Raw genomic sequence first — 221,367 nt, forward strand, 5'->3', positions numbered from 1 at the left:
TCAGCTCTGTCTCTCATCAACTGCTGGTAGTAGACCTGCTGTCATGGCAAACTGACAGGCAGACAAGCATACAGGACGGGATCACTTGGAGGGTTCCTCATGCGTGTGTGTGTGTGTGTTTGGGTGTGTGTGTTGCCTATAGGAAAAGAGGGTGTCAAATCTGAAGAAGTGTGAGTCACGATGTGTTACCAGCCAAAGGCAACAGAAGTTGGACAAAGAAAGTTTTCACTGTAAAAGCCCAATCACAGCACAGAGGAAGCATGCTGGGCCACATGGAAGCTGATAATACAAACGTGTTGTACCCTTATAAAGAAACAAATGCCAGCTGATGGTGCTATAGGCTGGAGTTTGTCTCATGTAGAGAAAGTTGTTTCCAGCCCTGAGGCTCACTGTTAAATGGAACCAATTCAACTCTTAAGTGAGGTCCATTATTACACTCTTTATGTTGTACCTTATAAAAGCTTCAGGTTATAGATGGTTAAACTAAGTTATTTAGTGTCCTGCTTGTTAGAGAGAGACCTGGAGCCGCTCAGGGGACAACGTTAGCATATGGTGTTTCTTGTTCAGTGGCGATCAACCAATCCATGACCTTTATTGACCTCTGTTGGCATGAAGTACGAACTGCAACAAGTTGTGTGAAACCTTTAACAAACATTTAAAAGAATGTAGTGCAGATCAGGTTTTTACAGTGGTCTCCCTCACTCATAAACCACAAAGTCACATTTGTATCATGTAAAGCTGTAAGTCAACTAACTACAGCCACTACAGAAAAAATCGGGAATCTTCTGCGACTTGTAAATCTTGCTCAGATGAAAAATTGCTGGCTGAGGGGGTTGTATATTATATAGTTCCTTTAAAGCAAGATGGGATTTAAATATATTTTTTTTTTTATCATACTTTGCACCAGAAGCCACATTTGTGTTCATACAGAAAATGCACCTTCACAGACATTCATAATTGTTTGAAATACTGAATTGTTTTTTTTAATAGCTGTTTATTTGCTACGTGGTGAAACATGAAAAATTGCCTTTTCTATCTTGTTCAAATGCTTGTGCAAAATCTGTGAATTGGTTCCTGAACAGTGGTTTGCAAATTGAACTTGCTACTAAAAAGCTAAATAGTCTGCATGGAAGATAAAGAAGCTGTGGTAACAATTAGTCAAAAACTTGATTTAAGACAGATGCAGTTTAAAGCTGCAATAATCAATAATTTTAAATGAACAGTGGTTTGAGTGGCAAACTCTCATGGTGCATCTCATGGTAACAAACCCACAGAGAATTATCACCTGACTTTGCAGAGTTTTTCAGCATTTGTTCATTGTTTTATTTTTATGGCCCATAACTGTTTTCGATTTGCTCTCACCGCTCTATCCAACCCTGTTTCTAGCAGCAGCAGCAGCAGGGAGAGACTTTCAGTAAAGCATTGGTAAACCCACTGTATGTTAACTGAGCACCGAAGGGCAGAAATAAATGTCCAGCTAACTTGAGGAGCATTAAGCAGACACTAGGGTACTTTCTCTTTGGAGCTGGAGGAGACCTAAACAGAGCTAAGCGGAGGGTTAATATTAGAATTATACTCATCATGTAGCCAGTAACAACCCCACAGGATTGCTAATATTTCTCTTTGTCTCGCACTTGTGTAAATATGCAAATGCTTGCTAATGTGTATCTTGGTCCAAATCAAGCATCAGATTTTTTATTTGGGGTTTAAAATTGAAAACGGATCTTCACCTCAGAAGAAGTTTCATTGTATAATCTTAGGAATGGCACCTGTAACTTCACAGAGGGTCAAACAGTGGAGGGGTCGTGTGTTGGTTTTCAAACTCTACCTCAGTGTGAACATTGGCCCAAAAACCAAAAGTTGTTATCACATTAGACTTGAAACGTTGCAGAAAGTCAGTGATAAACGGTTTCATACTGTGGGGACTCTTAACCTTACTATGAAAAAGAAGAAAAAGGGATAAAGTGAATATGGGTTGACCTTTCCTGATTTGGCTCAAGCCTGTGGAAAAGGAGCATATTCCAGTGGGTGTGCTGAAACTGCAAAAGCTCAAAGACCTTGTGAGGTAATTGCATCTGCAGGCTAATTGAAAAACCCTGAGGAAAGAATTGTGCTGTAACACCTTTTTAGCTTTTCTTTTTTTAGCAATTATTTTCGTTATATGTGGATGGTTGTAAAGTTTAAATGCCTTCATTTTCCACTGGTCACCTTGCCAGCCATTTGGGGGATTTTATTTAAGCCTTTTCACAGCCAAACCTACACCCATCCCCCACATACACACACACACACACAAACACACACACACACAGACGCACACACACACACATACCCATATGCACGCATGCAAAGGGGTGTCTCCATTATGTCAATGAAGGGTGATAAGAGACATAACACACACCTACTAGAAGTGTCTGCATGTTGTCTTGAGCACCAGAATATGGAGAAGAGAGCACTCTTCTCAACACACACACGCACGTACACACACAAACACATGCACCAGGCCACCTACACACACAGGAAGCTGCAGAATTACCACAATTAAAACAACAACCTGGCTGTGAATGTGGGAGTTTTGGGGGAAGGATTGCTGAGTACATGCTCAAGTCAAAGTTTGGGTATTTATAAAGCCTGACATGACTCACCTCAGGAGGATCAGATATCTTGGGTTCTGACCTGACATGACTTATAGCATAATATGTGATCTGACTAAAAGAACCCAAGGCTAATACCTTAATAGAAGATTTAACGTTGACCTGAATTCACTAAACACTTCAGAGGGATACTCAATCAAAGAACTTGCATAATTTCATGCAACTCTTCATCTCAAAATTGATCTACAAACATCTGTAGTTCTAAACACTGGTGAACAAATGGTACAGTTGGCCTTTTTCTTTGCCTATCCAGTTTGTTGGTTCTTGGGTATTCTTATATAAACAACGGTGTAAAGTGTAAAGTGAAAGATGACACTTGTAGTGACAAACAATAGACCGTATATGAAGGATTACAGTTCTCCACTTCCTCCCACTATCCACAGATTAAGTCAAAATAGCCAAGATATGAACACTGCCATCTTGTTCATTGGGAGCTGGAGTTTGCTCAGTAGTGATCGATGGATGAAGCCGCAGTAGCAAGTTCTCCAAAACACAGAACAGCTGTGTGTGAGCACCTCGTATACAAAGAAGTAAGAGCGCATGCACAATACACAGGAAGGTGGTGTTGTGGGTTGGAGGATCATCCTGCAGCTCAAGGACCTCCAGCTTCAGCAGTCATCTACCATGCTGAAGTATCGTAGAGCAACACACTCACTCACAACCGGCTCCAGGGACGTTTTTGTGTGTCTGAGCTCTGACCTCCAACCTTCCCTGACCTCTACCGTTCCTGAGTCGGGGGGAGAGGAAAAAGAATATTGTTACGGGAAGGAATACAGCCTGAAGATTTCCTCTATACTATTCCCACTGAGGTTAAACGTGTACCTCCGACAAGAAGATCATCAGAGTTTATGTTTTCGTTGGTGTTTGTCTGTCTATTACTCAAAAGCTACTGAACGGAAATTATTGAAACTTGGTGGAAAGCCGGCATATTTTATTTTTAAAACATAGGACAAGATGGTGAATGTCTCTCATAAGTTTGTAGGCCTTTCGCACTGTGGTCTGAAGATGAATTGCCAACCACCAGAAGATGTTCGTGACCACCAGCAGTATTAGGAACATATCTTCAGTTGTGTAACTTAGTGTCATCAGGGGGTTTCGGCCTTTTATTTAAAAGACACCCTCTGCTAAGGTAGGCCCACCACAGGCTCATCAAACGTGCGTGTGTCCCTAACATTGTGGGGCCCAGTTGGGGTCTTTCCTCTTGATCCAGAGCCATCGGCTGCAGCTTCTGCAGTCCCTGATTTTTCTTTTATGGTCTGGCACAGGTTAGTGCGTGTTTTCCCAGCTCTTTTAGCAACCTAATGGTGGCTGTTGCAGTAAAACCCTTGTAGCTGGGCAGACTATTTGTTGTTTAGCCTCAGTTGCCGTCTCTGATTCCTTTCATCAACAGCATCCTCCCGGGGTTCTCTCCGAAGTAGACGGCATGCAGCGTGTTGGAAAACCAGATCTGGTCCTAGGGTGTTGAGGCAGTATTTCCCAGACTTGGGTTTGCTCAAACCGACCACTCTTAAGAAGAAGAGGAGGCATAACCAGGAATTATTTTCACTTTCTTTGATATTGCATGATAGGGTGCAAGCCGGGAAGTATGCCCTCTGCCAGTGCCCCAGCTCATTCATGTTTTTTTTGTGATTCAGCAATTTGTTGCTATGTCAGTGCAAGTGCATGACCTATACAGACATTCAAAAAGTTAATTCTCCTTCTTTTAATATTTTCCCCACAACCAACAGAGACATATATTCATGGGGGTGTATGCACTCATGAACATACAGCAGTCAAAGCTCTGATTGGTTCTCATTTCCATCAGCCTGATCCACACTGAGTTTGAATGATGAGGAATGTGAGCTAGCAGTGGTTGTAACTCCATAGCTCTCCCAGGGACCATATCCGAGTTTATCTATCATCCGGATTGTCAACACAACACCACTCCCTAATGGACCCGAGCAGATACTCCAGTTTGCCCTGTGTAACCTACTCACCTACTCCCCTCGAGACGCTGCGAGCGCACACTCACACCACAACCGGGCAGAGAAGCACGAGGCTGGCGGAGAAGAAACAGGCCCCAGAGTGATGTGCTCAGCCAGACAGAGGCCCCTCATTGAGAAAAAGACAAACAACAATGCATTATATTCACATTGGAGTGGAGCCTCGAATCCTCCACTGTGAATATCACCTTTCAATATTAACCTCGCAGGGACGGAGCAGCTCTATTAATAACAGAGTCTCAGTTACCACTGGATTTCTAACAAAAGAGGTGGGCTTGACTGTGGCTGTCTGTGTCCTGATCTTTCAGTGTATTCCCACAGGTTGCCTGAAAAATATTCCAGGGAAATGTGTCTATATTTAGAGTGTCTGGTTTCTCCTTCACCGTGGAAGAAAGGAGGAGAGAAGGAAACCAAGAGGAAGATAAAGATGTAAAATGCTCTGGAAGGAAAGGCAACATAATGAATTCATTATTCTGTGTTTGATAAGAATTTAAAAAGCCTAAACCACTGCTATCAACCAGCAACCATGCCCACAACCACCTAAAAGGGCTTCCTGTGAGTTGAAAGAGTAATTAATCGGAGGAAATATCTCATTGCGTATTCAGGAAAAATGCTCCAGTGGAGGAAAAGGTTTTCTCTGCCCCCACAGGCAAAAACAACAGCTGTAAATCAGCGGCCAGGTAGGTTGTAAACCCTTTTATATCCAGATGTTATTTCACAGGAGAATCACTAGGAAACCACAGACTTTGCGACTTGAATCGATCTCATGTTCTGCTTTCAGCAAACAGGCGAAAGAGAGAGTCCATCCCAAGTCAGGCGACTTTACACCCCGAGTCCCTGTGTCACTGTGGTGATTTCATTTAGCAGGAATGGTGCTGAATGAAGTTCACTAGTATGTTAAGAAACCCTGCAGCAGCAGTTTCTCATCTGGAACAGAAGACACAGCAGGCCCACCTTTGTTTCAACATGTATTCCACCCTCTAACTTCTATTGAATTAAGGTTACTGTTGAAATTCGTCCCGGCAACGTCTGCTCCCTCATCGCACAATTTGGCTCATCAGCAACCTGACAGATCATCGCCACCTCACTTCCTTAAAATGTTCTATTGCATCTTTACTGAAATAGAAGGTTTCAGAGAGGTTTGATGATCTCATCTCAAAATCCCTCTCTTAGCTTTCAATCATAGATCGTTTGGCTTGGTCTTCATCATAGATTGAGGTGACCAGTGGTTGTTCAAATTGTTCATTTTTCTGTAGAAAGACCAACTTGACACAAAGTCGATAAAGCGCGGACGTTAACTGGCTGTGTCGAAACTTGTTTGTATAATGAGCGAACACCTTTCAATGGAACTTACAACAAAACCCAGAGGCCTCAACAAGTCCCAATAAACCCCAGAGTGTGAACGCCTCTTCCCAGCACTACTCTCATACAACAAGAATACAGGATGGACTGCTGTTTAATTTCCATTAGGATGAAGATTTTGTTGATCGACTGATTTTCATCACAGAATTCACATCCTCTCCGTTTGAGCTACACAATCGTTCTGTTGCATTCGCTCTAACCAGTGACCACGATTGCTCTGATCCGTCTGTTTGAAATGAGTGTTCACTTAAGTGTTGGGCACCACAGGAACGGTAATTGTCTCTTCTTAATCTTGTTTCCCAGACTAAATACGTGGTCCTGCCTTGTGTCAGTCCTTTGGATATGTAGAAACTGCAGCCAATTGATTTGCTAGTGCAGGAGCTTGTTGACAGCCCCAGCTGTTGGCCCTTAACATGACCACACCAAACTGAAGTCTCAACCCAGTCAGCACACCACAGCTATCTGTCTGAAAAGCCAGGAAACAACTGTGTAACAGAGCAGCGATATAGCTGCATTTATCCACACGTATCCTTCAACTCCCTTTTTGGTGTGAGCTCATTAACCAGCTGGCTGCATTGGATCTGTGTATAATCTGCAGTAAGAAAATCTAGTTTCTCGTTTCCACACAGCAGAACTACCAAACTAGATGGCATGAGCCCCAGCTCAGTATGTTTTTATAAAAGACAGACCTCTCTTCCATAAACTTCTCACAGTCAGTCAGTCAACAAGTCTCAGTTCCCAGGTCTTGACATTATTTTCACATTCCAATCTGGTGAATCACTGGAGCCCTTTTCTCGAGGCTGTTTATCTGCAGTCCTGCCACAACTTTATTTACAAAATGCAAAATCTCTTGACTGAGTCGTCTCCACTTGGATTTATCAAATGAAGACCTGGCGCAATAAAGAAGCGGTTGTATGAAAATTTCAGAGTCACATCCTCCTTTTTTATTTAGAACTTTATTGGGAGGTTTTACACAAGGTTAAAGAATCAATTTAAAAAAAGCTTTTCACAGTGTTTCATAGAAAGACATTTAAAATACAAAAAGAGTAAAATACTGTCAATACTGTAACTTTTACAAACATCTCTTACAAAATGTTCTGCAGCTCATTCTCTTTTGTTCCACATGTTGCAACATCTTAGCACGTGAGTAACCGCGTGGGACTCGCTCATCTGTTTATACAGGATCTGCACCCAAAACACATGGGTTCACTCCCTCCATTTGTGTGAGTGTGAGTGTGAGTGTGAGAGAGAGAGAGAGAGAGAGAGAGAGAGAGAGAGAGAGAGAGAGAGAGAGAGAGAGGAGAGAGAAAGAGAGAGAACTCTTGGGTGGAAGAAGAGATTTTTCAGACGGAGGAGTGACCACTGCCTCATTCTGGCTGAACAGGCTGGATGAGTTTTTCCGAGAAGATCCCAGAGTGATTTTCTAGATCTGTGTGCTGGTTCCAGCTCTCCTCCCTGATCCCCCTCACCAGGCCGTCTTGCTGTGAGACACATTAAACACATGTGAGATCTTAAAGAAGCAAATCAACAATCAGATCTGACATTACATCCAGTTGAAAGAAATATAAAATGTTAAAAATAAAAATGGATAAAGTTGTATCTTTTAAAAATGCATAATGGAACAGTTTACCTCTCAGTTATTTATATGCATTCTTAGCAACAACAGTTTATTCTAGTGCTAAAGCTTGACAGGAGCTGACAGGATTCCTAAACCTACAACTTATGGCTCATGCCACTTATTTTTCAAGTTTGACAAACCAGAACAACATATTCAGTTAGAGGGAGCAGACTTTACTCTTCTATCTCCTCCATCTCTGACGTAGCACAGGAAACGAGATAAGCTTTAACAAGTACACAAACCAACCTCTTGAGTGTCAGCAAGTACCAGGATGACGTCTCCCTGTTCAAACTGGAGAAGGCCCTCTTCAGATGCTGCATGGCTCTCTAGCGCCAACCCCTGGTGTAAAACGAAAGGCACATCGATGCAAGCTTAGGAATTTACTTTACATTACAGATCATTTAGCTTACGCTTTTATCCAAAGCGACTTCCAATAACTATTAGGGGCAATTCGGGTTTCAGTATCTTGCCCAAGGGCACTTCGCAAGCATAAGGGAAAGACTGGGATCGAACCAACGACCATCAGTTACCTTTTAAAGGGTGGGTTCACCAAAAGGATTAAATGTTTTTCAGATTTTTTCGAGATTTTCCTTCGACCAACTAAATAGGAGGTAAATGCAATTTGTGCCTTCATGGATTAGAAAAGGTATTATTCAAATGATTCCACAGCCACTCCTTTATACACCCATACAAGGAACACACTGTCACCTATTTCTTTAGTACACTAGTTCCTATTGCAACATTTCACTGTGAGGTCTTTTAAATGTTGCGTATTGGCAGAGACCTCAGAGACTGGAATCTCACATCCTTGACAAAGTTAGTCAAACTGTCTCCATGTCGAGATACTTGAGCTTAATGAGAAAATATTTACCTTTTTGTAATCTGGTGAACCCTTTGACCCGGACAACCATTGAGCTTTGACTTAAACACTCCACATCCCAACACAGTGTGCAAGAGATATGAACTAACCATCACTTAGGGAAATGAAAACCTGTTAACCTTTTAAATTAAATTTTACATATTAATTTCTAACAAATATGTGGCTCTGGAGCAGCTACATGCTCCACTATGTTCACTACCAGCTCGTCTCTGACTGTGGGTGTCTGCTGATCGGTGTTGAGCAGGCACTGAACACTGAGTTCTCCTGGTGCAGAACACAACACTAAAGCTGCTTTCAGACCTGAGCTGCACTCCGAATGATCTCGCAAAGGTCCTGCCAGCCCCCTAGTTAAATCTCTGGAATGAGACCATGTGAGAAAACAGCAGACGATACTGCGGTGGATTCACCCCGTGCGAGAAGCCGTGCTGATGCACCAGGCACAAAACTGGAAAACAAATATAATACAAGTATCTCAGGATGAAATGAGGAGCCATACACTAGGTGACACCAATGGAGATGTCAGAGCTTTGACGATAAGAGCCAACAGTGGTGTTGTTGTGCTGTGAACAGAAACACAGGATCTCAAGAGTGGAATTTAAACGTTCCATCCTTCTTCTGCCTGCAGCTCCACACCTCACCTGAACGACCAGGAGATTTCTGTGTTGTAAACGCGTCTGAGCGGAGAATTTCCTGCCAATTGTCCATGTGGCAAAGGTAAACAAGAATTGTGAGGACCTTCTCAGGGTATCATGTCTGAAAACTGCTACTGAGAGCAGTGATGGTGAACCAAAACATTACATTTGTGGGACTGACAACTATGCAACTTACTTTAAGGCTCTAACAACCTGAAGGAGGCTTCAATTTCATCTGATAATTGCCTGTAGGTTCATTACTTAAATTCAGTGTTTTAAATCGTTTAAAAAATATTGATTATAGACACTTTAAAGGATAGTTGGGTACCTTGTACAAGAAGCCAGGTGGACTGTGGGAACCGGAGACATCTTTAGATTCTGCTGTCTCCTGGTCGGATGTTGCTTCTTGTGTCTCCTCCTGCTGGTCAGCAGTAAGGAGAGGGGGTCTGTCAGTGCAGCGGAACGAGAGGCGAGGAGCAGGAACCGGTGCCGGTTTGGGCTTGACCTCCTCTGATGGTTGATCCATCAGCGTCTCCTGCTCAGGAGTGTGTGAGGCATCACTGTCTGCAGAATCAGAGGGATTGGACACCTCCTGGCTCACCGCCTCCAACTTTGGCACTCCCACTCCCGAGTCGTCCGACTGGTTCCCAGCAAGCTCTGCTTCTGCTTCAGCCACCTCCTGCTCCTCCACCTCTTCCAGGCTTTGACCCCCTGTGCTCCTGTCACTGTTCTCATTTTCACACACCGACTGCCTGTGGGGTGTGTTGGTGCCGCTGGAGCTGAGATCGGAGTCTGACGAGTTGATGTCTTTGGAGGAGACGCTGCCCTCTTCTGGTTGGCTGGTTTCTTCAGCGATGCTTTGGGTCTGTTGAGCAGGGGGGGAAGAGGGCTCGCCGTCTTTTCCGTTCTCGGTGGAGGGGTGTAGGGAGACATGGTCAGCTGGGAACGCAGTATTGCAGGGGATGGGATTGGAGATAACCAGGGATTTTCTCTTCTTCGACTTGCCTGCCGTACTAGTTGAAGAAAAAAAAAATTGTACGTTGTTTTAACTGATCATAACAAGACATTTTGTAAGACTAACGAGCCATTGAAGAGAGTTCACATCGGTGCATACTAGTGCAGTGCCTCTTCTATACCTGTTCTCTTGTCCTGTGTTAAAGCTCCAGAGATATTTCAGAATGATTCCTTATCATTAGTGAGTCCCCCTCAGACAATATAATTCACTTTTTATACATTATTAGCAGAGCTATGGTGCTATGGTGCAGAGTTAAGGTAGAAAACTTTGTGTTCAGTTTATAGTCAATGTTTTTCATAAAATTAACCTGAATTTGCTTTATTACTGTTCAAATATGTGGCTTATATATGACTTTCAATGATTTATTGCATTGAAAGTGCATGTCGGCTTTTTACAAGGTTTGTTAAGCAACCGACACAATCTTCAGACCCAAGTTCACAACTCTTCAAAATAAAAGCTCTATAATTCCACTTGTCCACATTGCCCTAAACTCATCACTGCACTCCCCAAGACCACTAAGAGTACACTGGTCAATAACTGTGCAGAGTCAATAAGTTCAACTGCTCATGAGATATGCATATCCAGAGAGACACGTTCATGGAATTAGTGGGCAGACATTTAAGATATTTCTTGTTGTGAACACTGTGACCATAGACAACAAAACGACAGCAGCAACACAATCCTTACCTGTTCAGGCCCTTGATGATGAAAGCTTTCCCTGAGTGTTGAGTCTCCAGCTTTTTCATCACATTGTAAAGCTCACGGTTCAGCTGCAAAACCAAACCACAGCATAAACACTTCAGTGGAAATTCTTCCTTAACCTGCTGTATAACTGATGCAAGGCAGATATCAGATACTTCATATCAACAACATGAGAGTGATGTAATAAAATGATGGGTGTTATCTCTTACCACGCTCATTTCCTTGTAGAAGACGTCTCTCAGGTTTGATACGTTTTGGAAAACGGTCACGTAGCAACCTATACGGCTACAGAGACACAGACAGCAGTTCAGTTTAGTGACCTACCTCAGTAATTAATATTGTTTTCTTTTGTATTATAGGAGGACCCCTACTGGAATTTTGAGGCAAACCCTGTTATTGAAATTCATTAATCAAACTCCACACGGTCAGACGTACCTCTGATAGAGAACAGGCAGTTCCTCCCTCATCTCGTTATTTATCTCTTCAAAGACGCTCTGGGTCTTGTTAAACTCCTCTTCTGCCTGTAACAGAGCATTGGGAGATTCTTTTTAAAAAAACAAAAAACATTGAGACTCGTCATTTCAGCGCTGTACCATCAAAATAACCCTACCTTTGCTATTTTGGCGTCATCCTTTTTCTTGGCACTCTGCAGCGCCTCCAGGTGGTGACGTGCCGAGTCGTAGTCCACAAGCTTGCGTCCGCGTTTAGCAACTCGCTCCTGAGAAACAGACGTCGTCCATACTTCACAAAAAGCATAATCCTCCAACCAGGAACTGGATGGACCATTTATACGTGTCATCAAACGTACAAGTTGCTTCTTGTGTTAAAGGTATCACGTTACCTTGACCTCAGGGAACTGGCTCGTGTAGTTCTCCATTGTGCGGACAATCTGGTCACTCAGTTTCTCTTCATAGTCGTTCCTTAGCAGGTCTTCACTCTAAGAGACACAGCCAGTATCGCATCAGTACAACTGTAACAGTCCTTTCTAACTGTAATAAACAATATTTCAGTCAAGGAATGTTGCACAAAGTGGTGGGAGCACTCGTGCACAGTTGTGAAACCCCTCATTCCCTCCCTTTCAGTAACAATATGCAGCAACTGAACTTAGCAGATGGATACTTCTAATCCTTTTACGTCAAAACAAATTTATTCCTCAGCTGTTACATTTTTTATCTCCAGTGTAGTGAAATAAATAATCTAAATAACTGATGAGCCAAAGAGAAATATCAATATTCTATATCCGTTTATCATTTGTCTTGCTGTGATTAACCACAAAAGCAGTTATTTTTCTGTATTTGACCTATTATCCATGCAGCGGCTTGACTAGGATTTAGCGATTAAGCTAAAACAGCTCATTAAAAGTATAATCAAAGTCTTGTTTTGCACCATCATGCTGTGATTCCTGGGCTGATGGTGACGCACATGTTTGCTGGTGCGCAACAGGCTTTGAGGAACGTTTTCTCTTGTCTGGTGGGTGTGTCAGAGGTCTTGCCCAATCATCAGCCATGTGTATATACAACCTGCCATATTAAAAAGGCAGTTAACAAAAGGTGGCTGCTTGGTGTTCGAATCAGTTAAAGATCTTAACTTATTTCAAGTTCAATGGCAGACTGTAACATCAAAAGTTTTTAAAAGTATATAACATGTATTTACACAATCTACTTTTGAGATTTCTCCCACAAGAATGGCCTCCTCAGCTGCCATAGGTGCATCGCTTGCATATCACAACAGGATGTTCAATTCACCACCGTTTGTTTAAATACATGTTTTGCTCTTTCTTGTTCAGGCTGTATGTCGCCACGATGGAGATGGACCACATTCAAAAGCCTCAAAAACACATATTACTTTAGGTGGTTCGTATGTTCAAGTGTTTGTGCTTCTGATGTGTTTTATTTTTATTTGAGGGACTGGTTGAGAATGTTTATCAGCAGGAGTCAGATATTTCAGCTTAATTTTTTTTACAATAAGGGGAAGTGGTCCATGTTTAGATACAGTCTATGGGCTGGAAACATTTGTCAGCATGGTAAACTAGATCATGCTCGATCAAACTTGTTTGGTGAAATGGAATTTCCCTGAAAACAAACCTGACCTGCTGAAATGTAAATTATGTTATCAGATTATTTGTTATCCGGCTCCCAGAGACACATGACACTTCTACATGGTGAACACACCTCGGTGATGACAGCCAGGTCCTCCACGCCGTTCCAGTCTGACTCATAGATGTCCTGCAACGTCTGGGACAGCCGCTTGGACGTCTCATGCACCGCTGTGGAGAAGAGCAGGACATTGTGTAAAAATCTCATAACCTAATCTTGACTCCACATGGAGCAACTTATCATCTAGCATCAGCTTCACACGGTGCTTTGTGGTGGTATTGTTTTTAGGGTTTGTGGCACAGTTACACCCACGCCGAGAAGGTCAGAACAACACTGGTTTCCTGAGTGGAGCCCACTATGCAGAAGCAGAAGCTGAAAACACCAGAAACCAATGGATTCCTGAACATGAATCCTATATGCAATGCTGCATCGGCAGTTTTTCACGGCAAGACGGGCAACAAAGCAGCACCGACCGAATTGCAAAAGTGAAACACAGGATCTAGGAATAGAAGAATGTCACTTCCCTATTCTTCACCTAGTGTGCTGAGCAAAAGGGTGCTTTTCTGATAGCACTGTATTGTGTGAGAGTGAATGATGTACAAGTTGTGAAAACCGACCTTTCACTGCTGCGTGGTAGGCTTTGACGTCTTTGAACAACCTGATTCCATCGACCTGTGTGCGGATGCAAGGGACAAAGCAGAAAACAAAAAGATGTTAAATTTGATCCTCTGTTACAGTATCACTATGGGAAATCTATACTGCATCTACTCAACACACAAAGCAAGACAATCTGACAACACATTTTCAATTATATCACAATCAAAACAGTTGATGTGGTGATCGTGGTGAAGTGAAAGTCCTGTTGTGTCAGCGCGTCGACTTCCTTCCCGCCAGTTTCCCTATGCTGTGTTGTTGCCTTAGACACTGAGTGAACCCTGAACAACCTAAAAGTGAAGCTGTAACGTTTGCACAGCATGCTGTGGCCTCAAGGGAGTGATGGGACCAAGATGGATGTGAAAACATAGCGTAACTGTAGCACAAGTAGAGAAATCTTATAAAGTCGTTGCACTCCTTTAGAGTGATGTCGATCTAAAGCTTACTTTAGCACATGAACTGAACAGTCGGACGAGAGCAAGTGAGGCTATAACAGCAATACCTCAGGAGTACTACAATTAGAACGTGTGCAGTTTATTGATATTAATTTTCTAATTTGTAAAAAGAACATTGTGTTCTTACTCGTATGGGACGAGTCAACTTTCTGTCTCTTCAATCAAAACTAAATTGTACTAACTCTGATTTTATTATCTTTTTCTACGTAACTTTTGTATTTCTTTATGAATGCTTTTTATTAGTACTTTCTTATGTTGCTTTTAAAATTTGTCATGACTTATATTATATGTAAAGCACTTTGTATTGCCTTGTTGTTGAAATTTGCTAAACAAACAAACTTTGATTCCTTAAAGTTGAGAGTTCCTTAAATATGAGTATATAGACTGCTTTAGTGCTTAAGTTAAAGTTTACGTAGACTACAAACAGTATTTATGCAGATTTGATAAGAAAATGAGAGAGTTGCAACTTGTACAAGTAAGTATTTCTAATCTTCCAGGGTGAGGTGACTGTCTGAACCTGCAGGACGGCATCTCAATGCAACAACAAACTGAGCAGTAATCCACTTAACTGGAGATTTCTGGTCAGGGGGGATAACAAATGAGCTCCTTAACAATAAAAAAGCTGGTTTACATGACCTTAATTTGAGCCAGGGAATGTGTGAATGGCTGCCATGCAGAGAGGCCTCCTTATACTGAAGAGGTGAGGTGCTGGTGTACCTGCTGCTTGTTGAGGTTCGTGAAACACTGCTCAAACTGTTCGTCTTTGGTCTCCATGGTTTTGCCCAGTTTCTGGAGGACCTAAGGAGCAGAAAACAGAGAAAGTGAGTCTCAGCATTGTAGTCAGACATGGGACCCCCACATTAACAGTTACAAGAGGGAAACTAGAGAGTTGGCCTGGCTGATTAATGTTGAGCCCAACATTTGTGCATTTCACATTTACAGCCGCTGTTGTCATTGACACAAAGTACAATGAAATACCGAGAAGGACTACTTACATTTCATAAGGCAAAAATACCCATTGGCATGAGTCATGAATGTAGCCGGAGAGGAAAATAAGGTAATAAGTAACAAAACAAAGCAAAGACGACACTGAAAATAACCAAGAGTGAGGATAAATCTATGCCAATGCAAATTCTTCCTTAAACAGGATGTTATATCTGGACTTTTTCCTAATAAGTCAGTCAAACTTCATATCATTATGGCATTTGAAAATACTAAATTACAAATTCCAAAGATAAATCAGTCTTTACAAGAGGTTTTGTGGTTATTTTTTTTGGTCAGATACACATTCTTTTTTCTCTCCTGCCATTGCTGTGTAGTGATTCATTTATCAGCCCACATACATTATCTGGAAATACTAATACATCTGCAATAATCTTCTGTTTGGGTTCCTCTGAACACACCGGCCTGACTGGAGTTATAAGGACACACTGATGCACCACATACAGGACCATCTGTTGCTGTGGTCCACCTGAACTGGACACACTTGGCTCACTCTTACAGCGTCCTTCACATTCCACTGCACGCAGCGGTTTGACAGACTGACACATTTCAAGGACCTTCAGCTTTAAATCTGCAACAAAGGCTCTTGTTGTTGTGATGGCCATCCTCCCAGTTTCCATGGCTAATAAATAAAGCTATAAAACAAATACCAGAATCCCCACAATAGGCTTCGATCTTGCAGCCACTCATTGGAGTTGCTGTTTTGAGGTGGAGCCGAGTGAAATCTAACAACTCAGCCACAAACGGAGCGAGAGAGAGGAAGTGCACAGGCAGGAAGTGGCAGCTTGTGTGTCCGCGCACACGTCTGTACAGCACTCAACAACAATATATGTTCATGCATTGATCCTTGACAACAGCAAAACATGTGCACATTTAAGAGAACTCCTGAGACAAAGGCCTGGATCACACACTGAATGGTCTGCATATCAGCACTTTGCCAGATGTTGAATATCACGGCTTCTCACTCCCAGTTTGGCCCTGTCACCTTGGAAGATTTCATTTTCGAGTTAGAACTCTCTACAGACCTAGATAACGGTAGCCTGCCGCAGACTGGGAGGGTCGTTGTGGCTACAGGACAATGTATTTATGAGCAAAACAGTCAAGTCGGTTATTCAACGTTATCTTTTCAGTTGAATGAATGGGAAATCAAACTATTTCTACACTCAAACTCGACTCAAGATGCTGATTGTGCATGTTAGGGGTCGACCACAAGTTACACCCTCATCACAAGTGTTCCAAACAAGCTATTCTGTATATTATTGATAGTATACAGTGATGGTTTATTGTATGATAGGGATCCTGCTGATTCCATTTAACCACAAGATAAAGCTGGCTGACAAAGCAAGCTCTGAACAGACAATGTGTGAAGTTTACAGCGTGCACAGTTCCATGGAACACAGCGGGACTTCACCAAACTGGCTTGCTCACCTTCTCCTGAGCTCGATTCAGAGACTTCTGGACTCGTTTGGCGAGGAAGCCAGCTCCAGCCTGGAGGTTCGGGCCCATCTTGTTTTCAGCCATCGTCGCTTCTTCTCCTCGGGGCTCGGTCCACCTCCTGTGCGCTCGCTCGCTCTGGAGAATCTGCCTCCTCGGCGCGGGGACGGAGCTTCAGGGCGGAGGAGGTGGAGCAAACGTCAAGACTCGCTGAGGCTCAGCAGCTGGTAGAGCGAGCTCCTTCACTGCAGCGTCATCGCTCCTGTTCACACTTGTCGGAGGAAAGATTGCCGGTGCGTGTCCCGATCTGTTGCACAAACACTGTGGACACAGGAGCAGGGTGGAAGTCATGCAACCGCACTCACCTGGAAACCACGTGTGCAAGTTAAAAGTCCCCGATGACGCCTGCCTGAATCAGCCACGTGACGTCAGCAGGGACCGAGATGATGCCATTTCTCTTTTGTTGAATTCACATAGGAACGTGAATTAGGGGAAGCCATCTAGCGTTGCAACTGATGTTAATTGGTTTATTTCCTTAAAGAGATAGTTCACCCCATAACGGAAGTTTACTCATTATCTCCTCACCACTTTGGAGATGGAGGGGTGGATGAAGTGTCCACAAAACACTTAAGGAGTTTCAGGGGGAAACAGTGGTGCAGCTGAATCCAATACATTGCGACCACTTCTTCAAATGCAAAAAAACCCCATAACAGAAATACAACCCCAAACTGCCACCATACTGTCCGCTGTGATACACAAATGAACATGGCTCCAGAGGAGGATATCACAGGACCTCTTCCCTAAAAACTTGGTGTAAATGATGCCATTCCGAGTGAGATCTGAATGTCAGGGGCTTATGGACCCCTGGATGACACCACAGGAGCAGTATGGAGTCAGGTTATCTTTTGTTTCTGTCTTTAGTTTTTTTTTTACCTTTGAAGAAGTGGTCACCCTTGAATTCAGTTGTATTGGATTTGGCTAAATCACTGTTCACCCCTGGAACTCCTAAAGTGTTCTGTGGACTCAAACACTTTACCCACTCCTCCATCGGCAAAGTGGTGAGTAGACATTGAGTAACTTTTCATTTTTGGGTGAACTATCCCTTTACATCATATTTTCTTCCTTGGAACACTGACACATCACATTGCCTCATCCCACGTCTGGTAAGGTGTTTGCTGAGTTGGTCACTGTTGACACATCTGCTTTTCACAATAGTGACATGATGGTTCCACCCCAACGTTTATCCTTCCCATCTCATTTGACTGGAATATTCAGTAATTACAGCTACACGGACTAAACCTGGGATCATTCAGTCCTCAACCTCCTGACTCATCAAATAAAAACGTGGGTTTTATTGTAGATCTCATGAAAGATAAACCTGAGGCTTATAGTTTGCTGACAACAAAATAAATCAAATATGTAACACAAATGTTTTGGCACATGTCCACTGTTAGTCAGATAGAGTCATAGCAGATGTATGTGGTTCTCTCTCCTCTGAAGAGGTCTTCTGTGGTTTTTCTGAGGACAGGGCTACATTAACACAAAGTCTGTTTGTTATACTTTTCTGACTTTTGTTCTGACTCAATATACTCCATGCTCACACAAACACACACAGATACACACAGACACACAAACACATGCACACACAGACACACACAGTCGTGTTTCCATGACTTCAGAGGACCTTACATTGACTTACTCTAACCATAACCATAGTTACTACTTGCCTAAGCATAATCTTAACCTAAGCCTAACTTAAAAACTTTCTTACTTAAAACATAAATCTAATTTCAAATCTACAATGTACAATAATACATTATAGCAATACCGGTTTGCAAAGCTAACCTCATTAAGATTTTGTATTCACTTTCATTCATCATCGACAGTCTAACCCAGACATGGGCAAAGTACGGCCAGCGGGCCATAAACAGCCCTTTGGGCTTTGTAATGCGGCCCGCCGAACTTGTTCAAATATAAAAAAAATGAGTGGACAAAGAAAACCCTAACCCTAACACGGAGTGGACAACAAAATACTTTTCATTGAAGTGAAAGCTGAGGCTGAAGCTGGCTGAGGGGGTAGAGTGGTCGTCCTCCAACCTGAAGGTTGCCAATTGATCCCCAGTCTGACCTATCTGCATGCTGAAGTATACTTGGGCAAGATGCTAAACCCTGAATGGCCCCCTATAGAATAACAAAGTGCTGCAAATAGATGAACGTATGAATGTGTGTGTGAATGGATGAATGTAAAACTGTACTGTAAAGCGCTTTGAGTGGTCAGCAAGACTAGAAAATCGCTATATAAACACAAAACCGAAACCATTTACCATTAAGTCCAATTGAAGGCTGTATGCCTGATATGTAAATGAATGCTTTGCTACTTGTTAAAGGCCACATCCTTTCATGATTCATGATTTTTCCATGTCATTTATATTAGTTCACAAAAACACTCCATCCATCTGTTCCTGGCCCGGCCCCTCTGTCAAACTTTAGAACCCATTGTGGCCCGCCGCGAGTCCAAAAGTTTGCCCACCCCTGGTCTAACCAAGACCTGATCCCTAACCTTAACCATGACCAATACATGCCTAACCTTAACCTTAGCCTAACCATTATTCACGTCTTACTCCAATAACCAGGGACCAGAAAAATTATTTTTTGCTTCATAAGGACTGTTCTTTGGTGCCCATGAGGTCTACTGGCCCTGACAATGTCAGTTTTTATACCGGAAAAAATCCTAAAGTGTTAAGAAAAGCGAGTCCCTTGCGGAAAATTTTATTTTCAAATTATAAAACTGCTATAACCAAAAACTTTTACGATTGTATCTTATGACAGCTCCATTCAGTTTTATTTGGATAGAGCCAAATCACAACACAGGTTGCTAGGCACTTTGCAGAATGGGGGTGGCATGATGCAGTTGTTTCCCTCACATCAAGAAGGTTCTGGGTTTGAACCTGAAGGGGTCTCCCTGTGTCTGTGTGGGTTTTCTCTGGGAACTGCCTCCCAAACCCAAAGTGGGAGATGGCTCCACAGGAGAGGAGCCTGGTAGCTGAAGCCTCTACCTTCCATTTTTATTCTTAATCTATGAACCACAAGTGAGCATGTATTTCCGGAGCAATTTCTGTTTTCATGGGCCTTGACTTGCTTATGTGAATCCCTCAACTTTAGCAAGTGCAATGCCAAATCACCTACTTGAACAGAAAAATATAACGCTACAGAACAGTGAAATATTGATCTAAGGGGGAAGTTTGAGTAGAAGACATTATGATTTAAAACTTTTCCAACGACATTACATAGAGAACATTCAGTTGGTGAGCTGAAAAATACTGAGGTGAATATGGGAATGTAACAGGAAATAAAATACCTTGTTGTAGAGAAGAGGAGGAAACCTGAGCATTGGTGACAATTCTGCATAATTGTTTACTCCTCTGCATATTAATGGTCTGTATTTATATAGTGCATGTATAGTGTTGTTGACCACTTATAGTACAGTGTATTTCCAATAACCTTAGCACACATATTCTTGCATTTCATCCATGGGCAGCACTTTTTCTATAAGGAGCAATTTGGGGTTCAGTCTCCTCCCCATGGACACCCCTGCATGCAGATGGGGGAAGAGTTAATTTTTCCATGGTCCATGGAATCACTGTCACTATATATATATATATATATGCAACCTCGAATGTTAAACTGCACATTTGAATGTATAGAATTTTTGGTGTTGTATTTATGATTTTTATATGACACTCTTTCTACTTTGTTCTATTTGTATGTAATAATCACACAAATTACTGCCTTGCTGACCTTTGTCTTGTCGTCCATCTTGTACATGACAAATAAAACTCATATATATATACTATAAACTTGAACTGTATAAAAAATACGATGCGCCTGATACCTGTCATAGACTACTTTCACCAGTAGGTGGCGCTAAATAACTATGTGTTTGCGTATGGACTTGATGGACTCAGTCCAGTCGAGGGGACAAGATACAAATCTATAACACTAAGCAGTCACATGATCATCCAGTGACTTTGCCTTGTGTTGCAGACATATCCGTTATTCTTCGTTTTACTTCACTTCTCTCGTAATTCAGTCAATCAGAAGTGCCTGTAGGCCCCCTCACTGCGGTTATAGCCTCACAAACTTAAGTAAAGTCTTTATTTCTTCACCTTAACACGCGTGTAGGTCTAAAATAATTGTTTTTTAATGTGAATATTTAGGGGTGATGACAGTTTTGTGTGTTAATTTATTTTATTTATTCTATCAACAACCTTTTTTATAGGCAGTCCACATACAGTATTGAAACAGAAAGATACTGATGCAATTGTCACATATTAATTATATATCAAGAAGATCTAACATAATCAATAATGAAGAAACGAACGATAACAACAACGAAGAAGAAAAGGAAATAAAAACTAGGAAAAGGACGCGATAGTTTCTCTTCAAATTCAAAGAAAGATTGAAAAACATCGATGGTTTTGATGGATTTTTAGTTTTGTGCTTTTATGACACGTAAAACGACAAGCCAGTGACGTTTTGTCGGTAGGTACGTTTTGAGGCACGAGATTGAACGCGCGGGCGGTGCTCTCCCTGTCACAGTCGTTATAATGGTTGTAGGCGGTGAGCGAGGAGCCGCGGATCGAGCGCACCCAGATAGTAAGAGCCCATAATAAAAGAGGTTTGGCGCGGCTGGTGCAGGAGCCACTGAGCACAGAGGAGAGCCCCAGGCCGGCTGCTTGTTACCGCGGGCTCCTGGAGAATCACCCACGAGACTGGAAGACGTTTTGATATCCACATACAGAGACTCGGAGCGGCGTCCTTACACTTTCCCTCCCCCTACAGCCAGTCGTGTTTCGAGGCTTGCCCCGCGCAGGCACACGGATATCTGCTGAAAAATGCCTCCTGTGGATCATGACACCGGGAAGAACGAGCTCAAATCGCGGATACAGCAGCTCATCGCTATCAACCAAGTGATGGTGTTCAGTAAAAGCTACTGTCCATTCTGCATCAAGGTGAGACGTCCGTGTCTTCGCAGGGGGTGGGGGGGCCGGAAACTTCCGTCTTGTCCCGCGTAGTGGACGGGCTCGGTCTAATTGCTGGATGGTCCTTGCTAAGTTAAGTCAGTCGGCCACTAGGACTTGCGCCCCAGTGCTAAGTTTATCACTACAGCGTTAGCAAAGCCACACAACGCGGCTAAGGTCAGACCCGGTGACAGGCAGTTTAAGGGCGGCACCTTGTACATGAACGTGTCAAGTACTATTACGTTAGAGTGAATAGTTAACAGCTCATCGCGGTTATAAAAGTTAAATAAGTCATAGCCCTTAGCTAACCGAGCAACTAAACTATGTAGTTCTCATATAAAACATGTGCTGTCGTTAAGGGTGTCCGGTGTTAACGAAAGCCTTATTCCTAAACGTTCCCACATAGCTAGTATCCCATAATAGCTTCGTTTCCTGTTGCCAAATCCTCTGATTCAACCCAACTGAGGCACTGAGGTTAACTACTTTTAACACATGATATTGGTCATGCTGTCCTGTTTATTATTAAGTTGTAGTGGTGAAGTTAGCTGTGAACAGACTCATCATTTTTTGCCTCTATAACAAAAGTTTGTTTACGGCTATTTGCCTATTGTTCATTAGGAAATCTGTACCACGTGACATTTGTCATTTTGTGTCTGCAGGTGAAAGATCTGTTCAAGGAGCTGAAAGTGGAGTGTAACTCGGTGGAGCTGGACCTATTAGGTGACATAGACTATTATTTATTATTTTACATTAAACGTATAATGATACGCGCCAAGTATAATGTTTTGTGTTGTCAGTTTGTTGATCTCTCATTTGCCTGCTATGTATTTCATCCTTAGATTAATATGGAATATAAAACAGATTTCATTCTATTTCATGATGTACTGCTGTTTCTTTGCAGCAGTCTAAAACTTGCTGAGTCACTCACAGAGGATATCTTGGCCTCGTGCCTAATCTGAGTAAACACCAACCTCCCTGCCCTGTCTCGCTGAGTTATTTCTATCAGTGTCTCAGCTGCTTTGTTAAACGTCACATGCAGGGACTTTAAAATCAATCACCATTACGAATATTATAGTGTTTGAACCTCAAGCCCACATCTGGTTGATTGTTTAACTTCCTGTCTAATCCTATCAGGCATGTTAAACAGCAGGTAACTATAGCAACCATGCTAATTTGCATTAAATTTCAACTTTTAAAGGTGAAACAGACTGTCAGGTTTAAAGCAGACTAAAAAGTCAAGAATATAAACTTTCATGGCATAGCAAGTTTGTGTTTTTTCCAATGCATTTGTGGATTGTCAGGTACTCTGTATGATGCGAAAAACAAATACACAGCCCAGAGCTATTACCTTATGAACAGTGCACACAGTATATGGAAGGAATGAGTTAATTTTTTTTCTAACTACCCCAGTGACTTGTACCCCTTTTTTACATAAAAAATATCAGTATTATACATGTATTTTTATTTTTTATTGTGGACAAACTCGTTCTTTCTCCGCCGGTGGGCCATGTATAACATTACAGACGTACCAGGAACAGAGATGCTCTCGCACCTTGTCTTGCCAGATTAGCGTGTTCACCCAGGTGTCACGTTTCATCACTGTTGGTCAGAGTTGATTTTAAGAAGAAAAACAACAAACCAACCTTTGTCTAGTCATTTGAGTGAATACCAATTCCCATTGCAGACAAAAGCCAGATGCTATGTTTTTGGCCAGTGGAAAGTGTAAATGTGTTAACTGTATTAACTCTTCCCCCCAGAGGATGGAACCAGCTACCAGGAGATGCTGCTTGAGATGACTGGACAGAAAACTGTTCCTAACGTCTTCATCAACAAGACGCACCTCGGGGGCTGTGACAAAACAATGCAGGTAGAGAACAAATGGGTGGATCTGTTTGACTTGTTTTGTTCTTTGCTGCTCACAGTACTTGTTGTGTTACTCAGTCAAATGGAATGTCCAGACACCAGAGACAGCGTTCAAACATGTCAGTTTGTTCCGAGTGACTTGATACCCAACACACAATTTTTTTTATATACATAGAAATGACTTGTGAAGGTCTACGTTTTTTACAGTACTGTTTTGCCATTCATTCACATTCATGCAATGTATCTAATGTGCAGCATTTGTCCGTCACATATCCCTCACACACTTGTGGCACAGCTGTCAGGGGTAATTTGGGGTTCAGTGTCTTGCCAAGAGCACACACAGTGAAGGACTTCCTCTGCTTTGGGGCCCTAATCTACCCAATCCTATCTGTAGCTGTGCGCAAACCACTTCTCCTGATGCTCTGTGTGTTTTCTCGTCATGCTTATTCTTAATTGAAAATAATATCTGCGAAAATTATTTTTGCCAGTGAGGTTTTTTCAGCCATTTGACAGCGAAGAAATGTATCAACATCAAGCAGTTCGGAATACTGGAAGAGTAATATTTCTAGCTACCATATTTCTAAACGCGATGCATTATTTATGTCATGTCATATACTTTGATGACAGAGATGCAATGCAGAACTGATTGGAAATAACATTAATGCTTTAAAATCCAAAAAAGATCTGTTTCCAATTTTAGATAAATTTTTGAGATTTTGATGATTTGAATAGTCACATAATCTGTAATCTGGATGTATTATGTTGTAGGTGGGGGTGTTACATTTCATGCAAAAGGCTATTTAAGTAAAAAAAGCAACAAAGTATGGACTTGCATCTATTTTTATGATAATTTTTTATTTGTATTTTTTATTGATGGGGTCAAAATGACACCAAGGATAAACCATGTTAGTAAATTTGAGAATAACAAGAGAGTTATGGTTTGGTAAGAGGTCAGGTCAGTGAGCCATAATAGCAAATACTACAAATGTGAGGAAAACGGCTAATGCTAATGTCTACTGAGTGGTGCTAATGCAGGAAAATATAAGGCTTGGTGGCGGGCCAGCTGCTCTCCCTTTGTATTTGCCACTGGTTGTGTAGTGAAAGGAGCTGGTATACCAGCATAAATAGGCTGCATATTAAGTATTGGATCTCATCAGCGCACCATGTGAACTTTTATTTCAGACATGTGAGGATTTGTTTTGTTCATGCGTTACATGTAGACGTCGGATCAAATTGGCATTAGGCAACGTTTAATAAATGTTTTATTAGATAAGTCTGTAAAATTATTTGTGAAAAGCTGTTAACTGTCTAACGCACTCCTGAACTAAATATTTTTTATAACTAATTCACTTGATTGTTTTCCTCAATGAATCCCTTGGTTTATAAAATGTTGGAAATTTGTGAAAAATATTTTGTTAAAGCTTAATGAAAGATCTTGAAATGATTTTCGTATTTGAAATTGGTTGTGGTTAGTGTAGCCACGTGATTTGTATTTTGGGTATTGATCAGTCTTGTGTTTGTGTCAGGCTTACAAAGATGGCAGCCTGCAGCAGCTCCTGAGTGGTGAAAATGAGTCCTACGACTACGACCTGATAGTCATCGGCGGAGGATCTGGAGGCCTGGCCTGCTCAAAGGTGACGAGATAAGCTGAAACACACTGACACTGGTACCTGTTCAAATTCCTAGAGGTTGCTGCTCTGTGGCGCAATTCTGTGGCTTGTCAGAGGATCTGATTGAAACTCAAGCTGTGGTTAATAATAACAGCAGTACACCGTTAAATTAGTTTGAGCCATTAACTGACAACTTCTGTTCCGATTTCAAAAGATGTTGGGTAATCTGTTAAACATTGCAGTAACATTGGCTCTGTTGACAACAGGAAGCTGCTTTATTGGGGAAGAAGGTCATGGTACTGGACTATGTTGTGCCCACACCTAAAGGAACCACCTGGGGTAAGATGCCTCTACTTCAGGATACCTACTTGGATACACATAATACAGTAATAATTTGCTAACTGACAATTTCCTTCTGTTGTTCATGGTTTCTGCTGGGTCAATCAGGTCTTGGTGGAACTTGTGTGAACGTGGGCTGCATTCCCAAGAAGCTGATGCACCAGACGGCCATGTTGGGTACTGCCATGCAGGACGCACGCAAGTTTGGCTGGGAGTTCGATGAGAAAGGTTAGGGGCTCAAATAAACAATACATAAGGTCCTGAAGTCTCAACAGCTAGCTGTAGTAAATTGGAAGCAAGCCGTTTCTAGAGGTGCGTATAGTCATTCTACTAATTACATGGATGTGTCTCTGTCCTCAGTGAAACACAACTGGGAGACGATGAGGACGGCGGTGAACAACTACATTGGCTCATTGAACTGGGGCTACAGAGTGGCACTAAGAGACAAGAATGTCAACTATGTCAATGCCTATGCAGAGTTCACTGAACCACACAAAATCAAGGTAAGTAAATACTTTTCATATAAAGGAACCTTTCTTTGTGTGAGTGGGAGCAGATGTTTAACTTGGATTGCTGGTTTGGTTTAACTCTTAAACGACTTGGCAATTTTTTTTTAATGTATATTAATTTCCTTTACAATGGTTGGTGAAGTTATCATCTCAAATCTCATCACTATTAAAGGCTGCCTTCACTGTATCTAGTCTGTCGTTATGGTGACCCAGTTTTCTTAAATCGACCATGCTAAACATCTGGCCTCCCCTACAGGCTGCCATCTCAACATTGTTGTCACTGGCCTTCCAACTTGTGATCACATTACTAGCTGCACCATGATTCATGAATGTTTCAAAACATCCTGTACATCATTGACAAATAGTTTCTTCTTGACGAATCAGTCCGCAGAACCGCTCCTTGCCTCAACAAAATTGAGAACTTCTGTTTTGTTTTTTCTGACAGGCGACAAACAAACGAGGGAAGGAGACATTTTATACTGCAGCAAATTTTATCCTAGCTACAGGTGAGAGGCCACGTTATCTGGGCATCCCTGGAGACAAGGAGTACAGCATCACCAGGTGAGCAAACAAGCTCCACTACATCCTACATGACCGCTGTACTGTAATAACAGATAGTTAATTATGCTTTGATACTTAAAGCTCTGTACAGAACCAGGATTCAGCGGATGTATGGTCTGTGAACACACAAACACGCCCTTTAATGATCTGGAGTCTTGTTGCGTCTGCAGGTGGAAATACCTTTGGGTATCCATAAATTTCCCAGCAGTCTAAATGTTGTGTAAGATTGTGGTGTTTCATGGGGTTATGCTGGCGTTTTGACAAACTGCAAATGGTCCCATGCTGCTCAATCAGTCCCACAAAGCAAAGCTGGAAGTTTGACACAATACACAACCCCAGTCTGGACACATCTGTAATGCAGTGTTATTTTGTGTCCATTACTGTTTTGTTTAACTGAGCATGTAGTATGAATATAGTATATTTTTATATTTAATCAGAAATCCTCTGCTTCCTGCTCTCACTTAAAAAGCAAACCAACAATTGTAAAGTTATGTTTGCTTGTCGGATAGCTTTGTTTTTACCTTGCACTGTTTGACGTCCTCCGCACTTTGTCTGTTGTTCCACAAGCGATGACCTCTTCTCGTTGCCTTACTGCCCGGGAAAGACTTTGGTTATTGGGGCGTCCTATGTGGCTCTGGAGTGTGGTGGTTTCCTAGCCGGCCTGGGCATTGACGTTACCGTCATGGTGCGGTCCATTCTGCTTAGGGGCTTTGACCAGGAAATGGCCAACCGTGCTGGAGAGCACATGGAGGAACATGGCGTAAAGTTCCTCCGTAAATATGTCCCTGTGAAGGTGAGTGTTAACTGGTGCTCTCCAATGGAAATGTTGTCAAATTGAATAATAGTCGAAAGTTAAAATTTTCAAATATGCATAACTCAGTTAATAAAATAAAACTCTACTTTTTTGAAGATAGATGTTGATGTAAAAAATGTGATCTTTTGTGACAGAATGTCAAAGATTTCTTTCCCCTCTGACTCTCCTGCATCTTTGTGTCAGATAGAGGAGCTGGAAGCCGGCACTCCTGGCAGGCTGAAGGTGACAGCCAAGTCCACAGAATCCGATGAGATCATCGAGGAAGAGTTTAACACTGTATGTACTCATCTATCGTGTCATCTTTCCTGTTACTCCATCCATGTTCTACAAGTTATTTATGACGTTTCTCTCTGGCCTCATGTTGTATGGAAGTCCAAAGTGTTCAATCATAAAAGACATGATATAATAAATTACCACATTAATATGTTGTACTTAAAATGGAAAGCAAAACATTAGTTTGTGTGGTAGTTAAAGAAATCATTAACACTAGAATTCTCTGAGGGGTCGAAGTAACAAATTAAATGATTCAAGAGCACATGAATGAAAAGAGGAGGAAAGTATCGAGTGATTTCATTTGATATTGGTTTGATGAAAACTGCAATGTTGATTTAGAAACTGCCCTTTTTTTCATAATTTTCTCAGAATGGAGAAAGGGAACTATTTATTTTAATTTACATGTAATTTCCTACTTCTTTTTCAACTAAATAAAAACCTTGCTCTGTTCTTTAGGTGTTGGTAGCAGTGGGGCGAGATGCATGCACTGACAAGCTTGGACTGGACAAAACAGGGGTCATAGTCAACCCAAAGTAAGTATATTATCTCCATTGTATCTTTTTTTTTTTTAAACTAGGCAGTCTTCTTTATTACTCATGGCAGCCTGTGCCTTTAAGAGTCATAGTGCAGTCATAGTGATTCAGCAGTTCTTTCCGTCCTGTGGCTCTCTGGGGGGTTGTGTGTGTATGCTGGGGATTTGATCAAGACGAACGAGGGGGGTTGTCTTGTTAGTAAAGTGAGAAAGCCTTCATACAGTTTATCAGCAGGTTATCAAAGTGTAAGAAGTAAACATGCAGTTTTATTACTTTACCTCATCTACTCAGATTGATTAGACTCAGTTTGGCTTCATGTTCCTCTTCTATGCATTTTCTTTGGCCCCTCTTTCCTATCCGTTTCAGGGATCTGGTTAGAAATCCAGAGCTAAACGGCATGTTTTGCAGTTGATAATTTATTGCTAATGTTACTGAATTGTAATGTTTTCTTTGAGGATATCTTTCTACTTCTTTTAATGACTGAACGGTTCAGACTGAGGCTAAGAGGGATTAAGAGAGCATGAGGCCAGTTTGAGAGTGCTCTGAGTCATATGCCCCAGTCTTATGACCATAGTAGTATTTAGATGAAGCTGACACACAGCCTCAGGGGCCACTTTAAGGTTTGCCTGATCTGCTGCTGTACAGGGTAGAATGTATACATAGTTTATAAAAAATACAGCTCCACACACATCGCTCCATGCAGCCCAACATGACCTTATGGTGCAATCACACTGAACGCGCAATGCATACAAAGTCAATGCAAAGATGCACAACTTGCATCTCTCACCCCGGGCGTAGCACCAATCAGATTTGCAACAGATCTACAATGCCTGTTTGCCTCTCTTCTTGGGGAGAACAGGTGAATACTCCCAAGTTGTGTCTATTAGCTTGTTTCCCTCGATTAACCCAAATGACCAAATCACACGTTTCATGCAGAATTTGTGGTGAACGCACCATTCGATCTACTTTATTCTGATCGGTGCCTTATGATGGTCTTTTTGTGCTGCTGGTCTTCAAGAAAAATGTGTTTACCTTTTTTAGTCATTTAATTCCAATATTATTATTATATTTCTAAGCGCAATGTCAGATATAATATTCGTAAAATGTCAGCAAATACATGTCATTTCATTACACTAAAAGCCACAATATTTAGATTAGGCATGTTTATTCTTCCTTGCTGAATTCTCCCTACCAACCTCTAGGAATGGAAAAATTCCAGTGAACGATGAAGAGCAGACCAATGTTACCCATATCTACGCCATCGGAGACATTCTGGAGGGCAAGTGGGAGCTGACGCCCGTCGCCATCCAGGCTGGCAAGCTGTTAGCCCGACGCCTCTATGGAGGATCAACGCTCAAGGTACATGGGCATCAAGAGACACTTGGTCAATGATTTCCCTCTGCCCAATCTTGCAGCAGATTGGAGGATTTATTGTAACTGACAACAAAGAGTAATTATTAAATCTGTTTGTGCAGTGTGACTACATCAACGTTCCCACGACTGTTTTCACTCCACTGGAGTACGGCTCCTGTGGTCTGTCAGAGGACAGAGCCACTGAGCTCTACGGGCTAGACAACATTGAGGTGACGCATGCACACTCTCACACAAACTCATTTGAATAATGTATTAGTTGTATTGAACTGTGCTGACTCACTTTGGCATGTTGGTAAACTTGTGTTTTTTTTAATGTGAGATGAAGGTTGTTGCCTCTGACTGTAAAAGAACTTGTCCAGTCAGATAGTTTTGTCTTCTGCATATTTGTAGCTATGTGACAATCATTGCTCTTAACTGTCTCCTGTTTTTTGTGTCGATGGTCCGTGTGACAGCCACAAGATATATGTCGCTCCATTCATTTTAATTTAGTAATACAAGTCCTGTGTTGTATTCATTTCACACATCGGATCTAGTCATTTTATTTATAAAATGCAGCTAGTTGGTGTTTACTGCCATGGAGCTTCACTGTGTTTGTTGTCTGTGTTCAGGTGTACCACAGTCTGTTCTGGCCTCTGGAGTTCACTGTGCCTGGCAGGGACAACAACAAATGCTACGCCAAGATCATCTGCAATAAACTTGACGATGTGAGATCAGTAATACTTTAATATATTTGTGAGAACTAGGAACATAGCAACTAACAACTTTAACTCCTTGACATGTCACATAAATGATGTGTTGGTTTTGTAGGATCGAGTCATTGGGTTCCACTACCTGGGCCCCAACGCAGGAGAGGTGACGCAGGGTTTCGGTACAGCCATGAAATGTAGAGTCACCAAGGAGCAGCTGGATGGCACCATTGGCATTCACCCGACCTGTGCTGAGGTGAGAAGACAATTCATTCTATGTCCGAATGTATTTTTCCTTGCTTCTGCACCAGTGACAGCTGTGGCCAGAGGTATAATGTTTTTGGGTTCGTTTCTGAACCCCTTGAAATGATTTCTTTAAACTTGGTAGAAACCTTGACTGGAACACAAGGATAAAAATGTCATATGTATCCCTTTCCCTCAGTGGTCGGACTCAGTTTTGGTCACTTCAGTTAAATTCAAGCCAACAGTCTGTACTAATAGTTCTGTGGTCAGTTTCCCAAAGCAACCCAAGGCATCTCAGTGTCTGGAGGGACCACTAACGTTTTCACTTTAACTGAGTTTATGCTTAAATGTCAACTTCTTACAAGTGGTCTGAAAGTCCAAACAGTTTTTCACAAGGCAAACAAACAGAACCATGGGCGTGTTTTATCCCTAACCTCTTTGGGTTGGACTCAGTTGTGGTCCGTTGGTCCAGACCATAGTTTGAGGTACCTTTTCACACCAAACAAGGCTGGTGAGAAAGCACCTCAAAGCAGTTCTGACTTAGCAACTACATCACACCTCACCTTCACTCCAGCAGATATTTGTAACAGGACGTTTAGCTGTGAAAATTCCCCAGTGTCTTGTAATAAGATAAAAAGTGGCACGACATCAAAAATTTGTTCAGACCTGATGCAGAGCTGTGGCAGAGCTGTGGCATTCTGTAGCTGTAGCTGGGGCGTGGCTTCTTAATGCGTAATTTAGCCTGAAGGTAGGGCGTCTTACCTTTTGAGCCAGAAAACAAGTCAGTCTGTTTTTGACTGTTTAAAAAACTGTTAAACTCACATTAGACTAATCACAGAGCAATACGAAGACTTTCAGTCTTATGTCACTTTATCTAACCAGGCCTAGTGCTTAGGAAACATGGCGTAATGTAACAGAACGTGACTGTTTCACTCTTTCAAATGTCTGTTAACTAACCACTAAGAATTTGAAAATGCAGAACTGATGGAGGAAACGGTTTGTGTAGATGTCATGCCAGGACATTACAGAATTGCACTTGGGTTTCTTGAAAAGTATGAAATGTGATTAAGACAGACAGTCAATCTGCTGTTTGAATGATCTGACTGTGCCACACATTTGGTCAGATCACATTAATTCACAGTCTTAACACATCTGTGTTTCTTATCGGTTGAAAGGTCATTCTTGTTTTATTTTTTCAATTTTTTTTTTCAAACCTCGACCTAATACTAGCTGAACATTAAGGCTTTTATAGATAAGGGAATTTCCTCAAACCAAACGCCACAGGGGAAAATCCTTTCACAGTGACAGTCCTATGCTTTTCATGAATTAATCCTAGTATCTTAAGATCCCAGCAGCATTATTCTGATGTGGTAGAGATGGTAAGATTCACAAAGTTGTTGGCATACCACAAAGAGACTAGTGTTGTCACGATACCAAAATTATGACTTCGATACTATAACTGCCAAAATATCACGATACCCGATACTTTCGATAGTCTATCTGATAGTAATAAATTAAACATCTGTAAGGTTACCTTTTTTACCAGCTTGTTCCTGCCCAGCTTTTTGGACACTTAACAAATGGCATTCCTATTAGTATTAGCCTACAGGCCCACATGGGTGAAATTTTAGGTTATTTTGCATGTATAGCGGTTACTTAATTGAGTTTAATTTTGACAATGAACTGAGCTACGTTCTTGCAGCCAAATTGAAAGCTAGATCAACGTCTTAAACGAGAATACATGCAATAGGGCAAGAACACATTCAAGTGATTCGGGTGTAATGTTTCGAAGTGCGCAAAAACAAACACGCGTAACATGAGGGAACTTCACGTTAATTTGTCAAATCAGCATCGTATCAGGCCAGCATGATAAAACCAGGAGCCGTGACAAATTAACGTGACGTTCCCTCACGTTACCTTTCAACATATGATTGCGGCCCCTGGCTCCCGAGAAAGAATGACTTTTTTTACTGCTCCGCCATTAAAGAGATGCGGACGGCAAAGCATTAGTTGTGCCGCACATTCACCCTCCCGTTCGCCGATGTACTCCGTGCATCTTTCTTTTCAATAAGCCGCGGACGGTCGGCAAGATCCATGTCTCCCCTGAGAACACTCGCTGTGAGTGAGGGCCGCCTGCATGTGTGAGAGCTGGCAGCCCCGCCCCTCGCAGTCTGCATGCAGAGTGACAGGGAGCGGAACAGCGAGTGCGCTCTGATTGCTGCTATTTCAATGAAGTACTGGTACTAAAAATATGCAAAACCGTATCGTTTTTAACGTAAGGGTACCGCGGTACCTTTCTAGTACCGGTACACCGTGCAACACTAAAAGAGGCCCTATTAGCTGTTTCCACTTTGTTTTTAACGCTGCACGTATCTGTAATCGGCGAAAACAAGCGATAAGCATGCATGTCAGGGACAGAGTAACTGCATGGTGCTCAGACACAAACAAAATGCCTGTTGGGCTTGGTAGATTTTTCTCAGACATGTTTGGACAGAAAAGTGTTAACCATGCTGCACTTCATAAATAAAATAGTCCCACAGTAAGAATGGATCGTACCATATCTATCAGTAGCTGCCTCATGTATCTTTAAATTACCTGATCAACTTCTATTGCCCCTGATGTTTTAGTGTTTGCAATTACATTTCATTATCAACTTATGCCACATTTTTGAGTTTGATCCACCATATTCACTCTTTTTTAGTTTGATTCCAGGGAGCCTCTAGAAAAAGTGAGGACACAATGTCTGTAAAAGCCACATAATGAAACTGCACTGCCTAACATGTGTGTGTCTCTATATCCCCTCAGATCTTTACCACCATGGAAGTGACCAAGAGCTCCGGTGGAGACATCACCCAGTCTGGCTGCTGAGGTTAAACCCTGCTTGTTTAGCGGGCTGCTCTCACGTGCCACTCCCTCTCTACTTCAACAGTAAAGCTCAGCCTCCCCTCACACTGCTCACTTTACAGGGCAGCTGTGTCTCAGGACAAGGCTCACACCACAGCCAGCGTCTGGATCATTTTGTTTCACCCATGAGCTGAGAGGGGGCTGAAAGAATCCCGAGCTGAGACTGAGCGAGTCTCCAGCTCTGAGGAAGTTTAATGTGAGGGCAGCCTGCTGAACAGCGGGGTTACTCTGCTGATCTCCTGGGCTTCACCAGTGTGATGTTCTCAGAGAAGCACCAACACACACACACACACCCTTTTGAGTGTGAGTGTTTGGGCTGTATTTGACGTCCTGGCCTGTAACCTCTAATGATGAGGTGGGCGAGGATCGATGTCCCTCTGCAGAAGCACCTGATGGTCCCCAACCCTTCGTCCAACCCCAACTTAAAACATTTATCACTCACTCCCCAGTTTACACCCGGTGCGAAGGCTGAATTAGACTTCACTAGAACAGATTGAAACGAGCATACACAGGGTTTGAATGGCTGCACGGCTCTGAACTCTGCTGCAGCGTAATTATTTCATCTGGTGTCTGTGTGTATTTGTCGATTTTTAAATGTTGAGCCTTCATCATTCAACACATTCCTCTTATTGGATCTTCATATAATATAAAGGTCTGAACATGTTGTCAATATTTGTGTCTGGTGTGAGGAGGCACCAGGGTTTTTCTGCCGTGACGAGAACATTTGTCTCTCCAAAGTGTTTATTTAAAACAAGTCTGCACAGAGAAGAAGAGCCAGCCGGTGAACACCTCTCAAACCTCTGCTGTGCTGCATCACAACATGCTCAGACACCATCAAATGGAAAATAAATGGAGTTGTACTGAATGTGGTTTCAACAAAACATTTTCTTAAAATTTGTACTATTATTAATTTAATGCTTTGTGTGTTGCATCTTGCTGTTTGCCTCTGCCTTATCTGTATGTAAGCGATATATTCAGTCTTCTAGAGGACAGTACTCTGGGTGCTCTCAGTGAGTTAGTCATTGATATAAACGACTTGTTCGTTGGTGTCAACCCACTTTAGATTACTTCTATCTTAAGATGTAATAAAGGAAGAGTTAACCTTCACTTTGTCTGACTCTTCACTTGTGGAAACACATTTATAAATCAATAAAGATAACTGAAACAGGGTAATTGATTCGTTTCTCTACAGATGTCTTGTTCCCTCATATATTCTTACTGGTTTATAGTCAGAAAAGTGGCATATTGCTGGCATAAGTTATTAAGGGACCAGCCTAACATGTTGACTTTTCAACAGTTACCACTGTTGTTTTTAGTTATTGATATGCCATTACATAAAGTTATAGACTGTCTGCAACAAGCGTTGTTACTTAATTGATTTACAACCACTGATGAAAAGATGCAGTCCTGTAACATGTTGATAAAGTGTCTTATGGAAATGGAGACTTGACTTTATCAACAGTGGTGATAGTTAGGAATACATTTATGCACATTACATAATGCCCCATGGTTCACAATTGAAATTGTGATATAGATAATTTTGTCGATTTTAACAGTGTATATCAATAGTGACATAGTCCATACTTGACATTTGTCATTTGAAGAAACACAAACTCTAAATATATCTTCCCTCCTCAATGACTATTTTATTTAACATTTTATCTCAAATTGTATTTAATGAAGTCACTTCCTCACCCAACAGCCAATCATATGAAACCTACAATATGACATAGGGTGACAGTATCATTAGGAAAAATGTCATCATGATTTACCTTAAAAAAGGAAATAATGAGCTCCCTTTACAATCGAGAAAACATTACAATCTGACACGATTTAATCCTCATGGAATAGATTTGATTACTTTGTATTTATTTGTCTCCCATTGAAGACCCTTACACTGCAGCACAGTTTAAATGAAGGAGGTGAGGTCGGGGGGATATTTTGAGCACTGTTCATTGACAAGGATCCCAACCACCATGAAGGGGTCCTCTATTCACATCATCTACATCAGAGAGCGGCACAGAGATATTAGCATCATTTCAACCTGTGTGTGTGTCTGTGGGACCATTCAGCCCCCACAAGTGCTCTTCATCAATAGCATCTGGGCTGGTGTGAAGCTTTTGTCGGCTTCGTCGGCTCAGGTCTCAAAACGCTGTCACCTGCGCTGGCTGCCATGACGACCACAGCTTTGATGGGGTTTATCTTTTTACCTCCACGCCAGAGACAGCCGGTGGTAGGAGGCACTATGTTTTTGGATTGTCCTGTTCCCTCCAATGCAATATCTCAAGAATGGAAATTCAGGGACTTACTGATACGATTTTGGTGATCAAAGGTCAAGGTCAATTTTTGGCAGCCGAAGTTCCCGGTGGCCTCACAAGTATGTCTATGTTCTATGATATCTAGAGATCAGCTTGAGGAAATGTCTTCCAATTTTACACAAACGTTTACTTGGACTAAAAGATGAATTGATTCGATTTTGGACGTCAAAGGTCAAGGTCACAATGACCTCATGGTACAGAGTTTCAGCTGTCAAAGGTAAAGGTTAAACTGACCTTTCTATGAAAAAAATACTGTTGTAATACCTACACAGAATCTGCACTGGTTTGGGCAGAGGCATACAACCACAGCACAGGAATGTTATCGAGGACAATCTATCAGTGATATGAGATAACTGATTCACCAGTGTGTGTTATTCTAGCAGCTCATACACAAACAGGCCTGTTCACATGTTCTTGAGGCTGCACGTGCAAAGCTGGAACAGAAATCTGAGCTCAGATGAGGTGGAGCTACATGCAATTCTGTGGAATTCTTTATTCAGTTTAAAGGATACAGATTGGTCTTGTTATTGCTGTTTTGAGTCTCTCTCTTTGGTTGTTTTTGAATTTATTTTAAGTAATGTAATGCTTATTTTGTGTCTCTAGTCTTATTGTGTCTCTTTCTGGCTGTTTTGTGTCTTGTTCATGTAAAATTAATCTGTAGTTTTGCATCCATTTTTGGTCGCTTTGCATCTTTGTCTTTGCTTTTCTTTTGGTTGTTCTGCGTGTTTGAGTGGCAAAATGTCCTCACAACATAAAAAAAAACGATCAGAGAGCAATTTACTCTACTTATGTCAATGGATCAAAACATGTAAACATGAAAATTAAGCAAACAATGATAACAATCAATTTGTTGCAAGTATGTTTTTCCTGCTTGCCCAGTTGAGTATGTTTCCACTGTATTTGTGAGAAAAATCTTGCTGCAGCAAACTTACACATGTTGCAAAAAATGAAATCCTTTTATTACTCAACCACCCACACATAAGGAAGAGACATTCTAAAGAGCCAATGTTGCAAACTTGGATGGCCACACCAGCAACCACACACGGAAATTCAGCAACATGGTGGGTGCAAATAACATGTTGGGTGCAAATAACACCTAATTTGCATCCACATCAGAGATAAATAACTGGACACATAGATTTTTGTTTCATACAACATACTTCATTTATTTATATATTTCATTTCTGTGATAATTAATACATTGTTCTCTGAGTGACCAGTTCCTGGGGGTTGCTGCTGGAGTCATCTGGCCGTTCATCAAAAGAAGGCCCCGCTGCAGCGGACTACCTTAAATGGATCTGAGCATTAATTGGACTGCACCATTGCTCTTGTAATCATGGGGAGGGACATTGTTTCCTCTACTGTTTGATGTTTATGTTTAATTATTTTTCCTTAGTTAATATTACATGGCCTTATACTGGGGTGTTATGTTGTGTATGTAGTTTGTCTTCAATATTAGTATTCTAAATCTACCCTTTTTGTTTGAATGGCTTGATCAACTACATATGTTCCCCTGTGTAAGTTGAGGGGCAGTTTTCGTGGTGATGGTAACTCGACTTCACTTGTTTCCGGAGGCTAGTTTGGTTGGTTGACCTTTTACTGGCCAAGTTCTGTGAAGTTTATTCTTTTGCATTTTTGATAATGAAAACAAAATTAAAATACAATTTTTTCAAAGAACCTGCCTGTGGCTGTCTGATCTTCCTGCTCGGTCCCTGACACACACCAAGACAGGACAAATCACTGTGGGCTTGTCTCTTCTCGTGTCATATAACTTGATCTTTTATAGACCTGAACTATGGCTTATGGTATTGTCTGTCTGTAATAAACCTTGGTAATAATAATATGACCCTCGTTTGAAAGACTCCATTGACTCCTTCTTTGGACTAACCTCTTTAGAGGAAGGGATTCAGGATAGAATGTCCTAGAAAAGCTGAAAGTTGCCAGAAGGAAACTGGAGCCTTCACGGACACGGAGAAGTCACAATGACTCGATGGTTTCAACAGACTTCTTATCACCACTGAGCTGCACAGGCCATGGGTGAAACCCAGGCACCCATTATGTAATCAAATCACACATTAATTGACTGTGGAGTCATAATGACGAGAAAATGTCTTTGCATTGTCCTCGCTGCCAATGTTTAACCAGCGATGAATTTCAACTATAACACTTTCACACTGCTCTTTTACGTGGTTATTGATTAACAGGATTTTTCCAGTAAGGAGTGGTTTTACCTGGAAAAGCTTTTCTCATTTCCCGTAAGAATCAGGGGAGTGGGTATAGCTGGACAAAAGAAGAAATCAGAAAAAATCTCATTCATATCCAACATAATGAAGAATTAAATCAATAATTCAAATGTACAAAAACTGTTTAATTATGAGCTAAGGAGTTTAAAATGAGACTCCATAACACATTATTGATCTTTTATTAAACTTTAATTCATGGTTTTGTTTGAAATATACATCTTAATTAACCGAGAGAATCATTGCCTTAATTTTTACTCCAGAACGGGCCTTTAGAGACAGCTGTAAAATCTGAAAACATATTCTAAAATGTACTGGGAGCCGATGAAGAGAAGCCAAAATCAGAGTTATAATTTTTCTCCAACTAGATTAAGTGAGAGGTCTAGCAGCTGTAATTGATGCTTGTCTTTATGTAGGCAATATGCATTAGGGAGAAGATCTGGGCTCTTGAACACGATTCGTCTCCCTGTGGCACATGTCCTGTTCAATATTTAATAATGTGTTGATTTGACATAAATCACAAGTTGTATGACAGAGGTGAAGGAGCTCCAGACTCTGGGTCTCAACTCTCAGTTTGTGGCTGTAGCCACTCTGCTGCTGCTGACACTCATCAGCCTCTAGGTGGCAGCTCAGTCTTACTAATGGGTGTGCGTTTAACTTTTAGGTACTTTCCACGTTTATTACAATGCATACACAATCAAATATCGTATATTTAAAAGCAAGTACTTTTACTCAAATCAAGTCCATGTGTTACTTTTATTTGAGAACATTCTTATCTATTTATTTTCACTTTTACTGAAGTAAGATGTTGTAGTACCTCCTCTATCACTGCTCAACAGCATGTTTTATGACAGCATGACAGACTTTACAACATAATGTGCACTAGACCTTTACATCTTCAAAGCAGGGGTCATAGGTAAGCATCACTTCCTGCTGACCACACCAAAATGAGTTACAATGATTCAGCAAAATCTCTTCATTCATGCAGGTTACATGCAAACCAGGCTCTGTCTCGTCTTCCTTTGCACTGATGTACAGAACTTTTGGTGTCCTCTGCTCTTTTGTACATTATGTTCCCTTTAAAGCAGCATGTGCCTCCTCCTCCTCCTCCTCCTCCTCCTCCTGCTCTGCTGCAGAAAATGTGTTTGTAATGAACGTTGAGAGGAGTGCTCTGGGTGTAAAGTGTCTCTCCAGCTGGAAGTTCAGATTTGGACTCGTGTCGGATACATAGAGAGAATACAGATCTGCTCTCCTTGCATCATACGCCACACAGCTGCAGGACAGAGGGGACAGAAACATGCAGCGGAACTGTTCTGGCTCCCTGACGTCCTCTATCCTCTGTTCCTTTGCTTTTACTTTACCTATGTACTTATTTATCAAGGGCTGTATATTAAAGCATTACTCGCTTTTACACATGGAAATTAGTTTACAGCAGTTGAGGAGTATAACTGCATATGTAAATCTAGAAATACTGCCTCTGTGACAATTGCAGTTTACATCCATGTCCGTTCACTGTTGTGTGTAATGTATGTGGTAAAGACTGAAGGAATGGAAAGGGAGGTATTAAGTCTATTTTGTCCTAATTAGATAATTATCCATTGTTGAGTCATGGCTTGTGTTTCATGACATCACACTGACCTTGAACTTGACTTAAGGGAACATTTGTGTAAAATTTGCCGAAATTTGCACATAACGTTCCTGAGAGCCGAAAACATAATAGTGGGGGGGCTAAAATGATACGATGAAGAGTTGTAATGGCTCTAGGGAGATATACAAATTACCTCCAGTGATGTCATCACCAGCATCAGTTGTGGCTGATCAGACTACAAGTTTGAAAATGATAAATATCTGAGGGGTGTTGTGTGTGAAGTGCGTCACTAATAATGAAAACAATCTAGCACAACACAACGGATTAAGCCTTTTTAAACCAGTTGTTTGTGTAGTGCAGAAAACTGAGGAGGAGCTGGCTGATCGGCAAGATGAGAGTTTCCTTTCTGGTTTGATTCAGTCACATCTGTTATCAGCTTTAACATTTAAAATGTGTTCTTACTCTTCCAAGATACTTAAATGTCCCAGTTTAAACAGTTTGTTTGAATTTCTTAATAGACACATTAACAACTTGTCAAACAAAGTGTATGAGGAGGAATTTTGAATGAATTTTTTTTATTAATGATATATTAGTATTAACTACCTATGATTTCAAAATATTTAACCAAATGTTTACCCTACTTTCTCAGTAAAATACATCAGGTTGAACACCAGAACCGGTTTTGGTACTGTGGTTTAGAGAAGTAGCATCCATCCTTCCCTCAGCTGACAGACAGAATTAGGCTAGAAAGTCTACATTGCCTCAGCTTGCTTCCATCAAGGAGTACAGTAAAAATAACCTGAAGGATTCATTGGTTGTAACTGTAACTCTGAGACATCAGTAGCATTCCTTTAGATCAGGTTAATGCAGATTTAAAAAAAACAAAATTGTTTTTGTTTCTTCACATATGTCCCAATTTAAAATGATGTGTGTATGATAATCTTTCATAAATAATGAAGACACCATAATGGAAGGTTTATTTCACTTGTATTGTGTTATCGTTATGATTGCATTCAATATTTGTTAAAGAGCTTTCATATAATTTTCCATCTTTTGCTGTTAAATGCCATTTAATCTAGTTAAAATGATCTCTCCAGGCAGAAGCTCCTGATAGTTTTTACCCAATTTCATGTTGGGGGATGTTATTACCTCATATATCTGTCAGCAGCGCACAGCTCCATGCACTTTTTCCATCTGCTTTCTCCTAATAAGCAGTTGGGAACATATTGCACCGCTCAGACCAATTTTGCATCTATTTGTAGTCATTTTGTGTCTCTCTGTGGTCGTTCTGCATCTCCCTCTGGGCCTCAGGGTGTGGGCCGGGTACGCCTGTTTAGGTTCTGTCCACATTTGGAGGAAAATAAAGTCAGTTTGACTGTTTTAAGACTTTTCTCATTGACTTTAGATTCAAACTGGCAGATCTGTAACCTTTGACCATGCATTGACTCTGTTTGATCGGTCAGTCGCTAGAGCGAATGTGCCCTGACTCTTGGCCAGTCCCAACCCACAGACGGTTACCCCATCATTCAATTCTCAGACAGTAAACACTGACAGGCTTCACACCGTCTTACCATCAGGCCTGGGGTTTGATCAGTCGCATGGCTCCTAACTCATCCTGACTTCTCCCAGGGATCTGATCTGTGATGTCAGGGAAGACAGGCCTGAGGAATGCAGGGGAGGTCACAGGTTGATGGCCGCTCAGCAGGAAGTGCTCTCCACTCTAATTAGCTGAACTTAGGGTTGTGATTTCAGATGGACGGAGCCAGATTAAAGTCAAACCTTGACGGCCTCGCTGCAGTCATGTGCTCTCCCCCTGTGGAGGTTCTACTCCCTGAGATGCCTCCATCCTTTACAACGTGGGCCAAGTGGATTTTTGTGTTTTATGAACTTTTTTCCCCGACATTTACTTAAGCTCAACACATTGAGCAAGAGCCAAAGTCCTACGTGGATCAAGAGTCTCTGGTTCGGTTGAACTTTGTTCCACCAGACTCATCTCGTCACTTCTTTCCTTAAACAGGGAGGATTGGGAGACAAGAATTTCCTGTAAATTTCCTGAGGGACAGATTATAAGAGAGTGGGACTGTGACTGCAGCTGTACCAGGAAGTGTTTGGTGAAAAGGACATTGAAAATGTCAAGCAGATAAAATCTCAGTTCTGTGAATTGCAGCAGAAGTGCTTCATTGTTTAAGTGGAATTGTATGTACTATTTGTAAAGTTACTTTCTCCTTTAAACTCCATTACATACAGTATACAATGGAACACAACCTGTAACGTCACAGATCATTTAAAATTGTGTTGTTTTTTTTCTTTGTTTATGTATTGTCTATCATTATAATAAACTTACCACTTAAAACATTTATATTGCTAATATTTCTGTTGTTGATTATCTGCATCGGGAAACAGATCTGTGAGTTTATCATTGCCTGATCTTTGTCCTTACTCATATTTGTGTTTCAGCTAAGCACCAGTATTCTTGTGTGTTCTTGTGTGTTCTTGTGTTCATGTGTGTGTGTCTGTGTCACAGTTGAATGAGGAATTCGACCAATTCAGAATGAGGCTGCGGGAATAAATCATGAGAAATGTAAAAATATAAATAAAAAAATACAAACATGCACAGGAGAAGATAATTTAATGGTGAGTGATGAAGTGCTACAGAGGAGACATGTGGTGAAATCAGCAGCAGATGTCTTGGCTGAACACCAGTCCATCAGTTTGTCACATCTTGGACTAAGGTTGATATTTGTGGCACTAGAGCTGTGTGAAGACAACAAGATAAATATTGACTTGCAGCGGATATGCTTTGCGTTTGGCTTCAAAATAAAAGCAGAAACTTAACTTAATATTTTTTTATTTAACGCTTACCCATTTATTAAACAGCACAATATATGTGCAGGCCTATGTTTTCATGGCCTTCTATTTTAGTATTTAGGTCCTTTTATCAAGTTAAGATACAAGTGGGGGAGAACAGGGTGGGTCGAGCCAGTGCATAAGATTAGCCACCCCATGTATGTAGATAACCCTTAAAGGAAATATTTATGATGTGACCACAAATTAAGAAAATGTGTAGTCATTCCATTTTTGACTCAAGCACATGGAGAGAGTGGAAAGCAAACCAAAGCAATTCAGCTTTGTGTAAAGCACAGTGCATCATGTTTCTAAAGTTATCAGTCTAGTATCTTAATTAAAATAGATATGTTTTTAACAATATTACATGTTAATTTAAGTCAATTTAAGGCTACAAAACAAGGTACTAAACTTAACACAACTATTGAGCTGAGGTACTAAAATTACTAAATTTAAGCAATGGTCAGTCATTTTTCACCGCTCACACACACACACACACACACACACACACACACACACACACACACACACACACACTAACGTGCACTCCCATACACACATAGTGTCATGGTTACAAGTTCATGTTGATGTTTGATCTCTGTTACAGACGTTACAATGTTCATGTAATAAATACCTACCTGATAATGTTAATTTAAGTCACACAAACATGCTGTACGTACAAAAAAGTACAAGAAAACTTTATTTCTGTTGCTGGCAGACAAAGATCAAAGTTTAATCCTACTCTAAAATGTATAAGTCACATGTTGAACAGTAAACATTTATATGGTTTTACTTTAAGTATTCATGTTTTGCCTTTGTTAAATTGATGGCATGGATTTTGTCCCATTTTAACATCAGCTTTTAATAGTGGCACCATTTAGCCACAGAAGACTCAATTTACCCCATCACCATGATCATTTTACCCCACCATGGGGTAAGTTGTGCCAAAGGAGCAACTTTTTGGATGGGTCACTGTTCTGAAACCATAATAATTAGATTACTTGTTTTAATATCCATGGGAACACAAGAACCTGAGTTATGTTTGTTTTGCAGTAAAATCATGAAATGTAAAAAGTGTCTCATCTTACCCTGTTCTCCCCCACGACTGAGAAAAATATTGCATTACATGTACAAGGCCTTCATTCAAGGATTATAAAAGTATTCCAGCAGCATTTTAAAAGTGTCCCTGGAGTCTTTCTATATATATTACAAATTTTGTTTCTAGAAACTTTATCTGTGAGTGGAGCAAAAGCAGGCAAGACTATTTATTTTTATAATGTGATTTGAGGTCATAATCACCTTCAGAAATCACCAGCACAGTCGTCAGGGGCAATCTGGGGTTCAACATGTTACCCAAGGACACCTGGGCATGTCGATTGGGATCAATTACATTTAAATAAACCACTTTCCTCAGCTGGAAACCAACGTATACAGATATATTCAGTGGTATAGTTGATTTTATCAGATCCAAAGCTTTAATTAACACCATGGTTTAAGTCACAGAATTTCACACAACTTGGGCTCTAAACTATTTTTAACCTTGAAATGTCACCCTTACTCAATTGTATCACTTGAATAATAGTTTCATGCGTTTTTTTTTGTCGATTTTCCTTGCTCTTGTTGAGGGTTAAGGAGAGAGGACTTTGCACATTGTTAAGCCCTAAGAGATGAACTGTGAGTTATGAATATGGGATATTAGAAAAAAAATGTGATCGATTTATTTTAGTTCCTGGGGTTGGCTTGTTAATCTGCTCCAGGTTTTCAGGTCCTGTCAGCAAGAAAGATTCTCACGGTTTCTATTTGGACTGGCGAATGAAGGCGAACACAGTGTGTTGGTTTTATTTTGAAACCTCGTAACGGAAACGTGAAAGCAGTGATGTGGCTGCAGCCCAGCTCATCGGGTGCAGACTCAGACCCGTGTGGAGAGAAAGGGTTAAACCAGGGAGCCAACCGCTGGCTGTGCCACACAAATCCTCCTTTACACACACAGAGCGGCGGCCTGAGCTCGGTCCACAGCTCGGTGTTCATAGCCGCCACAGCCCGCCGCCCGGCTCCTCTGCTCCCCCGCTACTGCGCCTCCCGGAGCGGACTATGTCAGGATGTACTGGGGGCTGAGGAGCACCAGAGGTCAGAGAGCCGGATCCATGCTCCTGTCCGTCATCAAGTAGATACCAGCGGACCACCGCCAGAGCTCCGAAACAGCCTCCTCCTCCGCGCATGATCCCCGGCAGGACTCGGCTCGGGTCCTCGGTCGCTTCCAGAGCCTCAGGATGAGGAAGCCTAAAGTCATCCGCATGGTGTTCGCCCTGTCTCTGGGTTGTTTCATCATGATCGTCGTCTACTTCAACAGCAACCTCAAGACAGGTGAGCACGTTATTATCGAAATATGTATTTTTTACATTATATATTTCATCTAAACCCCTCCCCCCTCTTTATGTCCAATTGTCTCCCTAACTAGTCTAAAAAACCCAAAGACACAATTATTAGTAAACAAATAAAGACAATTAATTCAACATTATTTATTCTGTCACTACATCATCCCCCCTCTGGTCTCATCTAACAACACCAATAATTAAATGAAGGACAAGATTATTTATTAAAGAGATCCAAATTAATTGTGTTAATAGAACCTTAACATAATAGAAACACACAAAGCCTATTATATTTTTCTTCAATAGTGAATATGTTACAATTTATTGAAAAAGTATCAACAGTTCATCCATGCTCTTCTGTTATATGTCCCATTAACACATGTACAAAATAAGATGTTGGATCCCAAAAGAGCTTTGAAATGATTTAAATTCTTTGTATATAGAATAGAACATTATAATATATGAAAAGATAAGATTAGTCCTTTATTAGTCCCGCTCTGGGGAAATTTAGCTTCACAGCAGCGAAAGAAATTGTGAAATCCAAACTCCACATTTTGTTTGGTCTCAGAGTTCACACGGCAGAAGATCAGCTGGTCACATCCTGGTTGGGTTCATGTTCCATCTGCCTGTCCTAATGATCACAGCCATTCATGCTGTCCGCTGACATTACTGGGAGACATGGTGATAATCCAGCTCAGTCATATGGGCATGAGTGGAGGAAAAGATGTGCAGTGGAAGTGATTGAGCCTCACATATCCCAGCTTCCTTTACATTGTGTCACTGTCCTCCCTCCGTGCCACCATGCTCATCCCTCTCTCCACTACCGCCCGCTGTGAGGGCCTCAGATCTTGGAGGAGGAACCCTTTGATTAGCACACTGTTTAGCTGTAGGGTTTCCTCTGCTACGTGGAGCGAGGCTGGGAGAAGTTGCAGCTGTGCTGGAAGCTGGTCGGCCCTCACCCAGATCTGTTTCCACCTCTTCCTGGTCCCTGCCACATACAATGGCCTCATTCACACATGCCCAGCTCGATCGTGGGCCAAGGGAGCATATATGGTACATACTGTGAGGAGGGTTTTTTTTAGAGAGAGAGAGGGGTCAGTCAGCTCTGGATGTGTCTGATGTGTGACACAGGGAGAAGACTGTATAACAGACCAGCAGGAGAATTTCAAACTAATGTTCGGGGGTTAAAGAGAACACCTTGAATCCCTTGACTGGTGGGACACGGTTCATGTCCACCTTGTTTTGTTGTGGGTTAACGTTTCATTGAGCTGCTTGTGTGTTTGTACAGAAAGTCAGAGCACACAACTGCAAGTGTGAAGTTTGAGAGATTAATGTGATGATGACTGTGTTGCATTCAGTCACTTTGAGCTCCCTGATGCTGCATATGCTGGCTTAACTGGTATTGCTCCTCTTTTACACCAATACTCAGATTATACACAGTTTGTTATTCCAAAAATTGGGAAACCTGTTAAAAAAGCCGACTGACTCTTTCCGCATTTCCAGTAGAAGACTGTGCCTTTCTGTTTTTTTTTTTACCCCATGGTGCCAGAAAATGAGAAGCTCCCTCACCTCGCTGTCTCGCCAGTGTTGCATCCTGCAAGATGTGTAGAAAAAAACGCTGTTGTTCACAAGATGAAAAAAATGATACACAAACATTCAAAGCTATCTATGCACCAACACCTGAATGTTCAACGGTTTTTTTTTACCATTGGAGAGTTTGACTCCAACTCGAGGCCGGCTGCAGCCATTTTGGTGCCCGAGGTAAGATAATGATCTGGCGCCCCTCCACCCCCATGTTGATTTTGAGAATGTGTGATGAATCTAAGGATGAAGAGATCCTTTCAGATAAATAAACTATCTGAAAACATTCGTGGGTCAGCTCGTGGAAAATGCTGTCACAAAGCGGGAGACAGGATGTTTATCCTAGCTCGTGAAAAGTTAATTTTTTAGACATGACTCTCACAGAACAGACATTCTACGAACATATGATCTTATAGAATATCGTGCATCAGACAGTGTATGTAGTAGTTCACATAAATTAGATCTAAAACACCTTTCTAAAATATTTAACCCAAAACCTCTTAGATATTAGGAAACCCCAGGGACTTATTTTGCTGCAGTACATTTAGCTGATTATTGTTACATGTCTTTTCTTTGACACGTTTCTGGACGCAGTCACAGTTTTCATATAAATCCCTTCATCATCCTCCAGGAAAAAATTCCTGGATCCTTTGTCCGAATTTACGCCAAAATTGAAAAGATTATTTCTTGGCCCCTGTCCCATCATTCCACCTCATTTGGTGTAAATCTGTTTAGTGGTTTTTGCACAATCCTGCTGACAAATGAACGAACTGATGAGCAGACAGACTTTGGTGGAGGAAATAATTTGAGTTTATTAAAATAAAAGTAACTGAATCAATGTTGACCAGTGATCACAATTGTGCATCAAAGAGTCTCCATTACAACAACACCACATTCAGTGTGCAGTGGTGTGCAGCGTCGACTGACTGTTCAGTTGGTGCAGTATTTGTGCCATCATTATTGAAAGGCCTCTTTATCGATATTGTTGTCACTGTAACCATGATTAATAAAACAACGTGAGTGGCACCTCCCTGACCTGCTGTGTCCTTGGCAACCGCCTGTGTCCCCGACATGATGAGCTGGCCCTGCTTCAACAGAGCACTTTATCATGTTATTTGTTACACCTCTCCTTTTGAAGGGTTGAGGCTGGGGCTCAGGCCATGGTGCGGGTTGTCCACTAACCAGAATCTGAGCGGTTCGACCCCAGTCTCCCCATTCCATGTGCCGAAGTGGCAAGACACTGCACCCCAAATTGCCCCTGACGGCTGTGCTGGCAGTGTGTGAATGATGTATGATAGAGAAAGTGCGGCACAGAGATGCACTGTATGAATGTGACTGTGTTGGTGAATGGCAAAAACTGTACAGTAAAGATCTTCCAGTGGTCAAGATTAGAAAGCTGTTATACAGATACAGACCATTTATCTTACAGACATGTGGGATTCATTTCTGGTGACGTGCTTCAAAGAGGCACAGGGTATGTGATCAAATGCATATTGGAAATAAGGTTATGTATCATGTAAGAGGATTTAAGAAGTAACCTTTTATTTTATTGTTGTGTAGCTTGAATGCACATGGAAAGTGTATCATATTTCAGGCTGTAAACCTTCCTGTCAGCTTTAAATGACTTGAAATTGGTTTCAGATATGCAGCCAGTCCGTCCTATTAGCATTTAGAGCACCTGCATGCTCCCTCTCTTGCTTCATCTGGGTTAAAGTTCATATTGGTTTTAAAAAGGCTAAATAAGTCTGCGTGAGAGTAATCACATTACAAAGGAATGTACAGCCAAAGGAAATGGATTAATGAATGGTGCAGCATGGTCTGACATGTGTTGTTATGTTTTATAGCATTGTTGGGATCTTCTCCCATACTGCTGGGAATGAAACCCAGGAGTATAAAGTATGTGTCACCAGTAAAATTAATACATACAGATTTGAGTTCATGGTTATCTGGAAGCAAGTTCAACCCAGTGAATGACAAGCAAAATTCGGCTGTGCTGTTTGGGCTTTGGGACAATTGTGATCATCTGTGTATTGCTAAGGCATCCATTCCCTAGTCATACCTGCCTTGTCTGGGCTTGACTGGAGGCCACAAGAGTCATAAAAAAAACTGTTCAGCACTTCATCTTCATTGGAACACTTGTGGTGTCAGTGGAAAGAGCTCAGCCCATCAGCTGAAAAGTGGCTGTCCACAAAGAAATGATGAAGACTGGATGTGGATGTTACCTTTATCCAATTAAAAAACAGAACAAACCCCGCACAAAGGAACAGTCTGTGACTTCATGATATCATATGCTGCGAAGTCATAATAACTTTCATAACTTTTTCCCTCTAGCAGCATATCAGGTGCTCAGTTATCTGAGGGGATCTAATTGGGGGTCAGGGTAGCACCACTTTTCCAACCTCCTCCAATCAGCTGCATATTCATAGCAAAGAAAAGCAGGAGCCAATTATTCTGCTAGTATACAGAATCATGTTTTTATTTTTCATTTAGACCATCTGCCCTATACTCGAGGATTTGTCTTTAGCTTTAGATATTGCTCAAACCCCCCCTCGACAAAATGTATTTTCTATTAAAGTCTAAGTGCTGCTATGTGGGAGCAAACTGGTCAGGCTAAGATCACTTGGTTTTCTGATGAATCCAGGGTCGGTTATCGTTCTAAATTGATACTTTTAAAACAATACTGGTGCTGAAAGGGTGCCAGTATTGTTTTAAAAGCGAGTTTGAGGTCACTGCTGTTTCAGGGCTTAGTCATCTCAGTCCCTCTGCATAAGTGGATAGCAACTGCAAAGCAACTGGGGGTTATTTGTATAACCAGTATTCCCTAAGGGAGAACAACACAGCCCCTCACCTGCTTAGGGCTGCATGAAGTGCTGGGTAGATAGAGGACATGAGACTGAGGCGTCTCTGGAAGGGTCGGGGCCCTGTGCCTGCAAAAGTCTCATTGGCCATGATGGACTTGTTAGAACAAATTCTGCGGGCTGGTCTCACAAGGACACAATCCCCATACTAATAATATTTACCTCTCTTTCCCCCCTCTGGGAGTATTGGTCATACACATTAGCCCTAGGGTTTCATTGAACAATAACAGACAGTTGTGAAAATGGACTTGCATGTCCTGGCTGGAACACAGAGCTAAGCCAGATTCTGGAGCATTTGCAGCAGTGTGGCAGGCAATCAACTCTCCAGTTAATGATTTTAACACTGGAGGGGATCCAACAGAGGAGCAGAGTACACATCTTTGGACACCAGCTCATCCAACAGCTGCATATGTCACTACTCAATATTTGACTTTACTACGTATTTTGTCATTTTCACCCTTTGCAGAGTGATATTGACGGAGGCTGCAACTGCATTCCATAATTATCAGTGAGCACATTAATGTGTGTTACCACATGTGCACACCAGACCTCTGTCTTATGAACATGATCAAACTCATCTCACTTGCATGCATTTATCATACTACACCACCCACATGCCGCCGCTTTTGCACTAACACCCCTTAGACACACATTTGTGGCCTCAAAGGATTAGGCTTTCCCTTGTACAGTGTGTCTCTTAGTGAAGCTGCTCTCTGGCATGAGAGGCCAAGGAGGCAGGGAGGGGGCCCCAGTTTTCCCAGTGGGACCTAAACACAGTGCTCCGTTTATGGCCTGGACGGGAGGAACACACATCAGCCCTTCTATTTTTTGCATTTTTTAAGGCCTCAGTTCTGTAAGAGGAGAGAGGAATGCTGCAAAGTTTGGGGTCTAGACAGGGTTAAACCAACAGGACCACTGCTTTCTTTGAATAGTCCTTAGTTGGGGTTGGTGAATCTCCTCAGTGGAAGAATTTGAGCTAAAAACTGAGACAGTGTTGCATAGAACCGCATATATGGTAGGAGACAATATAACTTGAGAAGTTACCTGTGTCTTTGTAGCACCTGCTGTGCCTTTTGGAAACACGGCATTCTCCCTGTGGCCAAATATAGGCCAGTCTTTTTTGTCCAACCTCTGTTTCCCCTGATATCCTGCAGTTCAGCTTTCACAATTAATCAAGTTCTTTGTTCAGTACTTTAGGAAACATTTAGATTTTTAATGTTCTCACTTGCCGAGTGATGCTACATTTACAAGGGAGTGATGACACACAATGCACCTTTTCAGCTTGTTGCTGAAACACTGGTATTTTTCAGTTCCTAACTCATTTCAGACCTTAATTCTTTTTAACCTGGGGTGGGGTGGCTTTGGGAGTGGTCCTGTTGGAAATGTGTTACTGACTTGCTGGTAATTTCCATAAGGAAGTGGTAATGTGTTTAGAAAGCAACTAACTCAGTGTTCTGTAGCTCCCCTCACCTTGGTAACTGGAGGCAGAGGACAAAGCCTCTCTTTGGCAGCAGCATCCGGCAGCATCTCTGACTCCTCGTGCTTTAATAAGGCATAATCTGGCTTCTTGGCAGTGGTCTATGCGCTGATTAAGAGGATTATGCATTTTCTGGGAGAATTAACCATAATTACTTGACTTGTTCTTTGTGCTGGTCAAGATGTCCTTTGTTATCATAATACAAATGACATCTTGCCATCTTTACAATGTCTATTATCGATTGAATTGTTGGTTGTTGTTTGTCAATGACATGAAGACCCCTGAGGAATGATACCAGGTTTTTGGCCAGTTCACATGAACTCAAGAAGCAACATTATCATTTATCACATATCAATTTGGTATTATTTACCCGAGACCTTTGGATTTTATGAAAGCTCAGAGTTTACTGGTTCCTCTACAGATTAAACTTTAAAATTGAATGAAATTATGGAGTTTATTTTATAATACGTCTGAGGAAAATGTTTATATTCCCACTGGCCTCATGTCTCCCCTCTGTTTTAATGCCTTTTCATTTCCTGCATTAAAATAACAACCTGCTGGTTTGCTGAATTTGAACTCCTGTGACATTTATGTGGGGACAGCAATGTTAATTTTAGCATCCATGTCCCTTTGCCTGACCTAGAGATCACAAGTCAAATTTGAGGGCATCAAGTGTCCACCTTTTGAGGGGACGGAGACTCAGTGTCCCAAAAAGGGGACTAGTTCGAAGTCATCGGACAGCTCTGATGGTAGAGATACATCTTCTTAACAAACTTGATTGTATATTGTCAAGTTAGGGAATCAGCCAAGCTAAAGTCAGAGCAGGGATGCTGCTTTTAGTGCCATGTGTCTCTGTGCCGTAAAAAACTCGCCTTTTAACATTATTGACCATAAATTCATGTCGTCTGGACTCAGCCAGATGGAATGTGACAGTGTCCATGTATCTACTGAGACCAGCAGAAAGAATGCGCCTGTGTACAGTCCAGAGGGGCACCACAGCCTCGTAAAGACTACAAGAAGGAGCATACCATACGAGGGGACTGAACTTAGTCAATAGAGTTGTTTTCTTTGGCTTTGTTGCGGTTGCTCAACACACAGTGAGGAAAGAGGAAATTTATCTGTGAAGTCACAAAACACATGATGTGAAAGAAAACCGAAGACACGAGGGATAAATAATTTGTTGGGAGAAAATCAAATGGCTGTGCTCCATGAAAGATGATCCAAAAGGTATTCAGTTAAAATATGAACTGTCTGACAAAGCACTATGTCAGGGAGTGGAACACGTGTCCAACTGGGTTTACTGTAGTTTAAGATCCTGAACTCTCTCTGTGTACAAAGGGCAGTATCCCTCTCTCCTATGTGGACTTGTACCAGGCTTTACAGGTTAGCCAGTCCCCAGCAGGGATACCGGTTCACAAATCCATCAGAAACGTTCATGCCCTCCATCAAATACATTAATATCCTCAACAAACAGTGGCCTCCTCAATATTCTGAATGTTGTGAAATCTCCTCCGCAGTGTATTAAGGGTGTAAAATTGTAATATCTTTTAGGCCGTAAAAACTTTGAAATACATCAAAATATTATATGTCCTAAATATGTTTAAGTAGGTCTACATGATGTTAATGTTCATTTAACACTGCTTCTGTCGAGGTGTCATGTTTTTTTAGCAATATTTTGGCAACATGCATAGTGTTGTAGTGTGTCTGTGTGTGGTAGTTCTTTCTCAACGATACAGATATTTGCATGCTGTACAGACCTCAAAAAAGACCAAGAAGGAGCTGATAACTGTCAGACTATTTCACAATTGACCATGGGAATGATTTTGGTAACCTACTGTCTCTGTCTGTAGATTGAGACATGACTTGGCGTTGTAGCCTCACCCGATGCTTCCACTGTAGTGTAGTGAGTTATTCTGGGTATCTTTAATACTCTGTTTTATCAGCCATAGTGGACATAGTCAAAAATCTCATTCATTCTGGTCTCTAAGTCTCAAATGTAACTTGTTGAAACCTGTGGAAAACCAAATTAAGCATTCAATTAAACATATTATTTGTATTATTATAGAGACATCGGTAATGTCCGCTCAGTTGTCAATCTGGTCAAAGGTTTTTATGTCATATTTTATTTGTTTACAGTGGATTGTTGTTTCTTCTAAACTCAGTTATGTAATGCTTTTCTCATATTGTCACCAGATGCACTCACGTTCTATAGCTGTGAAAGATTATAAAATGGGACACATGTGACTTTGATTTGAAAAATATATTTTTAATAATTGATAAAATATTGCTCATTCAGCCCTATGCATAAAATGTTTTGAAATGATGTTTTGAAAGGAAAAAGTTGGAAAGCAGGACATGAATTCAGATCAAACTATAGTCAGTTTTTTTCTTTGTTCTTCCTGTAAAGTTGACAACATGTCACTTGTGCTTCTTTGGTTCAAAGCCCTCGAAATGTTAGATCAGGAGCCAGTTCTCCAATCTGTTTTATTTCAACATCAGAATATATTATCAATGGTTGATCGATCACCTCAACAATTCACTGATATGACCTTTGATAACTCTGTAAAAAATGTATTTCATATACTGTATCTCATATTACTAGTTACTGGTAATAACCACACATTCTCTACTGTACATGTCTTGTTGGCTGTCCCCACCATTAGTGTGTCAGTGGGTTTACAGCTCATAAGCTGCTTGGCTCCCATGACTGCCCTGGTCACACCACAGTGAGGAGAGGGAGATGTGTGCACGCACACACACGCACGCACACGCACAAACGCAAGCACGCACGCAAACATGGTCCCTTTTTAAGGCTTTTTCTGAAATATGGCCGCCAATCTGCTGTCAGTCTGTTGGTGTTCTGTGGTTGGTGCTTGTGTTTTACTGCATCATTCACATTACACAATTTGGTAAAAGTATTTGTACATGCAGTTAATAAAGATAAGACAACATTTTCAGGTGATCTTCTGTTAAAACTGTTTTGTTTTTAAGATTTAAGATCTTTTTTTGTGTTGAAAAGACCCGTCAGTTCTCTGATAAGTTGCTTCAGGCCTGCGATGAACTGCGCAGAGTCCCACTCTTTGTCCGGAACCGCTTTATGTGTGAACACAAATGTGTGAGTGAGAGAGAGTGAGAGATCCCGAACTTTCTGCAGACTTTCTGTGACTGGCTCCCTTGTATAAAGGCGATGTGAGGACACAGCAGGAGGTCCTCTGCACGATTCCCTGCGAGCGAGTGGGTGTGTTGATGATGCAGATAAAGATATCAGGAGAGCTTTTGGTGATAAGAGCCGACGTCCTGCCTCTGTCTGCTGCACCACCCCTCACCTGAATCCAACCAGAAACCTTTGTGTTGTTGTGAATGCATCTGAGCGGAGAACCTCTTGCTGAGTTGTGCATGTGTGACAGGAAAATTCTGGAGAAAGTCCGGACCCAATTCTTTGTACATCCTCCGAAGGTCATGTCAGAAATGGCTTTAGTGTTCTGGGCCCGTCTCTGGTCAGACTGACGGCTTCAAAATGTTATGTAAATGCAGCATGTGCTAGAGGACATTTGCAAAATATTAGAGAAGTCAGCAATTGAAGTAGCAACTCATAGTTTGTCACGAATGCAGTCATAATCACACATATATTTGTACAAAATATAAATCTATAATAATCAGGGGACAGACTAGTTTACCTGTCTTAATTTAGCTTGGTATATCTTAACTTAGAAAAGCATATTGACCAAAAAGTCACTGTTCCTTGACAAGAAACTCTGTAAATCCATGAATTGTTGTTTTTACACAGAGTTATCATCACTGCAAACAATAGCTCTAACTTTGTTTCTGGATATAACCAGACTGAAGGTCCTTTTCTTTCTCTCTCTGCTGCTCTTCAACCCACACGGTCTGACAAAAGTAACTCCTTAAATATAGAAAATTGTAGGTTCAAACTGCCAAAAACTGCTTTGCCTACTGCCACTGTAATAAGAAAGCAAGAAAATTCACATTATTGTTGCCATCCAACATTTCTAAGTTTGAACAGTTCTTTATAATTTGTATGTGTTAAAAGTGATAAACTTTCCATAATCTAAATGAACAAAAGTTTAAGTCAGTATGTTCTCATGTCAGTTGGATTCCAGCCTTGGCTATGGAGGTAGATATGTAGTAGTAGTAGTAGTAAAGTAGATTTCATTATATAAGTCAAATTAAATTGAAGTAGTTTAAAACAAATAAAATATTTATTTATATGTTGGATTTGTTTTAATTCAGATGATTTAATCTTCCTTTATCTGCATCTACAGAGCAATACAATTTTTCATATCCATATGCCTTACAATGATATTTTTGATGTTCTTCTGTAGTTTTTAAAGCCATATCTCATATACAGGTAGATACTGAAAATATGACCTTAGGGAAAGTAAATATGAACAATTCAGTTTTTTCAACCATAAAATGGTATTTTGTGTGATAGTAAATGCAGTCAGTTCAAAAATATTTGTCTTTTTTAACCTTTACCTGTTTGTCTCTCCTCAGCCTCGGAGCCGGTCGGTGAGAGAAGCAGTGGGCAGAAGTCGAGGAGAAGTCCTCTACAGACGCTGTACGATGGTGACCAGGTCAGTCCTCTCTATCTCTCCTGTGACTCCTTGGATACACAATGTAGAAAGGGCTGCCATCGGCCATCAGCTCTAAAAACTCCTCCCCTTCTTTTTCTTGCTTGTTACTGTTTTTAAACATATATGCTATTTTTTGTCCCTACTTGTTTGGAAAATGTGCCATTTTAACGACCGTGATCACTTACACCAGTTGGTTCCTGACACCATTTTGCAGGGGCAGCATCCTTGGCTTAATGAGGCCCAACATGACTGTGATTAGTGAGAGAAAAACAAACAGACCCAGGGCGTTTTCCCTCTCATAGCAGACACATAATGGGTTCAGCCAGACCTTTATCCAGCGCTGACACAGCTCTTTAAAGATGGGTCTGTTTATGCAAGACAACCCACTGACTTTTCTACAAATAGTCAGTAATGTCACTCCATGACACATGTTGAATATTTATATGAAAGTAAAGTATTTATCCAGACTTATTCTTGCATTTTCTGGGCAAATATTCCCATATTTCTGACGACATACTCAATGTACACTCTGATTAATATATTCAGACAAGTCGTTTGGGCAAGTGATACGATGGATGGACATTAATGATCCACTTGTTCCTGCCACTGAAGCCAGGTATGTTAGGATGGTGGAGGAAAAGGCCAAATCAATGACTGGCAGACAGTATTAACCACAAGAGAGTTTGGCCAAAAGTAAAACGAAATAATGTGACCGTCTGATCTTTAGGCTCAGTAACTATATAAGAAAAGTCTATTTAGGTTGGCTAGAGATTGGATTATAAAGGTTTTGCCACTCAGGAGAAATTCTGTCTGAAGAGGATACTGTATGTGTAAGTAATAGTCAAACAAAAGATTATCCTGTGAACCACCGCTGTGCTTAAGTACAGCCTTACAGAGTCTCTATAGCTTGACTGGAGACTCTTCCTCAGCCAGATTCTATGAAGCTCATTATCAGCTGCTGGGCTGCGTCCGTCTGATACTGCCCTATTCTCTCCCTCTGCAATTGAAGGACAGCTCCCATTCAGAGGTGGGATTTGTATGAGATCCCTAAGAAAAGAAAGAAACTATATAAATATATATATTTATACCACACAGCTTTTTTCTCTGTGACTCTTGTAAACTTTTGGGAGTTGCTTTTAATGCGACCTCAGCGAGTCCACTGGGACACTTAATCATCCTCTGTTAACATGTCACCTCTTACTCTTTGGACAGTCCTTCTTTAAATACATGTGCAGTGAGGAGAGAGGCACACACTTACGACGCTGACATCCTAAAAACTGAGGCGCAATAAAACCTGCGTCAAATCTAGTACATCTGGTCCTTGTTTTGTTTTTTTAAATCAAGCTGAAATGCTCAGCCCGCAGTTTTGAACCTGTGTAGGAGTAGGCATTAGAATGGAATAGGAAGGATAAAGGTGAATTTCAGCATCTGTTTGGCACGGGCACGTCCTGGTGTTATCTCTGTTGAACCACAAAGACAGTAACTCTTTCTCTGAGCGACTTAGTGGCTGGTACACAAATCACTCCTGACCGCTGTGATGTCTTGATCCCTCTGATATTTCTCATGTTGAGCTTCTTTGATGTTGCTCTATCCAGCAGAGAAAAAAAAGGTCAGACATCTTTGTTGAATTACACCTGTGACATTTATTGAGGAGGATTCATGGGTCCGATTGCGCGGAGCATCGGACTGCAGACCATTATCAGCTCAGCAACCTCCAAGCTTTTTGGCATATTTTATGGAGTTCATATAATAAGAAGCAGAACATATTTAAAACCCCTGCTTTCTCCAGATCAACAAGCGACCTCACTTTTCCTCAAAGTTTACAGCCCATTTATATCAGTTTTTATTTTACTGAGAGCAGCGCTTCTGTACACAATTACTTTTGCAGAGAAGTTTATTTATTTATTACTCGTCTGAACGGATTTTGCCAGTTGAGGAAGATTTTCTCCGACAAACATCCCTGGGCGGGGCTCTGAATAGACACTTTATCTCTCTATAAATCCATGCAGCTCATTAACTATTCATCCATGTGAATGTTAGCGCTGCACGTTGGGGGCACAATGATGAGATAGCAGCTCCGCGACAGCTGCTTCCAGTTAATTCTCCATGTGAGGAGAAGGAAGGTGGACATGCCAGAAAACAAACCAGCTCCAGAAGACATGGTTGGCTTTTAATTGCTTGTGAGATTTTCTTTGTTCCAAACCACTTAAACACTTCCCCAACAGGAGGAAGCTGCTCGGCCCTCAGGACGGGAACAGGCAGTGAATTGGATTAATTGTAATGACTGTGATTTATTTATTTATATTCGCATATAATTGCCTTGGGTTCCGCTGCAAGGCTAATTGAGGAAAGTGGAGGATAATGGATCTCAGACTGACAAAACAAATCCAGCTCCATCGACCATATAAGATGTTAAATTGTTATAGTGTTGTGAAGAGAAACTTGGACAGTGATTGGTTTCTTAAAAACCACAGCTGAGTTGCCCTTGCTCAAACTCCTGATGTTCCCCGTTGTCCGCTACTGTTTATTGTTGGGCAGATAATAAAAAGGGGGCCGTTGGAGATGTAACAAAACCTATTTTTGTTGGTGTACTGAAGCACATTTGTCACGTGTCTGTATTGTAAGTAGATTTTTTTTTTGTAACTTTTCACTTTTACTCCACTACTTATATCGGCAAATATCAATACTCTCTACTCCGCTATATTTTTACATTAAATTGCATTACCTGATCACATAGTTTTTTTATATATATATAATTGACAAAGAGATGGGTATTGGTCGACTGATCCAGGCAGAGTGGGCAGGTAACATTATAGCCCGCCTCCTGCGGCTGCATCACAGGTGAAGAAAAATATCTGAAATGGATTCAGAAGAGGCAGAGACTCGGCCATTGATTAATATGACAACAAAGTGTTTTCAGAAGAATCTTCTGCAGCGTTCTTTATCAATATAAAGAAGTTTGAATCGCTCTTGTATTAAACAAAATATACAGTAGGCATTAGGCAATAGGTTACAAATGGCAAGTACTTACTTTTACTCTAAGGTTACTGTTAATGCTTTTACTTGAGTACAATTTTGTCTATTTATTTGGACTTTAACCAAAATAAAGTGTTTTAATCAGCCTGCTGCTGAAAACAGTGTTGAGGCTCTGAGCTGAGAATCAATGAGCCTGAAGGTTTGTCGTTCATAGAATCTAGACAATTAGCTGAAAGATGCTCTTATGTACTCTAGTACTTGGGTTGCAGAGTTGTCTGGATATTCCCTGCAGGTAAAAGGCCCCTCACATAGTTATTTCATTTTTTAATATTTAATTAGTGCGGTTTTTAACGTTTCTGAAACAAAGGAGAAAGCATATGGCCCTGAAAAGCAAATACATTAGCTACTGCATAAAACCAGAATTTATGCATTTGGTTACTTAGGGAATCTTGACTTCAATATATTAAGCCGTGCGGTCAATTTGCATGTTCACCCAACACAACAAAGAAGTCTCTGGAATCTCCTTGAAAGACACGTTTGTCTTGTGGTGCATCCTGGTGGCTATTTTAATCTCAGAAAAGTGTACAAATCCAGCACATGGCTCACATGAAGAGATTCAAGTCGGAGATGGAAAGACGGCCTTGTACAAATTTCTGCTGAGAGGAGAAGTTGAGTCCTGGCTTTTCTCTCTATGGCCAGTCTGTACGCTTGATGTCTGCCAGTAAACCCACAGCTCCACACATAGTGTAAGGCTCTGACTCAAACTGAGAGGCTCACCACTGCAGCCGCGAGCCAGCCTGATTAAATGAAAGCAGCGCATAAGACGTTTTCGCTATGAGGAGGCCAAGATGAACTGGCTGACCCCTGATTTTATTAAGTCTGAATCCAGCAGTGGATGAACCATGGGATGGACTGTGATCAGGACCTCCAGAGGAGAAGTATCTGAGAGTAGTTTCTCACACACAGTGAACTTCTAGGCGTTGGTCTTGGCTTTTTGCTCCAGTTGGCAAACTTATGTTATACATTCTGGTTTGTTTTTTCCTCTATGAGAGTGAAAAGATGTTTGTCCTGGCAGCTGTTACTGTTCGAATGGCGTTAGGGAGGACAGGATGCTCTCTGGCTGTGCTCAGTCGACAGAAGGCTGCACTAATGTTGGTTCAGTGTTACCAGTCTCCACAGGTCCATCACCTCCAGTATTGGACTGTCTGAAATAATCTGTCAAGGAATTTTGGGGCATTCAGCCTTTTTCCTTGTAATTCAACCTAATTTAATTACAAAGGGAGTGTCTGACTGTTTGGCTAGCCAGCTACGCATGCAGTGCACTCATATATTAAACAACAGATGATGTCGGTCACATGTGGTGGTTGATTTCTGTACATCTTTAACTGAGCTGGCACATAATTTAAACCACTTTACTCTGGTGTAAAAATGTCAATCCATAGCTGCCGTCTGATCCACTTCATTAGATTCAGGATTTTAACCTTGGTTAAATTTTATGTATTTTATGTTTGAACCCTTTTGCAGTTTTCAAAAACTGAAATGTCAGACCGACAGTCCCAAAGATTTTCAATTGACAACAATATAAAACATATTTTCATATTTGAATTTAGAAATTAAAATTAACGATTAACCAATGAACAAAATAATTACTTTCTTATTCTCTTAGCTTCTCTATTGATAGACTTATCCTTGACGGACATTTTTTTATATTTTAGTTCAAAACTATTCGGATTATCATGATTTTAAAAGTCAGAGCGAGATCTAAATAACCCTAACCTATATGGAACATGCATACATTGCATTTCCAATGCACAGTTTTTTATTAACGTTAAGGTTGTTAGCTTTATTGTCAGCAATCAACTCATAGAGGACTATACTATTATAACTAATGGGAAAATGAATGAACTTAACCCACATTTATCTTCTAGGTGTTCGCTTCATGTTTTATTATCCTTCCTCATTGTCCTTTCTTTTCCTTCTCCCTGCAGATTGAATCAGCGGTACAGGGAATCCATCATGGCCGGCGGGAGCTGTTAGAGGAAGGCTGCAGCTCCTACACCCGTAAACGCAGGGTCCTCATCCCAGAGGATCTGAAGCACATCATTGTTGATGACCAGCATGGCTTGCTTTACTGCTACGTGCCCAAAGTGGCCTGCACCAACTGGAAGCGGGTGCTCATGGTTCTGACGGGTGTGGCAGGGTCCCACAGAGATCCCCTGGCCATCCCTGCCAACGAGGCCCACGTGCCAGGAAACCTCCGCACCCTGTCGGAGTACTCCACCTCCCAGATTAACCAGCGCCTGCGCACCTACCTGAAGTTCGTCTTCGTCCGGGAGCCCTTCGAGCGGCTGGTGTCGGCCTACCGCAACAAATTCACACGGAGCTACAACACAGCTTTTCATAAACGATACGGCACAAAGATAGTGCGGCGGCACAGGCAAGACCCGCAGCCGGAGGCTCTGGAGAAAGGAAATGACATCTCGTTCGAGGAGTTTGTGTATTATCTCGTGGACCCAGCAACCCAGAGGGAGGAGCCCTTCAATGAGCACTGGGAGCGGGTGCACTCTCTGTGCCACCCCTGCCTCATCCACTATGACGTGGTGGGGAAATACGAGACGCTGGAGCAGGACTCCCGCTACGTGCTGCAGCTGGCCGGGGTGGAGGACCAGGTCAGCTTCCCCACCTCGTCCAAGAGCACCAGGACTACAGGAGACATGGCCGCCCAGTTCTTCAAGAACATCAGCCCTTTTTACCAGAAGAAACTGTACAACCTCTTTCGTATGGACTTCCTGCTCTTCAACTACACAGTACCCGCCTACCTCAAGTTCAGATGAGGCTGGAGCGTCACTCGAACACAAGGCTCCACCGGAATGTGTGGAGCCTGTAAATGTACAGTTTGTTGTTGAGATTTAATCTCATCACTGACACTGTAAATACTGTTTTGGAAGAAAGAAGCACCATAAAAAGTGAGAGCTTATGTCACAAATAGAACATCCAGCTGAAAAACTTGTGCAAGCAGAGGATCAGAGTAGAAGAGGAGCATCCATCAGAAGAGGACATTTTCTGCCTGATGAATGCACATCATCTTTACCATAAACATTGATTGAGTGGATGTTGCTCTGAGTCTCTGAATGTGTGAAACACCCTTCATATTTGGTTACATTTGAATTTACTTGTCTGCTGTTATCAATGTTTAATTCGCACAACAAATGTATAATATCTACAAGATGCAATAACATTATGAAAGTATTAAAACCACACTTGAACAGTGAATGTCTCTGAACGTACGTGCCTTTAATTGCAGGTCTTATTTTGACTCCAGCAGACAACTTTTGTAACTGTGACTTTTTTGTGACTGTGATACTGTTTTTATTTATTCCTCCTTTTTAAGTCCTCCAAACCAAAATAGATTATATGGTTCTCTCACGATTTCCAAATAAATGCATTTCAGCAAGAAGTTGCTCATTGCTTTGAATATTGTTCATTTTTATAAGTTTTGAAGGCAACCATCAATAATGGCAGTCATGACTTACATATCATTTTATTTCAGTGACAAATCACGGCAGAAAAGACATCTTCAAATTTGTTTTACAAATGTGATGGCACTACAAAGTCCAGTCAAGCTTGATGTCACTGTGAAAATAAGAATATCAACATCCTTAGATGCTATTTTCAGGTCACAACAGCATCTGTCTAAACATGCATATCAAGCGGTTGAAAAGGTCCCGTACAGCGAGAGGCTCACCGAGTCATTTCTACTCAGAAATAGCACAAAGAAATATCTGACCTGTCTTTATCCGGAACGTGTAGTAACATAGAGACAGTCAAACGACAGGATACCTTTAGTGGCACTGTGATGCACACAAATATAATATCCAGTAAAGAAAATTAAACGCAGAGAACTGAAGGCTTATCACGGTGTAAAGGCACAAATCTACAAAAAATAAAGACAGTCAAAATCCTAACATTCTTCCAGGCAGTGCAGCATCTGTTCATACACATTTACACTCAGTTTTATAATATAATTGTCCTAATACAATCACTTGCCATCTAACATTTTAAAAGCTGACAATGGGTGTACAGATGTTTAACCAGGTAATGATACTGTGGGTTCTTCAGTCTCCGTTGTGTCCATTTTAGATGGAAGTTGTTTCTACAGAGCCTAGCTTGGTGTTGATTCAAACTCAACAGGTTCCACACTGTCCTCGGCTTATCTTTCTGTGTTGAACCAGGTCATGTTAACTTTTGTTTTTGCAGCCTCTACATTGTATTAACTCCATCACTGATGTGAACCCGTATTTTGAGCATGAAAAAACATTCTTATGATTAAGTTATTTTTTTGTTGACTAATTATGACCACTAAAGAATAATATAATCTGTTCAAACAAAAGTCTAATCTGTGCTCAAAAGTCTGTTTTTTTTCCGTCACTCAGTTCCTATCATTTTCTCTTTATCTCCTGCTCTCTGGGACGCTCACAGTCTGTTTATCCTGATCCCTGCACACGTGTCAAACACAGAATATTCAGAATATTAATCAACAGTTCCTGAGACAGTGTAAACCATACATAGATTTGTTAACATTACAATGATAACAAATATATTCTTTTTGCAATCAATTTGTCATTATCCCCATAAATCCTCATTCATTTCGGGAAGCTTCATTCTATATAAATGCATGAAAAACATTGGGCGAGCAGCCAGACTGGCAACATAACCACCAGAAGGGACTTAATCCTGTTTTTAAACAAAGTTGTTGCATAACTATAAAAGTCTGTTCAGACTGATGGAAAATGGTATTTATTCCCCCAGCCAGCCGATATGCCATTGCCAACTGTTTGTAAGCACTAAACTAAAATCCAGTATTTCCAATAAGTTGTAGTCAAGTTTGGATCCCAAACATGTAAAGGGGGAAATGAGGCTGTATACATAGGACTATATATGGTTCGTGTAAATTATTTTAAATTCGAAGATCTAATCTGAACAGTTACTATCGAATGACAGAGAAAGCTAAATATAATAATAATAATAACTTTATTACATAGCACTTATCTAAACAAGGTTGCAAAGTGTAATATTGTGTGTCTGTGTGTATTTGATCGGCTCAGCCTCCGATAGCCTCTGGTTAATCTCCTTTTCCCTCTCATCTCTGTGCAGTAATAAAGTGTCAGGCTTTGTGCAAATTGGGGGTTAGGTCTATTTTTATAGCCGAGGTTAACACCTGTGTGTAATGTCAGTTGTTTACCTAAAAGGGATAGTTCACCCCGGAATTTATAATTCTGTCATTATCTACTCACCACTCTGCCGATGCCTGGGGGTTTCTCACGTTTTTTTTACGTTTGAAGAATTGGTCCTTAGTTACTTCAATTGTATTGGATTTGGCTGCAATGCTGTTTACCCCTGAACTCCAAAAGTGTTTTGTATAGTCAAACATTTCACCCACCCATCCATCCATCGGCATAGTGGTGAGTAGATAATGAGTGAAGTTTTATCTTTGGGTGAACTATCCCTTTAACACCTGGGTTAACCCTCGTATTCATTTAAAAATGCCTGCTTTGAAAACAAGCAAAGAGTCAGTGGCTCTGACTGTGCACTTGCACAGTAGGGAACATAATCATACAGAAAATAATATATTTTTTTTGACTGAAATTCAATTATTTGCATCATGATCACTTGTTAAATGGAATTTATGGGCTTAAAATATCCCATAGTGCCTCATTAGGCATAATCAGAATGCCCTAACTTGCCTCCTGTGGACTTTCCACCTCACCTTCCTTGTTGAAGGAAGTCGAGTGGGCTTCTTGCACTGCATATAGGGATCAGCATGTAGAGAAACATGTTTCTGTGTCAAACTCCAGTCCCAGATGAGCTGAGCGTCAGAATGAGTCTGAAGCTCAGAGCCAAGAAGCCAGTCCCCAACAGGTCACCAAGAGCTGCAAGATATGGAATGGAGAAAGTGTCTGGATCCAGTCCCCTCTTCCACAGCCAGCGCACCATCAGCCTGGCCCCGTAAAGCAAAATCACCACCTGCATGGTGACAGTCGATTCAGATTTCAATATGGAATATCTCCGATTAGCAGAATTAAACAAAAGAGTCAAAGTAGTCTTCGAGGACAAAACCTCTTCGTATCGGGTTATTTTACCTGAGGCAGAGCAGCAGACAGGTATCAGATGATGAAGGAGAAGGTCGTGACAGTATGGCCGCCCCTCAGGAGGTGGATGGTGTACAGGAAGAGGAGGTGACCCGGGACGATGAGGAGGACCAGGACTTTAACTGATTGAGAGGTCACGTCTGGGTAAACACAATACAAGTAATAACAACTGTGAAGCCAATAGTGTGTTTAGGTGTTAAAAGAGCTAACTTTTAACAACTTGTTGAGTTATTAATGGTCTCTATGTAGCTGGAGCTGGGATCAAGTTATTACCACTAACCTATTCATATTATGCCATATGTTGTTCCACAAATTAGTGTTTTTATACATCATAAACTGATTAACAAACTGATAACTTCAGTCAGAGTCAAGGTGTTTCCCCCTGTTCCTCGTCTTAATGCAAAAATAAGTTAGGATAAGCGTTGCTAAACTGTTGTCTGGAGCTTCATCACAGCACAGAAGTGACAGTAGATCCTCTCATGTAACTGCTGAAGAACATCCTTATCATGCCATTAAGGCTGTGCTATGCAACCTACTGCAAAACCAATATAACTAATCAACAACCCTTTTGTTTCTCTTTCTATTTTCTTGGCAAGAGAGCTAGAGACTGCTTGAAAATATCACAGCATAACAATTCAGCTTTATCCTCGTCTATTCATCCTCTCTGAAGCTGCCATCATGTCTTCAATAAAACTCTGCCTCTGATTTCAGAATCACAAAGGCTGTTGAACACACAGAAAAGTGTCACAACAGAAAGGATCCAGACAAAAGCAAAACGTATAACAGAGAGCTATATTTCTGCACAAAGCCTTTAAACCAGCTGTTGGTTTCTACATCTGACCTGAGGAGCAGAAGGTATCACAGGTTCCAGGACAGTGCTCACTGTTTTTTAATGGAAGGGATCCAGGAACACCCCAGTAGTGGAGGTAGGTGGACATCCTGATTTCCCCCTACACCTGCATTGACATGAAAAGGTATTTATAAAAGTGTTGCCAGAGACCAGTAATGATAAAACATACAAATCCATTTCAGGATTCAGCTGAGAACAGCAGTAAGGCTGACTGTTTGTTCAACTGTTGTCGTTGTTCTCTGTCCCTCTGAGAGCCATTTGGCTTAGCAGAATAGAGGAAAAATAATTCACCAGCCCAAAAAGTAATTTGACTTGAATCTACTCAGCAGTTATTCCTAACTCTCAGGCTCCTGTGGGATGCATTTCTCTGAATGTCTGGAAAAGGCAATCTAGCTATATTCATTGTAGCCTTATGCTCTTCGCTTCAGGCTGATTTCATTTTGGCTTGCAGAGGGCTAGAGCACATGGGTCATTGGAGCAAAACAGGGGGATTGTTTCTGGTCAACATGGCAGGAGGGAAGAGAGCTGAATAGGAATGCAAATGCACTTCCTGTACGGGGATGGCAAAGGAGTCTGTGGGAGCACCGCGGTTGGCAGGGATGATGCGGAAACGGGAGCGGATGAATGCATAGTTGGCATTCAGATCAGGCTTTTGGTTCATGTAAAGACCATTGTTATGGATCTCTACTTAGTATGTGTGGGCAGCAGACTTCAGTTGGTGAGATCTAGCCCCATGTGCCTCTCTGAGGGTCCTGACAGAAGGGAGACTTTCCCACCTCGTGACTGACTAGCACTTCATACCTGGAGCCATTTCAAAGTTGAGCCTTTAGCCTTTAGCACTGTGACTTATTCACTGTCAGCGTGTGGAGACCCCAGGACTTATATGTAATGGGATTAGCTGCTGGGCGCCTGCACGCTTTAGCAATTTCCACATGACATCAGTTGCCATTAGGCTTTTTCTTACAATAATGAAGGTACTTAAGAGGCTTAATTATCATTCTTTAGATTATTCTATTAAAACACCATAACCCCAAATCCCAGCCCTGCTTACTCCTGTAGGAAAATATGTCAGTGTAAATTCCTTTTCCGAGGGAGGGGAGGTCACTAATTGTTTCAGTTTAAATGAAAGGGCCATTATTCACAATTACGTCTATTATAGTCAAAAGTTACCACTACTATTATCACAGTTAATTTCATATCTCTGGCCCTGTGAAATTAGGACTTGTCTGACAAAGTGTCCGCTGAGCACTGAGTCATACATCCCTGCAGAAATTCTTTCTCGTCTAGCTTCAGACTAAAAGGACATTTAATTTCTCAAAAATGGTTCCTTGTTTTCTGTCTCCTTGCATCCTAACTCCTCCTTGGCAACTCTCCTTGCATGTTCAGTGGGAACCAATCGGATGCAAAGAAAAGTTGGGGGAAATGGGGGAAAAGGTGGATCAAATGTAATTAACAGAGATATAAACTCAAAGTTTTGAAAATCCCAGCTATAACAGCTGTAGTTCCAGATTATTAATCATATTATATAATTATACAATATAATAATTAGTATAATATAACCGTAATAAGTGATCAAATTACTTGCTCTTTATTGCCTTTAGCATGTTGATGTTCTCACTTCTCAGGGGAAATACCTAATAAGCATTAACTTGGTGTATTGACCCAAAATGAAAGCTTAATATACAACATAATAACACTTTTAATGTGATGCATTGCAAATAATAACCATAACGATTTTGATCTCACATGCAACTTATAAGTAATCACAGTTAAGAGTGGAAATTAAATCATGAAATATGAGTTTACTACTGAATCGATCAATTATTTCTCTTGTTAAACCATGTCTCTAAATTGGTCTAACCACTCAGCTGGGAAAACCTCATCGTATAAATCTTCTAGAAATATCTAGTTTTCAAGATTGCACCTGGTTTATCTCCTCCTCGGTCTGGTTTCATCAACTTCAAATCTACCTCAAGTAGAACTACCAGAGGTGCAGCTAGGGGGCGCAGCACAAACCCACTTGTTCTTATTGATTTTTGCACGATTTCTTATTAAGGGATGCCTTTCAACATCTGGCAAAGGGACGGCTGATGAAAATCAACTAGTGCAGCTAACTGGGATTCATTTACATTTGTTTTAATATTTTTGTATATATATGCATATATAAATATTTTGATATACATTATTACTTTTAAAATAAAGAATAAATGAATAAATCTAGATTTTAAGTGTATATATATATATATATACACCAGATCTCAAATAAAATAAAATAAAAATCTCCCTCTGACCCTCCTTGTTGGGTGCGGTGGTATTGTGTTACTCAAGCTTGGGTCCTCTACGAGAGGCCTGGGAGTTAGAGGGTTCTGCGCAGTATCTTAGCTGTTCCCAGGACTGCACTCTTCAGGACTGAGACTTCAGTCATCCAGGAACTGCCTACACACTCTGGCCACATGAGGCCGGGCATTGTCCTGCACAAGGAGGAACCCGGGGACCAGCGTAAGGTGGCGCGCCAGTGGCGGTCCTGCCAATTTTGGTGTTCTCTGGCAAATGCCAATCAAGCTGCGCGGTGCTGGGCTGTGAGCACAGGTCCCACTAGAGGACATTAGGCCCAAATGCTACTCTCATGGAGTCTGTTTCTGACAGTTTGGTCAGAAACATGCAAACCTGTAGCCTGCAGGACCTGTAAGGAGCTGATCCTGGTCCTGCTGTTGGGTTGATGCCCCTCCACGGCCATGTCCAGCTCTCCTTGTGTAACTGCCCCTCTCCTGGTATCTCCTCCATGCTCTTGAGATTGTGCTGGGAGACCAAGCAAGTCTTCCTGGAGGAGCTACCAGTTCAATCTGATTGGGCTACACATACTGTCTCATGCTACCAGTAGTGACAAGGACACTAGCAGAACACAAAACTAAAGAAGAATCAGTCAGGAAGGATAAAGAGAGAGCAGCTGTCTGTGGCCATCACCGGCAAAATCAAGACAACCTCTTTTTGGGGGTTGTCTTGATTTTGCTTCTCCATTGCATCTGTTTCTGTGTCACTTTAATTTGCACCAAAGCAAGTGAAACTGATTCATTATCCCTTGTGTTTTCTAAATTGACAGATTGATATAACTGGAATTTAATTGACTTGCCGTTGTACTTTGACGAAGTGTTTTGTTTGTTAGTGTGTTTTATATGTATGTATATAATTATTATCCACTCACCATTGATGACTGGTTTGAACACTGCCATTCCCTCAAAGTTTGGATCACTCAGGCCACCAATACTGAAGAGATGACAACACAGCACCTCTCAGTGAGTCTCAGTGGGTCACCTGGGTCTAAAGCTGCAGATGTCAGCCTGTCACCTCAGATGATGATGGCCATGGCCATGATGAGTGGTGTCCAGCCTGACTTTAGAAGCTCTCTTACTGGTGGAGAGTGGCAGGCCATGGTGACCAGGGCTGGGATGAGGAGCAACCAGAAGACACACACCACAGGAGGCAGGTACCACATGTCTGCAGGGCGACACAGCACAGAATATACTGATACAGATGAGTTTAATTCAAACAGGGAATTAGAAATAAAAGGATGTAACGAAGATATGAATGAATGTAGACAGCAGGTTGAGGTTTACTGCCGCTGTATTCAAATGTGGACTATGCTGCCATCTTCTGGTTGAAATACATCACCACTGCACCACCAATACTGCTGACGCACAGTTATGTAAATGTTGATCATCTTTTGCTCCTAATATCTTTCAAAAACCCTTGTGTCAGTCTAACTAATTCCATTAAGGCTTCATCTTTTTTGACCAAAAAACAATTATATCTGCACGTGCTTCCCATGATAAGTGTGACCTCTGACCTCTGTAACAGACAAAGACTTGACATAGAAGATATGAAAAAAAACAACACACCAGGCTTCCTGCCCAGCAGTTGCATTCTGGGTATCCGATCTACTCTCAGCCACTTGTTTCTCTGCAGCACTTTATGTGTATGTCTCACCTAGACACAGTGCAGTGAGGACGGCAGTGGTGACGCTGCTGGGACACAGGATATCAGCCTTGATAAGATCCCCTCTCCCCCTGGTCAGAAAACCATGAGCCAACACTGTAACCGCTGCCAAGAAGCCCACAACTGTGGCCTGGACCTGGGAAGGGAGGACAGAGCATAGAGGATCTATTCATTAGATTTATTTATTGAATTTGTTTATCAATCTATAGAACTCTCTTTCCATATGTTATCATCGAAGGAGGTATGTGTTTGCTGTTGGGACGATTGGTTGGTTTCTTTGTCAGCAGCATTACGCATTAACTACGGAGCAGTTTTCAGTGAAACTTGGGGGATGGATGGAACATGGGCCAAGAACATTTTGGCTCAGATCCACAGACAAATGCAGGAGCTCAGGAATTCTATTTACCATTGTCTTTAACATTGCAAGAAAGGGTATTTATTTGACCTGTTGTTTTTACAGATATCTCGATTCAATGATCGATGAAAGAATTGAATTTTCAGGGACTGTTGAGCCTCCGTGGAGGTATGAGCTCAAATGAATGTCATTCTAGTCTTACCTACATGTTATCTGTCTGTCTCTATGCAAAAATGACACACAAGTCATTGCAAAATCATTGGTTGAAGTGTTCTGAATTGTACTACACATTGAAGTGATGCAGTGTGTTATCCTTATTGTATGGACGTAGTATGGATGAGTGTTTCGTCTGAATGAGAGCCAGATTACAGATCACCAAATCCACTGCTGCTGGGCCTCCTCCATCTGACCTGTGTTCACCTCTGGACGTTTCCATAGACTATCTTATGTAATCATGTGTCTCAGTCAAAAGGTTTTGTTTTTTAAACAAGTCTTATCTAACTGTTTGTGTAAAAGATGTTAGAATTACCCTGATAAATGCTTTGATTTGTCATCGCTCCAAATCCAATACAAACCAAATGAAACAATAATTGTTCCATCTCGTTCTGATTGCATGTGAGTTATGTTGGGTTGTGTTGTGTTGTTTGTGTCCCCCCTCACTGCTGTTGACAGTCTGGATGCCAAAGTCATCTCTAGATTCCCCTTCAGCCCCAACAGCGCTGGCACCAAGATAAACACCTCTGCAATCTCCTTGAACACCTCCCAGTGCAGAAAGTCACCACAGTGATCGTTTAGTGCACGATCTGCTCCCACTGAGCACAACACCGATACTTTAAAGTGTTTTAATTAATTTTTAAATGAAAATGTTTAACCACCATAACACACTTCAATGAACAGTAAATGAGGACTTGAGAGTTACAGCTAGCAGCTGATGCAGTGGCTGGGTCACAGATGTAAGATTAACTTCTTTCCAAATGACTTCTCATGTATCTCAGAATGTTTACCTCTGAACAGTTGGACTGCAGCGTGTTGCTGGATTTGATAACTGTTCTCATGAAACCTGATATATAACCTGATGCTTCAGCTAGCGGCTGACTGCCCTGCTGCCTTATTCAGTCACATTGAGCTGTTGTTGACATATTCACAAGACGTTGAAAACAGGGAGAGAGCTGTCTGGTGCCCCTGCTCTGTTTGCCTTGTGCTGTCCGGTAATTTGTGTAAATATTCAGTATTCAAACACTCAAACAAACGGTTACCCGCCTGTTCTTTAAAGGTAGTCATTGTCTGCTTTACCAAGAACCCCTCTATAGATTTTGTTATATTATATTCAATTATTTTGTAAATTGCATTTAGAAAAGAAACAATTTGTTTTGTATGCATCATCCCTAGACTTACATTAACAACACACTCACTCATTTGTCTGATGCACTCGGCCCCCTGCTGCTCACCAGGTAAAAAATGAACCCAAGGAAACCAGTGGTGATGATGAAATTCCATACTTGCACTGTATCCATGAGTATCCCGGCCGCCACCATACAGCACCAGGATCTGGGCTGCGATCCTCCATGAGCTCTCTGGCAGGAAGCCGTGAGGTGAGCAGGTCAGTTTGCATGCAAAGTCCCTCAGCTTCCATCCCCTTGAAGCCCAGCTCCAGACTCAGTTAACCCTTCCCTGCCTGAAAAGTCCAGCTGGAGGTGTCACCAAATATTTGTGTGAAAGGCATCAAGCTTCTCCAGAGGGATGTAATGGTCTTTCTTCACAGAGGGGAGAGAGAGTATTTCCTCTTTTTTTTGTTTTGCAAGTCGTCACCTCAGGCTTTTTGAAAGTCACAGGTGATGGTTCTTGACTGAAATCAGTTGTTCAAAAAGTTGTTTTGGCAATAAACCGTGATGACACAACAAGCTTGTTTGTTCTTCATCTTTCTCTCCCACAGGACAACAACGTAAAGTACTGTGCAAATGTCGGACTGCTCGAAGGAAGCTGCTTTCCTAGACTTGAATGGATGACACACAAACACACACACACACACACACACACACACACACACACACACACACATTGACACTCATGCACACACACGGGTCCACTTAACAGCAGATCTATGAGGCCTCCTCTACCACTCTGCTACTGACAGACCACACACACACACACACACACACACACACACACACACACACACACACAAACACAAATACACTTCCTCCTCTCATGCCTCGCTCTTCAGCAGACGGGCTGCCGAGCTGGAGCGCTGGAAGCTGGGTCTCTCTCGCGGCCTGAAGAAGGTCCAGGTCCTGTAGGACAGGGACATCCAGAAGGCCAGCAGCTTCTTCTCGGCCCTCCTGTGCTGCTGCTCCTTCTCTTCCTTCTCCCTCCACACGTCCCTCTCTTTCTCCTCACTGCTGTGCAGATGGCCCGCGTGAGCTTGACCACCGTGGAGCCCCTTCCTCATTTTGATAAGGCGAAGGCCGGGATGCGAGCTGGGAGTTGGGTCACTGATAGACGGTGGGACTGAAGAAGTATGGAGCCTGTGGTTGTCCCTGCCAGGGGCTTCTCTCTGATTGGATAGATGAGTCGTGACGCCTCTCTGTGATGGAGACCAGCCTGTTTGTGTGTGTCTGAGAGAGAGAGAGAGGGAGAGAGGAGGGGGATGCTGCAGACGTCTGCGTTCTAGCGAGGCGACCACTCTGTATCAGGAGTCCTCTTCTTCAGTTGTCCTGCTGCTCCTGATTTTGAGACTCAGAGGATGCTGCAGCTGTGTGCTTTGATAACAGCTCCTCCTTCCCCTGCTCCTCGATGTCCTCACTATGAGTGGCTGACGCACTGTGAGCAGCAGCAGGTGCCGTACCTGTCACTGACACGTGGTGCTGCTGCTGCGTGTACAGGACACAGTTTGTCCTACTCGACTGGAGAGAACACAGGCTGTCACGACCTGGACCTTTTCAGGGTGATGTTTCATTACGTCACTCACATGTCTGTTCCGTTATTATTCTCATACCATTTGCTATCCCATTCACAGTTAATGTCAATATTTGCACGGTACAGTTTATAACATAACAGCCTCCACACACACTCAAACTGCTGCTTGTAATAGGATGATAAAAAAAGTCACATTCGGACACTTTGTTCTTGTTTTTGCCTCTTTGCCCTTTTGTTTCAATTATATAATGCAAATACATGCAAATGGATGGAAGGAACATAAGCACATACACATACGCACATACACACACAAACACCCACCCGCACACACACACACAGAATGACTCAGCTGAACAGTGTCCTTGAGACATGACTCAGAATAGTTGCTCCGCTGCCTGCAGCTCCCCCCTCTGACTGCTGCCTGTAATTTGGATTATGAAGCAACAGCTGCTACGAACAGTGCGGCTGTACCTGAGTGTTTATGGCGTTTGCACACACACTCATTTAATGGCTCGGTGGAATAAGAAGAGTTTTCCGTCAGGCAATAAGGGGTTAAAGGTCTGCAGACAGAATCCTAACTCAAGTCAAAGTCGGTCGAGAGAGAACACGAGTGATGCAGAGCTTCATGAACCTGTCCTTTCCTCTCACATACAGTTATGTCTCTATGGCCTCTGTAGCTGCCGCTCTGTCATCACGTCTCAATGTCACTGAAGATTCACTGCAGCTCTGTTATGATGATTCAGATGTACAGGGGGGAAAGGGGGTTGTCTTTTGATTCAAGCTCCTTGCTTTCTGTGCATCCTTTTTTAGCAGATTTAATGGAGCCCAAATATGTTCTGATGAAATAATAATATCACTTTTCAGACTGTCATCAACTGCCATCTGATTAAATTTAGCTGTCTATTTACTGCCATGGATAATCAATTACAATATAGAGAAGGTTAGACTCTCTATCTACCCCGAAAGAAGTGTTCAAAGTTGGGGTTAGTATAACTTGTATAACTTTTAGCAAACCTAAGAACCATATATATATATTTATATTTTTCTCAACAAGGCTGCAAATAGTATCTACACAAGTTTTGAAGTGTAAAGGTTTGTTTCCATTTGGGGCTCATGGACGTTAGTGTTCATCCTGCTGGCTCCTGCACACTCTTTTTGTCCCATAGACTTTACATTGGGACATTGTAAGGAAAAATACCACTTACTCGTGAAAGGGTCTGGAAAAATAATGATGGTGGTGGAGAGTGGTTGTTTGTGGGCAAAGAGACTTTCTGGGGCCACCGGCAATGTTTTTGGAAAGGCAGAGTGCCAACAGCATAGCCAGCTGTTTTAATATAAATCTAGAGGGCTAATGTCAGTTACTGTTAGTTTGCCAAGATCTGTTAATTTGTTCCCATGGGGCCAGGTCACTTTACAGACTGGTGAGGTCACTGTGACCTGCAAACTCACAGCACCAGTTAAGTTCAGAGAGACACAGAGAGACAGTGAGAGGCACAGAGACAGAGACACCAAAGGACAGATATGGTTATATTGTCAGAATTAGGCAGTCCGTCTTCCAAGTGGAATAATAATCAGATCATATTCCACTTAGCTGCGTCCTGATAAGACTTCAGTCAATGGTTCAGCAAAACATGTCCATGCTTTGCGTTTGCTTTCGAATTTTGGTGCAGATTACTTTGGACCTCTCCCACTGGCGTTGGAGTTGTCTGATTCAACAGCAGCCTGCGCGTCACTGACCTGTGCCTGGTCCAGCAGCAGGCCGGCCGTCACCATGCCCAGCCCGGCCAGCAGGTGTGAGGGCAGCACCTGGAGGCAGATCACCCTGGACGACTCTCTGGAGGAAACGTGGAGCTTCTCCTCCTCCATGTTGGCAAAGCAGCAGCTGCTGATTCAGGTTGAACTCACTGCCAAGGCTCTGTAGTCATACAAGCCGGAATACTGCCAACCACAGGAGCCAGATATTGTTTGACTTTCATCTATAAGGCAACGTGTCCTGAAGAACTTCTGCTTGGTGCAGCAGAGCTGTTATCTCCTCTATACAGTTGATGACTGCAGAGCAAGATGTCAAACTGTTCTTTAAACCACTGTCGACTGTGCTTTTCTTTTTACTGCACATTTTCTGTGCAGTAAGTCTTTAAGTCTCCACTGTGTGTGTGTGCGTGCGTGTGTGTGTGTGTGTGCGTGTGTGTGTGTGTGTGAGTTTGTGTATGTTTACTTATTTTGTTACCTCTTTAGGATTTGTACCTGCATGAACACTCACCTTGTAAGGAACACCACACCTCATGGGGATCAAACCTGGTCAATAATAAGTCATTTCTGAGGTCCTGGTTATGAGAAAGAGATGAATTGTGGTATACGTAACATTTTTTTTTCACAGCATTAAAAACTAGAAGGAGAATATAAACCCAGTTGCCTCGCAGCTAAAACAAATGCAGTCCAATATAACTTCCTGCTTGTGATGAAACTGTTTTAGAGGTTTTAAAACAGCCCTATATGTTATATTTTGGAGGCTGCATTTTGTGGTCCAGTTATAGCATTACAGGTATTTTCATTGTTTTGTCTACCGTGTTCATTTCAATGAGGATTGTCCAAATAACTCTGATTCCATGCGGTGCGATCATGGAGCAAAGGAGTTAATGAAGTCAATATCACCAGCGTGTAGATAGAATGTCCAGAGCTGCAGGTGGAGGCTGTGGAGCTGCATGGTTCAGCCATCACTTCCTCACCTCTTCATTTGCCTCATCCTTTTCTCCCTCCTCTCCTCCACCTTCTCACCTTCAACCTCCACCTTCACCACCCCTATGACCTGTGGTGAAGTTATGAATGTATATCAAACAGAATATCATCTGGTGGCTTCAGGGTGAGAGAATAAATCAAAGCGCCAAATCACAACATACATTATTTCAAGGCTCTTTACTCATCAGTCATGTGTAAAACATCCCAAGTGATAAAACAGGAAACAGCTAAATAAGTGTGACTCAATGAAAAACAAAAAATCTTCTATATATATTTCACACCAATGGCCTGCTTTTGTAATTTAAACAGCTTTACAAGCTTTAAGCTTTAAAAGTGTTTCTTTTAGTTGTTACGTTAAAAAAAAAGTTATTCACTTTAGCAGAGGGTTAAGACTCGGCTGCCAGATTTATGGAGGAGAGGACAAGCTAGTTGCCCCTGGAACAACCCCATGCTGCAAACCTTGGCAGGGAAATAACATTTAATGACAAGACTGTTAAAGAAAAGACATTATTGTAAAAGCATGAGAATGATGAAAATAAAAGGGAACGTGAGTGGGAAGTAATAAAGGAAGTGAGTATTGGGGAAACTACTTATACAGTGTCGTGTATATTCGTTAGAGTAGACCATGTTGGGACGTGTCTTAAACACAAAGACAGGCTTATATACTTCTGGACTCTCAGACATTCTCGGAGAGTCCTCCAGGTGTTTGTGTTATTTGCACTCTGACTTTTTGGGATTACTTTTGAATTAGGGAATTATCTCTGACCAGCTAATGGATGGGTTAAGAAGAAATGTTCCTGACCTGTGTGTCTTCATGTTCGGACACAGAAACAGGCCCTTATTTAGTCAGAAATCCCATGTGGGATGTGTTTTACCTGAAGTCATGGGTTGAACCAAACTCCCTATATAAATGTGTGTAAGACCCCAGCACGTCAGACTTTCACTATTGGCTGTGTGTCTCCGGGTATCTAGATGCCCGTCCCGACCTGTAATTTCTTGTAATAAACCTTGTTACACTGAAACTACTGGGTCCTCGGAATCCTTCCTTCATCATCAACAACTTCTACAACATCATTGACCTCTCGGCTGCATCAAATATACGATAACAGTAAGTGAAGTTACAAGATGAGACAGAAGTAGATGAAGAAGAGAACACAGTACTGTACAATGGAGAAAGTGTTCATAGACAAATCACACAAGAGTATAAGCAAAGATTGGAGATAAAGATGGATGAATTGTCTTCACTTCCTTCACTTCCACTGCCAAGTGATGGAACAAACAATTTACAATAGTATTTTGAACATGCAATACATCGGTGTGATAACTACTTTCTTAATGTGTGGGGGGCTTTATTGTCATCCATATTTACATGCAGTCTATATGGTATAAGAAGTTGTGCTTCAATGCAGATGATCGCCCTGATGGTTACGAAGGCTGAAGCAGCAGAGATAATGACAGAGTGCATCGACACAAACAACCTTGAAAATCCAGATCACATCACATTTTGTGTTTTTCAACATCAACAACAATCTCCTGCTGTGTAAAGGGCAACCTCTAGAAAAAGTCCGGACCCAAAAACAGTTGTAATGGAAAACTTTGCATTTATTCCCTTGATTGTCCTCATGAAGCAACTTACAAGTGAACATGACGTTAAACTTTTAGCCAAGAAACTTCCATGACTCTGAGCCCTGAACTCTGAAAGACAGTGAAAGAACATTTAGGATTTACTGTTAATTGGCATTTCAGATCATGGATACTAATTGGTTTTTCCTTGTGTTTTGGATTTTTGTTAGGTTATTCCATTCTGAGGTTTGTTTCCTGTTTTATTTTGAAATGATGCTCCTTGCGTATTTCTAGCTTGATTGCCTGCCTTTGGCCTGTTTTCCTGCCCCTGTGATGGTCTATACCTGTTCCCAATGTGTTTCCCCTGTGTTCAGTCTCTGTGCCTCCCTTTGTCTTTGTCATGTTGTTTGTCTGGTTCCTTGTTTATTTCACTCGTGTTTTCCATGTCTTGATTCTTAGTGTTCCTCAGTGTTCACTTTATTCTTTGAACTTAGTTGATTTTTGGACCGGGGTCTGCTTTTAAACCTCTGGTTAATTCATATTGCTATGAGACGTTATTAAAGGACACTTTCTGTTAGTTACTTTCACCTGGCTCCTGCTTGTAGGTCCTCCTGCTCTCCTCATTCCCAACAGGAACTAGTGGCTGTTTGTCAGAGTTGTCCAGGAGATATCCAGACAGCAGGGATGTGTTACCCTGCTTTGAAATTCAACTAAAGCACTCTCTGAAAAATAAAATCAAGCACAGTATTGTCCACAGGGTGGCTGTGAGTCCATAAGAAGTATAACAATGTCTAAAATAATCACACGTTGTAGTGAAAGTCCTTAAAAGTATTGATTTAGTCTTAAATATAAATTAGCTGAGGTCAAAGATTTTTAATCACGTATATACTGAGAATCTCTGGTCTGACTGGCAGGTTTCTTTTTTCTGTGCATTTAGCTCATGCAGTGTGTCTCATCATTAATCAGCCTGAGTGTTCGGGGGAATGCTGGATGACAGCTGGCTTGATAATAATGAGGGCTCGAGGTATTAAAGGGCCTGGAAGCGTTTACAAAGCTGCATGTTGAACAATGTACAAGTTGTTTCAAACTTGGGGAAATTGGCATTGAGATGCTGGAGCCGGCTTGCAGACTGCAAACTGCTCCACTCGTTCCACCACCAGTAGGGTTGTGACCATGGATTGTACAATGCAGAGCAGATTCTGATTAAAGCACTGAAGCCTTTAGCTTGGTCTGCACGTGTTTCTGTCAATTTGTATTGTCCGCTGATTTTAAGTGTTCTGGGAAAAACTAAATCATAAATATAATTTCGGACAAAGTTCATATTTTACGAAACCTTTTCAGAATAAAAAAAACACATTTGGACAATGTTTTACACTTTTTTCTTCCTCATTGTTTTTTGTAATTAATTAATAGGCAGCAAAAGTTTGCCCATTTCAGAAGAACTCGCTGATTTGTCCCTGGATTTCCTCATCATAGTGTAGCCCTTCCTTTCTTTTGATTTAACAATCAGTCAATACATTTTTCTTGGCTCAGATTTCCTGCGTTCATTTTGATTTGGTCACTTATATTATTCATTTAATTTCTATTTTGATATCATCTGATTGTGATATTTTTATTTAAAGCCTTCTGTGTGGCTTTTTTTACACAGTCTTTGTACCACACTCTTGTCACAGATATGTGAAGGCTGCTGTGTAATATCACCCCAGTGCTGTAAATCACTGCATGGCATTCTCCAAGCTGGCTGGTATTTCTATGATGACCTTGTAGAGTGTCGCAGCCAGGCTGTCATCACAGAGACGACCATCAGAGTCAAATGTGGAGCTGTTGGCCACGTTGTTGAGTTTAAACATGGACATCTGCTCATGGGCAGAGTCAGTCTTGACTTCTAGAGCAAGTGCACCTGACAATTCCATATGTCCTGAAACCCAAAGGTTTTCTCATGCAAACCGTTGTGATAAGTTGACTACAACAGTGTTTTCTTTAAAGTGTATTGCAGACATATTAGACACACTGTCACAGTCTTTTATTGAAACTATACTTATTTATTGGATACCTGTCAGGTTTAGTGAGAGTGGCTGACACTTATAAACGAGTAAACATAAATCAGCTTTAAATATTTTAGCTTCTAAAGTGAACTTGTCAATTGTTTAATTTTTGTAAACTGTAGGTCCATCTCCCAAAAGCACCCGACACTATACGTCTATACTTTATATGTCTGTCAAACCTGATCCTTGCTCTTTGCTATTGTGGAGATGTAGGAAGGAGGTATCAAGATATTTGAACATCATTAACACATAAATACAACACATGGTTTACAGAGTCAATGTTTTTTCCACATTCACACACGAACACGCCAAAGTCAGAACAACGACCTCACAACTCAGGAAACTCTGAGGAGCGTGTGAATGCCCAGTATCACATTGAGGCAAGATCAGGATCTCAATCACAAAGGAGGCAAAGACAGGGAGTAAAATAAAAGATTCAAAAGCTTCAAAATTCAAACAGGAACTAATAGATTTAGAAAATTAGAAGAGAAATATAAATCAAAATATGCCCAACCAACGCAAAGTTTCACATAAATCAAAAGTCATAAACAGATAAATCCTAATTTCTTTAAAAAATCTAAAGTCTTTCATCACAAAAATTCTAAACAGGGGCAGAATAATGACAGATAATAACGCAATCATCTTTACCAGTTCTGGTAAATAAGTAGAATGATCAGATGATTGTAATTATCCCATGATGATACAAAGTACATCTTGCAATAAAATCATAGAGATAATCAACTCATGCAAACCAACACAAGACACCAGAGAAATACGATAGTGTGACACTCTGTGACAGAATAAAAACCGCACATTTCCCACAGATCTTTTTTCAATTTTGGTATCGGTGGTGTTTTCTAATCTAAAATACTCTGACAACAGGTTTCATTACATGTTACTACTGCAAGGAGCTGGTATTTTAAGCCAGTAATGCATCTTCAAAGAACAGAAACACAGCCCACCACTACCTGCTATAAATATTCACTCTACACCTCCCATCCCCACTGAAGGTCTCATGTTATATGTCAAAGGCTGAGCTCCAGGGCTGAGGTGCAGTCACCGATTGCAGGCTGTGCTTTTCCAAGTCTAACCAGATAATCTACTGTCTGTAGTTTGCAGTAGCTCTATTTCTTTTTTTCTGCTCGAGATGTTGTGCTTGGCTTCTCATGGCGAGTTACTGACGTTATCTGGCAGAGGCTGCCTCCTCTCATCTGTCATCTGGTAGCAGTTGGGTTCAGCACGACTTCCACACAGAGAGCAAGGTCAATGCAAGACACCAGCCTGACACCAGGACTGAAGACGCCTGCCGCAAAGGTTTGATCCTTCTTCAACAGCGACATTTACACTGATTTAGATCATAAGAATTCCACTGGTGGTCTTGTCAAGTAATTGCTATTTTGTCTAGAAATGTGTGATTGTAATGCAGGTATTTGCATATGTAGTGTGAAATGATGTAACTTTTAGGTTATGAATTGGTTGGTCTGTTTCTAAAGGTGGTTGAATACGACGAACATGGCTGACACTTGTGACAAATGGCAGCAGAGAGGTTCTAGTGAGAGGAGTGGGGTCCAGCTTCAGTTCATCAGGGGCTCCAGCAGCGTCTCCAACTCTAAAACCACCACCATCCGTCTTCGGGACATTTATGACCCCAAGCCTCAATCGCCCAAACCTCCAGTTCGGATCCGCCCTCCTCCACCCAGAACCCCCCCAGGGACGGAGCCCGGTTTAACACCCGGCACCACCACTGAGCCCCCGGTGAGGACGATCATGAGGAAACGAGCTCAGTCTCTACCTTCAAATGCAGAGAGGAAGAAAGAGCTCAGGAGCCCGCAGGTTCGCTTCGTGGACTCGCTGGGCCTGGAGTTAGAGGAAGTGAAGGTCTTCAAAGTTCAGGAGCACCCGTTGATCCCCCAACACGTTATGTTCAGACTCATGATGAGCTCTGAGCTGGCTTTTCGGAAGTCACAGGAGCTCTCCCTGCCGTACTTCAAACCCTGTTTCCCAGAAAACATGGAAGCTCAGCCCGACTTCCAGAGGCGTCTCTGCACTCAGAGTGTGTGTCTGCAGCGGGTCCTGTGTTCAGAGCAGGGGATCACAGGCACCATACAGGCACTGAATCTAGCTTATGAGAAAGAGGTCACAGTGCACTACTCTTTCACCAACTGGAGAACACATACAGAGGCAAGTGCATGCTGGGTATCGAGTGCCAACCACGGGGAGAATGGCGCTCCAGAGGCAGACACCTTCAGGTTTCGTCTGCCGGTGCCGCCCTTCATTTTGCAGCCAGGAGCTGTGTTGGAATTTGCCATCCGCTACCATGTGAGAGGATCTGATTACTGGGACAACAACGATGGAAACAATTACAAACTGTCGTGCCACAGCTACAAAGTGACTGTGCCGAGGGAGTGCGAGGACAGCATGCTGCATTTTACCTGAGTGTCCACAATGGGGGGCTGTACAACACTTTGCAGTAACTATTACCAATGTGTCCTTTACTTTAGTATAAACCCCTACTGGACTGTAATAAAGTGTATACATCAGTACATCTACTCCACTCCACTTAATCTAAGACATAGATACTTATCGGATTCACAACTGAATTGAAAACCATCTGTTTCTAAAATATTAAGTGTTGTCAGAAATAACACGTACAATTTTTTTCTAAACTTTATCTCAACCAGTCACAACATTTAAATGAGGTTCTCACATTTTTCTCTTCCCAGGACTACCTAAAAGAGAAAAAATATTATTGGGACCTCCTCATTTATGTCTCTTGGAATATTTTGACATAGTCCAATACACACCTACGTTTAAAAATGTTTTTCATCATGTCAACATAGAAAATCAATATATCATGGTCTTTTTACTGGACGAATCTGGAAACGTTTCACGGACCCCCTGAAAGTGTGCCATTTGAGAACCACTGATTTAAATTATACATTCATACTAATTCATCAGTCATTATAATTGTGTGATGACATCAAACTGCCCGGCTACTTGATTGACTTTTTGAATATTGACATCACAGCTGGATGTGCATTTTTCGGACCTCACCTGTATCTAATGTGGTATCACCGTAGGTGTAACCACTAAGAAGGGTGTAGGGCAGTGCGTCACAGAAGCAGAGAGAAGTCGTAAAAAAGGAAGTCTCCCTCATTAAAGCTGGAGCTTTAATGAGGGAGACATTGGCACCTCCCCCAGCAGTGCCTTCTGGGAGATGAAGGCAGTCCTCCCGGCAGCCATCTTGTGGGGAGGTAGCAACTCCCAGAGTGAGGCACATAATGCCCCTCTATAACCTGCCCCCTTGTGATGCCACACTAACCATGTGTCTCCTGAGCAAACACACCTCTGATGCCAAGTCGACTGGGCATCCTGTGTACAGTTGGTGTATTGGCCCATTAAACCACTCCAGTGTGTTTGAAGTCATACCAGGCTGCTGTGTTCCTGCTGGGCTTTTATTTAGATTACCCCCCCCCACACACACACACACACACACACACACACACACACAGACACATGTCTGAACAGACCCACACAAGAATCTGCTCCCTCTGCACTCTAGCAAGTAGTGACCCAATTTAATGATCGTCAGCGTGATGTGGAAAAACAGTGTTGTCGTGTCGGGACACAAAGCAACAAATCAATATTCTCTGTTGATTTCACACGAATGCAGACAATGCAACGATCTGTTTGCAACCTGAGCAGTTTGTTTACCCTCTGATATAACAGTGTTTGACCTGCTATCTTGTTTGTAAGTGACTGGTTCCTTCCCCTGACCTTTCACCAGAAAAGTTTCCACTGACACCAGTGCCCAGATTCCAGCACTCTCTGGCAGCCTGCGATGTTTGGCTCATATGATGACATGCTTCTGTCTGCATGAGTCACTGCAGCTGTGTTACGTGTTGCTCCAAACATGATCTCAGCTATCTCAACTACCAGAAATCTGCTGAGCATGTTGGGGTTGCTCTCAATCAATCAGAACAATTATGGAATTTGTTGTTAAAGCCACATTCTGAGATTCATCCGGTAGCTTATATATGTTGTAAATGGTCTGTAGTGGAAAGACGTTCATTTTCTGTGAGATGATTTCAATCTGTTTTGGATGTCAATGACATTCTGAATGAGTTCATTCAATCAATCCAATTTGATTTATAAAGCCCATATTCACAAACCACAATTTGCCTCATGGGGCACCAGAAGGTGTGACTGTGTGAGGAAAAATAAAGAAACCTCAGAGAGAAGTGAGGGATCCCTCTCCCAGGACAGGCAGAAGTGTAAAGCAGAGATCACTTTATTCAGTCTTCTTATGATCCTCACACACATCTGCAAAAAGGTAATTAACTCAAGATCTCAATTATCATTAGTAAGTGGTCATTACTGAGAGAGTCCTACTTTAGATTTGAAACAATGAAAGACTCTCTTGACACTTGGCTCATAGAGTTTTCTATGAGTTTCCAAAGTCACTGTGCGGCAGCTACCCTCTTGACACCTCCATGACTTAATCAATGACTACGTTTTTTTTTATATACATGCGATTTAAACTTTGATGTGATTATGGAAGACAGCCATATGTTCATCTGTAACTAATCATTTTTAAACATTTGTTCTACTGTAAATGCTGTTGTGGTTTTTCTCATTGTTGCTTTTAATAAAAACAACATTTCTGCCTGAAAAGCTTGAAAATAATCTGACTAAGCATATTTTTTTCAGGAAAAGTCAATATTATTATTAATTATAAAAAAAACTAAATAATGTACTTTTACTTCAGCAAAACATTTAATGCAGGACTTTTATATGTAATGAGTTAGTTCTGCACTGTGGAACTTAAACTTAAGTAAATCATCTGAAAAGTTTTCCCACAACAAAAGGAAATTGTTCTCAATTTAATATTAGTGACTACATAATTCCTTCCAATTACATCAGTAAGTTATGTGAACATAGAGGTATATTAGCCCATTATTTTAATCATGTGAATCAAACACACAAATTTAAAAGTTCAAGTGAAAAACAACCTGGAAACAAAAAATTGTACACGGGTTAGGGACACGTTTAGTGAGGAGAGCAGATACATTCTTATCTCTCACTCCAGGAATGCTGACGATTTTGTGTGTAAATTTATAGAAGCATTTATGGAACACACGATGGCGCCATTGTTCAAATCTAGGACTCTACATGTCCCATTTAAGACACAATAAACTATATAATATTTGTTTCCAGGGGTGGATGATTGATGGCCCCTGATAATAATTATAATAATAATAATAATAATAATAATAATTTCTTATGAAATGTAGTGAAAAATTTGAAGAGACTAAATAAGTCAATAAACAACTTGCAACTTTACTTTGTTTTTTCCCTTTTCTCCAGAGTCAGTTATATAAGTCATAGTTTCATCAGCTTTTTTGCAATAATATTAAATATGATTTTATTGGAGTTATGAGGTGTCTAACACCATCTTCTCATTGCTGGTAGAAAAATTACTCCGATCATTTGCTGAAGTAAAAGTACACAATGTAAAAATACTTCACCTCCACATAGGAACTATGTTTTATTTAGTTCTTTGCTCTCCGGGGGGGACATTAGTAACCTGGCAACCCTCACTTGGCCCCTCCTGTCTGTACAGTTGCTTGTAATTACCTGATTCACAGAGGATGATTTATTCTATTGTAGCGACCTACTGGTGGAGACAGGGATGTGTGACACAGTGAACCACAGGCCACAACACAACCACAGCGATGCAGCAGCAACAGTCATCAGTATCCTCTGCTCTTGAAATTAAATCATCTGAACATTTCTTACAGCCCCCCCAGCCGGGTCCTGCAGGGCAGCCATGGTGCTCGTTTGTGTGGATGTTCTTCACCCAACAGTCATGGCTGTCACGCCACTGTGTGGTCGGGATGCTCGTCCACGCAGCCTTGCAGCACTGAGCCTGTATTTGGGGCTGTCATCCTGCATTTAGTTACAAAAGAAGGCTCCATCTTAGGAGGAGAGATGATGCTCCGCAGTGACGTTTGCTCTGGGGACTGGCTGCATGTAAACTGGTGCATCATTGTGTGTCCCAGTGATTGAGTTGCATCACCAAAACACCAGCATGGCCTGTGTGGTTTGGAATAAAAGAGCTGTCACTCATATTGCTAAAGCATGTGACTTCTTTACATCAGTATCTATTTGTGGAGGCAATTTGCTGCTATACAGGCTAATGGGTGTTAAAAAAACCATTACAGCTTGTGGGTGTTGTTGAGAAGGAGCAACGTTGTGTGCTATTCTCATACATGGAGCCTGAAGTACTGGCCAAGTGAGTTCAAGAATATACAGTATGGAAAAAAGGTAATGACGCGTCTTTAACACAATTATTGCATCAGGAAGTCATCACAGTTACATTTGGCTGAAAACAGCAGAACATATGTTGAGCGTGTCTGTGTGTTCATCTTTGGCCTCCACCCACCTGAGGGACACCGGAAGTCGGGATATCCCCCATCACACCCTGCAGAGCATCTCTTGTTCCTCCAACGAACACACCACCACCTCCCAGCCACAGGTTCCTGTGACTGGACAAGACTCCATCGGCTGCCCCAGCTCGATTCATTACTTCAGACGGTGAGCGGTCCTGGCCTCAAACGCAGTGTAAACTGGGGCTGCCATCTGTTCCTGCACCAGGGCCAGGGCGGGGAGTGTGACTCACATATATCGCGCATGTTGATGTCACAGAAAGAGCTCAGATCAACACATTCCCGATGTGAACGTGCCAGAGACAGAGATGATCCCACACCAGGGTGGATTTAATTTCTAGTTGGTATTTTTTATGTAATACCAGGTAAGAGGCTTCCACTTTCTGAAAGAGGCTTTACAACAACCTCATGTGCACCTACATTATTTTAATGTGTTTGTCTGGGAAATAAAGTGCTCAGGCAGAAATATGAGGTCACACTCAATAAAACAAAGGCCTGTTTCTCTGCCTCTTGTCCCTCTGCCAGTGTCAGGCCGCAGTTATTAGATCAACAGCTCAAACGCAGTCAGGCGAACTGGTTTCCACGAGGGTCTTTAACCTAAATAACCTTCTAATGCAAGTCATGCCTGTCCTCATTTATCAGAGATTTCCCTGTAGCCTGATCCGATGCTATGAGGTGAATGTCACATCAGTATAATTGTATTCATACGTAAGCAAAAAAAACAATGAAGAAATTAATCTGATGGGATAACAAGCTCAGCCAATTATCACCCTAATTCTGACACTTTCTAATCCCATTTTTATATCCGCTCCGAACAAGCCTGCTTGAAATGTTCAGTTTTCTTGTCCTGGTCTGGAGCTACTTCAGAATTATTACTTGTTATTAGCTGCTCAAAGTGTTCTACAATATACTGTCACTTTGTATTGTTTGTGTTTGTGGGGAGAGCGTGGCCTAGGGGATAGAGAGGGTGTTCTGCAACAAGAAGGTTGCCGGTTCCAATCCCACTCTTTCCCATCTGCATGCCTAAGTGTCCTTGGCAAGATACTGAATCCCTAAAATGGCACCTCATGAATGCTGAGTGTTCTAAAAATGTAAATCGTTTTGGACAAAAGTGTCAGCTAAATGACATGTAATGTAATGTACCTGACATTGTGTGCAGAGCTGTTTACAGTCTATGGTTCAGAGTAAAGTTAGAAAACTTTGTGTTCACCCTACTTGGTTTATCCAGAAGGAAAACTGGATAGTAAATGTTTTTTATAAAATGAAAGAGAATTTGCTTTATTACTGTTCACGTTTGGATTATATATGTTTGAATAATTTATTTGACTTGTTACATTTTTTCAAACATTGCATGTGGGCTATTTCAGATCTGTCACAAGCGACACTTACTTCAGACCCAAGTTCAGAACTTCTCAAAATCAGAGCTCTGTAATTTAGCTCCATATAAAAGGAGCAGGAGTGAATGTTGTGCTCTTACTTTGAAGACAAAATCGCCAAACCTGGAATCTATGAATGTTGTTGCCATGACAGAGATCAGCACCTATGGTGTGTCAGTCCGTCTGTGTCTGTCTGACATGATCAAATAAAATAATCAAATTATTTAAATGATCTGGCAGCGATTTTGACCCAAGGTTTTACACAGTTGTCGACCACTGCTGTAGTTTATTTGTGGACATCTTCAACTCGGTCGACAGCCTGAAGGCCAATGCCCCGCCCACACTGACTGCTACAGAGCGCTGGTCGCCTGTTTATTAACATTTTATTTACAATGAACGTATCACATGTTCAATTCGCACCAAAATGTAACACTTCACCTTCTGTGGCCATGAGGAAGGTTAGTTGGCAGATGATGTGATATTAAAATATGAAAAATATTTCAAACTACAGAAGAGACCCAACAGAGTTTGTTACAAATTGAAAACCTGTATTGTGCAGACAATAAATAGTGCTTACAAAGGGATTTCTGTTGTACACAGACAAGGATTCTGTTTAAGAACATTTACACTGTCGATATGAAACGCAACCATCAACTGAATCAGTGAGACTCCGACACAGCTTGGGGATGTGAGTACTGATACTGGAGTGGGACTGGTTGACTTGGTCACATGCACGTTTTCCCCACGTGTGGCATCAAAAAACGACATAGTTCAAAAAAAGTCTGTTTACAAAAAACAAGAAGTCTCTGCTTGTCTATGGCGAATTCATGACCTCGCCCCTTCCCATTTCTCAGACAGGGTAAAAGTGAGGGTGAAGGAGATGTTCCTCTGAGCAGAAGTGGAGCTCGCTCGCATGCGCCGCCCCCCCCCCCCCCCTCCCCCGTCCACTAGCAGCTCCGTTTTTAGAGACACAGCCTCCAAGGTGGGCTGGACCCCAATATCAGGACACCCACTGACTGTGGGCCAGGGCGCTGGAAGACTCCGTGCAAAGGTCTTCGCTGACAGAACCAGGTTTCAGCAACTCTTCACAGAAGAAACCCTGCTAAGGCCGGTGGAACCTGCAAGGAAGAGAAAAGAAGGGGAGTGAATTTGGGCCAAAATGTTCACCTAGTCATCAATCAAGAGTCCTATTATTGGCCTAAAAGACAGTGCAGCCAATGGCTTCGCCTCAAAAAAATGGGGGCTTGCGTAAGCACAACCCCGGCTAATTCAAGGTTTGTCTTTCTTTTAGCTACACACGTCTTGACATAAGCGAAACGTAAGCTAAATTTGGGTCGGACATTCATTATAGTGGAGAGGTGGTGCGAAAGGGAGCAACTTTCTCATCTCAAGGGGCCCGGCTCCAGCTAACTTTAAGCTCCACTCTGCAGGGTGTGCACTCATCGATGTGAGACTGTAAGTCTTTGCACAATGTCATGCCGACCCCCCGACAAAAGGAGCGCACGCGCACATTTACCTCGTCAGATGCTTGCTCGATGAGTGAACTTCCATCTCATTACTCTTGAACTCGTTCAGCTCCTTCCGTATCGCCGCCTGCCAACAAAAGCAACATGAAGCGTGAGCCCAGGTGTGAGGCCTCATACATCGATGATCACGTGGTGAACCTCAAACCAGGATGTTGTGAAAAAGCAGAGACATCTGTTGTTCAGGCGCCAATTATGAAAGCTTAATTGGTCTTTCTGTAGTGGAGGAGAGTTTGGCTAATAGGAGCTTTATATGAGAAACCCTTGTGGCAGACAGGATTTCTGCAGGAGTTACCTTTAGGACTTTTTAATAACATATACAAATCAATGTATTTCTTAAATTATTACTAAAACTAGAAGAGAGAGTTTGTTTATCTATTATGTATTCAACTAATAAATGTATCTATACAGGCATTGAGAGAAGTACCTCAATGTTCAGAGATAGCCTTTCTTTATTTCATCTCATTCTTAATTGAATTTCTGTTCTTTTATGGATTTGCATAACTTGTTGTTTCACTTGTTGTGAATTACTTTGTAACTGTGTTGAGTAAATAAAGTTTTGAAGTGTATATAAAGTTTATTATATGACCTACTATAAATGATCATGTCATACACTCCCAACCAGTGTATATAACAGATTCTAATCGTGCTAATTAAATTCATACAACATGCATCTAGATAAGCAGCAAAAAATAGATGGTTGGTTTGAACTTTTGAAAACTATCTTTCTCCAGCAGCAAAATCCACCATCTCCACAATACTGCTTTTAGTGTGAGGCTTCTCCGCACCCGCTGCAATCCTATATAAAAACATTTGTGACTTTTTAAAAGTCTGAGGTAGACCACACTTCCATTTCACAAAAGTTTTCGTAGTATAGTCACTGAATCAAAATGTTCTACTATTTAACTATTTAAAAGGTCACCAGAGGTGTTTTTATATCCACCTTATCAGAGGCTGACAGTCTGGTCCAAGGCTTGTCAGCTCGCCTGTCATAGTCTTGAGCTTTGGCCACTTCCACGTAGTCACTGAAGCGGATCAGGATCTTTCTGTCCCGCAACTCGTCCACCGTCGGCCTCTGGTTCAACTGTAGGACACACAACTGTCAGTGCTCGCTCTCCACAGCATCATCAAAGCAATTTAAGAGACTATAGTGATAGAAAAATGTCAAAAACAGGAGCAGCTTAGGTATTGAGGTTCTGTTTTGAGTGGTTGACAGTTCCCCGTGGTGCCTAATGTGTGTGTGTGGGTGAGTGTGTGTGAGTGTGTGTTTGTGTGTGTGTGTGTGTTTGTGTGTGTGTGTGGCACTGTGTGTGGCAGTGTGTGTGGCAGTGTGTGTGGCAGTGTGTGTGTGTGTGTGTGTGTGTGTGGCCTAAAATGTGGGATTAAACCACTTTGACTTAAGGACATTGCTCCAATCATCACTGCCGCCTACCTTTCTGTTCAGCCGCTGTTTGATTTCCCTCCTCTCCTCCTGCTCTGTCTGGTCATTTCTCTCTATTGACACAAAGAAAGACGAACATTACAACCCAACTGCTGAAATAATTTAATTACCCTGGACTATATTTCCATGGTGGTGGGCATCAGACAGATTTGTCCTTCTTGGATCAGCTCAGCCAGTGTGCAGACTGTAGGGTAAACAGACGGCTGTCACTGTCATGGGACCAGACAGTTGAGGAAGTCTGTGATTAACGGGGCTAATGTGTCCGATCCTCCTCACAATCAATAGTGCTAAGTGAGCCAGTCTGTAATAGTGCTGAGGCGGGTACTCATGCCCTCTCGGACTGACTCCAGCTCTCAGTGTGAGTTGGAGAGTGAGACACGGGCAGATCAGAGCACTAATAGGATTCATCTTTATTAGATAGAGCTCACTAGATGTCCCTCTCATTCTAATTGGAAAAATAAAGCACACATCTCTCTCTGAACACAATGTGACAGGAACGGATGATTCAATTGATCTGCATTATTTTAAGGTCTATATTTTGTCAGTGGAGGTGCTGTGGTTCAGGATGAGTGTCCTGACAGCAGGAGAGAGAGAGAGAGAGAGAGACGGAGCCGGTGACGAAAAAGACAGCTGCCGCTCACAGGTGGCTCGTCTCTGCCGGGAGGAACAGTCAGTACTAATGTGGGAATTCAGTCCTCACATGGCTGTTTCATAATTGTTCTGCACTGTCAAGGACAGTCGGTGTGTTACACAGCTTGAAAAGCTACAATCTCACACATTTTCCCTGAGGATGTCAAACTTTACTACAGAACCAGGAGCTAAAGTCATTTTTAAGTGCTGATGGAGAAGAAGATCAGAACTACAATCAACTAACTTTTAAACCTTCTAGAAATACTGAAGTAGGATGAATATAACAGTGATTTGGGGATTTTATGATCAGGAGTCTTATCAATAACACTGGGTCCAGTCTTTAGTCCATCATGTCTGTGCTTTTGAGTTTTCTCATAAACTCAAAAAGTTTCTAATTCAATTTGCTCGTTGTATCTCCCAAAAAAGATAATCAATTCCTAATGATATAAAACAGAGATAAGAAGGACATCCTCAAACCAGAGAGGCTGAATACAGCTAATACTTTAATATATTATAATATAATTAAAATATATAACCCATTAACATAATTCTATCATGTCACTCTGTTTTCTTATTCTTCTTCTTCTAACACATGCAGCTGAAGTACTTAAAATACTGACAAATGAGTAGGCACTGAAATTATTCCTAAATATTATTTTTTAACTATTTTTTACACAATATTAAAAATACTAGATGTAATTGATGTATGAATTACTTTTTTGGAAATATTTACTTTATACAAGTGTATCACATTAGTTTTAAATAACATTTGATATGAATATTGAAGAATTTCTGTCCACTTTTTGGGAATACTTTGTTTACAAATGAAAGCTCTACACTTTATGCAGAAGGATCTTCAATAAATGATTGAGTAAAAGAGGGCCTTTGATCAGCGCACTCACAGAAACATTCCTAATCACCGAGGTATCGATAAGAGCCAGTATAGTCAGTCTGACGTCTGAACTTACGCTTCAGGATGTTCCGGCTCTCCAGCTCCTCCACCGCCGGCCTCTGGCTCAGTCTCCTGCGGAAAAACACCAGGATTACGTTCTGGACCATGTCTACTCCTCCGCTGCTGGAGCTGGCGTCTCCAGCCTGCTCCGCATAAAGTCTCTACAGGTCTTTCACACCGCTGCCACTAGCACTGTGGAAGCTGGGGCCGGTGCGGAGCGCGCCACGATCCGCGCATCCGGAGCGCACACACCGCGTCCCCCCTCGAGCACAGGCGCCGGGTTAGTGTGGTCTTAACACGTTTAAGGATCCACATCGGGAAGGAAAAGTCCGACTGTGCGTTTGAAAGTACGCGTCACAGCCAGTTTAATGAAGAGAAGCGAAGTAAAGCCGCTTGGTTTGGAGGTTCCAGGAGTTTGAGAGGGAGCAGCGCTGGCTGGATATTCCCCGTGTGCGCGATGCTGAGCGCTGAGCGGACTGAGTGGTGCAGCAGCGCCTGCACAGCCTTCACCACAAGCACTGATGTGGAGGGGTGGGACTGAGGAGGAGATTCCCCATGCACATACACGCACACACACACTGACACACAAAGGGGAGTTGCTGAACAGCTCTATCAGGAAAGTCCAGTGGACTCATAGCAGGGATGGACCCATTTAAACAGGCACTTTTCATCCTTTATCAATATTTGTGACATAAGCACAGGGCAGTGGGTGAAGTATGTGAGATGGTATGAAGATCTGTGTTTCCAAGAAAACGTAAAGCCAAATGTGCAACATATGTAAGCCATCACATTATGCACTGATAAAATAATAATTTGCTAACCCCAACCCCCACAAATGTGTTTACACCTAAATTGGTTAAGAATAAGTTCTTTAAAATTAAAGTATATCCTTCATACAACTTGTTCACTTTAAGCTGAAGAAACAACTTATTAAGTCTGTATGTTACCGATTGACATTCTTTTTTAGGTTGGTCCAACAATTTTCTTTTAACAGTGTAATGAGCACAGCATCAAGAGGATGTAAAAGCACACCTCCTCCATGTGTTTTCATAATGCAAAGGAAAGTGAGGAGGTTCAACACACAATTGATCACGCTCTGAATTGTAAAATGTTTTCTAGACTTTTATTATATTTTTAAAGATAAAAATATAAAAAAAACTGTAACTGTAACTTGTTTTTGACATTTGGTGCTCAGTCACAAGACAAAGTGAAAAAATGAACACATCACTACTTCCTAGATCTTTGTCTTCAAATGGATTTTGTCTGTCTGTCAGTCCAAAATCCATGTTCTTCCAAGAAAAGATAAACATCTGCACACATGACCACTTCAACCAGCAATTGTATCTTTTGCTTGATAAATCACTTAAATTATTATTTATATTCAAAATGTCTTACTCAATGATTACTCAACAGGTTTTCCTTGTAACATCAGATTAAGCCTGTGTCAGTGCCCACCCTTCCACATCACCTGAATTATAGGATTCCACGCATGACTTTCCAAGGCAAATCTCCCCTCCGCTCACAACACACTCGCTGCCATACAGTCACTCACTACACAGCTGCCAACACTACTCACATGACCACTCCCTAAAAAAGAAGCCAAATCAACTGGATCGCTGCCTGGTGGATGGCTGCTGTATTAATTAATTAACCCTACCACTTTCATGTTAGAAAGTACATCTTTAATCAACTTTTTCCCCAAATTTTTTTTTGTTCTTATCAAACTGATGTATGTAAGTGTGCATTTTTCTAGGAAGCTTGGTTTTAATTAGTTATCTGATGCTATAAAAATTTGGTGAAACATAATGATTGACAGTAAGCGAATGCATCTGTGGTATTTGATACCAAGGCTCTACTCAACAATCATGACCACAGACGCCACAGGCTGGTTCCAAATGACAAAAGTGGAAGATGGCAGCGGAGTTTTAAGTTCATAGTTTGCAAAGTGGAAGGCAGTGGAGACGAAGTTCAACTTCAAGCAGAGAGTTTTATCATGTTAAACACACCTTGGGGAGATAACTGGTAAGCTCCAGCCTTTTAAAACTAAAAATATGATTACCTTCATTAAGCTACTTTGACTCGCACATTTAAAATTCATAAATTACATTATTATATTTATTTTATTGTTGCTTTACAGACATCTTGTAAACAGAGACCAATTCAACCCGTTAAACGGATGGAAAAACCTAAAAAAAAAACTTTCTATTTGTGGAGCGTGGCCTAGGGGATAGAGTGGGTGTTCTGCAACAAGAAGGTTGCCGGATCAAATCCCACTCTTTCCCATCTGCATGCCTAGGTGTCCTTGGCAAGATACTGAACCCCTAAAATGGCCCCTCATAAATGCTGAGTGTTCTAAAAATGTAAGTCGCTTTGGACAAAAGTGTTAGCTAAATGACATGTAATGTAATGTAGATGCCCAAGTAGGCCATCAAAACAATCCAAAGGCAGAATCTTCAGTTTTTACTTATTAGTATATATTGCAATTTTTTGGGGCTATAATAATCATCTTAAAAAGGCATATCATGATGGACAACTCTAACCTATTTGCTCTCAACTACAGCTCTTTGGCTTTGGGAGGAGGAATTCATGACAAACTGTCCAGTTATACCCTTAAGGGGGAAAGCTTCAGTGGGAAGCTGCAAGAAACCTTGTTCCCCGAAGACAAACAGTCACGACCCAAGAAAAAAGAGAACGAAAAAGGGTTTGATCTACTTTCATCCTCGAACACAAGCGGAACACACCAAAATGTATTCACACTCGCACTGCGCGGATGTGAAACCATGGTTCACACCAGTAACACGGACAGTCGGCAGCAAACTGAGAGAGCGCAGAAAAAGAGAGAGAGCAGCTCATGGGCTTGAAGCGCTGACTGAGAAAATGGACATTGTCTTTTTAGGAGCAGGATTCTTGGCATGTTGACCAACTATTCCTGTTGCTGAACTGTGGGGTAGCTTGAAACAAATGGTAGCATTTGTGTGCTTGTGCACCCATGAATTAGGTGAAACAAAGGAAGCATCAACTGGAGCATCTGCAGTAGGCACACTTTCTATGTGTACAATCTACGCAGTCACAAAAGATGCAACTTACACCTGTAATGGCATGGTGCCATATATGAAATTACCTCTATTGAGCTTACCAAGTGGTCATATCACAGCTCTATTCTTGTCCTGTAATGGGTTTAAGTGGTGACTGCTACTACTAAGGACTTATAAAGCAGGAGCACGGAAATGGAGGAATTGGAAGCTGGGGGGAGTCGATGTGCTAAATGGAGCAGAGCTGTGGCAGGATGTGAGGTCTGCAGCAGAAAATCTTTCAGGTCAAAGGCATTTGCCTCAGTTCACAAAGTGATTCAGATCAACTGCAGCCACATTTGTCAACCCAGAAAAAAATGTATTTAACAGTAGAAAAATGAGATGCTGTGGATTATAGACGAAGACAAAAATCCAAATAGTGCAGAAGCAAAGGTGAGTCAGCATGTGTTTAATTTACCAAACAGCCCTAATGGGCCTTTTGTCACAGCCTCGTGCAGCGAACTGTGCTTCACAAGTGCTCACTCACTCGGTTTGGTCAGAGGTACAAGTTCCGTGCTTGTTGGAGAACTCACCAGCCCGTCAAAGCAATGAGCTGCCTGTGAAAGCGGCGGCTGATGGAAATGTCAGGCCATGAAAAGTGGAGGAGAACGGGATGAGTCAGACGCCATGGGCCGGGCAGCGGCCAGCGGACAGCCACTGCCCACTGAGGTGTGGTGTAATCGCTTGCTGCCTCCACTCAGTGTCAGAGCCCGTAGAAACAAGGGCCATGGTTAGATGGCCCTTGTTGAGTTAGGCTAGGACGGCCAGAGGGATGAGTTGGGGGGTAGTTGCCAGGAAAAATATAAAAGGAACCCTCTTTAATCTCAGCCTAACAGAAGCTCAGCATTTACATAACTTGTTTTAGTCGAAGAGTTGACCTGGATGTCTCCCTCAGTTACTGGGTCACATTAAAATGAAACACTGGAGTATCATGCTGCTTGTGTATACTGTATATTTGCAGCATCACCTGACTCTGTTCCCCCCATTAAACACTGTGGTGCATGGGGTAGAGTGGTTGTCCTCCAACCGGAAGTTCGCCAGTTTGATCCTCAGTCTTCCCCATCTGTGTGCCGAGGTGTCCCTGGGCAAGATACTGAACCCCATTTGCCCCTCATAGATGTTGAATGCACTTATTGTAAGTCAATGTAAGTAAAAATGCCAGCTCCAGACAGGACCAACAGCTCAGTAAATCCATGAAGAGCGTCCAGACTGCCTTTTAAAAACTCCATGCTTTAAGACTTGCTGTGCTTTTGATGATACATGAATGGGACTTATTCTTGAAACCAAAGATCAATTCCATATCTAGCCAATTGTTTGCCTCCAATGCTTTGCCCTTTAGCACAGGTCCACATATCAAGCAGGGGAACATGTCTGGCTCTTGAACGACCTGCTGGCAGCACAGTGTGGAGGAGGCAACTTCAAATAGCATATCTTTCAAACGCTGTGGACTCGTGAACTTAAGCCATAAACGTTCACACTAAAGGGAACACTATAGGTTATTGTGGAGAGGAGGTTAACTTTCACACTGGAAACGTCAGGTGGCCAGCTAAATTTAGGGTTAGGGTCCATTATGTGTGGAGTCTACCAGTAATACACAAAGGGTAGAGTCAACAACCATGCTGTAACTATCCATCAATCAAATTTTATTCATATATATATTATAGCCCATATTCACAAATCACAACTCGTCTCATAGGGCTTTAACATGGTGTGACATCCTGTCCTTAACCCTCAGCAAGAGTAAGTACTCTATGTAACTATGAGAAGTTGTATTCAGGCACAGCAATAATTTGACATAGCCTGATTTTACACCTAAGAAAGAACAATGTAAGACAAACATCTTTAGAAAGATATTTGTCATGTATCCAAAATATTTGAAATATTTTCACCATGTCAAAACAGAATACCCATATATCTGGAACTTTTCAATGATCCCCTGGCGGACCCCCATTTGAGAACCACTGCTCTGGGGAACATGAAAATCTGTACTTGAAGTAACTGGTAATTCAAACTAGCATGGTACTAGGGGAAAGGTGTAAACAGTAAATTCCACCAGGAAAAATTCCACCAACGTAAAATTCCACAAGCAAACAATCTGAGTGCGAGTATAGACTTTCATCATTTCAAAGTACACTAACAGTCCTGCAATGCTTTAAAGATTGATTCGCTAAAACAATGGACATCCATTAGCCAACACAGCAGAATGTAACCTATTTAAAAATCAATCTCTGTTTGCATAATGAACATTCTTATAGTCCCATGTGGAAGCCAGAATCAATGCTGGGGACAGACAATGGTCAGACTGGCACGACAAATATATACCCTACTGTAACTGTATATTTATAGGCTGAGGAACAGTGGGCGACTAGCATGTAAAGTTATCCACATATGTCACGGGTCACACCTCTGATCCCTTCTGATTCAACCCTTACTTGGCATGGGCTTAGATAAGAAAGAAAAATAACCAGTATTCAATGTGTGGGTGTAGAGGCATTGAGACATTGAGACATTTGACATTTCAATTTGAGGGTGCGTGCAGCTAGAGCCCTAAAAAAAGCCATTGTATAACGTTAATTACTGCATGTGGGACAGCAATGGTCTATAGTGGTGACAACGTGTAATTTGAGGATTTCGCTTCATGCCATATATGTGCAGGCTGTTTCATCCGCTGCTTACATCTCTCCAACTGCTTTACAATATCTGCCAGCTCCAGTCCTGTAATTGGATTGATGCCTAGCTGAGATGCTGCTCGCTATAAAGGCACAAATAGAAAGCAGGGAGTCACATCGTGAAAGACACATTCCTCAAGTGAAACCACAATAAACCACATAACACACTGCCTTCATTCCTTTCACCGTCAGCTGACTACAGACACATTTTGCACATGGAGCAATAGCTAGAGTTGGCTGGGTCAGAGGGATTCGAACATTAAGATAAGTTGCACACTGCTCTTTATTATAAAAATCCCAGGATGCAAAGCCTTGGAATATCATTTAGCAGGCTGCAGATTCTCGTCGAGCAGAGAGCTGTTAGGCCATTGATCATGTCTACATCTATATGGAACCTATAGGAAAGGTCAGAAACAGCAGCCGCAGTTCAGACTTGCTGTTGTAGGCAGATGATGTCGCCACCTTCAGGCAAAGAATGTAATTTCCGGTTTCATGCCCCATAATACCGGCAGAAACAACGGAAGATTTAGAAGAACGAATATGGACCAAATAGAAGAGAGTTTGGCTGAAGAGATCCGAAAGTATGACCACTTGTATAACCCGTCACTGACTGGCGGATTTGTCCGCCAGAAAAAGGCTACGAGGAGCCGCAGTGGCGATGTAAATAAACAGTCGACGAAGAAGAAAGAAGGCGTCTCTAAGGTCGTCTTCGACAAAACACATTACTCCACCTAGTGTTCTGTCGGGGAATTGCTTTGCAACATGCGCAGAGCTTGGAAAAGCATGAATGACAATGAGTACTTCGCAACAGCAGCGTGAAAAGCCGCAGACGCAGTTGCAGAGGCATGCGCCGGCCTTTAGTATCCAATTGGACTCATCAAGGCTACCAAAAAATAACTGTTTATATCTTAACTATACAGAAACAAAGACAAAACCTCATTTTCATTTATTGCTTTGTATCGGCCTTAACTTGATGTCATGCGGTCATGGCAGCTCGCCACCATCACCATGACAACAACAAAACTAAAAAACCTAACTCGTTTATTGTAACAAGATTTATTTCATATAACTATCATTTATTTTCTATTTGTTTTTCATGTTATAAAACATCACTTCACATCACTTTATCTTTTCATACGTTGTCTAATGAAATGACTTTATCACACGAGAACACATGTAAGGGTCTTTTTATAAGGACACATCCTCTCATTATGCCACAGTGTGATTGAGAAAGAGATCTCAAGGTTCTATTTTGAATAATTTGGTGTGAAATAGCAATTATGACATGACGAATAACTGGTTATCATTCTCTTCCTGAGCAAACTTTGAGACCAGCTTCTTTCTCTCTCCATAGACTGGTGGAAACAAGAGAACAGTTTGTATATTCTTCAGTCAACGAAGTAGTTATATAAAAGAGGAAAAAAAAACAAGCTGAATGAACCACTCAATGCCTGAAGGTGTGGAAGGGGTCAAAATGCTTCTACTTTCCTAAAAAAGCTGAACTTACTTTTATGTTTCTGCATCGATTACACTGTGTATCCTCTTTCATGAATTCACTCTTGTCTCAAGTACGCAGAGTTTTTGTCGTATCGCACAATACTGGGCTCTTATAAGCTCAGCACTTGGACATTTGTATTTTACCAACGGGAGGGAACCAAAAAAAAGAGTGAGGAAAGCCCCAACAGACCATTCATTAATATTACATCTTGGGCCATCTGACAGCCGTGTTGCCTGGAAACTGATTCTGTGTATGATACAGGTCATATTGATTTCAAGGAAGGAACGTGAATGCAAAGAGGACGAATGAGGATGTCTTCATCACACCTAAAATAACCGTTTTTAAGGTTGATGACATGTTAGGTGCAACTTCGGCTTCCTTTAGCTCTGTCAGGACTTCATGAAACTCACTGGCCCAAAACAGAGAATCTATACCTGAATAAATCAATTTCTTTGTGACTCCTAATGGATAAAACTCCAGCAACATTCTGGACTTGGGCTAATAATGTTGTCTTGCAAACACAGCTGCTCTGTGGCCACTGAGTTATTTAAAGTGGTGCTGGACAGCAGCTGTGGTTATGGCCGCTCCGTCCTGCTTCCCACGGTGAGTTGTGGCGTCAGCAGAAACGGGTCGAGGTGACACTAATATCCATGTGGTTCATTCATGAATCAGTGGACAGAGGTAAACACTATGGGCTACAGTCGTCATCATCATCACCATCATCCTCACTTTTATCATCATCATGTGTGTCTTCCCTTCTCTGACATTCTCTTCCTAACATATACCGCAGACATGCTAACTGGAGTTGATTTCACTAAGGCCGACCTGGTCACAAAAGTTATCTTATTAACTGAATAAATGAGGAGTGGCAAGGTTTCTTCCTGCCTGCCTTCTGCCAATTTGAAACACAAAGCAGCCGCGGTATAAATATAAATAAGAACTGAAAAAATTAGCATTGCTATATGTCAGTATATTCATGTAATGATATAGGTGATCATGCATAACAATAGTGTCATAGTGTGGTTGCATGAGTCAGCTGCTATCCTCATGCTGCATGTATGCACTGATTCCCTAATTATTAATAGCATCCAAACTGTGGCTTAGTTTCAATTTGTTTTTTAAAGCTGCACTTAAGTGTCTGACAAACATATTCAGACAGTAAATATGTAACCAGGCTGTAAATCAAGGTGTCAGTTATATTAGTAAACCTGGCTAATTTGAGATCTGACAGGAAAGAGCCTCCATGATCACATGATATTTGGCACCTGTTCAATGAGAGGAAGCAGGAAGCAAACAGCAGCTGTGAGTTAACCATCATGAGATAGAATAGAAAAAATGTAGTGATGCATTTTGCAGTTTGACTGATTTTAATGACTAATAAATTTACCATCATTTGATATAACTCTATGGTCCAAATTACCGTGTGGATGAAACCAGGGGGATAACCTAATGAAAGAGAATCTGTGACTTACCAGTGAAAAAAGTGTTGATTCCTATTTGACTACATACAGGTTGGAAGTTAAAGTTGCTGGCATGTGGAAAGTTGATAATAATCATAGTTGTAACTGCTTTAATATACTTTTTTGTTTGGTTTTCCTTTTAGATCTTGATCAAAGACGTCAGCTCTATAAACCTATTGGCCATTAAAACATGACAGATGTGTTCATGATTACCAGGTCTGATCTAATCAGGGCAAACATGTAAGTAAAACTGACATGGTCCTTTATTAAACATGATAATATCAATACGAATGACCATCATGAGCACTACAGACCTCATAATATGTGTTACATTGTCTTATTACACTGCGTTTTTCAGTTGGGTTCAATTTAATTCAGGCGGTGATTATTTCTGCATCCAGAGCAGCTCTGCCTTCAAAGCTAGAAATAATGAAAATATCTGCTTATCTTGCTTTTACATTCGTGCTGCCAGCTCCTGCTCCTCACCCCCCCACCCCCACAGGTTCATCACATGACAGGTATGGGGCAGAGGGTAACAAACATAGCAGTCTCACGTTTCTTCTGGGAATTCGGAGCATTGCTGCCTCAGGGACTTTTACTAAGTCATCAGATGCATGATTTCCTACCGTCTCTTCAGAGAATCAGGAGTGCTGCAGTTAAATCTTTGCAAAAAAAAGGTTTTCACAGTGACACTTCTGTATGATTCTGTCCTAAGTTGAGGACCAGGGGATAGGGGTGGAGACGTAGATTGTTGCAGTGGACTGTTTTCCAGCTCTCCAGGGAGATTGCATACAGTTCAATGGCAGGGGAGCGAGGACAGGGGCTCTGGGCTGTGACGTAGATAGGCCATTGATTATGGCTGCTGCAGCGTTTCGCCAATGAGAGCTAAATTTAGAACCAGAGGATTCCCTTCTGCTCTCCCACTACAGCCCAGTGCTCTGCATTCTGCTGCAGAGTGCTGCTCTGCACTCCACCAATGTAAATCAATGCAACACGCCAAGTGCTCTCCAGCACACAACAGTGGATGTGTTGCGTCACAGCTCAAACGGAAACAACAGTGCACAATGCGTTTTGTGTAAATTAAGCATGTCTTTGTAATCAAACAGAAAGGTGCACCAAATCATGTTATATCTATTCGATTGCGTAAAAACACACCAACCGTTGTTCTCGTGATGTAAGCTGACACAGTTTTGCTGAATCTATCCAAGACAAATTCCGAAACTCTCTTTAAGAACCTAATCAAATTTTGAGATTTACAGATAATCCAACGAATGTCACAGCAGTTAGTGAGGCTCTGTAGGTGATATAATAATAATATTAAAAGGCTGGTGCTGTAACAGCAACACAAAGTAGCCTTTGATTCCAAGAAAACTACTGTTTCGTTATAGAGGGACTAAGGCCAGGTCTATTTGTATGAATATTAAACCTGCATGTGTCAAATTATATATTGATATGTTCTTTTTAATATTTGTCCTCCAACACACTGTCTCAAAAAGGAAACAGACAAATCTCATCGTTAGACAGAAGTAGACTGAGCTGGCCCCTCAATTGAAAACTAACATAACACGTAATGTATGTCAAGGATTTCACTTTTTCACAAGTCCCCCTATTGACATGAATTGTTGATGGCAGATCTGAGGAACCTTTTCAATGTTGAAACTGCATTAAAAATAATGGGTGTTATAAGAAATTTCAATTTCCACATTTTACTGTTTTATTTGTGGTTCTTTTTTGTCTTTAAATGTTTTGTTTAGATTCTGTACTCTGGTACCTTGTAAGTGAGGTCTCTACCGCAATGTATTTCTGAGTTCAAACAAAGGTTGGTTGATTGATTGATTGAATGAATGAGGTAGCACATATTTCCTGCTGGGTGGCATTAACATTAATGTGGCGGCTCATCGCAGTTTTCACTCTCAGTGCAACATATTCTCTTTTACTTTGCAGAGATGCCAACAGTGTTTGAGCGCACAACACATAAATCAGACGCTGGCTTCATTAGGAGGAGCCACACAACTGACTGGAGCCAATCCAAGCTCACACTGGTCGAGAGGAGGGGTACAGTCCATCAGAAGGATCGACACTTTGAGACAAACGACACCCACGTTCACATTCACACCAACGGGCAATTTACAATCTCCAATTAACCGGAGGTGCATGTCTTAAAATTGTGGGAGGAAGCTGATGCAAAACAGACACAACAGAAAGACCACGAGAGGATGTCAGGTTTGAATCCAGATCTTCCTTGATCTGTGGCAAAGCATCAGTGATGTTGTCCCATTACTTTTTTCTCTTAAAATACCTAAGGCATAAACATAAATACAGTAAATCTTTGAAATATAACCTGAGTCGGGCAAATAAACAACAATAAAATGTTATAAATTACTTTACATATGTACACACACCATAAGAATCCTTTACAATTATATACACAGGGGCCTTTAATACGGTTCACTGTAAAATGTACAGAATAAAAGACATTCTCAGCTGATGTTCCCTATGGAAGCCCTGATGAATGCTTTGGCACCGCTGCAGCCCGGCTCAAGGCGAGACAGACTGATTGTTCTCTGCCAGGGATGAAGGCCGCTCTGTTCCTGATGCTGTACCAACAGCTGTGGACAGAGCGTGCTAACCATCTCTACAAACACTGCTCGGTTGGATTCAGCACCACTCATTCAACTTGACAGACTCAGGGCGACTCATTCGGTGTGAACACAATCACTGGTACGAGCTGGATGTTTGCAGAGCGGGTACAGGAGCAGGTCTCTTTTTTGCTTTTGTTCTTGCTCTGAGAGCTGCCGGGGGGGGGGGGCAGACCGTGTGGTCAGCAGGACGGAGACACTGGCAGACGAGCACATGGAGCCTGCACCCTGGACAATGGCATTCCTCAGCTGTCCACGGCTCTGGCTCAGTTCATGTGGGCGGCTCTTGCTGAGCAGCCCATCCTGCAGTCAGTCACTCGCAGCCCTGCGCACCTGTGAGACCACAGCCGGCCTCAGCAGACGCAGCCTGTGGCACAGGACCGGACAACTCACGACAAAGCTCAGCCAAAAGTTTGCAGCGTTTCCGTGGAACACTTGCTGCACAGAGATGATGATCTGGTAACTTTCATCTGTTCCTCTGTGAGCTGTAGAAACAGTCCACCAAGTGAGAGCTAACCCTGCGTCAATCTGCCAACCTTGCTGTGCAAACTCATAATATCTGTGTAATAATAATCCATACTGCAGCTATGAGGTGGTATCGTGTCGGCTCCATCATGGTTCCGATTGTTGCTGTTTTGCTGCACTCCACTTTCTGGAGAGCTATGGAAATAAATGATTTCCCCTGCTGTCTCATGTCATGTATGTGGGCCTCTTAGCCATTAGTGCCTATCACTGTTAATACCAAAAATCAAGTTTTAGCTATCGTTTTTTCCCGAGAAGAAGCTCCATCACAGAAATTGAGAAGCTACAATTTGTTAACCACTGCTGTAGCATTTGGCAGTGAAGAGGGAATACAAATACCTACCGAAATTGTACCTTTTCCACTCAATTTGCATGTGTTGCAGAATTATTTTGCACTGTTGTAAAATTGGGATGTTATGATAATATAGCTTCTCTCACTCAGACAAAATCAACAGTAATCTACAATCCACTTTATGTTTTTTTTTAAGTATGTCTTTACACGTGGTCACTAATCTTCTTGCTTTAAATGAGTAATCAAATCCCAAAATCCGACAACAACTTAAACAGGAGAACTAGGGCTTTTGTTGTGGACTAATTTCGGTGGTGGATTAATACACATTCAGGTATTTTCAGTAGTCGAATGGAGTCTTTGTGTTGAGTGAAAATAAGCTACCGTGCTCATGAACACATCACCCAGTACAAGGCTGTGGCTCATTGATATTTAACATATTAACCATAAACTTTATCAGAAAAAATGAAATATGAATATAATTACACATTTATTCTGCATTATTTATTCTGTAAATTAAAGATTTAATATTGACAACCAACACTGATGCTGGTATGTCTGCAATAAAGGCTCAAACATAATTGTATCGGCAAACTGATCAATCCGTCGGCCTTTATTCTTCTCATGTGATTTCTTGACAAAGAGAGACTAAGCCTTGAATAGTCACAACATTACTCAATGAATAAAGTCACACTTCTGTAACAGATGATTACTTAATAAGTAGGATTGCAGTGTGGCAGCGTGTTGACACTCGGGTCAGGAAACTAATCAGTGCACTAATGTAACACAGAGGGAACTGAATGACCAGCAACACCAGACCTGCTGCTCTGACCTCTGTCCTGAACCATCACTGTGTCCATTATCCAGCATCCCACTTTCACACTTACGAAAAACAATTGATCACTCCCTGTTTGTATTATGCAAGAGTAATCAGGAGTTTACTTTACATAAGTAATTCGAGATGTGGCCGTGTCTGACCACAACGCCCCCTGCAGTCTGACTGTGGGTCATCTTGCCTCTGCTGTCCTTTCTGGCAAGTTCACTAATTAAGTCTGTGATGCCGTTTGCTATTCTGCAATTACTCGCTGGAATCTGTCCGTGTGCACACGAGAGAGAGGCTCACGTGGAACGAGGCCTGTTCGGAGCAGGCTTGGTTCGTGATAACGTCACAAACATCAGAAGCACGCGGAGCCACTCCAACTGTCCAGATTGACACGCAGCTGTGAAATGCCTGGGCGTAGGAAAAAGGCGCACATGGAGACGCGTGATGCCAGGTTCAGAGGTGCTCAGAGCCAGTGTTGTTATTTGTCTCGTTTGAATGTCATTCTGACTCACTCATCTCTCTCAGTTAAGTTACAGAGCAGGAAGCAGAAAGCCTTCACTGCCGATTCATTAGGCTTCATCAAACACACGCCGCCCTGTTTCTCTCTCGGTGTGGTCGGACGGGAACAGAAACCATCTCTCTCTCTCTCTCTCTGCTAAAAGGCTTTATGTCTCTAATTAGCCGCTGTGACCTGTGACAGCGCTGGGTGTGTAATGAAAGCACACCCAGGTCACGCGGAGGTCCAGTCTCCCTGGAGTTCTATGACCTTTAGGCTGAATGATGATGTAATGACGACGAGGCTGTGTAATGAATATTTCCACAGGGACGTTATTACAGACACTGTTTTAACTAAGCTGTTAAATTCAATTAAATCTTTGAGGATATATTAACATCAGACAAAAAACACCGTTCCATAAACATCTAAATTTATGTTAGGCAACTTAGATTTCTTCTATGTTCAACAAGTGACCAACACTGTTGTTTCCTTGAACAAAAACAATCGCAAACTGCAATAGAATCCCCGGTTTGGAAGCATTTTTTAAATATACTGTATATATGTCAAAGAGAGCTCCTGAGTTCTTAATAAGAAAAGGCTCAAATTACTTTATCTTAGACTGTAGCCAGTGGTATTTATCAGAAAGTGCTGAAGTCAGGAATATCTAAGCAGAAGAAGCTGTTTACGTGACCTGTGTTAAAGTCTGAATATGATCAAATAATAGTGGAATATCAGTGTTATTTTATCTCATCGTTAAAGCAAACACTAATGATTGACTGAAGCGACTTTAACGAAATGAAAACAGGTAAAGTTGCATGCAAGGCAGGAATCTGAGAACATCGGCACTTCAATCCAGATATTAAATAATATCGAGCAAAACACACATCATTATAACAGTATGTCCTACAAAACATCAAGTGTCCAGTTGTTTGAGCAAAAGATTATCATACATCATATGTACAGTATATATCATGGACTGTTTAGATGATGCATCGTACTCGAGTGAAGACAAAATATCCTGGATACAGACTCTGGCTCCACACATTCAGAGCCACAGCACATATGGAGCCGCGGTAGAAAGGTCGTGGAGACACGTGCGCCATCAATAAGTCTCAGTGATCTCTCCATCATGAAGTGTCACCCTGTTTGACTTGACCTGCCTTTTAAGTTTGGTCCATGTCCCATCCACTAACATGCAGGATGGGGAGTTATGACCTATACTGCAAGTCAGCCACCAGTTGGTGATCGAGATGCCTTAGTTTTGCGTTTAGGGAGCAGTCATGCCGTCCATCTTTATATACACTGTGGTTCATATGGATATATACAAACAGGATATGACACACGCAAATGTGTTATCAGTCTGAATCAGGTGATGAATTAAATAATACACAATATTCACTGATAAATACATACAGGATACACGCTGATACCAGATACATTGTGCACCAACAGGCATATATCATAATGCTTTTTCTTCTCAATGAAATCGTCTTGTAAACAGATGTCACCAGATGCACATGTGAATTCCGTTTGTCCAACATCTTTTCAAAAAAGCTGAATTCTATGAGCTAAGTTTCATTATAGGCAGTTTGTACATTAAAAATGTGAATTAGAAGTTTGCAATTTAATCGCTTCCATTTCGACCAAAAAAGGCAGCTGAAAACGCGTCAGCCTCAAAGTAAAGCACTCAGCAATTTTCAGCACACAGCAAAGTGGAAACGGGAGCTACTGTTTTCCAGCTCCCACACTCTGACGTTCATCAGGTATAGAGAAAAGCTTCAGTTACTATACGTTTGCATTTCTCCTCCTTCTCCACCGCCCCACTCTGAGGATTGCATAAGACACCCAGCACACCCCTGCTGCTGCATTCTTCACATAAAAACCAACCTGACTCAACCGTTAATCCACTTAAAGTAACCACAATAACAGCCCATTGCCTTTTTCATAACACAGCAAATACGATTATGTTCTGTGCTGCATTCAGCCTCTGCTCATAAGAAAACCCAGTTCCACACCCCACAAATCAGATCGCTTGACCCAGAAAAGCCAGGTCCTAGAAAAGATAAGGAGCAACATTTCCAAAAATTAAGAAAAGACAAAAAACGTTGTTGCTTTTTATGCCATTAACAACATAATGGAGGGAATGAAGGACCAGCAGGAGCTTTTTCTCCCTTTCTCCATCACCTAATAAGCTCACCATCATTTTGAGTGCCCAGAGCTGTACTCTGTGTGATTTAACGGTGTGCTAATATTAACTGCACCAGTAGAAAGGAACATATTTTAATAGCACAACAGAATCAACACGTCCTCGAGTCTCAACCAAAGCTGAGCAGGTTCATAGAGGTCGGATTAACACAGGAACACGGAGGGTCTGCTGAGTTTTCTACCTCCACAGTCACCAAAGTGTTCTGCTCATTGTGGGAACTGTTGCGTTTCTCGAACCTAAATATGCAAAGTGCCTTGAGATAATGTGTATTTTGATTTGGCGCTATACAAATAAAACTGAATTGAATTGAAAATTGATTATGCGGTAATGAACAGCAGCCAGAAGAAAGTTTAAAGATGCACTTATTAATCTATAATAATAACAATAATTGATAAATGACACACAGTGACAAAGAAAAAGAGGCTCTAACTCTGCAGCTCATTAACAGCCCCTGTTACCAGCAGCAGGCAGCTGTTTCTGAGTGAATCAGACAATAGACACAGACCCAGTTCAGACCTGGTATCTTTGTGAATAAAATCAGTCATATGTTGAGTACTAATATTTATGTAAAGGTTATATTCTATGCAGATCCATTTCTGATCTGTATCTCCCTCCATGCAATATGTTGATTAAGTGGCCAATCAGCCTTCGCAGAGGTATTGAGGTAAATTATATTTCGAGGTATAGGGTTAGTATATGAGGTGGTATGGGTGGTAGTGGGGGTTGGGGGGACGGGAGGGTTTGATCATAGGCTGATCGTCAGCGACTCACTTGGCCAGCTTCGTCTCTATCTGCTGGCGGATTTCCTGCCGCTCCTGGTCGCTGCGGACTGGGAAAATGTTGCGGTCCTCCAGCTCCTGCTTGCTGGGCCGGTTTCGGAGCTTCACAGTCAGCAGCTCCTTCCTCATCCTGCGCGGGAGGGTGCCTGTTGTTGTCAAGCACACATTTTCAGGTCAGTACAAGCGGAACAGTGGTTTGCAAGGCGCCACACACAGCTCTCCAGCTAAAGCCGCTGAACTGATGCTAATCACCACACAGTGTGCTCTCCCAGAAGAGCTGAGCAACAACAACTGTGTCAAACAACACCTTATTAATAAAATACACACATACTTATTTCAAGCTGAGAAGTGTGCACGGCTATATTTATTTAACTACATAAAATTAAATGCGTTATATATCAGTGTTAAGGTTTTCACCATATCAGTCGATAGATCTGGAGGTGACAAGTTTTTCGATTCTTCTATGCAAAAATCTTCAAGCACTGGAAAGGTACCTGAATACCACCAGGGAACAAGTGTTTTCAAGTCCAATCTGAATTCTAGACTATTATCTGGACTCCTCAGAGCATTAACCTTGTTTTAAGCCATTCTTGTGCAGCTTTGGCTTCACATTTTTGGTTTGGTCTGAATTACAGCAAATCTTCACCTGACCTGCAGTTTAAACTTTAATCTGGGATTTATTTGTTTATTCAGCATTTATGTTGCCCTCCACCTTCACAGGAGTTTAGAGGCCTGCTGATGAGAAGTATCTTAAACAGTTTTGCTGACTCAGTCGACCATAGCGACTTCTTCAACTTCTTCCAACAGGACTTCTGGCAAAACACTGGCCAATGTGTCATGTGAGTTTTGTGCTGCCAGTGGCTTCCTGGGTGTCAATTTGCAGCTGAGAGGCGGGGTTCACCCTGAACAGGTTACAAGTAAATCACTGACAAACAAGCAAGCAGCTAACTATGGGCAATTTGAAGTGTCTAAATACCCTAAGGCTAACATGTCTTGTATAGTAGACTATAAATAAAGATGGACGATGCGACGCTCCCACTATCCAGTATAAAGCCAGCCTCTTCTGGATACAAATGCTACCATCTTGCGCAAATGGAACTAATGTCTGCGCAGTAGCGATCGGAGGATGAAGCCGCAGAAGTGAGGTCCAGTCAATACACTCACTTCCAATCGTGAATCATTCTCGGATGTGAAACTTAGCATTTCACCTTCTTCTACAGCATAAAATAACCAATTAAAACCAAATTTACCCAAATCATAGTACTTGAACATAATCAGTGTTAGAGTAACAACTTAAAACCATTTTGAAAATCTATTTGACGTATATTTTGACCTTCTGGTTGGTTAAATGTCCCATCCACTAACAAGAAGGAGGCAGGGTATATGACCTATACTGCAAACGGCCACCGGGGCGAGCTCTGAACCTGTTGGTTTCACTTTTGAGGCGCTGTCCTTTTTTCAAGCTTTATATCGAGTCGTTGGTTTGAATCCATAACGTTTTTGCTGTCAGATAACAAAGTTAAGCACTGTGTCACCTTTCCCTGAAACAGTTAAAGTTGAATTAGACTTGTTAGCACAATTGCTACAAATTTTGGGATCAAAGCAAGAATGTTTATCTATCTTTGTTAGGACACTAAAAAGAAGTCTAATCTTCATGTATTAATGTTGATATATATTGTAGATGTTTCCATTCTGTTGGCCCTTCCTCCACTACACATTTTCATGACTGTCTCTTCACTCATCAGATATCTGCTCTCGTGCCAGTGGCGGGCACATCTGCCATGTCCACCCTTACTCCACGATTGGTGCGACTGTGCACCAATGACCCACATGACTGGACGAGAGGTAGGCCAGCAGACCAGATGTTGACAGGCTACTGAAATTGAACACCAGTGAGTCTCCTCTCAGACATTACTGTAAATCTACCTGTCATGCTCCCACTGTAAACAAATAGCATCAGAGATTACCCTGCTTCATTAACCACTGACAGGGTGCCCAGACTCCGTCGGCTTTGTACATTAAGAGGCAGATAATAGACGAGCAAATGTATTTCAGACCGCGTGCTGCCGGCCGAGACCTACCGGAGATCACAGAGTCGTTCCAGCTGTCCTGGTCGTTCAAGTACTCGTCCAGACGCCAGTTCTCTTTGTTCTCGTCTGACTCCTTCTTGGTCTGAGAATCCCCAGCAGGCTCCCTCTCCGTGCTGGACGTGCGGGACAAACGGCCGTCCAGCCGCCGTTTCGGGGATGAGCGTGCCTGGAAACTGAAATGACATATCAGACAGGAAACCCGTCAATCATAACCGTAGCTTTGTTTCATGAGTGGCTGACTTCAACAAAGGTTTTTAAAAACCATTTAAAGGCTATAAAAGAGGTTGGATGATTGAATACGGGGAAATGTTCGCTGAGTTTAGTCATATCCAATAACAGTGGCTGGAGGACAGTTTAGTTGATATTTCAGAATCCAGTGATACAGGTAGATTGTGAAAAGAGCCTGTTTTTAACACGGATCAAAGGCCTCCTTTTTAATACAGCCTTGTGTTAGCACAAGAACTTACACATTTCTTGCAACTTAAACAACACACTTATTTCAAGCAACAGTTTGTATCCTGTGACAATGACTTTAATAAACTTGATAGCATATATTTCCAAATCGAATGCAAATTACTGGTGGGAGTGAAAATAGCGGTGAATTACGTGAATGTATTATCAAGAACATGTGTACTATCATAGAGAACATGATTCAGTTACGTGATTCATTGAAAAGGTGCAAACGACTATTGGTTCGACGCATGAGGCAGCAGACTCAGAACCTGGACTGAGTATTAATGAGACACTGAGCTGAAGAAAATTGAAAATCACGCAGATGTAACCAACGGTAGCCTCACAGCACCAGACATTTCAAGTCCCTGGGGTTCTTTCTTCACAATCGACCCAGTTTGATTCACTGCTGTCAACAAATTATTGATTTACTGAGTGTTGGCTCCATTGAGGAAGGGGTTTAACGTTTTTGAATTTGTGTGCTCCAGCTGTTCAACATTTGAAAAATACTCGATGTTTTAATTTTATATAGTCTGTTTAGATTTTTTTCAGGTCTGAAAATGGACATTTGAAACTTACAGTATATTGAGATATTTGACAGCCCAATAAAACATTAGAAATTGTGTTTTAAACTAAACATTTTAACAGACTAGGTAGTAAATGTCAGCAGAATGGCTGAAAAAATCAATTAATCACTTAATCATTCAGTTGTATGACAAGAACGCAATAAGCAACTATGTTGATGATCAAATAATAATAATATTTGTTGAATTGTTCTTAAATCAATCACAAACGGCAACTTTGCTGGGGTTCTTAAATGTTGCAGCTTTTCTGCGTTCTAAATGATTCTAAATTGAATGTTTACATTGTGATGTGATATTGTGATGTGTTCAAATGGAGTTTTCCATTCTGGATTATTATGAACAAGGCCTTTAAATAGTTAAACAGGACTAATACATTATCGCTCATAACTGGAAGTGACAATTGATCGGTTTTTCCTATTGAAATAAATAATTAAGCCATTCTGCAAAACTCTCATTATAGCTCATGTAATTACACTTAAATAAGTATACGAACAAAGGTAGCTTAGTATTGTAGGTACACATACATCCTGTTCTACAGTCTGACCTTTCCTGTCTGTGTTTGGTGGCCAGAGCACGGTGCAGTTCCTCAATGATACAGCTAGGGGGCAGCTGTGGGTGTAGTGCCCCTAGGTGGGGGGACCCAGTGGGTGTGGAGATCCTGCCTCTCAACAAGGAGCCATGATAATCTTTGGGAAGTGTGAAATTTCTGGGTAAGGTGGCTGGGGACTTCTTCACTGACACCGGAGGAGCACCTGAGAAGGAAAACCATCATCGTGAGACACCACAGTAAACCAGTGGGGCTTCTCATCATCGTTACCATGGTGAACTCACCATCAAGGCTGCCCAGTCTGGGGAGCAGTTTGACCGGCATGGTAGGTGGAGGAGGTGTGCTGGCTCGTCTCTGGGGCTTGGCCACGGGCGCCTCCTGTTTCCCTTCAACCGCCATTGCCTTTAGTGCCGACTGCGACTCACTGGGGTCGCTCAGCGAGATGCTTTCGTCTCCTCCATCGTCACTCTGACTGGGGTCCGCCACAGTGTTCGAGTCCTCTGTCACGTCTTGCACTGAAACGCAGCATCAGCGATGGTGAGACGGAGGCTGGGTTTGTTCAGAAAGTCTCTGTCTCCACTTAGTGGACAGTCAGTGACATGGCGTTCCCGTATGAAGCAGGTGCCACTAAAACTGCACCAAAAATACTTTCATATAAAGGCAGGACCAACCAAAACCCCACAAGATTATTCCTAATGATTAATTATCATTTTGTTTTTATAATTAGATGAGCTTTAAAAACGAAAAAAGAAGTGACATACAAAAAAAATAAAACAGGCATAAAATAAAATTAAACAGATAATTTACAAATGAAATAAGGGTAAATACTCCATACTGGATAATAATAACAAAACTACCACTCGATATGGTCACCGACAGGAAGTGGTCATGATCTCTCCCTTGACGTTGTATACCACCTTTAACACTCTACAGGGGTTAGTAGCACTGTTGCCTCATAGCAAGTGGGTCCTGGGTTTGAATCTATCAAGTTCTTCTGTTTTGAGATTGAATGTTCCCCAAACGTCTGCTCTGGTCTCCTGCCACAGCTCAGAGACTTGTACTATAGTTTACGTGGCACCACTGAACTTTACATAGATTTGAGTGTGATTTTCAATGGTAGTCTATCAATCCCAGCCCAACCAATACAGAGGCTGATACTGATCGAGATATTTAGATATATGTGATTGTCGTTTATTTTTTGTACATAAGCTCATGTAACACAAATGCATCCCTTATCGATTTGTGACCAGGTTACTGTAATGGTGACGATGGTTCTCCACAAACCTCGTAGTTTTTTACTCCAGTTTCTTGTTATTTATCAACCAACATATTCACAGATACCGCACTGTACAGAATGGAATACTATAACACTCATTTTTAGTACTATACTGTACTTGAACAATGTATTTTAGGTCATAGTCTAAATATCTTTCAAGTAATGTAACCTCTGTTGTTTCAATGTTTGACCATTTGAGGGCACTGCAGCAAACAAAACACTAGTCTATCATCATCATTACTTAAGGATGACTGTATGCTGGTAAACAGGGGCCTGTTTACACATCCAGCAGATGGTAGACAGCGGCAGCGTTTTTTGGAGTTGTGTTTCAGGCCTTCAGTAAAAGTTAAGTCCAGTATTTGCTTGGTTTTAGCTCTGCTGCTATCTGCATTTACTCCTGTATATGTCTTTCAGTTGGAGAGCAGGGCTTACTGATTTCACTCTTCACTTGGCATTCTATCGGTTGAGGAATTTTAACAGACTTGTTGCAAAACCAAATCCAGGCACAGAAGAAATTATCCACCAGCAGAGGAGAATTCCGAGCAAAGATGTTGGGAATCTGAGTGCACAGTTTGAGCACAGGCAGAGCAAATCTATGGACAAGCAGCTAGTGCAGGGCATTGCCAAATGTGAACGTGTAATCATTAAGTGCTGACCTCAAACTGAAAGACCACGCCGTTGAAAAAAGACAGGAAAAATATATATGTATATATATTATGTTATTTGGTTAAGGGCAGACAGGAAAATGTAGATCTTTAGAGGTTTTTCATTGTAAACAGCTGCTGTCGTCACTGTTGCTGGGGATGACAAAGGGACTGAACTAAAACAGTGAAGCTATGGACCACAAAATAAAAAAAAGGCGGAAGGCTGCTAAAATGCTTTGTAAGCCTGATGGGAACTGCTGTCAAGTCTCATAAAATGATCTGTTAGGTATATGAATAACAGCAGCTTTAAGTTTAGCTATTACTTCTCTCTCCTTCTTACCATCGGCAGATGTAGTTTTCTAAAGCAGCTTTAACCCTTTAACCTAAATATCAAGAAGTGCTTTGTTTTAAACATTTCTCTGTTTATTAAATGTGTTCAAGCCACTGTATTGTACTCTACCTGTTGACGCTTCCAAGTCACTGCCCAGGTCTTCGTTGGTGCTGGCCAGAGGCGCCACAGGCTCCTCATCTCTGTCCTCAGCATCAGAGTGAGTCGGTGTGTCTGGATCTTCACCGTCACCCCCGCAGGCCAGATCTGACTCTGCAAAAAACCCAGTGCACAGAGGAGGAACAAGGGAATGAGTGTGGCATCATGTGGCTAAACAAATTAACTGTGATCAGCCTGGAGTCATGTTTGTGTCCTCATTTCTCATTCTGCACCTGTCTCCGTCTCCTCTGGCTTCCTCCTGACGAGGTCATCTCTCTTATGTCGTGCGGCTGCCTTCTTTTCCATCGCTAAAAACAACAAAAAAACACTTGTGAAACCAGTCTGCTGGATGCCTGGAAAACACGTGGAACCATAAATGCAGCCTTCTTCCCTGCTCCCTGACTGATTCCCCGACCATCAGGTGTTGTTGTTTTGCTATTTTTGCAGCACAAGTCTTACGACACACTCACTTGCTGGAGACTTCAGCTTCTCGTTTTTCTTTTTCCTCCATTTCCAGGGCTTGAAGATGCGTCCCAGGCTGGCCAGCTTGCTGTTGCGGCGTACGGGAGGCGTGCGAACCCCTGAGACCAGGCAACCCGAATGCAGTGCCCTCTGCTGGTCCATCCCATCTGCAACGCCAAACAAACACAGCTGCCTTAAAATGGGATGCAGACAACAAAGGCCTTCGTGCCAACAGGCCGTGGTGACATCAGTCAGCGCTCCAGCGTAGCAGAAGCTACAGAAATGTATTCAATCACTTTTAACACAATTGGCCGAACACTACCAACATCCCATCGTCATGTGAAAGTGGCAAATGTGGGTCAGTAACTGTAAATGCCTTATTGATTGCGGTCTAATTCTGAGGAGCAGCGGGCGAGCGAGCGGTGGGGAGAAGACAGAGAATCGCATTGTTTGTGAATGACTCACATGGTTTCAGGGCAGCCAGACCTTCCTGGTCCCAAACACATGCAGACAATGGGAGGCTTTTAAAAACTCTCTTAAAAGCCACACGGAGGATAAATTCAATCAGCTCCAGCACAACGGCCTCTTCTGAGGTCAGAGCAGATATCTGCAGCCTGCAATCCCCACACATTTTACATGACTTTGGCTGCATTACTGCGTTAGTGACGCTCACAGACGTTTACTGCACTGTTTGACAACAAACAGCAGAGACAGAATGTTATGCATCTTACAGGCTGCTACTGAGAAACAAGCAGATGAGCAACTGGTTTTGCCTCCATGTATAATTTTCAATTGTTTTTTGTACAGTAGATTTTGGTTAAGACAAGAGTTTTGCTTCTATGAGGGAAAGGTCTCGGCTTGAAGTTAAAGGATTAACAGCTTTTTTTCACAAAATGCTCGATAATAGTAGTCAAACATGTTTTTATAACCCTAACCATATCTTTACTTTATGTTATGCCTGTGTAACAGGGAAAAAATATTAAACTAGGGAGGCAACTTACAACAATTTTTTCCTTATCAACCAATCTGCAGATAATTTTATCAGTTGCTTGAGTTATTTCTAAGAACCAAAGTTTGAAAAAATCTTATATATTCAGTAAAAGTCACATGATGATTGTCAGTTCATACATTCACACTTCCTCTCGGGTTCAGTTCTTCACCAACACCTGAAGGAAATGTCTTGAGCTTTAACAGCTAAATGCTCAACTATGTTCCCCAGCTGGCCTCAGACTGGGTCCGTCAGCCAGGTAGTGGACAGAGGCTTTTTGAGGTGTTTTCTAACAACTTAACGAGCTGAAACTCACTATAAACCTCAGTAGAACTGAGCGGAGCAGCCGGTGAGGTAGGTTCATCATTACGAGTGACCTCTTTCACACAGTCACACTGTATTCACACTTGATACAAATTGGTTTTAGCTGCTCGCTCATATTATCTTTCTGTCGACCATGTTACTTTGGTCTTCATGGTTAATCTGCTTGAAAACAGTCTTTTTAGTCATTTTCACCATCTTTTTGGAATGTATTTTCAAAACACTTCCATCATACAAAATATTTCTCATTTGTGAGTTAGAAAGAAAAGGAGATTTATTTTATTTTATTCATTGACTACAGTTTTTAAGTATTATCACAGACAAATAAATGTTGAAGTTTAGTGAGGATAATGTTTTGACAATTGAGAAAAAATTTTCTGTTGGAAAGCCCGGGACCCGCTAAGACCACAGATATGATTATGTTGAATATAATAAATAAACTAGAAGAATATATTATCTGGTTCCAGCAGGTTTGCTGCTTCTCTCTCTTTCTTATAGTTGTAAACTGAATATCTGTTGGGCTTTAGATTGTAAGTCAGACAGAAGTCATTTAAAACACATCAACACAACCCGCTTCATCAATAAAATGTCCATACGGTCTCAATTGAAATTCAACCTCTGCAGCAGTTGGCTTAAATGTGTTGCATTCAATGAACTAACAGGGATTAGAGTGGTGCCAGCCTTGGTGTGGCAGTGCTCTCGTTGAAAGACCATAATAGCAGTGGTGGAAATTAGATAGCCCAAGCAGCTATCTTTGGCTTCCCACTACTCACATTTGGTACTTATCAGCCGTCATAAATGCCAACAATGATTTATCCATAGTAGCATTAAGCAGCTGATAAACTCAGCCTGTCAATGTATTGATTGGGCTGTTCTAACCAATCAATGTTCAAATGTGAAAGAAAAAGAAATAAACAAAATCTCCATACTAGAGGAGCTAAAACCATAAAATACTTGGTCAATGACTCCAAATATGAATTGATGCTGATCAAGAAATTGATAAATAGATTCTCAGACAGTCAGTGGCTGCTCCTCTCAGCGGCCCATCTGACATCTTGGAGCACTTTTAAGTCTACAGGCTAAGCTGTAGTGGACAGATTACAATGATAGAGAGGGAGAGAAGCACTGAGGCCGACTGAAAGGGAGAAAGAGAGAAAGAGAGAAAGAGAGAAAGAGCGAAAGAGAGAAAGAGAGAAAGAGAGAAAGAGAGAAAGAGAGAGAGAGATGTTATAAATGCCCGAACAGATTTATTGAAGTTCCTTGGAGAAAGGACAGAAATAGTCACTCCTACACAGTCTGGCTCCGCCAACAAGCTGACACTTAAGGGAGCGTACAGCTGAGCTGTGGGCTGAGCAGGGATCGCTCCACAAACACTTTCATCCCTGAAATCAATTTCAGCCGCATCTAAATCTACAACATCTGCTCAAATATCTCCCTTACGAAATTAAATACATGCACTCCCATTTACTGGCCAGAGTCTCATAAGAGGAAGACAGAAGGAGAAGTACTGTGAACTAAAAATTGAGATGTTCCACAGGTGAGGATGGATTTGATGGCGGTGGTGAAAGCATTTGGCAGGTGATCACCTGTAGCAGTAGCTAGCACCCAAAGCTAAAGTGCAACATATTCACAATGTGGTTTAACAACATGGTCAAAATCCAGCTAAATAAAAAAAAGAAATCTCCATGTGCACATACCAGCAGGCACCTTTCAACTAGGTGCTACACAGGATTTCAGCACAGATATACAAGGCATCATGTCAGCAGCTACTCACTATCTAAATGTTCAAGGAGGGTTTGCAAATTGATCATTATTGATTAATTTGTCAATTACTTCCTCCATTAATCACTTGATCCAATCTCAGGAAATAGTGGAAAGAACTGCCAATAACCATTCCTAAAGCCCTTCAGGTGATTTTATATGTATTGGCACACAAGAGCAATAATTTAGGTGTTTTGTGATTGAACAACACTTTACTAAAATGGAATCTGTCGTAGAAGCTAGGAAGCTATAGAGACTGCAGCTGCTGCATCTGCATACAGAAGCTGCATCTATCCCTGCATTAACATAACACTGCATTAACATCACAGACATTCAGCCTCTTCTCAAAACACTGGGCCAATCACAACAGAGTTCATCGATCAATGGGCAGCAGCAGCGGTTTTGCCGCCCCGTCTTTATCTGACGCCCTCAGCTGCAGGTCCACCGACATGAGAAGCAGGTCAGTCGCCCAAGTGGTGTGCGCCTGCCTGGGATGCAGCTGAGAATTCAGGTCAGGCCCATAGTAACAGGAGCAGCACAACCCAGGGTCAGGCGGCCGTTGCCATGGTTACCACGCTGGATGCTGCAGGAGGGGAAAAAAAGGCCTCGGAGGAAGAGAAGCACCACGGCATGAGGAATAGGGAGTTGCTGGGCGGATCGGGGAAGGATGCTGCCACACAGAGAGTCGGCGAACCGCAGCCAATCGCGGGCCAGCATGCGACGGTGCATAATGTAAATCAGGGTGCAATTTGCAAGTTATGTTGAAATATTTATCAAAGTGCTTAGGTGGCTGGGGGTTTGGGTGAACGTGAAAATGTCTTCGCTGCAAAGAGTCGTCTTTTCAAGCAGGGAAAAATAAGCTTGAATATCAAAGTCAGAGATAATGTACAGTCCATGTACTGTAACCTGAAGCAGCTGCTCCTGCAGATAAGGAGAGAGCATTCTCCTCACTCACGTTTCTGACAACTTACTGTCATGAGCTATGTTTTAATAAAATAAATGCATGTTGAAATCTATATTATGTAGTAATATTATGCCCATGACAAGTATCCAAAGCAATATTACAGATTTATCACACCCATAACCCTAATCAAAATGAAAATATTATACAAGCCCTGTTTGCTAGAGACTCACTGTACTGCTGTGCTGTTTCCTGAATATTATGATGCAGCCTTTACATAACTCATTTAGATTTAGCATTTTATTACTATGTATTTGTTTTATTATTTCATTATGCTATACACCCCTTATTTTACTTTGTTGATAGAAGTACACTTTACCTGCTGTAGTAAACGTTGTTGTATTTCTTATGGAAACAATAAAAAGCAGAACTAAAAAAAACACAAGAAACGGTGGGAATATTACAGTTATATGATGGTGATATAAATGGGGGTTATAGCAGCACTGAGCACCGTATGGCCACAAGACAAAAAGTACAAGTCCCAGCAGACTCATCACATGATCAACAGCACTTTCAGGGTAAATACATGTGAGGTATGAAATCAGAGAAACAGTGTTGGAGAGTATCTCTTACCTATCACAGCAGACACGCTGCTCGCTTCATGTGTTCACAGGTCGACGCTCTGGAGCGGGGACTGCTGCTGTTTACTTATTGTTTCAAGTAAGAAGCGAACGACTTCAAAACCGGTCCCTGAAACAATGACTCGTTCCAAAATGTGTCAAATCCCGGTGTCACGGCGGCGGTGAAGGTGGGAGCAGGAACACACTCAGGTGGAGCCCACTGCTTTCCATCCGCAGCCATAGTCCGCAGCTCGCTGCTGCCAGTGCTGATGATGGGCCATGCGAGTCCCGCCCCTCCCGCCGGTAGGAGGGGGCCAGATAAACTGACACACGCTCATCCTCCTCGGGCTCTGCCATTGGCTACTGCACCACGTAGTACAGCCAGAGGCGGCCACACGCATCTGGGAGCCCACCCCCCACAGAAAATAACAAATAAAGGCTTATTTTCTAAACCTAAAATGCCTTATGTGCACTTCCAGCTTCATAGGTAGCTGGAGATAATCCAAATATCTCCTTAAATTCAATGCTGCAGTGGCATTTGAGGAGAATCCTTATCCTGCACCTACTATTCTGCAATACATTTTATTATGTGTTAAGTATTATTGTGGTAACCTCAAATAAAAAAATGTAAAGTTAAAGTAACACTGGGCTGTAAAGTATAACATTGCAGATAAAATGTGTCCTGTCACATCTAGAGTATCATTTTAATGGTAACTGCTGACAGCTGTGAAGGATGCAGTCCGTCAGAGTTTACAGGTTCGGCCAGGTTAATAAGTTATTTCTACAATATACAATTTATTACCTTAAACAGTCATATAAAGGTATAAGTTTGTGCTGAGGTTTTTTCAGACAAAACTAGGCGACCACAGAACAGCCTTGAGTACAGAATAGCCTGTGTCATGAATTAACGTGCAGGCTCCAATGAAATCCATTACGTTGACTGTCATTACTTAACTTTAGTGAAATTGTATAGCCACATATAGAAAGAAGATTGAGAAGGCTACAGCAGTTTGACGACAGCTGCAACAATCATAAAGTTCCTTGCATTATGCCATTTATTTGAATAATTATTCTATGTGATTATTCTATAAAATTGTACACATCAAGATCCCTTCAGACCAAAGTGGCATCGTAAAACTGTGTGTTTTGTCTGATCAATAGTCCAAAGCACATCAAAATGAATGTGCCATCACCAAAGACAAGATGAAAAGCTGCACATTTGAGAAAATAAACACTTTTTGACAATTCCTTGAAAAAAAATAATATGATGTAATTGTTTTAAAAAATAGCCCTAACCCTAACCCACAGTCACAAAGTGCATTGGAGATTGAGAAGAGAATAATATGCATGGTTTTGCAGGTATTTAAAGAGCTGGGATTCACAAAATGTCACCCCTAAAAAAGTCAGGGAATCACCAAACTAGTGAGAGAATCCATTCAATAAATGTGTGTGGTCAATGGTAAAGTGGCTAAAAACCTCAGACAAGATTTCATAAAAATATCAGGTCTTCTGCTAAGGTCAGAAATACCACAGGTTATTAAAGATGAAATATACTCACATGCTCCGATCAAAAACCTACTTTTCAGGACTTTATAGAGTCACACAAACCCTGTTACAATAATAGAGAAAGACTGAGTTCATGTTTTTAATTAGATACAGTGCTTATGTTGCTGAAGACCAGTTTTTAAATATGTTTTGTCATCTCTGCTTCATCAGCACAGACGACTAATTACTGAGACAATGTCACTTATGCAAAACCTTTGTGGTTTCAGATCGATTTTCTACAGGGCTGCTCGTACAGGATGGGCCGAGTTACAGTACATCAGAGATGATAACAGTCAGCGGCTGGATTTCTCCTCAGGGACACACCAGCAGTAAACAAAGAATAAAACTGGTGGCGCAGGCTACTCAGAGAACATGAATCTCATTCAATATTTACAAGACTTCATTCAATATGGCCGAGCACATACGGCATGCCAAAAGGTTGTACACACAAATTGTGATCAGCTCGTAAAAAAGTGACACACGACCTCCAGCTTGCCAACCTGATGATGAGGGAATCTCAAGTGACTTCAGTGATGCAGGATCCATTCACCAACTCAAGCAGATGGAAATATTTATCAAGAGCAGAGCTTCAAACTGGGAAGCCAAAGGGCTTAAATCTACACTAACTAAATAGACAGTTTTCTTAGCAAAGTCTTTTTCTCACATTATGAAAAACACTTGTGTATTATTCGTAACATTCGTTATGACTTACTATTTACTTAAATATATGAATTCCACAGCTAGGTTTTGTTAATACTGCTTCAACAGCCTGGATTACTATGAAATGTATTATTATTATACCAATGATTTTCTGTTTCTCTGTTCATATCTACATGTCTGTTCTAATGTCTGTTAGGAATGGGCTGTTTGCTGGGCCTGTGGAAATGCAGAGCTTTTTATGTACAGTCTAAGGTTCAGACTGAAGTTGGAAAACTTAATGTGATCCTACCTGTTTTATCTGCAACTACGATTTTGTAGATTAATTTTTCATGAAAGGAAACTAATGTTCATGTATGTGGCTTGTATATCAGTTTTAATGATGTACTTTACTGCCGTTATTTTTTCATTCATTGCATATCAGCTATTACAGTGTTCTGTTGAGCAATCAACAAAACCTTCAGAACCAAGTTCACAGCTTTTCAAAATAAAGGCTCGGTGATTTAGCTGGATGTCCTTTTACCTATGAATGTCGATGCCCTGATGGAGATCAAAACACATTAGTGAGGTTACTTCTGCCTCCTTAAATTCTCTGTAAATAAGCTATAAAGTATGCATGGTTGGTAGTGGCCACAAGTGTGTGTTTCACTGTGTTTTGTGTGTTTGTGCAAGTGCAGTAAGCTATGTAATTGTTGTGCAGTCACAAGGGAGGTGAGGGAAACTGGAGCAGCACGCTGCACATCAGCAGTATAACTGCTCAAACCTTCAATTATGGAGTGTCCATTTGTGAAGCAATTTGCACCAAAGCACTTTACAATTGATTGCAAACCTCAAACGTGCAGTAATCACATTCACTGGGATGGGAGCTCTCTTGTGTTTCACAGCATAACCGCAGAGTAACTGAATCATGAGGTCATGTACCTGTGACCTACAATAATTTCCAGCTTTGACTTAATAAATGTAATCAAGCATTTGCCAAAGGATTCTTTTGCAAATGGTTTATTAACATGAGGCATATTGTGACTCTGCACATCAACCGTGGATGTTAAACTCATAAGTCAGAGACAGCCCATAATGTATCATCAGATTTAAGTAACTTCATTGTGTTTGACATTTAAGTCCTAAACAGGCTTTGGAGACCGACAGTGCAACCTACATTTCATTTTCATAACTCTGCTGCTGCTCCACTCCAGCGCTGTTCCCCTTTAAATCAGCTGAATCATTCATCAGGTACAGCCAAAACCTGTGAACACTGCGAGCCAATGCAGTGTCACAATGACAAATGGGGGACTGTAGCAGCGGGGAAGACACAGCCTCGACTGTGTAGTGCGTGTGAGCTGCAAACAAAATAGTTTTTCCGGGATTCCTCTGAAGGGGATGTTTCAAGGTTGGGAGGAGGCCAGGTTTCTCAGCTCGACGCCATTCTCCCTGGGCTCTATTCATCATCTTAGTTTATAGAGTGTCAGGTAAAATCATGAAGATGCCATTACAGCCATCCGCAAAACCAAGGTGTCATCTTCAGATTGCTTGGTCTGTCCGACTCACAATCCAAAGCGGTAAGGATTTTCAAGTTAACAATCACATGAAAAATGGAGGAAGGCACCAAGATGCTTACATAAAGGTCGGACCAAGCAAACATGGTGAACATTTCACCTCTGAGCAGTCCACCAAAGTACTCATCAAAGACTCTTGTTAGTCATTGCAGGATATCATTTTGTGATCTGATGGCCCCATCAGCAGAAAGCCAATTTTCATCTTCACATCTTAAAGCTTCCACATAAACAAAAGGAGAGTCATGATTAAGCTAATTAGACACAAACAATCTCTTAAATTAAGCCCATTTTTTCCTGACTACTTTAGCAAAATTAAGGAGTAGGTATTTCATGTCTTGACCAAAGTGGTGGATCCAACATTCGACAGAACAACATCCTCTCAAGGTATGTTTCACCTTTGGACCCGGTGCCTACCGATCACAATTCACACAGCAGCTAGAGGTCTATATCAGGTAAACAAAGATTGTGTAAAACATTTGTATCATATGGACAAATGCATCTCCACTTCTTCCCACTATCCAGATATGAAGCTAAAATACCAGACACAAATGAAACCATTTTGCGCATTTGGAGCCACAGTCCACAGAGTAGTGGGTAGGCGTCGGAGATGGATGTCCACCACATGTCAATTTCAGCTGTCAATCATGATGTGACGCTCAGTTTTTTTATATATTCAATTAACTAATCAAAACTAAACTTACCAGGTAAAAATAGCACTTGAACATACATCAGTGTGATGAGAACTATTTAAAATGACAGAAACTAGCCGTGAGAAAAATTTATTTGGCGAGTACTTTGGCTTTTTTGTTTGGTCCATGTACTATCAATTAACACAGAGTAGGCAGGATATATGACCAATACTTCAGCCAGCCAGTGGTGATCAATATGCTTTGGCTTAACTTTTGGCACTGTCATGTCGTCCATATTTATATACAGTCTATGATGCAGTGAACAAATAACAAAAGATTTACTGTCAACTGAATAATTTGTTCCAACAGTAGATGCTGAAATGAAGCAGGTTGTGCTCCAGACATTATAACAAGTGTGACTGGTGTAGGAGGGAAACTCAAAATTAAGCACTGTTATTGTATTTCGCCCTATTAATAAAAAAAGAACCTTTTAATTTCATATATGTCAAAGTTATCGCTCAAGTCACGTTAAAAAACATTTGGGGGCTGATAAGTAGCTTCCATTTGTTCTTGTTAGTGTCTCTTCAACACTGCTGAGAGAGACTCGTCAGCCCGATTCTCTCCATTCCTACTCTGGGATTTAGCATTTGTTTAATTACATCTGCCGCAGAGACCAAAAGGATATTTTTTTCTAATTAAACCTTCACTAGGCTCTTTCCACTCCCCAGCTCCCTGGGATGTGCAGTGTAGATTTTGTAGAGATGAATGGCTGAAAATAACTCTGCTGGAGGTGGTGAAGAGCCTCTGCCTGTCCAGGGCGTCGGAGTGATCATAACGCTGCCGTTTCCATTCGTCTGAGCCTTATACCCATGTTGATGTGGGATGAGGATGTCAAAAGGATCAGCTGGATGCTGTGGTGTGTTCTCCTGAGCAACATATTGCTTCTCGTCGTCTCTGAAAGGAATTAGGTCAGCCCATGCAACATTCATAAAAGATACATCGTGTGTAAATGGCTGACAGCTTAAGTCGAGTCCCCCAACATGCCTGACCCACTCACAGGGTATCAGCCTGTGCTTAACACATAGTCTTTTTTTTCCTTAAAATCAATCATATAATGGGCACCCTCAGGAGGTTACACTGTTCTTGCAGACATGTGAGAGCAATTCCAGGATATTAAACCCTGTAAGAATACTTAATAAAAGGGCACACACGCAGAATAACATCTATTTAAATCATAAAGGCAGGATTGCCTGAGAACATGTCATGGAGAGCACAATGGAGAATAAAAGCCAAGCTCTGTTGGTGAAAGACGTAAGTGGCACACAGAGAAGTAAACACAAGCCACAAGATTTGATCTCTTTGGGCAAAACTTCACCACTGCTCTGTTTTTAATACAGCAGACTATAGCAGCATTTTTTAAGTCCTACAGTATGTGTGACATCCTTGTTGTTTACGGATCCCAGATTGTTTAGTTGTTGGGGGAGGGGGGAAACGGTGTGTGTGTTTGTGTGTCACAGGGGTGGGGGTAGTACAGCTTCACCATGTCTGTTCGTGCATCTGTTCAGTCTGTACATGGAGACAAACACATTCAAGGATCATTTCGTTCTCTTCTCTGCTTTTTAATTGTCAAACCGAATTCACACATTGTTGCATCCTGTCATATCAGACAATTTGATTCATGGAGACCAAATCACCCCAAAGCTCAATATTGACATATATATATATATATATATATATATATCAATATTGAGCTATATATATATATATATATGATGATCTATGATATATAAGTCGGCCTGTATCTTTTTCCGTTCTGTTTACTTATTAAGTGTTTAACACTAATTTCAAGGCATTTTCAGCAATATACCCACAAAACCATGTTATAGTATTTGTCAACTCCATTGGACATAGTTAGCATCTAGCTAATGAATATATAATCAACACCTTTTGATTAAATTTTGCATTAAAGAATTAAAGAAGAGTACAAATTCAACTTATATTGGTCAGGTTGCTGGACACGCCACTCAAAAGAATGATGATGTTTCTCTGCAGAAAATGAATGGCTATCAAGCTGCTACCTATACTTACAACTATTTTTCTACTAGCCATTTACATCAAAACAACCTTGTGGATAAAACGGCCTGTGGGGGTGACTGGTGGACATTGTGGCTATTGGCATGTAGAGGACTTATATAATATATCTTTACAAATGTTGTATGGTGTTGTTTTTTTATGACTGATTGTGATATTGTGATATTGATATTATGACATTAACCTTTAGTCTTAAGAAAAAGTCTGCATCCCCATATATTTTAGCTTTTCAAACTTTTGAGTTTGCAGCTTTACTGACTCCAGTGACACCACTTCTGGCAATACATCCGATTTGGACATGTGAAGTTGGTGGTGTTCCCCTTTATACAAAGAAAAAATGTGAAATGAGAATTGGGTTTGGGGTCTGTATCCACACTGTGGGTCTCCTACATAGTGCTGTTGTGTCCTTCCAATACACTGGCAGAGAGTGATGTCATGTTTTATCCTGCCTGCCTCCACAGGGAGCTGTAGACAGAGGGACACAGAGATATCTCTGCATAGTACATAATGACATGAGAGATGACTTGGCACAAAAAGAGGTATTTTTGAATTAGCCACTTTACAACCATTGAGTCTCTGCTGGCTCATAGAAAAGAATCAATGCTGCGACAAAGACTCAAGGGTAAAAACCCACTGATGGAACAACCTATAACTGTCTCAGCAAATCAAAAAATAGCCCTAGATTCATCACATCACATCTGCAATGCTCCACATTAATCATGGCCATACTCTCGAAACTAAACCCTTCATCTTTGCTTTTAGATGTTCCAACTTTAAATAGACGTGAGATCCTAAAACACTCTGAGGAGTTGCATCTGTTCTAAAAATATCCAGAGGAGCATGAAGTTACGCAAAGCTTACTTTTCAGCGTGGAGTAAGCTTTCCTCTGCGAGAATTTCAAAAGGTTTGAGAGCTTATTCTAACAATGCCTGCACAATCCCCATTCCAGTCTCACAGTCTGAAGGGTGATTCGACGTAAAGTGAATATTCATTCGAAGTGCATCAGTCTACTAGCGTCTCCTCTTAAACCTTGAAGTAAAGCGCTGAGTAATCCTGAGAAAGTCTGTCTATTCTCACTCTAAATGCAGTACGACCTTGGACAAACCATTTGTCCCCATTGTTAGAGGTCAGGCGACTGCAGTGCTGGACTCATTGACAGTGACCGCCTACCTCATTTATGAAACACAGCCATCTGCCAAGTAGAGCCCTCTGGTGGCAGTTTGACTTTTCAACTGCTCTTGACCCCACTTAGCAGCATTTTTGGACCTCTCCTAATGTGCAGGTGTTTACGACACCTTTGAACATCTCTCTAGTGTCACCATGGTATATTCAGAGAGTACAACTTTACACTGCAAACCTTACGTCTGTGGATGTGTTCCTAATAAACACTGACTTCTAAACGTATGCATTAACCCCTGATGATCCATTTCATCTATCTATATTTCAGCGTTTCCCCTTAAATTGCTTTTTAGCAGCGGCCGACCATGTATATAGTGGGCAAACCATATATACTGTATATATGAAGCTATCCAGTGTTAGCGTTGCCCCATTACCTCATTACCTTGCAGTGTTAAAAATGCTAAATTACTTGATGAACAAAAGTAGATACTCCAGATACTGCTATAGCCTAAGAATAGACTTAATGTATGTTCATGTGGTGATTCACCCCAAAAAAATTCTGGAATCTCAAAATTCACATGAATGCTATCTAGAGTTGCATCAACAACTTGCAAAATCTGTGAAAATGTTGGTTCAGGAGTTGCCGGGTTGTTGAAGTTATCATTTATAATCATATCAACATAATTTATAATCAGCTCTTAAATGTATCTAAATCTACATTTCCATCTCTCACAAGCACCCAACAGCAAACTCTTTTGCAAATATAGTTTTTATGATCAATGTATAGACTGAATGTAGACTTGTATATACAGACATTACAACATGGTACGTAAACAAATTCTTTCGATTAAGCACAAAATTGTATTTGTTTGTATATTATTTGTGACTGAAAAGGAGGTGACATTTTTGGGGAGCCATAAGTGGCTCATATTGGCAAGGGACCCTACTCTCTTATAATCTTATGTGTACGCTATGAGGTTAATAAAACATGAGGCACCCTGATTCAATAAAAACAATCTTAATCGCCTCGTCAGAACCCCCATGAGGACCAAACTGAGGCCAGTCCGTAGCTGAGATGTGTGGGTGGAGGCGGTGTGACGGGCCATGGTGATTGGAGGACGCCGGAGGAGTCTAGGGAGAAAGCCTTTGATGTTAGAGCGACATGTCAGATTAGCACAACATCAGCGGCTCAGAGAGACGAGGGGAGCAAGAGAAGAGACTCCAGCAGGCTACGAGGTAACACCAGAGACGGACAGAGCACCGCCATCAGCCCTATAATGTTGTGTTTTGTTTGCTGAGGCCACTGGGACTTCATCAGGATGTCAATTGCAAAAGTACATTTAAAAATCCTGTATATTATAATTAACAACTTGTGTTTTATTTTGGTCATCATTTCTACAGATAATGATAACTTGGTACCAAGTTGATTGCTGAGAAACACGTTTATCTAAAGCACTTATTTTGGAAGTGAAAGTGAAAGTAAATGGACCTGCGATGCAGCTCATAATGTATAATTTGCACACAACCAATGTTTGTACGAAGCTGAACCAGGATATTTGGGCAATAATGTTATTCTTGTGATTTCCATGAGATTTTGTAAATGGGTGCGACATGGCTCAAAGAAGAATCAACTGAATTTGGGGACAGATCCAAATAAATTGGTGGACTCAGGATTTTTTTCACTTCCTTTGCAACTTTTCCCACAGATAAATTCAATGTATGATGATAGCGGTTGTGTACGTGCATGACGGTGTTCTCTCGACAACAGATTGCGAGTGACAGGTACACAGACTAAAGCGTGAACGAGAAGTTCTCGAGTGAGAGGGAACTCGATTTAATGCCACTTGTGGGTATACAACTGCACCTGAAACTATGAGGTCCTCCTCAAACCTTGATATTTTCAGCAATTAGACTACTTCTTGTTAAAAAGGGGATGTTAAATACAGTAAGAGGATGTAGACATGGAGGACTAATAAATGGTGAGACACACAGCCAATGGCAGGCTCATACCATAGACTGTATATTAAGATAAACAGTGTGTCAGCTTCCCAAAAGTGAGGCTTAATCAAAATCATCTAAATCGCCCCTGGTGACTGGCTGCAGAAACAGGTGCAGTCATAAACCCCATCTCCTCAATGTTAGTGGATGGGACAAGGGCCAAATTGAAGTCGAAGAACATGGCAAATAGTTTGTTTTCCAAAGAGGATTTCTGTCATTTTAGCTGGTTCTTATCACACCGACGTATGTTCAAGTGCTCATTTTCTGCTAGGTTTTGGTTTTATTTAGTTATGTAATGCAGATCCAGGATCGCTGCTGTGGCCACATCATGGATCAGGATGATGAATCTGTGACTGTGAGTATACCAAACGCCAAGGCCATCAAAATCACACTTGTCCTCTCCACCAGCAGACCGTATCAGCTGGGAAAACTCTGCCAATTCTGTCTGCAAGTGCAAGTATCACATTGTGCCTGCCCAGTCTTTCTCTTCATGAACGTAATGAATTTATGGATTGCTGGCTACTTTACACGCCAGAATTTGAGCGCAGCATGAATCTCACCTTTGGGCTTCGATACTTTGGCTGCACTTACAGCTCTGTGTCATCTCTGACTGAGATTGTGATGTAACCTGTATGTGCTGAACAATGTTGCTGCTTGTCATCGCCTCTCAAAGCAAAACCATCTCCAAACCTTCATTCTATTCTGGTAGAATCAGAGTCCTTGTTGCTCTGTGTGATGTTTGATGGCCCTAAAATATGTAGAATCAGAATCTGATTTGAAAGATTCCTTCTCTGCACAAATGTTGAGTGGTTTCTGTTTCGGTTGTGACCACGTTCGGTTGTGATCACGTGCATCACTGTAAAAGCAACACAATGGAAGAAGAAGACACTTGAGTATTAGGCCCAGTTTAGAGTGCAGCTGATTCAGTGTGACACTGCCCAGCTGGATGCCATGATAATGCCATCATCAGGGATGTGTCACTCCCCCCCTTTTATCCCCTCTAATGGAGATGGTTCTTCAAGGACCAGGATCAAAGCGGCAGTAGGCATGCCAGGGCTAGGAAAGGGTTAGTAGCCAAACAGAGGGGAAGGAGAAGGGCAGGCGGGCCGCAGCATTGCCCGATCCCTGTCTGCATGATGCTGCACGGGAAAACATCGGATCTGGATGAAATCTGCTGCAGCGCTTCTTTCGGAGGTGGGATCAGGGTGAATTCAAGGAACAGTGGATGTAGTGTATCACAGGACACTGCTGCAAGCGTTGCCTGTACACCAACGCTGTTACGTAACAATAACCACCACGACAACGTGACAAGCGGTAGAAGCCGAGTGCACGAACAAAACATCCTCCTGTCAGCAGGAGAACTTGAAGATCTTCTCTGCAGTGTTGCCATGGCCCTCACTTCTAAAGATAGTTGATCCCTGGGACACCTTCAGACCGTAACACACACACACACAAACACACACACACACACACACACACACACACACACAAATGAAAACAAAAGGGCACACTATGTACTATGCATTGTCTCATATATTACACACAGACACACATCGGACTAGGATTCGGTAACTGAGCCTCTCATTTGTGCAACAGCAGCTGAGTAGCATAATTTTCTACGTAGCGAAACCAGTTGAGTCGACAACGTGTGGGCGGTGGTGGATATTAAAATGACGGATTTATCATTCTGCCATATAGATCCACTGATCAATACCTTTCAAAACCATACACATCCCATGACTGCTGCTTGGTGGCCACTTAGCCCAGCGACTCCCAGTGGAAACGTGAATCCCAACGACGATTCACAGACTAAGTGGTGTTTCTCGTAGAGTATATCACCGAGAGCAATGAGGAAAAACACTCCGAAACCAAATGTTTTCTAAAAGCCAACAACAACCAGTGAGTGCAGCAGACAAACACTGTGTCAGCTCAGAGACGGAGAGCCAAGTGCTGCCTTCTGCCATTTGGATCGCCATGGAAACAGCCAAATACACAGCCATCACTCTCATCAGCTTCAGTTCCATGCACTGCATTCCATGCGTGAGGGCAAGTTGTACATTACATCTTCACCTTGCTGCAAAAATATCATAACTGCCTCATAAAAAACACAGTTACTTTTGTCATGGGGGGTTTTCTTTGGATTAATGGCATCGTCTGCAGGTAATTACAACAATTATATTTATATGGAGAGGAATAAACAGGGTAATGGGACAGATTGGTGGGGGAAGCACTGCATGGGCTCCAGCTGAGAAACATCTGCACATGAGTAAATCTCAGCTAATCAATGCATGTTATTTTTAATGCACCGCTATAATGAGTCATCAGAGACGCGAGTGGAGAGACACCATTGGACAACATCTCGTGCTGTGTGTTGCACAGAAACGTCCCTGATTCCTGGGTCTCTGTAAGTGGCACCGTTATTAGAGAAATAAGGCCTACAGCCCAGCACGGCACGGCCCCGCACAGCTCAGCACTGAGCACATACAGGGGGAGAGTAAATGACGCACGTTTACAGCACAACCTACGTTTGTTGCATGTATATTCACAGGGATGTGATCGGGCTGCAGACGAGCGCCCCTGTCACTGCGATGCGCGTGCGATCAATCCAGCACCTGGCCAGAGCGCGCAGAGGTGACAGCTGTCACAGCACGCGTGCTCCCCCCTGCCTCCCCCTCTGCCGCTTACCTGCTCTGTGCGCTTCACCCAGGCGGATCTCGGTGATGCTGCTCGGGTCACTCTGAGATCGGCCCCGCTGCAGCACGCAGTCCTCCTCCTCCTCCAGCCCGGCGGCGGAGCACGATGCCATGGTGGGAGAGGGGAAGCTGGAAGGCGTAGCCAGCGCCGGCCAAGGTCGCCAGCATCAAGTGGTGGAGCTGCTTCACTATGGCTGCGCTGCTGCAGCTGCAGCCCCTGCTCCAAGACGAGCAGCAGCGCTGCTGGGGAAATCCATTACGCGCGCAGCATCATGGCGCCTTCCCGTGCGCCTCGTAAATCCCCCTCTTCTCAATGTTCCCCAATATCTTCAGATACAAAGTCTTAAGTCAACTTGTGAGATTCGTTTAGTTTGAAGAGAAAAATAATAAATATCTAGAGTCAAGTAAAGGCAAAGGGGCTTCAGACATATAATGTAGATTATGCATTAGAGTATTTAAATATATAACCATAGAGTTTGCAGCTCACCGTTCTCCATGTAAGCAAAGCCTTCACCAGGTGTGACGAATGTAACTAAATGCATGGACTTTAGTACAAAGGTACTGTATTTGTACTTAACTTCCATAGAAAAGTATTGTTCTAATCTACAGTTACCAGTTGTTTTATAAATTAAGAATTAAGGCTACAAGCAAAACATATGAATAACCTGAAAAAAAAGGTTGCACCTTTAAACTTTGTTTTTATAAATATATGCAAATTATTCAATTTAAAATCTCTCAGTCGATTTATCCCAATGATAATTTTCCATACACAAATCTGACTACATCCACTTATCCAATTAGCCAAGGTTTGGTCATCATTTTTCTGATGACACCTACTCAATTGTATTGAATTTTATTGATGTATTGAGTATTTTAGCATCATGCTAATGGTACTTTAGTAAAGGATCAGAGTATTTCCTCCATCACTGGCTAAACTCCTTTCTGGGGTTATTTCACGCTTTGATGACTTACATTGCAATAGACCAACTCTTAGATGTGATCTGTCCCACAGCCCCTGAAGGCAGCTTTGCATTTATGGAGTGGCAGAAAATGGGGACTCTGATAATGACGTTTTCCCACTGGGCTGAATCGTCTCCGTTTCTTAATATAAACAAGATCAACCTTGGAGCACAGACTATGGTAACAAGTTAAGGGCATTATTGTATTACAACTTGTTGTGTTATTTTATTGAAATGAATGAATATTTTTTACACAGTTAGACATTGTTAATAAGAAGCTATAAAAGAACGAGCATTAATTGAGCACATGTGAAAATAACAAACACGTAATGAAATGTTTTACTGCAGTGGTAACAGCTCACTTCATGTCTCGTCTTCCCTCAAGCTGGTTGTACAGCTCACTGCTCTGACGCCTGATTGTATTTTACACTTGCAGGTGATTGGTCAAGTGGTGAGGGGATGAAGCAGAACTGGGAACAGGGCGACATGTCCTCCTGTGAGGTGAGGTGGGGGTTGAATGATTAGAGGCCATAGTCTATGTTGGGTGGTAAAGCCTTGATTACTGATCGATTCTTTCTGTTAAGTCAGAGGACTAGTGTCTGGCCGACTGGAACATAGTGGTCGCTCCTCTTGCCGCACACTCTGCATGAAGGAAGATGTGTCCCGCATATAAAAATTGAATGCCGCAGATTTGGCCCACATTCCACACATCCCACATTAGGCCCACATACTGCGTGGAATGATGACACTTGGGAGTTTAATTTCACATCCAAATTACACCTTGCTGAGAGCACTACATGTTTGCCAATTTTAGTAGACCAGTTTAGGCTCAGGTCCATTTTGTTTGGGCCACAAGAAGGCCAGAAGTGCCTGATCATTGCCTGAAGTGGCCCACATCCATATTCTATCTTGGGTTGTCACTCTGGAGGGGACAGAGCAGGGCAGGGAAAGAAAGGACCACAGAGGGACACACACATTGAGGTTCAGCAGGACAGCTGGCAGACACATCAGACTGAGTCACTATAGCACCACTAGTCAATTCTTATAAATTACATGCAAGTCCAAAAGCCTTTTGAGACACAAACATGGATGAAGTATCACATACGGGTCCATCAGGGTTTGACACGCAAGGTAAGGCAGTCATCTAAAACCACAGAGCTTGCTATGCTCTCTGCAGTAAAACATGATCATATGCAGGACACAGCCTGCAGGCAGGGTCGCCACAAAAATGTACGTAGTCTGTTGGTTTTACCTGTTATTTCATGAATGTATCTGTAAAGAACAAATGACGATTACAAGTTTCAATTGCCTCTGATATCACTGCAGGGGAGCAGCTGAGAACCGGTTCAGTAAGTACACTGAACAGAATACAATAAATGTGTATGCACTGTCATTGTCGATCAATATAACTGAGAAAAACAAGGTTATTACTAAATAAACTCACGGACCAGTAAATCTCATCTTGCAACAGCATGGAGGGAGCTTAAACATAAAGTGTTGTTTATTTGATCCTTTCTACAACAACAAGTTCAGTGTTAATACTGTGGCTCAGGAGATAGAGTGGGTCGTCGACTAACCAGAAGGATGGTGGTCGGATCCCTGTCTCCTCCATGTTTACCGCATTGTCCTTGAGCAAGGTACTGAATTTCAAATTGCCCCTGATGGTAGATAGAGTTAGAGAAAGTGCTACACATAGATGCACTGTATGAATGTGTGCATGAACGGCTGAATGGCAAAACTGTACTTCATAAAACCTTGAGTGTTCATGAAAAAAAATCATTCTATAAATACAGACCATTTACTACGATGGAATACTCTACTATTTCAAATGGTTTTTTTTAACAAAGTTAGGAAAGCAATGTTTAAGTCATGTCTGATGTTCCCCTTAAAAATAAAAGAATGATCCTAGGGTCTTTCACACAGCGAGAAGCAAGAATACTCAAGCAAAACAAAAACACTACAGCTACGAAAAACAAGACTGCAAGCTCAAAATGTGGGAAATGTGCTCCAAATCCAGAAAACAGACATTCTGTGTGTTTTTGTATGTAAAGTATAGTGTGTAAAGATAAATGCAGTTGACTATATCATAACTGTGATGGGAGGAGTAACAGTGGACTTATACGTAACTTCCTGGCTCACTGGCTCAAGTGAAATTTTAGACATGTACAGTCAGAGCCAGTATATGATGTGTGGCTGTGCCAGTTGACTACTGCATAAACTGGACCCACTTTAAACAGATTTACATCTGTTATCATATACACAGTGGACACGATATCTGATGTGTCAAATAATAATAATAATAATAATGTTTGAGAGGTCAAATTTGTTTTGAGGCACAAAGGTGTTTTGCTGTCTATCTATAGAGCGGTAGTCCTGCAACCAGAAAGTTCATGGTTCAATCCCAGTCTTTCCCATTACAAGTGCCCTTGGGCAAGATATTGAACCCCAGATTTTCCCTTCTCATAGAGAAAGTTGCACTGTATGAATGTGTGTGTGAATGTAAACCTGTACTTTAAAGTGCTTTGAGTGCTCATCAAGACCAGAAAAGCACTATATAAATACAGATTCATTAACAAAATAAATTATATATATATATAGAAGCAAATTCTCATGTTATAATGAAGGGATCAGTAGAGAATGCCAGCCGAGCATGGCACTTGATTCCAAACAGTATAATCACACAACTGGTGGCTGGAAGAGACAGCGGCTGCCAGTTGACCAGAGAACGTGTTCAAAGTAGACAATGGTTTCTGCCCAGCGATATGCCAGCTTCCTGCTGATTACAGGAGCAAACAGGATGAGGGGCCTGAAGGACAAATTGTTTGTCTGAAGAGCTAAGACAAGAAAAGAAGGTGAGCAGCAGAAATATGGATAAACTCTAACAAACCAACTAAAATGCAGACTGACAAGAAACAGTAGACATGTATGACCCTGATGCTCTGTGTGACCACAGTTGTTGAATCCAAACCCTAAATGTGCACAGTCTGTCATTGATTACTGGTTTTGTGCATACTGAACCTTGTCCAGCCACATTGGACCATTGGCCTGCCCCAACACCCTGCATGCAGCAGACAAGGCCCAGTTGTCCACAGACCACTTCAGCTTCATACAACCCCCATGTCATCATAAAGTGTCTTTTGCAGATGTATGATTAATTTTACGAAGATATGATTAAAAATGTCAATCCTCCACTGCAGACATTTTTTCACACTATAGTTTCTAACATAAACACAAACTTCTATGGCAGAATGAATATGCAGATAATAAATCTAGCTTCACATTAAATTGTAATATACCATCGATATATACATATGTCTATTGGACGAATAAATATCCATATACTGGACGGGGTTGTCTTAGGGCTTTTAAAACTACAACGACACTTGGTCGAGTGCATACCTCTGCCAACCGTCTACTAAAAGTAAAACAAGCTGCATCAAATTGAACACACTCATGGATGTTAAGAGAGTTCTCTTTACGTGCCATCCCTGGAAAAGTGTTTGAAATTGTTGAAAAGCTTACTATCTCACAATGTTTAAGAGTAGGGGAAGAAATCGTGGATCCATCGCCTGATCTGGATCCACTCTGAAGATTTACTGGGCTCTTCCCTGACCTACATCTTATCCTTCCATCAAGTTTAAAGGGCGTGATCGCAGAAGCTCAGGCAGTAGGAACAACCCTTACTGGGTGCACTCGAAGGGAAAATGATGTGGTAATGAGGTGACAGTCCTGCAGTCCACATTAAGTGGTGTTGTTGTCTTTTTGAGGATTCTGGCACCATATGGAACAATGTTTGTAATATGGATCAGATTTTAGGCAGTTTCTGCAGTTTTAAGTACATAGGAAGATAAATGTTGGGGTATGGGGCATTTGGTTCAAAAAAGGAAACAACTTATTCCACTGCAGCTACTTTCACAGAGAAAGTAACATGTTATTGTTACATCTCACATCTGGAACTGTATCATACAGTATGCAGGAAGAATGACTGAATAGGCTATATGAAGATGTGAAAACAAATACACTGCACATAAAGATATGAAGATATATACACTGTATAAATGTTATATAAAATGTATATAAAGATATAAAATATATTCGCTATATACAAAGATATGAAGATATATTGTCTGTATAAAGATATACATATAGCACATATAGACATTTATATGGAGAAATGATAATATACTCACTGTATATGAAGATATGATGACGTGTACACTAAAGATATGCACATACATTTGTTGTATACACATATATGAAGATATATATACATTTTAAATAAAGATATAAATACACATACCCGCTTTTTGTAAAGAAAGATACATATTCTGCATATGAAGATATATACAAGTATATGTAAATATGAAGATACATTCTCTGATTCTAAATATAAAATTAAAATACACTGAATATTAAAATATGAAGATATATTGACTATTTTTAAAGATACATTAAAGTAAATAGATATAAATGCAGTCATTGGTTTTACAATTATCAGTGGAGTTCTGTGCTTGACCTGAAGGGGGCATCAATGTGTTTTCGCAGCGTCCGGAGTCTGAAGAGGCATCAAGAAGAAGTCTGAGAAACATGGCAGACACAGAGGCGGACGCTGTCAACACTGTCAGCGGTGTAACTCAGAGCTGTGAGGGTTCAGGGGGCGCCGGCTCACCAGAGGATGAGAGCCCGGACAGACCTGAACATGGAGCCAAAGCCCAGTTCACCAAGGACCTGAAAAGTGTCCTGGTCACCAGCGTTTTGAACTTAGAAAAGCTGGATGTAGACCTGTACAGGTGAGCTCACTGTGCACAGCTGTGGCGACTTGACAGCTGGATCTATCGGGTTCACCGTAAATACGATAGTACTACCTCTAAGTGTATATTCCCATATTGACTAACTCTGTGTTCAATGCTGTAACGATCATTGTTTAGTGTAGAAACCAAAGGCTGCTACAGGGATCATACCTGAGTTTCACATCGAAACGATCGTTTCGTTTAAATCAGCCCGTTTCTTTGTCCAATGGTGTTTTATAATCCTGCAGGAAATATGCTCTTTAACCAACTAAACTTTATGACACTAACACGTTTAGCTCAGCAACTCAATGCCATCAAATGAACCTCAACGTCTGTGTGTTTTGAAGTCTGCTAACATTAGCCTAGACTACACGAACTACAGCACGGTCGCACGACTTCTGCGTCACCAACATAAAGTTCCTATTTCTAATTGGATATAAATGCGGACTATTGATGAGTAGTTTGGATGACGTTAAATGTCGTCTACAACCTGTGTAGTCTCATGTAGTCTGTGTTAGCAACCCTCCTTTTAAAAGTCGCCAGTGATGTTTTTGCTACTTTATGTTTTAAAACATGAGAATCTCTTTGCTGAACTTGTAACCACAGACATAATTCCAAGCTTCTAACTGTGGGATGAGGGAACCGGAAGTGCTGTTTTGTACTTAATGTGTTTCTATGAAGTACAATGCACAGATGTTTATCCAAAATGCTAAATACTATATAATTTATATCTCATAGTTAGGAGTCCACCTCTAAAATCAACAGGTGCTGGTTTCAATGAACCTACTCTCATTCAAATCAATGAGTAGACTTAATTTGATAAAACAGTTTTTGTAAAATACGATGCAGATGAATAGTATCGCAAACTTCAGCCTCCAAAATGATCTCACAATCACATCTACACCTGTTTTGACAAACTTAACATTAAACCCATCATGGAGGTATTGATTATTTGATGATTGTTTTATTGTAATATATTAGGTTTAGTTGGTTGCACCTGTTTGAATGCTTTATTTGTTTTTCTAATTTCCCCCAGAGGGACGCATCACTGGATACCGCGCAGCCAGCGTTTGTTTGGAGGTCAGATAATCGGTCAGGCCCTTGTGGCCGCGGCCAAATCTGTCGATGATAACCTCTATGCCCATTCTCTGCACTGTTACTTTGTGCGAGCAGGTAAGATGAGCTGACCCCATAATGCCTGAACTGAACATGTGATATTAGACTGTGTTAATTGATTCAGAAGAAGATTTCAAACAAGAGAATAGACTGTTTCACAGAGGTATACATTTAACAGTACCTCATCTACCAATAATCAATAAAACAGTCCAGATAAAAACAGAGATTCTTTGTTACTGTTTCTCTTTAGATGTCTTCTGGATGTTTTTCAGGGGACCCTAAGGTTCCGGTGCTGTATCAAGTGGACCGCACAAGAGATGGTCGTAGTTTCACAGTGCGCTCCGTGAAGGCCATCCAGCACGGACAGCCGATACTGGTCTGCCAAGCGTCCTTCCACAAGCTGCAGCCGAGCCCTGTGCAGCATCAGTTTACCATGCCGGTGGTCCCTCCTCCTGAAGACCTACTCACTGTGGAGGAGCTTATTCATCTTCATCTCAAGTAGAATAACCATTTGTCATTAACAAGGCAATAATACAGACAAAACACACATGTATAGCAAGGCATATGTGGAGCTTTTATTCTCAGTTGGTTGGATTAGAATATTACATTAGAAGGTACCATCAGTGGTTTCCACTTTTAATTTAAGATGTCAACCACAGTGTCTGTTGTTTTTCCATTAACAGTGTCTGAGGGGGAGAAAGAGGGAAAAAAGCTGTGAAATGATTGAGAAGATGAATATTTGAAAGTTTAAGGAAGTAATATAGAAGAATTAGGTTACTGGGAAAGTTGATTTGATAATTCAAATATCTAGTTGATTTTAATGTGATTCATTGATGTGAAAGCCTATTATCACTGTCAATTGGTATTCCCCTTGAAATTGATCATGTTGAAATTTTTACTTGATCTTGTTAAATTTATTAAGATAAAAAATAGTGGAATTGACGTTGTATCCCAAGTAAATAGACAGATTGCAGTAGACCACAAAGCTGGAGGACTCATTTAAGCTTCAAACATGAAATTGGATCAAGCTATGTTTCAGGAACCAAAAACAAACAACACACAATATATTTTCCATGATCACTCGTTCGTTTGATTTGAAACAGTATCCCAGTAGAAACTCACAGAGGTGCCATCTGAAGCAAGTCCACCAACAGCTGACACATTGACTCTTTAAGAGGAAAAACATTTTCTAAGAAAGTCCTTGAATTGCCTTGCAGACAGTGTTCCTCAATCACGATCTTCTGTTATTTTGCAGTAAACCAGACCTGTCGGACAAATTAAGACAAGGCCTGAACAAACTGCTGGCTAATGAGATCCCCATTGAGATAAAGCCAGTCCAGCCACTACCCTCTTACAGACCTGCTGCCTGTGAGCCGAAGAAGCTGTTCTGGGTGCGAGCACAAGGACATATTGGTAAAATGATCTTAATGAATTATTCTGCCCTTTGCAGGAATGTGTTACGTATATGGAATAGAATTTGAAGCGACATCCTATAATTCTACGTCCATGTCTAATTTTTTAAGTGTATTGAATATTTGCTGCAGCTAAAACAAACAATAAATCAAGGCTATCATGATGAAAGTATCAATATTTACAGATAGAGCAAACTGAGAAAAAGTGCATAAACGTTTGGAGGAAAAGTTTCATTGGGAAAATAAATGAAAATGTGAGACTGATAAGACACTATAAGCTAGATTCGATGAATTATTTTATATTTGTGTTCATGTAGGTGAAGGCAACATGAAGCTGCATTGCTGCGTTGCTGCATATGTGTCAGACTTTGCATTCCTTGGCACTGCATTGTTGCCTTACCCCAGCTACAGAGCCCAGTTCGTGGCCTCTCTGGACCACGCCATGTGGTTCCACACCACGTTCCGCAGCGACCAGTGGATGTTGTACGAGTGCGACAGCCCATGGGCAGGTCAGTGTGGTGTGTGCTTCTCACCTGTTGTGGTTCATCTGTTGTGTCTGAGTGCGTCACAGTGCTACAAACTTCTGAAACCACACAGTGACATGTATTTATACATATGTTGTTGAAAAGAAATTAATATCTTTATTCACATAGCATTTCACAAATAAAAAAAAACATTTAAAAAATAGGCATCGAAGAAAACAATAAAAGAAAAAAATCACTAAACGTGTGACAGATATTTAAGAATGCACCCATTACAATAATATAAACTAGAATTAGGTAAAATACAGTATTATACAAGTAAGTTTAGGCTTTGCTGTAAGGGAAGTTACTGACTCAGCCTACAGTATTTTCTCACACAGGGTGTTCCAGAGCCTATGAGATCTTATTTCAAAAGCTATGTCTCCCCCTAGTCTTTCGCCGAGAATACAGTGAAAGGGCCCCTGCCGGAGGATCTACAATTTACATACAATCATGGTTGTATGGAGATGAAAGATCTGTAATGTACTGAGGAGCCAGACCATTAAGTGCCTTGTTACATTACATTACATTACATGTCATTTGGCGGATGCTTTTATCCAAAGGGACTTACAGTTAGTGTATTCAACATCTATGAGTAAGTACTTATAAGACCCTTGAAATCAATTCATGTAACCTACTAGAAGCCATTGTAAAGAGGCTAAAACTGAGGGATGTGTTCCAACCTGTTGACTCTGATGAAAAGCCTGGCACCTGAGTTCTGTCTGAAGAAGTCTACACTTTTTCCATTGAGGAATGTAAAAAGGTTGTTTGAGTTTTCCAGGTGTGATTATATAACAAAATATAAAATAATTTCTGTATCTTTAAAATGTACCATCGGTCTCCAAACCACAGAGACTTTCAGAGAGGTCTGGTCAGTCCAGTATAGTATATCAGGCAATATGAGCTTAGTGCAGAATATCAGTCCTTACATTAAAATGTAATAATGCATCAGTGAAGAGTGTTGTTTGTACAATTAACACCCTGTGTTCTCTGATAATTTATTTTATATCCAAGCAATATTAGTTATAACTGATATAATAACTGAAATTGAGTTGAATCAAGTTAGAAATCAATTTAGAACCTTATGAATCTGAATGGAATCGATTCCAAATCAGTGACAAATGACAATACAACTGTAGCAGCTCGTCTCAGCACACCTTGTCAAATCCTGGCGACAGTCAGTTTTGTGCATCGTGCTTTTGTCTAACGTGGTTTGTGATGTGTCCGGCAGGGGGCAGTAGAGGACTGGTTCAAGGCAGACTGTGGAGAAGAGACGGGGTCCTGGCTGTGTCCTGTGCCCAGGAGGGCGTCTTGAGAGTGAAATCCCTCAAAGACCCAAGCAAACTTTAAACACATTCCTAAGTCTAATTTATGTATAACTTTCATGATGTCAATTTATTTATAATTTTATAGATTAATTTAATGTAAATATATTGATTATAGGGTTTATAATTTCTGTATCAAGAACATGCTAAATCTAATATTATTGGCAGTCAATGAAGAAGAGGTTCTAATGGTGACATGGTCTCATTTGTTAGATGAGATGTTTTCTATGAGCTGCTGCTAATGACATACTTTTATTTGATATTCATGAATGTCGAGACCATATTCTACTGCAAAGATCTGCTTATTCTTTTAGTGTCACTGATTTGACACATTGTTTTCAGTCAACATAAGAAAAACAAAGCATCAAATTTGTTTCATCGAGCTTTCGGAAGGTCATCACACAAACATAAGAGCAAGATTGACACTATCAGTGTGCTTATAGATATATAGTAATACAATAGTGGAAAGATATCATGGCTTAGTTGTGATCAGAGTTGGAAAACTAAATTAAACATTAAATACAAACAACATCCTGATTAAATGGCTTTCCTGATTTTATAAACTGGTAACAGGAGCTAAGTCTAATTACCTCAGGGAAGGAGATCCAGAGCCTCTGGGCCCTGATGGTAAAAGCCTGCTCAACCTAAGTTACCACACTTGACTGTTAGGAACTACTATCATGTGTTGGTTGAAAGGTCTTAGATAAGGGAGTTATTATCTCTGTAATACAACTTGGGGTCTGACTCTGCTGCTCTTTGAAAGTTATTTTAAAGAATCTTGTAATCAATCAGTCAATATAATGGCAGGCAAGGAATGCAGGCGAGAGTTGGAGAGGTATGGGTCCGACGCTTGGTGGTGACAAGTGAACCGAATACAGTGAGGACAGAACCAGAAGAAAAGTAATGACCTGAGGCAGGAGGACCAGGAAGACTTACAGACTGATGCTCAAAGAGATGATACAAAGCGTGATTGTGGAGGCTGATGGAATGAAGATTTGTCCACCTGCTTGTTGTCAAAGTGATTGAATAGATTATTCTGTGTTCTAAATGTTATCCATGCACATTTGGATTCCTGTAGATTCGTCTTCTACAGATGCAGCTAAAACAAAAACATGGAGGTAAAGGGGAATGTTAGATACACTCAGTGATGCAATTTACTTAATTTTCCTTGTTTTGGACGCCAGGCTTTTATTTTGTAATAAGCAGCCGGAAACGGCCAGACCTCTGCGCGACGCGTCCTCTGCTCCGTGTGACTGCGGCCCTACACTAACACTAGTTGTTTTCTAACTTGTGGAATAAGCTCTTCCATTTGACCGGAGATGCCGCGTGTCTATGTCGGCAAGCTCAGCTACCATGTCCGAGAGAAGGACATTCAAAGGTTTTTCAGCGGTTATGGTAAACTGTTGGAGATCGACTTGAAAAATGGGTAAGACCACCTCGTCATGTTTGACAGCCTGGTTAGCTCTCGCTTATGGTCCACTCGAGACGGACGAGGCGCAGTGTACACTATTTACAGCAGTTATCAGGCTGATGTTTGGGGGGAGGGGGTGAGCACAATAAAGACATAACCCCGAGTCATTTTATTTTATTACGTTTAAAGTCAATCGAAGTTTACCAGGAAAGGCCGCTATTGTTTATAAGCTAACATTACCGTTATCTCAGCTGTATGTGTGGGCGGTAGCTAACTTTAGGTTGCTGTCGTTATAGTTTCTAATGAGCAAGAAAGGCGATATGATGCTTGTGCACATTTATAATCATACGTATTTTTTCAATTATGATATGAGACCCCAAAACACGAGAATCATCTTGGGCTAAATCGTGGCGCAGTTAAATGTCCGGTGTAGACTGTGAGCCGTGCAGTGTGTACATACAGTGTACAGTGAGTGTGTGCGCGTAGGGCCACGTAACCAGTATGAAATCTCCATATCGATTTTAACGTTAGTATTAGTCGTAGTAGCGATCTCAGTAGTATGTATAAAATGTAGGAAAACAGTTTGAGGACCCCGAGATGTTTCACTACAGAAGATGTGAGATGTTGGATAGGGCCCGTGAGTATTATACAAGCTTGTGACAAAGGTAGTGGAACAAATAAAAATAGCTTCAGTTAAGCATCTGAAGTCATCCCAATCGTTAAAAAATATTTAAATTGAGGAAGCGTCATATGAGGACGCGCAGAGCTCTGGGTGTTAACAGAAATACTATGTTTTAGAAAAAAGAGAAAATAAAAGTGGACCAAACTAGAACCTTGAGGGACACCACAAGTTATGGTAGCAGGTAATCAGGAGCAGCCCCCTTTTTAGTTTAATCATCACTAATATTGACTTAGAAGTTAAAGCTTTGTTTATCTGCTAGTTAGTGACGACCCATGGTTTTCATGATTTGCCTTATCTTTTCATCCCTTTCTCCAACACTTAATAGAATTGAATATTAATTTGTATTAATGCATAGATTAACACATGATGAAAGTAATGGGCGGTTCCTGCATTGACTCCTGCACATTGACCCCACACAGGTATGGCTTTGTGGAGTTTGAGGACATGCGGGATGCCGACGATGCTGTGTATGAACTGAATGGGAAAGAGCTGTGTGGGGAGCGAGTTGTCATCGAGCATGCCCGAGGACCGAGGAGAGACGGATCCGGCTTTGGGGGACGCAGTAAGTTCAGTGTGTCTTACTATATGCACATTTTGGGTTTTAATCAGTCTTTGTTTACTATCATATCTTTAAACTGACTGCCCGTGTAACATACAATAATTTAAATTAAGCTGTCGTTACTCATGTGACATGTATTCACACCTTGGTAATTATAACTCAGTTTTTAGTATTCTGTAGTTTGTATTTTAGAAAAGGCTTATATCCACTGCCATCTAATGGAGCTGACACAGTGCCCGACAGCAGCTAGAAATAAAGACTTATTACAGTGATAAATGTGTAAAATCCCATGAGTAACCGTTATTAAAGAAAAGGTAAGACTTGTGAAGCAACAATGTATTCAGTTTGAAGTCAACATTAACAAAGTGCTTGATGTCTCAATTTGAAAGAGTCCACTGCGGGCTGAGTCCGAGTCCAATGAGGGTAAAGATGACTGACCTGTTTGGCCTGGGCTTTCCCCTTACAATGTGTGTGTGACCTTTGCCATTTGACCATTGGTTGACATTACCGGAAGCCATGATGACAGCATCCTTTTCCAATAGACCAGGGTGATGGTGAGGAATCCTGTTGGTTTTACTCTTGCAAGACATATTGCAGAGGACCAAGCCAGCACACGTGTCAGCCACTGATTGGGCTCCCAAATACTCTAGTATTTACTTTTTGGTAGGCGTCATCTTTGTGTTATTACTTTACAAATGTGTTGTGAGCAAAGTAAGGAATATTGTATTGTTCAGTAAGACAAACTCTAGCTTTATTGTTGGGAGAGGCAAGGAAGAAATGCGATAAAATGTTGACAGCATAGATTATTAAATAATTTTAGACCTTAATGTTGAAAGCAAAAATAATTAAATAATTTAAGACCTATAACTTTGGGTGAGGAAACTAAATATATATACATATTTATATCTTTAACCACACAACTCAACATCTTGGTTTTCTGGATCCTATGTTCTTTAAAGTTGATCTATAGTCGTTCCTTTACAGCTGTGGTCACAGGATCTACTATGGTGCTTCAAAGAAACCATTCATAAACACAAGTTTAGTGTAAAATGCTGTTTCTCATTCAATTACCGTAATCCCTAACTGCTGTACCCAAAGCCATCAGATCACTGGGTCCAGAGGATGAGGATGAAAAACCATTGGTTATTTTTAATTATCCTGTTTCTGAAATCTGATAGCTACTTAGCAGTCTATTAAGAGAAGTTGTTAGAAGGCTTGGGCCAAGTACATATTCTAGGTAACCAAGACCAGACTGTAGTGGTGGTTTTCTAATATATGATATGCCATTTCAGAGTCCTCACCTTTCCACAAATTAGTGGACATTTTTATCCTCCTGTTATCTTTAAAGGTGGCGGCCACAGCAGCTGGAATCGCACTGGCAGGGACAAGTATGGGCCACCCGTGCGCACTGAACACCGCCTCATTGTGGAGAACCTGTCCAGTAGATGCAGCTGGCAGGACCTCAAGGTGAGAGATGATCCAAAGTGAAACAGTGTACGGACTCCCAACCAGTTGTTAACAGTTTTGAATTATTGCTCTGAGTAAAGATGTGGGAGCTAGTCTCTATATAGTACTGACTGTAGCATGACACTGATCTTAAACACAAAGCCAAGACAAATCAGCACTTCCATTGTTCTAGACAGTGTGTCTGGAACAACTAAATCTGTACGAAAACCTCATAGTAATTTTTTGTTTCTTCGTAGGATTTTATGCGGCAAGCAGGTGAAGTGACCTATGCTGATGCACATAAAGGCCGCGCCAATGAAGGCATCATTGAGTACCGGTCCCGTTCAGAAATGAAGCGAGCTATAGAAAAGCTAGATGGTACTGATGTTAACGGGAGGAAGATTCGTCTGGTGGAAGACAAACCTCGGCGCAAGCGCTCATATTCTGGCAGCAGGTCCAGGTAGGTGAAGCCCAAAATCAGTAAAAATGCCTCATGAATCTTTTGTGTGCATTTGTTGTCTTTGTTTTTTCCCTTACTGTTTATATTCAAGGTTGTCATGTTGAACCCACAGATCTCGGAGCAGGCGGCGCTCTCGCAGCCGCAGCCGAAGAAGCAGGAGTTCCCGCAGCCATTCAAGGTCTCGCTCACGGTAAGTGAAGTACTTGGCTCCTGTGCTGGCCGGAAAATTTGGAAAATGCTAAAGGTGTTCAGAATAATTTCCGCAGAGGAAAATATGTGAAGGCGTTCATGTGACAAGCATATAGGAGCCAAATTGCTCATGTTGAAAGAGATCGTTATCGTTTTCATAGTTAAAGGGTCTAGTGGAATGTGATTATACCTACCTTCTGTGAGTGGGAATTATACTGAGCAGACGTGAAATAAGGTCTAGAAACTGGGGAAGTAATGTTTTTTCATTTTATACATATATATTTTTTTTGTGGATCTGGAGAAGGCGTATGACCGGGTCCCCCGGGAGAAACTGTGGGAGGTGCTGCGGGAGTATGGGGTAAGGGGGTCTATCCTCAGGGCCATCCAATCCCTGTACTTCCAAAGCGAGAGCTGTGTTCGCGTCCTCGGCAGCCAGTCAGTTTCGTTCTCAGTGGATGCTGGTCTCCGCCAGGGCTGCGCCTTGTCACCAATCCTGTTTGTGATATACATGGACAGGATATCGAGGTGTAGTCGCGGTGGGGAGGGGTTGCAGTTCGGTGGTCTGAGGATCTCGTCTCTGCTTTTTGCAGATGACGTGGTCCTCATTGGATCATCGGCCTGTGACCTTCAGCACTCACTGGATCGGCTGACGGCCGAGTGTGAAGCGGCTGGGATTAGGATCAGCACCGCTAAATCTGAGGCCATGACTCTTAGCAGGAAACCGATGGATTGCTTACTCCGGGTAGGAAATGAGTCCTTAGCCCAAGTGAAGGAGTTCAAGTACCTTGGGGTCTTGTTCGCGAGTGAGGGTACTATGGAGCGTGAGATTGGCCGGAGAATCGGAGCAGCGGGGGCGGTATTGCGTTCACTTTACCGCACCGTTATAACGAAAAGAGAGCTGAGCCGCAAGGCAAAGCTCTCGATCTACCGGTCGATCTTCGTTCCTATCCTCACCTATGGTCATGAGGGCTGGGTGATGACCGAAAGGACGAGATCCAGGTACAAGCGGCCGAGATGAGGTTTCTCAGAAGGGTGGCTGGCGTCTCCCTTAGGGATAGGGTGAGAAGCTCAGCCATCCGTGAGGAACTCGGATTAGAGCCGCTGCTCCATTACTTAGAAAGGAGTCAGCTGAGGTGGTTCGGGCATCTGGTAAGGATGCCTACTGGGCGCCTTCCTTAGGAGGTGTTTCAGGCACGTCCAGTGGGGAGGAGACCTCGGGGAAGACCCAGGACTAGGTGGAGAGATTATATCTCAACACTGGCCTGTGAACGCCTCGGGATCCCCCCGTCAGAGTTGGTCAATGTGGCCCGGGAAAGGGAAGTCTGGGGCCCCCTGCTTGAGCTGCTCCCCCCGCGACCCGACCCCGGATAAGCGGACGAAAATGAGATGAGATGAGAGATATTTTGTAAAGTCACATAACTTAAACTGTGTTAAATTATCTTTCTCTTTTGCAGATCTCAGTCGCGCGGCAAGCGCCGGTCTCACTCCAGGTCAGGACGGAAGTCTCACTCAAGATCGAAGAGAAAGTCGAGCCACTCTAAATCCCCAGAGATGTCTCGTTCACGCACCCGCAAATCACGCAGTCCCTACAACAGCAAAAAGTCCCGCTCTCGCTCAAAGAGCAGATCCAAAGCTAAAGTGGAACGCGAGTCCCGCAGTCGCTCCAAGGAGAAATCTTCCAGCAAGAGGTCTCGAAGCTGCTCAAGTTCCCACTCCGAGAGCAAGAATGAAAAACGCACCACGAAGTCTCCTCTTGGAAACTTTCGTCAGCTCTCCAAGTCTCCAGAAAAGCGCTCAGTGTCCCGCTCTAGGTCTCGTTCTTGATCCTGGGTCCGCCTCCCAAGACAACTTCTGTTACAATGTGTTGAACAAAGTTTAGTGGTAGTACACATCCCAGCCCTGTATCTGATGTGCTTTGAGATGTTTGCAGGTCAAAAAGGATTTGTACCTTTTGGAACAAATTGGGAAGTAATTTTATCTATATATTTTCCTGATTTGTTATGTTTTCCTGTGAAATGGTGATCAGAGGTTGTTGTATTTCGCTTGTTTTAATTAAGTCTAAAACTTCATATTTTGATAACATGTAAATTATGTACCAAGTCCAAATAGAAAGATGTAAACCTTCTAACAAATGTTCACAATGTGCATGTTCTGTGATAATAGTTTTTACCTGTTTTGCCTTTTAAGATCCCTGACCCTCTTCCTGTGTGAGTTATATTTAGAAGCCATCTAAAACGTTTAGCTCTGTCATATTGGAATAAAATATAGCATTTAAAGAAAAGCCTCCATTTGATTCATGAACATTATTTGCCAATGTATAGATCACAAAAATATTTTGATTTATCTTTATATGCATCCTCCCAGACAAAATAATTGTTATTATATAATGCTGTTAGGGGATCAGTTGTCCATGGCCATCCATGATGGTAGCAAACATGAACAAGAATCTAAGTGTATTGGCCTAATCTCTGATATAATTGCCATTAGCCTTACAACGAATAATACATGAGTTAAATTTTTCTTTTTTTAAACAAAGGTTAATAATAGTTGCTTTGTCAACTTATAAATCTATCACTTCACTGGACTCGCAAGGGGCTGGACTGACACAAACAAATAAAATACTGTTTCGTTCCTGATCCACCAATCAAAAGAGGAGTGTTATCATTTGAACGCGAGTTGCACCTACGCTTCCCAGTATAAAAGTAACTGCAGGCATGGTCAGCGCTCACCCTCACTGAGACGACACCCTGCAGAGTTTGTGCGATTGCTCTTGTTTCCTCTATAATTCAGATATTCATTGCTTAATAAACAGTCTTTTTAAAGACTCACTCCTTCCTTAGTAATACCTTCCTGCACTTGCAGTAGGCCTATTCGTATCCTAATCTAAGGAGTAATTTGCTCCACAGTATTTTTTAGAAAGCTCCTAGCCCGAAGAGCTAGCCTTCTAGCTAGCTAACTTCTTCCAAATGCAGATAGCCCTTTTCTCCTTAACACCTACCTTTACATCTTTAATCATCCACTGTGTTGAAACAAATAAAGCACCAGCACTTGAATACTATTCTGTGCTGTCCCTGTCTACATTGTGTACTGTTCGTTTTGTTAGGAAACATTGCCTAGCACAGCCTTATTCATTATTCGTCTGGAAGTCGCTCCCAGCCACACATACAAACAAACTCACAAGACCGCGACGTCGCAATTACAACTTTATTTACATAACACACACTGTATCAGCAAACAAACACAACTATGGACAGGTTTCTATGACGAGAGCTATTTGCAGTTTGGTTTCACCATCACTGGCACGACTGAGCAACGTCCTCAGTGTGTTTTGTGTGCCGAGGTGCTGACAAATGACAGCATGAAGCCATGCACATTAAAAAGGCACCTCGACACCCTGATTTGAAAGAGAAGCCTGTGGATTTCTTTAAACGTAAACAAACCACCATGTCCAAGCATAGCACTGTCTCCAAGCAGTGTCTGGAGGCATCATATGTAGTTGCTCATAGAATTGCTAAGCTTGGCAAACCCCATACAATAGCTGAAACAATGATTTTGCCGGCCGTGCAAGACATGTGTAGAATAATGATAGGAGTGAGTGCAACCTGCTAAACTCAGTGCAATACCCTTGTCAAATGACACTGTGTCACCCGAATATCCTCTGCCAAGATATGCGGTCAGGGCTCGAACAGCTGTTGCTGCACACTGTAGTTCGCTGGCTCTCCAGGGGGCGGGTGTTACAATGGCTGTATGAGCTGCAAGAGGAGGTAAAGTTGTTTTTGACTGAAAGTCAAACGGATCTGGCGAAGCACCTGGATGATGCCATGTGTCTTGCCTCTCTCTCCTATTTTGTGGATATTTTTGACCGGCTGAATGGCCTTAGCCGGTCTAAGCAAGGCCGTGAATCTAAAGTTCTACTCCTCAATGATAGAGTGATGCCTTCATGCAAAAAATTGATTGATTTTATTTTATTTGGACATGGACATGACAATGTCATTGGACGAACCAGATGCATTGTTTACAGTGTATTTGCATAAATGCTAGTTTACAACACCTGTCCACAGGAGGCTTTTTGAAAACAACAAAAGAAACTGAACAAGACAGAAACAAGATCAAATACTGATAAAAAACTGATAGTGATAATTAAAAAGAGTAAAAATGCAGTATACAGTAGAGTACAGAGCAGCAATATAATGAGTTGAATATATATATATAGGCTACGTAGAGAACAAAGGCAGCATGATCAAACAATAACCAGTTGTAAATTATTTGTGTGAGCACTGTTGATTTGATTTGAGCCGTTGTTTTAGTTCTCTGTTAAAAGTGTTGCTGTTAGTCTCTTGTTTTAGACTAGTTGGCAAGAGGTTCCATAGTTTTGCCCCCTTTGCAGAGAAGACAGACTGACCGAAAGATGTCCTGTGCATGGGAACAAGACAATCACCATTGATGGAGGCTCGTGTATTTGCCCGACGAGAGCTCTGACGTCTGATGGCCAATCCAGACAACAGTGGTGACACATGATTATTTACACACTTGAAAAACAATTGAAGATGACTAAAATTAATAAAGTTATCAAAGGTGAAAAGGTTGTGTTTTTTTAGAATGCCGCAGTGATGCCATCTCATGGGTTTCCGATCCATGACTTTTATTGTTTGTATATTGAGAAGATAGGTTTTAATGCAGTAGAAGAAGCTTGTGACCATGATGTGATACAGTATGACAAATGAGAAAATATCATAGCGTGCATAAATAATTTGGCCGTTAGACATGACAAGTCCCTTCTAATGAAACGGAAACAGTTTAGATTTAGTTTTGCCTTTTTTGCAACATACTTAATTTGCGTAACAAATTTTAAATTCGGATCCAGGATGATGCCCAGATATTTTACTTCATTTACTGATTCAGTTAATTCATTTTTGATCCGTACCTTGAAAACATCGGTGATAGGCCTATTACGGATGGAGAAGCACATAGAGACGGTTTTCTTCACATTAATGGTCAACTGAGACAGCTCAAGCCATTTTGAAATGCTGAGTAATGCTTGTGTCAGGTGCTCACCTGCTAAGCTGGGTGTTTTACTGGACACATGGATAACAGTGTCATCAGCATACATTTGACAGTTGGACCCCGGACAGCAGTTTGGTAGGTCATTGATATACATAGAAAACAACAGTGGACCAAGTACAGACCCTTGCGGTACACCCATGCTGTTGGCACGCAGATGGGACCTGACCCCATTGATCCTGACACATTGCTCTCTCCCCTCCAGGTAAGATGCAAACCACTGCAGAGCTTCTGATGACATTTTTAACGATTTTAACTTGTTCATTAGAGTACTGTGGTTTACCGTGTCAAAGGCCTTTTTTAGGTCTAGGAACACTGCCCCAACATTTCCTTTATCCATTGAAGCTTTTATGTTTTCAAGTAAATAACAATTAGCTGTTTCAGTTGAGTATTTCTGTCTAAACCCAAACTGCTGTGGATGAAGCAGCTGGTTAGACTCTAGATGTTCCATTAGTTGCTCAGCTATAATTTTCTGCAGAACCTTTGAGACAACAGGGAGGATAGCAATAGGCCTATAATTACTCGCTATGTCCTTGTCTCCTGATTTATAAACAGGGGTAATTATTGCAGTTTTCCAGCTTTCTGGTAATATTTTGGTTTGTATAGACAGGTTAACTAAGTAAGTGATTGGCTCTAACAAGTAGCTCTGATGTTTCTTGATTAATGCAGCATGAAGATTATGAATATCTTTTGACTTGGAGTTACTCATGTTTGTGATCACCTTTTCAACTTTATCATGAGATACCAATTTAATATAAAAGGAGTCAGAATGAGCATTGTCAAATTCTTTGGTAGATGATTCCGTAGCTTTAAAATTACTCGCCAGCTCTTGTACAGACTCAATAAAAAAGCTATTAAAAACATTTTCAATGGACTCATTACTATGGATAAGAGTATCACCTACTTTCAGACTGGTTATTTTGGGGTGTTTATGCTTGCTGGAGTTGGTTAGTTTGTTTATATGTTGCCACAGTTTTGAACTATTACCATTGGCCTCTTCAATGAGTTTGGAGAAGTAATTGGTCTTGGCCTTTCGTAATTCAGACACTACTTTGTTCCTCAGGCCTGTAAAGACAAGGTGGCCAGTGTTGTGTTTTGTTATTAAAGACCTTTAAGAGCAAGATCTCGCTTTTTAATTGCTCTCTGGCATGGTCGCATCAGTTCTGGAGACTGCGACATGTTTCCCAGCCTTGCAGACTTCATTGCCAATGCACGTGGCACTAATTTCTCCTCTCTCCTCCAATCAGCTGCTGATCACTTTTTAGCGCTGAAGAATCAGTTTGGGTCCTATTTCAAAGAGAACTAATGTTCATTAGCCTGGGTTCGGGATCCATTTCTCTGCCGAGCAGACGAGCTGTCATGCATGATCAGCTTATTGAGCTGAAGAGTGACAGTAGATTAAAGCATCTGTTTACCACCTCCCCTCTTTCTTAATTTTGGGTAGCATTGATGCCGGAATACCCTCAGCTTTGCGAATAAGCCTTAAAAATGACCCTCCTTTTCGCGTCAACTTATTGGTGCGAGGGAGGCTTTTCAAGACGGACTCCACTCAAAAATAAATATCGCAACCGCGCACAGATCGAGGATGACCTGATGATATGTTTGTCAAACATTGCCCCAAGATTTGAGGACCTTAGTAAGGCAAAGCAGGCTCATGTCTCACATTGACAGACCTGCAAGATTTTTTTTAGAGATCACAAGAGGCCTATAATAATAACAGTATCCTAATGATAGCAATATTAACACTTATTATTATTATTATGATAATAATAATAAAAATAATATAATGATGGTTATAATAATGAGGATTATTATAATAAGAAAACATTGAGGCTCACATAGCTGCTCATATTAATAGCCTATTAACAGGCCTACTACAAATGGTCATAATCATAATAATAATAACAATAATAATAATAAACAGTTAAAAAAGTAATAATAATTGTCTGTATGGGCCTAACAATAGCCTAACCTTGACATGTGCCGTGTCTTGTCTCTCTCCCCCTCTCATATCTCCTCCAGGTGGGACCTCCAGAAGCACCTCCACTGTCACAGCTGAGGCCACTCTGGCCTCAGGGTGTGGCCGATAAAGACCCTCAGCTGTGCCGTTGAGCGAGGCAGCCCTCCGGGATCAGACGTAGTGAGGAGACGGGCTGTACTGACGTGCTGTGTTCTGTATTGTGGTTGTTGGTTGGTGTCTTTCTTTTTCCTCTTTCGCCGTAGGAAGGGCATTTTTTGTTAACTGAAAGTTATTTAATAAATCCTTATTTCCTCGTTAAGCCTTAATCTTATGGCTTCCTTGTGTAAGTTCCCGGTTTTATTATCTAATTGTGTGTCCCTCTACCTAGATAGCTTGGGGGACGGAACAGTTTTGGGAGCTCGTCTGGGATCTTCTTAGAGCAGGGTTGCTAGGTTGTTTTTGAAAATGTACAGATATATATAAGGTATTTAGTTCCAGTGTGTAACGATAAGTGGAGCCTCCTTTAACGTGTGATCAGCGTCCTCGGTGTAGGGGAGTGTCCAGCTGAGCTGATCCAGCTTTTCCTTCGGGCACTCATTTATTGTTTTTCTTTTATTATTTTTGGGAGTCAATCATTGGCGGAGACCGCGTTCACCAAAGGGGACAGGCGAGTCAGGGTTTCGGCCTCTGATTTGTGCCTTTAAATCGCGCCTTTTGTGCCTTTGTGCCTTTTACTAGGCAGGTTGGGAAGTTTTTCTTTCTGTGGGGAAAGGCTTGGTGTTCACTGTGTGTGTGCTATCAGAAATTACAGTGTTATGTATTGCTGAAGCTTATTTTGGGGTGCATCTTTGAGATGGCGGCGTTTGATTTAGATGTGTTTATTTCCAACCCGACATTAGGCCAATTTGACCGGTGTAAAAAGTGCGATTTACATCATCCTGTGGCACACATTGTTGTGCAGTGCACATCATCCTGCGCTGCACATCATCCTGCGGCACATCATCCTGCGCTGCACATCATCCTGCGGCACATCATCCTGCGGCGCATATACTCTAGCGGTGCACATCATCCTAGGGCGCATATCATCATCACCGCATCATCCTGCAGCGCACATCATCCTGTAACCAACATCATCCTGCAAACAACATCATCCTGCAGCGCAGATCACACATCATCCTGCGCATCATTGCTGCGCACATCATTCTGCGGCGCACGTCATCACCGGACATCATCGTGTGGCACACATCATTCTGTGGCACATTATCCCGCTGCTTACATTATCCTGCGGCGCACATAATCCTGTGGCTCACATCATCCTGCAGCGCACATCATGCTGTGCAGGAATTGGGCAGCAGTTTGTTTTAAAAAAAAGTATTAATTTAATTTATAATTAAATTTAATTTTTTTCTGTTTTTGTATTAATTAGTCCTGCTGCGCACATCATCTTGCACACATCATCCTGGGGCGCACATCATCATGCAGCGCACATCATCCTGGTGTGCATATCATCATCACCGCACATCGTGGGGCCGCACATCATCCCCACGAATATCATTGTGCAGCGCACATCGTCCTGCGGCACACATTGTTATGCGGCGCACTTCATCGCCGCAGTTTGTTTGTTTAAAAAAAAAATAATATTCATTTAATTTAATATAATTTAATTTCAATTTTTCCTGTTTTTGTATTAATTAGTCCTGCGGCGCACCTCATTGCACATCATTGTGCAGCGCACATCATCCTGCGGCCCACATCATCCTGCCCCGCACATCATCCTGCACAACATCATCCTGCTGCGCACATCATTCTGCAACTCACATCATCCTGAGCTGCACATCTTTGCAGCGCGCACATCATCCTGTGGCACATCATCCTTAGGCGCCCATCATCCTGTGGCGCACATCACCTGGCAGCGCACATTATCCTGCAGCGCACATCATCCTGGCGCACATCATCATCATGGCGCACATCATCACCGGACATCATCTTGCGGTGCACATCGTCCTGCCATGCACCATTGGAGCACATCATCCTGCGGCACATCGTCCTGCAGCGCACATCATCCTGGAGCGCTCATCATCGTGCTGCGTACATCCTCATGCGGTGCACATCATCCTGTGGCGCACATTATCCTGCGGAGCATATAATCCTGCAGCACACATCATCCTGTGCAGGAATTGTTCTGCAGTTTTGTTTGTTAAACTAACATATTCATTTAATTTAGTATAATTTCAATTCTCTCTGTTTTTGTATTAATTAGTCCTTCTGCGCACGTCATCACCGCACATCATCCTGGGGCGCATCATGCGGCGCACATCATCCTGCAGCGCATATCATCATCATCACACATCAGTATGCTACGAATATCATTGTGCAGCACACATCATCCTGCAGCGCATATCATCATTACCGCACATCATCGTGGGGCCTGCATATCGTCTTACGAGCATATCATCGTGTGGCGCACGTTGTCCTTTGGCTCACATCATCCTGCGGCGCACACATCATAGTGGGGCGCACATCATCACCGCACATCATGGTGCAGCGCACATCGTCCTGCAGCGCACATCATCGTGCTGTGTACATCATCATGAGGTGCACATCATCCTGTGGCGCACGTCATCCTGCAGCGCATATAATCCTGCAGCACACATCATCCTGTGCAGGAATTGCGCCGCAGTTTGTTTGTTAAACTAAAATATTAATTTAATTTAATATAATTTCAATTTTTTCTGTTTTTGTATTAATTAGTCCTGCGGTGCACGTCATCACCGCACATCATCCTGGGGCGCACATCATCGTGTGGCGCACATCATCATCACCACACATCAGCATGCTGCGCACATTATTGTGCAGCGCACATCATCCTGCAACGATAAATGGAGTCTGATATTGCCCAGTGTGGAGCCTCCTTTAACGTGTGAACAGCTTCCTCGGTGAAGCTAGGGGAGTGTCCAGCTGAGCTGATCCAGCTTTTTCTTCGGGCACTCATTTATTGTTTTTCCTTTATTATTTTTGGGAGTCAATCCTGGGCGGAGACCTCGTTCACCAAAGGGTACAGGCGTGTCAGGGTTTCGGCCTCTGATTTGTGCCTATAAATCGCCACGAGCCCGGCAAGGCTTCTGAAGACAAGTAAGGGACAAGTGATTACTAGGCAGGTTGGGAAGTTTTTCTTTCTGTGGGGAAAGGCTTGGTGTTCACTGTGTGTGTGCTATCAGACATTACTGTTTTATGTATTACTGAAGCTGAAGCTTATATCTTCCTGCGGCTCACATCGTCGTGTAGCGCACATCATCCTGCAGCGCACATCATCCTGCGGCGCACATCATCCTGCGGTGCACATCATCCTGTGGTGCACATCATCCTGTGGTGCACATCATCCTGGGGCACATCATCCTGCGGCGCATATCATCATGAGGTGTAAATTATTCATTTAATTTAATACAATTTAATTACAATTGTTTCTGTTTATGTATTAATTAGTCCTGCAGCGCACATCATCACCGCACATCATCGTGCGGCACATCATCCTTAGGCGCACATCATCCTGTGGCGCCCATCATCACCGCACATCATCTTGCGGTGCATTTCGTCCTGCCATGCACCATTGGCGCACATCATCCTGCGGCACGTCCTGCTGCGCACATCGTCCTGCAGCGCACATCATCGTGCTGCGTACATCATCATGAGGTGCACATCATCCTGTGGCGCACATCATCCTTCAGCTCACATCATCCTGCGCTGCACATCATCTTGCGGCGCGCACATCATCTTGCGGCACATCATCCTGAGGTGCACATCATCCTGTGGCGCACATAATCCTACAGCGCACATTATCCTGCAGCTCACATCATCCTATATAATATAATTTAATTTCAATTTTTTTCTGTTTTTGTATTAATTAATCCTGCAGCGCACATCATCACCGTGTGGCACACATCATCCTGCGGCGCACATCATCAACGCACATCATCCTGCGGCGCACATGGTTCTGGCGCACATCGCCGTGCGCACATCGTCTTGCAGCACACATCGTCCTATGGCGCACATCATCCAGCAGCGCACATCATCCTGCTGCGCACATCGTCCTGCAGCGCACATCATCCTGCGGCGCACATCACATTTAATTTAATTTCAATTGTATCTGTTTTTGTATCAATTAATTTAAATTTACATAGTGTAATATATGTTTGCAATTAATAGGTGATTGATTTCCTGCCAATTTTAAGAGTTCAGTATATTGCAGGCATGAAGATGAGAAAGAGTGGGGATTGAACCCGCGACCTTCTTATTAAAACGAAAACTGTACCGACAAGGCCACCCCGCCTGCTGATTCCCTTAAGGAACTAAGCACTCTAAGATGATGGACAACTTGTGTGTGACTGTCCGTGTCATTCTATGCTGCTTTTGGTAAACACTTCAGAGAAAATATTTTCTACTTTACTACATATATATGACAGCCTTACTTTTCTATTTTTTTGATTTTAGATACTGGATGATTTAACATGCTTTAAAAACCTTAACTGTTGCTTGTTTCCGTGTGATGTACTGAATCAGAGATGAACCCACACGGCTCTGTTGATCTCTAATGAGTGGCAGTCTAGTAAATTAATCTGGAATCTTCTCTCAAAAAACTTTTCCCCCTGAAGGGGTTTGAAGTGGGAAGCTAATGAGGTGTTTTATAAAGATGTGATCGAAAATGTCAGACCAAGTGAATCCACTTTATTTCAGCATGAACAGAAAAAAAAGAAGAGAGTTTCACCGTTAGCAGCAGGGCAACCTACTGGATTTTTTCTATCATACGATGAAGGTTACTCTATCACAACCGTTTTTAATAAAGCTCTGTTCAGTTAGACACATAAAGGGATAAAAGGACTGGGGTTAATGAAAATGCAGGAGAATTCCAAACCAACTACCCCTAACCAGCTTTGGGGGGGGCAAGCTTGCAAAAGTTTGAGAACCCCTGTATTAGAGTAAATTATCTGCCAAACGTCCATCATGCATTATTTTTACATTGTCACATACACAATAAATATGCACAACTTCCTCATCGGTATACTCATCTCATTTCTTGCACATTTACTCCATCATACACATACACCCCTGTGCATGTCACATGAAAATAAACACTTTCATATATTTGTATAGATCTGTATCTGTAGCCAGATAACGCACCTCTGGGTGATGTACTTTTTACTTCATTTTGTAGAAGATTATCTTCATAACAAAAAAAAACATCTGAGCCAATGACTTCTATGTTTTGTGGACTCTATACAAACTCTATGGTTGTCAACATATATCTTATCCAATTGTCCAAGATTTTATTTTAGTACATCTACCCAGTCGTTTCTTCACTTACTATCGGATTACCCTGAACATGTATTTGTCCCTAATGCCAGTAGGTCTTATTATGTCTGGTCTCCCAAGTATACGGCCTCAGATGTCAGTGGGATATTTATCCTCGATATGTCCTCTATATATTCCTCATCTCTTCTAAGTAAAGGTTAATTATGGGGTAATCCCAGAAAGCTCCGGTCTGATTGACTCTTGGTTTGTTACACGACAGTTTTTATCTTTGTAATTTTTTGCTGTGTTATAGAATCTTTATATTTTGAATTATAATGTTTTCCATCAATTTTTCTCTGTAAGCAGGCAGGCTCGTTTGAATCTGTGTCCTGAGTGTGTAACAGTTTCATTCACTGATGAAAACAATGAGCGTTTATCCTGTCCTCCGCTTCCTGGTTGCTAAGCGACTAGCGTCTCTGGTTACCATTCTGCCCCACAATGCACCACTTCTCATGGAGCCTTTGAGGTAACTTGTTAGTTAAATGTAACGCGCTGTCGCAGGTGTTGGTGGATGTTGTAATCGCGTAGTTACCTTCACTGTCTGTAAACAAATAAACAGAAAAGACGAAACGTTTAAGCGTCGTTGAAGGTAACGACGTCAAGCTACTAGCTACACGGCTAACGCTACTAGCGCTACTAGCATCTTAGCTAGGTTTGCTAACACAGTTCGAGCCCACCACGGTGGACGCGTCTTCATAAAGGTTTGGTTTATTTGTATATTCGCGCTAACTCAACCCATAGCCAGCTAATACATGATTAATGTGTTGAGTAGAATCCGCAGCGCGTATCTGAGATCTAACTCGGAGTTAAACCTTTTTCTAGGTGAATGGACTAAACATAATAAATGATGGAGAGGGAACCGCATAACTGCGTAGTCTTCAACGCTTCTAAAAGAGAAGTGTTCACGGCCAACAATGGATACAAGTCAATGCAGAAGAGACTACGAGCCCAGTGGAAAATCCAGAGGTAAGTGAAGTGTCGAGCTGGAAAAGTTACCTCCGTTTGCCGTGCTGGTCTACGTGCTTCAGGTCGAACAGCGTCTGAAGCTTTTGTGGGAAAACAAAAGATACAAATAAACGATGTGTTCCACAGCATGAAAGATGAGCTGTCTATGGAGAGGCTACATGGCGTCAAGTTGTGGATCTCTGCAGGTCCGAGAGAGAAGTTCACAGCATCAGAGGTGATGACAGGAATGTCTTATTTTCGTTTATTTGTTGTATTTCTTTATTTGATGTGATTTCCAATTTATGAGATTCAACAAAAGGCTCAGGGGGGAGGCTGAAGTGAAACACATGCCAGCTGGTTTTCACACAAGTATGTTTTTGACACTGTCCCCACGTGTTTCCAGCTGGAGGTGCTGAAGCACTACCTGGATGGAGGAGGAAACGTCCTGGTCATGCTCGGTGAAGGAGGAGAAATCAAATATGACACTAACATCAACTTTCTCCTGGAGGAGTTTGGAATACTGGTCAACAATGGTGCGTGTGGAGATTACTGAAAGGACAGATGAGATCAGTCAGAAGTGTTTTTATGTATTTTCTTATTTCTCTCCATGTCTGCTGCAGATGCTGTTGTGAGGAATGTGTATTACAAATACTTCCACCCTAAGGAGGCGCTTGTGTCCAATGGTGTATTGAACAGGTTTGCTGCTGCAACATGTTGTTTTTCTAATGCAAATATAATCCAATCAATTCCTGTTTGTTTGTAAATACAGAGCCTATTCAAATGTGATCGTATTGTCTACCAGCTGATGTACATCTGAGTTTTCTGCTTCCCTCTTGTCTAGAGAGATCAGTCGGGCTGCTGGCAAAGTGGTCACAGGAATCATTGAAGATGAAAATGTTGGGAACAATGCACAGTAAATTATTTGTCTATAAACTACATAGGCTGTACTATTTCGTATTAAGATTTGGGAGCTTGTTTTGAACACAAGCATTTGTTTGTTTGTGTAGGGCTCTGACATTTGTGTACCCGTACGGAGCCACACTGAGTGTGATAAAGCCAGCCATGCCAGTTCTTTCTACTGGTTCAGTCTGCTTTCCCCTCAACAGGCCTGTCTTGGCCTTCTATCAAGGAAAGGTAAGAGGCTCAATGTAGCTTTCATACTCACTCACAGCATATATAACAGTTATGAATTTATACACGTGAGGTGATATTCAAAGATGTCTTGTATCTTATGAAGGAGGCTGGCAAACTGGTTGTGCTGGGTTCGTGCCACATGTTCAGTGACCAATACATCGACAAAGAAGAGAACAGTAAAATCATGGTGAGTCTACATTGAAAGATTTCTTATTGAACACAATGGATGTTAAAGAGTAGTCATGTCCCGTGGACTGAGAGTCAGTTTTTCTGTGCACAAACAGTTATTATTGTCATTCTAGGATGTCATGCTCCAGTGGCTCATGACTGAAAACATCCAGCTGAATCAGATTGATGCCGAAGATCCAGAGGTGAGGATGGACACCCGATAGGAGAATGGTGTCATTATTATTGTCTTTCAAATTAGCTGGGGCCTGTGCTACAAAGCGAGGTCACTGGCTTATCAGTGTAAGGTCAAGGGAAACTTTGTGACACCATGAGTAACTTCGTGGTTAACTGGTACTACAGAATGAGGTTAGGTCTGACCCGAAAGTATGCTGCCATGGCAACTTTGCTGCAACTTAACACGGTGCAGAGCAGTTTTTGTACACCTACACACAGATCACAAGTTTCTATCGGATAGACGCCATGAGAACGAATCCAGTGAAACAAAGATATAACCCTGCTGCATCTGCACCTACACTATTTTTAAACCTGTTTTCAGATGCTCTGTTGAAAGAGACATTTCAAAATAAAGTTTGTCCATGAACATCTCTGACATGTCAGTCTTACAGTCAACATTTAGACAAGACACATTTGGATGGTTTCTTTCTGCCCGATTGCCTTTTTATTTAATTTATGACCTGCAAAGATTAAAACAGAGTGAACACTTTCTATGGGTGGATTAACACTGATGACTGAATAAGGAGCTTCACACAGGTGTATTATATTCATACAGAAGGAATCATGCATTATGCAGTGTGCAACAGAGGTTTTCCTTTTGTTTAGCGCTGTTAAATGAATGGGGCCTTTGTGTGAGATGTGTGTAAATGCTTGAACCCAATGAACAAGTGTTAACACATTCATAAGAGAGAACTTCTACTGTACTGACAGTGATGAGGAAGATCAAGTGGATCCAGTTCCGTCAATTTTGACTTTGTTCTTTTGAAAAACTGTAATGATGATAATTGTTTATACAGATTGCTTTTCATTGTGATTGCAGCTAAAACTTGGGTTAGAATCAATGAAAAACCTCATACACAGACAATATAATGACCAAGTACTTTAGGGAGAATTTCTAGATTCATTCATCTGCTCAGCATCAAAGTGCTAACATGAAATGCCCTGCCCTCTATGCAAGCAGACACACATAAGTTACCACAGACTCAACAGACTTCCACAACATCTTATCCAGCTTCGTATTATTCTTTATCGCTGTCTTTGAACCAGGGTTTGTTAACCCTGAGTTAAATCATAGTAGGTAATATCATCTTGGTAGTACAGGCCCCTGATCTCCATCTCACCCTTTTCTCCCCTAGATCACAGATTACACCATGTTGCCAGACACAGGGTGCTTGTCAGAGCAGCTCAGAGTGTGTTTACAAGAGGGTGATGAAAACCCTAGGGACTTCACCTCCCTCTTTGACATGTCGTTGTTCAATTTGTCAACTGACACCTTACCCCAAGTCATCGGGTGAGAATGCAAACAATATTCGACAACATTAATCCATCATTACTGCTCTTGATCTTCATGTCTAAAAAAAATAACATTTTTATACAGTGCCTACAAACAGCTTAATGTGAAAGACGAGCCACTTCAGCTGATCACACCACAGTTTGAGACTCCTCTGCCTCAGCTTCAACCTGCAGTAAGTTTCAATCCTACATTTGGGTTCCAGTGTTTAACACACTTCATCTCCAGTCATCTGCAAATTAAAGCGCCGCCAGTCTTTACCTACAAGTGGATCTTGCCTAATTTTTAGGTCTTTCCACCGGCCTTAAGTGATCTACCTCCACCCATGTTGGACCTGTTTGATCTGGATGAAACGTTCTCTTCTGAGAAAGTGCGGCTAGCACAGCTCACCAATAAATGTGAGTTTGTTTCTGAAAAATATATAATTATCTGGTCAGTTGGAGGATGATTTACACCCTGTTCAGACCTGGTATTCACATTCATCCTGACTGATTCGATCACAAGTGGTCAGCATTGCAGGTACAAGCGTACCCAGATGTGTCAATGTATCTTGGGACCGCCTACTTTACAGATATGTTTTTACTCCATCAACGTTTATTTGTTTGTTTTAACAATATTAGCCACCACGATTAAAAAAAATAAAAAGGTTAAAATCTTTCAGACTGGCCAACAAAACCTGGTCATCAGGGACATCTATAAGTAAGACGGTAAAAATAAGTTGGTCTTCGAACACCAATGCAGACAATTATTTGCATATAGAGCATTTTAATATCAGGTATGAAAAAACTGTACTTAACACTGTAAGCTTTTGATCAATATCTCCGGACAGATGTTAATACCAGGTGTGAACAGAGCCACAGAAAAATTCTGTTCCTATCAATTTGGTTCTGGTCACAGGTACAGATGACGATCTGGAGTTCTATGTGCGTAAATGTGGGGAAATTCTGGGTGTGACTCCAAAGTTGGATAAAGAGCAGAGGGATGCCAAGCACATCTTGGAACACATTTTCTTTCAGGTTGTAGAGTTCAAGAAACTCAATCAGGTGAGAAAGAACTTTTAAATGTCCTACAAGCAACTTTATGTCTGTCTTGAAGGCCTTTTCTAAAAAGTTCCCTTCCCTTTTGCAGGAGCACGATGTAGACACAGAGGCACGATTCACGCCAGTGTGAGTGGATTCAAGAAACATCTTCAACCCTGCCTTTTTCAATATACAGGTGCAGCTCAAAAAAAAAAGGAATATGACGGTAATATAAGTCAAGGAGTGAAACTTTCATATAAAAAACAAAAACTTGATATATTTTAGAAACACATTTATAAAGTTTCACCTAGAACTTTTTTATATTGAGATGCACCTGTTCCATGACCAAGCTGATTCTTAAAGCGATCAAGAAAATTCACAGGATCATGGACTTGCACTTCAACAACATGGTACTGTTGTGTTTACCGACTGTGTATAAAGTTAGTCATCTTTATATCCCTTTTGTATGCAAAAATCATTGTTAAAATAAACTAAAGCAAATAAAGTTGTCAATTTTATTTAAATATTCAAATCTTTAAAAACAGTATTGTATACAAACAGCTCTACATTGAGTCCACATGGATCCTGTGATAAAACAAGATGAATGGATGTTGTAACACATACAATGATGAATCTTTAACAACTGTTGTTGAGCATTGTACCTTTTATATTGTCCAGTACGTTTAAGATTCACACTGAGTCATCTTGGCTCCATGGTGGGTGTAGAGGAAGACAGGGTACAGCCATAGACAATCTTTACTTTCAAGCATCCCAATTTTCCGTGTGTTAGGGTGGACCTTATCAGGGGGAAACTTCAGCCTGTTAAGGTTGTGTAGACGGGGGTTTCGGACTCAATGTTGACTCTAGGTAGCTGGACTCAATGAACGGTTTTGGGCTGTTGCTCTCGGATTTAATCAGAGACACATCCCATGACATTTGAGAGGCAGCGAGATCACTGAACGACTGGTCAGACAAAGCAGCCCTTTGTCGCTTCTGAAGGAGCACGTAGGGAGTGGAGGACTTTCCCTGTAAAGGAACGGCCAGGTGACTGTTGTCCTTCTCTTGAGTATTCAGGTTGTTCACTGAAATTGTCACAGTGGGAGAAAGGGGGTCTGATGAGAGGCAGAGAAAAGCCAGGCTCGACAGCCTGGGGTCAGATCCATCAGCCAGCGTTTCATTTGATGCCCTTGACGTGGACAGCTGCTCCAGTGACAAAGACAACATCAAACTCTGTTCACCAAAGAACTTCCTGTCAAGCTCCGATGGAGATGAACACTCGAAGCTTTTCATATCTAGGAAGTAAAATGTGACACATCATCTGATCAGATTAAAATGAATTTCATCTGCAGAATAAAAAACAATTTTCTCACCAGTAATGACGATAGCTTTCTCCATTGTTCCCCTGGGCCTGTGAGTGTCAGCTGAGGACCAGGTGGGTTTTATCTGAGGCTGCATGTTAATTGACTCAGCTGGAGAATGAACAGGTCATCAGTCTGAAGGAGGCGGGGGAAATCCAAGCCTCAAGTCATAGGCAGATCAGGCTTGGACATGTTGCAGATGTTTGTTTTACATTTTTTCATATTTTATACATATAGTAATGATTGTGTAAAAGAAATTCAAGGTAAGAATTTGTTTAAGAAAACGAAAACAAATTAAACAAGGTCCTTTACTAATATAAATTGTATTGTATGAAATAGTATTCACAACCTTTTTAATTTTATTTTAGTCTTTAATCTGCTTACTTTATACAAACAATTGTTCTCAATCCAAACATTTTAAATTTATAATAATATAACAAAGAATAAATGATTAGAGAGAATAAAACCAGTAAATGTTTTGATACTTGACCTCTGTGATTAACTGTCAGAATGAATGCTTATTTGCTGTCACTAACATACATAATTAATAGAACCCAGGCTATTGGATTTAGAAAATCATTTATTTTTATGTAACGTTGAGTTTGATATATTTTGTTTGCACCCGTAGCTTTGTGACAGTAATTACTGAGGCAACAAAGTTACAATATATATTTTCTGAAAAAATAAGATTTTTTCTCCCATAGACAATAAAATCCTAGGAAAGTTTCCTGTACTTCAGCAAACAAAATAGTTTGAAGAAGAAAAGCATCCTGGAGACACAAGAGCAGGCAACCACAAAGGAAACTATGCCACAATGTGCATGCATTCTATCCTATTAGTTTCTAGAATATATTTAGAATAACACACACACACACACACACACACACACAATACCTGATGGTGACAAGGACTTAGTTTCAGTACATACAATTCCAATCATTCAATATGGCCTGTCCTTTGATGTAGAACATAGGATCGTTATGTTACCTTCGATGTTGCGTCCTGAATGAAAGGGAAGTTCAGTAGTAGATGGATTGGTGTCAATGCACCGATCATATAAGAAGACATATTTGAGTATTCGATAATATAACAATCTCGCTAAATCAACCTGTTGTGAGCTGATAATGCTATAATTTGTTAGAGAGAAACCTGTTTCTAAGTCAACGTTTACCAGTCGGGTTTGGTGATTAATTCTTTAAAATGGAGATCAAGTCGCACAACCGCGTGATCTTTAACGCTTCAAAAAGAGAAGTTTTCACCATGAATGATGGATTTAAAAAAATGCAGAGGGAACTACAAGCTCATGGGAAAGTTCAGAGGTAAGCAAAGTTTTGAGCTGGAACAAAACCAATCGCTTCAATGTTTGCTGGAGCTTGTGGAGTAATTTAATGTAATTTAACATAACAATAAACAAGGTGTTCCACAGCATGAAACATGAGCTGTCTGCGAAGAAGCTGAAGGACGTCAAGTTGTGGATCACTGCAGGTCCGAGAGAGAAGTTCACATTATCAGAGGTGATTATGATGACAGGATTTCAGTTTAGTTTATTTGATGTGATTTTCAACTCATGTGATTCAACAAAAGGCTCGGGGGGGAGGCTGAAGTGAAACACTTGCCAGCTGGTTTTCACAAGTATGTTTTTGACACTGTCCCCACGTGTTTCCAGCTGGAGGTGCTGAAGCACTACCTGGATGGAGGAGGAAACGTCCTGGTCATGCTTGGTGAAGGAGGAGAAATCAAATATGACACTAACATCAACTTTCTCCTGGAGCAGTTTGGAATACTGGTCAACAATGGTGCGTGTGGAGATTACTGAAAGGACAGATGAGATCATTTAGAAGTGTTTTTATGTATTTTCTCATTCCTCTCCATGTCTGCAGATGCTGTTGTGAGGAATGTGTATTACAAATACTTCCACCCTAAGGAGGCGCTTGTGTCCAATGGTGTATTGAACAGGTTTGCTGCAGCAGCATGTTGTTTTTCTTATTCAAATATATTCCAATCAATCCCTGTTTGTTTGTAAATACAGAGCCTATTCAAATGTAATTGTATTGTCTACCAGCTGATGTACATCTGAGTTTTCTGCTTCCCTCTTGTCTAGAGAGATCAGTCGGGCTGCTGGCAAAGTGGTCACTGGAATCATTGAAGATGAACATGTTGGGAACAATGCACAGTAAATGATTTGTCTATATACACTCCAAAGAGTTTATAATTTTGTGATATGATTTGGGAGCTTTATTGAATGCATGCGATTCTGTTTGTTTGTGTAGGGCTCTGACATTTGTGTACCCGTACGGAGCCACACTAAATGTGATGAAGCCTGCTATGCCAGTTCTTTCTACTGGTTCAGACTGCTTCCCCCTCAACAGGTCGGTTTTGGCCTTCCATCAAGGAAAGGTTAGAGGCTCAATGTAGCTTTCATACTCACTCACAGCACATATAACAGTTATGAATTTATACACGTGAGGTGATATTCAATGATGTCTTGTATCTTATGAAGCAGGCTGGCAAACTGGTTGTGCTGGGTTCGTGCCACATGTTCAGTGACCAATACATCGACAAAGAAGAGAACAGTAAAATAATGGTAAATCTATTCAAAATTGATAAATACTGTCCTTTGGGATCTAAGTCTGTTTTTGTGCACAAACAGTTATTATTGTCATTCTAGGATGTCATGCTCCAGTGGCTCATGACTGACAACATCCAGCTGAATCAGATTGATGCAGAACACCCAGAGGTGAGGATGGACACTCGATAGCAGAATGGTGTCATTATTATTGTCTTTCAAATTAACTGATCTCAATCTTACCTTCTTCTCCCCTAGATAACAGATTACACCATGTTGCCAGGCACAGGGTTCCTGTCAGAGCAGCTCAGAGTGTGTTTACCAGAGGATGACGTAGAACCCAGGGACTTCACCTCTCTCTTTGACACGTCGTTGTTCAATTTTTCACCTGACACCTCACCCCCCCAAGTCATCAGGTGAGAATGCAAACTATCCTTGACAATATTATTCCATCATTACAGCTGTTTATCTTCATATTATTTGTTTCCCCCCTTCAGCGCCTACAAACAGCTTCGTGTCAGAGTCGAGCCACTTGAGCGGATCCCACCACAGTTTGAGATATTGCCTGAGCTTGAACCTGCTGTAAGTTTCACTCCTGCATTTGTGATCCAGTGTTTTCCACGCTTATCATTCAGTTCTAGTAATTTGCAAATCAAAACCCCACCAGTGTAAAATCACAAGTGTATCTTGCCTGATGTCTCACGCCCTGTGCACACCTGGGATTAACATTCATCCTGACTGATCCGATCACAAGTGGTCAGTGTCACGAAGTGCAGGTGTGAATGCATTAGAATGTGAAAATGCATCTTTAGAATCGATCACTCGAACCACGATAGGAATTGGCGTGGGACGCATGTGAACAAATTCTTTTTTTCTGTGTGAAAACAATTGGGTCCAGAGCCACATGTGAAGGACGGCCTATTTAGCGGACGTGTTTTATACTCTTCACAGAGACCATGCGTTGTTTTGCTTGTTTTAGATGTTTTGGATTGTTTTATGAATAAAATCTTTCCTCATAGAACTCTGTGCTGCACATGCGCTCGTCCTCAAGCTTTCTCGAAATCCTACCCACATTACAGAAGTAATCAGTACTATTGGCCCTAGCCTTCTTAGAATTATGAATTGCTCCCTTTCTTCTGGCCAAGTCCCAGATTTTTTGAAGAAAGCTACCATTCAGCCTTTATTGAAAAAGCCAAATCTTGACAAATCACTCACGACAGAAATATACGCCCATTTCAAAACTCAAATTTATATCAAAAATTCTTGAAAAGGTGGTTCTGACCCGACTGCTAGATGTGTGTGAGAATAGTAACTTAAAAAAAAATAAAATTCCAGTCAGGATTACACAGTACGACAGTACACACAGTGTGATGTTCCTGATCTCTCCTCCTCTCCCACCCCCCACCCCCATTTCTCTCTCTTTTCTACTCTCTCTATTGCACCTACCTCCCCCGGTTTCTCTGCTCCCCCGCAACCGGTTGAGAAAGATGGCCACCCACACTGAGTCTGGTTCTGCCAGAGGTTTCTCCCAGTTAATGAGGGAGTTTTTTCTGTCCACAGTTGCCAAAGTGCTGCTCATTATGGAAACTGTTGGGTTTTCTTTACATGCTAAATGTCTCGACCTAATTATGTTATGATTTGGAACTTTAATTGGACTGAATTTAATTTCTTTTTTTACGATCAATTGTTCATTTTGCTATGGACTTTTGTATGTAGCACTTTGTAACCTTGTTTAGATAAGTGCTATACAAATAAAGTCATTATTATTATTATCATTATAATTATTATTTTAATGTCAGGTATAAACACATGTACAATACTCTGTTCTAATCGAACTATTTCTGGTCACAGGTAGAGTCGACCACCATTAGTTGTTCGCAAACTTCTTGATGTGACTCCAAACTGAGATCAAGATCAGAGGGATTCCAAACACACCTTTGAATTTGGCTGCCAAAGATCACAAGGTCACAGGGGCCTCAAGTATGTTTATGTTTTTCTTGAATGTGATATCTTAAGATCTATTTGTGGGAATGTCTTCATTGTAGATTTCTGATGATTCACTTGTTATGGAAAAGGGGCACCAGCTCCTATCGGAGAAAATGTATATAATTTAATTATTAGTCTCAGATAATAAAAAAATGACATGTAGATAATGTAGTTATGAATTATTGATTGTTCTCTACCTCAAAAGATTACACAATGCAACAACAGATATAAACATATAGGAGATGTATTAATTGATCTATTAGGAAGGGAATATTTACACGGATGATAATTTAGGGAATATTCCATTAAATAATCCTTCTCGGCTGGACTTCAGACCGTGGTTTGGCAGCTGGTTACGTCAAGGTGGTTCAAGGTGGGGTCCCTTTGAGATGAAGTCGCAGCTGTGAGGCCTCTTCTCCAGGCTCTCTCCTCAGGCACTGGGTGCCTGGATATTTGAACAAGGTTGTAATTAAGTTTGTTAAGGAAGAGTAACAAAAATGAGCATTTGATGCAGTATTCTTCAGATCAGGTAGCTGTTTTTTGTCTCATAGACAAATAAAATATCACACATGGAAATTGGGTGATGTGAACATGTAAGTATACAACAGACAAGCTACTTCTGTTGATAGTTTTAAGCGACAACTGAAGACCCGTTTATGTTATCTTGCTTTTAGTTAATTGTATCATTTTTTTTAAATCATTGTCTATGAATTTCTTTACTTCTTATTATGCCCTCTACTAGTTTTACGCTTTCATCACAAGTCTTAGTTTTATTGCTAACATACTCTTATTTATCTATCTTATTCCCTGTCTTTGCTTTTATTATTATTAAAATGTATTGTATTTATTATTGTATCAATTTATTAAACATGTTATTTCTGGTGTCATGTGATTTTTCTTTAACAAGGATCTGTTGTATTTTAGATGTGTTGCGTGGCAACACGCGTTCTGGATTTCAGCTTCCCCATCTCGCGATATTCCCTTGTTTTTTTGTTTGTTTGTTTTTTGTGCCCATGCCCCGCCTCCGCAGCTGTATCATTTAATCTACGTAGAGCAACTCCTTTTCCAACAAACATAGGCGGCAGGTGGAGCATCTTACTTTTGACTTTTCTGCTTGGTCCTTTGTTTCAGGAAAGACACGCTTCTGTGTAATTAAATAATGATTCATGAGGAGAAGAATGTGTCCATCTGGCAGATTTTTAATCAGTAAATATTTGACTGATGCAATTATTCTGAATGTTCTCTACGTGTGCCACAGCGCCTTGTGCTCTGTGAATGCGTGAGGACATTTGAAAGTGTTTCTGTCCTTAAAATAAGTGTTGATCTTTAGTTTTGACTTGCACAAACCCATTCTTTAAAGCTTTCTTTTGAAGGCCAGCCCCCCGGCGGAAGTTCAGTTACGTCACTACCCGGTTAGGACGATAGAGAAGAGCGCGAGATAGAAATCCAGGAGCGCGGAGGATACCCGCTCAGCTCCGCTGCCTCCACCGGCCCAAACCCCGACAACTCACCGGCTACACACCGACAACCAGCCTCCGTGACCGCCGCTCACGGGGTTACACACCGTATGAACACTTCAAGGACCGGAGGACATACATGAGGTGTAACGGCAGCTGGACTTCCCACCGTCGCAGCGTAAACAACAGAAACAGAGGGAAATGTCCTGGTGGCCGCGCGGGTAAGCTGTTTCTGTTTGTCTGAAACCTTAAACACAACAGGACCTAAATTTGATCTCATATGCATTTCAACGATTCTTTTTAATTTTTCCTGTAATAAAACCTCAAGTTATATTAGTTAAAACGTTATTATGTGGCCTGAACGTATGAGTAGTTCACGGAGTGTTTTGTGTGTGTGTGCCGCCCTTTCCCACAAAAAGCGCCAGACACACTTCCCATAAGGTTCTATCGATAAAATGAATCGAATACTGTGCTCACGCTAATATACAACAGTGTATGTCTGTGACCTAGCTGTTTGCGGCGATAAACCTGATTATCAAGTTCCACTACAAGGGTGGGCCGAGCAGCGGAGGGTTCCTGATTCACTGTCACTTAGCTTCGTGCACTCAGCGCTGTGTCCTGCTCTTTCAGGGAGGACGGGGAGGAGGCCATGGTCCAGGACACTGACTCTGATGTGGCCGAGCAGAGGGACGGTGGCAGGGTCAAGGTGAAGTGGAAGCAAGAGGAGGTAACTGGCCGGACATGTCCTTTCGCAATTTGTCTCAGCTACTGATTCAGTAGAGCGTGAGTCATGCTAATTTGTTCCTGTTGACAGGATGACAAGCTCAAGGCTCTGGTTCAGAAACTGGGACCAACTGATTGGAAATATTTTGCCAGCCACATACCGGTGAGTTTAACTTTCTGTTGGTTATTAAAGTAAACATGAGGGCTTTCATGGCGGAGTGATTTTAACAGATTATTTTTGTTTTACTCTTGTTTTGTTTGGTTTAGAATCACACTGAACTCCAATGTCAGCATCGCTGGTTTAAGGTCCTCGACCCAGAATTAATTAAAGGCCCTTGGACCAAAGAGGAGGATGATAAGGTAACTTGTTCACAAACAATTCAGGGGTTTGAAATAGGATTATACCTAAAGCAGTCAATATACCCGGTGTTATTTGTGATGTATTTTTAATACATATGCATACTCCTCAGGTGATAGAGCTTGTAAATATCTACGGCAACAAGCAGTGGGCAATGGTAGCCAAGCATCTGAAAGGCAGGCTGGGGAAGCAGTGCAGAGAACGCTGGCACAACCATCTCAATCCCAATGTGAAGAAGTCATCGTGGACAGCCGAGGAGGATCTCATCATCTTCAAAGCTCACAGTCTGCTGGGAAACCGCTGGGCTGAAATTGCCAAGCTGCTCCCTGGAAGGTAAAAGACTCTCCGTCGAACAGCTCAGGGGATTAAATTGTTCACATGATTTGCAGAGAAATGAATCCTTGCCATTTTGATAGGATTCATGTCATGACATTTATTCACAGGACAGACAACGCAGTGAAGAATCACTGGAATTCAACCATCAAACGGAAGTTGGAGATGGGCTTCTATGCCGGGGAGGTCTTAAAGCCGGAAGAACTTGAAGAGATGTTGGCCCGTGTGGATAAGGATGGGCAGGTGGGTTTTCTTTCCAGGATGTTCTCCAGGGAGATGGATCCAGTATTAAATGCAGGCAGAAGAATGTTGAGCCTTTATCCTGCCCTCCTGTTCCTTATCAAAGTTACAAACATAGAAGCTGGCAACCAAGGTAGTCATAGAGCCGAGTCAACATCTGTTTGAAATTGGATGTGGCAGGGTGGTGCAGATGCTGGTGTGCTACACATCACCCACCACTGATTCTGATATTGAAATACTGTCATGAGAAAGAAAAATATACAATGGGGCAGAATGATCACGGATTAATTTAATCCAATAAAAATGTTGCTCTCTGATTACACAGATTCCTGGTTGCTCTCAGGATGGTGACGAAAATGACCCAGAGCAGAACACACATACTCCAGTAAGTGACCACTTGGAAAATAACGGGTTTGAAATACAACAAGGTTTTGAAAATTGCATTCACTGTTAGTTGTTGGACATAAAGTGAACTGATATAATAGCCGCGTTACTCAATAGTTATTAGTGATATTTAGCAACACGTGGATCAAATTGTCTACTCTTGTCACCTGGTGCAGGAGATGTCAGTCCCAGCCCTCGATGAAGCCAGCCCCAGCGAAGCAGGGCCGTCCAAGGCTGTCCTCTCTTCAAAGGGCAGCTGTTCCATTAAGAAAGAAGCAGACGCCTCAGTAGAAGTTACCCGCTCCAGCTGGGTGGCGGACAGCTCTGGCTTCCTCTCCCCTGCTGACCCGGGCCTGAAGGAGTTGATGGACATGGAGGATGAGGTAAGAATCCCTAGTACTCTACACAGACCCCATTCAGATGGAAATCATGTAAACAAACCACTGAGGTGTTCAGTCTGAGCATGGATGGAGCAGCTTGGCGATTTCAGCCCAGCTGTTTCCCAGCAGACTGAGTTTTGAAGATGATGAGATCCTCCTCGGCTGTCCACGATGACTTCTTCACATTGGGATTGAGATGGTTGTGCCAGCGTTCTCTGCACTGCTTCCCCAGCCTGCCTTTCAGATGCTTGGCTACCATTGCCCACTGCTTGTTACCGTAGACATTTACAAGCTTTATACCCCGAGGAGTGTTCATATGTATTACAACTCCATCACAATTCACACTGGAAATATTGACTGCTTAAAGTATAATCATATTTCTAACCCCTGCATTGTTCATGAACAAGTCACCTTATCATCCCCCTCTTTGGTCAAAGGCCTTTAATTAACTCTGGGTACAGGACCTTAAACCAGCGATGCTGACATTGGAGTTCAGTGTAATTCTAAACTTAGAAACACAAGGGTAAAACTAATCTGTTAAAATCATCCTTCACCACAACAAGATTTTTAAACTTCAATCTCGCTTACTTGTTGTACATGAAGTGAACTGATATAAAATCCACGTTACTCAATAGTTACAAGTGGTTTTTTTTTCAACACGGCTGATAAAGTTGTCAACTTTTGTCACCTGGTGCAGGAGATGTCAGTCCCAGCCCTTGATGAATCAAGTACCAGCCCCAGCGAAGCAGGGCCGTCCAAGGCTCTCCTCTCTCCAAAGGGCAGCTGTTCCATAAAGTCAGAAGCAGACACCTCAGGAGAAGTTACCCGCTCCAGCTGGGTGGTGGACAGCTCTGGCTTCCTCTCCCCTGCTGGCCCGGGCCTGAAGGAGGTGATGGACTTGGTGGATGGGGTAAGAATCTCCACTACTCGCCACAGACCCCATTCAGACGTGGCACCATCACCGGTCCTGCGTGATCTTATCACAAGTGGACCACTTTTAATGTAAGGTGTGATCGAACCCAAATGTGTTAAACACATGGGACCACATTATATTTGCCGTGCGAAAAAAAGTGCGCCAGGGGCCACATATGAAGGACCACCTTCTCAGCTGTTGTTCTCTGACCCGCAACAGTTTCACAATGAAGCCGACATATTTGAACTATTCTCAGTTACCTTATGTTGTTTTGTTTGTGGTTGCAATATCAACGCTGATTGATCAACATATAATGATTGGTATTTATCTTAATTTGGTAAAAACTTTCATCAAAATAGAGCTGCAGGAGATTCATTCAGTCCCTCCTGACTCTGCTCTCTCTTATTGGGTAAAAACAATCATCTTCACGAACGCAAATTATATAATTATCTGCATGAAGATGGAAAAGTGAGAACTGATTGCAAAGACCTGAAAAGAATGAGGCGCTTTAAGGATCTATTTAATACCAGACATGAATAGGGCCACAGTCACACCTCCAACAGCAAAACATATCATTTACATGTGTATGTTATAGCACTGACTCCTCTGAGCTACTGTTTAGTGACTGCTTTAATCTACTGTTGAGAATGGTGTTCAAGTATCAAGCAAAATGTGTCCTCTGCTCTCAGGACCTGGATGGCTGGTGCAACCTCGCAGCCTTCGACCTGCCCGAGGAGAGTCCGAGCCCCGAGCGCCACCAGTTTCGTTTGGAGTGCAGCGCATTGCAGGAGTTGAGCAAAGGCAGCAGAGGGGAACTCATCCCCATCTCTCCAGGAGGCGTGACGCCACCCTCCTCACTGAACCGCAGAAGCCGCAGATACATCACCTTGTCTCCCGATAACAACTCCATGACTCCCAAGAGCACTCCTGTCAAAATCCTGCCCTTCTCTCCATCTCAAGTGAGCTTATAGACTTTAACTCTGTACTACAGACTGTGCTGCTCAGTCTTGTGTCGTGTGAAGTTAACTAATGTGTTGTTTCAGTTCCTCAACATGTGGACCAAACAGGATACTCACGACCTGGAGAACCCGTCCCTCACGTCCACGCCTGTGTGCAGCCAGAGGGCCCTTGTTGGTACACCACTGCAGCGAGACAAAACGCCCCTCACTCAAAAGGAGAACTCGGCGTACGTGCTCCCCACATCTGGTGTTAAGTGTTCCGTCACTAGACTTTTTGATTTTGAGCCTCAGTCTTCACGTTTTGTTTCCATGTAGATTTTTGACGCCCAACCACAAGTCCGATCTCTGCGAGACACCACGAACTCCAACGCCATTCAAAAATGCCATGGAGAAGTACGGCCCTCTGCAGCCGCTGGTCAGTGTCCGTCTGTGACTCTCAGTGGGTTTATTGTTATTGATTAACACTGCATTAACACTGCTTTCTGCTGTGTTGTCTCAGCCTCAGACGCCAAACCTCGAGGACGACATAAATGAGGTCATCCTAAGAGACGGCGGAATTGACTTGGGGGCTGTACGTTTCTCTCCACACGAACAAAGACGCAAAACAATGGTAGCTATAAGTCAACTTTTACCATGTTTTTATTTGTATTTTTTTATTATTCCACCCATCTGCCCAAGAGAAACACACCCTTTGCTGCTATTTAACTTGTGGACAATCTCACCTCACTCTACTCCACCCACATATGTTTGTTCTGTGGTCGCTAGAACGGTCTGTTGACATATTGGACAAATTCACACCTTAGTGCAGTGCATTACAGGGACAGTCCTTCCATTGTTTGTCAACAGGCAGCTGCACAGGAGCAAGTGAACGTGAAAACACTTGTCCTTTCAGTTCCCCCAACCAGAAACGCATCTGCCGCCACTGTGCAAGAATGCTTTAAACTAACAACACCCACAGTGCAAGCATCTAACTAGGATCAGCAGTGTAGTACTATGTAGAACCCTTTGCTTTCAAAACTCTCTGCTCACCCAGACATTGTTGCCACAAGATGGTTCCTCAGAGATTCTGCTCAACAGATCTGTCAGCTGCACATTATTACTTCAGTTAATCTTCTGTTGACTGCAGGTGACTTAAGTTCACTTCAGAACTGCTGCACACTTCGAGATTTCATACAAAGTCAATGCAAAGACGCCTCTGGACTCAAATTTGTGTCTTTGCATTGTCTGTGTATGTAACCTCAACGTGGGAAAAATGCCTTTGGTGCGAGCAGACCATTATCCTGTTGCTGCATGATTTTATAAATAGCACTGCTGCCACATGATTGAAGGATTATGTAATTGTTGTCATTGCCTTTATTTTAGACAGAAAATCTCATCATCAACATTCCTTTGGAAGCTTTTTGTTCATGTCTTGGTGCTTTGTGTTGTTTTTATTCCAAGCATCGACCTACGAAGAAAGTTCGGAAGTCGTTGGCTCTAGACTCCATGGACTGCCAAGTGACAAAGCGCAAATCTATGAAGACTGAATTCAATCACAGCATCAAGGTAAAGAAAAGTGTACAATTTTAATTTTTCTGATTGCAGATCTGATGAGTTCTAGCTCTTGACTTTTTGTTATTTTTTGGCCACAGGAAGAACCTGTCACGGTTCCACTGAACTCCTCGTCATTGTGCAGCAAGAGGCATGACAATATTTTGGATCAAGGCTTCCTTCTGGGACCAAGTGACAGTGCCATATTTCCCAGCACGGTGCCCCCAGTTCCTGTAAGTTTAAGCTTCGACTTTTAAAGGAACAAATATCCTCATCATTGGAAAATTGCTTTTTTACTTTGATCTAATTCTACTGCGATATTTTCTCTCCTTTCAGATGTCGAAAGAGTGGGAAAGGGTTGTTTGTGGACAAACTAAAGACCAGCTCATTATGACAGAGAAAGCCAGGCGCTACCTTCGATCTCTAAAATCCCACGCACCCAACCGGGCTCTGATTCTGTCCTGAGACGTCTCTCATCTTTCCACCAACATGTCGCACATACAGTACACAATGTTTGTACCTGGCATTTTTAATGTTGCAGAAAAAAAAACATGTCATGAGTAGGTTAAGCACAAGCCATTAGCCATCGAAACAATAACCGTATATAGCTCAACCAATAATTCGAGAGAGAACTGTACTTTTAGATTCAGTCTCGCTCCAGTGACCTTCACAAGACTGGAAGCTAGAATCAGATTTCATTGTGTTGCCTGTTAAACGTGTTTTGAAAAGAACAATGAATGTAAAATATCAAAATCACGACTCTTTACCTTTGCTACCTGAAAAGACATTGTTTTACCGTTGTAATTTAACAGTGTTTTAAAATTGTGACCAGTACAAACACTCGGGTTGAAGTTCCATGTCTATATTTGTAATATAATATACTGTAGGTTTGATTAAGGAGTAAATTCGGACAGGTTGATCGGTGATGCATTTACTGCACGCCCAGTCCTTGTTGAAATTGTTAATTGAATATTTTCTTGTTCAGATCTGTTTAGCTAATTTATAGATTAATGAAAAGCATTATCAATGACCTCATCGGGGGAAATTTGATGCCTGCTGAAAAATGTTGAGGCTGCAGCCTACAGCTAGGTGACTTTCTACTGCTTAAGATTCAACTAAGTGAGAAGTTTGTTTTTATGCAATATTCAAATATTTGATGTTATGGGGCATGGAAGCTGTTCTGACCTTTGATGGTAATTATGTTATGTAATTTGGCACTGTTTGTTAATATTTGCTGTTGTATGCGTTTACTTCCATCATACAACATTTTGCCAAGAAATGCAATAAAACAAATGTTGCTTCAGCCTACCATGTGTTGCAACCCTGTCATTGAACATGTGACGAGTGGTTTACGAACAGGTTCAGATAAAGGAGGGTCACGTTTAATACACTTAAGCTCAATGTAATGATGTGTTTAATAGATTTGTGCAGTTTGTCGTATGGTAGAAGCTGGTAACAGGTTTTAGTTTTCCACTCATAAGACAAAAGAATAATGGATTGGAAAAAATAGCTTTACAAAGATCTTTATATTTATCACTATAAGAATTTTCAGGCTCAATTTTATCTACTTGGATTAAAAAAAAAAAATGTTGTTACATGCTATCAGAAATGTGACTATAAAATCCAAATGTGTAGAAAACAAGTAATTATTTGTCTAGAGACTGGTGGTACAGTCTGCGTCCATGGAACTAGTACTCATTTAATGTGTCCTCATATATTTACTGTATCACCTTTTGCTCTTTCTGTTGAACATGACTGGCTCCTGCTAGTTAGTCTTTAGAAAGGGCTGTTGAGAGTCTGTAGTGTTAGGTTCATTTGTGCGCAGCCTGTATTTCACGTTACTCTGTATTTTGGGCTTCTGCATCAGATATCAGCCTCAGTGATCAGCCTGCACTAAGCTTTAGAGTAATTCATGACCATGCTGGTGTAAAGGGGCCACCTTGTGGCTGTGCTAGACATAGTGGTAGCTCAATCTAGACACCCACTTATCATCCAATGTGAAATGTAGAGTGTAATGTTTTCTTTGAGTATTTTTTTTACTTTCGGTCAGTCTTCCCTTCTTAGAAAGCACACATCAAGACACACACAGATCCACATACATTTGACACCACATATCTTCCGCTTTATATAGCACTTTAGTTTAAACACAGCATTGGTGATCCAACGTGCTTTACAGATTGATAATGCAGTGATATCTATTAAAACGACAGGCATAATACTCACAACAATGTTGGCACCTTAAAAGGTTAAAGAATCAAAGTGTGTTCTCAGACGACGTTTGAGCATTCCTTTTGAGGGGGAGCTTCGGTAGATGGGAGGAAGAGAGTTCCAGAGTTTTGGGGCAGCGATGGGGAAGGTACTGTCCCCAAATCACTGGGACGTTGATCGAGTTGTAGTAATCAAGGCCTGAGGATATCAGGGCATAGCTAACTTTCTCCAGGTCAGAAGTGCTAAAAAAAAAATCTGAGTTTAGAAATGGTGCACATCTACATGGAGCTAAATAAAGTGTTGAAACTGGAACCACTGAACTATTTGTAATTTAAGCAGTGGTGGTTGGTGGCGATTTCCAGGAACTTAAGTCAGACAGAAGCTACTGTCAGTTATTTAAATGATAAAATCTATTGTCTTCCAATCACAGATTAATAATCTGAGATTATTATTATTATTATTAATAATAGCAATAATAATAATACTTTCCAAGCTGTGGAACAATATACCTGAAGAATTCCATCAGAAAAACACCTAGTCTTCTTTTAAATCTTTCTGATAGACACACATGCGCTATCTCTGTTGTTACCGCTGTGTTGGTCCCCAACATGTACTTCTGAATATTCTATTCGTCAATAAAAGGTCAAATGTAACCTATGGCTGTAAGATATAACAGCATTGTAGCGCCGTGCTTCTATTTTGAAACGTAAAAGGTGTAACCGGATGTTTGACCCCTGCTGACAGCTCCTTCTGAGACACCGGAAGTACTCCTCGGTTTTGGTGACGCTGCATTAGACTGGAAGACATGGACCGGCTTAGTAAGTGAATTCATTCATCAATTACGGAAATAATGTGGTTTATGTGTGTTTTGAGTTTCAATGGTGTCTCATGTGCAGTTATTGAACGTGCGTTGAACCAATAGAGAAGAAATGGCGTCGTACTGAGCTGCTTCCTCCTCACGTTAGCTTGCTCGCTTCCTAGCTAAACCTGCATCGACTCGACGGAGCTTGATCTCATTGACTGAATACGAGACTAAATGTTTTGTTTCCTTTTCTCGGAGCGAGCTAACCGAGCACACGTTTCCATGGATAACACTGGTTCTTTTCCCCGTGTCTGCAGGGGTATTCGAGGGGTTCCTCTTGTGTCTGGCTCTCGCCGGAGTTCAGGCGCTCACACCAGCGCACCACCTCTCCCTGGCCGACGTGGCCCGGCTGCAGAACCTCCTGAGCCCGCAGTTCACCGACCTGGAGTCCGCCTACCACTCTGTGGTCGGGCTGACCAAGCTCGGAGCGGCTGTTCCTGATCATGATGTAAGTGATCACCACAGGTTATTAACTCGATCGCGGAATGACTTGAATTAAATATTCATTCATAATTCAAATGATCTGCACACACATCAAATTCCACGTCCAACTCAAATGTTCTTTATCTTTCGAAATGTGTTTTTGTCTCCAGCATGTTTGTCAGTTCCTGAAATCCCAGCTTGATCCCATGAGCGTTGACTCGATCTTCTTTGCTGCTGAGACCAGTCAGGCCATTTCAGGATGTGAGGTATGAAATACAAAACTGTTCTACAGGTTTATCAACACAAACATTATTTACAGAAAATAAGTGTGTGTTAGGACTGGACTGGACAAGATCGGAAAATACATTAATATAACTATTGCCTCTGCCAAGAACATTACAGCTCCATCAGCATTTATTGGAAATTATCAGATTTCCAATAAATGATGTGGAGGGGTGGGACATGACCAGGTAAATTTGAGGAAGATCCTGAAATAGTTTTCTCTTTTTTAAACATTGCGATAGATTTTTACATTTTCACTGATTTCCTATGAGGATATTTCAAGTATCTCAATGAAAATGTTAAGTTTATTCAGGGAACTGATATAAATCAGTTTGTAAAATTTGGGGCAGCTTGATTGATTTTAAAGGGACTTTTGGTTCTTGGTGGAGCCTAATATGCACTTTATTAAGTTGTTTGAAGATCTTCTAAAATATCCAGATTTGTTCAAGTATTAGATCTGCATTTTATGATCAAAATATAGTGGCTGATGCTGAGCTTTAGTGCAAACACCAGTATAATTTAAATTTAATTTATTTTTCTTGACCCTGTAGATCCCTGTGTCCAATGAAACCCGTGAAATCCTCCTGGCAGCAGTTAGTGAAGACTCCACCATGACTCAGATTCATCGTGCTGTGAGTGCACTCAGCTCTTTGGGACTTCCCGTGGCCTCTCAGGAGGTGGTAGGTGCCCTGGCAGGTCGCATCAACAAGGAGGACAATGTTATGGCGTAAGTGTTATTTGTGCTGGATTGTTGAGAGCAGTTACAACCTTTTGGAAGAGCCCTGTAGTGCTCACAAGCTAAATTATTTGAACATTTGAATTCACAATAACGTTCTCTTTGGGCAGCATCACCTTAGCTCTGCAAACAGCCGCTCGCCTCTCCCAGCAGGCCGAACTCGGGGGAATACTGGAGGAAATTGAGGTGAGCTTTTTAACCTCCAGCAGGGGGTGCTGTTTCGCTGTTCTTTGACTCAGAGCAAGACACAATGCACTTTCAATTATAATAAGTGTTTTTGGTTTTCAGGTATAATCATGTTTTAATACATTTGTGCTTTTTTCCTTTCAGGATCTGACCGCTCGTTTGGATGACCTCGGTGGAATCTACCTCCAGTTTGAGGAGGGACTTGAGGCTACTGCCATGTTTGTGACTGCTGCTTACTCCCTGTCAGATCATGTAGACATGGAGCCCCCTCTCAAGGAGGTACAATTTATGCCCGCCAGGAGTTATGTCCGGTTTTGTCATCTCTCTTCAAATGTTTAATGGAAGATTTGTTCTCCCCCACAGGAACAGGTCATTCAGCTGGTGAATTCCATCTTCAGCAAGAAATCCTGGGACTCTCTGGCCGAGGCTTTCAGCGTGGCGAGTGCCGCTGCTGCTCTGTCCAGCAACCGCTTCCATGTGCCGGTCATCGTCAGTGCTCAGGGCCCAGCCACAGTGTCCCACAGCCAGCCAACCCTGCAGGTATGAACGTCCAGTCTTAACCAAGCTGCCGTCCCCCTTCGTGTGGTTTGTGATCATCCTGTAGTGAGACTCTCTCTCTGTGTTGCCTTCACAGCTCCTGGTTACTGATGTCATGTCTCAACCTCTGACTACAGCCAATGTGCTGGTGGACTCTGCGTACGCTGTGGCCTCCAAGAGCGTTATACTCAGCCAAGCACCCTTCACCCTTAATGAGTATGTTATGTTTGAGACACTAGTGTCAGGTTTACAATACTCTCGCAGGCTTCCAACGTCTTGATCCCAACAAGTGGAAGATTCTGAGTCAGAGTGTGAACGTATCTTCAACAAATGTATTTGATGATCAGTTAGGAATGGATGGTGTTTTAACTAAGCTCACCCAATTCCTTTACAACTGTACCTACTTCATTTCTTTTATTAATTAATTTATCCATCAATTAATAATGAGGTGTTCTGTAAAGCAGTTTTTATTCATCAGTACTGTCTGGTTTTGCTACAACATTAACTGTATAATTCCTTTCTTCTAGTGGTGTCTTTGAATTGAACTTCATGTCCACCCAGCCTGCCAGTGGATACTACCAGTTTACCATTGCAGTAACTGGGGATACCCGACTGGTGGCCAATCACGTTGAGGTAATTTTTTAGTTTTTTACTTGTTATTAAGGCATTTCTTTAACAGTGCATAATTAAAAATAGTTTCCAATGATGTGCAGGTTGTAGTAATTTTCACTTGAAGTAAAAGTATAGGACCACGCCACACTGCAGGTGTGTTTGCAGGTGATACTAAAAGCAGTTGTATAGGTTGATTCAATGACTCTGAAGGAACTTTCTAAAGCTCTATATAGTAATTATAGTAAATATTTATTTAAATAAATTCAAATGTTTTATGTAACTTCACTCATACAGAGAACCAGAGCCTGTTTTAATGATTCTTGCAAGCACCTCAACTTTTTGGAACTACAAACCTAAATCACTGGAGCTTTATTTTTTAATCACAAAGTAAACATAAAGAGTAAAATATCAGAGCACAGGAAAATCTCAATATTACAATTTTGTCACCTCCTTCTATTTTGCCTGATTGTAATGAGGAATATGAAGCAAAGGAATGCAAATGAGAATGTGCTCACATCCCATGATTACAGTAGATGAGACTCATGTTCTGACTCTGTTAACCTGCAGCTGAAAGTAAAGGTGTCCACTGAGGTGGCCATTACTAGCATGGACCTCTCTGTGGTGGACAAGGACCAGAGCATCGGCACAAAGACCGTCAGGTCAGAAAACAAGTTTGAGAAATGAATGTGTTTTGGCTAATCCTTAATGGCATGACCATGTAAGACTTACTGCTCTCATTTTTCTAAATGACCCAGAGTGGACTATCCCTCAAAAGCCAAGAGCTCATTCACCGCCGACGGCCACCAGAACTTTGCCATGACCTTCCAGCTGGTTGACGTCAATACTGGAGTGGAGCTCACCCCTCACCAGGTATGTAATAACAGTGGGACACGCGTCAAGTCTCTTCAATGACCCTCACTCCATCTCCTTTCATTATCACTTTTGTGACCATGCAACCATTATATTATACATGCAGTTAGTTAAAGCAATCATCAGAACAAGTATAGTCACTGTGACTATTTGGGAAAATGGATCTCTCTGCCTTTAGGTTTAAGATCTTTACATTTTCTCTGTCCCAGACTTTTGTTCGACTGCACAATCAGAAAACTGGCCAGGAGGTCATTTTTGTGGCTGAACCCGACAGCAAAAACCTGTACAAGTTTGAGTTGGACACAGCGGAGCGGAAATCTGAGTTTGACTCTATCTCTGGAATCTATTCCCTCCATCTCATGGTTGGGGACGCAACCTTGGAGAATCCCATCTTGTGGAATGTGGTGAGTGTCTTTTCCAACTGAATGGTGGTAAACAATGAGGATAATTTACTGGTGTAACAAATAACCAGACAATGTGTTATCAATACTGCGCTCTAAACCTGAGTTGTAATCTTTTTGAAAGGCTGATGTTGTTCTGAAGTTTGTGGATGAAGAAGCCCCAGCCGCTATTCAGTCCAAGACCCTTTATGTGCCCAAACCAGAGATCCAGGTAATGTTATTTAAACTGTATTCGATTTGCTTTGGTGTACGACAACAGAAGATACGATTAGGTGCTCTGGGTAGTTTTCCAGCTGTTTACAATCTCCTCGTCTCTGCAGCACTTATTCAGAGAGCCAGAGAAGAAGCCTCCCACCGTGGTCTCAAACGCCTTCACCGCACTCGTCCTGTCTCCTTTACTGCTTCTGCTCATCCTGGTAAGGTTTCACACTTTGTGCCATTATTAATTAACAGAGCATTCAGTGATGTTGTTGTAAACACAGTGGTCTAGTTTTCCCCCCAGAAAGGCTCTTCAGTAGGAGGCCTTCGTCCTCAGTGAATGAGGCTTCAGAACTGCTTTAATATAATGCTTATTTTAATTGGAAATCACAAAAGCTAGGAGGTATTTTTTCCCTGGCATTTGCAGTGCTGAGTAATAGTTATTGTCACCGTGGTTCGGTGCATTGTGCGTCAGGCTGTAAACAATTTTACAGCCCTTTTGTTTGCAGCTCTTGAAGAGAGATGGAAATCACAATGTCTTTTATTCCCCCCTCTTCAGTGGTTTAAGCTCGGAGCCAACATCTCCAACTTCAGCTTCACTCCCAGCACCATTCTGTTCCATGTAGGACACGCAGGTTAGTCTCCTCTTTCAAAATGTTGATCACAGACACCATTACCTTACAGCCTCTTCATCTGCTGCTCTTCAAGATGAGAAGTGAACTGCAGTGAAGACTGGGTGATGAAATTCCACATATAAACTCTGGATGGAAAATGTTGTGTTGTACAGTGGGTTTCCCTTCCGATGCTCATCGTGTGTTGAGAAAGCCAGCAAATTTAAACTTGTGTAAATGTGGGTCTACTGTTTTCATAGTAAGTTCATTGAGATAGACAGCAGCAGTAAGTTAACGTACAGTGTCAGTCAAATCTCAAATGATGAAAAAAAAAATAGAAACGTTCTTCTGAAGAAACTATAACAGTATGCTTGTAGTGACCCAAATGATGATAAAATGATTATCATGGTAATGTTAAAACGTAATGATATACAAACAGATTTAGGTTATTATTATTATTGGTATTGCATAATTCTCTCTCAACCACACTCACACACACTGAGCCTTGTAAAAGAGTTTGTTTAATGTGTCTAGATTCTCTCTCCTGCTGAAATTTTGATGATTGTTTGATCTTAAAGGAACAAATTATGTTGGTTATGAATAACATACTTAAAGTGTTGTCAAGGGAGTGGCACAACTATGATGAATTTTTGTTAGTTTTTCTGCTGTTGCAAATATCTGTTATATGTGGAAAAACATCTTTAGTAACTCACCATCAGGGCATTTCCTCTGTTCACAATCTCAGAATGTTCACTAATTATACAGTTTGACACGTTTCTTTTATATTGATCATAATAAGTATAAGAATAGGGTTGAACGAGAATGTAACTCAGTAGAGCGTATTCGTCCCAACAACAAATTCAATCAAGCGGCACTAAATTTCACCCAGACATCGATATCAGTCCCCTCAACATACCTGATGTTTGTCATCAAGATCCATGAATTATTACTGAAAGAATTCACTAAAATGTTCCAAAAAGGCCTTACCTTGCAATGTCAAAGAAAACAGAAAAGTATTTCCTGCATCTGACACGCCAGCGTTTAATGAGTTCTTTCTTGCCCTTGTCTCATCGCTCTGCCAAGTCTCAAGGAAAAGTTTCTGCTCAGCGTTGTCTGTGTAATCCTGCTGACAGTCAGAAAAACTGACGAATAGCAATGAAAATGTTACTTTGTTGACAAAGAACTTGCTGTTGTTTCATATTTCAACAGCGTTTTAGAACAGAGTTTGTCAAACTGTGATGCACAGGTGCACGCTGCTGTTCTAAAAACCACAGGAAGTTTGTCACAGTAGTTGAAGCTGATGAGGCCCCTTTACCAAATCAGCAGCCACTCATCCCATGGAGACATTTAAGACACTTTTAATCACGTTACTGCCCAGCTGCTGGAATTTGCATCAAAATGTTTCTAAGTCAGACGTGACCTAAACAACATGCTACATTCTTTTAGATTCAAGAAGTGTTAATTGTAAATGAACAAATCACAAATCTGCTGTTCAACACACCCACTACAGGTCCAGATTTTGCCCCAAGAATCGTTACGTATTCTTCCAGATACAAGTAATCCATTGAGTTGCCTGTAGATTGATAGATTAATCGCAAAAAAAAAATAACGATTAAAAGATAATTAAGCATGATTTTAATGCTGCTAGTTTTTACTAATTGCACAAAAATATCAGTTGCAACAAAACAATGCTGAACTCAAAGTCTGACTCATTGACCTGGAATTGATTGAAGTGTCAGACTTTTCAAACCCTTCTCTTAGCCTGTGGTTTGAAGCATCTGCATTTTTATCTGAAAACACAATATAAAAATGTAATCGGTGAAAATATCACCATTTTATTTATTGGTTTATCCATTGCTCGGTTCTTTAAGTGACTGACATAGGTTACGTTAAACTAAATTGTAAATATGATGGTGTATTGTATATTGCATTACCCAGCAACTGTTTAGTCAGGATGCTAATGTTCACTCTGCGGTTTCATTTCAGCCTTACTGGGCCTGATGTACGTCTACTGGACCCACCTGAACATGTTCCAGACCCTGAAGTACCTGGCGATTATTGGTGGCGTTACTTTCCTCGCAGGGAACCGCATGCTGGCACAGAAGGCAGTGAAGAGGTACGTCTCCTGATGGAACCTGGCACAGATAGTACCCTAGAGGGTCCTTTATCCCAGAGAGAAAGCCTGGCCCCTTTTCAGACGACGAGGGGTCTGGTGTTTTCAGGCCTCTTGGTAGCTCTTGGCTCCGAAGTGCCTGTTCTGTATCTGCAGCTCGTCAGTTGGTCCCAAGAGGCCGGTCTCAGTGCCAGGCTCTCTGCCAAGAAGAGATCTTGCATCTACTTAGACCAGTAGAGAAGCGTAGCATCAAGATCTAAGAGTGATGATCTGAGTGTGCAATTTCTTTGACCATCAATATGTAAGAGCCCTCCAGGTGCCAGAGTGAGCCATTTGTAGCTTGTGTCACTGACTCAAGACGTCACTTTGTAATTATTCACTTTAATTGCTTACTCTTACGACAGCCCGCTTACGCCGGGTTCACACCTGACGCGGAAGCGCCGCGCAGTGCCACAACATGCTGTCTTCCTCCTTTCCGCGCCCTTGTTAATCAATTGGGCTGTTCACAGGGGCAGCGAACGACATGTAGCCCCGAGGGCGGCTCGTGCTCTGCAGCGATTGTTTCGGCGTCTGTTCTATTTTTTTCCACTCGTGGCAAATGGATCAGGCCAGAAAACATCAGAAAATCGTTTTTAAAACGATATAAGTCATATTATTTATGATCAAATATTCATCCCAAACTTTGGTGGAGGCTATGAAGACATTTACCCCTGGACTCCTACATTGAACAGAGCAGAAAACAACCATCGGTGAAAGCCAAATCGCAGGCTGTCCGGCGCAGAGAAAATCGTGTGCAAGAGTTTACGCTGCGCAGTGCTTCGGGCGCTTCCCTGTGCAGTGTGAACCGGGCATTCGCCCATTTTAAGCAAGTACAACATGGCGATTACCGGTTTCACAAATGCCATTTTTTCATTAGTCAGGATTTCTTACTTTTTCTTCTCTCGTGCTCGCCTCTGTCTCTTTTTAACCCCTCTGTCCACACCTTGCTGTCTCTGTACTCCTCTTTCAGGATCGCTGCAGAGCAGAGTAGTAGGTTGGCAAAGTATAGGAGCCTCCGATAAAGCCCCTCGTTTGTAACAGAGTCGATCGTGCTTCCAGGCTGAAGTAAGGGCCCCCGCAGAGCCTGCATCCACAGTGTATTCCCATAGTGGCTGGCAGCGTGCATGGCTGCGTGCTGTTCACTCATTCTAACCCCACGAGTGTTCACATGTACTTGCCCCCCCCCCGGTTTGCCTCTTTGTTCATCCCACCATGATCATGACATTGTGCTCTAACACTCATGTTGTGCCATCACATTTGAGTGACATGTATGTGTTTGTAAACCAAAGTTTGCATCGTGTGAAACTTGGTGAGAAGTTCTGTGTTTTTGTCAAACTACATTCTGTTTGTTGTGAAAGGCCAAACATCAAAATGCTGCATGGTCAACTCTTTGACGGGACTTGTCAACGGCCAGGTGTTAAATAATGATTAATTCATCCCATGTCGGTGTTAACTAATGTTCATTTTTCCCTCTCTTCCACAGAATTGAGAAAAAATAACTGCAAGTAAAATAAAAAAGAAGACACTGACGAAGATAATATTTGATTTCCAAGGAGTTGTTCAACAAAATCAGACTTAAGATGCGGCACAGCAGTCCAATCACAAGTTAAAACATGCAGTTTGTCTGTGTTGCCAAACAGAAGAATTTGAGACACGACGGCGTCTCTGAGGACACACGCTCACCGACAGATTCTCCCACTGAGGACTGTAAAGCTACTGATCATTGCACTTCATCTTCCTGTGAGATTTGTTTTCTTATTGTCCAACATACCAGAGTTTTCTACATGAGCTAGGATTTTTATTTGTGGGTTGTCTTCATTGAATTTGGGTTCATCTGTGTTTTGTTTTTTTTGTACATTCCTCTTTTTTTGTCGCTCAGTGCCCATTTCACCTTACTGCAGTTCAGTCAATGTGTTTTTGCTGATTTAAACTCTGGCAACAGCACTGATACTTGGATCGTTACTAACTTTGCCACTGTGTTTGCCTGTTTGCTGAATCCGACGTGTCGGAGGAGCTGTAGTGTCCCATTTGATACTGAGTTGATGTCCCCCTGAAAAAAAATGTTAATAAAAAATGGGCCATTCGAGGATGGGATGTTTTTGTAATGATGATGAGGAGGAAATAAAGAAATTGAGGTGAATCAAAGTCTCTGTGTTTATTGAAAAACAGGGACCTGGAGAATATTTGAATAAGATTGATTACGTATTTATTATGTTTACTGAATGGATTGAAACAGTGAAGGTTGAGGGAGAGACACAGGGTAATCTGTTGCAATGTAATCACAGAACCAAATGAAGTATGTATTTAAGACATGAGGTGAAGATACCAGTAAAAAACACTAGTTTCACGACATCTTCCCCTCTGTGTTCTGTCGCTGAGATGGTAAATGGTAACAAAAAGAATCTCATTCTTAAAGGCCACAGGGTTTTGATGTAACTCCACATGAGACATTTTGAATCACCGCAGCAGAAAAGTCACAGATCAGGTGTAATAAATAACACTGATGGTTTCATTCCATTTAAACATCCCATTCAACCAAACAAGTGAGGGAGCACAACCTGAAAGGAATGCAGCCATTTCGGGTGCTACCTCCACTGGTTGTTCACGTTGAGCACGTTGTACTCGTGGTCCCGGTTGAGCAAGTGCTACAAAAACTCAACAGGTTGCAGGTTTTCTTCACAGCTTTTAATGGCAATGATTTAAAAACAAAAAGAGAAGACAATATTGTTTTCACTTTTAAAAGAAAAAGGTTGGAGGAATAAGAAACTAAGCAGTGATGGTCATCATGATGTTGAGCTCTTGCAGTCTGGTCCCCTGATCTCAGCTCAGCATTCTGTCAGGAGGAGACGCTCAGGTTAGTGAAGGACTGACATGTTGCTATAATCAGATTCTGGTTGCATGTGGTGCATTAGGTTTGATGGGACTGACTTACCTGGACCCCACCGCGTTCCCATGCACTCCCCTGTATCTCTGGTCACTGTGGATGGATGTTAGATCTTCTTTATAGGTCCCCTCGTAGATATCTGACTGACGCTTCATGTAGCTCTCACTTCTATGGCTGCAAAACGACAAAGCACCAACGGTTCATGTTTCACAGGGTTTCTGTTGGCAATCTGGAAACACTCAGCCCTGACGTCACTCCTCCCGTGGCTCTACCTACCCCAGCCGCTTGCCCATGACCGTCTGTAGGAACTTCCTGGCAGAGATCTGTCCCAGAACTTTCCTGTAACTGTTTGTAAAGATGGCATCAGCGTGACGTCCGGAGCTGAAATCAGAAAGTGAATGAATGAATTCAGTTAATACACAGTATTCTTGAACAGTTTTCAGGAAATAATGTTTAGAAAAAAAGCATAGTCCTTCACTTGCCATTGAGATATTTGGGTTTTAAATTTGTACTATACTTTTGAGTGAATAAACACTGCTGTATATTCTGTTCAAATCTGTAAATGATCCTCAGTATCTGAGACACATTCTACTGTTGAATTCATTTTAATACGAATTTAACATTCAACGTAGATATGTGCACCACTCTTTTTTTGTATTGTCCTGTGCTGTATTGGGGCAAAGACAGAAATCTTAGTGGTACACTTTAAAAACCAAGTGTACCTGCATAACACTGGTAGATGACACAATCTCACATCTTTTACTTCAGCCTTCTGAGTCCATATGAACATACTGACCGTAACTCTGCTGGCTCCCTGGGATGACTCATGTGGTCCTGCAGCTTCTCTGCTGGATCACTGATAGACGACGTCATCAGGAAGGACATGTCCCTCTGACCGAACCTGAGAAACATCCCCATTAACCAAACATAGCACAATGTATTCAAACATCTTGAAACAAATGTATTCAGTTTAGTTTTTGCTGCCAAAACCGTGAGAGTTCGACGATGATGACAGATTTAAGACGAGAGAAAAAACCCTCCAAGACCAACATGCTCGTGAGCAACCCATTCTGCTGCTTCGACTCAGGACAGTGGGGCGGTACATGTAACACTAATGTGACCAATCCACACAGCTTGACCCCTGTTAGCATAACAAGTGCAGAGGGCACAGCGCTGACAGGGGAAGCAAACAGGGAATGGTTTAAAACATCACAAATGTTTTTCCTCATGGTTATTAATGTGTTTGAGCCCTGAGTTCACGTCACTGTGATTTTCTGTGTCATGTAACATCAGCTCATCTTTTGGTGCTGGAGGTGATGATAACGTCCACTTTTCCGTTTGATGTAAATCAGTCAGCTGCTCTGTAAAGCTCAGCCACGGTTAATCATACACATAATCTACAGAGTGGATTGAACACTATTATTGAAACCTAGTGGAAGAATACTAACAGAATATGTCTGGTGTTTATGAATGTGAACGGCTGAGGGGACCTGTCATAAGCAATTTGAATAACTTTAAAGACCCCCCATAAAAAGCAGTAATGCCAGAGGGAGAGGGGAGTAGTTTCAGTGGATCAGCGAGGACCAACCTAATGGATGGGTAGAGCGGGGAGCCTGATAAAGACATGACCAGGCAACAGAACAGCAGCAGGGCAGCTTTCTCCATCATCACAGCTCGTCCTGGACACGAGTGGACAGCTAGAAGAAATGACAGGCGTAGGAATCACATAAGGAAAATACAAAATATGCTGAAAGCCCAGTTTCCCTCAACCAGGCTCCTCATCGCTCTGCTGAAGCCACTGGCGATGCAGCAAGAGGAGAAACATGCTGTGATGGACAATAATCAACACTGAATGATCAAATGACTGATTTTAAATTGATGCACACATGCACATGGTACACAAAGTTACCTTGATTCTTCACGTGAATTCCAAGGGTCCCTGAAGTTCCTCTTCACTCGCTGCCCTCCTCTCTCATCATCAGTTACTGCCAGGAAACACTGGACAACAGGGTCCCTGGAATAGTACTCTGTGTTACTCCTGCAGCCATGGAGAGTTTATACTGAACCTGTAGCTCCAAGTCACTCCCACATCACACATCATACTCTCTCTCTCTCTCTCTCTCTCTCTCTCTCTCTCTCTCTCTCTCTCTCTCTCTCTCTCTCTCCTCCAGCCGAGCTATCTACATGGTCTCTCACTCTCTCCATTTGTCCAACTTTTACCTTCTCAAATAAATGTTTAGCTTTTTGGTGTGATCACAATCTAAGACAAAAATTCAATTGCTTTGTACAAGGTTTATAATATAAGTATATCAATTCAAAATGTGTATGATTATAACGATACGTTTGAAAATAGTCTAGTACACTACAAAAATATTTGAAGCAAAAAGTAAATAAATTAAATGAAACAACAAACGGAACGCGATATGAAGAGAAATTTAAAGTCTGAAATTCATTGCAATGTTGATGTTATGTCATTATTTATTTAGTATTATCATTATATATTTATACCATATATTTGTTATGCTAATATTTCCCTAAAATATAGGGGAAAAACATCAATATACTTTTATTTCAGAGAGATGGTGAGAAAAACACATGAACAGAAAAACAGCAGCACATTTCAAATGTCTGTTATTGAACATAATAAAAATGCAAACAATAATTATCTATTGCTGCTTTAAAACCTGAATACATTTCAATGAACTCCTCCCTGACACATTTAGTTTCAATGAATGAACATTATGTGTCATTAACTGTTATTTGATGCAGAGATACAGGTTAAACTGTTTTAAAGGTTTTTAAAGTTTCTTCAGATAATGAAAGTGTTTTTCTTTGTTTGTTGTTTAACACACGTGACAGGGTTTGCAGTAGAGTGGACACAGGATATCTCGATTAAATCAATTTGAATAAACACTTGTCCCGCTCTTATTCAGTATTTTAGGGCTGAAGGTGTGGTCTGATAAAAGGTCACTGGCAAACTTGCGGCATCCGGAACTCTGATTACAGTGATGACTTAAGCCTGAAACATACTTCTGCGTTTTCACGGGCCCGTAAGCGCAAGAGCCCTTCCGGGTCCCTTACGAGCTTATGTATCCCTCCTTACGTGCTGACGGGTGTCGACCCCCTTTTCTAAAATTTACGGCAAAGCTCCGCAAGCTCACTCAGCCCGCAAGGCTGTGATTGGTCTGCTCTACATCCCTTCTGGAGCTGCATTTCCGGTTTCATGCCCCATAATACAGGCAGATGACTAATTATAAGAAGTTGCTCTTCAATGTCCAGCAGCTCCATCTCAATCAATTGTTGTTCATACACTCTCTGCCATGGTTCACCGTGTGTGTGTAATGGAGAACACGATTGGTAGAAGGTAAATAAACAGTCAACAACGATTGCCACAAAGAAGGTGTCTCTCAGGTCATCTTCGACAAAAAGCATTACTCCGCCAAGTGTTCTGGCGCGGAATTGCTTTGTAAGACGCGCAACGGTTGGGGAAGCATGAATGACAATGAGTCTTGCGCCACAGCGGCGTGAAAAGATGCAGACGCAGTCGCAGAAGCATGTTTCAGGCTTTAAGGCCTAATAATAGTCCTGCGACTGCAACCGTGGAAGGCCACGCAGCTGCATCGATGGACTCGTTTTGGTTTATGCTTCACTCACGTGTTGCGCATGTTGCAAAGCAATTCACCGCCAGAACACTAGGCGGAGTAACGTTTTTTTTCGAAAACAAAACACACAAAGAAGAGACGTCTTCTTCTTCGTCGAATCTTTATTTACACCGCAACTCCGGCTCCTCATAGCCTATATCTGGCGGATTATACAAGTGGTCATACTTTCGGATCTCTTCTGCCAATTGCGCATTTATTTGGTCCATATTCGTTCTTCTAAATCTTCCGTGATTTCCGCGTATTGTGGGGCATGAAACCAGAAACTAGACTCCGGACGGGATGTAGTAAGCAGACCAATCACAAGCCTTGCGGGCTGCGTGAGGCTCGCGTCGTTTTGTCGGACGCACGCAAGCCCGCAGAGGGCACGAAAGGGACGTGTTGCGTGTCTTGCGTGCATGCGTGCAACCTGACTATAATTTGGCCTTGAAGTGTGAAGTTTGACATAGGGGAGAGCGTGAGACATTTTCTACATTTGCTCCCCTCTAGGCAAGCTATAATGATATATCAGTAAAATGTACACAATTTACACTCGGACGATGCCCCATGTTGGGGCATCTTTCCGCGACCCGAGGACTGGAGCCTCTGAGCTTGCCGGCTGCTCGCGTTGTGTGCTCGAGCCTGTTCTTGTGCTGTAATGCGAAGACGAAGAAGAAGAAGAAGAAGAAGAAGAAGAAGAAGAAGAAGAAGAAGAAGAAGAAGAAGAAGAAGAAGAAGAAGACAATACACTGACTCGTTTTTTTTTCGCTGCACGCCACACGCAAAGATTAGCAACGGTGTAATATAAAGCATGTCGCTTCTAGATCAGGGTCTTTGTCTCTGCGACCTGAAGACCTCGCGCCGCGGGGCTCGCCAGGTTGCCAGCGTTGAGGGCCATCTCTCCGATCGGGGGTCTACGTGACCCTGAGACTCGCGACGTCGGGACTTGCTCAGTGATCGTTGAAAGAAAAAAGAAAAAAGAATTACGATACCGTGGCACTCGTTTTTTTTTTATATCTGCACGGCCACACTCTAAGTTGCGCCCCGGTTTGACGAAGGGCCCTTCTGATACCCGCGTTGAGGGCCGGCTCTCCGATCGGGGTCCCCATGACCCTGAGCATCGCGACGTCGGGCCAGCCCGCGTTGAGAACTCGAGTCTGTTCTTGCTCAGTGATCGTTGAAAGAAAAAAATAAAAAAATTACGATACAGTGGCACATGTCTTTTTTTTAAATCTCTGCCCGTCACACTCCGAGACGTGCTTGGGTGTGACGTGGGGACCGTCAATTGCCCGCGGTGGGGGCATCTCTTCGGTCTGGGGTCACAGCGTCCAGAAGACTTCAGATCTTTGCAACCCAGACCCAACGCGCGGAACCCACTCACGAACTTCCCGAAGCGCACCTGCTTCACTGTGGAGCTGAGCTGTGGCACCATCCTGACGCCATGTCTCAGGGACATAGGCGCACAACACACAGAAAACAGCAGTACACGTACACAAACACTACAAAACAATGATCTTACAATAAACATACAGAAACCTGAAAAAGTTTGAATGAGCTTTCCTTCACCTCCTTTGCTGGCACCAAACAGAAAAGGCATGTTGAGCACGGCAAAGAGCCTGAGGAGAAGGAAGCTCGTATTGAGGTGACTCAGCCTGCTCTCCCTCCTGAAGAGCTCAAGAGGATTTGCCTGTCCAATAACAGGCTGGAGAAATGGTGCCACATGCCCTTCTTTGCCACCACTGTGACCGGTTGCTTCATCAGGGCAGTTTTTGATGCTAGCTTCAGCGACCCACCTCACTGTGTTGCTGAAATTGTGTCTGTGATGAAGACGAAGCACGACTACCAGTTTGGATCAAAACGGAAAAACCTGTTTCTCATTCTCAAGCACACTGGTGAAGACCAGATTGTGAATCTCAGGTCAGTATCCAACCAGGAATTCACAAAGAGTGAGTTCAACAGTGTTGTGCAAGTTCACACCTCTCATGAACTAGTTCAAAGTTCAGTTCAGACAAGTAAACAGTTCATCTGTGAATATTCTCTTTACCTCAGCTACTGCACCCCAGGCTACTGATTTTACTTTCCCTTTCTCTTTCTTCTTTATGAATCTTTTGAGGGTTGTCTTATCAATATTTCTATCCCTTCCAGCTTTTCTTAAGGACTTCTTTCCTTGCATGACCTCAGCCGCTGCACTCTCCATCTCTGCGAGGGGTGTTTGGCCCCAGGTTGTCTTCCTGGTGTATAGTTTCTTGGCATGATGGCTTTTCTACAATGTTTATGACATTAAAAATAAAACATATATAATGTAATATATAATGAACAGTTGATTAAGTTCAAAGCAAGAAAATGTACTTTTATATGCAAAAAAAATTTTGGGGTGAAAAAACATACTTTCCACAGCATCAGCACCAACTCCGCCTTCGTGGCAAGGGGGGAATGGGAGGGGCTTGAAAACATATTGGTCAAATGACCACAAATGTGTTCCGTTGCCTAGATACAGGGCGTTTCTCACATTACCTGATGTCCCACATTACCCCGCTCTCCCCTATAAAATAGTATTTTATATTAAACTGGGCCTAGTGCCTTGTATAAACATAGCTACCCTGTTATTGTGCATCAATACTAAGCTTATCAAATATTACAAGGGTTCATTTATTCATGTTGTTAATTTAAACATGTGCAAGGTACAGGGTGGCCATGCCACTGCCATTTATAAACATACATCTTGCATATAACACTGGGCTATTAAAGTAATTCACAGATTCATGTTTTATTTTAAACATGCATGTAGAAGAGACAGGGAATCCTCAAGCCATCTGTGGATGGCACACATACGGCCACATTAGTGAGATGTCGGACCCTGATGGGTAGCACACAACTTATCTAACCTTGGACGGATGGAGGTTGTCAGGCAGAGGGTCATATCAGCCTCACAATATGTTGGATGAATGTAAATGTGTATTTAAAGACATTTAAGATGTGGGGAAAAAATTGGTTTGAAAAAAAAAAAAAAAATTGTCTAATCAATCAAAGATTTCGCGACCCCCCCTGCAGTACCTCCGCGGACCCCCTAGGGGTCGCGGACCCCCTGTTGAAGACCTCTGGTTTATAGGATCTGTTGACAGAAATTTCATATAAAAAATTCATAGTGATGTTTTCATGAGTGCACTCATCTACATTTTACAAATTCTTGTTCTATTTACCCTAGAATTTGCATTTTATATTGAAATACTTTATATTTACATCAGAAGCAAACTTTCACATTAGAAAATGTGTTGGGTGGACATCAACGATATATACACAATCTTCCAATGAACCTTTTGAGAAACTTTTAATTTGAGTCTATGTTAGCTTTGTTTGCTGACAATCTACTGCTCATCACGACAGTCCAGAAGGTGGCGGTAATGCGCCTATAAATTGGTTTAGCAACCGCCAATAAGCATCAGAGGAAGAACAAGAAGCAAAAGAAGAAGTATGGAGATACTCCTCTTGACATTGACACATGCACGCTGCTCGAGTGACATGTAGCTCACACACAGTAACTTCTATAGTTTGGAAAAACATGGGACCCAATGACAGACATTAATTTGTGCTGCAGCGACGGACTGGGTTGTTTGAGCTTAACCCTGCAGCTGTAGCTCCTTGTGCTAAAGCTAACTCATCATGGGGTTCCTCCTCAGGACTGTAAAGCCCTTGTTTACTTCCCCACAACACTGGAGACCTGCCAGGTGTTTCCAACACAGGAGCTGCTCTGGTGGTGCTAAAGCCAGCGTCACCTCCACAGAGAGGGGGACAGCCGCCGGAGACACGTTCAGGACTCAGCTGTCCTCTGGTCCAAGTCTCCAGGATTTCATCAAAGCAGTGTCTGTGAAGCAGAGTCCCGCTGCATGTGGAGAAGACTCGGACTCATCCGGATATCTCCCCGAGGACCTGGTGAGGGGCGATCAGAGGAGAGGTGGGTCTCATTTGGATTCAGGCTCTTTTGGATCGTCTGTGGGATCGATGATAAACTGGGCTGTTGCTTTGTTCCAGTGTATTTTGAAACCTATGGCTGTCAGATGAACGTGAATGACACGGAGATAGCCTGGTCCATTCTGCAGAGGAAGGGATATCAACGCACGCTGGATTTAAACGAGGTAAAGAAGAGCTCCGTTTGAAATAGTTCAACTTTAATCATATTAAAATGTATTCTTTAAAGTTATATCACTGTGATCTGCACAGGTTGACTCAGTTGTGTTTGTGTCTGCAGGCAGATGTTGTGCTTCTGGTGACGTGCTCTATCAGGTAAGGACCTAACAGACTCAGGGAGTGAGAGATTGTCATGGATGGATCGATGAATAAATGAATGAATGCCGCTTTTCTTCTTCTTGAGAACCCTGAGGTGCATCAAACTCTCCCAGAAACTACTACTCAACCTCTACCGTCTTATAAACAGACCCAGAGCGGTGGACAAGCTGTTTAACTTTTGACTACTGAAGGTCACTGGGCCGACATACAGAGACAGACAGCCATTCACTCTAATGGTCAGTTTAGTCTCCGATGCACTAAACCTCAATCTGCACGTCTTTGGACTGTGGGAGAAAGTACCTGGACAAAACCTACTCAAACACGGGGAGAACCTGCACACTCACCACCATGCAGACCCAATACTTACAATATTTCTTCTATAAGGATTTATTTTATTGTCTCTTGCAATCTATTTGATTTTACAAGCTCCGAAGGAGGGTGTGCATCTTAAGTAAATGATTTTTGTAACAGTAAAGAATCTATCTGGATGAATTTACTAACACAGATGCTAAAACTCTCTTCTTCTTCAGAGAAAAAGCTGAACAAACCATTTGGAATCGATTACAGCAACTCACAGCTATGAAGAGGAGACGTTTGAAGAGCCAAACACCGATGAAAATCGGTATTTTAGGTCAGTGAGTTCACTGGTAAACACTCGTGTTCACGTCTTACAGCTGCTACAAAGACATAGTAATGTGTCTCCAGGCTGCATGGCAGAGAGGCTGAAGACTGAGCTTCTGGAGCGGGAGAAGCTGGTGGATGTTCTCGCCGGGCCGGACGCCTACCGGGACCTTCCCCGCCTCTTGATGGTGGCAGATGGAGGTCTTCAGGCGAGCAACGTGCTACTGTCCTTAGAGGAGACCTACGCTGACATCATGCCTGTCCACATTGCTCCTCAAGGATACAGTGCTTTCGTGTGAGTGTATGGATTTTCTTTTCCTGCTTTGGGAGGAAGTTGGTCTCATTCTCTATGGCGACACTGTGTTTATATGACGTAACCTCTGATCATCAGGTCCATCATGCGAGGCTGTGACAACATGTGCAGTTACTGCATTGTTCCCTTCACTCGGGGCCGAGAGAGGAGTCGGCCTGTTAGTTCCATCCTTGAGGAAGTTCGAATGCTCTCTGACCAGGCAAGTTAGAACATCAAGCTACTGTTTCCTTACACATGATTTTAAACAGTAGACTGATAGTAATATTAATATAGGCGAGTGAGTCTGGGTGGTGTTTTAAGTAAAACTCCTCAGTTATAACTAAAGTCTAAGGATGTTAGATATTAACATTTATATTTTAGGGAACACTACATTTTTATTTGAAATTCAGTTTTGTATGAACAATTGTCCTCACATCACTTCCTTATATGGCAGCTTACACTATCTCTCTCAAAGATAAATCTAGATTATATTTTTGTGTAATGGTGTAAGACTTATATCTTAAACCAGGGCTATAAAGATATGTTGTCTGTACAGTAAAAGCTGTGATTTTAAGTTCAGTATCATGAACCTATTGTTTTAGGATTGGTTTACAGTTTATCCTGACCAGTTTTAGCGTGTGGTGGATGTTTTCCTCAGGGTGTGAAGGAGGTGACATTGCTCGGTCAGAATGTGAACAGCTACAGAGACACGTCAGAGGAGCAGTTCTGCAGCTCCGACCTGACCACGCTCAGCCGGGGCTTTAAGACGGTGTATCGCACAAAACAGGGAGGCCTGCGCTTCTCTGACCTGCTGGACCGAGTGTCACAGATCGATCCCGACATGAGGATCAGATTCACCTCCCCTCATCCCAAGGATTTTCCTGATGAGGTGCACTTTTTAGTACTTTTCACAGAACCCGGCTGCTGGAGACACATTCTCAAAAGCCCATGTGACTAATGTTAAAAACAACACTGATTCCCCTGCCGGTTTCTGTGTATATTTCCCATATTAACTTGGCTGAATTGAGCTCCCTGACCTGATATCTGTGCTGCTGCAGGTTTTGCACCTGATTGCGGAGCGAGATAACATTTGTAATCAGATTCACCTTCCAGCCCAGAGCGGGAGCAGCCGGGTGCTGAACGCAATGCGACGTGGGTAAGAGACCAATACGCCTTTCCTGAACTCAAAGCAATTCAGTTTGTGGAGCTGGTGGTAAAAATCTCTTCAGATATCTCCATCGCTCCAATAAAATGTCTTTCTTTATAACAAATTACAGCTACACAAGAGAAGCTTATCTTGATCTGGTGAAAAACGTTAAGAAAATTATTCCAGGTAAGTACCTTTTTTCTTTTATCTCTTCCACCTTTTGAATCGTAAGAATCGTAATATTCTTTATAAGAGGATTACATAGACATTTGACTTTTATGTTTGCTGGAATTGAGATCCTGGTATTAATTATTAACTCTGAAATAAAACTCACTTTCACTTTCTTTCATTAACCTGAAAGAAAGTGAACTTACCCTACAATATACACATCATAGCTAGGTTTCAGCTTTCAGCTTAAAGACCAACTGAGTCAAGTGACACAGATTTCTGATTAATTAAATATATATTATTATTTAGTTTTACCTGAAATTGCATTCGTAACTAATCCTGGCATCACCAACTAGAACCGGATGTTTTTTCTGGTGAAGTAATAGCTTTAAAATGCGTTTAACATCATTTGTGTCTCTGTGTCAGAGGTGGCTCTCAGCAGCGACTTCATCTCAGGCTTCTGTGGTGAAACGGAGGACGACCACCAGCAGACTCTGTCTCTGATCAGAGAGGTGGGCTACAACGTGGGATTCCTCTTTGCCTACAGTATGAGGAAGGTGAGGATCTGTAACTGTGTGATGTAAACTTACACCAGAAAGGATTTAGTGTAAAATCCAGCTGTTTTATGTCTCTACTGTCTCGTTCAGAAAACCCACGCCCACCATCGGCTGGAAGATGACGTGCCAGCGGAGGTAAAGCGGCGGAGGCTGGAGGAGTGTATCGGTGTGTTCAGGGAGGAAGCTGCCAGGGTCAACGCTGCTCTCATCGGCAGCACACAGCTGGTCCTGGTGGAGGGAGTGAGTACTGCACACGTGACCAGCTCACAGGGTTCAACACAGCAGTGCAAAGTTCTCTCTTTAATAAATTGCTTTACATAAATCATAACAACTGTATTTAACACCCTTCATAGGATAAGTGGTAGAAAATGGACAGATATTATACCTATGTTGTTAGATATGTTAATCTAATACAGAAATTGCTCCTAGGTAGAAGTAGTCCCCCACTACCACTGTAGTGTGGCACTGTAACCTGTTACAAGGCAACACTGCTCATCTCTGTGTTCCACCTTGATGCAGCAAAGTAAAAGATCCGTGGAGGACCTGTGTGGGAGAACTGAAGGCAACGTGAAAGTGATTTTCCCCAAAGAGGATGTTGCTGCTCAGGCTGCAGAATCCACCACTGCACCGATCAACGCTGGAGACTATGTGCTGGTGAAGGTAAGGTTTGATTCCTATGGATATTTTCAGCTGTTGTCCAGAATAGAGCCTGATGAATATTAAATGATCACATATATATATTACAACTATGCTCTGAAAAGTTAAAAATATTTCATTTATAAACTGTAACAAATATTTGTCCAGCTTTTTTTGGTTAAAGTAGAACGATATTATTTATTATTTATTTAATGTTTCAATATTTCTCATTTCCTCTGTTTTCCTGATCCTGGTTTGAAGTGGGTGTGGCTAAGATAAAAAAATGATATCATGCACTTCAGTGCACCAATCAGGATTCAGTCTTGACACCTGATTGTTTCCGATTGTTGAAGTTATGTGGTAATTAGAGAAATCTGTAAAAATTAAATAAATGTTTATTTCAGAGTTTCAAATATTTGAGCATGTCATAATTAAAAACATTTTAAAATGTAATGTAGATGATATTTATGATAAATGGGTTTAATTGTCAGTAAATGTTTTAAAATGAATGATCACTTACATTTCGGACATCATTCTTAAATGAATTTTCTTTGAAATCTCTAAAACAAGATTTTATCAGAACCCCTCAGAAACCGGATCAAACTGAAGCCACACAGCCATAATAATATCATCAGTAATGTATTTCCAAAATTTCTTTTTGAATTATTTTGACTTATTAATTCATATTTCACTGACTTAATAAGTTTTTTAATATATGTGTTTATGTCGATATTAACATATGAGTTGAAGGTGAAAACATTTTGGTATGGTAAAATGAATGACTTTTTCTCAAATCTGGTAAACCAGGTATTCAGTTGAAAGCACATTTTTAATAGAATCATATAAAACCAATGTCTATCTGGGAAATATATCAACCATCAAATCAAAGGACCAGGTAAAAGATGACAGCATGATGACATCAGTGGCAGGATGACATCATGTCAATATGTTGTGTTTTTACAGATTTCGTTATTCTGTCACTTATGTCCGGATGATTGTGTCTTTAATGATGTAGATATCTTCGGCCAGCTCCCAGAGCCTGAAAGGTCGAGCCCTCAGTGGCAGCTCCCTGAGAGGCTCGGTGAAGCAGGGTGAGACTCTGACCAGGCACCAGGTCGATGCACGCGTGGCCTCGGACACGGCTAGGATTGAAACCTGCCACTGATCGAATCAGGTGACTTCACAGGCAACCAACTCTTGACATGATCCTCTTTCTCTTGATTTGAGGACATCACAGACATTTTGTTCATCTTACGGTCACACCGGACTGCTCTGATGAGCTACTAAGACTTTTAAGATGTTATTTATACAGTCAGCCCATCTATGTGTATGTACATATTGAACTGCACAGGATACTGAAACTTTGTGTATTAAAAAAATAGATTGTTTTGCCACATGCTTTGATTTTTTTGGGGGAAAACACATGATGTTTTTAACCGGTTTAAAAACATCATGGATCAGCACATTTGTACCAGCAGAGAAAGCAATCGTTGGAGATGTGAAGAATGCAGTTTAACCTGTAAACTGAACATCTGTCCCAATCAGCATGTAGTCCTACAGGGAAATAAAAACAGCAGCAGCAGTTATTGACAGCTCTTCTGTTGATCAGTCAGATATTTAAGTTATTTTCTATCAAGTCCTTAATCTTATTCATTTTCCTGTCATATAATACATTATAATACAGTTTGATAGAAAACATCACTTCTCTGACCTTCAGGATCTGAAGCTGAGTGTTCACCAGCTTCATCTTTCCAATCGCAGGGAGTGGATATCCCTTCGCAAGTTGAACTGTGGAGAAAAATTCAAGCATCTATATAAAGTAGTCACAGAAATCCAATGTGACAAAGATTATACAGATTGCAAAAGTCCTGCTTTTATAACACAGTATTAAATTAAATAATATACAATAAATACAGCTCAAAGTGTTTAATACTGATCTGCATTCAAAAGCCTAAGTACTTGACGTGGCCTCTAGTTAATGTAGAGCACAGACTGAAACTCACCATTGAGTTTGGGTATCACCACCGCTTTGAGGACCATCTGCAGGATGCTGTCGAGGGATCTGACCTGCAGGGTCAGGGTGAGGGTTAGTCTGTAAAGTTGGTACTGATGGTGCACACAGTGACTCATGTTACAATGAATCTCTCACCTGAAACTCTCCCACGTAACTGGTCCTCAGGGTCAGATCCATTCTGTGCAAATGAGGCAATATCAGACTGATGTTCATGTCTACAAGGACCTTTTGGCCCTGTCTCTCTCCTCTGAGAACACATTGTGTTTTTTATTAACTCACTCGTTGAGGGAGACAGCTCCAGCCACCCTCATGCCACTGACAAACACCTGGCCGCTGACACTGGCTTCCTGGAAAACACAATGTTGTGAGTTGAGCGTCAGTGTTTTTCTGAACCCCACGACAGCTTTTGATCATACCAGCTGCGTAACCTACTATGTAGAGCGTGTTCTTTCAATTTGAGAGCACGAATAATTGATTTCAAGTTCAAACATTGTATCTATTTAATTCAAAACCCTGCGCTCACGCTCAAATAGCCTCTTCTTGTGCCAAGATTTGCTCTGCTTGTGCTCAAACTGTGCACTTGTACTCCGATATTTTCATTCGTCAACACTAAACCTGGCATTCTATTGGCCAGGGAGTTTTGGCAGAAGCAGTGTGCGAAGAGCAGGAGCTGGAGGAAATCTGTCCAAGCAACAATATATCTGAGTGCAAGAGCACATCTAAGCACAAGCAGGGGCTATGTGAATGCGAGTGCTAGCCTTACAAAATCTAAACATGAAGTCCTGCTCTCAAACTGAAGCACCATGCTCTTAAATGAGACTAAAAAAATAAATAAACCTTACCAAGTTCAGGATGAAGAGCGGGGAAAGTGTGGTGTTGGGTTGGATGGCGTAGGCTGTCACTGTGCAGCTGGCCTGAGTGGTGACGTTTTTGGGTACAAAGGTGATGACGGGAGTTTTCACAGTCTCCACCAGCAGTTTCATCATCAGACCAGGGAATCTCTTGGAAATCTGAAAAATACACAGAGACACAGTTGACAAATAGCCAGGGAAGGATTGTGTTCCTTTACAAACCAGTGGAGTGACTTGTCACCTGAGGGATGAACGTTCCAAACGTCCTGGTGTTGAGTCGGATGGGAGAGCTTTTCGGGATCTGTTGTGACAGAGTGAGCAGGGTTTTAAAGACGGATTGACGCTTTTGAATGTGAATTCATGAAGCCATCAGGGGACCAGGATGAGGGTGCAGCTAACCATGTCGTCAGTGATGTACAGGCTGAGGGCTCCAGCTTTGTTGTAGACGAAGGCAGCAGAGTTGACAGAGTAGGCAGACATGCCTATGTACAACATGTTGTTGTTCTGGGGAGGCAGGGAAAAGGCTGTGGGGGAGAACGGAGCCTCCTGATGCTTCCCTATGTTGTAAAACTCACCCTAAAGGTAAGAAGAGGAAGACAAACAATGGCAGTCTGAGCTTTACATTTGATACTTCTACAAACAATAGAGACCCTGTCAACAAAGTCTTAACAGTTTTTGAATTGTATATTTAATGAAAAGGCTTATGCTTAAATATGCCTTCGTAGTCTTTTTCAAATTCAGCTCCCCTCATTATTTGACAAAAAGAAGAATTTGTGCTAACCTTCAGAAATATATATAACAGAAGTGATTCAAACATCTTATTTGCTCACTTGCATTGAAATTGTTTTTTGCATGCAGTCTGGGACAGATTTAGATTTAGCTTGTTTTATCATAACTAAATACTTAAATTTCATTGCATGGGAATTTATAAACAAACATTCGCGTGATCATATTTGCCAAACTTACTGATGATGTATGTAGCTCTTTTTTGTAGTAAGACTATTGAATTTACATCCGTCCATGTCTTTCTCCACAATTTCATACAAGTGCCATAAGGAGGTGAGCAGTTTATTAATTTAGAATGTCCCTAGATTTATACAGGACTGCTATTGATTTGGAGATTTTTAGTTTAGTATAATCAACATTAAGTTTGGATTATTTGGATCATTTAGAACCCCATGGAATTTTGTCTTAACTATCTAAATTTCAGCATCACAGATGTTTTATTTAACATCCATATGAATATCTTTATAATCTTTCTGATAATAATATTTCAAAACGATATGTGTTATGTTTTATGTTTTAACGATATGCAGCAGCGGAGAAGAATTCAAAGCCTTTACCTTCAAGCTCAAGTCTATTGAAGCCTGTGAAACTGTGGGCGATGACACCATGGAGTATTCGATCTCTGCATACTGGTCCACCTTGGCTACAACTGCAGTGAAGAAGAGGGTCACTTGTATATTCAGCATTTTTTGACATCAACAGGTTTGGTGCATGTTGTTTTCACATCGAGTGCTTTACCATTGAGAGTTTTCAAATGAGGGTTCCAGTCATTTATTGCATCAGCCACCAGAGGGCAGATCTGCAACCATAAAGAACAGACAAATGCAGATCACACACAAATGCATCAGTGATAACATGTCACTCACATGTGCCATTTTACTGCAGGAACAGCCGTTACTCACAATACTTACAGTACATTTATCTGATATATATATTGTATTTTAATGCAGTACTTTAAGTTGCATTTCCTCATTATTTTATTGGACATACTGAGAAGGTCCGTTTATGAAACATGATGTCATCCATAAGAAACAGTGACAACCTCACCCCTCTTTTAGATATTTGTAGAGCATAGTTCAACACCCAAGCAATTCAGAGTTATCTACATAAATTATTAAAGGCATCATGACAAATTGTAAAAGCAACAAATGACAAAAGAAGCATTTTAAATGGAATTATGAGAGAATGTAAAATATAAAATAAGAAGAGAAGAGTGAAAGTAACGGTGCAGTTTAAGAAGTGAGTCATTACTTGATTTAATAAAAGGCTGTGGTCTTCAGCTTAGATTTAAAAGAACTAAGATTTGCAGCTGCAGTTCTCTCCAACACATGTGGTGCTGAAAACTGAATTCTGCTACTTCATGTTTAGCTTTGACCTGAGAGGTCTGGATGGTTTGTAACGTAGGAGGAGATCCAGAATGGATTTAAACACAACACCATGCTTAATAAGCCAACAGCAGTATTTTGAAGTCAGTCATTTGAAAGACAGAGAGCCAGTGTAAAGATCTCAGAACTGGAGGGACATGATCCACTTTCTTGATGTTAGTCAGGACTCGAGCAGCAGAGTTTTCAATAAGCTGCAGCTTTATGGTTCCTTTTTAAGGAGACCTGTTAACACAACATTATAATAGTCAACTCAGCTGAAGATAAATGCATGGACAAGTTTTTCTAAATTCTGCTTAGACAAAATTATTTTTATCCTGACTTGTTCTTAAGGTTTGTAGCTGGGATTTGTGGTTAAGGGAAATCACCAGTAAACTTCACTCTGAGCAGCTTTGTCAACAAGTCTTCACTGGAGTTTCCTAGTTAGGACTTTATAGCTGCTGTCATGAGGACATCTAGTGGTGAAGTGAGATACTGAATACGACCTCAGAGAAGGAGGGTGGTCTTCAGAAACCAGCAGTGGGAATAAGGCTGGGGTCCCCTCACCTGTTTCTGCAGGGCATTTCTCAAAGCCTTATCGATGAATTGCTTGAAAAGATTGTACAGCCAACTGAAAGAAACAGCCACCACAGGAGTTATGTGTGCAGTGAACAAAGCATGGCAGCTCAAACTGGAGTACGATCAATCACAGTCATTCCCTCACATGGTTCCAACAATACTGCTCAGCAGGCTTTATTTACCTGGCTCCTCCATGGAATTTGATACTGGCGCTACCCACAGTGGCCGCACAGGAGACACTGCTGACTGTTGGCCGGCCTGTCTCGTCACTCTTGATGGCGATGCTTGTAGTGATAGTGAGTCCTTTCACATTCAGGTCAAATGAGCCGCTATCCTTACTGTTGAACAAGAGAGAGAGAGGAGACCCTGTTGCAGCAGAAATGTATCAAAGCTGATTTAACTGTTCAAGGACTAGATGTTTTCTCACTCACATTATCCGGAGATACTTGACCCTCCAGTTTCCATGCAGACTGATGAAGGCGTTAGCGATGGACAGTTTGACGCCAGTCCCCGGCACGAGATCCACTGCAGACGTGGGTAATCCCACATTCACTATCTTCATACTGGAATCAAGAAAATGGTGGTTTTAGTAGGTTTAAAACACTTTCCGACAGAAAAAGAGTGCTGATTGTTGAGCTGAGCTTACTTTGACAAGCTGTACTCGACTTTGCCGATGGGAGGCACTCTCTGCTTCCCTGACATATCTGGGACTTTGATGGACTTGAGTTTCTGCTGGATTGAAGCCATGCCCAGTTGTCTGCCTGTGAAAAGAAAAGAATATCTTTAATGATTAGGTTCTAAGCAGATCTGTGCTTTCAAAATAAAAAACCAGGGAACTTTTACAAACATTACCATATTCAAGGCCTTTTGCTGTTAGCTTGACCTTTACCCCGGGATCGACGGCTGAGGTCACAGCGATGAAAACCACCAGAATGAGCCGACAGTCCAGGGACATGGTGACTGTTTTGAGATGAAAGGACAAGATCAGCAGCAACTTCTTTTTTGCATCAAGCTTCCTCATAAATTTGACAGATTCTGCTTTTGTGTTGTTGACGTGTGTTTCATCAGTAGTTTCTTCTTGAGGCAATACTCGTCCTGCTCTAACTAACTCCAACATTTATTCTCTATGATAAATATAGTCGACACAACCGGCTGCCTATTCGTTTTTGTGTGTTATTTTAACCTGATTAGTGTAGCTTCATTGGCTCAGTGCTTAGATTTTTGTTGTATACACCAACACAACAATTGATAAATACTACAATTCAAGCAAATATTTTATATTTTTATATTCATGTTTAAGCTTAAGGATCAAATGTATTTTAGTTTCCACCATTGCTTTGTGTCCATGCCTCTGGCCTGTGAAAGAGCCGACTATCAGAGCTGCCGAGCAAATCACATGACTGCTCACAAGTCAGCAGACAAGAGGAGTTTTATCTAATTAGGTCAAGATCATTTAAGCCCAAGTTCTACATTTTTCCCCATTTCAAGTGTGATGTTCTGTGTCACTGTACAAATGTTAAATAAGTTTCACATCTGGAAGATGTACTTGTATGAATCTGCATTATAAGATACAGCTGTAATACACAAGTATCAGCACATACTGGGATGTTGTGACTTTAAAACTCAGCTGTCACGTGACGTTGGCCCCTAATGAGAGGCTCCATCAGTCATTTAAGAAAGAGACAGAAAACAGACTGAATAATAGACTAAATCAAAAAAATCATTGTATGACAGTGAGAAGCTCTGAAAGCTGGTTCCATGTGGATCAGTGGTGTAGTAGAAGTTAAACTGTTTAATTTCATGCATTTAGATAAACAGCAGTTCATCACTTCAAAAATGTGATAGAGAGCTGTTAATCGAGAGACCCCACAAAAACCCTTCCACATACCAATATATCAGGTTGTGATCCAGACAAAGCAGTTATATACATATTTCATCGAAATGTAAAGTGCATCCCAAAACACCAGAAACTCTGACATTGTCAATGCACAGGTTAAGGGGATATATGTGAAATTATCAATAATGACACAATTTACATGTACATAACAATCATAATAATGATCATATAATGCAGATGTATCACTTACTAAATAGTTTGCTTGTCGAATCAAAGCAGAACAAAGCGCTTCATTAAAAGAAACATTATAAAGGTAACCACAGTATTCAGATCAGCTCTTGCATACATATCCATGCTTTCTCTTCAACAAATAAATACACTTATACTTCAACTGAAGCAGATGTGGAGATGCCTATCCCTCCCGCCAAACATCAATCCATCCTGCAGTCAACTCATGTTAAAGGCATTCTTTAACACGGCACCAAGCCCACATGGGTTAATCGGACACCTAAAGTTAAGTCACAGCAGCCCTTCAATTATCATTTAGCTCTTTCTTGCACAAAAAAAAAAAAAATCCGCAAATATAACCTGCTGTAACAAAATCTCCCTTCCTGAAGCACAACTCAAGTCTTCCATAATCGTCCAACCAAAGTAGAGGACATTTTACCAAAAAAGAAGAACCCTCATGTCATCATAAACAGGACAATAAAACTAAATATTTGATATTTGTCCAAGATCACACATCGAGCAAGAATGAGGAGTGGCATTAAACATGAAGAGATCCATGCAGGGCTGATGTTCCTGAACGTAGCTGTGCACATTAAGATCTTTGTCTTTAGTCTGAATAATATGTCACAAAAGGTTCTACATTATATCTGGTAAGACGGTAAGTTAGTAAATATGGTCTATGCCATATATCAATATATCAACTGACCATTTTTCTCTATACATGAGAAACATGTTGCTTCTAATCCTCTTAATACAAGCAATCTGTCTATCAGTCTAATATATATATGTTTAAACCTCAATCTTACAGAATCTCTACAAACTAAACTAAATGTGGCTCCATGCTCTTACCTGAAGCAGCAGTTTGTCAGGACCTGGTGCTTCCTGCTGGTTTGTCGGAATGACTGCCAAGTGAAAGAGTGAAAGAGGAACAAGACACACATGACATCTAATTCAGTTAGTTAATCATGAACTGGACTCGACTGGGGGACAATTTCTGATTGCAACAATAGGGAAATTTGTAAATTATGTAACTGTTGAATGCCTCGCTAATCTGATCCCATGCAATCTCTTCAAAAATCACAAGAGAGCAGCAGTGAGGAATCCATGTTTATATGAGTGTTGTTTGCATGTTAACCACTGTGGGGCTACAGCTTTAAGTGTTTGAAATACTTAAGAACAATTTGTGAAGTATTTGTTTTTGTGGGTTTGTCTTCCGCTGAGTTGCTGCCAGTAAATCAGGTTTTCAGTTCCTCGTATGGATCTCTAATGAGGTCACATTCAGTAAGCTCTGCACCGTGACACCTCATCCAAACATAACAATAGCACATAGGAAAAGAAGAAGTGGAGAGCATAGAATAGTGGTTAACACATTCTGCTTTTGCTGCTATTAAACTGCATCATTAAAAAAGTGGAAATGACAAAAGGGATCATGCTTTTTCTTCTCAACAGGGGCTTAACAGTGTCTGCTCATGTGTATTGTTTGATTTGAGGTCTTTTACGTGGTTCTATGTCATTTGTTGCATCGGAGTGTTTGTAAATAATCCTCTGTTTAAAACCAAAAAGTTAGTGTTGTGATTTGGCTGATGCTTACGCCACCAGCAGGGATGCATGAGATAAACGGTCTAATGGTTAGCCACTGTTCTGCTTTTTAAACTTGGCCACTGATGTATCACAGGAACAGCAAACTTGATAATAATGCTCAGCTGGTGCATGAGCTAAAAACGTTTCTGTGTTTCTGTGTCGTGTGACCCATGTGCATTTCCCCCACGTCCCCTGCTTGCATGTTCCTGCTCGGTTTGTGAACATGATGTCATGAGGATTTCGGGAAAGCACAGCAGAAAATCAAATAAATGAATGAATTAATTAAATACTTAAGTTATCTGCGCCCTTCAATGTCCACATTTTAGCCAGGGGAGTCAGTTGATGACACATGACTCACAGGGGGAATCTGGGTCAACAACCCACAATGACTCCTATTGAAACCAACAGCAGGGTGGGTCCAGCCTCTCAGATTACATCCCTACAATTTAAACATCTGGGACTCCCAGCAGTCAGTTAGAACTGAAGAAGCCTCTTGGATGAGAGCTGAAACATCTTCAAGAAACTCAACCAATCCAGTTGACCTGTTTTTAACACCTTGATATTTAGGTTACGGTTCCTCTTCCAAGATGGGGTGGGGGCTTCTTCAATAAGCAGCTTACTACTGAAGTCCTAAGGATCTTGATTATCAAAGGATGATTAAAGATACCACAAATTCATATTAAACTTAATGTGTATTTGTGGAGGACAGTATTGCTGTACTGTTTTTAATAATTGTAGTTCATATCTTGCTAACTGTATCACAAAGGACAGGTAATGTTGATTCCTTCCCTCGCCTGACACATCACACTGAACTGACAAGAACTACCATGAAAAGATACAAAGAAATATTCAGTCACATGCGCTGAAAGTTAAAAAGTAAACCTTCACTGCAGCAAACAATGAAAAGTTTGTCTTTATGACAGAGAAGCATAATTTATTAAGATTATATTATTAACTTATCAATGTCCTGACAGATCTTCTTTGAGTTCAGTTGAAATTCTTGTTGGGTGTCACAAATTCATTTCAAGCTTCAACCTTAAGAACTGCACTTATCATAGTGTGAATCGAAGAAAAATGTAGTCGGGCCTAAATGAGCTCCAGTGACATCTAGTGGCCAGAAGAACACAAACCAATATTCTCACTTGAGTCTTTGTAGGCTCTGTAATAACTTCAGGGTTCATCATGGGTTTCACAGTCACCACTTGTTACTGTTTTATAGTCACATCAGCATTTACAAGGTTTGTAGTTTGCTTATACAGGTCAATCTGTGTGTGTGTGTTTGTTTGTGTCTCTGTGTGTGTGAGTGTGTGTGTGGGGAATGCTAACTGTACAGTCGACTGTTTCAACAACTTCCACCTTTACTGTTCTTCTGTGTTTATTCCTCTTTGTGTGCCCACTAATTAAGCTAATTGTGCAACTTCTTCTCATATAATTGCTGTTCGTTGCTGCTGGCCTCTCCACTGCAGCCAATTGCCAGGCAAATAAACTAAATACAAACCATTTGCAGACTTTCCGTTTCAGGACAGTAAACACTTCTCATTTCCTTCAGTGCTCCAACCTCCTCCCTGCAGGACTATGTGTGTGATAAAATTCAAAGGTTAATTTGCACACTAGCTGGTGCTAGTTACTATTGTTGGTTCTGTAGATTTATCAAGGGTCTGAAGCTGCTGTCCAGCCATGCCACAGTACTTCAGCTTCCTTCCACATCCAAAGACATGCAGTTTAGATTAAATGGTCCATAGCGTGTACTGTGCCCCTGTCAGCCCCCTTCGACCATCAAAGTTTAGATAGTATAGCTAATCAATGAATAAATATTATTTAGACATAGGAATAAAATGGAAAGCGTTAAATGAAACAAACGTAACAGCCTCTGTCACCGATACAGGCAAATCTTCACTGATTGGATGAGCTATTTTGCAGCAGGCTACTTGTATCATACAACTTTACCTGAACCCACATTATTACATTTATAAGTAGTATTTAAACACGGTTACTTACAAACTATAATTGCAAGTAGATAAAAGTTTACTATCACTAACATCAGTTCGTCAGTGGATGCTGTTGAATAGATAATGAACAACATAGTAAAACACAGTAGAATATTATACAATGTGTTTTGTGCATCAATGTACACAAACAACTGCCCTTATGTCTGCTGACAGGATTACAAACCATTCACTGTAGTGCTTGTAATTGTTTTTGTGTTTTTGGTGCTCCTTTCTCCTATGTGTCTGTTAAATATGAAGCTAAAGTCATAGATGGTTAACTTAGCTTAGCTTAACATAGATCTAAAGATCTAATAAAAACAAAACACGACCTAGCTTTGGAGGAGCTGGTTTTGGTACATTTAATTGTGTAACCTAGATCACGTTATGAAATGAAGCTGTAGCTGTATTATTCAGCAATCACATGTCATCAGGTCCCAGATCATGGAATAAAATATGAAATAGGTGCCATTTATTTGTTCTCTTGACCTTAACCTGACCACAATTCACAGGAGCTCAGAAGGGACGTGTATCCTCATCAGGACTGAGCTTTGGTTCCCATGAGGTCTACCGGTGCTAAAAAGGTCAGTGTTCATGTTGGGAAAGGTCTAAAGAGGTAACAAAAATAAGTGAACACACACTAACTCAATCTCTCTTGCTTGCTGAGGCCATTCAGACGCACAGCAGTGTAGACTGTGATGGAAGTCGGCACTAACAGAGCTTTGTGAGCACCTTAGACTACATTGTTGGGGGAGGCTGATAAGCTCTGCAGCATCTTTCTACAGAGGAGGTGGAGGAGTCAGTGTGAGGAGGAGTTCAGTCAGAGTTCAGTGTCATCATCACGTTCTTCTCTGCTCCTGCCTCCAGGCAGTCCACACTCAGACCTGCAACACTGAGCCTTTTTCCTTTCTGCCCTTTCCAGTCAGTTTAAACTTGTCTTACTGCTGCACACCGACACCATAAAGAACAGTAGAATCACTATGGATGATTTAATTATGAGATATGAACTTTTACATGCACCGAAATTCAATGATACCATTTTCATATACATTTATAATAAGGGTCTAGATCTCTCTGCAATCATTTTCTTTAAAGGTCAAACTGGGGGTTCCTCATTCATTTGCATACAGAAGTGGTGCTGTCCTGCCCCCTTGGGGCTGAAGGCAGTATGGCAGCATCAATCTGTGTCAAGATACAAATCCAGGATCTCATGCCAGCTTCGACATATTGCTTCACTCAGCAGGGGGTGGATCCCTTCAATTTGTAATACAGTGCATATTAGAAAAAAAAGCAACCGCCTTTGGCTTTTTCCAGGAACTGCTGAGACCATCCCCCTCACATTTTACTGTGATTGTCTTCAGGGCCTTCTAACTTTAAACAAAGAATCCTTTTCATTTGAATCAGCCTTGAAGAGAATAATTTGAGATACTTATTTCACTTTCAAATTGCCTAAGTTTTTTCCCCTAAAATACTTCTCATTTCTCAGAAATAGATTATGAATCATGTTGGAAGGATTACTGCAAATTCATTGAAACTCTTCATGATGAGGTTTGAATTTTATCAGATAATTTGAAAAATATCATATGCATTTTATCTGTATTTTTTATTATTATTTTGTCTGTATTGATTTATTTAATTTTGACCTCTGAACACCATTTAGTTTCTCTATCACAACACACAAGCTGTTCCATCAATACGTTAAAGGTTATAGTAGTGATTAAAGTCAGCAGTTATCCCTTGTGATCACATGACCATTTGCAAAGTGCAGGTCCAGAACTCAACCAAGCAACATCATCAACATGACGTATAGAGCTGCTGACACACACAGACCATAAGGGAGCTGTTTTATAGTCTAATTCATTTTTAATACTCATATATTTCAATATAAATACATAGTTGAGGAAGTGAACAGTTGCAGAACTCATTTTCCTTATTAACCTGTTTGCTTCCTCATCCAGTTAGAAATATAATTAGTAAACCATCAGGAGAATACAAATACACGCCTTGAAAACATTGAGTCACTATGTTGAAATAAATGAACAAGTGAGTTTATAAAGTGGATCATTAAGTTGTCGCTGCAATGCACAGTCAAATGAGCTGAATAGGTTTTGGTACAAGAAAATATTGGCCGCTGCACATCTGGCATCTTTAAAAAGAACAGTTAAAATTAATAAAACATATTCAACATTTATAGATTTGGTCACAGCCTTGGAAAAAAAAATTGATTTTGATTTTGCATGAATTCATGTAATGAAATGGTAAACCAAGGACATGACACGTTTGAAATCCTTTGGCAGTCAAGTAATGAGAGACACAGATTGCATGAGCAACTAGTGGTCACACTGTCAGTAGCCGGTCTGTTAATGTTGAGTTAAGGTCTCAAGATAAAAAGATATAAAACAAACACTTCCTGTAACACACTTACAGGAAGCACTATCTGTAAGTGTAAGATTAGGCTTAAACCTTCCTTTTTGATAAAGCTAATAGTTAGAACTGGTCCAGGCTAGTCTTAGACCTGCTCTTAGTTATGCTGCTATAGGTCTAGAAGGTCTGGGACACATGACACAAGGATTTTCTCTTTCCAGCTTCTAATTCATATATCATCAATACATGTTACTGACTCAACCCTTTACCCGGAGTCCTTTTGCCTTATCTTCCGCAGATCCAGTGCCGCAGCTGTGGCCACATGATGGACAATGACTGTGGACTATAGTGGCATCCCATCTTGATGGTGGATTTTGATCTTGCTGGCTGCTGACCATAGACAATGATTGCAGCAGGACTGCTTGATATGTAGTATTTCTCCTTAGATACTTGACCATTACTGACGATAACCCATCAATTCATTGACCTTCAGTTATCCTTCAAAATGTTTACCCTCATCAATGCTGCTAAAACCTTTATCTTGATGATGTTCTCCTACACATGACATCTATTGCACGTCTGTCTGTCCTGGGAGAGGGATCCCTCACATGTGTCTCTCTCTGAGGTTTCTACGTATTTTTACCCTGTTAAAAGAGTTTTTAGTAGTTTTTCCTTCCTCTTGCTGAGGGTTAAGGACAGAGGATGTCACACCATGTTTAAGCCCTATGAGACAAATTGTGATTTGTGAATATGGGCTATAAAAATAAAATTAATTGATTATTGTGCAGGCCACTGGTCAGTAGCTGTAGGAGCAGTATATAATAATATATATATAGAATTATAACATGGTCTTCACTGCGAGCAAATGAGAAACGTATAATCTACACTTTCATCAAAAAAGAACTTATGTGAAAGAATGATCAACTCAGCGGTAAATGGAGCAATAAAACTGACAGATGATTTGATTCCATTTCATTCCACTGTTTGGTGAGTTATCAGAAGTCCAGGGTCGAGGTAAACACTGAGGCAGGGTGAAATGAAGGGTCTCATTCGGCAACCTCTTAGATTAAGGACTCTGTTTCCTGAAATGATGCAGCGGGGCATCAGTGAACTGCACACAGCCGCCTCTCAGTACGGCCCAGGTCTTTGATGACTTAACACCACATCAGATTAATATTTCATGTCTCATATCTTCATTTTGCACTGTTCCAGATCCAGTTTAAGACAGGAGCCTGAAGACGCCTGTGTGTTCTCAACTGGCGTCTAAGAGTCTAGACAGTCACAGGTTATGGCGACGTTAACGAGCCAGTGTTTGAGAATTAACACTATAATAAAAACCTTATTCAAAAAAATGAATGGATTCAGTCAACAGAAACGCCTTGAGAGTTTGACTCGGAAACAGCTTTTTATATTTATGATTATGACACATTTTCGTCTGGTGATTGTGGATATCCGTACAGACTATCAAGGCATTCCGTCCAAAAATTGTTGAGTCACTGATGCATCGCTATAATGATCGATAACAAGAAGACCTTCAGCACATCAGCATTTCTTCCTCTGTACAACCTCAGACCTTCTTGGACGTTCTTCATATCAGTCACGTGACTCCCTGTTGGTTCCTTTTAAATCCACTACACTTGTCTACTTGTTCATTCAGGATAAAAAAAGCACACCCATGGCATCATGTATTGATTTAGTCATTTTCTGAAACGCATGAATTTTTCGGTATATTTTCTGGTTCCAAGATTTTGTTTTGAATTGAGTTTCCTCTCTCCTGCCTGGTATGTGACAGTTTTTCCTGTGCACGCTTCTCACCACACCATCTAATTGAGCAGCGTTTGTTTGGCTTCTATTGATGGAGAAAAAATCCATTAATGCCCCAACAGTCATTATTTCTGACTTCTGTGCATGTGAAAAATGTGAGCATTGGTAGATGAGGTCGCATAACTTTGACAACCATGAGCTGTCGTCACTTGCTGCAGCATAAAACAGCATATTTATAATGATGAGTTAAAAAACCTCCAGTTTAAAACTTCTGAAAGCATCACATGAAAATATGGTTAATGCAAATGTCCCCTTGTTTTCTGTCTGAGGAAATGCTGTGAAAAATGTATCTGTGGTTCACCCTCCACCTTTCCTAGAGGCATATCCAGTTTGGGAACCATTTATCTAAATTGTGCACAGGGTTCTGTGATAATTCTGCAACAAATTTATATTTGGTCCTGGTTTTCTAAAGTTGAATGTTTTGGATCTTTTCTAATGCACATTTGTGAGTTATATATTCGAAATAAATGTTGCTCAGAATGAATATGCTCTTGCAACATGTTGGTCAGTTAATATTTTATCACTTGCTGTGGGCATCTTGCTAGCATGTTACATTAGCATGAGGCCAATGTTCTATTCATGTTTTTATCTTGGCAGTGGCAGCAAAATCTGAATTAACTACACCTAAATGTGTAGATCTCAGTTTCATTAGTTTAAAAGATCATGACACGCTGTGTGCATCAAAGGAAAATGCTTGTGCTTAATCAAAGCGAACCAATGCCAAAGATGGTGGGGAAGGGTGCTACAAGAGGGCAAATTGTGGAATAAGAGAAAATACTTTCCAGACTCATAAAAGTCTCAGTCGTGTATTGACAGACTTCTTGTAAACCGGTCAGTGAATCAATTACTAGAGAAGTGCAGTGACTATCAATCAGCCAACTGTGGGCCGGTAGAGCTGACCACATGAGACACATGAAGAAAGACAAGATTGTTTCTTTAGTGATTATATTTTGGACTAGCTCTGCCCTGTAGGGAACTGACTCACTTAAGATTTTGACAGTTTGCCATATGAACTTTCACAGTGAAGAGGCCCTTTTAACAGTTATGCAGACACCAGTTAACATTGATTTTTTTGTAAAGCTGTCGTCAATAATATTCTCATTTTTAATCCATGATGTGGTTACAGGACTTCATATTATGTCGCCTCAGGATATCTTTATTCATTTAACCCACAGTGTGTTCATGTTTGGGAACGAGGCTGTCAGTAACAGCCGACACATCGGTTTACAGGGTTTGTATGATTGCTTCTTTCTGATTATTGAGTGTAAATAAAGATGATCAACATGACAGCTCTTAAAAGTAAAGCCAAGGTGTCCTGATTGCCTCCTGGTGTCTAGCTGCAGTAAAGGTTATAAACCCCAGCCCCCTCAAAAATAGCAGACATGAGCTAAACTAAAAACTTCAGTCCACAGCAAATAAATATACTCAAAGATTGTTCCTGTCATTTTAAGTACATCTCATCACACTGATGAACATTCAAATGTCCATAATTCTGATGAGTATAAATTGTATATTTTACATGATGCTATAAAGAGGAGAAAGGAGCAAAGCTTGAGCAAAATAACAGAAAATATGTCCAATTTCTAATTTAATGCTTGAACAATCTGAAAAGAAGCTCAACAATTATGAACGTAAAAATGCATGTTTACCTTCACTAACTGTCTCCGTCTCTCTTCTCAGTTAAAGCTGCAGTACCTGATTTTTGGCCTCTCTGAGACAATGAAGCAAGCTCACAAAAACACACCGACATTATCTTCTTAAACTTTGACATGGCAACTTACTATCTAAACAGTTGATGATGTAAACATGAAGCAGATAAGGAGCAACATCAGCATTTGTATCAAACTCCCCTGAATGGAAATATCTGGCCTTTTAGCTGCTAAACTCTCCACAATCACTCTAACTTTGTCTGTTGGGTGATCAAAAATCAGCTGAGGAGTTTATGTCTTCTGATAGTTTGTTGTTTTGTTACCTCTGTCTAGAAAGTTATGATTTCATTGTTTGTTTATTGGTTAGTTTCTTAGTTAGCAGGATTACTCAAAACAAGTGAATTTGACTGGTTCTGGATAAAATGGCGGTTTTTAATAACTCTCTTTGACATGGTGCGATATAGTGTTAGCCTTGGCACAGGTATGTGCTCTCCGGGGATCCCTTCTAGTTTGTTTGTTAGTTTGTCGGCAGTATTATTGCAAAACTAGGTGGACTCACATTCAAGTTATCTATAGGCTTGTCAGCACAAATGTCTTCTTTACAACCTCCTCTGTTTATATACAAAAATAGGTGATAATAGCTTTACAGTCTGAACTGTCACATGTAAACATGACAGACATGCTCACATTGTAGGTGTGGATTTTGTAAGTTGGTAACAGCTTGTGCTTAGTGTGGAGTGTGAGTGAATTAATTTGCACAGCAAAAACACTGTAGTGACCTCATTCTTGTGAATATAGAAGACTTGTGTTGAGTCACGTATTTATGAGTGTCATTGAATTAGGCATATTTCATCAAAGATATACAGTATACATTTTTCGTAATAAGAAAACATTTAGTATTTGGTTCCCTGATTTGTGAATGGTTGCTAAATAACCTCTCAAAGGTTGTATGTCACAAAGTCTTCGAGGTTACCTTGATAACATCTAAAACTGTCACTTCCCCAGTAACTCAGGGCTTTGACAGGGCTTTTAAGTAAATGACTGTCTGCGTGGAGATGTTGTCTGATGGCTTGTCCTCTGTGCCCTGCAGGAGTCTGTGCTGACCTGAGCTGTGTTGGTGCAGCGGAGATGACGGAGCCTCAGATCAATGGTTCAGTGTGTTGGGCATAAAAGGAGCAATGTGCCCCAGAGAGAAGGGCTGTCTGTGCCGCAGCACCACGCAGCTGTGGGCCCTGGGCACCCATCCATGCCCTCTGCTCCGTACACTGTTAGTCTTCCCTCTGTGGCCAAAACACTGCAAGCTGTAAAATCATTTCCAGAGCCAACCGAACCGGAAATATGTCTGTTTCAGTAAAAAAAAAGTCACATATCTTTCTTGAAATGTGTGTTTTAAAATCAAAGTCATTGAAATGTAATAGAAATGGTGATGTCAACGATTGTTGAGAGGAAAAAGCCGAGTTTGGAAAGGAAGAGAGCAAATGACCTGCCAGCTCATGAGTCAGTGACTTTCTAAACTGTGTTTGACTTATGGATCTCCGTTTCTACGAGCTGCTCCAAGAGCCCAGTGAGGCAGCATAAGGAGGCTGGGAGATGTAATTCTGTATTCAGGGTTTTCTCCTCCATTTATCATGTGTTTGAAAGTTCAATGATCTCTGAAATCTGTTTGAGTTTTGCAGAAGAGGAAGCAATGCAGAGGGTTTTCTTGTGACCACAGGGCTTCATGCTCAGCAGCAAGCACATTAGGGCCTTTTTAGTCCACTGCAAGACATGTACGTTTTTGATCTTAGATATTAGACACTATGCTGGGCTCTATTTATCTCCTGTGGCAGTGAAATGGAGTGGAAAGTGTTTAAAGGATACTGAAATACAGTTTCTCTAAACAGATACGGTTATTTTCCCCTATTTTTCTAAGATCAAATCCAACTTCACTATGTCAGTACAAGCATTTCTACAGTCCATCCCAGTGAGGATAATGTTACAGGATTCTGTGGCTTACATGCATCACTGTGACAGTGAACTGATCAGTTTCCAGTTTTTAATGTGTGTTTAGTGGTATGGGGGTATGAGTCTAATATGAGAGTGCACTGATATACTGGAGAATAATCAACATGTATCCACAAACCTACAAATACCTCCTTGTAACAACAAACAATGAATAATTCCTCACCTATAGCTGCAGAATATCTCAGATCTAGTGAGTGTTTCAACATAGGCTAGTGTGATGTGTTGGTCCACAAACTGCATTCTCATGAACCTTGTTGTCAGACACAGAAGGTCTTTGTTCACATTTAAAATTTGCATCCAGAAAATATGCAGGTAGTCCAGTGTACACTTCCTGTTTTACACCTAAACTGCAGACAGACACAGATAATGACAGGCTGGTGAGTTTATGATCGTTCACAATAACCAGACTAATTATTGATTTTAAAGCAAAACAGAGCCAAGAAGAGAGCAAATAAGGGATTTACATGTGGAAGGTAGACAGAGACACAACTTCAAAGGATGACATTGTTTCTTTTTACATATTTTTTTAAACATTATATTATATTTTACAATGAAATATAATATAATATAAAATAATATAATAATATGACAGTGTCAAATAAATTCTGGCAATTACAACATTACAGAAAATCTGATGGAATAAACCACCAAACAGTAAAAACCATAACAATAGATAAGAAATATAGACAAAGAAAATGAAGAAAGAACCCAACTATATAAATTATATAAAGAATATTGCTAGAATTAATAAGGGCTTCTTTAAAAAGATATGTTTAAGAATTGATTCATAGAACGTCACTGATTCTCAAGTATCAGATTGTCCGGCAGTGAATTATATAGCGGAGGGGGCCTGACTGCAGAAGCCCGGTCACCTTCAGTATTGAGTCGACACTTCGGAACAGCCAGGAGAAGCCCGACCCGAGGATCTGAGGCTGCGCTCTGGCTCATAGGGTAGGAGCAAATCTGCAATGTAGCTGGGGAATGAGCCAAGATGGACTTTAAAGGAAACCAGTAAAAACTGACTGGTAACTGGTAACAAGAAACCAAAAGAGAGCTGGTATGAGCTTGACTTCTGAAATCTAACAGGCAAGGAACAGCCTTTTGTACCAGCTGAATGTGTGATGTGGTATTTTGTCTCAACCCTGAATACAGCAAATTACAATTATCTAAATGAAATGAAAAAAAAGCCAAATCAGGCCGAAAGAAAAGACCTGAACATTAAAATGCTTCACCACTGATAAAAACATGACGACGCCACATGAGTGATTTGTTTGTCAAATGATCTTTCAAAAAATAACTTTGAATGAAAATGAGGAAGAGAGAACATACTACATTAGTTACACTGCATTCTCTGCTTATATATTTTTTGAATTTATCTTGTGTCTGTCTACTAGCAGGTTTATACAAAGCTCTCAATGGTTTGGGGGAAGCTCTTAAATTATCTATTCTCTTGTGTGTGTGTGTGTGTGTGTGTGTGTATGTGTGTGTGTGTGTGTGTGTGTGTGTGTGTGTGTGTTTGTGTGTGTGTTTGTGTGTGTGTGTGTGTGTGTGCGTGTGTGTGTGTGTGTGTGTGTGTGTGTGTGTGTGTGTGTGCGCACTTATCAGGGATGGAGCTGCATTTGAGGTTTTTGCCAGTGAATCATCAGACCACATGTACTTCCATCCATCAGCGACTCAGTGCACACTGGTCGACAGTATCCTCGAGTGCAGACTATACCCTGAACAAAATGTCTCAAGACAGAGTGCACTTTGCTAGAAATGCACATCAAACACTTTGCAATTTTGTGAGTGCATTTTAATTATGTTTTGTAACAAAACAAAAATCTAAGTATGTAATGTAAAGTTGGAATATTTACAACTATTTCACAGATGTTCA

The 221,367-nt window shown here is 41.5% G+C and overlaps 14 protein-coding genes and 1 pseudogene across 17 annotated transcripts; 10 read left to right on the forward strand and 5 right to left on the reverse strand.

Moving 5' to 3' along the window:
- Positions 1-6,932: 6,932 nt before the first annotated feature.
- Positions 6,933-16,853, reverse strand: bin2b (bridging integrator 2b). Its single transcript, XM_062394757.1, has 12 exons — positions 16,478-16,853; positions 14,765-14,845; positions 13,556-13,610; positions 13,014-13,108; positions 11,684-11,779; positions 11,453-11,560; positions 11,278-11,363; positions 11,052-11,127; positions 10,828-10,910; positions 9,454-10,138; positions 7,860-7,952; positions 6,933-7,476 (listed from the first exon to the last, which is right to left on the reverse strand). Exons 1-12 carry the CDS (start codon positions 16,568-16,570, stop codon positions 7,363-7,365), a joined length of 1,665 nt encoding a protein of 554 aa, XP_062250741.1. The 5' UTR covers positions 16,571-16,853; the 3' UTR covers positions 6,933-7,362.
- Positions 16,854-21,167: 4,314 nt separating this feature from the next.
- txnrd3 (thioredoxin reductase 3) lies at positions 21,168-34,320 on the forward strand. Its single transcript, XM_062394767.1, has 16 exons — positions 21,168-21,495; positions 22,164-22,224; positions 23,262-23,371; positions 24,894-25,001; positions 25,244-25,316; positions 25,425-25,544; positions 25,677-25,819; positions 26,271-26,386; positions 26,954-27,179; positions 27,384-27,476; positions 27,930-28,006; positions 29,209-29,365; positions 29,482-29,589; positions 29,989-30,084; positions 30,188-30,322; positions 33,115-34,320. The coding sequence occupies exons 1-16, from the start codon at positions 21,379-21,381 to the stop codon at positions 33,175-33,177; spliced, it is 1,803 nt and encodes a 600-aa protein (XP_062250751.1). The 5' UTR covers positions 21,168-21,378; the 3' UTR covers positions 33,178-34,320.
- A 9,814-nt stretch (positions 34,321-44,134) lies between these two features.
- Positions 44,135-61,537, forward strand: si:ch211-236h17.3 (carbohydrate sulfotransferase 11). Its single transcript, XM_062394778.1, has 3 exons — positions 44,135-44,567; positions 55,007-55,086; positions 60,051-61,537. The coding sequence occupies exons 1-3, from the start codon at positions 44,474-44,476 to the stop codon at positions 60,894-60,896; spliced, it is 1,020 nt and encodes a 339-aa protein (XP_062250762.1). The 5' UTR covers positions 44,135-44,473; the 3' UTR covers positions 60,897-61,537.
- Positions 61,538-61,587: 50 nt separating this feature from the next.
- LOC133960286 (solute carrier family 41 member 1-like) lies at positions 61,588-72,112 on the reverse strand (annotated as a pseudogene).
- A 7,567-nt stretch (positions 72,113-79,679) lies between these two features.
- On the forward strand, positions 79,680-81,219 carry ppp1r3db (protein phosphatase 1, regulatory subunit 3Db). Its single transcript, XM_062397153.1, has 2 exons — positions 79,680-79,983; positions 80,163-81,219. The coding sequence occupies exon 2, from the start codon at positions 80,182-80,184 to the stop codon at positions 81,103-81,105; it is 924 nt and encodes a 307-aa protein (XP_062253137.1). The 5' UTR covers positions 79,680-79,983; positions 80,163-80,181; the 3' UTR covers positions 81,106-81,219.
- Positions 81,220-87,418: 6,199 nt separating this feature from the next.
- On the reverse strand, positions 87,419-131,105 carry phactr3b (phosphatase and actin regulator 3b). 2 transcript variants are annotated; one of them, XM_062395153.1, is made up of 13 exons: positions 130,901-131,105; positions 114,041-114,199; positions 113,804-113,878; positions 113,544-113,684; positions 111,448-111,678; positions 111,161-111,368; positions 109,574-109,755; positions 107,485-107,638; positions 91,057-91,112; positions 89,450-89,511; positions 88,961-89,101; positions 88,011-88,087; positions 87,419-87,612 (listed from the first exon to the last, which is right to left on the reverse strand). In XM_062395153.1, the coding sequence occupies exons 1-13, from the start codon at positions 131,019-131,021 to the stop codon at positions 87,597-87,599; spliced, it is 1,623 nt and encodes a 540-aa protein (XP_062251137.1). In that variant the 5' UTR covers positions 131,022-131,105; the 3' UTR covers positions 87,419-87,596. The 2 variants fall into 2 exon arrangements, with proteins under 2 accessions (XP_062251137.1, XP_062251146.1); XM_062395162.1 differs by lacking the exon at positions 130,901-131,105 and adding an exon at positions 118,637-118,817.
- Positions 131,106-136,428: 5,323 nt separating this feature from the next.
- Positions 136,429-141,562, forward strand: acot8 (acyl-CoA thioesterase 8). The gene is made up of 6 exons (XM_062394822.1): positions 136,429-136,657; positions 137,694-137,830; positions 138,046-138,271; positions 139,029-139,186; positions 139,503-139,694; positions 140,938-141,562. The coding sequence occupies exons 1-6, from the start codon at positions 136,455-136,457 to the stop codon at positions 141,054-141,056; spliced, it is 1,035 nt and encodes a 344-aa protein (XP_062250806.1). The 5' UTR covers positions 136,429-136,454; the 3' UTR covers positions 141,057-141,562.
- Positions 141,563-142,209: 647 nt separating this feature from the next.
- On the forward strand, positions 142,210-148,064 carry LOC133960327 (serine/arginine-rich splicing factor 6-like). Its single transcript, XM_062394833.1, has 6 exons — positions 142,210-142,457; positions 143,544-143,686; positions 145,032-145,150; positions 145,387-145,589; positions 145,702-145,779; positions 147,233-148,064. The coding sequence occupies exons 1-6, from the start codon at positions 142,351-142,353 to the stop codon at positions 147,600-147,602; spliced, it is 1,020 nt and encodes a 339-aa protein (XP_062250817.1). The 5' UTR covers positions 142,210-142,350; the 3' UTR covers positions 147,603-148,064.
- A 10,508-nt stretch (positions 148,065-158,572) lies between these two features.
- On the forward strand, positions 158,573-163,449 carry ift52 (intraflagellar transport 52 homolog (Chlamydomonas)). Of its 2 annotated transcripts, none has more exons than XM_062394853.1 (14): positions 158,573-158,611; positions 158,968-159,111; positions 159,238-159,325; positions 159,494-159,623; positions 159,711-159,786; positions 159,932-160,003; positions 160,098-160,224; positions 160,328-160,411; positions 160,527-160,595; positions 161,763-161,917; positions 162,005-162,092; positions 162,207-162,315; positions 162,815-162,960; positions 163,046-163,449. In XM_062394853.1, the coding sequence occupies exons 2-14, from the start codon at positions 158,990-158,992 to the stop codon at positions 163,085-163,087; spliced, it is 1,308 nt and encodes a 435-aa protein (XP_062250837.1). In that variant the 5' UTR covers positions 158,573-158,611; positions 158,968-158,989; the 3' UTR covers positions 163,088-163,449. The 2 variants fall into 2 exon arrangements, with proteins under 2 accessions (XP_062250837.1, XP_062250826.1); XM_062394842.1 differs by lacking the exon at positions 158,573-158,611 and adding an exon at positions 158,625-158,846.
- A 993-nt stretch (positions 163,450-164,442) lies between these two features.
- On the forward strand, positions 164,443-167,770 carry LOC133959334 (intraflagellar transport protein 52 homolog). The gene is made up of 11 exons (XM_062394475.1): positions 164,443-164,557; positions 165,721-165,808; positions 165,961-166,090; positions 166,175-166,250; positions 166,396-166,467; positions 166,565-166,691; positions 166,795-166,878; positions 166,963-167,031; positions 167,119-167,276; positions 167,358-167,463; positions 167,759-167,770. The coding sequence occupies exons 2-11, from the start codon at positions 165,722-165,724 to the stop codon at positions 167,768-167,770; spliced, it is 921 nt and encodes a 306-aa protein (XP_062250459.1). The 5' UTR covers positions 164,443-164,557; position 165,721.
- Positions 167,771-170,260: 2,490 nt separating this feature from the next.
- mybl2b (v-myb avian myeloblastosis viral oncogene homolog-like 2b) lies at positions 170,261-177,431 on the forward strand. The gene is made up of 16 exons (XM_062394860.1): positions 170,261-170,524; positions 170,934-171,030; positions 171,118-171,189; positions 171,294-171,386; positions 171,497-171,717; positions 171,828-171,960; positions 172,283-172,342; positions 172,518-172,724; positions 173,419-173,631; positions 174,324-174,593; positions 174,678-174,820; positions 174,909-175,008; positions 175,093-175,203; positions 176,034-176,138; positions 176,225-176,356; positions 176,460-177,431. The coding sequence occupies exons 1-16, from the start codon at positions 170,505-170,507 to the stop codon at positions 176,586-176,588; spliced, it is 2,106 nt and encodes a 701-aa protein (XP_062250844.1). The 5' UTR covers positions 170,261-170,504; the 3' UTR covers positions 176,589-177,431.
- A 1,619-nt stretch (positions 177,432-179,050) lies between these two features.
- On the forward strand, positions 179,051-188,346 carry rpn2 (ribophorin II). Of its 2 annotated transcripts, XM_062394874.1 has the most exons (18): positions 179,051-179,149; positions 179,451-179,641; positions 179,787-179,882; positions 180,450-180,625; positions 180,745-180,820; positions 180,965-181,099; positions 181,184-181,360; positions 181,455-181,573; positions 181,885-181,990; positions 182,537-182,628; positions 182,725-182,839; positions 183,049-183,243; positions 183,365-183,451; positions 183,561-183,656; positions 183,998-184,073; positions 186,036-186,165; positions 187,172-187,266; positions 187,685-188,346. In XM_062394874.1, the coding sequence occupies exons 1-17, from the start codon at positions 179,137-179,139 to the stop codon at positions 187,221-187,223; spliced, it is 1,932 nt and encodes a 643-aa protein (XP_062250858.1). In that variant the 5' UTR covers positions 179,051-179,136; the 3' UTR covers positions 187,224-187,266; positions 187,685-188,346. The 2 variants fall into 2 exon arrangements, with proteins under 2 accessions (XP_062250858.1, XP_062250867.1); XM_062394883.1 differs by lacking the exon at positions 187,172-187,266.
- Positions 188,347-188,932: 586 nt separating this feature from the next.
- On the reverse strand, positions 188,933-191,113 carry ghrh (growth hormone releasing hormone). The gene is made up of 6 exons (XM_062412078.1): positions 190,995-191,113; positions 190,674-190,782; positions 189,882-189,986; positions 189,362-189,466; positions 189,134-189,259; positions 188,933-189,034 (listed from the first exon to the last, which is right to left on the reverse strand). Exons 2-6 carry the CDS (start codon positions 190,751-190,753, stop codon positions 189,022-189,024), a joined length of 429 nt encoding a protein of 142 aa, XP_062268062.1. The 5' UTR covers positions 190,754-190,782; positions 190,995-191,113; the 3' UTR covers positions 188,933-189,021.
- Positions 191,114-196,175: 5,062 nt separating this feature from the next.
- Positions 196,176-201,822, forward strand: cdk5rap1 (CDK5 regulatory subunit associated protein 1). The gene is made up of 13 exons (XM_062394893.1): positions 196,176-196,675; positions 196,753-196,856; positions 196,970-197,004; positions 197,538-197,638; positions 197,713-197,923; positions 198,020-198,140; positions 198,579-198,809; positions 198,979-199,076; positions 199,198-199,253; positions 199,662-199,792; positions 199,883-200,032; positions 200,312-200,452; positions 201,444-201,822. The coding sequence occupies exons 1-13, from the start codon at positions 196,384-196,386 to the stop codon at positions 201,591-201,593; spliced, it is 1,821 nt and encodes a 606-aa protein (XP_062250877.1). The 5' UTR covers positions 196,176-196,383; the 3' UTR covers positions 201,594-201,822.
- LOC133960368 (bactericidal permeability-increasing protein-like) lies at positions 201,239-209,031 on the reverse strand. Its single transcript, XM_062394907.1, has 16 exons — positions 208,934-209,031; positions 206,872-206,979; positions 206,666-206,780; positions 206,451-206,582; positions 206,202-206,357; positions 206,008-206,071; positions 204,818-204,878; positions 204,637-204,728; positions 203,693-203,869; positions 203,535-203,594; positions 203,285-203,452; positions 202,722-202,789; positions 202,578-202,620; positions 202,432-202,495; positions 202,140-202,216; positions 201,239-201,982 (listed from the first exon to the last, which is right to left on the reverse strand). Exons 2-16 carry the CDS (start codon positions 206,972-206,974, stop codon positions 201,941-201,943), a joined length of 1,422 nt encoding a protein of 473 aa, XP_062250891.1. The 5' UTR covers positions 206,975-206,979; positions 208,934-209,031; the 3' UTR covers positions 201,239-201,940.
- Positions 209,032-221,367: the final 12,336 nt, after the last annotated feature.

Source organism: Platichthys flesus, chromosome 2 (assembly GCF_949316205.1).
Source record: "Platichthys flesus chromosome 2, fPlaFle2.1, whole genome shotgun sequence".
NCBI classification, from domain to species: domain Eukaryota; kingdom Metazoa; phylum Chordata; class Actinopteri; order Pleuronectiformes; family Pleuronectidae; genus Platichthys; species Platichthys flesus.

Coding starts and splice junctions, on each gene's coding strand:
- bin2b (XM_062394757.1), bottom strand. CDS start 16,570: ATGGCTGAAAACAAGATGGGCCCGAACCTCCAGGCTGGAGCTGGCTTC. Junction 11,561..11,683: donor GCCAGTTCCCTGAGGTCAAG/GTAACGTGATAC, acceptor TCTGTTTCTCAG/GAGCGAGTTGCTAAACGCGG. Junction 10,911..11,051: donor TCTACAAGGAAATGAGCGTG/GTAAGAGATAAC, acceptor TTGGTTTTGCAG/CTGAACCGTGAGCTTTACAA.
- txnrd3 (XM_062394767.1), top strand. CDS start 21,379: ATGCCTCCTGTGGATCATGACACCGGGAAGAACGAGCTCAAATCGCGG. Junction 25,820..26,270: donor CTGAACCACACAAAATCAAG/GTAAGTAAATAC, acceptor TTTTTCTGACAG/GCGACAAACAAACGAGGGAA. Junction 26,387..26,953: donor AAGGAGTACAGCATCACCAG/GTGAGCAAACAA, acceptor TTGTTCCACAAG/CGATGACCTCTTCTCGTTGC.
- si:ch211-236h17.3 (XM_062394778.1), top strand. CDS start 44,474: ATGAGGAAGCCTAAAGTCATCCGCATGGTGTTCGCCCTGTCTCTGGGT. Junction 44,568..55,006: donor CAACAGCAACCTCAAGACAG/GTGAGCACGTTA, acceptor GTCTCTCCTCAG/CCTCGGAGCCGGTCGGTGAG. Junction 55,087..60,050: donor CGCTGTACGATGGTGACCAG/GTCAGTCCTCTC, acceptor TTCTCCCTGCAG/ATTGAATCAGCGGTACAGGG.
- ppp1r3db (XM_062397153.1), top strand. CDS start 80,182: ATGGCTGACACTTGTGACAAATGGCAGCAGAGAGGTTCTAGTGAGAGG.
- phactr3b (XM_062395153.1), bottom strand. CDS start 131,021: ATGGCATCGTGCTCCGCCGCCGGGCTGGAGGAGGAGGAGGACTGCGTG. Junction 91,113..107,484: donor ATAGAGACGAAGCTGGCCAA/GTGAGTCGCTGA, acceptor GTTTTTCCGCAG/GAGACTGAGCCAGAGGCCGG. Junction 89,512..91,056: donor GAGCCGGAACATCCTGAAGC/GTAAGTTCAGAC, acceptor TTGTGTCAATAG/AGAGAAATGACCAGACAGAG.
- acot8 (XM_062394822.1), top strand. CDS start 136,455: ATGGCAGACACAGAGGCGGACGCTGTCAACACTGTCAGCGGTGTAACT. Junction 138,272..139,028: donor CTTATTCATCTTCATCTCAA/GTAGAATAACCA, acceptor GTTATTTTGCAG/TAAACCAGACCTGTCGGACA. Junction 139,187..139,502: donor GCGAGCACAAGGACATATTG/GTAAAATGATCT, acceptor GTGTTCATGTAG/GTGAAGGCAACATGAAGCTG.
- LOC133960327 (XM_062394833.1), top strand. CDS start 142,351: ATGCCGCGTGTCTATGTCGGCAAGCTCAGCTACCATGTCCGAGAGAAG. Junction 142,458..143,543: donor GAGATCGACTTGAAAAATGG/GTAAGACCACCT, acceptor GACCCCACACAG/GTATGGCTTTGTGGAGTTTG. Junction 143,687..145,031: donor ATCCGGCTTTGGGGGACGCA/GTAAGTTCAGTG, acceptor TTATCTTTAAAG/GTGGCGGCCACAGCAGCTGG.
- ift52 (XM_062394853.1), top strand. CDS start 158,990: ATGATGGAGAGGGAACCGCATAACTGCGTAGTCTTCAACGCTTCTAAA. Junction 159,112..159,237: donor GCCCAGTGGAAAATCCAGAG/GTAAGTGAAGTG, acceptor TGTGTTCCACAG/CATGAAAGATGAGCTGTCTA. Junction 160,225..160,327: donor TGGCCTTCTATCAAGGAAAG/GTAAGAGGCTCA, acceptor TATCTTATGAAG/GAGGCTGGCAAACTGGTTGT.
- LOC133959334 (XM_062394475.1), top strand. CDS start 165,722: ATGAAACATGAGCTGTCTGCGAAGAAGCTGAAGGACGTCAAGTTGTGG. Junction 166,251..166,395: donor TCCAATGGTGTATTGAACAG/GTTTGCTGCAGC, acceptor CCTCTTGTCTAG/AGAGATCAGTCGGGCTGCTG. Junction 166,692..166,794: donor TGGCCTTCCATCAAGGAAAG/GTTAGAGGCTCA, acceptor TATCTTATGAAG/CAGGCTGGCAAACTGGTTGT.
- mybl2b (XM_062394860.1), top strand. CDS start 170,505: ATGTCCTGGTGGCCGCGCGG. Junction 171,718..171,827: donor GCCAAGCTGCTCCCTGGAAG/GTAAAAGACTCT, acceptor ATTTATTCACAG/GACAGACAACGCAGTGAAGA. Junction 174,821..174,908: donor ACTCAAAAGGAGAACTCGGC/GTACGTGCTCCC, acceptor GTTTCCATGTAG/ATTTTTGACGCCCAACCACA.
- rpn2 (XM_062394874.1), top strand. Junction 179,883..180,449: donor AGGCCATTTCAGGATGTGAG/GTATGAAATACA, acceptor TTGACCCTGTAG/ATCCCTGTGTCCAATGAAAC. Junction 182,840..183,048: donor TGGAGCTCACCCCTCACCAG/GTATGTAATAAC, acceptor TCTCTGTCCCAG/ACTTTTGTTCGACTGCACAA.
- ghrh (XM_062412078.1), bottom strand. CDS start 190,753: ATGATGGAGAAAGCTGCCCTGCTGCTGTTCTGTTGCCTGGTCATGTCT. Junction 189,987..190,673: donor CCGCTCTACCCATCCATTAG/GTTGGTCCTCGC, acceptor GATGTTTCTCAG/GTTCGGTCAGAGGGACATGT. Junction 189,260..189,361: donor GTCATGGGCAAGCGGCTGGG/GTAGGTAGAGCC, acceptor GTCGTTTTGCAG/CCATAGAAGTGAGAGCTACA.
- cdk5rap1 (XM_062394893.1), top strand. CDS start 196,384: ATGGGGTTCCTCCTCAGGACTGTAAAGCCCTTGTTTACTTCCCCACAA. Junction 197,924..198,019: donor CAAGGATACAGTGCTTTCGT/GTGAGTGTATGG, acceptor TCTGATCATCAG/GTCCATCATGCGAGGCTGTG. Junction 199,077..199,197: donor CTGAACGCAATGCGACGTGG/GTAAGAGACCAA, acceptor AACAAATTACAG/CTACACAAGAGAAGCTTATC.
- LOC133960368 (XM_062394907.1), bottom strand. CDS start 206,974: ATGTCCCTGGACTGTCGGCTCATTCTGGTGGTTTTCATCGCTGTGACC. Junction 206,358..206,450: donor GTCAAGTATCTCCGGATAAT/GTGAGTGAGAAA, acceptor CTTGTTCAACAG/TAAGGATAGCGGCTCATTTG. Junction 202,621..202,721: donor GGAGCTGTCTCCCTCAACGA/GTGAGTTAATAA, acceptor TCATTTGCACAG/AATGGATCTGACCCTGAGGA.